Source organism: Pan troglodytes, chromosome 6, assembly GCF_028858775.2.
Source record: "Pan troglodytes isolate AG18354 chromosome 6, NHGRI_mPanTro3-v2.0_pri, whole genome shotgun sequence".
NCBI classification, from domain to species: domain Eukaryota; kingdom Metazoa; phylum Chordata; class Mammalia; order Primates; family Hominidae; genus Pan; species Pan troglodytes.
The window spans coordinates 26369592-26657949 of record NC_072404.2 but is presented as its reverse complement, the minus strand read 5'-3'; the positions used below and the strand labels follow the sequence as shown (position 1 = coordinate 26657949).

The 288358-nt window shown below is 38.6% G+C and overlaps 2 protein-coding genes and 3 pseudogenes across 4 annotated transcripts; 1 reads left to right on the top strand and 4 right to left on the bottom strand.

Annotated features, from left to right (window-relative positions):
- Positions 1-15245: 15245 nt before the first annotated feature.
- Positions 15246-15672, bottom strand: LOC743349 (large ribosomal subunit protein uL14-like; annotated as a pseudogene).
- A 40597-nt stretch (positions 15673-56269) lies between these two features.
- Positions 56270-61784, top strand: SP8 (Sp8 transcription factor). 3 transcript variants are annotated; one of them, XM_024357761.3, is made up of 3 exons: positions 56270-56456; positions 57194-57289; positions 57442-61784. In XM_024357761.3, the coding sequence occupies exon 3, from the start codon at positions 57475-57477 to the stop codon at positions 58942-58944; it is 1470 nt and encodes a 489-aa protein (XP_024213529.1). In that variant the 5' UTR covers positions 56270-56456; positions 57194-57289; positions 57442-57474; the 3' UTR covers positions 58945-61784. The 3 variants fall into 3 exon arrangements, with proteins under 3 accessions (XP_024213529.1, XP_001153018.2, XP_009451022.1); XM_001153018.7 differs by lacking the exon at positions 57194-57289 and having other exon boundaries at positions 56271-56456; XM_009452747.5 differs by lacking the exons at positions 56270-56456; positions 57194-57289 and adding an exon at positions 56466-56849 and having other exon boundaries at positions 57442-59040.
- Positions 61785-87631: 25847 nt separating this feature from the next.
- On the bottom strand, positions 87632-218522 carry ABCB5 (ATP binding cassette subfamily B member 5). Its single transcript, XM_009452745.4, has 27 exons — positions 218470-218522; positions 215181-215235; positions 212964-213114; positions 209395-209449; positions 197799-197990; positions 197543-197714; positions 195318-195442; positions 195060-195237; positions 193546-193659; positions 193116-193226; positions 191036-191161; positions 189559-189762; positions 182518-182688; positions 161724-161885; positions 157549-157689; positions 144852-144995; positions 143164-143268; positions 142958-143035; positions 138292-138375; positions 120130-120333; positions 116210-116310; positions 114894-115034; positions 104177-104333; positions 100238-100435; positions 97869-98075; positions 89761-89907; positions 87632-87829 (listed from the first exon to the last, which is right to left on the bottom strand). Exons 1-27 carry the CDS (start codon positions 218520-218522, stop codon positions 87632-87634), a joined length of 3774 nt encoding a protein of 1257 aa, XP_009451020.4.
- A 33192-nt stretch (positions 218523-251714) lies between these two features.
- Positions 251715-253449, bottom strand: LOC100614263 (ras-related protein Ral-A-like; annotated as a pseudogene).
- Positions 253450-258693: 5244 nt separating this feature from the next.
- On the bottom strand, positions 258694-288021 carry LOC101057887 (elongation factor 1-alpha 1-like; annotated as a pseudogene).
- Positions 288022-288358: the final 337 nt, after the last annotated feature.

Sequence of the window (288358 nt, the reverse complement as noted above, 5' to 3'; positions counted from 1 at the left end):
CCAATCTTACAACATCTATAATATCAAGGGAAAATTCCTGATAAATTAAAAGAAGGTTTGCATTTTGAGACTATATAGCCACCTCAAGTACTTACCACAGAGCATGTTTTTCTACAGTATTCTTCTTTACACAAGTTGCTTATCATGAAATTCTCCAATAGTAAAATGGAATGGGAGGTTTAAATTGCTTCAGCACAATTCAGCGAGGTTTCAATCCACTTACTGAAATGCACCTTTGCCTACAAGCACGTGCCCCTGTTTAATGATGCACTCACCATACACTATACAGGTGAGAAGTGCTTGTACTAAAATGTTCCCTCTCTGCTTTCCCAGAGAGCCAGAATGAGAAAAATAGTGGGTTCCCTTCCTGAAAGCTAAAATGACCAGGAATTTCTGCTGAATGAAGTTTAGTTTCTCCTTGCTAACGTTTCTCACAGCATCAGGCCAAAAAAAAAATGAAAAAGTAGAATTTTTTAAAAAGTAATTTTGTCAGCATGGTTTATTTTCAAGATAGAGAGCTAAATGTCAATTCTAGAATATAGAAGAAAAAGATAATGTATTAAGAAATGTGCTATCCTTTGCAGTATATGCTAAATAGAATTCTCATAAGGCACTATATATGTATAATTATGTTATTTTAGAGTAGACTCTAACAATATCAACTGCAAGTGATCTGCCAAAAGATTGATCTAAGCCAGGACCCCATTCTCTCATCCAAGAAAGGCCTGAAACACTATGTTCCTGCTCTATAGCCCTGTCACCAATGAGCAATCAGAAATACATTATTTCCCACACAATGACAAACATGGAAGATACTCCAAAAAGTCCTTGAGGCAGGCACAGTGGTTCACGCCTGTAATCTCAGCACTTTGAGAGACCAAGGCGGGAGAATGGCTTGAACTTGAGAGTTCAAAACCAGCCTGGGCAACATGATGAAACTGTCTCTACAAAAAAATTAAAAATCAGCCTGGTGTTGTGGTGCATGCCTATAGTTAGTTCCAGCTACTCAGGTGGCTGAGGCAAGAAGATCACTTGAGCTTGGGATGTTGAGGCTGCAGTGAGCTGTGATTGCACCACTCTACTCAGGCCTGGGCAACAGAGTGAGACCCTGTCTCAAAAAAAAAAAAAAAATTCTTGATATTCTAGAATTTTGGTCTCCCAAGTTTTTAGATAATACACTCCGTCAGTAAAAAATGTCCAAGTATGAACTGCAAGTAGTTGTAAATTTTTTATTTTAAAATCATAGGCTGGGCACGGTGGCACACGCCTGTAATCCCAGCAACTTGGGAGGCCAAGGTAGGTGGATCACCTGAGGTCCGGAGTTCGAGACCAGCCTGACTGACATGGAGAAATCCCGTCTCTACTAAGAATACAAAAATTAGCCAGGCATGGTGGCACATGCCTGTAATCCCAGCTACTCAGGAGGCTGAGACAGGAGAATCGCTTGAACCCAGGAGGCAGATGTTGCGGTGAGCCAAGATAGTGCCATTGCACTCCAGCCTGGGCAACGAGAATAAAACTCTGTCTCAAAAAATAAATAAATAATAAAATTATATACATGTGCTGTTATATTAGGTATATCTAAAATAAAAAAGAAAATTTACCAAATAAAATAATAAAGCATACAGTATTTTATTAGGTGATAGTATTTTTAAAAACGCAACTCTCGGCCAGGCGTGGTGGCTCACGCCTGTAATCCCAGCACTTTGGGAGGCTGAGGTGGGTGGATTGCCTGAGGTCAGAAGTTTGAGACCAGCCTGGCCAACATGATGAAACCTCATCTCTACTAAAAACACAAAAATTAGCCAGGCGTGGTGACAGGCGCCTGTAATCCCAGCTACTTGGGAGGCTGAGGTAGAAGAATTGCTTGAACTAGGGAGGCAGAGGTTGCAGTGAGCCGAGATCGCACCACTGCACTCCAGCCTGGGTGACAGAGCGAGACTTCGTCTCAAAAAAAAACAAACAAACAAACAAACAACTCTCATTAAAAATACAATGTTAATTAAATTAATACAATAATATGTTTGAATATTTTCACCAATTTTGGTTTAACAACTTGTGACAGGATTTGAAGGTCTGCTTCTAACTTAGTTTCTTTTGCTATGATTTTTTAATGATAGGTAAAAAAGATTTCTCATAAATATATATAAATCCCAAATGCAAGAACTGCATCATTTGGCTGATTTGGCTGTGCTTAGTAAATCACGACGCACTTCTTTTTTTTTTTTTTTTTTTTGAGACAGGGTCTCGCCCAGACTGGAATGCAGTGGCACCATCACAGCTCACTACAGCCTCGACCTCCGGGCTCAAGCCATCCTGCTACCTCAGCCTCCCAAGCAGCTCAGACCACAGGTGTGTGCCCTGATGCAGGGCTAATTTTTAAAATTTTTCATAGAGACAGGGTCTCCCTATATTGCCTAGGCTGGTCTCAAACTCCTGGGCTCATGGGATCCTCCCACTTCAGCCTCCCAAAGTGTTGAGATTACAGGTGTGAGCCACCTGCCCAACCATGATGCTCGTATTTTAATCCCTCACCCAAATATGATGATTTTTGGTGAAATTCAGCCAGTAAATTTCCATTTTCTCTAATGTCCAATCATTGCTGCAAACTAATCATAAATGTGTTCAAACACATAAAAATTCTTAACTTGGAAGATGTGAAAAAATATTTTTAAGTTCTGGTTCAAAATTTTTGAAGTGTACCAAAATAAGCAATTTCTTATGTAACACATCATTTTCTGCAAAATCATATAACAATGGAAACATTTCCCATCATTTATTTTTAAACGCTCCTTAACAAAAAAAGAAAAAAAAAGAAACTCTCACTTACTGTGAAAACTGCTGTTATTTTGTGGGTACAAAGGAAGTGAGCAAGTATGTGTGTGTACGTGCCTATGTTAATTTTCTACTAGGTAGCGTTCTATTCACAGTTACATATCACAGAAAGGTCAGCCTACTTGGAAACTTGTATTTTGTAAAAGCAATGTGAACTATTTGCCTTTAAATTTGACAATTCCAAATGTTTTGTCTCAAAGTAACCACTGAACTGTACGTAAGGCATAAGAGATTTTCATGGTCAACCCCCCATCTTATGACTAAACACTGGGAAGATTCCATAATATAACATATTCTATAGTATAATCCATAGATTCACTTAGGATAGACACATGTAAGCTAGGTGGCTCCGAAAGGAATGAAAGGAGAGAATGTCCACTCCTCTTTACGTTAGACGGTCCCTTCTATTGGAAGGATAACATGCCCAAAAAATCACATGAGCACCTAACATACAGGATATCAATCATAGTCAAGCATAATTTCTTTATAATTTTTTTAGACCAAAGAAATACAGAAACAGAAATTCTAATATTTTCTTCATACTTGACAATAAATTTCTTGAATAATCCCTGGGAGTACTTCAGAGTAATGGTCCTGAGTGTGGTTCTGAAAATACTACCTGGCATTGAATTACTCCAGGACCTTGTTAAACTAGCAGATTCCCAAGCCTCATCCAAACCTATTGAGTCAGAATCTCTGCAAGAGGTGCCAAGATCTCAGTATTAGTAACAAGCAGGTCATGTCAGTTATTTACCACTGCATAAACAACCATTCCAAAATGTAATGGCTCAGAATAATGACTGGTTTTTTTTTCTTGCAATTCTGTGGATTGGCTGGACTTGTGCTCCATAGTGATATCAGCTGACGTCACTTAAATGGCTGCATTCTGTTGGGAGCTCTACTGGACTGAATTATCCAAGAGGGTCTCACTCATGGCACTTGGTGCTGACCTTCAATGGGGCACCAAAGTCCCCTTCCATGGGGAATCTCTCTCTCTCCTCTAGTCCCTCCCCATTCAGTAGTCTACTCTGTGCTTCTTCACATGGAAGCTGATTTCCAAGATCATAGACATGAAAATTGCCAGGTCTCGGCCGGGCGCGGTGGCTCACGCCTGTAATCCCAGCACTTTGCGAGGCCGAGGCGGGCGGATCACGAGGTCAGGAGATCGAGACCATCCTGGCTAACACGGTGAAACCCCGTCTCTACTAAAAATACAAAAAATTAGCCGGGCACGGTGGCGGGCGCCTGTAGTCCCAGCTACTCGGGAGGCTGAGGCAGGAGAATGGCATGAACCCGGGAGACGGAGGTTGCAGTGAGTCGAGATGGTGCCACTGCACTCCAGCCTGGGTGACAGAGCGAGACTCCGTCTCAAAAAAAAGAAAATTGCCAGGTCTCTTCAGAGCTAGTCTCAGAACTGACTCAGAGACTCTTCTGCTGCTTTCTGTTGATCAAAGCAAGTCATGTGACCTGACCAGATTCAAGGAAAGGGAAACAAGACTCTACCTTTTGATGGAAGGGGCACCATGAAGGTACAGGGTTAGGAAGAGCTGTTGGTAGCCATCACTGGAGACTAGTACTATACAGATGATAAAATTTGAGAACAGCTATTTTAAAGTGATAAATCCAATAAAGACTGTTGAATTTAACATAAGAGCAGTTTTTAGTATTCTTAACGAGTTTTTGCATCAAACTGTTACTAATAAGCCTAACAACCCTAGACTGAAATATATGTACACGCAATGTAGAATACTCTAGAAAAGTGGTTTATTTCTCATAATGCTAAATTGTATTACAGTAATTACTTTTTTAGTTTTTTAATCATTCATTCCTGAGACATTGGTTTCATCTTTGCAAAATATAAAATTGTAAATAAATAAGAGTATTTGGATTTAAAAAGTGTTAATGAAAGAAAATATCAAAATTCTTTCAATATCATGGTTTTATCTTAATCAAACCAGCCACGTGTATTGAGGAAGCTGGCAGGAGCTGCTCTCAGTGTAAGACCCTACCATTTAAGGCCTTCTACCTATCATGAGATTAATCCCTTCGGTTGGTTTGTTTTGGTTTTTTGGGTTTTTTAGAACGAGAACAAAAAGGACCACAGAGAACTTTCCAAATCAATGAGAGTTAACCCAGCTTTCAAATACAGGAAATATTGGCTGTAAGGATATCATGCAGTTTCCATCAGAGATCTTGAGACCCACGGCTTAAAGGAATGTATTATTTTTCTAAATCCTGAATTTGAATCATGTAGTTACAAAGAGCAGTGTTAAGGGCTGAGCATGGCTGACCGTCCAGCATCTGCTTTTAATTCAGCTTTGCTGCACTCTACCTGTCACGACTAAATTTTATAGGAAGGAATTAAATGCTTTAGATCAGAGGTCAAAAGCTAAAGACCCACAGGCCAGATACAATGACAGATGTATTTAATTTGGCCTGGATGTTTTTTAAAACTGAAATTAGTTGTCATCATTAAAGAAAAAAAAAATACTTCAAACTTCTCAAAAAAGAAAATCAGGAACACTTAATACTAAATTTGCATTCCCCTATGACATCACAGGACTAAAGTTGATTACGAACTGGCCCCTGAAGATAGGTCATGCACTTTCCAGTGAACCATACTCCTCACTCTTCTCTGTTGTCTTCCTCTAGAATTACACCATTTACATTCTCTACGTGACGTTTGGAAGTACTAGATTTTTAGTTTTTTTGCAGCCAAAGCACTATTTAGAAATTCAGGGATTTGAAAAGTGACTAAAAGATTCATTTGTAAATATTTATAAATATCACAGGTCTACTCTATTTCAGGCTAGACTTCCCTGATATATATCCTAGCACATATTTTGATATACCTTGCCTGCACTGCAAATTGAAACCCATTTTTATTTCTTTTTAAAGAAATAAAATCATTTTTAAAAGCTGTCATATATTAAGAAGAATAATAGAATTTCTAAGAAAAAAATCTAACTAATGAAATTTTTTATGTAGAATCATATTTTGGGTTTGTTTTCCCAGTTGAAGAGAAAAAGGGGGTGGGGAAAAATACTCTGAAACAACACAAAGCACAAAATATTGATGGAGCAAAATTTGTTAAATTTTTTTCTATCACATAGCTATCCTACTTAAGGGCCACTATCATCATCACAAAATCTAAAACAAAACACAGGAATTTGTCCACTTCTTGATATAGCACTGCCATTAATATAATTTCTGTGCTTACTAAAACTGTCCTACCAATACACAATTAATATTTTTATGTAAAGGATAGTAAGAGTGCCAAAAGAGCACTCAAACTGGGGTAACCAGAAGACATGTGGATGCGAATTCTAGCTCTACCAGTTACTCTCAGCAGATTTTGGGCAAGTCAACTTACCTCCATATACCAGTGACATGATACAGCTGAGACTCAATATTTAACATCCAACTAATTCTTATTCTTTAAGATTTTAAAATTTATTATTCTAAGAAACTTTCTCCCAATCTGACTTGTGTGTGACTCTCTCAGAGTTTTACACCTTTAAGGAACTGAATTTAGTTACTGATCTACTTCGACTTCCTCAAAAGAGAGCTCCCCATGTAAGTTAGTGTTTGTATTAGAATGGGGCACAATAGTTTAAAGATATGGCATTGGGGAGCACAGCATTGGCATTAAAATAAAATAACATTAAGCTCTAATATGAGATTTGAAAAACACAGTCTGGGCAGAGGGTCCAGTGAATCTTAGCAGGAATAACCAGTCTTCAGCATTATCAGCTTAGTGCTGACTGAAGAGTCATTTGGCTACATGTGATTTTTACACATCTGTCAACTAAATCAGAGCTCCAAATGAAAAATCTGGCACATAGAAACATTATGGGGATTTGTGAGTCCCCCTGGAGAATTTTGGGTCCATAAACCAATGAATAGATTACTATGACACACAAATGGAATATTTTCATCTGTGACAGACATAATCTCGCCCTGGTACTCTTTGTGTCATGTTGCAGAAAACTATACTCACTGTCCTCAGACCTGCTTTAGATGCCCATGCTAAAAGATGAGTGACAACACTAAATATGGAAAACATCGGCCGGGCGCGGTGGCTCACGCCTGTAATCCCAGCACTTTGGGAGGCCGAGGCGGGCGGATCACGAGGTCAGGAGATTGAGACCATCCTGGCTAACACGGTGAAACCCCGTCTCTACTAAAAATACAAAAAATTAGCCGGGCGCGGTGGCGGGCGCCTGTAGTCCCAGCTACTCGGGAGGCTGACGCAGGAGAATGGCGTGAACCCGGGAGGCGGAGCTTGCAGTGAGCCGATAGCGCGCTCCAGCCTGGGTGACGGAGCAAGACTCCGTCTCAAAAATAAATAAATAAATAAATAAATAAATAAGTAAATAAAATAAAACATCTAAGGTTAAAGAACGGAACCACCCTTGGGAAGACCTAAATGCAATCTCTGTCAGTACCGCTAACTGTGGCCTCTGAGTTAGCCCACTAACTCCAGTCCTAATATAAGCACATTATAAATCACCTCAGCGGTCAAGACCTCATTCGTCGTCCAGCAAACCTGTGCCATAATAGGTTTTACAAGTACAAAAACTGAGGCTAACTGTGTTTGTAACTTACCTAAAGTCACATAGGTGATAAACGTGTCCCTGAATCCAAATCCACATATTCTTTCCATTGAGACAGGCAGGTGGGAAGGCCTCCCTGGCAAAACTCCAACCGGCCAGTGCACTGGGAGGAGTGCGCACTGGGATCGAGCCACAGAAGTTCGCGCGTTTGCAGCGGAAGGAGCCTGGCCCCTCCTCTTCCTGGGTGGAACCTGGGATTCAATCTGTGAGGCGGGAAGCCCAGTGGCGGGAAGCACACTCTCTCGCTTTGCTAAGAGTCTCTGTTTCCCCTTTTCTTCCATTTCACCCAATAAACCCTGCCCTCCTCTCGCTTCAAATTGTCTGTGAGCCTGATTTTTCGTGACCATGTGATAAGGAACCCTGTCCTTTAGCTGAGCTAAGGAAAAAGTCCCACAACACTATTATGCCATAAAATGTCTTTAATCTATAAAATTAGAATACAGCAAGTCCTTATTGAGTCATGAATTTCATTTATTTATTCAAAAAATATGTTTATAACTTGAATGAGTCAAAACATGGGTATATAAAAAAGAGGAATTTACATGTCTCTAGAATAAAAAGAAGAGATTGCAAGGGTAATATTTAGTGTCCTTTTGAAACTACGTTAGTGCCAGGCACTACATAAGTCTTCCTGAAGGTGGTAGTACAGGCAAAGCATGCACTCCAAGCTTTGGGAACAATTTTTAGAAAAATTTTTGAGGTCTTTATAAAAATTGTGAAGGAACTGTTAACATAATGACAGCAACATATACAAATGTCTGGAACACTATCATGTATTTTAAATCTATTTTTTGACACAGATCTATTGGGAAATATTATGCCAGCCTTTCAAGAAGTATATAATTTTGAGATTGAATAAAATCAGGCTGTCTCCATGTTTACTTGAATTAATGAGATGTTTGATGTTGTCCACCTTCTCCCTTGTTGTCCAAACCCTAGTGAGTGCCCTGACTTGAAAGCCAAGTTCTCTGTCTGTAACCGAAGAGAAAAGCTCATCACCCTGGTTAGACAAAGTTCACAGCAGCCACAGCCTTCTGAAATGCCACACTGCCTCCATCAGTGTTCCTTCTTGTGTTCTTTTTGTGAAGAGTGTGTTTGGAGTTACTACAGTTTTTGGTCATCAGTGAATGATGATATATCTTTAGAAAGTCTCTGTAAGGGTACCCAAGGCTCCCTGAAGATGTGTAAAGTCTCTGCACAAGTTTGAGCATTCTTAAGGAGCAAATTACTAGTATTTTGCATTTTTACATTTGTACAATGAGAAAACGTTCTATAGATTTGATATTCTTTCCTGGAAATACTTCCACAGGAAAACAGTATATGGAAAACCCATTTTTAAGGCAAGTTTATGTTTTTACATTAAACGACAATTGAAAATAAAATATTTCCATTGGAATATTGGGATCTTGACTTTAGTCCATTTGTCAATTTAACAATTAATGATAGAGCTTAGCAATGACATATAGCTAACAGCAAAGTACTTGGGGCAGTACCCTCCTCTTCCCCTTTCTCTCATGCTAAAGAATAAAACAATGTATTTCCCAAGTTAATGGTCCCAATTTGGGGCCAATTTTATTTTCAAATAGTTACAGAATCACAAGAAGTTGCCAAAATAATACAAAGAAGTCCCATGTGTATTTCACCCATTTTCACCTTCAAAGATAACACCTTACATAACTAATACAATATCAAGACCAAGAAAATGACGTTGGTACAAGTACAGTCTTCTTCAGATTTCACCAATGTTGACAGACACTTGTGTGTATGCGCATATGTGTGTGATTCAGACAATTTTATTACATGTAGATGTGATAAGGGTACAGATCTGTTTCATTACCACAAAGATCCCTAATAGCTCTATTTTATAGTTATACGCATCCGTCTCCCTCCCAGAGACCATCTCTATCCTCTGGCAACAACTACTCCGTTCTCCATCTCTATAATTTTGTCATTTGGAGAATGTTATAGAAATAGAATAATACAGTATGTTACCTTCTGTTTATAACCTTTTTTTCACTCAGCATAATTGCCTTGAGATCCATCCAACTTGTTACATGTGTAATAATAGTTGATTCCTTTTTGTTGCTGAGTAGTATTCTATAGTATGGATGCAACACAGTTTGATCATTCATTCACCCCTGGAAGGGCATCTGGGTTGTTTCTAATCTTTGGCTATTACAAATAAAGCTGCTATAAACATTTGCAAATACATTTTTGTGTCCATAAGTTTTCTTTTCTTTGGGTTGAATGCTCAGGAGTATCATTGCTGGGTTGTATGGTAAAATGTGATTAGATTTTTAAGAAATGGCCAAACTATTTTCAAGTGGTTGTACCATTTTGCATTCCCACCAGTAATGTATAAGGGATCCAATTTCTCTGCATCCTTGCCAGCATTTGGTGTTATCACTTCTTTTTAAAAAAATTTTAGTCATTTTGATTTCAACTGGATTGTTTTACTACTGAGTTGTTTTTGTTGTTGTTGTTGTTGTTGTTTTTGGTTTTGTTTTGTTTTGTTTTGTGATGCAGTCTCGCTCTGTTGCCCAGGCTGGAGTGCAGTGGCACTATCTTGGTTCACTGCAAGCTCCGCCTCCCGGGTTCACGCCATTCTCCTGCCTCAGCCTCCCCAGTAGCTGGCTGGGACTACAGGCGCCCGCCACCACTTCGGCTAATTTGTTGTATTTTTAGTAGAAACAGGGTTTCACCATGTTAGCCAGGATGGTCTCGATCTCCTGACCTCGTGATCCACCCGCCTCGGCTTCCCAAAGTGCTGGGATTACAGGTGTGAGCCACCGCGCCGGGCCTGCTACTGAGTTTTGAGAGTTCTTTATCACATATATGGTTTGGAAGTGGCTGACAAATGTTTTCCTTAAATTTGTAGCTTGTATTTTCATCTTCTTATTACCATCTTTCATTGAGCAAAAGTTTTTAGTATCGAAGAAGCCAATTTATTTGTTTTCTTTTATATAATTATAATATTGGTGTCATGTCTAAGAATTCTTCACCTAGCCCGAGGTTCTGAAGATTTTCTCCCATGTTTTCTTCTAAACATTTTTACCATATACCATATCTCATGGACTAATGCTTTTACCCTAATTCTTATCCCATATACTTAAGGTCTCATTAGAAACCAATGACACCCTCCAACAGATAATTAGATAAAGCTTAATAAAGCAACTATTTACAAAGGTGCAGGAAGACAAAAGAGAAACCAAGAAGGGTGAAGCACCCTAGGGGTAGCAAAGTGGGGCACTATTACCACTCCTAGGCCTGACTGGGCAGGAGGGAGAGGAGGTACCAGGGAGTTATAGCTGCAGAAGTCCTCACAGCAGGAGATGTGGCCTGCCTAGCAATACACTGGGGAGGAGCCAGGAGAATACAAAGCTAAACTTACCCTCTTCCTTCCTATCAGTTGGCACCAGAGAACACAACAGTTTGTTTACATACTTCAAACAAGATATGGTATCAAGAAAAGTTGGATTTTAAGAAAAGTACCAGAATCCCTACATTTACATTCTTAAAGTACAGATGTCAATAAAAAGAAAAAAAAAAGAGAGAGAGGAAAAGGGAAAATCAGAAATTCCAGTGTCAGCTTATCTGATCATACCAATGCTGCATTTGAAATAAAACATGTAAAATACAAGAAATGCTTACTCTAATAGCAAAGCAAGAATTTCTAGCCTTGCTGAAGCTACTAACTATCCACTGTTTTTCTTTCTTCCAAAGGCAAGCCATCCTGATCAGGGAGGTGTAGTGGCATTGCCTTCTCCAGCCTTCCAGGACTTTCTGGATTGTCAAGCAGTAATTAACTTGGTTGGGGGTGGGGGGTAGGCAGAGAAAGCTGGGAAGGAAAGAGAGCCAGTAGATGGCAGATGGTTGTCATTTAGGCATTTTTGTCCATGTGGAACAGGATCCTTGCCAAGGGCAGGCCTTCAGTTCCCAGGCTGGAGAGAAGGAGGGTGTTAGAAAACAAGCAGTGGCATAGTCCTAAAAACTAGGACTAATAGAGGAGAGCAAAATGGTGACCTGAGATCTCTGCAGAGTCTCAAGGTCATTTGGGAGCAAAGGATTCCAGATCCCAGACTTCAGGGCTGGCTGCAAGATTCTGTCTCCTGATTTGCATATGGACCTGCAAAACCCAGGGCTAGGCTGGTGACCACCATCTGAAGGGAAATCTGAGGCTGTTAACATATTTGATTAAGTTTAGTTTGGTCAGGAAAATGGGTGGCTTGAACATACATGATTCAGTGTTGCAGGTGAGGAAAGCAAAGATGGGGTGTTGGCCCAGAGCTTTAAAAGGTTACTATGGATGTGAATGTTTTGTTGTTGTTGTTGTTTTGGGGATGGAGTCTCACTCTGTTGGTGAGGCTGGAGTGCAGTGGCATGATCTCGGCTCACTGCAACCTCTGCCTCCTGGGTTCAAGCAGGAGAATCGCTTGAACCCAGGAGGCGGAGGTTTCAGTGAGCCAAGATTGCACCACTGCACTCCAGCCTGGGCAACAGAATGAGATTCCATCTCAAAAAAAAAAAAAAAAAAAAGAGAGAGAGAGAGAGAGATTTAACCTGAAGACTTGGCTTTTGCCCAGATCATACATCTCTCACTGTGACTGAAGGGTGTGAGATTCACCAGCTGTGGACAGATGTGCTGGCGTCAGGTTGCCATGTCAATACCCTCTCTGGGCATTCATCGTAGGGAGCCATGGAGAAGCAAAACCTGCCTCAGCCTCCCGAGTAGCTGGGACTAGAGGCATGTGCCACCACGTCAGTCTAATTTTTGTATTTTTAGTAGAGACAGGGTTTCGTCATGTTGGCCAGACTGGTCTCAAACTCCTGACCTCAGGTGATCCACCCACCTTGGCCTCCCAAAGTGCTGGGATTACAGGCATGAGCAACCATGCCTGGGAATGTTTTTTATTCATTCAGTAAACAAATATTTATCAAGTTTGTTCAAAGAGCCACGTCCTGTGTTGAGTCCATGGGACACAGCGTTAAGTAAGATTCAGTTCTCCTAACCTTAAAATGGAACTTAAAATTCAAATAGAAAATGCCATCAGGCCAGGCATGGTGGCTCACACCTGTAATACCAACACTTTGGGAGGCTGAGGTGGATGGATCACTTGAGGTCAGTAGTTTGAGACAATCCTGGCCAACATGGCAAAACTCTGTCTCTACTAAAAATACAAAAATTAGCCGGGACATGGTGGTATGTGCCTGTAATACCAGCTACTCCAGAGGCCAAGGCAGGAGAATTGCTTGAACCCAAGAGGCAGAGTGTAAGGTACATGGATGTGCTTTGGTCAAGGATAGGCCAGCACACGTCAGGCCTCCATGACTCAGTGAGTCTGGTGCACAGGCGCACACCTCCGCTTGTTATAACCTGTCTGTGAAAGTTCATACTTGGCCCTAAGCCACTATTGTCTGTAAGAGGTATAACTGTCCTGCTGACGCTCTACAGGGGCTCTTGGCTTGGTTCCTGGGGCTCAGCTCAGCTCAACATGGCTTGACATGGCAGGCACGCTGGCACCCAGAGAAAGAGAGAGAGAGAGCCAAAGCTGTCTGTCTTGCAGACGGACAGAGGGGAGCCACAGCACAGTTTGTGCTAGTACCCAGAAAGAGAAAGAGTTAAGCCTCTGACCCTGAAGGCAAGGGAGAGCCCGCTGCAGCTGCAGGCATGGGGGTGACAGGAGCCTCAGAGCTGGAGCAAATAGCTGAGATAAAGGGGGACAGTGTGAGAGAGCTAATGTGAGTATGCTACTGATGAGAAAGCTGCTGAATAAAACTCCATTTCACCTGCCTACGGCCCCCCAAGTACTCTTTCTGCCCATCCATCCACTCCCCTCATACTTCAGCATGGGCTGAACCCAGACCCTGGCATTTGGACCTAACACAGAGGTTGCAGTGAGCCGAGATTGTGCCACTGTACTCCAGTCCAGGTGACAGAGCACTCTGTCTCAGGAAAAAAAAAAAAAAAATGCCATCAAAGAAAAAGAGAAAGGAAAGATAATAATCTCTAAAGAGTGATAAATGCTATGAAGAAAACAAAAGAGGGCAATTTGATAATAGCTGAAGTGAGATATGAGAGAAATGGTACTCTAATTTCATAAGACCTCTCTGAGAAGGTGACATTAGAGTTTAGGCTTATTGACAGGATGGAGCCAGCCCCTCACAGAAAAATCTAGGAGAAATGCAAACAGCTGGAGCAAAGGACCTGCGACAAGAATGATTTTGGCCTATTTAAGTAACAGAAAGAAGGTGGTGAGGCCAGAAGAGAATGAGCCAGGAAGAAATCATATAAGATAAAATGAGAAAGGGAGGAGGCTGTCACCAGATTTTAGCCTAGAAGAACTGAAACTCCTAATTTGATTCAAACCTCAGCTGCAACACTCAGCCTTAGGTGCTGACCAGGTGTAACTCACTGAACAACGCCATTGTTGCCTCTGACAATTACCGCCACCAAGCTGATGAATTTGCAGTCAAGAGGCTCCCTAAATCAACACCGTTATGCCTTATTACCTCCAAGCAAATCAGCTTAAAGGGATAGAACAGACCACTAAAAATGAGCCAACAGTTTGCTAGGTGACTGTTCAATAAGATTAGTTAGCTCTTATGTGGATCAGCTTCCTGTATGTTCACCATTAGGAGCCTGTCCCATTTAATAATTCTGGGGGCTCTGCATAAAGGTTTGCCTCCATCCTGACCATGTCGATTCAGAGCCAGGACAAAATAAGAATGCACTTTGAATGCTGCTCTTAAGAGAATTAACCAGGTTGGGTTCGGTGGCTCATGCCTGTAATCCCAGCACTCTGTGAGGCCAAAGCAGGTGGATCACTTGAGGTCAGGAGTTCGAGACCAGCCTGGCCAACATGGTGAAACCCCCATCTCTACTAAAAATACAAAAATTAGCCAGGCATGGTGGCAGGTGCCTGAAATGCCAGCTACTTGGGAGGCTGAAGCAGGAGAATCGCTTGAACCCAGGAGGTGGAGGTTGCAGTGAGCCAAGATTGCACCACTGCACTCCAGCCTGGGCAACAGAATGAGATTCCATCTCAAAAAAAAAAAAAAAAAAAAAAAAGAGATGAGAGAGAGATTTAACCTGAAGACTTGGCTTTTGCCCAGATCATACATCTCTCACTGTGACTGAAGGGTGTGAGACTCACCAGCTGTGGACAGATGTGCTGGCACCAGGTTGCCATGTCAATACCCTCTCTAGGCATTCATCGTAGGGAGCCATGGAGAAGCAGAACCACCTGACATGCCTCCTTCACTGTTCTCTAGTGGTGTTCCTTTGATCAGAGTTCCTGAGCACTAAAAAGAAGCAGAATATGAAGGAAGAAATATGTCTTCCTTGGCCACTTTCACTGCTTAAGGTAGTCATTGGACTCACAATCATTTAATCATCATACAGAGCAGTTTCTTAAACACATACTCTTCTTTTGGCTAAAAAACTCAGAGAAATGGTCATGCCACATAGACAAACATGTCTATTGGTGTTAGGATAAGAGTTTTTTTTCCCTGTGGATTATTTTAGCTGTAGGCTACTCATGAATTCCCCTCCATTCTGACCCAGAGCTCTCCTACTTTTGAATGAATAGTGAAGGTTTAACAATTACCTGTTCACTGTTGCCTCAGTCCCTCAAAAATAATTTTGTAGGATATTAAAATAACATAAGTATTTACAAATCGGTTTCTATGAAAGTGTTTTGACACTACTCTTTTTTTTTCTGGGAACAAATACTTTTTAATGGGTTTAAAGTTTTTTTGTTTGTTTTGTTTTGCTTTTACAAATGTACTGGAGAATCACGCAATGCTGCCAGCATTGGACACAATCCGGGGGCCACAAGTCTGCACACTCCTTTGCTACTGGTCCTGTAATGGCAGAACCTTTCATCTGGTCTTTATTGCTCACTATGACCACTGCATTATCTTCAAAAGAAAGAAACACGCCATCTTTTCTCTGGTATGACTTTCATTGTCAAATGACCACTGCTGGATGTACCTTTTTTCTGAGCTCTGGTTTGCCTTTCTTGACTGTAGACATCCCCATGTCACCCACACCAGCAGCGGGAAGTCTGTTCAGCCGTCCCTTGATCCCCTTCACGGAGATGATATACAGGTTTTTGGCTCCTGTGTTGTCAGCACAGTTGATCACAGCTCCTACCGGAAGACCCACAGAAATCCGGAAGTTCACACCAGAGGACCCACCACGTCCTCGCTTCCACATCTTGAACGCTGGAAAGAAGGAAAAAGGACATAGATTTTGACACTATTCTTAAACAAATTATAGGCAAATTTATCCTGTTTAAAAAAAAGAGTAGAGTTCTCACCTCTACGATCAGCAACTCCACATATTCAGAACTTTGAATATCTTTGCCAATTTGTTAAAGTATAAGCACCAGAAACAGGCTCATGAGAAAAAAAGTATGTGGCTAGTAACGAGTCTAGTAATATTCTTTAAAAATTCAAAACTACGGTATTCTCTACTACTGAATATTTGCAACATGTTCATGAAAAAAAGACTTATACAATCTAATATGATTAAAACACACTTCAAGATTAAAATGTTCACTTAAGTGGTTCATATTGCCTGACCTTCCTTCGGAATGTCTAAGGCTTTTTATGGAAAAGCCCTTCTTAGAACTCCCTAAATTGAATAGTCACCGTTGAATAGCCATTTTCTACATTCCACTCAGTCAGGTTGGCCTGAGGTTTTCAGATGTCATCAGCTTGTCCGGCAAAAACATGCCTCTTTGGATTGCTCCTTCCTACTCCGTGAACATGTAAAGTTAAAGCCACCCTTTCAATGGAGCTTCCTTCTCTGGGAAGGTTGGCCTGGTCCCTTTCCTCCCTAAGGGCAGGACCATCACCACCTGTGAAGAAAGATGGAAAGGGATAGGAGAGGGAAAAAGAAATTCCCTGCCCCGGGCTTACATAAGGAAGGGGAAAATTTCTCTTTTCTTAGCAATTCAGAGATCCTGACTGGCATCACCTCCCAGGACTCCAAAAGCTTCCTTTCTTGTTATAATCCTCTTAAGTTCTTTTTTTCCCATTCCCCCTGTGATTCTGTCAGTGTTTCCCACTCATTCTTACTGGGCTTGGCGCCCCTCCTCCACACTGCAAACCTCACCCAGAAACAGGGAAAGAGGCCTGGGGGCTTTCAAGTTTATGGCCCATTATAGGTGCATGCTGGGAGGTGTTGAGCAGGGCTGCGGAACTAATCAGTTATCTTAACACTGCGGACAGTAGGGCTAGCATTTGTGAATTACCAAATGTCACTGCTTATTTCAACTGTGGAAAAAAAAATCAGCTTTATGAATTACTGATCAGTGCTTTGAATCCCCCCCTCAAAAAATCTACAAAATCACCTACCAGAGCTAACCAATTAAAGAAAGAAAGAAAGCAAAAACTCAAAAGAAAATTCTTTGCTCAGTGAACAAAACTAAATGCAAAGTAAATCAATGCTATTGCAGAAATTGTAACTGAAACAAAGAGACGTGCTTTAAGTTCCAATGAGGCTCATATGAAACCGACACTAAGATTCCATACTCAGGGTTAATCACAAAACCATAGAATATGGATTAAGCTACTGTGAAAGGTAAAATACAAAACAACGGAACAGAGAAATTTTAATCAGGAACAAAGATCGCCATAATCCCCAAATGGGTTTGTTTTTGAAAGAAGAGACATTTGTAGAGGACAAACATTCTTAAAACAATAGGAGTGGTGTGTAAAATTAACCCAAGTAAGATCTAGGCTAATGTTGGGGTTAATCACAAAACCATAGAATATGGATTAAGCTACTGTGAAAGGTAAAATACAAAGCAACAGAACAGAGAAATTTTAATCAGGAACAAAGATCGCCATAATCCCCAAATGGGTTTGTTTTTGAAAGAAGAGACATTTGTAGAGGACAAACATTCTTAAAACAATAGGAGTGGTGTGTAAAATTAACCCAAGTAAGATCTAGGCTAATGTTGGGGTGAATCAGGGTAGGTGCTTTCCACAAGTCATGTGTTTTGCACAAGATTGACTCTATGCATCTGTTCACTACGGTCTAATCTTTCTAAAATTAGAATGCAGTTCTTTGAAGGCAAGAATTTCTTCTTTATGCTTTATAGCTTCTTGTACCCAAGGATTATCTAATTTTAGAAAATTAGTCCACTCTCCTAATACTATCTTTTTTTTTTTTTTTTTTTTTTTTTTTTGAGGCAGAGTCTTGCTCTGTTGCCCAGGCTGGAGTGCGGTGACGGGATCTCAGCTCACTGCAACCTCCGCCTCCCAGGTTCACGCCATTCTCCCACCTCAGCCTCCAGAGTAGCTGGGACTACAGGCACTCGCCACCACGCCTGGCTAATTTTTTATGTTTTTAGTAGAGACGGGGTTTCACTGTGTTAGTCAGGAAGGTCTCGATCGCCTGACCTCGTGATCTGCCCGCCTCCGCCTCCGAAAGTGCTGGGATTACAGGTGTGAGCCACCGCACCTGGCAATACTATCTTATTTTTTTTGGACATCCTTACAGTATTATTATTACTGTAAAGCTCCTCTTCCGCTCGTTTTTTTTCCTGAAGATTGGTAGAAAATTCCACATAAATAGTGCAAAAATAAAAATCATAGGCAACTATAAGAAATAATTATTGTTTGACAACAATCACACAAATTCAATGGTAATAACAGAGTATATTATGAGAAAAAATAAGTTTTTTTTTCTTTTCCTGAGAAGAGACAATATGTTTGCAGGTATCTTCTCACCGACCAAAGTAGGCACACCTCTGTGGGACAAACAAGCTCATTTTGTCAAGAGACTTGTTTATAGAATCATTGTAAAAAAAAAAAAAAAAATTAGGATTATTTCTCCAAAGAATACCTCCAACATTTTCGAGAATCTTGGATGGAAAAGCCAGTACTACAATACTACAATAAACAAATGTAAATTTTAATGTAGCTTTTTCTTCTTCTTCTTCTTTTTTTTTTTTTTTTTTTTTTTTTTGAGACAGAGTCTCACTCTGTTGCCCAGGCTGGAGTGCAGTGGTGTGATCTCAGCTCACTGCAACCTCCACCACTTGGGTTCAAGCGATCCTTCTGCCTCAGCCTCCTGAGTAGCTGGGATTACAGGCATGCACCACCATGCCTGGCTAATTTTTGTATTTTTAGTAGAGACAAGGTTTTGCCATGTTAGCCAGTTTGGTCTCCAATTCCTGGCCTCAAGCAATCCACCCACCTCAGCCTCCCAAAGTGCTGGGATTACAGGCATGAGCCACAACTCCCAGGGTTAATGTAGCTTTTTCTATAAGAATAAGAATAAATTCTAAGAAATTAACATAACTTGTGGGAAACCAGTATGTTAGCAACATAGGAAATTTGGTAAGTTCCAGACAAGAAGCTAAAAATGTGTAACTAAGTGGATCATGGTAATGAAAGCATGGGGTTTAACTATATTATTCATTTCTGTGACAAAGTCTGTTATAATTATCATCACATTTTAGTCAGCTTAGCAGATCACACTTTGAACTCTCTAGGATAGGCTGGAAAAGTAAACTGGAAAGTAAAGAACAGTGTCTTTGTAAGAAGGCCAACTCCTTGTTGAGCCAATATACATAATATCCTGTAAAGAATGGACCGCTGACCGGGCGTGGTGGCTCACAACTCTAATCCCAGCACTTTGGGAGGCCGAGGTGGGCGGATCACCTGAGGTTGGGAGTTTGAGACCAGCCTGATCAACACGGAGAAACCCCGTCTCTACTAAAAATACAAAATCAGCTGGGTGTGGTGGCACATGCCTGTAATCCCAGCTACTCAGGAGGCTGAGGCAGGAGAATTGCTTGAACCCAGGAGGCGGAGGTTGCGGTGAGCTGAGATTGTGCCATTGCACTCCAGCCTGGGCAACAAGGGCGAAATTCCGTCTCAAAAAAAAAAAAAAGAATGGACCGCTAACACTTAAGTGATAATAATACTGTAATAATAAAAATCTTGCATTTATAGAAAGCTTTACACTTTTCAAGTGCATTTATTTTAGCTTATTTGATATCCCCAAATCATGAGTATTCGTCTTTTGACCCTGAGGAAAATGTATTCTTCGTTCAAAAGACTCTTGGGCTATCTTGCTTTGTGCAAGAAAACAGTGCAAGTCAGCGAGTACTTTACTCCCAAGCATGAATTTTGCTTTCCTCATAGCACAATATAATAGGAATCCAACAGAATATGAAAGCAGGTTTAAATTGCTATGAATCAGTGAAAGAAAACCCTTATTGAAATCACAAACTATTTATCTTAGAGATATAATTCTCCAAATGAATAAAACAATATATTTGATGGAAACTGCTAGCTGTCTACCAAAATCTATTTTCCTTCTTTTCCTGGGCATATGACTACCAGGGTACATCACATTTTCCGGCATCCTTTGTGGTTACTTGTTGCTATACAACATGAGAAGTAATCAATTCTACTACTTGGCCTGAGCTGTAGGGCCCAGGGTATGTTTCTTCCTGTTCTCTATTCCTTTTTCACTTGAAGAAAATGATTGGCAATCTCACTTTGCCATGCATATGGGCAACAGTGCCCTAGGGGATGGTTGTGCAAGCTGAAGGAAGGTACCTGAGTCTTTGACTGATATCAGGGAGCCAAGCTGCCCTGGACCATTCTCTGTGTACAGTGAGTAAGAGAAACTTTTGCTTTCTTTAAGCAATTGTATTTAGCATCTGTTTGCTATATCAGCTTTTCTTTACTCTAATATAGTTTCCTTAAATAGAAAGGTTTTTATCATAAGAATGAATGTCATGTATCTGTGAAGATGTAGATAAAAAGATAAGGGATACAGCTCATCCTTGTCAAATGGAGAAAAGTTCACACATCCATGGTGGTATCCAAACCATGCTTAATAAAAACCAATTCAGTTAGTCATCCATGAATGCTTATAAGTTTCAGTAATAGTAATAAGTGAATTTGTGTCATCTTGAGCAATTAAATACATAGTGTATGAAATGAAATGAAACCAAGAAACAAAGGGAATAACATGTTATCAACATCTCACATATTGAAGAGATTTGGATTTCATCTGAAAATTCCTGACATTTGGTAAGTTGACAGAGTGAAATAGGCAGCCAGGATTTTTACAATGACCTCCACATTTATCCAGAAAGTAGCCTGTGAAGATGTAAAGCCTCAGAAATAACACCACACATCTACAGCCATCTGATCTTTGACAAACCTGACAAAAATAAGAAATGGGGAAAGGATTCCCTATTTAATAAATGGTGTTGGGAAAACTGGCTAGCCATATGTAGAAAGCTGAAACTGGATCCCTTCCTTACACCTTATACAAAAATTAATTCAAGATGGATTAAAGACTTAAATGTTACACCTAAAACCATAAAAACCCTAGAAGAAAACCTAGGCAATACCATTCAGGACATAGGTATGGGCAAGGACTTCATGTCTAAAACACCAAAAGCAATGGCAACAAAAGCCAAAATTGACAAATGGGATCTAATTAAACTAAAGAGCTTCCGCACAGCAAAAGAAACTACCATCAGAGTGAACAGGCAACCTACAGAATGGGAGAACAATTTTGCAATCTACCTATCTGACAAAGGGGTAATATCCAGAGTCTACAAAGAACTTAAACAAATTTTCAGGAAAAAAAAAAACCATCAAAAAGTGGGCAAAGGATATGAACAGACACTTCTCAAAAGAAGACATTTATGCAGCCAACAGACACATGAAAAAATGTTCATCATCAATGGTCGTCAGAGAAATGCAAATCAAAACCACAATGAGATACCATCTCACACCAGTTAGAATGACGATCATTAAAAAGTCAGGAAACAACAGATGCTGCAGAGGATGTGGAGAAATAGGAATGCTTTTACACTGTTGGTGGGAGTGTAAATTAGTTCAACCATTGTGGAAGGCAGTGTGGCGATTCCTCAAGGATCTAGAACTAGAAATATCATTTGACCGAGCGATCCCATTACTGGGTATATACCCAAAGGATTATAAATCATGCTGCTATAAAGACACATGCACATGTATGCTTATTGCAGCACTATTCACAATAGCAAAGACTTGGAACCAACCCAGATGCCCATCAATGATAGACTGGATTAAGAAAATGTGGCACATATACACCTTGGAATACTATGCAGCCATAAAAAAGGATGAATTCATGTCCTTTGCAGGAACATAGATGAAGCTGGAAATCACCATTCTCAGCAAACTATCGCAAGGACAGAAAACCAAACACCGCAAGTTCTCACTCATAGGTGGGAATTGAACAATGAGAACACTTGGACACAGGGAGTGGAATATCACACACTGGGGCCTGTCATGCAGTGGGGGGAGGGGAGATATACCTAAGGTAAATGACGAGTTAATGGGTACAGCACACCAACATGGCACATGTATACATATGTAACAAACCTGCACGTTGTGCACATGTACCCTAGAACTTAGAGTATAATAATAAAAATTTAAAAATTAAAAAAAAGAAAAAGGACCCATTCCAAATGCAAAAAAAAATAAAAAATAAAAAATAAAGAAAGAGGTTATTCAATATAAGCCTACCTCATAAATAATAACATCAGCTAATGTTATTAATTATTAATATTAGTAATTATAAAATAACAACATTATTGTTGATTATAATAGCAATAATATAATTAATATTAAATACTGGGTGATTATTAACTGCCAGGCATTATTCTAAATATTTTACATGTATTGATTCATGTTATTCTCATAACATCCTTGTCAATAAGTGGAAGAGCCAAGACCCAGTCCAGACAGTCGGGTCTTCTTAACCACAACCCTATTCTGTATTATAGGGAATAGAATATTAAAAATAATAAGATTAAGATATTATTTTAGAATATTATAGATTAAAATATTTTTAAAAATAATAATTATACCTTGTTATACATTGCAGAATGCTTTCAGATCTCATATTAAGCTGAATTCTCACAGCTTCATTAGGTAGAAAATATTACATATATTTCACAGATTAGAAAACATTTGAAGAATTCCATCATTTGCCCAATGTTATTTAACAAAAGTGCGACACACCCACAGCATAGATTTGGAACCTACATTTTCTAACCCAACTCTATCCTCTTTCATTTCAACAAGTTGTCAGAATTTTCTTTGTCCAAAATGTAATGTCTGGTAATTAATATTTTTCTTTTTGTTGTTGTTTCCTGTGCACATAACATAGTGCCTGGCACATAGGTGAGAATCAGTAAATATTTGTTGAGGCCGGGCATGGTGGCTCACACCTTTGAGAGGCCAAGGTGGGAGGACTGCTTGAACCCAGGAGTTTTTTTTTTTTTTTTTTTTTTTTTTTTGAGACGGAGATTCTCTCTTGTTGCCCAGGCTGGAGTGCAATGGCGTGATCTCGGCTCACTGCAACCTCCGCCTCCTGGGTTCAAGCGATTCTCCTGCCTCAGCCTCTTGAGTAGCTGGGATTACAGGCATGTACCACCATGCCCTGCTAATTTTGTATTTTTTAAATAGAGACGGGGTTTCTCCATGTTGGTCAGGCTGGTCTTGAACCCTCAACCTCTCAGGCGATCCGCCTGCCTCGGGCTCCCAAAGTGCTGGGATTACAGGGGTGAGCCACCACACCTGGCAAGCCTAGGAGTTTTAGACCAGCCTGGACAAAATGGCGAGACCGTGCCTCCTCAAAATTTTTTAGAAAAATTAGCCAGGCATGGTGGCACACACCTGGAGTCCTACCTACGCAACAGGCTGAGGTGAGAGGTTTGCTTGAGCCCAGAAGGTCAAGGCTACAGTGAGCTCTGTTGGCACCACTGTACTCCAGAAGTGATGAAAGAGCCAGACCCTATCTCAAAAATAAATAAATAAATAAATAAATAAATAAATAAATAAATAAATAAAATATTGATTGAATGAATGCGTGAATGAATGAATTGGGCCTGGAAGGTTGAGTAGAATTTTGACTTAACTTGCCCAAGTTTGGAGGCATGGGCTAAAGGGGATAGTTCCCAGAACTTACAGAAGTGTCTTAGTCTGCGTTTGTAGAAGCTGTTTGTTCAGCATCTGGAAAAGAGGCCTACGGATATACTCAAATGAAATGAAAACATTTGTCCTCAAAAAACCTTGTACCTGAATGTTCATAGCAGCATTATGAATGACACATCGAAATAAAATAGCTGATTCTCACCTGTGTGCCAGACATTATGCTATGTGCACAAGAAACAACAAAAAGAAAAATAATAATTATGAAACATTACATTTTGGACAAATAAAATTCTGATAACTTGTTGAAATGAAGGAGGATGGACTTGGGTTAGAAAATTCAGGTTCCGATTCAATGCTCTTGGTATGTCATTCTTTTTGGTTAAAATAACCAAAAGTTCTGGTCCGAGTGCAGTGGTGTTTATAACAAATTGGTTACAACCAGTCACAGATTTCTTTCCTCTTTTTTCTTTTTCTTAGACGGAGTCTCGCTCTGTCGCCCAGGCTGGAGTGCAGTGGCACAGGATCTCCGCTCACTGCAACCTCCTTCTCCTGTGTTCAAGTGCTTATCCTGCCTCAGCCTTCTGAGTAGCTGGGATTACAGATGTGTGCCAACAAACCTGGCTAATTTTTGTATTTTTAGCAGAGACAGGGTTTCACCATGTTGGTCAGGCTGGTCTCGAACTCCTGGCCTTGTGATCCACCTGCCTCAGCCTCCGAAAATGTTGGGATTACAGGCCTGAGCCAGCGCGCCCGGCCCCAGTCACAGATTTCTTTGTTCCTTCTCCACTCCCACTGCATCACTTAACTAGCCTTAAAAATTTTTTAAATAAACTTTAAAAAAAACAAAAGGTGGAAACAACCAAAATGCCCATCAACTGATGCATGGATGAGCAAAATTTCATATATCCATATTAATATTATTAATGGAATTAATATTAACAACATCATTCATTAAAGGAGACAAAGTACTGATACGTTATACAACATAGATAAACCTTGAAAATGTTATGCTAAGTGAAAGGAACCTGTCACAAATGCCACATATTATATGATTCCATTTATTTGAAATGTCCGGAATAGGCAAATCTAGAGATAGAAAGTAGTTTAGGGCATAGGATGTAAAGCATATTTTATATCTCATGTCTGATATGCATGCACTTATTAGGAGGTTGTATTCAGTTCCATTCATTTATTGTTGGCTCTGCAACAAGTGACAGGCTTGATTTTGTGACATGGCAAGATATTTTTTTAAAAAGACTTATCTATTGATTGCTTTGGGCTGGTGGAGATGGGAACATGAGGAATTTGCATGGTGGTAGCTAAAGAGTATGGGTTTTTTGAGGGAGATTAAAACATGTCTAAAATTGATTGTGATAATGGTAGTACAACCCTGTGATACATTAAAAACCATTGAATTGTGTGAGAAACAAACTCACCTGTCCAAACCCAAAGAATAGACTCAGAGAACCAGAGAACAGCAAAATTGAGACTTTTAATGACGGTCTTGCGAGATCAGGTGTCTGATGGACAGGCATATCCAGCATGGTTTCAACAAGCAATGTAGCCCCTAATGCACAGGTCCCTCCCCTAGTTCCTCATAGACCGAATACTATGGGGTTACAATCTTCCCGGATGTCATCGATTGGTTGTTGGGTAGGGGCTTTAGGTGTTTTCTTTAGGGTTGTCCTGATGCATTTTGTTGCAGCCCACAATACACTGCAATCCTAGTCAACTCAGGAGCTCTTAAGTATTTGACTTATAACCTAAGCAGCTGGGCAGGCTAATAAGAACAGACAAAGTGAGCTATCTTGCAGGCTAGTAAACTTTCATCTTAGACTAAACTTCTTTGGTTCTGCTGGGGGCAACTAATGGGTTGGGGGGTGGCGGGGACTGACAAGCAGGCATTGGTTATCCAAGCAGAGGCCTAGTATATCTTGTTTCCTCTGTAGTTTGCTGACCTGAGCCAATTTGAGGCACTTTGTCTTGAAAATGGACCGCTATATACATTATTTTCTTCAAATTGTATGTTTTATTTTACTTATTTATTTATTTAGAGATAGGATCTTACTCTGTCGCCCAGGCTAGAGTGCAGTGGAGTGTTCACGGCTCACTGCAGCCTTGACCTCTGGGCTCAGGTGATCCTCCCACTTCAACTTCCCAACTAGCTGAGACTACAGGCATGTACCACCAGCCCTAGCTAATTTTTGTATTTTTCGTAGAAACAGGGTTTCGCCATGTTGCCCAGGCTGGTCTTGAGCTCCTGGCCTCAAGCGATCCTCCCACCGCAGCCTCCCAAAGTGCTGGGATTACAGGTGTGAGCCACCAGTGTTCGGCCGGAATTGTATACTTTAAATGGGTGAATATTATGGTATATGAGTTATAGTTCAAAAAAGCTATTACATGAACAAAAGAGTTGATTAGGAAAGTCCAAGGAAAGGACAGAAGTAAAAACAATCCTTTTTAAAAAGTTTTCTTTAGCTGTCCTTTAGGAGGTCACATTTCTGAAGAAATGCCTAATTTGTTTTCCTTTATTTTACAAACTCTCAGAAATCTAGTTTGCTCTCATATCTTAAAATATATTTAAGAAGAGCAAAATAACTTAGAAGATTGCTCTAAACTGGTAGTGAGATTGATGTTCAAATGATATTTATTCAAATATTAAATAATAAATACAATTATTTTAAATTTTAAAAGGAGCAATTGCAGAATAAATTTTACTCTTTTTTAATGTTTTGATTAAAAATATATGTATTTCATATTAAATGATAAGACCATGACACAAAATACCAAAATCAAAGTCAACAGCTATTTAATTGGCCACATAAATTGGCTTCCTGTTGCTTTGAGAACATAAAAAGTATAAAGTGGATTTTGATAAACTTGTACATTCCATTTGAAATGGCAATATTATGATTAATGCAAAGCCACAATGTTCATTGGCTTCGATAGGTCACTTTACAAATAAAAGCCACTGGTCTCTCAGCAAAACACAGATGGTACAGTGAAAACAGATCAACACTTCCTCTGTGTCACTGGCTGCAGCAGGAACTTCTGAGATTCTCCTCCAGAGGTCTCATGAAGTATTTGGTTGGAATTGCAAAATCACAGCCAGGGATCTGGCAATGATTCAAAATAGCTTTACGAAGGATTATACGCTGGGACCAGGCTAAATTTTTTGAAAGATTGTTTTTCGATCCTGAGATATGCTCAGTCACTTTAATCTAGCCTCTATGTCTTAGAATTTGATTGCTGTGGTTGTTGCCACTTCATTATAAATGAGAAAGGTATTCAGTCATGCTGAATGAGGACATTTATATGTAAATAGAAGATGTTTTGCTTTGGCAATACCACTATTCCTGGGATTGAAGTGTATATGATTTTCCAAGTGCTACACTAGCCACTAAAAAAAAAAAAAGAAAAAAATCATGATTTAAAAAGAACCAAAAACACTATGTATTTTGAATATTAATGTCTTTTTATTTTATGTCCCATAGTTAGTGTTTGGAAAGGAACAAAAGAATTAGAAGCAGTCTGCCTTACATAAATGATTCCATATGTTCATCCAAACCATTATTTTACAATTATTATTTAAAGAGAAATACCTTCATCAAAATATTTCACCAAGCATGTCTTGTCGACAATCCCAGTGTTTAATTAGGTTATTTTTCTAAAACAACATGACAAACCTTGTCTAATTTTGCAAATTAACTCAAAGTCTGATCTAACAACTTAACCAGAAGTGACAGAAGTTAAAAGTGATATGGATAAGAATTATTAGACTCTGATTTAAAAATTAAATTATAGGTCATTACAGATCTCAAGTTCATCATGTTCATTCAATTCATTTGAATATTCAGTTAGTATTTTCCATGTCCAAGGCAAGATAATGTATGGTAGGAAGAAAATAAAAAAGCATAAGACACTGTCATACTCTCAAAGAACTTTCAAACCACCGACTGGGCGTGGTGGCTCACGCCTGTAATCCCAGCACTTTGGGAGGCCGAGGCGGGCAGATCACGAGGTCAGGAGATCGAGACCATCCTGGCCAACATAGTGAAACCCCATCTCTACTAAAAATACAAAAATTAGCCGGGCATGGTGGCGCATGCCTGTAATTCCAGCTACTTGGGAGGCTGAGGCAGGAGAATCCCTTGAATCAGGGAGTTGGAGGTTGCAGTGAGCGGAGATCGCGCCACAGCACTCTAGCATGGCAACAGAGTGAGACTCCGTCTCAAAAAAAAAAAAAAGAACTTTCAAACCAATGGAGGAAACAAACGAGTAAGTTCTAGAAGGTGAATAGTCTTAGCCTCTACGTTATTCTCCAAACACCATCTTTGACTCATACTTTTTGTTTGTTTGTTTGTTTTGAGACGGAGTCTCACTCTCTCACCTAGGCTGGAGTGCGGTGGCGCGATCTCGGCTCACTGCAAGCTCCGCCTCCCTGGTTCACGCCATTCTCCTGCCTCTGCCTCCGCCTCCGGAGTAGCTAGGACTACAGGCCCCCGCCACCACGCCCCGCTAATTTTTTTGTATTTTTAGTAGAGACGGGTTTTCACCCTGTTAGCCAGGATGGTCTCGATCTCCTGACTCTTGATCCGCCCACCTCAGCCTCCCAAAGTGCTGGGATTAGAGGCGTGAGCCACCGCGCCCGGCATCTTTGACTCATACTTACACACATCATTTAGAACTCAGATGTACTTTCATGGGAAGCAAATATTTCAAATTTCTATCAAATATTTTTTCTTCAAGAGTTATTCTAACCACTCGTGACAAATTTTGTTTTAAAAATTCTTAGAACAATATAAAATATCTAGTATCAAAACGTAAGTAATCAAATGATCATTTGTAGCTGAAATTTTAGAGTTAAAATATTGGGATTCTAATGGAGTTTATGACTAAGATATGCATCATTATTCAATGAAAATATTCTACATTGTATTTTCTTACTAATAAGTTCCTTTTTGTACTTTCGGGGTCTCAATAACCCTTACTTTGTTTACATAATAGAGAAAACATATATATATATCATTTTACATATATAGCATCATATATATTACATATATCTATTTTTTTTTTTTTTGAGACATGGTCTTGCTCTATCCCCAAGCTGGAATGCAGTGGTGATCTCAGCTCACTGTAACCTCAGCCTCCTGGACTCAAGGGATTCTCCCACCTCAGACTAACCGAGTAGCTGGGACTACAGGCAGACACCTGGGTGTGGACCTAGCTAATTTTTGTATTTTTGGTAGTGACAGGGTTTTGCCATGTTGGCCAGGCTGACCTCAAGTGATCTGCCTGCCTCAACCTCCCAAAATGCTAGGATTACAGGAATGATCCACTGCACCTAGTGGAAAAATAGTATTTATCACACTTAATTATTAGGTATTGCATACTACTTAAAAATAACATTTAATGAACACTTTTGGAAATGATGTTACTAACTTATTCACAATTTTTGAGACTCTGTATACATTTTCTTTTTTTTGTTTGTTTTTTTTTTCCTTCTGTCGCCCAGACTAGAGTACAGTGGTGCGATCCCAGCTCACTGCAACCTCTGCCTCCCAGGTTCAAGTGATTCTTGTGCCTCAATCTCCCAAGCAGCTGGGATTTCAGGTGTGCACCACCACCTCTGGCTAATTTGTATATTTTTAGTAGAGACAGAGTTTTGCCGTGTTGGCCAGACTGGTCTAGATCTCCTGGCCTCATGTGATCCACCCGCCTCAGCCTCCTAAGGTGCTGGGATTACAGGTGTGAGCCACTGTGCCCGGCTCTCTGTGTACATTTTCCTTTGGTGCTACAACAAATTTCTAGGTACAAATTGAAAAAAAAAAATGAAAGGAGTTTTAGACTGTTCACAACCAGATGGGTGAAATCTAACAAGCTCCCAACGTCCCAGTTATTACATTCTCTAGACTTCCCTAGGAAACCTCACAGTAGCTTCAAGAATGGAAAGACAGTAGGTAAGTCACCATCTCCAGATGCATTTTCTGAAAGTGAGAGGAATAGCAAAGCGAGACATGCCAGGAGAGAAATAGCACAATCCTGAGGGACACCACTCTAGAGGGAAGATGTGGAAAAAGTGCTGGTATGCACTGCCTGCTATCTTCTCTGCATGAATTAATGACCAACATGTACAGAGCACTTAGATGCCAAACATTCTGCTTTGGGTACTTATAATGGTTTCTGTTACTTAATCATCATAACAACTATACGAAATTGATTACTGCTGTATTTTATCATTCTTGTACAGATGAGGAAACTGAACACTAGACAGTTAAATAACTTGCCAGAGATGACTACAAAGGAGAGCCAACACTCAAACCACTGCACTCTCAGCCAGTACACTCCACTTTAAATTTTTCACGTCAGGGACGTTATCAGCCATGTGGTCACACCATGCCTTTTCATGGCGTTCCAGTATCTGGAATTCACAAGGACAGTGGACAGACTGGGGCAGCACACACAAGCTGATGAAGAGCCATTATGGGATCAGTAAGGAGATCCCATATTCCTCCTGTTTATACTGGTGTGAAGAAACTGGGGCCAGAGGTAGCGTGGTATCACAGATGGGGCATGTAATTTGTAGTCATGTTACCCAAGTGCCTCCAGGAAACGGACTCCAGAAAATTAACCCCAGGCTGCTTCTCACTTGAAAACTGCATCCAAAGCCAACAAGGCAATTGCCCTAGCAACTAGGAACTCCAATTATTAAGATGAGATTGGAATATTGTCCCCAAAGTCTGAAAACAATGAAGGGTCCCAAGAGGTCTAGTGCGTGGAAATATATTGCCCTTTTCTGGGAGAAGATTTTTAAAAAAGGGTCATGCCAACTGGACGCGGTGGCTCATGCCTGTGATCCTAGCACTTTGGGAGGCCGAGGCAGGTGGATCACCTGAAGTTAGGAGTTCGTGACTAGCTTGGCCAACATCATGAAACCTCGTCTCTACAAAAAATACAAAAATTAGCCAGGCATGGTGGCGGGCACCTGTAATCCCACTACTCAGGAAGCTGAGGCAGGAGAATTGCTTGACTCCAGGAGGTGGAGGTTGCAGTGAGCCAAGATCGCGCCACTGCTCTACAGTCTGGGCAACAGAGCAAAACATAGTCTCAAAAAGGAGTCATGCCAATGCAATTTGCCTCGAGCCAGGTCTCAGAGAAAAAAGGGCAAGTCCTAGAGGAGAGGTCCTTCACTCCTGGATAGTCTAGGATGTAATGGCTTAAACCAGGCCTGACTCTCCTTGAACACACCCAGGGGCTTTTCTTCTGAGAGCCTTGTTAATATATTATGCCCTTAATCACATTGTGTTACAAATGCGTAAAGATAGATCTCCTCACTGGACTGCTTAAGGGCAAGGACTGTATCCTTTCAAGTTTGGATACCCAGTACTAGACAGTGTGCCTATCACATGATGAGCAGTCTGTTGTTGAATAAATGAACAAATAAACCAATCAAAGCAAATCAATGAAGGAAAGTCATAGTGACCCTGTAGCAAACAACGTAATCAAACCTGCAGCTGTTTAGGATTCAAAAATATGACCCATTTGGGCACAAAGTTATCAATGACTAACTACATATTTAAGTTGTTTTGATTTTTTTTTGAGATGGAGTTTCACTCTTGTTGCCCATGCTGGAGTGCAATGGCGCGATCTCAGCTCACCACAATCTCCGCCTCCCAGATTCAAGCAATTATCCTGCCTCAGCCTCCCGAGTCGCTGGGATTACAGGCATGCACCACCACGGCCGGCTGATTTTGAATTTGTAGTAGAGAAGGGGTTTCTCCATGTTGGTCAAGCTGGTCTTGAACTCTCGACCTCAAGTGATCTGCCCGCCTCGGCCTTCCAAAGTGCTGGGATTACAGGCAGGAGCCACCATGCCCGGCCCTATTTAAGTTTTGAAACAATGTTTTATGACTATTCAGCTGCACTTATGATAGTGCTAAAATGATGAAGTTAAAATGAATTGAGACAAATAATGCCCTATGCTAGAACAAAAGGAAATGTTTTTTAAAGACAAATTATATAGACTATAACAAATTATACAGCTTCTTCAAACCTCAGTCTTTTCATCTGCCAAATGGAAATAATAACAATACACCATCTTCATCAAAGGTTTTATAAAATTATACACACACACACACACACACACACACAATTTAAGCTTGACAAATGAAAGTGCTATATAATTATAACTAATATTCAATTTACCTCCTCAGAACATCAGAAACTAGTTACCTATTCTTGCATAATATATAATTAGGATACTTATGAAGAATTTAGTTCTGTTCTGAATTTAGTTCTGTCATTATGCTGAACAGCATAATGGCTCATAATTTATTTGTTTATAAAAATAGATGTAGCTAGAGATAACTAATAGGCTTGTTAAAGAGCACCTAGTTACACAGTGGTAGAAGACAATGCATATTAACAAAGTTGCAAGACAACAATCGCTTTCTAGAAAGAAAAAAAGGAAAAAGGAAAGAAGGAGTAATAGTTGTTAGCATTTAGCAAAAGCCTGTGATGTACTTAACACTTTGCTGATGTATTTCATTTCATTTAACCCTCACAGCTACACTACCTTATCATTAATTTTAGAGAAGAAATTGATGCTTAGAGAAGTTAAGCTACTGGTCCAAGATCACATGATCAATAAGACTTATTCAAACCCAAGAATGTGGACTGCATTGCACTTTGCAACTAAGAAATCAAAGAGATGGGCTGGGTGCGGTGGCTCATGCCTGTAATCTCAACACTTTGGGAGCCTGAGGTGGACAGATCACAAGGTCAGGAGATCAAGACCATCCTGGCTAACACGGTGAAACCCCGTCTCTACTAAAAATACAAAAAATTAGCCGGGCGTGGTGGCGGGTGCCTGTAGTCCCAGCTACTCGGGAGGCTGAGGCAGGAGAATTGAGTGAACCCAGGAAGTGGAGCTTGCAGTGAGCCAAGATCACGCCACTGTACTCCAGCCTGGGTGACAGAATGAGACTCTGTCTCAAAAAAAAAAAAAATAAAATAAAGAAAGAAAAAGAAAGAAAAATGAAAAAGATGGAATAAAAACCAAAACATGTAAATTATTTCCTTCATTGTTATAACCTGGGGTTTATCTGGTGATTTTTAAAAGTAGTTTGATTGGAACTCTGAGCCCATTTCACTGGGTTTCTGAACTTTAACATTCTCAAAAGTAACAATTTTTGGCCGGGCCCAGTGGCTCATGCCTGTAATCCCAGCACTTTGGGAGGCGAAGGCAGGTGTATCACGAGGTCAAGAGATTGAGACCACCCTGACCAACATGGTGAAACCCTGTCTCTACTAAAAATACAAAAATTAGCTGGGCATGGTGGAATGTGCCTGTAGGCCCAGCTACTCAGGAGGCTGAGGCAAGAGAATCGCTTGAACCCAGGAGGCGGAGGTTGCAGTGAGCCGAGATCGTGCCACTGCACTCCAGCCTGGCGACAGAACGAGATTCTGTCTAAAAAAAAGAAAAGGAACAATTTTTAAAATTTTTTGATTAGAAATGGTCTTTAAGAAATCATACATGTATGCCAGGTGTGGTGACTCAGGCCTGTAATCCCAACACTTTGGGAGGCCGAGGCGGGTGGATCACCTTAGGTCAGAAGTTCAAGACCAGCCTGGTCAACATGGTGAAACCCCATCTCTACTAAATATACAAAAATTAGCCAGGCGTGGTGGCGGGTGCCTGTAATCCCAGCTACTCAGGAGGCTGAGGCAGGAGAATCGCTTGAACCCGGGAGGCAGAGGTTGCAGTGAGCTGAGATCACGCCATTGTGCTCCAGCCTGGGCAACAAGAGCGAAACTTCGTTCCAAAAAAAAAAAAAAAACAGAAATCATACATGTATGTATTAACTGCTTCTGGAAGTGAAAGAATATGATTTCAAAGTGTTTCTTCAAGCCACATATTTGTTTACTAAAGAAGATATTACTTTAATTTTTATTTTTACTTATGTAATACATCTATATGGTATAAAAATCAAGTACTATTAAAAATTCTCCCTATCCCACTCCCAATTCTCTTAACCCCCAACCTCTCACCAAACCTCACAGCCCAAGGCAACCACTTTTAGTTCTTTCTTTTAGTAATTAAGTAAATATTTATATATATATTTGTATATTGTATATATATATAACATATAAATGTTATATATATAAATATGTACTTAATTACTTATACATATACATAATACATATATATAAAAGTTATATGTATACACAATATACAAATATATATTAAGTATATATATACATGCACTATATATATGTACATGTATATGTATATATGGTACTATATATATATCTATATAACCTATTGGTTTTCTCTTATGGATAATGATTGAGCTTTCTTATACTTTACAAAAAAAAAATACATGTTTGTCTCCCCATTCATCCAGTATAGGTATATCAAAATTTTCACTTAAATCAATAATTGGTATTTACTGTGTTATGACTACATAAAAATTGTTTACTACTGAGCCAAGTGGTATATTTTGATTATGTTTCCTCTCTCACTTATCTTTTTGTTTTTCCTGGAATTGTTCATTTCCTTGATATTACATTGGTTTAGTTTTCTATGTACTGATAGCTACTTTTTCCCCAAATGGCATAACACATTTGGCAAATGCCTCTCAATTTTTCTAAAGATTTATGCACATCCGATAATCTATTACTTTGTAATTTTTTCTTGAAGTTCTCCCTTCTGTGGAGGGAGAAACAAGAAATCCCTAACTCACATTTTCTTCAGTCTGTTTATATTGAGGTAGCCTTTGTTAATGGGAGTAGACTTGTCTTCATTGATTTTTTTTTAAAGGCATAGCGACTATAACTGCAATTTAAAATTATTACTACTAGCAGTTAACATCTAAATGGATAGATTATGTATATAATTTGATCATTACGGCTACTTGATATACAGTGATATACTTTCCCAGTGGCCTCCAGTTGGCTGAAGTAAAGACAAAGTATTTCAGGCTATTTTTCAGAGTCTATAAAGAGAATCTAAATATGTTTGGATAAAAGCAAGCTCTAGCTAATTTTTTTCTTTCTGATAGATTTTTTTTTCTTCAATGCATAAAGCTTTTGTTGCAATCAGTGGCTGTTTTCTTCATTAAAGATATATAGCAGAATCAATTTTCTCATTTAAAATATAGTGCCATATATACTTACAAAATAGTTATAATTTTTGATCAAAAAATTAAGTAGGGATTCAGATATGAAATAAGACTATAAAGAGGTAAAAAAAAATACTAGGCATATCAAGATAAAGCAAAAGATAAGAACCTTCAGTGTAAGAAAAGGCTTTTAGTTTCTAGAGGTAAAGGTTTGGGAGAGAATTATTCTCCCTATGATGAACAGTGAGAAAAAATTCAATTTAAGTATTTTCCCACCAAAAATAACATTAGAGTGAGTCCACTGTATATGGGGCAGGAGAGGGGTATGAAGGAAGGAAGCTGAAATAACTACTTTCTAAATAAATCTACCAAGTTCTTATAGGTACATGGAATCATACAAAGAAATAATGTAGATTGTCTTAAGAGTTGACAATCTAAGACTGCAGTAACACACATGGAGTACAGGATATTGAGGTCATTAAATGAGAAAAGACATTTACACTACAGGTCTTGTAATCCTGTTTACTTTGGCCTCATTCTGAATTTTTATAACAATATATTAAAACCAAGTTTTTATTTTTATGTTATTTTTATTTTTTGAGAGGGAGTTTTGCTCTTGTTGCCCAGGCTGGAGTGCAATGGCATGATCTCAACTCACTGCAACCTCCACCTCCTGGGTTCAAGCAATTCTTTTGCCTCAGCCTCCTGAGTAGCTGGGATTACAGGCAGCCACCACCACACCCAGCTAATTTTTGTGTTTTTAGTAGAGACAGGGTTTCACCATGTTGGCCAAACTGGTCTCGAACCCCTGACCTCAGGTGATTCACTTGCCTCAGCCTCTCAAAGTGCTGGGATTATAGGCGTGAGCCACTGTGCCTGGCTAAAATCATTTTTTTAAAATTACATTATCCATTACATCACATATGAAAAAACCAATCACACAACATGGTATGCCTTTGGCAGTATGATATGTAACTTTAATTAGTAAGGTTAATTTACCATTTAATTTTAAAGCAACCAATGCATAAAGATACATATTTTAGTAGTCATGAAAAGGAGAGAAGGTAAAAAAATATCTATTTGGAAAAAAAATGTCATGTATAGAAGTCTGAGGAGGGAAAACCTTCTCAGCTCTATGATATGTAATAAGGTTTTCTTTTCTTCTTTTCATTCTTCATGATCCAGTATGAGAGAAATCATTAATTCTTCTTTAGCTATAATTTTGCAGTGGTAGAGTATTTCCTTTGGATACAAAGGGAAGAGACCACAAACTTGCCACCAAGTAATATGTGTTCAGTAATCACTGTAGCTAGCCATAATTACAATTGTTGAGTCAAATACCCATAATCACAGTTGTCCAGTGAACCAGATTATGACTGTGTTTATTGTCTTTCTTGTCAGGGTGTCTCTTTTGTCCATTTTCCGTTGTTTGAAATGACTGCACCAACAAAGTTTTGGGAGTTGTTTTGCCTTTATTTTGTTGACTAGAATGATCTAATTGTGAGATCAGCATTGTGGGTTTTAAATTACCGAAATCCATAACTTAATAAAAGATGCACAATCTATTCTCTGTCTGAATGACCACTTAGAACATCTTCTTGCCAGCCTTATCATAAGTTTTGACCATGTTTCTTCTACCCTATTTTGGGTATATTATAAGCAATGTTCAACCCTGATAGTTCTTAGTGCTGAATTGGGTCTGTTATCTAGTGTTGTTGAATAGTCTTTACCTCTTTCCAAGGTTCCTAATATGTATATCCAATAGGAAGGTGTAGTATCCACCACATAAAGACATTGGACTTTTTAAAGTTTTCTTGTGGACTTCTACTTTCAGTTAAAATGTGTAAGGGCACAAAAGACCTTCTGTGGTGGACAGAAGGGTACCACACAATCTTTAGGGTAGCCCTTATGATTTGTTCCTCCTGGTATGTATGCCCTTGTATAATCTTCTCTTAAGTGTGAGCATAATCTGTCAATTGCTTCTAACTAAGAGAATATGGCAAGGGTGATGAGATTCACTCCTGAATATAGTTATAGTGCATTATATGAGATTCCATCTTGGTAACCCACTCTAGACACTTTCCTTACTGGCTTGATGAAGTAAGCAAGTACATGGCATGGCACTGTTGGCAGTCTCTGGAAACTGAGGGCAGCCTCCAGCTGACAGAGCAAAAATACAGAGCCTTCATCAGTCTTATAGTTGCAAGTAAATGAATTCTACTAACAACCTGAGTGATGATCTTAGAAGTAAATTCTTCCCCAGTCAAACCTCCAGATAAGGTTGCAGCCCAGCCAATATGCTAATTTCATCCTGTGCAATCCAGGATGAAATCACATCCAGCCCAGCCAATGTGTTGAGTTCATTCCAGCGACTAAGCCATGCTGGAATAGAAACTGAGATAATAAATGTGGGTTGTTTTAATCTTTTAAATTTGTGATAATTATTGCTCAACAATAGAAAACTAATAAACCTTTACTCCAATAGTGGATGAAACAAAAAACACAAAAAATGGAAATATAAAAATCCTATTTTTTATGGCACTAGTGCAAGGTAAGAGTTCAAGGGAGCCTTGATGAACTAGAGTCCAGAGAAAGACAAGCTGTTTGCAGGTGGTGGCCTCCATATTGGTAGTTATACAGTTTGGATGTTTGTCCCCACCCAAATCTCATGTTGAAATGTAATCCCCAATGTTGAAAGTGTGGCCTGTTGGGAGGCATTTGGGTCATGGAGGTGAATTCCTCATGGCCTGGTGCTCTTAGTGAGTGAGTTCTCATGAGATCTGGTTGTTTAAAGTGTGCAGCACATCCCCAACTCTCCCTTGTTCCTGCTCTGGCCATGTGACATGCCTGCTCCTGCTTCACCTCCTGCCATGAGTAAAAGCTCCCTGAAGCCTCCCCAGAAGGCAGACAGATGACAGTGTGACACATCCCATACAGCCTGCAGAACTGTGAGCCAATTAAACTTCTTTTCTTTATAAATTACCCAGTCTCAGGTATTCCTGAGTCACATGCCACCACGCCCGGCTAATTTTTTTTGTATTTTTAGTAGAGACGAGGTTTCACCATGTTAGCCAGGATGGTCTCAATCTCCTGACCTTGTGATCCACCTGCCTCAGCCTCCCAAAGTGCTGGGATTACAGGTGTGAGCCACTGTGCCCAGCCTCACTGTTTTATTTGGTGTTAATTATAGCTAAATTTCTTAACTTCTGTGTGTGTGTGTGGTGTGTGTGTGTGTAGAAATCATATATTCTTCATTCTTTATGTCACTAAGTATCCTGAATTAAGCAGGCTTTTGGAAAAAATAGTCTTAATCTACAAAATAAATTTGAATTTCCAAATGGAAAATATCTTTGAAATTGTTATGTTTCTCCAATAATTTGTGTTTGGGGTCTTCCTAGGAATCTGGTTTGCTGATTGGTGGCTCTAAAGTCTCTTTCACTGAAAACTGCACCAAATCCACCTGTGGAGTGATCTAAATTTCTGGAGCTCAAAATTGTAATTAGTACCTTTCCATCAGGAGTATTGAAATAATTAAAGACAAATTTTTTTTGTCTTTAAAACACACACACACACACACACACACACACACACACACACACACACACACTCAACATAATACCCAGCAAAGATAAAGCCCAGGTGAACTTTGATCTCCACAAATTCCAACTCAAAGATGCAGAGTTTGGCCAGAATCAGCCCAGTCACCAACCAATTGAAAAACCATTTGATTGCTCTACATTCAAGTTTCTGTGAAAGATTCAAGCCATTAATACTAAATTAGTAGAATCTGCTACTTTCAAACACAAAAGATTCTTTGCCTATGTCCACATCCTTTTTGGGAAGCTAACAGTAATTCCTTGTTTGGAAGGAAACCTGACCGGAACCTCCCGACTAGATCCTCCAGTCCTCTTCCATTTACTAACTGCTTTGGGCTATGCAAATGCACGCATGTGCATGGCCAACATAAATTATGGCTAACGATTTGTCACTATTGTTTTATTAACAAATACAATTCAAAGTAGAATAATTAAATAGGGACCCATAGTAAAATAAACATTCCAGTGACCTTTTAAACTGAAAAGTTCTGCTTTACAAACAAAAGAGAGAACAATAGAATTACATGATAGTGCTTGTACAGACTTGCCGAATATGTGATGAAGCCTTGACCTGCCGGCAAGTCGTCGCATCTCTTCCATCCCAGAAAAGGTTGAAAAGAACAGGACAGCTGTAGTGTCCTGACTTTGAGACTCATTGGTGAATGGAGTGACAGATGTAGAGCCAGTGCCCCAAAGTGGGCAGGACCCGATTCCCAATAGACAAAAGAGGGTGACAGTCTCAGAGTCCCATTTACTTCAATAAAAAGAAATATTTTAAAGCCAGCTGTCTTTTTTTTATACATAAGATACTGATACAAGGCCATAGTTACTGATGAGGTCTCAGAACACCATCTTGCCTGATAATCCATGCAAAATGCCAACAAACAGTTTTTCCTTAACTTATTAGTATTATCTTTTTGTTCTAGCCATACTAGGTATATATTGTATGCTATTGATCTTTCTATAGCTTTAGTACATATCTCAAATAATAAGGGCTGCTCTAAGTTTGTCTTAGGTTTACTCAACAAAAATCTGAAAAGTTAAAATTTTAGTCTCCAAAATATTTCATATCTGTTACATGTATCTTTTCATAATAAACCAAAGACCCCTAGTTTTATTTAATATTCATTTATTGTAACTCCCTATTGACCCAAAGTAACAAATATGTTTAGTAATAAGTATTCTCTTCTCTACCATAAGTGGTACCTTCCTGCATTTTTGTTCTTCTACCCAGGGACTGTAAATGTCTAGAAATCAGATATCTGTTGCTTATATTTCTCTAAAGGAGGTGCTCCATAAATAGGACAAGTCACATATATTATCTAATTGGGTCCTCAGAGTCCTCTTTTGGAGTTGGCTGGGTGGTAATATCCCTATTTTATAAATAAGCAAACTGAGACTTAGCTAGACTAAGTGATAGATCATCTAACCTAATACAGAAAATTAATGGAATCGAAAGTAGAAACTAGTTTTCCCAGTTTATAATTTGGCGCTCATTTCATATCACCTAGCTTCTCCTAATGTATGAAAAAACATAGCAATTTTATTTAGAAATATTTTCAGGCCGGGCACGGTGGCTCACGCCTGTAATCCCAGCACTTTGGGAGGCCGAGGTGGGCGGATCACGAGGTCAGGAAATCGAGACCATCCTGGCTAACACGGTGAAACCGCGTCTCTACTAAAAACACAAAAAATTAGCCGGGTGTTGTGGCGGGCGCCTACAGTCCCAGCTGCTCGGGAGGCTGAGGCAGGAGAATTGCGTGAACCTGGGAGGCGGAGCTTGCAGTGAGCCGAGGTCGTGCCACTGCACTCCAGCCTGGAGGACAGAGCGAGACTCCATCTCATATAAAAAAAAAAAAAAAGTCGTTCTCGGCCAGGTGCAGTGGCTCACGCCTGTAATCCCAGCACTTTGGGAGGCTGAGGCAGATGGATCACTTGAGGTCAGGAGTTTGAGACCTGCTGGGCCAACATAGCGAAACCCCGTCTCTACTAAATATACAAAAATTAGTGGGACGTGGTGGCACACGCCAGTAATCCCAGCTACGCGGGAGGCTGAGGCAGGAGAATCACTTGAACCTGGGAGGCGGAGGTTGCAATGAGCTGAGTGGCGCCACTGCACTTCCGCCTGAGCGACAGAGACTCCATCTCAAAAAGAAAAAAAGAAATATTGTCGTTCTTAATTTCTTTCAGTTGATCAGTAATAACAAATTTCTCAGGGACAGAGACAATAACCATTAGGAGTTGTCAAAAACCATGTATTGCAATTTAGACTATATATCTCCGATGCTTAAATTCTGATTAAACCAATTCATGTTGCAGTTCTTATTTGATAAGATTAACAAGGCCAAGTACAATGGCTCACACCCAGCACTTTGAGAGGCCAAGGCAGGAGAATTGCTCGAGCCCAAGAGTTCAAGACCAGCCTGGGCAACATGGCAAAATTCCGTCTCTACCCAAAAAACCACTAAAATTAGCTCGATGTGGTGGCACACATCTGTAATCCCAGCTACTTGGGAGGCTGAGGTGAGAGGATGGCTTGAGCCAGGAGGGCCGAGGCTTCAGTGAGCCATGATCACACCACTGGACTCCAGCCTGGGTGACAAAACAATACCCCGTCTCAAAAAAAAAAAAAAAAAAAGTGAACTACATAAGAATAAAAGAAAACAGGCAGGGCATGGTGGCTCACGCCTGTAATCCCAGCACTTAGGGAGGCTGAGGTGGGCGGATCACAAGGTCAGGAGTTCGAGACCATCCTGGCTAACATGGTGAAACCCCATCTCTACTAAAAGTAAAAAAAAAATTAGCCAGGCGTGGTGGTGGGCGCCTGTAGTCCCAGCTACTCAGGAGGCTGAGGTAGGAGGATTGCTTGAACTGGGGAGGTGGAGGTTGCAGTGAGCCGAGATTGCGCCACTGCACTCCAGCCTGGGCAATAGGGCGAGCCTCCCTCTCAAAAAAAAAAAAAAAAGAAAAAAAAAAAAAGAATAAAAGAAAACATTAAATTACATTTATTTATTTATTTATTTTGTCTTTATTTTCTTTTTTTGAGACGGAGTCTCGCTCTGTCTCCCAGGCTGGAGTGCAGTGGCGTGATCTTGGCTCACTGCAACCTCCGCCTCCCGGGTTTAAGCGATTCTCCTGCCTCAGCCTCCCGAGTAGCTGGGACTACAGGAACGTGCCACCACACCCAGCTAATTTTTGTATTTTCAATAGAGACGGGGTTTCACCATGTTGGTGAGGACCATCTCGATCTCTTGACCTCATGATCCTCCCGCCTTGGCCTCCCAAAGTGTTGGGATTACTGGCGTGAGCCACCGTGCCAGGCCTAAATTACATTTAAAATAACCAAAATAACAGTGACTCTGACCCAAGGAGGTAATTACATATATAAAATTTAATATTCTCACCAATTTTTACATAAAGCTGTATGAATTTCACACCTAACAAACTGCAAAAATTCATCTACATTTATTTGTAAGATGATTTTAAGCTCCAGGAATTTCATGCAGTTAGAAGTTGGCTTTCTACAGAAGATAGAATAATGCTAATGAGTGAATATTAAGTATAAGACACTAACACTGTAGAGGTAAATACGTAATTATATACATTTCCAAAAGTGGGAGAAATCACACATTAAGTTATGTAATAATTCAAGGACTTGTAAGAGACAAGAAGATGTACTTGATAGTCTTTGGCTAATTACTTTTAATTAATATGTCTATATTATTGAAACATATGAGAATATTTTAAAATTAAGCATGCAAAAATATTCAATCAAGGAAAAATATGGATCATTAAAGCTAGTAGAAAGCCACCATTGGAAAGACAAGAGGTTTTACTTTTTTAACCATAAAAGCTAAGTCTAGACATTCATAATTATACCAATTAATTGGCCATTTTGGCAAAATTATATAAATTGTCTACATACACTTCTCAGAGTACATAACTGCCAGTGCTATTTTCTCTTTGGTCAAGTCTACACTAGCTATCAAAATGAAGTGGATAATTAAGACCATTATTCTGATAACTTAGATCAAATATTAAGGTAAAAATAGAATTTTTTGTTTGTTTGAATTGAAATGTAAATGTTCTGTTTGTGTTCTGTAAGCATGTGCAAATGGTTTTGTTTCTTCAATTGTTTTTAAAATCTGGTTATACAACAATTTCTTAATTAGAATCTCAGGTTCTAAAATTCCCAAGATGCCTAGGTAATACAACAGTATTTTAGAATTTGGTATACCAGTACTGGCTTAAATCTCATTTCCTAAGTTTGTAGACAACACTGATAAAACTTATGGATATTCCGAATACAAAAATAAAATAAAACCATTGGAATGTATTTAAAAACTCAACAATAAGAATATTCTTTATGGTTATGTAGAATACCCTTTTATCAGGAGAGGCATGCTTTAGTACTTAGGAATAAAGTGCAGTGATGTTTACAACTTACTTGAAATAGATAAAAGAGGTAAGTTTATGTATGTGTATGAACAAACAAATAATCATATCTGACATCTACCTACCTATTCAGATATAGTAGATCCATATATGTCTGTCTGTCTAGCTATCCAACTACTTAGAGAGAAAAATCTAAGCAATTGTCACAAAATGTTAAAAGCTGATGAACCTAAGTGAAGGGAATATGGGTGTTCTTTGAAATTAAATGTTTCATTGTACCATTATTTTCTGTAGGTTTAAATTTTTTGAAAATAAAAAGTTGGAGAAAATGTACATTTTAACCTTTACATAATGTAACTAACAAATGTTCAGTAACCACCAAATCCCCATGAATATGATACCCCTGAGACTGAAAATTCTGCAGTACCTCATTTCTTAAAATCATACTGTGAAATCTATACTAAAAGATTCTTTCCAATAGGCCTTAAGTGAGCACTTTAAAATATTCCCAAGGTTTCCCATGCAGGGTATAGTTAAAGAGCATTCCACTTGAGATCCTTGCCTGAAAGGCCCTATAGAATTGCAAAGTATCATTATTAAGCAAATGTTCCTGGGCCCTTGGGTGGTTCACTTAAAACACATTTCCCTGTATTGAATATTCAATGCCAAAAGCACACTGTTCAGTGTTAAGATTTGCAATTTAAACCCAGTTGGGAGAAGTAAAAGGTTCTTGTAATTTGCCTATACTGTATTGCATTGCTGTGGTAGCTTTCATTGATAATTAAGTTCCAAAAATATGAGTTAGATTGTGTGAACAATGGAGGAAAGCTAACCTTTCTATTATAGCTTTAGCTCTTGACTTCTCGTATTTAAGATTACAGATGCTCCATTAAATCGATTTTGTGTTTAATCTCCTCTTGAAAAAGAGTGAATGCAAGTCCCCAACGTTCTTCCCTTTGAGAGAACCCAAGTATTCGACAATGAAAACTACAAGGCTCAAACTGGATGATTAACACCGCCCACTGGGGATAAGAAAAGTTTAGTGTGCCTCTTTTTGGGTAGTATTCCCTTAACTAATTCACTGGATTGGAATGTCAAAATATATTTCTCATTAGATTTTCAAAAAATTTTTGAAAAAAACAGATTTGAAAGGACAGGGGTGCATTTTAAGTGATTCAATTCATTATATTATTTTAAATACATAGATATGCTTTTTAAAAAACAATTGTGAATTTGTGGCTTTTTAAAATTTTATTTAAATCTCCTCTCTGCCTATCATTTAGTTCTTTTCTCTGCTTTAAAATATTTTAGGTTCTTCAGTAAAATATAAAACAATGGAAACATGCAGAACGTAGGATAGAATATTTCGATCGAAATATCAAAAATTTATAAAGAGAAGGTGGGAGGTTGTCATTATGTCGAAATGAAATTGTTTGGTTCTCTTTTGAATTTGTGCTGGGAAAGACCCATCGCCCTGGTTCTGGCTCTTTAGGGGAAATGGAAACTGGACTGTGGCTTTCTCTGCCTGGCATCTATCTAAACAGCCTTGCTTTCTCCAGCACCAGCAGCGTGAGGGTTCCACTCTAGCATATGGTCAAACTTCTATCGAGAAGATCCAGTACGTATTCAATGCAGAGCTTACCTTCAAAAGAGATAAAACTACCTTGGCAATGAGAGCACTAGCACTGTCTTTGGGATCCCTGCGGGAGATCCTCTCCCCACTTCTACAGTTAGCGGGTGGTGGGGAATGAATGGCATAGCAGTGATTCTCCTAGTGTGGTACCCGGTTCAGCAGCATGAGCGTCACCTGAGAATTTAGAAATACAAATGACTGGGCCCCACCCCAGTCCTACTGAAGCAGAAACTCTGCGGACGAGCCCAGCCATCTGCGTTTTAACTAGCCCTTTGCGTGATTCTGATGTATAGTCGCTGACCTAAAAACGAGAATATAAATTTTCTAAAAGATCTTTAAAGTCCAGTTAAGACCTGAAAGGGGACGCTAGCGAAGCAGTAGGTCACTATTGCCCGGGTGGGGTGGGTCCCAAGCCGCCTGACCTGTCCGCGACCCCCTCCCGAACACACGCCCCTGCGCTGGCGCTTCCCACCCCGCCGCCCGCTGGCCTTCGCCCCAGGCCGCGCAGGCTGCCCAGCAGGTGTCAGGTCGGCGGCCCGGGGCGAGGCGGGCCCCTCCCGCGGCCGCGCGTGCCGGCTACAGCCCCTCCCGCCCGGCCTGCCCCTTTGTCCGCCCCGAGGGCGGCACCTTCCCGCCCGCGGGGTGTGCGAGCCCTCGGGGGGTGGGAGAGGAGGAGGGACGGGGAGGGAAGGAGGAGGAGCGGGGCGGGCGGCTGAGTGCAGGGGTGGGGAGGCGCCGTCGCGCACCCGACTCCCGTCCCTCCGGGTCACCGGAGAGGGGCTTTGTGACCGGCCCAGGAGTCCCAGCAAGACAACCGCCCCGGGGCGGGGTGGCGCCTCCCCCTTGGCGGGAGCCGGCGCAGCCTTCCCGCCCGGGGAGCCGCGGTGGCCAGCGGCGTACGGGCCGGGCAGAGCACGGAGCTGGCGGCGGAGCTCGGCGGGAGAGCACGGCTAAGCGGAGGGGAGGGCCGGAGGGTGGGGCGGGGCGGGGCTGGGCCGGGCTGCCACGGAGCCCGGCGCCTGCGCCTCCGCCTCCCACGCCCGCGGCCGCAGCAGCCCGGGCCTTGCGGGCCGGCGAGCTGGCGGGGACGCGTGTGTGCCCCGGCCGGCGACCTGCGCCGGGGGCCGGGAGGTGCGCAGAGGCGCGGGCTGGACCTGGGACGGCAGGCTGTCTCTCGGGTGCGGGGTGGGAGGGGTGAGGAGGAAGGAAAGGGAGGGGTTGGCAAGCCAGGAAGAAAGGGGAGTGCAAATATTGTGACTGCTGGGGACTGAGACTATCTGTGGCGCCGTCGGTGGAGATCTGCACTCCAAGCTGGCGGTAGGCTGCGGAGAAGTCCGACTGCCCCTCGTCTGGAACTGTCGCTCTTCCCTCTGACTGCTGCACAGACAACCGTCACTCATTGCTTTTAGATCCTGCGACTGGTGGGGAAAGCTGCCCACTACTCGCCGTTTATTCTAGATTCCCCAAGGGCAGGATCTTAATTAAGCTGACTGTTTTCTGAAGAAGCTTCAGCTCCGAGAATCCCTGGGCCGTTGCCAACACTGGGGGTGAAGGTGAAGGGGAACCTGTCCTTTTCCTGCTGTGTTCCCCGCCTTACCCCTCGGCCATTGCCTTTCGTTTACTTCTCCAGTCTCCTGTCCTCGTATCTTAGATGGGTCAAAGCATTAAAACGGGACAAACCTGTATGGCAACGCATCCCAGGTATACGTGAAACCGGAAGCAGGAGCACTTCCGAAGTTCGTTGGACCATCGCGGGGAAGCGCGGCTCCTCAAGGCTCCGTGGGTTGGTGGCAGCCTCGGGGGCCCTGCCCATGAGCCGAGCGTGGTGGATGCCGATGCATTAAGTGATCTGGAGACACTCGGTCCTCGAGGTTCTTCCTCCAACTGAGTTATTATATAGACTGGGACGTGCCAGGCCTTTAAAAAGTCAATCAGCATCGGCTTGTAATTTCCTTCCTCAGACTTCTAAACCTACAATCTTCCCACCCATTTCTAAGCATTGTGGAATTTCTGTTCCCAAATCTTGACTGAGGAAGCTAAAGGGAAGGAAATTCACATCACCGTAGCTTAAGTTAGAAAAAAGAATAGTTTTTTTACTTAAATGGTAAATCAACAGCAAACCACCTAATAAAAAATATTTGTGAATATCTGCGGCTTATTTTTGAAGTTTTAAATTCTATATATCAATTACCCTGTTTTCAGTTAAATTTGTTAAAGTTGATTAAAACACAGAAATCGAGTCAGTCAATAAAATCAATAGTGCAAGTTTCTTCTAGTAAAAAAGATCCTCTTTTGGTTTGACTATGGCTCGTACTAATTTGCTGCGCACCTATTAGTTTCATTTGGTTAAGTATGTCAAAATTTTTGAAATCACTTTCGTTATCTAGGCTTAGAGGACGTCTTGAACCTAAGCAGAAAAATAATCAAAGTGGATTTATTAGTTTTTCCCTTTTTAGCTATAGTTTCAGATAAACTGACATTGGATATTACTAGTCAAATCGTTTCACTTTGCAAATGGGTTTCCCCAGTTTCAGAAGAGAGGAAGTTATGCCTAGGTTAGAATACTACTAGAAAACTACTGAAGCACTATCTACAGAAAAACTCAAGAACTTTCTGTCGTTAATAGCTGCCCTTTTGAAGGTAAAGGGCATTCCATTTCAGGGCTGTAAATGCCAAGTGTAGACTCCAAAGTAGTGGGTTTTGGTTTTCCAATGTTTGCTTTCTTCAGTGTTGATCAAAGACCAATATGTTTGCCCTATGAGGCCCCACTGAAAACTGTTTTTAGAGCAATTACAGACATAACAATAATCAATCTGTTCAGCTTATTTCTTTTACCTTAAGAAACCTTGCCCCCTCCCCCCAAAAAAAGAAAAGAATGAAAGAAACATTTTAATAAAGGAGAGAGAAAGAGGTACTATATTGGCGATTGAGGGTTAAGTGCAAGCACTTCAAGAGAAAAAAAGGTTGACTTCACTCCTCGGCTCTTTCTAAGACCAGCACTCGTGGCCCTTGTTTTGAATTAAAATGGGCAGCCTCCTTTAGTAGCCAGCAGGGTCCTTGTTATTTAAGATGGAGAATCTTCAGGGCCATGGTGGGGGGAGGGAGCGATGCAAAGTGTTTAGGGGAAATTAAGCTGCAGGGAAAAAAATTCAGCAAGTGGGAAGGTTCGGATGAAGATCTTGTGGAAAATTATCTGAACAACCTTTATTACTTTTCCAGAATTCATAAGCAGGAATCAAGATCTTATTTCCTCTTAAAAAATAACCTCTGCTCAGAACAAGAGTTGGTACTCGTCAAGTCTTAAATAAAAACATGCCCTCTGTTCCATCTAGAAGGGTGTTTCTGTCTGGGATTGGAAGTGGGGACTTGGCACCTAATAATGTAGACACCCTTGAACCGAGTGATTAGCGCATCAAACCAAGTTTCCGACAGTTGATACGGATATTTTATTTCCAGCACCTTCTAAAGTGGAGCCGGTTTCTGCTCAGTGGGTCCCCCTCCCTGTAGGCCTACACTCAACAGCCCTAAACTCAGGGCAGGGGGAGCCTAAGGCGGCCAATGCCTCTCTATTTAAAGGGGGTGAGGGGCTGCATGGACTTGACACCATAAGCGGGAGTAACCCCATTTGTAGCCAAGGTTGATGAAATAAATAATTCGGGTTCCCAGGCTGGGCGTAGTGGCTCACGCATGTAATCCCAACACTTTAGGAGGCTGAGGCGGGTGGATCACCTGAGGTCAGGAGTTCAAGACCAGCCTGGCCAACATGGTGTCACCCCGTCTCTACTAAAAACACAAAAAATTAGCCGGACATGGTGGCGGGCGCCTGTAATCCCAGCTACTGGGGAGGCTGAAGCAGAAGAATCTCTTGAACCCAGGAGGCAGAGGTTGCAGTGAGCCGAGATCGTGCCATTGCACTCCAGCCTGGGCAACAAGAGCAAAACTCTGTCTCAAAAATAATAATGATAATAATAATAATTAGAGTTCCCTCAGTTTTCATCTAGAACTCTCCAGTCACCAGCAAAACCGTCGATGTTTTCTTAGCAGGAGAAAACTGCGAATGTGCGGCCCACTGGGACAAGATCTTTGTGAAGTCCTGCAAAACCCCTGAACTCAGTCGTGAAAAATGTTTCAAAAATGAGCGGGGTCAAAGCTTTCAATGGGTAGGGATGAGCTGGCAGAGGTGGTGGGAGAGTGGCAACCCATGACTCAGACCTCTGTGGGGGGCGGGATTCACCCTGACAGTTGTGATGCACCAAGTAAAACCTGAATTCACAAGGCACCCTTTGCTGTGACCAATACAGACGTCCAGTTTAATTACCACGGAAGCTGTCCTGGCTGATTCAATTTGACATAGACGTATGACCCACCTCGTTTACTAGAGAAAGAGGGGCTCAAGAGAGACCCATTTCCCTTGGGCGGCACAGGAAAGCTGTGGAGTTGTGGGCAGGTGACAACTTCACGTGTGTGTGTGTGTGTATGTGTGTGTGTGTCTGTCTATATAGGTGTCGGTGCAGATATTCTTTTTCCAAACATCTTTGGAAGTTGTTTTCGCACTTGTAATTTACAAACCAAGTAAATTTCAAAGAGCTTATACTGCTTTCAGACACCTAAATGCACCTTCAGCTTTCCTCCCAAATTAGGTTGCAGCTTTACTTTTATTTTTCTTTGCTAAGAAATATGTGAACTCACCATCCGAACCCCCGTATAGGGCACAATCACTCAAGAGAAGTGAGTTAGTTAGAAAATATAATTAAGGTAGATTTTAAATAAAAAAGTTAAAGTGAAGCATACACAAAAATATCCCAATGTACTTTGCAAACGCATTCAGGAACTCAAATATCTGCTGGCACTAGCAGGTCCTCACAAGAATTCTTTGCTCTAGTATCCTTCAAAATGGCTCCTGATATCCCCACTTCTTAAGAAAATAAAAGTCAGCAAAAGCCTGCACCCAAATTTTGGTTGGGATTCAATATTCTAAGCAAAATATGCTCAACAGATGATAGTAGAGATGAAGCCAGAAAACAACTCCAGCTATTTAAACTGCCAAATGAGACATAAAGCTGCATTGTAAAAATCATCTGGAAAACAGGTTTTCCCATTGAAGTCGCTATGTGTTAATTACTGTGAGCTGGAAGGCTGGAGATCGAACGCCTGGAAGCCGACTTTCACCCCGCATACGTAAACGGAAAAAGTGCTGAACCGCAGCCAGAGGGCTCCTGCTCGGACTCATTGCCATGCATGCCTAGACATTAATATGTGTTCATGGAGGGCTCTTACAGTACGAGGTGTTATTTCCTTATAAAGAAACACCAGGTCTCGCTTTCCATTCTTCTTACAAAATTATTCGCATTATTTATGCTACATTGAGCGATCTAATTTCTTCGTGATAGTCAGCTAATTGCTCTGGCAGGTAATTAGAAGCGGTTTACAACGCAAAGGGCTTTTGCATTGCCCCTCGGATTATTAAGTTGCGCTGTAAATTATACCATTTTTGCTGGGGAAAAATTCTTTTGAGCAAGTTCTCTTCCTGCGATCCGAGATGAAATCGGCTCCCCCACTCATATACACCCCTCCCTAGCCACCCCCACTGCCACCACACCCCCTGCTTTTCCTGGACTCAGAGTCGAATGATTCTAAAGCACGCGATTTTGTTCGTGTTCACTGGGCCGAAATAACGTGGCCATTATGGCCTGAAATGGGCCAGGTTTGAAGCGAGCTTCCTGCGCGCCTGCAATATCCAGCAGGCATGTGGGAAAAGAACGGCTTAAATGGGGACATCTGTTCAGTGCTGCTCATCTTACTCTTAGAGCCAGGTCAGGTTAAGAGAATAACCTGTTCGCCACCTTTTTTCTTGTTAATAAGACTATTAGAAAAAACCGAGCACACACACACAAACAACACTAATTGAGCTGCCATATAAGCAAAGAATCACACACACACAAAGGTAGCAGCTGAGTTACAAGAGGAACAGTAAAAAATAACCATTGAGCTATTTCAGGGGACATCCACAAAACTTCTGTCAAAATAAAATAAAATTAAAAAAAACTTATGTAGACTCAAAAATATTCTCTACACAAATGGACTTGTGCAAGAGACTTTGAGAACTCAAGAAAGCATGGCTAATTTTCAGATTTTCATTTTAATAAAACTGACCTGAAAGTAAACTCCAATGAACAATTTTTTAGGCTTTCAAGTGCTCTAAGACGCCACACTTTCTGGTCATTGGTGTTATTTTGGGTCGTGTTATCTCTAAGAATCTGTTGACAAACCCAAAGTGGGAGCATGCTAGTTTGTCCCCTGGTTTTAGAAAGTGAATTGTATCCCCTTTCACAAATATCACACATTTGTAAACCTTATACAGTGATTTGAACACATGTGTGGTTAAACCCAGAGACCTGGAGCAGCTCCTAGATTATTTGTAATTAAACACAATTCCCAGAGTAACATTTATCTTCCCAAAACTGCGATTGCAATTGTCAACCGTCTGGAGGAGACCCCGGGGTAATCTGGGAGCATTACCTCCTCTACTAACAGAACAGAATGAAAAGAAATCGATAGTGTTGAGGATAAGAATTTAGTAGTTTTTAACTCTGCATGTTAGCTGTAAGAAAGTGATATATAATACCAAAAGAGAAAATAACAGAAACAAATCCATTCTAGGAAAAAAATCAGAGACACACTCATCTGAATGTCTAAGCTTCTCTTTTGCTCTCTTGCCTTGAACGACAATCACACACAAACACACACCATTCACACCAAATGAGCAAACTCTTTTCCCTACATGTGTTTCTTTCATTTATATGATGAAGGAGAAATACAAAGTGCTGTAGAATTAATTATCAATTTTATCCATGGGCTGGCAGAGATGAATATAAAAAGTACTGTAGAGTGCAAGCCTGAATGTAGAAGTAGCACGAGGCCACATTAACATAGCATGAAGATATGAACATTATGTGTGTTGACAATAAATAGGGAAAGGTGTTTTGTTTTCTTCCTTTAATACAGGCTGTACCTAGAGATGGAGATTTTGAATGTCAATTTTGGTAAATATCTTTATACTTTTCCTATCTATGAACTTACCTACTACTAAGATGATTGTTTGATACATGGGGAAAGTCCCGCTTGTCTTCTAACTATGCAATTTGAATATCCCAGCTAAAATAAATCAAAGCTGGTAATATGCTAAGTCAGATGAGTAAATCTCTTTTAATTAAAGTGTCCCTAACTTTTGAACATTTTGAAGTGGCAGAGAAGAAAAAGTAAATATTAAGGAGAATGGAAGAAAAATATCAAGTCAAGAAAAAAATAGGAAATGCTCTCTCAAGTGGTCTCATTTATTTACAGTCATCAAGGCAACGCTTTTCATCACCAAGAAGCTCCTGTGCCAGTAGATCAAGAGTCACTGTTGCTTCGTTGTGGTCAACAAATGCATCCAATTAAGCAGTACCAGAAAAGTAAGGACTCGGCTATAAATGTGGCCGGACAGTTTGGAACCAAATAACCTCACTAATAGAGGCTATTGTTCAGCGTGGAAGTTCCCATTTTCCAATCAGGAAAATACAGCCCTCTCTGGGCTCTGGCCGACTGATCTCTTCCCACCTACGGCTCAACAATCTGCCACCAGCGAGGGGCTTGTATTACCTCTCTTCCCAGGAAATGTTAGGTAACTTCTTAGTAAAACCACACGAAAGAGAAATGGACTGCTAAGGGGCACCCCTCAGGAATTCACAGGTCCACGCCTGGCCAGGTTTTTTTGTTTGTTTGTTTTGGTTTTGGTATGTTTTTTGTTTTTGTTTTCCAGCGGGAAAGAAACTTTGACCAGAGAGCTCTCGACGACGAAACACCCCCACCCAACCTGGCTCAGCTCGCTGCTCCCGGCGGCCGCCGGCGGCGCTCAGCTACCCAGCGATCCCTCTTCACGCTTTATTTAGTAGCCAACACGTCCGCGTGCGAGGACCCCGCACACTAGCCAAGGGGTTGGGGGTCGTCTTCCCATTCTGGGAGAGGCGCAGGCCAGGGACGCAGTGCCAGCACTGCGTTCGCTCTGTCTCCCGCGGGCACCCGCCGGTCAGCTTCCAGAGCTGCATGTCCCTGCCAACGCTCTAGAAACCGAGATGCTAAGAGCCGGGTTTAAACGTACCCTGCAGAGGTACGCGCTACAGTTTGTGTGCATTTTTTACCATTAGGCTTTTTTCCTTTCCTTTTATTTTCTCTCTCTCTCTTTTTTTTTTTTTTTTTTTTGACGCTCTGTTTATAGTGGTCCACACTTAACAAGTTCAAAAACCGTATTTGGTGTAGATGAGCTGCCGGACACTTGAAAGCCTAGATAACTTTGATGTTTTCCACTATAAATCCCTAATTGTACTTAATGGTTACAAATGACTTTATTTACTTGTCGCTGTATCTACACATTTTAATCTATTAATCAAACAGCAGAGGCATCTTTCACTTCCTACTCCCGCAAAAGGAAAAGCAGGAATTGAGGCCTCTAATTTGCTTTTAGGACCTTCTGTTTCTTTGGTTGTGAAAGCTAAGAGCTCCAGATCCGAGCATTGATTAGTCTTCAAACCTGCCTGCAAAAAAGCTTCCTTTCTCCGTTCCATCTAAGGAGATGTTGATGTATATTGTAGCTGCAAGGTGTTAGATATACTTGAGCAAGTTGTTCCCAGGATGTAAATTAGGTCCCAAAAGCTGTTGTCCAAATCGAAGAAACAGAGAAATTAATCTGGGAGACTATCCATCATCACCGGTAATAAAGAGAGCGACATGGATGAGACAGATGATATGATTAAGGGGCTGTGGTCGTTTTAATTAACTTTTTGCTGTCCTGTAATGATCAAACTGGTCACCAGACCCGGTCAATAAGCATGTTAATATCAAACAAATAAAACCAGGGATGATTAAAAACCTCCTAGTTTATTAAATTTGAAATTCAAATGAAATTTATGCTGCAGATGCATACAGAATGCTAATAGATTTTAGCTTTATTGATAGTGGATCCCACAGGTTTGCAAGAAACAGCAGAATATCCATCTACCCCTCTTCCTGCCAGCATATTAAACTTCATATGGGGTGGAGAAACTTTTAATTAATGTTAGAAAGCCTGTACTTCCTATTTTTCTTCCCCCTCTTTTTCAAACATCTATATTATCACAATATAATACTCAAGAGTAATAATCAATATCGTAAAAGTTAAACCGAAGTGTATGCACCCTGAAATGCTTTGCCAGGCAGGCTATATCAACAATGGATTACAGATGTTCTCTCCTGTGGGACAGGATTTAAGAATGATTGGGTCACTTCTCCAAAGTGGAGAAAGAGCTGTCATTAAGTCTAGTTTCAAGCATATTTAGATGCAAAATTATGACTGCTAAAATTTTTGGTCAATTATGTAATTCTCTTTGTCTTTTCTTTTTAACACAGCTGCCTTATGCCTCATGTCACAAACACTAGCCATTTCTTTTGGGGAGGGAGTGAAAGAAGGGTGGTACAAGAAAAAAATGCCCTTTGACCAATGCTACTATGAAAGAAATAGCTCACTTTTTAAATGAAAGTAAGTGGAATATACATATATTTCTAATAAAAAATATATATACATATATATAATGAAGAAAGTTGCACATACACACCTTTGTGGAAATCCCCAAATGCTGCAAGCCAATCTTACACAAACTGAAGAATCCAGTATTTTCATTAAATCCACACCAACGTTGTGACTTATAGGAAGAATGACATATGATTCTAAAGTTAATTTATACACTTGAAAAATCTTAGAATTAGGTAGCTCAAAACTGCAGTCACATGACGCTGGGTTTTTCTAATTCCTGGCATTTTTGAGGAAACAGTGTTAACGCCTCTGTTTACTCTCAGTATCAGCATTTAACTTTTTAATAGTCCTGCCTCACTTCCTTCCAGAAGATAGGAGGATAAAAAGATAAAATAAATAACTATTCATAGATGGGAGCCTCCCTCAAAGCTGTTTTTCTCCACCTTTGAGGATGATGGTATTGATTAGAATTAAACCCCAAATCTGAACAACTGTATATTAGGCCCTTAAAATGAATATCATTACAGAAGGAGACCAAAGCAATGAAGTTAATTCTCTTTTATTTGTTAAACGGAGTACCCTCCTTCCCCCACCCCTTCCTCCTTCTGGGCTGGCCTGTCACGCCTTCTCAACACGCTAAAATCATTCAGAGCGGCTTGCAGGGAGAAACACGACATTTATGGTAAGCGTCAGCCCTCAGAGAAAGAAAGCAGTTCATTAATTTACTTCACACTTACTTCAAAGTATGAGAGTATACCTTACCCCCTTAATCAATAGATATGATGTACAGTCAATATCCCCACAGCGTTTAAAAAAGGGTCAGAAATGTACACTCTCACACCACAAACATCAGTTTCAACTCTGCTCAATGAAATTTACACGATACAACTTGACTTCGAAATCTTGTAAACCCTAGGAAGATTTTTTGACACCCCTAGAAGCTGTGAAATCCTTGAGGGGTGTTCAAACACAACAGTAAAATAAAAATGTTTTCCCAGTCAAAACAAAACAGTTCGCCCAGCTAGTCACATTTTAGTTAATTCCATTTTAAAATTAGACTTCTGAGAGCACTTGTAACTGGTTAAAAATATGAACTGTTTTTTATAACTTATGAATATTCAATAGGGCTACAAAGACTGGACTTTTTGCTACACTGGTGTTGTGCTTTCTGCGGTTTAAGTTCCCTTGTGGTGGCAGTGAAATTGTAATGGCATTTCTGAAGGCAGCTAATAACACAAATGGCAAGCAAATGACTAAACCCCACCGAATTTGAACTAAGTGTATCTATTAACATGCACACACACTCATAGACAGATCTCTGGCCCAATCGCCATTAGACACTGACGCCTGGATAAATGTCCAAGATTTGTCAAAAGCTCCTCTCTATTCTTAGATAAATAGAACCCATATATTTCGATCAAAGTCCTGATTCTTTTCTCAGAAAGAGGCAGTGAGGTTTTCTGTGAAAATTTCTAAATTCCCTAAAACGCTCTTCAATTTCTTACCCAAAGAAAAAACGACCCTCGCTTACTCTCTTCTCTATCTAATCCTTTTGTATTGAAATTTACTCAACACCACGGGACACACACACCTCCTCCCCTAGAGTGAGACGTGCACTTCTAAAGCAGAATTCCACCTCAGGGGAAAAAAAAAAAAAGCCACGGCATCAAAGAAACAACTCACGGGCGCGCAGGCGCGCATCCACGTCCCAACGCATCCCTAAAAATACCCCTTAGCCTCTCAACCTTTCTACTATTTCGTTGGAGAGCCGGGAAAGAAAAGGTGGGTTTAAACATCTTCTTCAAAAATGTAGTGACGCTGTTTACCAAGTTAAGAAAAATAAAATCACTCAAGATTTTAGGTACAAGGAGCCAAAGGAAGTTGGCGACGGGGGCAGCGTTTGTGAATATTTATTCACTCAGCCTCCATCAACTTAGTCGGTTTCTCTCTTCAGCTCGACAGTCTCTCTCTTACAAACACACACTTTATTGCATTGTTCCCATTCCCCACTACCAGCTTTGGTGCGCGCACACAACACAAGCGCCCACACACACCCTTCCCTCTTCTCTGTCGCACAAATACACATGTTCACAGCCCTCCTTCTCCCCCAACACCAAACACACTCACCCCCCACCCAGTTGAGTCCCTCTTCCCTCCCTAGGTTTGTCAGTTACACTACCGTACACTCACACCCTTCCCAACACTGAACTGCTCTGTCCCTCTACCCCGCTTTGTCGCACACGCAGTTATCTTATCACACAACCCTCCCTTTTCTGCACTCTCTCCACTCCCCGCCTTTACCACACTGTCACTGTTACAGTGTCACACCCCCATCCCCCCTCCCTCCCGTCTCCGCACTGTCCTCTCCTACGCCTGGTCACACTCGCGCACAGTTACATTGTTACACACACACTCATACACGCGAGCGCGCGCTTTGCGCTTTCTAACACACGCAGCCGCCCCCGCCCCCTCCGCTCCCACTCCCCCTTCCACCACGGCGGCAGGCGGCGGCGCCGATGACCTCACGGCGCGCGCGCCGCGCGGCCCGGCGAGGCCGCAGATTGGCTGGCCGCGCCTCCGCGGCACTTCAAAGCCGGAGAGGGAGCTACAATTGTGGTGGAATGGGCGGAACTGATCATTGTATTGCACACCTCTAAAAAAACACTGCCTCTGATTTATCAATATAAAAAAGATCCTCTGAGAGGAGGAGGGCACTTTTGTGTGATGGCAACTTCACTTCTAGGGGTGAGTCTCAGGATTTTCTCTTGCTGGTTTAATTAGTTTCCTTTTATTGCCGATTGGAGGGGGTTAAAGTCGCCCCGGCCAGGCCACGGGCTATCAGTCTCTCTATTGAGAGCTTTTTTTTTTTTTTCTTTAAATACAAGTGAGTTTGGAGAAAAGAAAAAGGGGGAGAAGGGGGCAGAGTCACTTTTTTTCAGCGCAGGAAAAGGTTCGAAGGGCATTTAGACAAGCCACCGCGCAGCGCCTCGCTGCTCCCTGCCCGGGAGACCTGCGTCCAGCCCATTTTACAGGCACCGATTTCGGGGGTAAAGAGAGCAAGTTTTTCCTTCTGGGCAAAGTGCAGATTCTTCCCCTAACCCTTAAAAAAAAAATTCTGCAGCCCGCCTTGTCTCGCAGGTACGTTGAACTCGTCTCGTTTTTACTACTGTAGATATGCTTTTAAAAAAAGAAAGAAAGAAAAGCAGGAAGAAAGAGTGAGCCCTACAGTTTGACTTCTTTTGGCCTGGGAGAAACAACCCAGGATGGGTTTCTGGGGACCCGAACAGGTTTTTCAAAGCTCTCCGGATTACAGGGGAAGCGCTCTTAAAAGCAATCCAATGGTTTTCCCCCAGGCTTCTCGGCAAAGAAAACTTCCTTCCTCTCCAATCTGGACTTTTTGCTTGTTTGTTACGAAGTGTCTGGGGCTTTGTGTGAAAGAGAGTGTTGTTTTAGGTGAGAATACTTGTCAAACTCTTCTTTAGCGTGGTGCTTGCTCCCGAATCAGACGCCGGCAGCCAAACTTGTCCCCTCCTGTAGAGTAGGAAGCGGCCGGGCGCCGGGGCTGTTGGGGGTGCCAGGTGAGTTGGTGGCGGCGCGCCGCAGCGAGAGATGGGGTGCAGTGGGGCGCTTTGGAGGCTACCGAAGGACTGATGCACATTTCTTCCTTTCCTCCCCCACCGGCCCTTTGCCCACCTCCCCTCCCCCACTCCTTCTCCTCTCCTCCTCGCAGGAAGAACCGAGGTTGGGATCGACTCCTCTGGCCATGCTTGCTGCTACCTGTAATAAGATAGGCAGCCCCAGCCCGTCTCCCTCCTCCCTCTCGGACAGCTCTTCTTCCTTCGGCAAAGGCTTCCACCCCTGGAAACGCTCCTCGTCCTCTTCTTCCGCCAGCTGCAACGTAGTGGGTTCCAGTCTCTCAAGCTTCGGCGTGTCCGGGGCCTCCAGGAACGGCAGCTCGTCCTCGGCGGCTGCGGCGGCCGCGGCAGCAGCCGCGGCTGCCGCGGCCCTGGTGTCCGACTCGTTCAGCTGCGGCGGCTCGCCTGGCTCCAGCGCCTTCTCCCTCACCTCCAGCAGCGCCGCAGCCGCCGCCGCCGCCGCCGCAGCCGCCGCCTCCAGCTCGCCCTTCGCCAACGACTACTCTGTTTTCCAGGCCCCCGGAGTTTCCGGGGGCAGCGGCGGCGGCGGCGGGGGCGGCGGCGGCGGCTCCTCCGCGCACTCGCAGGACGGCTCCCACCAGCCGGTGTTCATCTCCAAGGTGCACACCTCTGTGGACGGGCTGCAGGGCATCTACCCGCGGGTGGGCATGGCGCACCCGTACGAGTCGTGGTTTAAGCCCTCGCACCCGGGCCTGGGTGCTGCGGGCGAGGTGGGCTCGGCCGGCGCCTCCAGCTGGTGGGACGTGGGGGCCGGCTGGATCGACGTGCAGAACCCGAACAGCGCGGCTGCGCTGCCCGGCTCGCTGCACCCTGCCGCCGGGGGGCTCCAAACCTCGCTGCACTCGCCGCTCGGAGGCTACAACTCGGATTACTCGGGCCTGAGTCACTCGGCTTTCAGCAGCGGCGCCTCCTCGCACCTGCTCAGCCCCGCCGGGCAGCACCTCATGGACGGCTTCAAGCCAGTGCTACCCGGCTCCTACCCGGACTCGGCCCCGTCGCCGCTGGCCGGCGCGGGGGGCTCCATGTTGAGCGCTGGGCCTTCGGCGCCGCTGGGGGGCTCCCCGCGCTCCTCAGCTCGCCGCTACTCCGGCCGCGCCACCTGCGACTGCCCCAACTGCCAGGAGGCAGAGCGGCTGGGCCCTGCCGGGGCGAGCTTGCGGCGCAAGGGCCTGCACAGCTGCCACATCCCGGGCTGCGGCAAGGTGTACGGCAAGACTTCGCACCTCAAGGCGCACCTGCGCTGGCACACGGGCGAGCGGCCCTTCGTGTGCAACTGGCTTTTCTGCGGCAAGCGCTTCACGCGCTCCGACGAGCTGCAGCGGCACCTGCGGACCCACACCGGCGAGAAGCGCTTCGCCTGTCCAGTTTGCAACAAGCGCTTCATGCGCAGCGACCACCTCAGCAAGCACGTGAAGACGCACAGTGGCGGCGGCGGCGGCGGCTCGGCGGGCTCAGGCAGCGGCGGCAAGAAGGGCAGCGACACCGACAGCGAGCACAGCGCCGCGGGCAGCCCGCCCTGCCACTCCCCAGAGCTGCTGCAGCCCCCCGAGCCCGGGCACCGCAACGGCCTAGAGTGACGCCCACCCTGCGCCCGCCCCTCTCCCCGACCTCCTCCCACCGAGTCCTCTTGGGCCCTGTCTGTCCCGACTTCAACTCCAGCCTTTCCCTATTGCATCCGACTCGCTCTCTGTCTCTTTCTGTTTCTGCCCCTCCTCTTCCTTCTTCCTTCTGCGACTTAACTTTGTAAAGGGGATATGGACAAGTAAGTAACACCCATCGCTGTCCCGGGCCCTGGCTTTCCCTTTCCACGGGTAACGCTGCCTGAACCCGTTGCAGCCGGAACCCGCGCCTCGTCGGGCCTTTATTTCTCGTTCTCCCTTCCTTGTCCTCCCCTCCTCCACCCCCCAGGTTGTGAAGGGCGTAACTTTTAGAGGGAAGCGGCCACTGGAGGTAGAGCTGGACTAATCCAGTGCCTGGTAGACCGCGGGCCTCGGCGCGGGCAGGAGCCGCTCGGCTGAGCAAGCCTGAGCCGGAGCGGTGGAGAGGGAGAGGCTGGAGGCCTGGGCAGAACAGCGCCGCCCGGGCAGACGGCTACTTGGTTCCAGAGCCGCTGTCCTGAGCACCTCGGCTTCGGAGCACCCTGCCAGGCCCCTGGGCATCGCCGGACGTCCTACTCAGGCTGTCGGGGCTTGGTGGGGGTGCACTTTTGGCAGCCCCGAGACCCAGAGTTTGTAGAGTTTAGATCTCCCAATGTCAGCTCTGCCTCTTTTTCTTTGTTCCCTGAGGTGGAACCGATGCAAGTTTCAGCAAAGGGCAGTCTTGTCGAATCGCTGCAGCAGCTTTCTTTCATCTTTATAGCATATATTTTATTTTTAAAAAACTAAGGGGAAAATAGCAACCTCCCATTTGGTTTCCCTTCTATAATAGTTTTTTCCTCTAACGGGGAGCAACTCTTTCTCTCGAAACTGCTAATATTGATCCCAAAGTTATTTTGACTGCATTAACTTAACTTACGGGGTGGGGGCGGGGGTGAGGGTAGGCGTTTTTTTCTTATGCAAAAATACTCCTTTCCGGTGAGACCAGATTAACTGTCTCCATGTTTGTCCTTTTCTACCTCGTTTTTTCGCCACTCCCAAACATAACCTCCCAATCTTTTTTGTTAGTCCGGCCGTCAATTTGTATAGTACCAATTTCTGTAAATTCTCTCAATTCTTTGAAGATCGTAGGGTTAAACTTTTTTGTGTGTGATTTAAACTTACAAACAAGTGAAGAAGCTATCGTTTATTTCAGACGAGGCTGTAGTTTAAATACCAAAAGAGGGAAAATAAAAAAGAACCTTTGTAAAATATATCTGAACCTAATGGTTTGTACAACTGGAGAATCGTTCTAGATTAGTTACCAATTAAATATAACTCCGCCAGTGTAAGGGTGTGAGGTGCAGTTGTCCAGGAGACGATTTTGTATAGTATTTTTCTTGTACATTACTTCCAGTAAATATTTGAAAATATATTGAAGTAAACTTGATTTTTTTTTTTTTGTCACAAGAAAATATTAAGAGTTATTGTTGCAGTTCTGATGAGCTGCAGGTTTTTTGAACTCACTTCTGGAGGTGCAGAGCCACAAACGCACTTTCGGGGCCTAGTTTTGCTCGAATATGAATTTAGATAGGTATCAAGCTGTAACTAAGACAATATTTGATAAATGTTGGATGACATTTAATTTAATGGAGCATGTACTTATTTGCATTTGCTGGCAGTTCAGGCATAGTTAAAGTGAGAGTTCTCCTATATTTCATAATAAGTGGGTCTGCCAAAACCCATGTATTAAATAAATTGTCCAAGTGAAACTCGACTAACTTTGGCCTTTGTGTATTTCCTGAAGGTACTATTGTTAACTGTTAATAAATACTTCTGACACTACATTTAAATGTTTGCAGATTCTGCAAACTAATTGCTCATTGTAATGTTGAAATAATTTGGATATTTCACATTGAAATGAAAAGCCTTTCTCTGGAGCATTTTAGATTTGCATTTTAAATGCATGAAATGTAATTGATTTATTTGTAATATTTTAAATGGTATTAATAAACTCAGATAAAAGACTAGGCCAGTTAATTTGTATTTTTTCCCCTTTTTAAACTATGGACGTGCATTTTATCTTCAGTTAATTGTCTAATTTAAACAAAATATAACCTTGTTTGTGGTAATATTTAAATAATTACCTTTAAGATGTTAGATGGAAAGATCTATTTGGCAAAGCTGTGTTTTCTCTGTTTACCAAGATAAAGATTATAGTGTCTAAGGAATGTAATTGATTATTTACCAGTAGATTTAGCTCATAGCATCAGGATTTACTGACCTCTTAAAATTTGTACTAAGTCACAATTCAAAGAAATTTCACCATTCTCTTTCCTTCTCAGTCTCCAGGAGTCAGGTTGTTGGCCATTGATTGCATTTAGTATTTAAAAGGCCAAGCCTTACATTGGAAGATCAATACATCTAAAATAAAAACATGGGTTTGGGGATAACTTTTGTTGTTAGGAGGTGGAGGAGGTCAAGCTAACAAAAGCTTGTTTTTGGCATTCCAAGTCTTAGCTAAAGATTACGTAGAGGTAAATATCAGTAGTAGATTCCTGTTGAAATGAGTTATCTGTTCTTTTAAAGTCTCTAAACAGCCACCAAAGAAAAGGAAGGTTAAACCTTAATCTATTTACTAGGCTATTGTTCATAGGTGTCAATGATGCCAATAAAAAATACTGTCTTGTTATGTCTAAGTGCATTTAAGCAATGGGTGTTCCTTGAGCCATACTTTGAAACATAAAATACTCTAAGTGTTGATTGATGTTATATCACTATTTCACTATTAGATTAATATTATTATTTTGAATCAAATTGAATAAAAAGTTAGTGTGTTTGGATTCTTACAAGTTTAGCTTCTTTATTTCTGTTTGCAATCTCCCCACCCTAAGTATAGTCTTGGTATACATCTTGAACTGAAAAATTTTCCATTGAAATCTATATATGGTAATTATAATGCATAGAAGCAAGTGAAAATACAAAATGCTATGAGCACTGTAAATTGAGAGGAAAAAGCAATTAGGGATAAAAGATGTTTTAGAATAATATAGCTCGTGTCCAAGTAGGTGACACCTTTAATCCTGCTGTCTATGCAGGTATTTGAGGCCTCCAGTCTCTATGGTTTTAGACAAACAAGTTAACTCTGATTCTTTGGTATACTATAGTTCTAAATAATGGATTTTAAAAGTAAAATAGTTTCTTTCTGTCACTTTCTTCCTAGGAATAACAAGCAGAACACAGTTTAAGTGTTGTTTCTTTTTTATTGAAAGTTGCAATGCTGAGGGATTCGGAAAGAGCGGTTCTGAGGAGTTAAATGTAGTGGCAGGTAAGAGGAAAGCTGCTTGGTACATTTATAATATCAGTTGCATTACATGCAGAATCAACATTGATTTAAGAGGTGGGTTATGACAAGGAGAAATATTGTCTGGAAGAAGATTTCTTTGGGGTGATTGAAGGGGGACATTTTTTCTGCTGTACAGATGTGCAAACTTTCCCTTTCTTCCTTCTGGCTCCTCACCCTTCTAGCTTTGCTTGGTTTGTTTTGGTGGTTATGGAACAATATTTCTAGCTTAATTTTCTGCAGGGTGGGCAGGGTTCTTTTGGGAAAACAGAAGATGAGGTACCAAATTGTGATTTTTTTTTTTTTGTTCCTGCTTTGTCCCTGATAACGCACTTCCTGGCAGTAGCTGGAGGCTCACTCAAGTGAAGTCAAAGGCCAGGTCTCACTTTGAACCAAGGGACAAGCTTCCAGTCTGGCAGATCAAGATAGAGTTAAACTAGTTGTTGACCCAGAGGTCAGGCCAGCATATATCAGCCCACCCTCCAGAGTCTGGAAAGGGCTGCCAATCCAACCATTTCCATTTCCTACCGCATCTCTTCTACAAACTTGAATGTTTCTTCCCTATCCTGCTTTCTCCTTTTTTGGCTCCTTCCTTCCTCACCTTCTCTCTTTGTGGATGATCTCTTTCACTGAGAAATGTGTAACTGTGATTTGTTGAGGCTGGATTATCAACTGAAATATTTTATGTAAGAAACTTAATTTAAACCAATATGATGACTTCCTCTCAGAACAACTGATGCTGGAGAAAGCTCCTGAATGGGTTTGCCTTCCTTCCGCCCTGCTCCTACCGGAATCTTGGCATAACTTCTCAACTGGGCTTCCTTTGGTTAGAGAATACTGAAATTAAAATTTAAAGACAAGCAGGTGATGCGACTGGACTCCTAAGTAGGCAGATCGATAATTTTGCTATCATTTTCATCTTCATGGATCTTTTGGTGAGATTATTAAATGGAATGCTACAGAAGGCTTGTAGAGGAATTTTTTTAAAAATAAATATTGTAGAGGATTAGCTCAAAGGTCAGATGATCTTTTTGGCTGATAAATTAAGGCAGAAAAAGGAGGAAAAAAGTGTGCATGTGATTATTATCTGTTTGCCTAAGATGGTAAAGATAAATATTATCATGAAAGAATTTAAGAATTTTGCTCAGTGTTTTGTACAAACCAGCCTCAAAAAGGGATTGATTTGATGCAGGTATTTTGAATAAACTGTGGTTGTTCATTTTACTACTGATTTTTGCTGCTTCTGTCCAAACAGGCATTATTTCTCTTTACACTCCTAAGAAAAACCCAGATATTACCAACGTCTTTATCCTTCTCTCTCTTTTTAAAAGTATGGTTTCTGCAGTTGCTTCCTTCCTTCCTTTCTTCCTCCTTCTCTCCCTCCCAATCTCCCTCCTTTTTAAAAAATGGCGCAGAAGATCAATTCTGTGCCTGTATTTCAAGAAAATGGTGTTAAGGAATCGAAATATAGTAATGCTGTACCCATTTTAAAGTCAGGGCTTTGGTTTTGGGTGGCATCTTTTGAAGACTGCTCAATATAAATAGTTGATGTTATTTTAAAAATAAGATTCAGAATTTTCTCCCTGTTTATTCCCTGCTTCCGGATTAAAGGAAAGCCGCTAATTCCTTGCCATCCTGGACCCTAGCCGCTGCGGTTTAAGGGGATGCGCGTCAGTGGCCATGTCTTTAGATTCGCTGCTCTCCCTGTGAGCAGAAATGTTGATTTGCTACAGCGGCGGGGAGGGGGGATCTATTTTTCCCTAGTCCCTCGGCGCATGTTTAATTTAATTTAATTTTCTGCGGAGTCTCTTGGCGGTGAGGAAAGCAGCCTTATACATTTTGCTTTGGTTCCTGACGAACAGTGGGAGAGCTCTAGGGACAGCGGGGAGGGCTTGAGGTGACCTAGAACTCGGAATAAAGGCCCGCTACAAGCTGTCGCTTTTTCCTGGTATTCTAGTACCGTTTTTGAAAGTCCATCTACCGGAAATGTTGCTTTTTTTTTTTTTTTTTTTTTTTTTTTTGAGATGGAGTTTTGCTCTCGTCTAGGCTGGAGTGCAACAGCGCAATTTCGGCTCACTGCAACCTCCGCCTTCCGGGTTCAAGCGATTCTCCTGCCTCAGCCTCCCCTGTAGCTGGGATTACAGGCGCCCGCCACCACGCCCGGCTAATTGGTGCATTTTCAGTAGAGACCGGGTTTCACCATGTTGGCCTGGTCTCGAACTCCTGACTTCAGGTGATCCGCCAGCCTCGGCCTCTTAAAGTGCTGGGATTACCGGCGTGAGCCACTGCGCCCGGCCTGGGGCTGCCGCTTTTAAAAAGCCCATTCCTCAACTTTGCTTCTCAGGCACCAATTTCTTGTTGCGCGGGAGGAAACGCTGGCAGCGACCTCTGCTTCTCTCGCAGGGCGCTGAGCCGAGGTCTGGCCTGCCCAAAGTTCCCTTCGTTCTCTTTTCGAATGAATTCTGCGAGAGGTTTTGAGCCTGGGAGGATTTCCCAGCCTTTCTAAACGCTACCCTCCGCTTTCCTCTTCCCAGCTCCTCGAAGTGCCCAGTACATTGAGAAAGACCCCCGGGCCCTCCCGGGGAGGGTTCCGAACTGGCGATCCGCACGGTCCGCCCGCAGGTAGCAGCGAAGAGTGAGGTGGTGGTCTGGGGTCTCCCCGCGAGCCCTGGCCCCGGCCCCGGCCCGGGCCCGCCGCTCCCCTCGGGCTGCGGGCCGGAGCAGCCCAGCGCCGCGCCCACCGCACACAAAGGCGCCGCTGCCGCCTCCGCCCGCTGCACGGACAGCGAGCGCCACCCTGTGCCCTGCTCCCGTTCTGCAGCGCGCTCAGCGCGGGCAATGCCGGCCAGACCCGCGCCCGCCAGTCCCGGGCCTCTGACCTTGGGCAAACCCACGGTGGGAATCGACGCGGGGAGCCTCCCCCCGCCCCGCTCTCGCCTGTGGGCTCTCAAAAGACACTCGGGCCGGACAGGGTGAGGGATTCCCCTGCCTTCGCTTCCCTCCCTTGCTTGCTCTGTAGTTTTCCCGCACCAGCCCGCTGCCCTGCGCCATCCTAGCGCCTCGGAGCCCGGGGAATCTGTCCCATCCTGTCCTGGGGTGCCGCGCTTTGATCTTTCTGCCCGTGCCACCGGAGGCTGCTGCGGCGTGGACAGACTCAGATTCTTCTTCCTGAACTTGTTCAGATTTCTCTCTGTCCTGGCCCACGACTGCCTGCCTTTCTTCACCTCCTGTGCTCTTTTTTTGGCCAAACTGCTTTGTGTTCACTCGCACCCGCCTCCTCTCCCCAGCGACGTCAAAGTGCAGCGTCCTCCATAGGTGGCAAGATTTATTCTTGTCATTTTATCATGGGGTTGCCAGACTCGACGAGTGAAGGAACTTGCCTACCTTTCCCCACACTGTTATCATAAAGAAGGCGCAATTAAGTGTGACTGGCTGTGAAAACTCTTTGCCCTTTTTAGTTTCAGGATATCAAAAAAGTTTAGCTACCCTGGGGACTAACAGAAAAAGTGATGGATAGATAGGTGGATGGACACAGATGTAGAATCACTGAACCTGTTGAACAGAACTCTACTGCATTGCACCCAAAACCCAACAACCTCTCGTGGGCTTCCTTCCCAATGCTCTTCTCTCCCGACTCTGGGCCTCTGGGTCTTTGGGGACTGCTACCAACATTCTGAAGGTCCCTATTCTGGTGACATCTGAAAGGAGATCAAGATAGATCAACCCTTCGGAGAAGAGCGTCATGCTCCGCTTAAAGGTCTTTATTTGGAGAATGTACCTGCCTCTCCCCGGGCTGCCTGAGGAAAGGAGCTGGCTCCTGGTAAACCTTTCCCCAGCCCCACCCCCTGACTCTTTTAGGCGCCTCTAGGTCTTAGGCCTTCTGGTCTTGGAAGCTCATCGCACAGGTTCGGATCTGTGGGTTCCACTTTGTATTCTCGAGACATGCCAAGGATTAAACTTGGCTTTTATGGGTGGTTAGATACGCACTATGTACATGCATTTAAGGCATCCTGTGATGAGGCTGCAGCATAAATCTTCTCCCGCACTTATATTGAAAGAGCTCTCGGAGACGCACACCTGCGCGTGACAGGGCTCCAGTCATGTCCCCTCGTGGCTAAATCCACGGGCTCCACTGACCCCAATCCCCCACAGTGGGGAAGGAAGGAGGGTCGCCTATCTTCGCTTGCAAAGCCCCTGCAGCCGCCGGTAGAAGCAATCTGGCTTCCCGGAGCTCCAGGATATAATTGACACGTCCACCTCCGGAGCCGCCACCACTCTCCTCCCTCAAGCCAGCCGGCGATGTGAGCCCACATCCCCACCCCCTCTCTCCGGGGTCCGGAAAGCTGGGAAGCGCTGGAATGCCGCGTTCTCTCAACCTATTGTGCCTAGGTGTTGCAAACCACTGGAGGACAGAGCTTCGCGCTTTGATCTCATGTCCCAGTCATTCTTTAGCACAGAGGGGTGAGTTTAAATTAAATTTCTTTCTCTGCTGATAAGTCGTAATGGGCCTCAGAAGGTGAATAATTATGCAGTAACATTTCATGGGTTGTTGGAGTGGGAATTCCCACTGCGCTGTCATCAGGAACAGAATTTCCCTCGTACGCTCAATGCTAAATGAAGCTTTGCAAGTAAGCCACAAGTGTCTTTCAAATCTCGATGCAGATGATCTAGTCCTTCCCTACTCACCTTTCTTGCCCCTACAAATCTGTGTCGTCCTTTATTTTTTCATTCGTAGTTTAATAAGTGGTTTACGAATACTTTTAAAATCAGTGCTGAAGGATCTTATATTTGAGGTAAAAAAATACTTAGCTTTGATGATTATGCATTTCTATCAAGACAAAGCACACACTGATGAAAGCTGGGGACGCATTTTCCTGGGAAAAGGCAGATGAGCCACCTGAGATTTATGTCCAAATACCTGGATTTAGTCTGGCCAACTATCTTCACTTATTTTAGTGAAATAGTGCTTTTTGGTTTGATTCCTGAGGAGAGTCCGGACCCGAAGTTGCTGCAGGCATAAGATTTGATCATTAGTGTTCTGAAGGTATCTAGTTTGCAGTTGAGAAATTGACTTTCCATGCAAGAAGGTTAAAAGGAAAAATGCCTTGGCTGCTTCACTCAAAATAGCCACCTGCCTATTAGAAAATGTGGACTTAATTCTTGGAGATATCAATTTATATTTAATTTCCCTCCAAGCTAGATAAAAAAAACAGCATCAACAGTTTGGATATTGTAAATGGGTCATGACGTTTTGATACTCAAAGGAAAATCAGACCCTTAAAGAACTCTCTAAAATTGTAATTTAAAAGCACAATGGAACTCTTTATTGTTTTGTTTTTTAAAAAAAATCCTCTATACCCCCATTCACTTTAGTGCTTCATTGCATAGCATTTTCACTGTTTACTTTTTGTGCCTTTACATGTCTTCCTTTAAATGAATTGAGCTCCCTCAAGCTTTAAGATTTCTAAATCAACACACAGAAACTGGAGCCTGCTTATCAAGTTTTCACTCCTCTCTTGGCAACTAATTTGAAAGGGCTCAAACAATAAGTTGATTTACATTATGCTCATTTTACCCTGAAATCTGTGCGAATGTTGAAAAACCCTTAATCATTCATCTTGGGTTATCTTTACATCTTTGGGGGAACCAATCCTTCCAGCTTTAAGTTTTTTAGCTACTCCATTTTAAGCGCTGAAATAGAAGAAAGAAAGTAGATCTTTTTCTTTTTTCCCCTAAAGTTCAAGTGATTGTCTAGTTCAACTGAAAATAAAGGATTTGTACTGCCCAATTTTGCACCCAATTTAATGTCCCTAATTATGTAGGCACCCTATCATCAGGTTTCCCATCATTTCAGGAAGTTTTGTGCTCATTCTTGTACACTGATCAATGCTTCATTTTTCTCTTACATGCCTATCTCTTATGATTATTATTTTTTTTCTAAGCAGGTTCTTTCCCCTTTCAATTTAACAAACAATGGCCTTATTGCAGGGAGGTGGGGAGGGGAGCTAGTACCAGGTGGAAATGTGTTTAAAAGACATTCACGTTATTTAGCTTCAAAAATATTATTGAGTTATATATCCTCTTTAACAGAATTTACACAGACTTTTTCTATAGATAAATGAAGTTTTTATTTAGGGCAAAATATTTTTTATAACATTAAATTATATTTCTCCCAAAACTTTAAGAAAAGAAAGTTTTTATAGATGACAATTCAGTGGCTTTTTACTATGAGGCAAAGTAACTTTTGCTGTTTCTTCCAGTAAATAACTATTTGACTTAAAACTGCAGTGGTTAAGTTTAAGGTCCATATACATTATACTTCCTGTGTCCTCAGTATTGACATATTTTAGTGAGTTTCACAATTGAATGTTGTCATAGCAATGAACAGAGATCATTAAAACAACCTTGTAAATATTTTGGCTACAAAATACTGTATAGTTTTCAGTAGAAAGCATATGATATATTAATAATTCATTTCATATGTAATTATTAAATTTGAAATGCATTGCTTAGTGATGTGTTCACTTAAGTGTCTTAGTATGTATATCCAGGAAAATCAGATTTGGTGAACTTTTCATTCTTGAAGTTCTGCTTGTTGTTTTGTAGAGAAAATATTACTTTCACAATACAGGTATAATAGATCCCTGCTGTAAAGAAATAGTATTAATAATTTATGTCCATGAAGGGGTTTGGAACTACTTTTATTATTTTATGCTGCAAAAGCAGTGGCATATTCTTTTTCCCTTCAGTTTTTAAGTAAACTTTTTATTTTGGAATAATTTTAGATTTACCGAAAAGTTGTAAAAATAATATAGAGAGTTCCTGTGGTTTTCCTATTGTTAACATCTTACATTATGATGGTATGCTTGTCAAATGTAAGAAATCAATGTTGATATAGTTGAGTTTTTTTAATGAAGAAATAAAGGCAAAAAGAAAAAATGCATCACCTATCAGTCAGTGGTAGGTTGTAGTTTAGAAAACTGCTGACCATTTTTTTTTTTCAGCTTCTTATGATCACCTGGGATTTGCCTCCAAGACAGACTATGTACTAAATTATTAAGTTAAGTAGAAAGCTTTTCCTCACAGATATGTCTTTAAGATATAGTTTCTTATAACGAAGTTTTGTTTCTTTCATGGTTAACTAAAATCTAAGAAAACATATTTAGTTTCATTTTGCATTTTTATTTTGTGTATGGAAGCATCAGATTAAATTTTAAATGGTCCATATTTTCACTTCAAATTATCCAAAATAGTAATATTCTATTTGTCACTTATACCTATTTTTTATCCTATAATTTAAAATGACTTAATCATTATTATTTTCTTTAATGTAGTTACTACAAAAATATAAATAAATAATCTAATTAAATTAATTTCCTCCCGTATTTTAAAACTTAAACTTTAGGATCACTTTTGCTAAGAAACTGAGTTTGTCAGAGTATAGAAACCTTTAAAACTTGCCAGGCGCAGTGGCTCACACCTGTAATCCCAGCACTCTGGGAGGATGAGGCAGGTGGATCGCTTGAGGTCAGGAGTTCAAGACCAGCCTGGCCAACATGGTGAAACCCTCTATCTACTAAAAATACAGAAATTAGCCAGGCGTGGTAGCACGTGCCTGTAGTCTCAGCTACTCAGGAGGCTGAGGCAGGAGAATCCCTTTAACCCAGGAGGCGGAGGTTGCAGTGAGCCAAGATCACACCACTGCACTCCAGCCTAGGCGACAGAGCGAGACTCTTTTAAAACTCAATAGTTTTGTTGTCAAGTTTAGATAAATGTATCTTCTATACTCCATGGAGTAATATATTTGCATATATTTTTATCTTATTTAAGTAAGATTGTAAGGCATTTCATCAAAAAAGAAAATATTCTTTATTTAAAATACATTCTCACTATACCTGGCATTGCCGGATAAAATACAGGATATTCAGTAAAATTTGAATTTCAAATAAATAATCATTTTTTAATATAAATATGCTTCATGCAATATTTGAGTCATATTATTCTAAACATGATTAGTTGGTTTTTTAAAATCCAAATTTAACTAAACATGCTGATTTTTCATTTTTGCTTCTTTTTAAAAAATAAATTTTACGTATCTATAAGGACAAACCTAAAAAAAAAAAAAAAGGATTATGTAAAAACAAAGTAGCCTGTGACTGTTCACGAAAGCTTGTAGTAGCATTCTGTACTATTTTAAAAGGGGCATACAGGACATAAAGAGGGTTTACTTGTTATAATACAGGACATTAAGATTTGCTTGTTACCTGGAGGGTGAAAATATAAATTTTATTTTCCTATTATTCTTTTGCTTTTCTTTTTTTTTCAACTCATTTGGCTTCATTCTGGACTATCCTTATACATTTAGAACACTAGTACTACTCTACCTTATGAAAAACCTACATTTACCTAGCTTCCAAGAAAAAAATTTTATGCCGATGATTGCTGGTCAACCTCTCCACCTTCTTTCTAATATTAATGCTGTAAAAAAGGAGATATCTAAAAAAAAAATCTCATTTCTGTTTATTATATTTTTGCAGTTGGGACTCTATAATTAAGTTTTGCTCTTACAAATTCTGTTCCCTCAGGTACTTTACAGCCACCCCCTAGTTGAATCGCTCTCACTTAACTTGTACAAAATGTGGAATCCTGTATTTCTAGAAGTCATATATAAGTTGTAGCACTAGTACTTATGTATCGAATTTATTTACTAAGTATTCCATAAATTATAGCCAAATAATCAGAAGCTAAGAAGTTCTCTGTTGCAGGAGAGTTTCTTTTTGTTCCTGTTGAAGTATTGCTTTAGGAAATAAAGGTAATAACACTCATTTTTTCATGCCGTTTTCGTCAAGAAACAAGCTATTGTATTTATGTAACACTTTGTTTTCTGGTTCATTTATGCTATTAATTTAATTTTTCTAATAGTTTTCTATCTCTTGATAATTATTGTATGCCCAGAAGTAATGAGTAAAAGTCTGTATAGCTTATACAGAATACAGGCTAGTAAGGATGAGAGGGAGAGTGACCCTGGCATCTAAGGTTCCTCTATCTTGCCTTCATATACCTTATACAGAATAAGTGAAAACAATATTAACAGCCCATGTATACCAATCAGATAAATCCTTAAGAACAATACGGGGAATTTTTTTACCCATAAACGGAAGATGTATCAAGGATCCAGGCTCAAAGGACCTCTACTCTTTAGATTTTGCTTTTACCAGCTGATATAGCTATTACCATGAGGGTTCAGGAGAAACGGGAAAGTGGAAAGCTTAGGAAATCTTATTTTGGAGGCTGGCTTGATAGTAGCACTCCCTGGGAAGTTAAATAGTGTACAGGCTCCCACAAATTGCCCTACTTATCTTTCCATTTTACTTTGTTTTATAAAACCAATTAGATACTCATTTGGGTTAATAAATATTTCTTTAAAAATATAATTGCTTCTGTGAATTATAAGGGAAGCATTCATATATAAGTACAAATTTGTCTAATCATATCACCTCCATCCTAAGCCATAGATTTTCCATTTCAGTAAGATTTTTGGAGACAATTGCATGCTCACTGAAAAATATAAGAAATTGTGAAGAAGCAGGGAAAACAAATTACCTTAATCCTACTTCTCAGACACAACAATTGTGTTGTTACCTACAATCTTTTTTTCTATGTGATTTTTTTCTTACATATATGTGCAAGATTGTAACCTGCTTTCCCTTCCCCGCCATAATATTAAAATAAATTTTCCTTACTATTAAAAATTATCGGCCAGGTGTAGTGGCTCACACCTTTAATCCTAGCACTTTGGGAGGGCAAGGCGGGCGGATCACTTGAGGTCAGGAGTTCGAGACCAGCCTGCGCAACATGGTGAAACCTGTCTCTACTAAAAATACAAAAATTAGCTGGGCATGCCAGGCACGGTGGCTCACGCCTGTAATCCCAGCACTTCAGGAGGCCGAGGTGGGTGGATCACAAGGTCAGGGAATCAAGACCATCCTGGCTAACACAGTGAAACCCTGTCTCTATTAAAAATACAAAAAAAAAAAAAAAAAATTAGCTGGGCATGGTGGTGGGTGCCTGTAGTCTCAGCTACTCGGGAGGCTGAGGCAGGAGAATGGCGTGAACCTGGGAGGCAAAGCTTGCAGTGAGCCGAGATCGCGCCACTGCACTGCAGCCTGGGTGACAGAGCAAGACACTGTCTCAAAAAAAAAAAAAAAAAAAAAAAAATTTAGCTGGGCATGGTGGCAGGCACCTGTAATCCCAGCTACTTGGGAAGCTGAGGCAGGAGAATCTCTTGAACCTAGGAGGCAGAGGTTGCAGTGAGCCGAGATTGTGCCACTGCACTTCAGTCTGGGCGACAGAGTGAAACTGTCTAAAAAAAAAAAAAAAATTCTCTGCAAGCTTTATCTTAAATGGCTAAAAATACTGTATGGGATGCATGTATTAAATATGCATATATTAAAATTTTACCTACTCCTGTAATACTGAATATTTAGTTTTTTTTCCACATAATCAATATTATACACAAGGCTGCATTGAACATCCTTGTGCATGACTTCTTGTTCTAATATCTGATTGTTTCCAAAGGAAGGAATTCCTGAGGAATAAGAACATTTTAAAGGCTGTAGATAGAGATTAGATCTAGATCTAGGTTACTCCCCAATAAGTATGTAGCAGTTTATATTCCAACAAACAGTGGTTTAGAGAATCAGCCCTGAATTCATAATTTTTTTTCCTTTTTTAAAAAATAAATGAATCTCATTATTGTCTAATAAATTTTAGAGCCCTAAACTTTTTTTCATGTTTACTTGCCATTTTAATGTCCTCTTTCATGAATTGTTTCTCTGTGGCTATCCTGCTTTGAGAAAGAGAGTCCCCTTGACCACAAAATGAGGTAGAAGATCTGGCCAAGCAGTATGTTCTGTGGGAAAAGAGTGCTGATTCTGGAAGCAGAAACTCACTTCAAGCCTTTGCACCACATAGTTCCTTTAAACTGGGACTGGAAAGTCATTTTCCCTTTATTAGTCCTAGATTGACTACAGTAAGTAGGCAAAATGCAACTTTATGTTATTACTTCACAAAGGAATTTTGCGGGAACAACCTATTGTTTCAGTAAAGAGTGGATATTATTTTGCATTGTCATATGATACTAAAATATAGATTCAATTGAACATATCTGAATCTTAAATTCTACTAAGTGTCTTTTATTGTGGCAACCTCTATACAAGCTGTAACTTTGTGACCAGTTGTAGAAACAAAAAAAGACAGATAAAAAAGCTTTTAACTGATTAAAAAGCAAAGAAAGAAAAATTCAATCAATCAATGAGTCTACAGAATGCCAAAAAAACTTAAGATTTTTGTATTTTAAAGCCTGGCGCAGTGACTCACGCCTGTAATCCCAGCACTTTGAGAGGCCGAGGCGGGCGGATCACGAGGTCAGGAGATTGAGACCACGGTGAAACCCTGTCTCTACTAAAAATACAAAAAATTAGCCGGGCGCGGTGGCTGGTGCCTGGAGTCCTGGCTACTTGGGAAGCTGAGGCAGGAGAATGGCGTAAACCCGGGAGGCGGAGCTTGCAGTGAGCTGAGATCGCGCCACTGCACTCCAGCCTGGGTGACAGAGCAAGACTCCGTCTCAAAAACAAAACAAAAAAAAAAAAAAAAAAGGATTTTTATATTTTACTTTGTTAACTGATTTAGGTAGATATTTTGGTCTCTGGCTGCATGAAACTACAAAATTGACCTTTAAATCAAATTCATTCATTTATGGCCACCATAGATAATGACTTTGATTTGAATAAACTATGATAGCTAGAAAAAACGATCTACTTAAAAATTCTGGGCCGGACACAGTGGCTCATGCCTATAATCCCTGCACTTTGGGAGGCCCAGTCAGGAGAATCACTTGAGGTCACGAGTTCAAGACCAGCCTGGCCAACATGATGGAACCCTGTCTCTACTACAAAAATTAGCCAGGTGTGGTGGCGTGTGCCTGTAATCCCAGGTACTGGGAAGGGGTGGGGGGCTGAGGCAGGAGAATCACTTGAACCCAGGAGGTTGCGGTGAGCTGAGATTGCATCACTGCACTCTAGCCTAGGAAACAGAGTGAGACTTTGTCTCACAAATTAAAAATAAAAATGAAACTTCTGGTATTTTATGGCCATTGGGGAAATAACATACAACAGTTAAATCAGATCTAGTTAATCATTATTTCTAAGTCAAGTTTCGTATATAATGCTATATAATTGAGTTATTCTTCTCCAAGTATGAAGTTCTGTAATACCAAAATGACATATTCATTAGCACTTGAAAGAAATGTTTACATATCAACACCAAAAAGTCTTCAATCTTTGAGTTGTTGAGGGGAGAGAAGGGAAAAAGGATGATGAGCTTGGACAATACGATTTCTCTAATACAGCCTCAGCTTGTAGTAGACACAAGCTTATCTTATAGTGATGTTTTAAATAATATTTTTGCTTTTGTTTAAAAATAAAAATTAAATCAACAAATACTGAATGCTTACTTATTGTTCAGTAATTTATTTGGGGTAAAAATAAGCCTTGCACATGATCATGAATCACAGTCATAATTTGAGAACTTATAATTGTAAAACAAAAGTAAAATATTGCTTGTGTTATTTCTTTTTCTTTTTCCTTTTTTTTTTTTTTTTTTGAGATGGAGTCTTGCTCTGTCACCCAGGCTGGAGTGCAGTGGCCCGATCTCGGCTCACTGCAAGCTCTGCCTCCTGGGTTCACGCCATTCTCCTGCCTCAACCTCCCGAGTAGTTGGGACTACAGGCGCATGCCACCACGCCCGGCTAATTTTTTGTATTTTTAGTAGAGATGGAGTTTCACCACGTTAGCCAGGATGGTCTCGATCTCCTGACCTCGTGATCCGCCCACCTCGGCCTCCCAAAGTGCTGGGATTACAGGCGTGAGCCACCGAGCCCGGCCTTCTTGTGTTATTTCTTTAAGAAAAAAGTCGTCATTTGAAAAAATAATCACCCCATCATCCTACCCTGACTCTAAAATGAACTATTTAAAAATTTAACAATATGTAGGCATTATAGTTTTATAATTTAAAAATGCTCAAAGTGTGTCACAATAACTTAAACTTTGGTCTGTATGTGTACATGTATTTACCCAGAATTAAATCTTATCTATTTTTGTCTAAAACTATTACAAGGGGGAAGAGGTTAGTTTAGTTTTTCCTTCAAATAGAGTTACTTGATTATTAAGCAAATTTAAATGTTGCATTTTGTATAGCATTCTAAAAGGGTTCACTGATGGTGCTAGATAGACTTTTTAAAAAGTAACAGCTCTTTCTTTTAACTGTACATAAGAAATTCAGAACACACCGAAAAGAAACTAAAAAATGGAGGCAAGAGCCTATGTCTTTTTTTTTTTTTTTTTTTTTTCAAGACAGGCTGAAGTGCAGTGGCATGATTGTGGCTCACTGCAGCCTCGACCTGCCAGGCTCAAGCGATCCTCCCACTTCAGTTTCTCAAGTAGCTGGGACTACAAGCACGTGCCACCACGCCTGGCTAATTTTGTTTATTTTTTGTAGAGATGAGGTCTCACTATGTTGCCCAGGCTGGTCTCAACTCCCAGGCTCAAGTGATCCTCCTGCCTGGGCCTCCCAAAATGCTGGGATTATAGTTGTGAGCCACTGCGCCCCACCTCCTATGTCTTTTTAAAGCTATTGTATACGAGAGAAAATAAGTTAGCATTTATTGAACTTCATTAATTGTTCCATCCATACTCCAGTTTAAAACTCCTACTCATGAATTCTGTATATAAAGTGACTGATTTTGTAGACAGGGTTTTGTTTTGTCTAGAACAGTGCTTCTCATCCTTTTTTGGATTAACAAACTCTTTTGAGATTCTGACACCAGCTATGGACATTCTCTTAAAAGTTTGCTCATCACTGTACCTCTTTGATGCCACTCAGTGGACCCCAGACTTAGAGCTAGAGGTGAGCTGTTGGGTCCTTAGTTTATATGCTCTACTAAGATGTTAGACATTTTAGAAGAATTTACTTGAATACATCTAACTGTTTTTTATCTTTGGCTGTATAATCTACATAGAAAAAAATAATGTGGGAAAAGGTTAACTCTTGTCTGATAGACTGGATTTTCTGCAAAGATTCCAATTTTCATTGAAGGAGCAACCTGAAATACAATAGATATAAGAGAAAAACCATGGTGTATTGTCTTTCTATTTCAGAAGTGCATGATCAAAATTTCGTGATATTTGCACTTCTCTTGCTGGTTTGTCTATGCTGGGTTTCTGATATAATTTATTAGTGGTCTCTCCAAATGGTTTTATTTTGTCTAGGCTAATGTCATAAGAACTTCTGGTAATATATGAAAATATATAAAATTTTATAGCCCATCACAAAACATCCCAATTTTAAAACAATGTCATTACTTGTAAATGACAAGAGCGAAACTCCGTCTCAAAAAATAAATAAATAAATAAATAAATAAATAAAATAAATAAATTTAATGTGTATCACTTTTTTTTTAGGTTTTCTGAGGATTTGAAAGTGGAGTATTTTATACTTCCAGTCCTAAGCTGTATTTATTTTACAATATTTAGAAAGTCATTCATATGATTAGGAGCCTCACTATATGTAAGCAAACTGCAACCACTTTTTTTTTTTTCTTTTTGAGATGGAGTCTCACTATGTTGCCCAGGTTGTCCTTGAGCTCCTGTGCTCAAGCAATCCTCTTGCCTCAGCCTCCTGAGTAGCTGGGACTATAGGTGCTCACTGCTGTGCACGGCTCCAAACCACTTTTGATGACTCCACCTTAGCCAACACTTCACCCAATGCATGTGTTACTACTTTTTTTTTTTCAGTTTCAATATTTGTAAGTCTGTCTTGGTTTTAGCACGATAAAGCTATCAAGATTTTTTTAAATCTTAACTAAAGAGAGGAATGATACATCAGCAAGTGGGTTGCAAATGGAACAAAAGAATTTCGATAAATACCCTGAAAATAAAGATAGCAGGGATGATTCAACAGTGAGAGACAATCAGTGTAGAAGCCAGGGTCTACTCTCCCCATACACTTTGGAGTATGTTTTTTGGAAGGTAGAGAAAAATGAAGAGTCACAGGGAAAATGTGTTATTGCTGGAGCAGCTGTATTTCTAAGGCTTCCAAGCCATAATTGCGTTATGTACAAGATATTTTTTTTCAGAGTGTGGGTAGGCAGAAAAAAATCTAGTTTCACATTAAAATAACCAAAGAAGAACTGTGTACCTTTGTATTTTTGCAATGTAAGGAGGAGGCAAACAGCAAGTTACTTCTATATGTACAACTCAAAAGTACCTTACTGTTTCCAATTCCATCTTAGAGAGACAATGAATTAGCTCAGTGTGGCCTATGGAGTCAGATTTTTCTGCATTGAATCCTCATTCTGTCACTTCCTTGCTATTTGACCTTGGTAAGGTTCCTTAACTACCCAGTGCCTCAGAGTTTCCCCATTTGGTAAAATTTGAATAACGATAGAGTGTATCTTCTTGTCAGTAAGTTAATGCCTATAAGGCTCAACCACTTATTAAGCCTGATATATGTGTGTTCAATAAATATGAATTTATTTTAATAGTTCTAGCTTATTTCTTCTTCTTCTTCTTCTTATTATTATTATTGTTATTATTATTATTTTGAGATGGAATCTCGCTCTGTGACCCAGTGCAGTGGTGTGATCTCAGCTCACTGCAACCTCTGCTTCCCAGGTTCAAGTGATTCCCTTGCCTCAGCCTCCCGAGTCCCTAGGACTACAGGCGTCCACCACCATGCCCAGCTAATTTTTGTATTTTTAGTAGAGATGGTGTTTCACTATGTTGGCCAGACTGGTCTTGAACTCCTGACCTCAAGTGATCAGCCCACCTCGGCCTCCCAAAGTGCTGGAATTACAGGCATGAGCCACCTCGCCTGGCATTTCACATTATCATATTGTTACTACTTCTAAGTGATAGAAACATTCCATTTGACAATTCTCTCTGCATTTCTCAATATCCACATGGATTTCCAAGAGTTATTAATTGAACACATTTATCTTCTCTTTGTTACTTTGGAGGTTTCTTCTTTGGCATCTTTGGGAACCATGTTGACCATGCTCTGATTCTTGATGACCACCTTCCACTTCTCCTCTTTTCCTTTGGCCTCTTATGAGAGCCAGGCTCCCTGCCCTCCCCTTTTTTTTGGCTAATTTGTTACTCACTAACCCATCTCTTCTCAGGGGGACATAGCTCTAGGAAATTGGAGATTAAAGGAATTTATGAAACTAATGTGGACTAGGTGTAATTCTGCCTGAACTGGGGGTGTAGGACTAGGAATTTAAATTTACATGTGTAGGCCAGGTGTGGTGGCTCACGCCTGTAATCCCAGCACTTTGGGAGGCCGAGGTAGGCAGATCACCTGAGGTCAGGAGTTCGTGACCAGCCTGACCAATATGATGAAACTCCATCTCTACTAAAAATGCAAAAATTAGCTGGACATGGTGGCATGCACCTGTAATCCCAGCTACTTAGGAGGCTGAGACAGGAGAATCGCTTGAACCTGGGAGGCGGAGGTTGCAGTGAGCCGAGATCAGACCATTGCACTCCAGCCTGGGCACCAAGAGTGAAACTCCATCTCAAAAAATAAATAAATAAATTTAAATGTGTATCACTTTTTTTTTTAGGTTTTCAGAGGATTTGAAGGTGGAGTATTTTATACTTCCAGTCCTAAGCTGATTACTAGTGTGTATTACATTTTTAAAAATTGTTTGAGTGTATTCAAATATTCAGTCTGTCTCCCTTCCTTCCTTCCTGCCTGTCTTCCTGTCTTCCATCCTTGTTTTTGCTTCATTTGTCCAGAATGTTCTGGTAATTTAACAGTTTCAACCATTTTCCTAAAATCTCTTGACTTTCAACTGGGTAGAAAATATTTCAGCCATGCATTGTTTTACTGTGATGTAGTAAAGTTAATTAGATGAAATACCCCCCGTTCAGTAGCAAATTTTACCTGGCTCAGAAATAATGGCATTCCATCATTTAAATATAAAATACACAGACTGGCTTATTAGACTTTCCCTAAGTCTAACAGTGCAGCAGTCAATGCATGCATTTACAGTTTTAAACACCCAATTGTTTGTCTAACTTTGGCTTTTCTGAAATCTCAGTAAACTAACATCTTCTTTAAGCAGATACTCACACAGTTTAAAAAGAAAAACATTTAGTAGGATTAAACTGAACCTTGATAATTAAGTATAAGTCACTAAGAAAACGTGCCCAGCAAGCTCAATTTCACTGGCGATGCTTTTCAGAATATTTCCACAGACGTTACAGTCAAAGTACTATGCTTTTTTCTAAGAAGTGTGCTGCTTTCTCCATTTTTCTTGGCTTGAAATTCTCATATTTCTGCAATTTTCTCCATGCAAAAAGTATCTGAATCCCCAAGACTTATATGTGTAAGTAAACACTAAAGGAAAAACCGACTCCTACCTTGAGCTGAGTTCAATCTTGTTTTAGGGATGTGGATACAGAATATTTTCTGGGTGTGCCTGGTTAATTTAATGAGACCATGCAGCTGCTGCCAAAATTTTGGTTTGGTCCTCACATTGATCCAGTGCACTCTGTGAGCCATGACTGCATCAGCTATCTTGCTGAATAAATTGTGGACAGAAGACCTTGGTGCTACAATCAAGACTCTAGGCTCTGGTGTTAGAAAGAAAAGTTTCTGAATCAGATTCTAACTCTCAACAAGTTACTTAATTTCCTTAAGCTTTAGTTTTCTTTAAAAATAGATAGTATCAATAATATCTGCCATTATAGAGTCAATGTGAGGACTAACTGAGATAATGTACTGAAAGTGACATGCCATTTCATTTTAAAAAATCGGCCATCACTAGAAGCAGTAGTCTGAAATAGTTTTAGGAAAATTCAAAAGTGTACTGGCTTAATAGTTTGTGAAAGCTCATATACTTACAGTATTAACGATGCCGTTTTAACTTGCTGGCAAATAAAATTATTTAGTAGAAAGAATAATGATGCTAAGACAGTAGAATTTAGTGCCAGGTATAGGGGCTCACGCCTATAATCCCAGCACTTTGGGAGGCTGAGGTGGGTGATCACCTGAGGTCAGGGGTTCAAGACCAGCCTGGCCAACGTGGGGAAACCCCATCTCTACTAAAAATACAAAAATTAGCTGGGTGTGGTGGTGGGCACCTGTAATTCCAGCTTCTCAGGAGGCTGAGGCAGGAGAATTGCTTGAACCCAAGAGATGGAGGTTGCAGGGAGCCAAGATCACGCCACTGCACTCCAGCCTGGGTAAGAGACCAAAAGCCCGTCTGAAAAAAAAAAAAAAAAAAAAAGTAGAATTTACTATAAGCTTTTAGTAAATAAATCTAGTCTAGGACAAAAGGACATAGCAGCAATAGAGGAATTTGGTAGCACAAGAGAGAAAGACAAACACCTTCCAAGTCCTGGCCCAGCATCAGTGTAGGGTTAGCATGTTGCAATGGAAAACGCACATGACTTGAAGGCCAGATATGTGAGTTTTTGCTCTTTCTGTGTATAATGATGACGTTGGATTGAGCTTTTACTCAGCGCAAAGCTGTGAAAAATTTGGCTTGCCTTCTCCATGGAATAAAAATTCAAATATATAGGCTTTGTGGAAGGCTAAGTAACAGCCTTCTGCAAATGTCTGCATCCTCTTTCCTGGAACCTGTGGACATGTGACGTTACATGGCAAAAGGGACTTTGCAGATGTGATTAAGTTTAAGAATCTTTTTTTTTTTTAAGTTTAAGAATCTTGAGATGGGAAAATTATATTGGATTATCCATGAGGGCCCAGTGTGATCATAAGGGTCCTTATAAGAGTAAGAGGATGGCAGAGGCAGAGAGAGATGGAGGTTTGATGAAGGAAGCAGAGGTCCAAGGAATGCAGGCCATCTAGAAGCTTCTGGAACTGGGAAAAAGAACAAGGAACAGATTCTTCTCTAGAGACTGTAGAAGGAATGACACCTTTGATTTTAGCCCAAAGGGACGGATTTTAAACTTTTGACTTCCAGAGCTGTAAGATAATAAATTTGTATTCTTTCATCATTATGTTTGTGATAATTTGTTACAGCATCATTAGGAAGTTAATATGGGCTTCATCAGCGTGGCTTTGCTAAAAGGGGGCAAGTTGAGGTACTATTTATAGACTTGAGGTATTATTTATAGATATTTGGTTGATCCATGCATTTTTTATAATTATGGTTTTTAAATGAGCTTTAAAATTTGTGGTAATTATTACAAATGGCAGAGAAATAAATAAAGGCTTGAAAGCTACTGTATACCCCAAACCCTCTACCCTCATTCCTCCATTTCCAATCTTCCCAGTTTCCTCTCTGGACTATTTCCAATCAATTTATAATTCCACTTCACAAACCCTCTTGGAATAAGAGCTCAGAACCAAAGCAATGAATACATAAGTTGACAATAACCTAGGAAATATTTTCATAGAATAGGTCATGTGTAACGCTATGATATACTCTGCATGCTATGAAACTGACACATTGAGTAGGCTGCAAATCAGTTTATTGGCTATGACCTAAATTGATTTAACATGAGAACATACCATAACTTGTTTTAAGGAGTGGTAATATATAAAATAGGTTGGCTGGGTTAGTTTTAAAACAGGTGTGATGTTGTTTTGTTTCTTTTCACTGACATCTGTGTCATACCTTATCCTTGTTAAATTGTTTTTATTCCACTGGTATCCTCATTGGTGTTTCAATTATTTTAAGACTCACTGAGCAGCCTTCCCTCTTACAAAGAAAGGGCAGTTTAACAGATAAGATTTGATCACTGAGAGCTACTGTAACAGCAGTCCCTAACCTTTTTGGCACCAGGGACCAGTTTCCTGGAAGACAGTTTTTCCATGGACTGGGAAAGCGGGGCAGTGGTTTTGGGATGATTCAAGTGCATTTTTACATTTATTGAGTACTTTATTTCTATTATGATTACATTGTAGCATATAATAAAATAATTATACAAATCACCATAATGTAGGATCAGTGGGAGACCTGAGCTTGTTTTCCTGCAACTAGATGGTCCCATCTGGGGATGATGGGAGACAGTGACAGATCATCAGGCATTAGATTCTCATAAAAAGCACACAACCCAGCTCTCTCGCATGTGCAGTTCACAATTGGGTTCGCGCTCTTCTGAGAATCTGATGCCACCACTGATCTGACAGGAGGCAGAGCTTAGGCAGTAATGCTAGCCATGGAGAATGGCTGCAGCTGTAAATACAGATGAAACTTCACTTGCCTACCCACTGCTCACCTCCTGCTATGCAGCCCGGTTCCTAATAGGCCATGCATTGGTACTGGTCCGTGGTCTGGGGATTGGGGACCCCTGCTGTAACACACTAACATTTACAGATGACTCTGATGGATCTTGATCTCTCTGGACAGCTGCCTTCATTGTATTTAGGATTTTCTAGGCCAGGTGTTTTTTCTTTTTTTTCCTTTCCTTTTCTTTTCTTTTTTTTTTTTTTTTTGAGGTGGAGTGTTCCTGCGATGCCCAGGCTGGAGTGCGGTGGCGCAATCTCGGCTCACTGCAACCTCCGCCTCCCAGGTTCAAATGATTCTCCTGCCTCAGCTTCCCAAGTAACTGGGATTACAGGCATGCACCATCATGCCCGGGTGATTTTTGTATTTTTAGTAGAGACAGGGTTTCACCATGTTGGTCAGGCTGGTCTTGAACTCCTGACCTCGGGTGATCCACCCACCTCGGCCTCCCAAAGTGTTGGGATTACAGGCGTGAGCCACCACATCTGGCCTTGTTATGTTGTTTTAAACTGGTGTTTCATTCTTTCTTCTAGTCTCTTGTTGTATAACTATAAGCAAGCCCGGAGGTAGAGGAAAAGCAAAGGGCAAGGATGCTCAGACAGTTTGGATTGAGGTCAATCCAAGTAAGGAGTAGGCTATGAGTCATGACTGGCAGAGATCAGTGTTTGCCTTAGACCAGAAGTCCTTGAACCTAGGGAATATGCCTTAATCTAGACAAAAGCCTTGTGGGAAATTAGACTCACAATGTTCTAAAATAAATCAGGCAATGTATGCTCAAATACCAAATTATTTCAAAATTAAATAAATTAAACCAACTCATAAACTATGATAAAAGGCTAAAATTAATTAAAATAAAATTAAAAATTTATTCAACTAAAATTAAAATTGCCATCCGAATGGAAAGAAAAAGTTTTTATGGACTTAAACGAGCCTAGCCTAGAAGTAAACTATCGAGTATGTCACCAATGACTGATAATACCCATGACGGGGAGATTCTAATACATGATTGTTGAGGCAAAACAACTGAAGCCCACCAGGTCTTTTCAGTAAGTGTGTGCTAATCTTAGTATCAGTAATGCATACCTGCTATGATTTTTGACTTTTCAAACTGAATCACCTAGTATTTATTGAGTATCTACTATATCCAAGGCACTATAAGAAGACAACATGTCTTAAATTCACTGATTTGGTGCCCTGAATAATCTTGCATTCATTGCTTAAAGCCCTTTAGTAAATACCAAGTTGTAAGCTATACACCTAAGCATGGTATTATTTAATAATTTATAAAATATTTAATGAGTGATTTAACATGTAAAACTTACATTTAAATCTGCAGAAGTATGGGCATAAAGATGGCAACGATAGACACCAGGGACTACTAGAGTGGGAAGCGAGGGGGCCAAAGGTTGAAAAACTATCTATTGAGTACTGTGCTCACTACCTGGGTGATGGGATCAGTTGTATCCCAAACCTCAGCATCATGCAATATACCTATGTAAAAGGAACTCCACATGTACCTGCGAATCTAAAATGAAAGTTAAAATTATAAAAATAAATAAATACATCTGCTGAAGTACCATTTTGTTTATTTATTTTAGATAAAAATATCAATTCCTAATTTAGCTTCTTTTTTGGGCTGGGAACGGAAGTGGGAAGTAGGGGTGATAGAATCTCCCTCTGTCATCCAGGCTGGAGTGCATTGCACCATCTCTGCTCACTGCAACCTCCAACTCCCAGGTTCAAATGATTCTCCTGCCTCAGCCTCCTGAGTAGCTGGGACTACAGGCATGCATCACCACACCCCACTAATTTTTGTATGTTTAGTAGAGACAGGATTTCACCATGTTGGCCAGTCTGAAATCAAACTCGTGGCCTCAAGTGATCCTCCTGCCTTGGCTTCCCAAAGTGATGGGATTACAGGAGTGAGCCACCACACCTGGCCTAATTCAGCTTCTTTTTTGGCTACAGAATACCTTGCTTTAAGAAAAGTGTAGGGGCCAGGTGCAGTGGCTCACGCCTGTAATTCCAGCACTTTGGGAGGCTGATGTGGGTGGATCATAAGGTCAGGAGTTCGAAACCAGCCTGACCAACATAGTGAAACCCCATCTCTACTAAAAATACAAAAATTGGCCAGATGTGGTGGCGCATACCTGTAGTTCCAGCTACTTGGGAGGCTGAGGCAGGAGAATCACTTGAACCTGGGAGGCTGAGGTTGCAGTGAGCTGAGATTGCGCCACTGCACTCCAGCCTGGGTGACAGAGTGACTCCATCTCCCCCCTCCAAAAAAAAAAAAAAAAAAAGAAAGAAAAGAAAAGGAAAGTGTAGGACACAGGGTGAGGTGGCTCACACCTGTAATCCCAGTACGTTTGGGGCCTACTGGGGTGGATCACTTGAGCCCAGGAGTTCCAGACCAGCCTGGGCAACATGGTGAAACCCTGTGTTTAAAAAAACAAAAACAAAAATTAGCCGGGTGTGGTGGTGCAGGCCCATAGCCCCAGCTACTTGAGAGGCTGTGGTAGGAGGATCTCTAGAGCCCGGGAGGCCAAGGATGCAGTGAACTGAGATTGCACCTCTGCATTCCAGCCTGGGCAACAGAGCTAGAGTCTGTCTCAAAAAAAAAAAAAAAAAAGAAAAGAAAAGTGCAAGAATTAAAAAGTCATAAAAAGTCATGCCTATAAAACTGATAACTGTTGTTTTAATGAAAATGATACATTTTAAACACAACTTTAAGAACAGTACAGCAATTTTAAACCTTTAAATTTTTGGCTGAGTGTGGTGGCTCATGTCTACAATACTAGCATTTTGGGAGGCCGAGATGGACGGATCACCTGAGGTCGGGAGTTCGAGACCAGCCTGACCAACATGGACAAACCCCGTCTCTACTAAAAATACAAAATTAGCCGGATGTGGTGGTGCATGCCTATAATCCCAGCTACTTAGGAGGCTGAGGCAGGAGAATCGCTTGAACCCGGGAGGCGGAAGTTGTGGTGAGCCAAGATTGCGCCATTGCACTCCAGCCTGGGCAACAGGAGCAAAACTCCGTCAAAAAAAAAAAAAAGAAAAACCTTTAAATTGTGGCAACCCCTAAAAAGTAGTTGATCTCTACTTACTTTCTGCCTTCATCAGCTGATAACCTTACAAATCCTTAAAAACTCTTTGGGACCCCAATTCTCAGCATGGTTGCTTGGTCCAGTGCAGGCAGTGGCTTTATTGATGAGAATTCTGCCTGTGAAGCATTCTTTAAACTCATTAGAAATAAAATGGAAATAAAAACTAGCAGGGTTATACATTAGAAAGGAATGTGTTTTACTGATATCTATAGGTATGGGACAGATGTTGATAGGTTCAAAGGGTAAGCAGGCATTTCAGTTACCATATTTGCCCCTCTAGGAGGGATTACAGAATTGGAGCCTGTGGTGCTCCTGCTCTGAGGTTCTGAGCATGTCCATACTATATTTTTATTTTCTTCTTGTCTACCCTACCCCGGGAAGAGAAGCTACCAAGAGCTCTATATCCATGAATAGCAAAATAACCACATGGCAGTCAGCGCCAATGCGTCTAAACAATGCATCTGATTCTCAAGTCCTCAGTCTTATTTTTATTTTGCATTTTAAAGAAAGCAGCATAATATATAAATGGTTTTAATTTTGTTTAACAAGATTTCAATTATTGGTAGAGTACACTTTAGAGAGGCTAGCTAAATGTGTAAATGGAAGAAAATACACTGAAGAATAAAGATAAAATCACCAGGTGACATTACATATTTAAGTAAGTTGAAAATGTAACTCATTTTACCAATATTGTTATTTACACAGAACTTTAAAATCATTTACACATTATATATGATAAAGTATATATAAAATTTAAGGAAATTATTTTATTATAGAGAAAGACATTTTAAAATTTTCACCCACAATAAAATTAGCTCTAATTTATTATTTTTTGAGATAGAGTCTCACTCTGTTGCGCAGGCTGGAGTGCAGTGGTGAGATCTCGGCTCACTGCAACTTCTGCCTCCTAGGTTCAAATGATTCTCCTGCCTCAGCCTCCCAAGTAGCTGGGATTACAGGTGCCCGCCACCAAGATTGGCTAAGTTTTGTGTTTTTAGTAGAGACGGGGTTTCACCATGTTGGCCAGGCTGGTCTCGAACTCCTGATCTCAAGTGATCCGCCCTCCTCGGCCTCCCAAAGTTCTGGGATTACAGGCATGAGCCACCGCACCAGGCCCAGAAGTAGCTCTTATTTTAAGTAAGTAAGTTTTCATAAACAGGCAGGCCTGTGACTTATAATGCCAAACCCAAGGTTTGGAATAATGAATCTTTGGGATGGCTCATGTGAGGCACTTCACTTACTGGTGAAGTAGGAGACAGCTACCTAATCCTCCCAGAAATTTTACATCGTAATCCTTTCTATTCCCTGCAAAACAAAAAAATAGAATAAAATTTAGAGAAATAGTGAATACTTATTGAGAGAAATCCCTACGGTCTGGAGAAAAGGGACTAGCAAAACTACTGTAATATATGCTGCAAAACAAAATTCCAAGTGAAAGACACTCTCCCTGCAATGCTACAGGCCCCACTCTATCTTACACTGCCTTTACTAAAACCTTCAACATGGTTAACTGGATAATATTCCCCCTGGAAACATATTTCCGATTTTATAGCAGAAGTTGATGGGAAATAAATTCACCTTGTAGAAAACTGCTTTACAAGCAAATGTGCTAGAATATTTTTATAAAGTGAAGGATGTAAGCATTATTTCACTTACATGAAATAAGCAAATGTGCTAGAATATTTTTATAAAGTGAAGGATATAAGCATTATTTCACTTACATGAAATAAGCAAATTTTTGCTTCCTTTTAAAAATCTGAAGGTCAGATGGTGTGTGAATAGAACATGTATGTACTTGAGTAGCATGATTCTAGGTATTGATATATGCAATAAAAGAGATCAAAGCTTGCCAAGTAATTATTAAGTACTCCTTCTTTGCATTACGCGAACATCAAAATACGTGCTACCTCAACAGCATCACTGCACTGACTGTGCTTTTACTAACTTAAAATACATGTCTCGGTTTCTCAGGAGCTCTTGATGAGTTCCTTGTTCCTTTATCTTTCCATTGTGCAGAACCACTATCAAATCTGCATTCTGAATTGCCGAGAGCCTGTGAGTGACCACTAGGCATGTCCTTCCTGTCCTGGCTTTATCAAGGGCATGCTGAACCACCTGGAAGAGAGAAAGACCTGTGATCACCAGTTTGAGTTAGATGTTAGTAAACTTACCTAAGTCAAATCAATTAAGGTAATCTAATAACCTTCTTTGCTTTATTTGCTTGTCCCCAAAGGAACTGCCCTACTTGTAAAATAATCACCTTACTCAATAGAAATCTGGAAAGATTAACTACAGCCGGGCACATTGGCTCATGCCTGTAATCCCAGCACTTTGGGAGGCCAAGGCAGGCAGATCACTTGAGGTCAGGAGTTCGAGACAAGCCTGATCAACATGGAGAAATCCCGTCTGTACTAAAAATACAAAATTAGCTGGGCGTGGTGGCAGGCATCTGTAATCCCAGCTATTTGGGAGGCTGAGGCAGGATAATCGCTTGACCCTGGGAGGTGGAGGTTGCCGTGAGCTGAGATCATGCCATTGCACTCCAGCCTAAGTGACAAGAGTGAAACTCCATCTCAAAAAAAAAAAAAAAAAAGAAAAAAAAGATTAGCTACAGATAAATTATGTAAGACTTTCAGTGGAAAAGCATTTGTGAGAATGAATAAAAATGAAATAGTTGTTTATATGTTAGTGGTTCTAAACTCACAGCCAGGAAGTAGTATTTCTAAGTAGAATTATAGTAGTATTTCTGCTACAATTTCTTTGAGTAGTTCTAATACTACTCAAATTTCTACTATCATTTCTTTGAGTAGTTCTAAACTCAAAGTCAGGAATTAGTATTTCTAAGTAGTATACCTAAGTAGAATTGTCTAATTTATTTATCTAATTTTCTCTCATAGATTTTGTTTTGTTTTTGGTGGGATTTAGCTGTAGAACTGTCCTGTTAACATAGCATTTCAGCCAACAGTGAGGTTATGACGCTATATAGAGAAAGTGGGAGTGGAGGGTGAAAACCCATATTTGTTGAATACATAAAATGTTCCCAAGATGGATATCTCATTTAAATTCTTTCAATAACCTCATATAATGATAGCATTTTTATTTTTCTGATAACTGAACTGAGGTTAGACCAAGGTCATACTGCTAGTAACTGATGAAGTAAGGATTACAGCCCAGATATGTCTGATCCCAAAAGTTAGTTGTTGTTTATTTTTCATAACACATTGTTGCTTTGAGAATCAAGAATAATAATCATCTTCAAGCAGCAATCATGGGTGGATTAACTGCCTGGGCTCTTAGGTCAGATACCCTCCATTAGAATTTAGAGAAGTTACTTAATCTAAGCCTTAGTGTGCCAATCTATAAAATGGGCATGCTAATACAAGAAGCTCATTCGTCATGTTGTTGTGAAGACTGAGATAATAGCATGTAATGCATACTCTACAAATATTAATGATTACCATTCATTTAACCAATGTTCATTTACTAAATAAGTGCCTACATGTGCAAGAAACTCCTAAGGGATAAGGACATAGCAAAATCAAACAGCTGGAGAAGCTTGCTGTGCAAGTATTTTCTCATGTGTCACTTTGCCTCCTTGTTTCCCGCTCAAACTAGGCTGAGTCTGTAGAAGGTAGAATAACTCTCAGGCTCTGACCCTGCAGTGTAGATTACTCTTTTACCCATACTAATTACCTTATTAGTTTGTTTGGCATCACTGGAATAATAATAAAATTGAAAAGTTATTTTTCTTGGGCTCTTTCCTTGAATGAAAAAACATTTTGAAAATTGGTCCACTTTTGATAATGAGACAAATTTGAGTGAGAAAACCTTTCTGGAACATGAGATTCCCTCTGTCTCAACTGTCTCCCACCTCCCCACCACCTACTGACCTTTTTGTAAAGGTCCAAAGCCTTAATTGGAACTGGTGACCTTAGAACTACAATTCTTTCCAGGCCTTTGTTTTTCCAAACTTACCTTGGTTTCCTCCATGTTATTGGATGCTTATATTTGGTATTATATTCTGAGATAAAAGAAAATGATGTTACCTTCTCACTGTCATTATCGAGGGCTGAAGTGGCCTCATCCAACAATAAAATTTTGGGTTTTTGGAGAAGAGCCCTTGCAATAGCTAGTCTTTGTTTCTGGCCACCAGAAAGCTGTGTTCCTTTCAGTCCAACTTGTGTGTTGTATTTCTATCACAGGAGCATGCAATTAAGAAAGCAAGTCTTAGTTATTTAAATTAGCATGGCAACTGTGGGCGAGAACCATGTGAATATTTCAAATTTTGCTACTCTTGAAAATTTGTGTCCCAACAAATGTTGAAATCTATTCTTGGGCTTTGTTGCAAATAAATGCTAAAGCCGCAGTAAACACTACCATCTCATTTACATATCCTATCTGATCAGACAGTAGACCTCTGCCATTATGCTTCCACAAAGAAATTTTTCAAATTAAAGCATAAGAAAAAAATTACTGGCAAGAAACAAGTTCACAGTAAACACAAATCCTTTTCCATTAAGTTATACTACCTACTATTTTCAGGTTAAAATGATTCGCAGTAGTAAAAACAACAAGGAAATTATGAGGTTTCTTCACTTTGGCTCTTGCTGAGCCTCTGTGGGCACATCCTTACAGATGCTGGGATAGGAGTCTCAGTGGTACATCCATCTTCCTGGAAATAAGTTAGGTTGACTTTTTTGTTTTTTTGAGACCGTGTCTCGCTCTGTTACCCAGTCTAGAGTGCAGTGGCGCAATCTTGGCTCACTGCAACCTCCACCTCCCGGGTTCAAGCGATTCTCTGCCTCAGCCTCCCAAGTAGCTGGGATTACAGGTGCCCACCACCATGCCTGGCTAATTTTTGTATTTTTAGTAGAGATGAGGTTTCACCATGTTGGCCAGGCTGGTCATGAATTCCTGACCTCGTGATCCACCCTCCTCAGCCTCCCAAAGTGTTGGGATTGCAGGCGTGAGCTACCGCGCCTGGCCAGGTTGGCGTCTTGAAACAGTCTATTCACCTTTTCAGGCCACTAAGTAGTAATGGTGACATTTAGCACTTCACAGTGTTTTCATAGTTCCCCTACTTACTAATAACCCAGTTTCTCCAGTGTTTCCCTTCATGGAAGGGTAAAGAAAATTTCACACAAATCTTGAAGCCATCGTGGTCCTCTGAATCACAATTGGTCAGTACAGTTGGGGTAAACAGGTTCTTGCCTGCTTTTTAGATTGTCCCATTGACTTTGCTTCCTTTCAAGGCTTCACATTGCTTTCTAGTGGCCCTTGGCACTTTTGTAAGAAACATAAGCCCTTGGTACCTAGACAAGAATGTGTAGATGGATCAGCTCCATTGAGAAAGCTGGTCCAAGGGTATAGCCAGAAAGATTAATCCTGTAGCAGCATTTCACATGTAGCTTGTGATTCCTAGCTGTTCATTTTGTGTTGGTAATCTAGAGAAGCTTGAGGGAATTGCCTTTCTCTCCACATCTGACTGCCTTCAGGAAGTGCATTTTGGACAGAGTTGGTGTCACGAACGTGTGTACGAACCTGTGGTATAACCTTATAACAAAATGTGTCTACGTCATCTCAAAGCTTACTTTTCAATTTAACATGCATAGGTGCATGCTTCGTAGCAAACGACGGGTGTCTGAATTACTAAAGCCTAGTAAAAATATCTTCTCTGACGTGAATGCTCTGCAAAGAATACAGACTTTCATTGTTTTCTCTGTCATTTATCTGGGACTACTAGCAGGCCTTGGGCCCCTTCCTCCTAAAATGCATTTTGTTAAATTTGGAACCATAGATAAAACTGTGTCTGCCATTCATTTCCAAACACTGCAAAGTTCGTATTTAAATGAGGGGATTCAATCTTAAACTAAAAATTGGGAAGGGAGGTGGGAATGATAATGAGCTCGTAGCCCTTTCCGCCAGCCTAGCTTAAATTGTACATGAATTCTTCTAGGGCAGCTGAAGAACATACAAAACTAGGAATCACTTTGCAGTTTTTGGCCTTCCCTGGATTGTAGGAGAGTGTAAGTTTAAAGAACACATTGGATGAAGGTTTTTAAATTTTTTTAAATTTTATTTATTTATTTATTTTTTTACGGAGTCTCGCTCTGTAGCCCAGGCTGGAGTGCAGTGACGCGATCTCGGCTCACTGCAAGCTCCGCTTCCCGGGTTCACGCCATTCTCCTGCCTCAGCCTCCCAGTAGCTGCAACTACAGGCGCCCGCCACCACGCCTGGCTAATTTTTTGTATTTTCAGTAGAGACGGGGTTTCACCATGTTAGCCAGGATGGTTTTATTTGTTTTTTAACAAAGAACCACAGAGTTTCTCTTTAGCCAAAAATTTGAATCCATTTTCTGGCAATCACTGGGATGGTGAGTGCCCCGAAATCACCTCTTTTATGAAAAACTCAAGGGGTAATGGCTCCTTAATATGAACCGGAGCTAAAAGTCAGTTGTGTCCTCGAGGGGACACCAGAGTCTGTCTAATCCTAAAGCAACTGCATTCTGGAGAATCCCTGCAGGCACTGGGTTGGATTTTCAGGGTGGTTCCAGTGGTCAAAGTCCTACTTAAGGATGTGGCTTGACTGAGGGCTGCCACTGGGTGATACTGTGAAGATTAGTAGAGAACCACACCTGGTGTGTGTCTCAGAGGATCCTTGAGGTCAAGGCGGCGTTGCTTCCACTTCTGTCCTATGCCCCAGGCCTGTATTTCCAAATGCCTGTGGGATATTTCTATGAGATATGTGGTAGATGCATTACATTACACTCAGCATGTTCTAAATTGACTCCTTGCTCTGTACCCTTCTGGTTTGAGCTGTTACACAGATCCACACTCCCTTACCGAAACCCTTGGAGTTACCTGTATTTAAGGATTCTGATTTTTTTTCAACCTTAGAAGAAAAAAATCTATGTATTATACATATACGATATATTATCTATATTTAATAGATAATATATTATTTAACACCCCCAGAAGGATCTGGGGAAGCAACTGGTAATCAAATACATGAATTTCGTGCAGATGTATTTGATTATTTATTCTAAGTGGGATAAATATAAATAAAGGACTATATTATATCCTCACATCATTTTGCCACCAAATGAATTTTCATCAAACATACACAATTTGTGTGTGGCGTGTGTGTATATGTGTGTGTGTGTGTGTGTGTGTGTGTGTGTGTGTGTGTAGGGGGAAGTCTTTGGACTCTCATCACTGCTCCGTGTTTTATTCCATGAGGCTGCTCAGTGCATTGTACATTTCCTTGCTCACTTTCCAGAAACAATCTTGAGCCAAGTCCTGTTGATTCCACTTTTAAAATATCTTTTAAATCAATTTTCTTGTTTTAGTTCACTTTGTAATTGTTATTGTAGGCCTTCAAAACCTATCCCTGGAAATAGCTCTGAACTGATCTCTCAAGCTGCCTGTGTCTTTGTCACTCTCTACCATCATTTACATTGCTGCTAGATGAGTAATTCCAATATCCAATTCCCAACATGTTCCCTATTTAAAAATCTTCAATGACTCCTTAGTAACTACCAAAGTTAAACATTTCTTTCCTTGTGATTTAAGTGCCAGCTTTTTACCTTTACATGCTTATCAAATACCGTAGCTTTATATACTCTATTCTTTGTCAATTGGCTTACAGTTCCGTGAAAACATTGCCATAGTTTCTGTCTCCATGTTTTTGCTCAGGCTATGCCCATTGCCTCATTATAGAGAATGCCCTTTTAAAGCCTTGACTACTGAAATTCTACTTGATCAATACTCAGATCACCTCTTAATTCTCCAAAGGTCTCCTCTGAACCCCCAGCCAGAAGTGATTCTACTGCCCTCTAGGCTCAGATGGAAGTTTGTTTACCTTCTGTGCACTATAATTATTTGTATGTGTTGATCTGTGTTCATCTTAACTATTGGGCTTCATATTCCTAAAAGTAGGACTATACTTTATTTGTCCTATCTTCCCTAAATAAAAGCCCAGTGGTTTGCAATGAAATGCTCAGTAGCTGTGTGTTGAGTGACTAAATGCATGGATGTTGGGATAGAGGAATGAAGACTTGGGGCTGGACGCAGTGTGTTTGGGAAGCCGAGGCAGGTGGATCACTTGAAGCCGGGAGTTTGAGACCAGCCTGGGTAACATGGTGAAACCCCATCTTTGCAAAAAAAAAAAAAAAAAAAAAAAAAATTAGGCAGGCATAGGTGGCAGGCACCTATGGTCGCAGCTCCTGGGGAGGGTTAGGTGGGAGGAACACTTGAGCCCAGGAGGTCAAGGCTGCAGTGAGCTGAGATCCTGCCACTGTATTTCAGCCTAGGCGACAGAGCAAGACCCTGTGAAGAAAGAAAAGAAAGAAAGAGAGAGAGGGGGAGGGAGGGAGGGAGGGGAAGGGAGGAAGGAAGGAAGGAAGTAGAGAGGGAAGGAAGGAGAGAGAGAGAGGGAGGGAGAGAGAGAGGGAGGGAGGGAGGAAGACAGGGAGGGAGGAAAAGAAAGGGAAAGAGAGAGAAAGGAAGAAAATACAAGAAAAGCAAGCAAGAAAGAAAGAGAAAGAAAGGGAGAGAGAAAGAAAGGAAGGAAGACAGGGAAAGTAAATTTTGAGGAAGCAGGACATGGCAGATTGGTCAATCCACAAAGTTTGTAGTAAAAGTAAAAGAAATCCTCAGAAAGCAAAGTGTGACACAATTCAATTTGCTAAATAATTCTTGGAGAGAATTAAAATGAATAATACATTAATGTGTCTTATGTGAAGCCGACTTTCTTCCTATGCCTGTTTTACATATGGGTATATATTTTATGCTTACTGCATGTTACTGGAAGAGCTGAACTCTTTCAGACTTTTGCTTCACCATTTTCACACTGCCACTGTGGCCATGTATTTGGAGGGAGTGCTGGGCTCCACTGATTTGCTCAAGAAAATTAATTCCCTTTTTTTTTTTTTGAGATGGAGTCTCACTCTTGTTGCCCAGGCTGGAGTGCAATGGCATGATCTTGGCTCACTGCAACCTCCATCTCCCAGGTTCAAGTGATTCTCCTGCCTCAGCCTCCCAAGTAGCTGGGAATACAGGCGTGTGCCACCATGCCCAGCTAATTTTTGTATTATTAGTAAAGACAGGGTTTCACCATGTTGGCCAGGCTGGTCTTGAACTCCTGACCATAGGTAATCCACCCTCCTTGGCCTCCCAAAGTGCTAGGATTACAGGTGTGAGCCACTACACCCAGTCTAAAAAATTAATTCTATCTGAAGGAAGTACAACAAATTACAAGATTCATGTTCACTTTTCTTCCCTAAAAACCTACGTGTGAGCTGTAACATGTTTCTAAGTGTCACTCTGAGTATACCAGTGCCATTATCCACAGTTGTGGTGGTTGCTTTGGACTGCTCTTCTGAAGGGAGGAGCAAGGGCACCTTTGTTCCCATCTCTGAAACCCTAGGACCACCATGGTTACGAACCCTTTCCGTCCCTTCAGGATAGCACAAAGAATCCAGGTTCAAATGCTGAGTTTCTATACAACTTTAAGAAAGTTATTGAACTTCTTTATCTGTAAAATGCGGTAGTTACAGCATCCGTGCTGTACTATGGTGGAAATTTAGCTTAGTTCTTGGTTCCCAGAAGGGCTGGGGAATGTGTGGCTGGTTTCCTCTCTTCGTTTTTCCCAGCCAACTGAGCATAAGAGGGCAGTCTTATTCTCCCCAGGGTACTAACCGAAGGCATTTAGTAATATGCAGCTTTTCTAGGAATTATGTGATTTGATTTTTTTTTTAACTATTTTATTTTGGTATCAGGTTTCCTTATTTTTCTACGTGTTTTTGGGGGAACAATGACATGAAGGTAAATTAAAGTTAAAATTTAAAACACTGAAAAATAAGCTACTCTTTTAGAAAAAATGTTAAAGGAAATAACATCTCAGTTTTCAAAGTCTGTTGTAAAAAGTTAGCACAATGGATTTTTGCAGCATATAGTTTTGAGTAAATGTGAGAACTGGTACAATAAAAAGAATAGAAGATAATAAACAATTTAAGAATAAAAGTTAGGTCAGGTGTGGTGGCTTATGCCTGTAATTCCAGAACTTTGGGAGACTGAGGTGGGTGAAATTGCTTGAGCCCAGGAGCTTGAGTCCAGCCTAAGCAACATGATGAAACCCCATCTCTACAAGAAATACGAAAATTAGCCAGGCATGGTGGCATGTGCCTGTGATCCCACCTATTCCGGAGACTCAGGTGAGCCTGGGAGGTGGAGGCTGCAGTGAACCGAGAACACACCACTGCACTGCAGCCTGGGTGACAGTGAGACCTTGTCTCAAAGGAAAAAGAATAAAAGTTAAATGGTACAAATATCAATTGGGCAGCATTTCACAATACATAAAACAAACTATCGAGATCATGCAGATAACAATCTGACCACAAATTAACAATGCAGTGAGTGTCATGGTTAAAAAGGAAGTTGCCATTAAAAGACATTCACAGTGTCACTATATTTATAAAAAATATGTGAATCCTTCCTATGTCTTTAGTACTGCAAACCCTTACCAGAGTAAGGGAAATCCTGTTTGTACATGTAGGCACTATGTAGTATGGAGAAGAGCTGGTGAGGGAAGGAGTATAAAAGTTAGAGAGTATGATGGCTATTGGCCTTCACCAAAGAACAGGGCTCTAGATTATTAGTTGTTTGATATATTGGTTGTTAAATTTAACTATCTCCCTTTAAAGTGAGATAGAAACTTAGTTTATAAAAATCACATGTAGAAATTCACCCCTACATGAAAATATCTCTATTTTTATTTCATTTAATTTATTTTATGTGTGTGTGTATGTGTGTTGCAAACACTCAGATATTAGAAACACTTAAAGTTACAATTATCCCTCTCTGTGCACTGTTTTTGGATTTGTATCAATGCTTGCACTACCAAAGGCTTCTCTACAGTTAGCCAAGATTTTTGACTTTTCTGAGATTTTGTGCCAATTGTCACAGCCAATACAGACATCAAGGTGATAAAAAATGGCAGGCAAGGATCTTACACTCTAGTGGGGAAGGGAAACACTAAACAAATAACTAAGTGCTCAGGGTAATTTTCAGACTGTGATACATGCCTTGAAGACAAAGTGATAGGGGATAGGACTGGTGGGGACTTTTAAAAATAGGATGTTTAGGGAAAGCCTCTGCAAAGGTAACATTTGAAAGGGCTTGAAAGTTAAGGTGCTACTTGCTGGGCGCGATGGCTCACGCCTGTAATCCCAGCACTTTGGGAGGCCAAGGCGGTGGATCACCTGAGGTCGGGAGTTTGAGACCAGCCTGTCCAACATGGAGAAACCCCTTCTCTACTAAAAATACAAAAATTAGCCGGGCGTGGTGGCACATGCCTGTAATCCCAGCTACTTGGGAGGCTGAGGCAGGAGAATTGCTTGAACACGGGAGGTGGAGCTGAGTGAGCTGAGATTGCACCATGGAACTCTAGCCTGGGCAACAAGAGCGAAAGTCTGTCAAAAAAAAAAGAAAGTTAAGGCGCTACTATGCCAAAAGCCAACCTAAGGGAGGTCTAGCCTGGAGAAACGGCAAACGCAAATGTCCTAAGGTGGGGAGCAAGTTGGCATGTTCATGAGACAGGAGAGACCAGCTCAGCTGCAGCAAAGTGACTGTGTGGTGAGGTTGTTGCTGGGGAAACAGCAGGGCCAGATTACAGAGGCTTCAGCAGCCCCTCCCCATGGGGTGTGTGGGCTTTATTCTAAGTGCACAGGGGAGCCATGAGGCAGTTGTAAGCAGGGGAGGGATAGGATCTAATTTGTTTTTAAAAGATCCCTCTGATTGCTGTGAGGAAGAAAAATGATAAAGGAGCAAGACTGGAAGGCAGATGAAGAGGCTACCGCCGTGGCGGGGAGGTCATAGTGTGGACCAGCCACAGCGTAGATGGATGGAAGGCAAATAACAAAATGTGAAAGTTAATCCAGTGAATATTAATACATTTTGGTCATAGGAAAATCATCACACAAAAATCTCAAACTTGGTTTTTCACATCTGACTTCATGTTTTACCTCTAACTTTAGATTCTGGCAATAAATACATTGTATAATCCAAGGAATACATAAAAACAACTGCATAGGCCCAGTAGCTACTTAGCCTTACTTGGCAGCTTTATAATTCAAGATTTCAGAAATTTTCTTACCTCAGGGAGACCTTCAATAAAAGAATGGATATTTGCTGCATTTGCGGCTTCTTTGATCTCATCTAATGGCACCACACGGCTGTTGTCACCATAGGCGATGTTCTCAGCAATGCTGCAGTTGAAGAGCACAGGCTCTTGAGGAACGATTGCTATTTGGGAACGGAGCCACTGTACATTCAATTCTTTTGCATCCACACCATCAAACAGCTGCCAAAAGCAGATTGGATAATGGTGTGTTAAGGTCACACAACTGTATCATGTTACAGTTCACTGTATTCAAACACACACAAATCATAACAAGAAGGATAGGAATTCAAGCTATTTCAAAGTATAAAGTTACCCAAGGAAGGCTCATAAATCATATGTTGTATAGAAGCAAACAACATGTAACTCACTACTGCCCCCTCCACTGTAACAGGACCTGACTTTCTGAAAGCCCAGTAAAAAGTAGGTGGAGATGATAGAGTACTCCATGTGTAAAGCTGTGTCATCTTGCACACAGCCATGTTTATTCACATAAATAGATAACAACACTCTTAACAACACCATCTCATATTTGATGAGCATGCTCATTACGTGAGGGGGACTCTTCCATTACCAGGGAAATAGTGGTCAATAAGAGAAAGCTCTTTCCCTTTTGTAGCTTATATATATATATATATTTATTTAATTTTATTATTATCATACTTTAAGTTTTAGGGTACATGTGCACAACGTGCAGGTTTGTTACATATGTATACATGTGCCATGTTGGTGTGCTGCACCCATTAACTCATCGTTTAGCATTAGGTATATCTCCTAATGCTATCCCTCCCCCCTCCCCCCATGGATGTAGCTTATATTTTAGCAGAGAGGCATGCAATAAACACATGAACAAATAACTCAATAAACTCAGGAGAGGAAAGTACCCTAAAGACAGGGTAACAGGGTAGAGCGACTGAGGCAGTGGGGAGGGTATGGAGAGGCATGAGAAGGGGGTTGTACAAGAAGGCCTTAAGGAAAGGACGTTCAGACTAAGACATGAACAGTGAGAAGGAGCCTGCAAAGGGGACATTCTGGGCAGGGCAATAGCAAAAGAAAGGTTCATAGGTGTGTTTAAAGAACATGAGGAGACTGGGAGGCTGAGGTGGGCAGATGACTTGAGGCCAGGAGTTCAAGACCACCCTGGTTAACATGGTGAAACCCCGTTTCTACAAAAAATACAAAAATTAACTGGACATGGTGGCACACCCCTGTAATCTCAGCTACTACTTGGGAGGCTGAGGCATGAGAATCGCATGAACCCTAGAGGCGGGGGTTGCAGTGAGCGGAGATCACGCCACTGTACTCCAGCCTGGGCCACAGAGCAAGACTCTGTCTCAAAAAAACAAAACAAAACAAAAAACGTACAAAAGCCCCCCAAAAAACAGAAAAAGCACAGTGCATGATGACGTGGGGAGTGATATGAGAGGAGCTTGGAGTGGGAGGCAGGGGCCAGGGCATGAAGGACCTGATTGATGGCATAGACTCTGGTATGTTCTAACTGTGGAAGGTTTAGAAGAGGGAGTGTGCTATGCTATGTGCGAATAGATGAGTGTCTCCTAGTTCAAGGGAGCCCTTTAGGACTCCCTTGAGTCCTTAAACTCTGTTTTGCAAACACTCATTGAGAATCTGTAAGGGCGAAAAGACTGTACGTTGCAGGAGAATGAGGACTAACATGGCAGTCTGAGTTTTAGGAACTTTTTTGTACGGGCAGGAGGCAGGACAGGAAGCTTTGTGTGGGTGTGCTGATGTGGTGGTGGGTGGTGGGGGGAGGACAAGGTAATGGAAAAACCACAATATAATGTATAGTAAGACAAGTGCCAGGTAAGAAAAACAATCCTTAGGTTCGAGGGATGGAGAGATTACATTACTTTAGATATTAGAGGCATGACTTCATGGAGCTGATTCCAATAAGCCTTAACCGTGCATAAGGTTTTGACAGCTGGGAGGTGGGGGTGAGTGGTGGGAAAGCAGAAGCCTGAACTAAGGAGGTGGAGGACAGTGTTCTCTCTGTCTTAAACCAGAACAGAATACGGAGCCACGATGTGAACATTAGACCAGATCTCCAGCACCCACGTTCTAAAGTAATTCCATGGCTAAGATCAACATTTCTGCTGCCAGAATGGTTGAAGAATCTTTGGACCTTTGTGCTTCACTTCAGAGTCCTAACCATCATTTTTGTGATGGTTTGCTTGTCCTCTTAGTTAAGGGTTGACACAGAGATATTTTTCTTTTTAACTTCTGCATTGTTTGCCCCACCCAAACCAGTGGGGATGCTTAAGCCCTAGTGAATGTTTAAGAATAGGACTGCTAACCCCCAGATTAGGTGTGTTTCAATTCTGTCTTACCACTTGTCCTTGCACGGGGTCATAAAATCTCTGCAGAAGTTGAACAGAAGTGCTTTTCCCACAGCCGCTGCTCCCCACAAATGCTACTGTCTTTCCTCGCTCAATACTGAGGGATAAGCCACGGAGGATGAAAACATCTGGGCGACATGGGTAGAAGAAAGAGACTTCTCGAAACTCTAAATTCCCTTCACATGTGTCCTGTGAAAGGAAGTTGACAGAGTTGAGAAGAATGACTTGGGAAGGTTGTAACACACTGTAGCATACTGGCTAAGTTCATTTTGAAAATTGTGCATGTTTCCATAGCCCTTTTAATTTTAAACATGTATGCATCTCTGTAGAGCTGTTGACTGCAAGTGGGTTTCTGTCACTTTTGTTTATATTTTTTTGTGTCTGTGTTTCTTGTTATCTTCACTACCGACTTCACTGAGTTTCTAAAAACCACTTGCTTCCTTCAGCTTTGCTGCACAGACAGTTCCATTCCGCAGTTAGTTGTTTGACCAGCTTATCTGAGTAATACGTTTTTCTTTTTAATTTGGTTTGTGCTTTACAAACCTTTATTGCTTAATTCAGAAGAGCTGGGGTTCTCATAAACTATATGTATGAGGGTTATTTCTCTAAATTGGGCCATGTTTTATAGTGAAGGTACAGTATGTTTTGAATTCTGATTTATCTTTCTTATTTTATTTTATTTTATTTTATTTGAGAAAGGGTCTAGCTCTGTCACCCAGGCTGGAAGGCAGTGGTGTGATCTCGGCTCACTGCAACTTCCACTTCCCAGGCTCAAGCCATCCTCCCGCCTCAGCCTCCTGAGTAGCTGGGACCACCAGCGTGCGCCACCACACCCAGCCAATTTTTGTATTTTTAGTAGAGATGGGTTTTCACTATGTTGCCCAGGCTGGTTCCAAACTCCTGGACTCAAGCAATCTGCCCACCTTGGCCTCCCGAAGTGCTGGGATTACAGGCGTGAGCCACCACACTCAGCCCTATCTTTATTTTCAATTGACCATTATTTGGCAGTGACAGTTGCCTAAACATTTAGTTTCTCTCTATGCATCAATCTCTTTACTGGTTAATGATTTCTAAACCAATACTCATCTACACCACGATGTTTAAAAAAGACTTTCCAGAACTATCACTAAATGACTAACTTTCCCTTTATATATTTGGTTCATAAGATTTTAAGTTCTTTTGATCTTTGTGTTCCTCTCAATTGCATTTTAAGTCTTATTAATTTTTGTTGTTAGACTAAACAACTAAGGAGTAGTGGATTTGTGTGTGTGTGTGCATGTGTGTGTGGTGGTAGTGGTGGCTGGATTTTAAAACACATCCTTACAGTCAGGTTTACTAGTGATGTTCGACCCATTCTGAGCCCATCATATTGTAGGTAAGAAGCAAGGGCAGGTAGGGGTGAGGAGTAAACAAAAAAAATTTGATGATATTATTTTCTTGTTAAAAGAATTTGATGTTAAGATGTGGTTAAGAGATCTAGAAATAGAAAAAAAAAATCTGGAAGGATATTTGCCAAAATTTAAGAGTAGTGTAGTCGTAGTTTATTTTAGTGTAGTCAGTATTTTCCATTTGCCCCCTACAACCTATGAATATAATTTGTATAAAAAATTTCTTTTTTTTATTTAAAAAAATTTTTTTTGGTGTACTTCCCTCTCTGCATTTGTATAAAAAAGGTTTTAAAAAAACAGAATACCGCAGAAACATGAAGAATTCAATTATTTTTATGTATGCTCTTGTATGTATTTTGTATAATAGCTCATAGAGGTATTCTAGAAAACTTCTAAATTTAATACATTTAAAATTTATTCTTATGATTTTTAATTCTATTTAATATGAAAAACTCCAAAAATATAAAAATAGAGAGAAAAATTTAATAAATGGCCCACATACCTATCACCCAGCTTGAATTTCAATATTTGCCAATTTTGTTTGACCAGATTTTAATTTTTTTTTTTTTTTTTTTTGAGAAGGAGTCTTGCTCTGTCACCCAGGCTGGAGTACAGTGGTGTGATCTCGGCTCACTGCAACCTCTGCCTCCCAGGTTCAAGTGATTCTCCTGCCTCGGCCTCCCAAGTAGCTGGGGCGATAGGCACTTGCCACCACACCCTAATTTTTGTATTTTTGTTAGCGATGGGGCTTTGCCATGTTAACCAGGCTGAACTTGAACTCCTGACCTTAGGTGATCCGCCCGTCTCAGCCTCCCAAAGTCCTGGGATTACAGGTGTAAGCCACCACACCCTGCCCAGATTTTAATTTTTAAAAGCGTAGAGTGATATTCAGAAACATTTACATACTAAATAAAATAAGGATTAAATTCATTAATTTTATAGCCTTTTTAAGAAACACTTCCATAGTCTATGCCATGCCTATGGTTCTGTAAGGACATAGATCAGTGAGATACTCAATTCCTTTGTTATAATCTGCAGAAAGAAATAGGAGTAGCAATATTGTTATACATATAAATCTTAAAATTAAAAAAAAGCTTCTTACATCCTTTACTTTCCAAAATACAAGAACAAAATCTTATTTTGACTGTGACGTATCTTTGAAGCATTCTATTTTGAGAATTTCCAGATAGTCTTATTTCTGTCACTAACAGGCATTCTTCTTAATCATTGTGTAGCTCTAGTAATGCTGTATTATTTTAAGCTGTCATACATATAAATCTATTAAAATTCTAGAGGGAAATAATTATAAATTAAAAACATTTAAGTATATACCTAATGGACTATTTTTATTTTAAAAATTAAAATGTCTAGAAAAGTACTAAAATTGAATGTATATTTAATGTATAAGACTGTTATTTATTTTTTATTTATTTATTTATTTTTGAGACCAAGTCTCGCTCTGTCGCCCAAGATGGGGTGCAGTGGCGTGATCTCGGCTCACTGCAACCTCCGCCTCCCGGGTTCAAGCGATTCTCCTGTCTCGCCCTCCTGAGTAGCTGGGACTACAGGTGCATGCCACCACACCCGGCTGAATTTTTTTAATTTTTTTATTTTTAGTAGAGACGGGGTTTCAGCATATTAGCCAGGATGGTCTCGATCTCCTGACCTCGTGATCCACCCACCTCGGCCTCCCAAAGTGCTGGGATTACAGGCGTGAGCCACCACACCCAGCTGTATAAGACTATTATTGAGAGATTTATTTTGAAATTATACACCCTACCTATTATTTCTCTTTTAATATTCACAGTCTTTTAGAGTTTGAGGCTAAATTTGTTTGTGTGCATCAATTTAATAGTTATACTTTCCTTTTTTCCCCCTTTGTTTGTAAATATATTTCCCATGAAAAATGGTGTCTGAAGCAGCAGAATATTATTTACTTTGCATATATTATCAGAGAAAAAAAACAAATAAACCTTAATACGAATCTTCATCCAAGATCAAAACTTTAGTTTCTCAGTAGAATTCAGTATAAGAATCAATCTTTTTTTCAAGAACATTCTCATAGCATCAGGCATATAAATTAAAAGCATATATTTTAAAATATGAAGTATAAATTTTTGTTGTAGAGGTAAAAATTTGATTAAGACAAGACCCCTTTTCCCCGTTTGCAGCCATAAAATTATTTTATACAAACTTTTAACTCTTTATGTTACTATGACATTATCTTTTGCAGAGTTTTCCAAAGACAGCCTTCATTTAATAAGTGGACATTTATTTTTTATTTTTATTTTTCATTTATATTACATTTTATTTTTTCAACTTTTATTTTAGATCCAGGAGTGTATGCGCAGGTTTGTTATCTGGGTATATTGCGTAATGCTGATGTTTGGGGTATGAATGATCTTGTCACACAGGTACTGAGTATAGCACCCAATAGTTAGTTTTTCAGCCCTTGCCCCCTCTCTCCCTCCCATCTTTAGTGGCCCCCAGTTCCTACTGTTGCCATCTTTATTTGGACATTTAAGATCACGGTTGTGCTTACTGGCTTTTTCCCTTCTTGACTGCGGCTGTCTATATTTGGTTTCTTTTCCAACAAGGCAAACAGATGCGCAGCCCCCGATTTGGCTTTGGAATATTCAGGAGCCAAAACAAGCGTTTCTCCGATGGCCATAGCTCCATATGCAATTGCAGTAAAAACTCTATCAAAAGATAAAGCATTTGAATCTTAGGTCCACTGATCCTTTGTAAAACAGTAGAACTCTAAAAGTAAAGAGAAAAGCAGGCACAGGAATATCATCTTTTGATGTAGATGGCACCCCTAACGCTGAAGGCCCACCAAGTTATCTCTTTAAAAAACTTCTACCATGTAGTAATCATTCCTTGCTCTGTACACCAAAATGAACTTTGGAGCTTGGGTAATCTTAAAAATGTCTCTTCCAATTAGAGCCACAGATCAAAGGTCCCAACTAGTGAATATAAAACTTCTTAGCCATCTTGATATGAGGCTTGCTTGCTTGGAGATTTGACAGAGAATTCAACTGACAATAGGAAGAATGAATCTCCAGTAGTGAGATCTGGATTTACACAGTAGATATGATTTTTTGTTTGTTTGTTTTGCATATAATGTAGTTAGGACAGATAACTGAAGCTAAATGACTGGTTATCTGTCTGATATGCTACATTATTTAGAGAGCAAATCATGGGGATCCTATTTTCCTCAGGTTCCTAAAGCAAAATCTGACTAAAAAGACTGAAAGAAGAACTTTGATCTTTTAGGTTTGTTATCGATTATGATCTCAGTTTCAAAGCATGTTAATTATAAAATGGTAAGTATGCAAATGATGTTTGGAAGCACACAGACTATTTACTCGACTGTGGCACAGGAGCTGACCATGGTTAAATATTTTCCTCTCATTTTCGATTTCATTTTAGATATGAAAGTAGTGTACTAGAATGCAAAACAATGCATCTTAGTAACAAACCTAATGGCACAATCAGGCTAAAACTGGACCAGTGTCGCTGGCAATATTTAAACATTAGGCAGTAAAGGGTCATCACAGAACCCAGTTGCTTGTTTGCAGTGCTGGATAACAGCAAAGTAAACACGTCTGGGCTCCTTGTGAATTTCTCCCTCAATGGGGCCTATCAAAGGGTAGATGTTGATGCTGATGCAGTCTCTTCAGTGACCTAGACCTCAGATCCTGAATCTTGTTGGCTTTACAAAGATCAAACACAGTATAAAATATAAAAACAAAAATAACACTAAAATAATTGTTATTTAGTTCAGTGATGTCAAGGCATTTTTAGTACTGATATTTATAGAAAGTGTTTAAAGCTCAAAATGCCATTTGAATTATTTGATACCCAGCTATAAACATCAGAAATGGTCACTGAGTTTAGGTAACCCAATCAGAAGGTTTTTTTTTTTAATGTGTTTTTAATGCAAGGAAAAATCAGACTGTCAGACTTAAGCCTCAGTCTGATCCAAGAATCAGCAGGTGAGCTGGGAAGATAATTGGATTATGAGTTAGGAGACCTGGTTTCTAGTCCTACAGGGGTAGAGGCTTCTCTGAAATCAATAACTGAGAAAATAGCTTCTTCCCATGATTTGAGATATGCTAAAATCTCTACCTGTCCTAACATTCCCACTATAAAAGTAATGGTAAGCATTAGACATAAATGTCTAGAGGCAGACATCCTTGTTAGGTCTCTCTGAAAATGGAAATATTAATGAGAAAGGAAGAAGGGCCTTCAACTCAGAACTTGTGTTTGTGGGAGGTAAATGACCCAAAGGATGGAGAATGGAGCCAGAAGAAAGGGTTCAGTTAGAGAAGGGAGAGTACAAGCAAAAGCCCTGATACCGTCTTTAATGAGTGAGTGCTGAGAGAAATGTAAGTGGGATGGGGGCTGATGCCGATGAGGGTTATGTTGAAGACCCTGGAGGGGAAGTGTGGACTTTGAGGTGATGGACTATCTGGGGTTGAGTGAGGGACACTAATCTTCATCTTTTTTTTTTTTTTTTTTTTTTTTTTAAAGACGGAGTCTTGCTTTGTCATTCAGGCTGGAGTGCAGTGGCATGATGTCAGCTCACTGCAACCTCCATCTCCTGGCTTCAAGCAATTCTCCTGCCTCCACCTCCTGAAGCTGGATTACAGGCATGCACCACCATGCCTAGCTAATTTTTGTGTTGACCAGGCTGGTCTCGAACTGCTGACCTAGTGATCCGCCTGCCTCGGCCTCCCAAAGTGCTGGGATTACAGGCATGAGCCACTGCGCCCGGCCTAGGGACAGTAATCTTCTTTACGCTTTTTCTCCAGGTGGATTCTGTATAAAGGTAGGCCAAGGCCCACACATGGAAAAAACTGGTCTGCTACAGAATTTGTCCTTACCTAATCAGACCCAATTAGCTAGGGTGAGCTAAACTGAAATTCAGTTCCACTCAACAAGTATTTATTGTAGAACAACCCGTGCTATAACTCTGTAACATAGTTAAACCAGATCCTTCAAATCTGGTTTAAACTCCTGGAGGCATTTGAACTGAACACCTAACTGGGAGAAATGTACAGGCCAACAACCTCTCATGCCACTGTTGGTCTTGAGGAGTTTCACCCATTTGGGATATATGAAGAGGAGTAATTTGGTATCATGACAAATATTTTAGTCACTAACAGGAGCTGTGTGCAGTGGTTCATGCCTGTAATTCCAGCACTTTGGGAGGCCGAGGTGGGTGGATCACGAGGTCAGGAGTTCAAGACCAGCCTGGCCAACATGGTGAAACTCCATCTCTACTAAAAATACAAAAATTAGCTGGGTGTGTTGGCACACACCTGTAATGCTAGCTACTCAGGAGACTGAGGCAGGAGAATTGCTTGAACCTGGGAGGTGGAGGTTGCAGTGAGCTGAGATCACGCCACTGCACTCCAGCCTGGTGACAGAGTGAGACTCCGTCTCAAGAAAAACAGCAACAACAACAACAAAAAAGAAAAAAAAAGCTCTCACACTTCTGTAGCAATAGATTAGCACGGCAGGTCAAATCACAACTTTCCAAGTCCTTACTCAGTAAGTTTCTTTCTTTGATTAGAAGGCAGAGTATCTTTCCCCATAGAGGTAGTCATTAAAATTATTCCCATGCTCATCTGTATATCATCCATATACAACCCAGAGACCTCTTCCCACCCTAAATCCTTTTCTCAACAGATAGGAGGAGAAAATAAGCAACTAACATTTATTTGGTTCTTTGGATCTTATAGAATGTTTTCATATACAAGATACCATCTAATCACCTAGGAGATAAGTAGAATGGAAACTTATCAGTCAATGAATGAGGAGACTCTAGCTCAGAAAAATTATGCAATTTGCCCAGAAGCCATGAGATTGTAGGGTTGGAACGTGAGCTGCCTTCCTCTCTGTGTTTTCCCCTACATGGTCTTCCTTGCAGTGGAAAGCTGGCTGGAATGGTCTTTTCCTACATGTTGGAGTTTGTTACCACTTGCTTTCCATTTTAGAATCTTCTGAAGGCCCTAGATATCAACTGTCCTTTGATTTCTCTTCTTTAGGTCCCTTCAGTGGTTGATTTAGCCTTCTTATCTTGTCCTTGTCTGTCTCTTCCGGATACTCTCTGGGGAGGAGCCAGGCAAGAGCTAGGTGGCTGCCATGGCAGCCAACATGGAAAGAAGTCTTTCCTGTTTTCTTTGTTTTGTGTAACCAGTGTTGCTTTCCTTAACACAGCAATAACACTCACAGTTCTTCCCTGGCTGCCCAGCCTCCTAGGGCAAAGATGATGGTGCAGGCCTAGCTCCCTTCTGTCCATCCTTTATTATGTTAAGGTATCGACCAACTGTTAATACTCATTGAAAACCCATCTATGTTGCTCTTTTGGCCAATAATCACATTGTTATTGGAAATACAATGTGGTTTCTTGTCAAGAACTGCATTTGGTTTTTAAGAGAACTAGGAAACACACCCATAAACTGCCTGGTTCTGCTTCTCAGGCAGTTTTCAAAGCTATGTCTTTTATTATTACTGTATTGAGGGCTGCCATATCTTGATTCTTTCTTACCTATATGCTCTGCTTAGCTTCTTGATAATATGGATAGAAAATATGGAAGAAACTCACAGAGATAGAGAAAGCTTTGCAGTGGGGAAAGGAAGGCTACAGAAACCTCTCCTGATTAGGAATCGTTCTTGGTCGGTATTGCAAAAGGCAAGTCAGCTGGAAACCAGCCTAAAGGGACTAACACAAAGAGACAGGATAAAATAAACTTATTTTGTACTTCTAAATCTACACATTTATAGTGAAATAACAAATAGAATGTGTTACCAGGACTAACAAAGGGAGAGGTGAGTGTTTTACTACACATGGGTGCATGAGAACCTAAACAAGAGATTTTCTAAACGCCCCTATGCCTTGTCTGTAAGGTGGCAGAATGAAAATGTTATCACCTTATTTTAAATGCTCATTTCAGATAAACTTCTAGGATAGTAGAAATAGAGACGGCTTCTACCATAAGACATGCGCGTTGTCTTTTTTTTCTTTTAGAGGCTTTTTCCTCTAAAAAGCCTTGCTGACAAACTAATATTATGAGCACATTAAAGAATTTTGCTGTTAAAACTCCCTTTGTGTATCTCCCTTTCTGAGACACAATGTCATTTTTGAAAGAGACACAGATAATCCATCCTTGTAGCTATAAATTATGCCTTGGAGTAATCTGGAATGTTTGATAAAATGAAGATTCCTGCCCCATACTAGATCTACAAATCAGATTTTGCAGGATGAGATCTAGGTATCTACAGTTTTAACCAGCTCCTAGATTGGTGAGTTGGAAAACCACTGGTTTAGAGAATGGCTCAAAGTGCTTTTTATCTAAGAAGAATTCTAGTAGGAGGGAGTTTTCTTTGTAAATTTCTTCGGTTTGGCTAGTCGATGAGATTGAAAGCTGTCTGTCATCCTAGATTCTGGAAGGTACAGAGTCTTCTAGGCCAGGTATAATTTAGTGTGTCTAAAGGGAGCTTGTGACACATTCATGGTAGTTTGGGCCACATTTGATCTCTAGGACCAAATCCTCTTTGGTGTTGAAGACAAATCTCATCTATTGACATTATGCATAGTGCTATGTTGCTCTTTTGGCCAATAACCACATTTAATACTGGAGGAGAATCCCTAGAGAATCTCTCTTTTGTCCATACTCCAAAAGTGTGGGTACCCTTATTCTGTCTGTATTCTGACTGGATGAAACTCAAAAAGTGAGGCTGGGTGTGGTGGCTTACACCTGTAATCCTAGCACTTTGGGAGGCTAAGGGAGGTGGATCACTTGAGGTCCGGAGTTTGAGACCGGCCTGGCCAACATGGTGAAATCTGGTCTCCACCAAAACATGCAGAAATTAGCCAGGTGTGGTGACATGTGCCTGTAGTCCCAACTACTCAGGAGGCTGAGGTAGGAGAATTGCTTGAATCCAGGAAGCAGAGGTTGCAGTGAGCTGAGATCGTGCCACTGCACTCCAGCATGGGTGACAGAGCGAGACTCCAACTTAAAAAAAAAAAAAAAAGAAAAGAAAAGAGAAGAAAAGTGATACCAGTGGCTCTAGCTCAGATAGCTCTCTATTTCTTCCTTCCCTTGGGGCACTGGGAAATACCAAGGTGGTACTATTCTTTAATTGTTACTCTTATGTTAACAGTCCTTCATATGTTCTGATAGTTAAAATGCTTATGTATCTAGAAGAGACCCCCTTTTAATGAATTTAATTAAAAGAACTTCAGGAAGTATGGTAGGTCAGCTCAGGGAAGAAATTTTATATTGGGGACTTTTCATTCTCATATTTTAGGGCTATAAAATAGCACTAAGCAAGTCACCTGTTCCATTTATATGTGAGGAATCAGCCCAACTTTGAATATTCGAATGTTTGAAAAACTAAGCGAGAATTATTTAAAAAATAATTTCACAGAAATATTCTATGAATGTTTGGCCACAGAATTTGTAATAATAATAATAATAATAATAATAATGTACGTTGAGTAAACCAAACCTCTGGAATCTGGAACCATGAACTTGAATCTGTGCTCTGCTACTTACCGATTATGTAACTTTGAGCAAGTTAGGTAACCTCTTTGAGTCTTAATTGTTCTCATCTGTAAAATGGGAACCATAGTATTTCACAGGGTAGTTTAGAGCATTAAACAGATAATATACAGCAAATACTTAAAACTGAGTAAAGATTCAATCAAGATTTGCCGTTATAGCAATTTTCATAAGTAATGGAATGGTTGGCAGTCTTGGAAAGCCCCTTAAAGGAAACATCCTAACGTGTGTCATTTGCAGGCATGAAAGTGACTGGCATGATTTTGAGGTTGTATCATTCTTCGACTGAGAAATTTTTTCTTAGCTTTAATCTAAACAAATCTCAGTAGGTACAGGTAAATTCTCAATTCCACACATCATATTTTATATCAATGGTTGTCCTCGATTTAGATCCAGTCCTCCTGCCAAAGCACCTGGTATTAGACATATGGGTGTAGAAAAGAAGAAAATTAGAAAAATTTGTGAAAAACAGACTCCTGTTTTCAAAGTGTGAAGGTGACTCCGAAGGCACATTTCCAGAAATGACTGTACTGCCTAATTATGTACCATTCCAAATCTCCCCCTTAATTTTGATTCAGTCATTCATTCAATAAATATTTATTGTGTGTCTATTATGTGCCACCCACTTGTTTTTGGCTTTTGGGAAACATCAGTGAACAAGATAGGTTACAACTTGTGCTCAGTCTATGCACTCATAAATATGGAAACACAAAATATAATTTCATAGAATCATAAGTGTCATAAGTGTTGTAAACAAAATATGGTGATGGGAAAGAGAGTGATGAGGAGGGAGGGTTAGGGGAACTACTTTGGACCATCGGTGAAAGTCCCTCTGAGGAGTGGACTTAGCAGGGGAAGCCTGAGTGGTAAGAAAAAGGTAGCTTAGCAAAGCCCTGGGGAATGACCATTCCAGGCAGAGAATAGCAAGTGTGAAGACCCTGCAATGGGGAGGTCCAGGGACAGACATGGCAAGTGTGGGGCTGATGAGTAGTTAACATAGGAGATAGAGGTGGATGAAATTGGAAAGAAACGCAGCAGCCCCATCATGAAGGTCTTTCAGGTCATGGTAAGGACTTTGGCTTTATTCAAATTTCAGTGGGAAGATCTAGATCTTGCAGAATTTTAGTAAACTGGTGCTATTGGATTTGTGCATTAAATGATCAGTCTGGCTGCAGTGTGGAGAATGGATTATAGGGAAGCAACAGTGGACACAAGGACATTGGTGAGGTTGTTGCAGTGGTCCAGTCAAGACAGGGGGGGGGCTTGGATGAGTGTGAAGAGGATGAGAAGAATTTTGGAATTAGAGTCATGAGGAATCAGTGATTTATGTGGTGGACAACGGCAAGAGAAGCAACAGGGATGACTCCAACATTTTTGGGCTGACAACTGTGTGGATGGTGGTTGGTGTTATTAGTTAAGATGGGAAAGTCTTGGGGAAGATAACCTTTGGGGAGAAACACCTTAAATTCCGTTTTGAACACATTGAGATATTAGTCCTCCAAGTGGAGGTGTCTCCTAAGTGATTGGATAAGCGTCTTGTGCTCAGGGCAGGGTCAGAGTTGGAAATATACAGAAGGAAGTTAGCAGGACACAGGTGGCATTTAAAACTGACAGATTGGATGGGATCACTAATGAAAGTGTAATAGATGAAAGGTCTGAGAGCTCTAAAGCCCTCCAACACACAGAGTCCTGGCTGAAAAACAGGATCCAGTAAACTTTATATATATATATGTGTGTGTATATATATATATAGTGTGTATATATATATATATATATTTTTTTTTTTCCTGAGTTGGAGTCTTGCTCTGTTGCCCAGGCTGGAGTGCAGTGGTGTGATCTCGGCTCACTGCAACCTCCACCTCCGGGGTTGAAGCAATTCTTCTCCCTCAGCCTCCCAAGTAGATGGGATTACAGGCGCCCACCACCGTGCCCAGCTAATTTTTGTATTTTTTAGTAGAGACGGGGTTTCACCATGTTGGCCAGGCTAGTCTTGAGCTCCTGACCTTGTGATCCACCCACCTCTGCCTCCCAAAGTGTTGGGACTACAGGCATGAGCCACCATGCCTGGCCTTCTTATTTTTTTTATAGGTGTGATTACAAAGCGAAGAAAGAGTAGTGACAGAGAAATTGATGAAAAGAGATGAAAATTCTTCTGTGAGAATTTGGAAAATCATCAAACATCGTACATTAGTATGAATATGTTTAATTGGCTTGCTTTCTACTAATACTCAAAACTAGTTATACAGAAGGAATGGGGCCCTGGGGATTAAAGAAGGCTGCAGAAAGTTTAGAGCAACATGAGGAAAACATGTTTTGAGTTTCAAACTATTGGCTTGCAAACAAACTTTTGGATTACAACCAACTTTCAAGCTTGGGAGTGCCTGGATTATATTAGAACAAAGGAAAAACTGGCTAACGGGGGCTGGTAAGCTAAATTATTTATGTGATTTCAGATTTTGTTTCTTGTTAATCTACCTAAGTAATTAGTCTTATGTAATCAGAATGAAACCCAAGCCTAAATATAACTGTGGTTTATAAATTCACATGGGCAATAGTGCACACTATTTTAGAGGCTAGGAGAACATAGGACAGGGAACTTGCAATTTCTGTTGAAATTTTATTTTAATTTTTTTGAGGCAGAGTCTCACTCTGTCATCCAGGCTAGAGTGCAGTGGTGTGATCTTGGCTCATTGCAACCTCTGCCTCCTCGGGTCAAGTGATTCTCATGCCTCAGCCTTGGTAGCTGGGATTACAGGCATGCACCGCCATACATGGCTAATTTTTGTATTTTGACTACAGACAGCATTTCACAGGTTGCCCAGGCTGGTCTCGAAATCCTGACCTTTGGTGATCCACCTGCCTTGGACTCCCAAAGTGCTGGGATTAGAGGCATGAGCCACCACATCCAGCCCTTCTGTTGAAATTTTAAATACAGATATTCCATTTCCATATTCCATTTTATAAGGAAATCTGCTTCCAGGAAACTTCTAAGTGGCTTTGGTGTCAGGTAAGATTTAGGAATACTGGGTTGGTGAACTCTGGACTGTTTTCTTATCAGTGCCTAACAAAGAAACTTCCTGAGACTTCACTTAATGCTTAATAAATAAATAAATTTTCATGTGAATAGAAACTAATAATTATTCCAAGTTATTCTGAAATTACTTAGGTTTAAATGTCTTTTGGCCATTTCCTCAAATTGAACCTATCCTGAAAATACAAATATGCCAACAATAAGGATATTCAAAGTAATGTCCTGAGACTTGGGAAACAAAACCCAAAGAGAAGTGCCCAGTGTGTTCTGCCAGATGGCAGCATCCTTGTAACAGGTGTAATCTCCCAATTCATTATTGTGAAGAGGCTGATACTTGCATGGATGTGCATTTTTTGGTGGGCTTGTTAAAAATAACATAATGTTACTTTTTTGAGTCAAGTATTGTATGGATTTCTCTAGTTCTAAATGCTTAGCAATGACGTTTATGATGGATTAGCAACATTTCTGATATTTTAGGCTCTCAGCTCAGAATTAATACTCAAAATTAATTTTTCTAATTTAGCAGTTGCATTAGATGTTCCGGTAAAACAAATAAATTCATAATTATGTGACCAGAACTTCAAAATAGGAGCTCCAACCTAATGCTTTGGGAAGAAGCAGCCTCACTGGGACACCACGTTCAATTCCAAATGTGACATTTTTGAAGGGAAACACTCATTTATATGTGTTTCTTCTGGATTATTTGCTTAGCAAATAATTCATCCTCACTGATTTACAGTCGTACTTTAGGAAGCCATCTCCACACTGAGAGTTTCATAATGTCTCACAAATTTCCTAAGGAATGAATGACAAGAAGGCATATTTTGCCCCTACATTCCCATGTTCCAGTAAACTGAAGCAGAGAGGAATTCATCTGGGAATTTAATTCAGATTTTATGCCTTATATCAGTATCAGTATTTTACCAGTTATGCTGTACTTATAGAGACTAAATAACAAAAACACTTAGCTCGATTTAATCATTTCACAGTGTTAACATATATCAGAACATCCCATTGTACCCCATAAATATATAATATGTACAATTATTGTCTGTCAATTAAAAATAAAATTCATCCCAATTACCCTGATTTGATCATTAAACATCATATGAATATATCAAAATATCATGTGTACCCCTAAAATATGTGTAACTATTATATATCAATACAAAATTTAAAAATATATGTATATTTTAAAAAATTCCAACTTAAAAAAAATTCAAGCGTATATTTTCCACATATGTGATTTAAATGATAACTCACTATAAACTAGACATCTTTCTGGTAAATAAGTACATGACCCCCTTACAAGGTTTATATATTTCCACAACTTATTAATTAATTTATTTATTTTGAGACATAGTCTCACTTTGTTGCCCAGGCTGGAGTGCAGTGGCGTGATCTCAGCTCACTGCAGCCTCCATTTCCTGGGTTCAATCGATTCTCCTGCCTCAGCCTCCTGAGTAGCTGGGATTACAGGAGCCTGCCACCACACCCAGCTAATTTTTGTATTTTTAGTAGAGATGGGGTTTTATTATGTTGGTCAGGCTGATCTCAAACTCCTGACCTCAAGTGACCCACCCGTCTCAGCCTCCCAAAGTGTTGGAATTACAGCTGTGAGCTACCAGGTCCGGACTATTTCCACGACTTACACAAACATGCCCTCTGGGGTCATTCGTCCAGCTTGAATTAAATAGGCTCCAAATCGAAACCCTGCTGCATAGGCAAAATATATAAAGGCATGGCTGAATGCATAACAGCTTCCAATAATCTGTGCTTTCTTCAAGGTATTTCTGGAATGTACAAAATTTACCAAATAATGAGGCATGAATTATAGCAAGGTCAATTTAATAAATGTAGAGTAATAAATAGAGAGGACTTTGAAATGTTATAATTTAGTGGAAAGGCATTTTTCGAATGATGAAATAGAAAGTGATTTTTTTTTTTTACTACTGAGAATTCTTTGAGAAAAGACAGATAATGTTATAATTCTTTTCCCTATAGTCATATACTCTCTCGTTCAGTGTAACAAATTTAACTTTATATACTGTTAAATGAATGGGCAAAGCCCGTGAAAGGATGGCTAGTGTAAGAGTTAGAGATTTGGTTTAACAGTATTTAGAAGGATTTTCTAAGTCTCCGTTATAATCTTTCATTAACAGAATAGAGGAAATTAAAGGGTGGTGCCAACTACAATTATGAGTCCAAAAGAGTACAAAGCTATCTTTCTGATAAAGTAATATAAAAAGCATCACTAAGTCAATGTGATAAGGAGGACTAGTTTAAAATTAAAAGTGTAAGTGCATTTATTATGTATATATTCGTATTTAAAATGTAAACTATTTTAGGGATTTAATGTAAAGGGCCGAGCTCTTTTCTCTTGCTGTGTCGCCTAGGCTGGAGTTGGAGTGTAATGGCATGATCTCAGCTCACTGCAACCTCTGCCTCCCAGGTTCAAGTGATTCTCCTGCCTCAGCCTCCCAGTAGCTGGGACTATGAGTGTGCACCACCACACCCGGCTAATTTTTGCATTTTTAGTAGAGATGGGGTTTCACCATGTTGTCCAGGGTGGTCTCTAACTGTTGACCTTAAGTGATCCGCCCACCTCAGCCTCCCAAATTGCTGGGATTACAGGCGTGAGACACAGTGCCCTGCCCGCAATTTTATTTTCTTTCTTGCATATGTTATTTCATTAATATTCTTTCAGGAAAATAAGAAAAATGTGCATACTTAGTAACAGACAGTTAATGGTAATGTGAGAGGACCTAAAATATTTATTCTAATTGTGCTTGCCCTCAATTCCTCTTCTAGTTTCTCTTGGTGAAGTCATATGAGAAATTATGACATGACATTATTAGGAAAGACTCAAGAGCAAATGAATTAGCAGGCAAACCACTGGAGTCATTTGAGAGTACTGCCTTTACAGAACAAAATTAAGTTTTTGAAGTCAGTATGAATCTTTAATCACCTGTGTTGAGTCTGAAGCATCTCTTCATACATTTGCTCGAAGGCTTTTTCCCTTGTTAATGACACTATAGTACGTATATTCTCCAAAGCTTCGGTTGCTATCTTATAAAACAGGACAATACAATATAGAAATAAAATTAGTAATGGTTAATCTTTTCCCATTTGTGAATTCTAGTCACTCACACTGGGGACATATTAAGTATATCAAGTCAGTAAGTTTTCCTGACAAATATTCTTAGCTTCCTTTCCTCCCAGAAAATAAGATAGAAAAATGACACTTTTGGATAATAAGCTTAAGGAAAATGTCTTATTGAGATTTAGTCTACTGATCTAAGTTTAACCCCATTCAAGTTTATACTGAATTTCAATTTAAACTTGTTCCATAGACAGAAGAATAAAACATTAGTAAGCATTATGTTCACATGCAAAGGAGCTTCCTACAAATTATGAAACAATTCAAGTAAAAGATAGCAGATGCTAGGCACAATAGCTTATGACTGTAATCCCAGTACTTTGGGAGGCCAAGGCGGGCCGATTACTTGAGGCCAGGAGTTCGAAACCAGCCTGGCCAACATGGTAAAACCCTGTCTCTACTAAAAATACAAAAATTAACCAGGTATGGTGGCACATGTCTGTAATCCCAGCTACTCAGGAAGCTGAGGCACGAGAATCACTTGAACCTGGGAGGCGGAGGTTGCAGTGAGCTGAGATCATGCCACTGCACTCCAGCCTGGGCAACAGAGTGAGACTTCTCTGTCTCAAAAAAAAAAAAAAAAAAAAGATAGCAGAGATAAAGTAATCACATAATTATTTTATTCTAGCAAAGAATTAAAAATAGCAACTTAAAAGGACTCAGGAACATTACAGGAAAGTAACATGGCATGTGGTTATAAAATTCTTTATGAGATAAAGCCATTTCTCATATTGGCGTCTGTGAATGTAAAAAGACATTTAATTCAAATGTGATGAATACTTCTCCACATTTATATAGTTTATAAAGAGAATGCATAATTACATGGGATTCAAAATGGAAGAGAGTTTTGGTTTAGAATAGCTTTTCGGACATGAGAACATGTGTTGGCTTGAAAGAGAAACTTCCTGTTTTCACATTCTGTTTCCAGATTGGCAGAGTGGACTGTGGGACAGAGAAGACCAGGTAGACACTTGGCCTTCTCTGAAGAATAACTTGGGTTGTAGGAGGGAACTAGATTTCTGGACTGTCGTGAGGACACCAGGATTCTGCTCCCAATTTTGATGTTGGTTGTTTTAAATTCTCATTAATTTAAAAATGGACTTAAAGAAACCTCCATTTGTAACATTCCATAGTATATGAAGAAAATGGATAAGAATGCTGAAACCTTGTTTGAGGAAAAACAAAAGGAATGAACATAAAAAAATTTTGAGGAAAAACAAAAGGAATGAAGATAAAAAAAGGAATGAACATTAAAAAAATCTCCAATTTTTCACAATGGAGAAGGGATGAATATTATTACAGACCCTTAGAAAATAGTCATTAAGAAAACTAATTAAGCTATTCAAAGTCTTTTTTTGTTTTCTTTTGAGATGGAGTCTTGCTCTGTTGCCCAGGCTGGAGTGCAGTGGTGCGATCTTGGCTCACTGCAACCTCCGCCTCCTGGCTTCAAGTGATTCTCCTGCCTTAGCCTCCTGAGTAGCTGGGATTGCAGGCGTGTGCCACCATGCCTGGTTAATTTTTGTATTTTTAGTAGAGACAGGGTTTCACCATGTTGGTCAGGCTGGTCTCGAACTCCTGACCTTGTGATCCACCTGCCTCGGCCTCCCAAAGTGTTGGGATTACAGGCGTAAGCCAGCGCACCTGGCCCATTCAAAGTCTTAAAAACTAAACATTTGATCATTTTTCCAAATCTACACATGCAACTGAAGAAGGACCGATACATTTTATTAGTCTATGTTCTAAATTGATGTTTAGTAAATTGACTTATTAAAAGCCATAGGGAAATGCCTCCAATTGCCTATTTGATTAGAGTTGTTTGTTGTATAGTCTGAGGTTGCTCTAATGATACATAAAGGAAAAGTCAAAGGGCACATATACAGCAAAAGCTCATGACATAAAAAATAAGATGAGGAAAACATAATTAGGCCTCATTAATTTAGAAATTGTATAAATTATTGCAATGTTTAAATTAGACAAGGAGGTCTAAACAACTGTTTACTGCCTCTGAGGCGAATATTGGCTAGGTAGTTCAGACTATACAGCACAAGCAAACAATCCAAGGGTCCTTATCTTGTGCAAAAAAAGGTGGAAAGGTCTAAGGCTCAGGCAAACGAGATTACAGTGAGTCATGTGCTTGGCATCCCTATTCATGAATATGTATGACATTTATGTTATGCCAATTGTGACACATTCACCGTGATACAGACTATAAAGGATATTAACATCATTTTGCTATTCAGAGGATGTACACCAGTGTAGCCAAGAGCTCTGAAACAGTATTAGGAGAGGAACACCTTTTTTTTTTTTTTTTTTTTGAGACAGAGCTGTGCTCTGTCGCCCAAGTTGGAGTGCAGTGGCGCAATCTCAGCTCACTGCAACCTCCACCTCTTGGGTTCAAGTGATTCTCCTGCCTCAGCCTCCCAAGTAACTGGGATTACAGGCACGCACCACCATACCCGGCTAACTTTTTGTATTTTTCGTAGAGATGGGGTTTCATTATGTTGGCCAGGCTGGTTTCAAACTCCTGACCTCAAAAGATCCGCCCGTCTCGGCCTCCCAAAGTTCTGGGATTACAGGTGTGAGGAACATCTTAAAGACCTGGATGTAGAGTCAACAGAAGTCTCCTTGTTTACAACGATTCAGCTGCTAAAGGGCTGTCATGAAAAACAGATTTTGGACCTCTACCAAGATGAAAGCCAAGAAGAGTAAGATAGAAGTCCACCAATAAATAAATAAATAAATAAATAAGACAAGAAAAAAAGAAAGAAAAGGAAAAGAACTGCCTACCACCCAAGACTATCCAAGTACAGGCAGCCTGGGAAAGTAATGTACTACCTGCCACTGGAGGAGAAGGTGGTAGGAGATGGGGATGGACACTTGACAGGGATGTTGTGCAAAGGACTCCTACTTCAGGTTAATGGATGGGTCAGATGATGTCTCTTTCCATTCTTAGGTGTTATGATGCCACCATAATGTTTCCTTCAGTCTCTAATATAATAATTATTTGTATGAATATGGTTGATCCTAAGAAGCTTAAATACCTGTATGTCCAGGCATTTTCCAAATGATTAAATAAATTGGTCATTTATGGTCCTGTCTCTAAAGCCTTGTTTTATATGTTATCAATATCAGTGCATGGCCTTGCATTCAGTAACTGCTGCATTGCCTGTTTGTTTTGAAAAATAAAATATTCAGAAGAATTGCTCAAGAAAATTTGATTATTCAATGACCAGAAAATGGGGAATGATGATGTTTGAAAACTTCCCCAGTAATAATGGCTGACATTAGTAAGTGCTTACTGTCTTCCAGACACTGTTCTAAGTGTTTTGCATATAATAACATTGTGTTTTGTGCAATATTCACAAAAATTTGTAAGTGAATACTCGTATTATTCCCACTTTGCAGATGAGAAACCTGAAGTCTACAAAGGTTGACATAACCTGCTCATATCACACGTTTGTTAGCATAGAATCTGGATTCTAACTCAGCTAATTAGACTCCAGAGCCTGTGCTCTAAATCATGTACCCTATTGCTATAACATATCTACCTTCTATCCTAAATTGGTCTGTATGCATTTCTCTCTCTATACATATCACTTTACAGATCCCTAAGAGATGAAGTTAATATATCATAAAGATGGTTAACACATCATATAGTTAACATATCATAAAGTTCTGACTGTTTTTCTCTTTAAATGTTACGATGGTGATAACAGTCTTCATTTTACCTTTCCAGCATGCTTAAGTTCTTGCTTATCTTTGTTGGCAAATCCAGTCATTGCTGCAGTTTCAATCATTCCTGTCACGGCAAGTACTGGAGCAATACTCAGAATCAGGAATGTCATCTCCCATCCATATATAAAGGAAATGATAACTGAAAGTCCCATGTTAGTTGCATTTTGTGTTAAGATGCCAATCCTGGAACCTGTTGCCTATAATCAGACATATTTTGGGGGAAAAAACTCAATTAACTTTACATTTACAAGAGTTCCTATTATAGTTCCTTGCAAAACAAGGTAGACTTTTTAAAAAAAGAATTTATACTTAAATTTATGCCTTGAATTTATACTTTGAGATTAAATAAGATACATATTTTTATTTATTTACTTATTTTATTTTTTTTCCGGGGTGGAGTCCCACTCTGTCACCCAGGCTGGAGTGCAGTGGCGCAATCTCGGCTCACTGCAACCTCCGACTCCCGGGTTCAAGCGATTCTCTTGCCTCAGCCTCCGGAGCAGCTGGGATTACAGGCACCCGCCACCAAGCCCAGCTAATTTTTTTATATTTTTAGTAGAGATGGAGTTTCGCCATGTTGGCCAAGCTGGTCTCAAACTCCTGACCTCAGGTGATCTGCCTGCCTCAAAATGCCCTAAACTAAGGAAATATTATACTTTATTTTTATGTCTTGATGTCCAATATTGAGATGTCCAAATGAACTGGATTTTAGTTTAGTGGAATACCATAGAAGACTGTATAGAAGCATGATAGGAACAGACAATCTGAAATTAAATACTACCTCCTTAAAGGGAGACTTTTATGTTGCTCTGAGACCTCTCCTTAAATAGTTTAGCAGGATTTTACAGCCCAGTGCAAGTTGAGTGTGTTGAAAGCTGAAGTTACAGGATTTCCTTTGTCTTCTCAATGATAGGTACATACCCACATTCTTCTTGTTTCTTTACACCCAAACACCCAGCAATAATACAACAACTCATTTGTGCATAAACATAGATACTAACACCCTGCCACCTCTTCAACCCTAACTTACAGATAAGTTCTTGGCAATAAAGCTGATGTTTGAAAATGACAGAATCATAGTTACTATTAACAAAAAACTAAAGAAAGTGTCTATCTTTAGTTAAGCATTTTTTACTATTTCCTATTTATAAAGTTGTAATCACATTTGCTAGGAATTTTATAGAAAATCAATATTTTAATAAATACTAGCATCAAAGTACCAGTTTTACATACATGCATAATTGACATGTACTTAAAATTTAAGTATTTGGAAAAGATGGCTTGAGTTATGCATATAAATTCTTTTAGAAGGTTTTACATATTCTATTTCATGGAGAGTAAAAAGGAAGAGAATGCTATACTTTAGCTTAGGTATTTACTACAATAGAATCTAAATCACCTTCAAAAATGTTCTAAAGTGAATTATTAACTCCTATTTGAATGGAAAAAATTTGCATTATGGAACCTGTAAAAATGAGATTTTTGTATATTTTTTGTACATTTACCGTTCACACAAATTATCTCTTTCTATTGGTGAAGATATTATAATCATGCAAGGAATAACCCATGCTGTCTGACTCAGTGCTTTTTGGAGCATGAAGCTTTGTGTTGGAGACGCAAGAGTTGCTATGGAAAGGAAACCAACATGGACAGGAAACAGTAGGGCAGAAGGGAAGACACACTAAAAGTGGGCCAAAATAGGAGAAAGGTCAAAAATAAACAGTAACCATAATTCTCATATTATAGTTGGAGCTAATATATAAAGGTACTCAAAAACTAGCCAACTTTAACTAGGCACTAAATAACCTCTTTACCTTTACCATCTTATTTAATCTCATAACAATGCAAAGAGATGGATACTATCACTAGTCCCGTACAATAGATGAGGAAACAAAAGTAGTCAGACAAAATAACCTGCCCACAGCCATACGCTTGTAACTGGAGGATAAAGAACTCTTTGTTCCCTGAATCACTTGGGATTAAGTGGCTGACCTGATACTCTATCATCCCTGCATACTTAGAGATGATGTTTCATAAACAAGAACATTCTCTCTCTTATCCAAAATACCATGATCAAAATCAGGAAATTACATAACTATCATTTAATGCATAGACTTCCTTCAAGTTTTATCAATTGTCTCAATAATGTATTTTATAGTGAAAGGATATCTACAATGGAATCACACATTTCATTTAGGTGTCAGGCCTCTTTAGTCGCCTTTAATATGGAATAATTGTTCATTCTTTACTTGATGTTCATGACCTTGACTTTTTTGAAGATCGCGAGCCAGATATCTGGTAGAAATTTCTCAATTTTAGCTTATGTGATATTTCCTCACAATTAGATTCAAATTATGCATCTTTGGTAAGAATCTTAGAGAAATGATGCTGTGTTCTTCTCATTGCATCCTATCAAGTGGCACGCAGTTTTGATTGGTCCCATTCCAGGCATTGTTCACTTGTAATAATTAATTAAGATGGTTTCTTCCAGGTTTCTCCGCTATGAAGTTGTTCTTTCTCCCTTTGTAATTAATAAATGTTTTGAGGCACTTTGAAGCTATGTCAAAATCCAATTTCTCATCAAACTTTCAACTTATTTATTGTAGTATGAACTAATGACTTTTAAATTTCTTCAGTTGTTTATAACCTGTTACTATAATCATTTATTTGGACTCAAATTATCCCAGATGTAGCCAGTGGAAGTCCCTTCACGTTGGCTTTGTCCTTTGACATATACCTATCAGTTTTGGAATATGTCCTTACTTTCTGACACAAAATGATTTTCCAGTTTCATCTTGTACTGTCTCTGCCCTACTTTTGGAATTAGTCATTTCTCCAAAGATCCCTGGGTTCTTTTAGTGGAGAATTTTATTTAGCAGTCAAGATATGGTGCTGGTTGTACTCATTATTACTAGAATTCAGTGGTCAAACTAGAGAATGTGTGTGTGTGTGTGTATTGATAGGTACAAACACACATTTACATCTATATTTGTTTCTGTATATTTCTTGAAACTCATGAGTCATATCAATACCTCCAATTCCGAGTCAACATCGTAAGGTTATTTCCAGTTTTCTCCTTTTCCATATTTGTTATCCCCCTCTTCACAAGGGAGAAAACCGGCTCCCATTGTCTTTAATAGATTGATCTATGTGATTAATCTCTCCGTGGGTAACCCATCTGCTCTCATGTCTCCTGCCTCTTCCCTGCACGAACACCCTCCTCAGCCTGCTCTGGCTCTGCTTCCCTGCACGGGGCTGCCACCACACTGGGTGTCATAATATCGGGGCTGCAAACCCCAGCCCTACCCCTTTCCCACACTGACGGAAGGCCAGCACTCTTAGCCACTCTATCATAGTAGTGTTGAGTTGAATGATTAAGGATATTCATTAAAGTGTGTACTTTGGATACGATTTCTCTCATTCCCATTTTTGCACATTATAAATTGGTTTCACTCAGTAAAGATCTAAGAGGCAATATCAAGATAGAAAAGGAGTTGGAAACATTATAGTATGAGGTAAAATAAATTTTTAAAATATCTTCAAATATGTAGAATTATCTTTATAACTTTTATAAGAACTACACATCTTATGGATCATCTTTCAGTGGGATGTATGATACTTAAGCAATAAGCTGAAACATAAAGTTCTTTAGTGCTGGGATTAAAAAAAAAAATGAGGGCCCCTATTTACCTGGAAAGACAGAATTGACCACAGTTTGAAATATATTTTTTGCTCTGATCATGAAAACAGGATCATTAGAAAAAGCTTAGATAAAGTTAAAATCTACATGCTTCTAGACATAAATACTTATACACATTCAGATTTGGTTTATTACGTGCATGCAGTTTTGTATCCTGATTTAATCCTTGTACATTATACTGCAGTCATTAAATATTCTCCAAAAATATTTGGGCTGCCTTCAATTTGGGTTGCTTTCGTTATTAAAAATAAAGATGTAATGAACATCTTTGTGAAAAATCTTTGTTCTCATTTACACCTACTTACACTCAAATGCCCTATTGTTAAATTTCTAACTGGAATTACACCTTAAAAGGTGTAATTCTCCTAACTTGAAGGGACTTCCACTGGCTGCATCTGGGATAATTTGAGTCAAAATAAATGATTATAGTAACAGGTTATAAACCACTGAAGAAATTTAAAAAGGTGTATATACTCTTACATTCTTGATGGGTATTGCCAAATTGCTTCCCTAAAAGATTACATCAATTTCCACCAAACTATAAAAAAATTAGCATGTTCATTAAAAAATAACCATAACAAATCCTCCCTCCCCCCCAGGGCTCTGCCTAATTCCTAAAAAACTTTGTGGTTTCAGTTTCAAGACTGTATCTGGTGATGACTCAACCATTTTCCAATTTCTCACTAAAACATCTAAGGAAATTTCAAAAAAGTAAAAACACACAACAGCAAACACTCAAAAAACTAAGAAATACTGAAAACTAAGATGGACAGGTAGCCTGGTTAAGTGTTTAAGGGTATGATACACTAACTCTAAGAACCATGGGCCTAAATGGGGATGCCATCTGGCATATAATGCTGACTTACACTTCATCCCCTGGAAGTTTAAGGATAAAAGAGATAAATGTTGATGTATGTTATAGGCTAAATTGTGTCCCTCCGACCCTACATTTATATGTTTAGGTCTAACCTCCAGTTTATCAGAATGTTACTGTATTTGGGCCAGGCGCCGTGGCTCACGCCTGGAATCCCAGGACGTTGGGAGGCCGAGGCGGGCTGGTCGCGAGGTCCGGAGATCAAGACCATCCTGGCTAACACGGTGAAACCCCGTCTCTACTGAAAAAAAAAAAAAAAAACACGAAAAAATTAGCCAGGTGTGGTGGCGGGCGCCTGTAGTCCCAGCTACTCAGGAGGCTGAGGCAGGAGAATGGCGTTAACTCGGGAGGTGGAGCTTGCAATGAGCCGAGATTGCGCCACTGCACTCCAGCCTGGGCGAAAGAGCGAGGCTCTGTCTCAAAAAAAAAAAAAAAAAAAAAAAAAAAAGAATGTTACAAGAATGTTACCGTATTTGGAGATAAGGTAATTATAAATAAATAAATTATAGATACAGGGATAATTAAGTTAAACTGAAGTCTTTAAGGTAGGCTGTAATCTAACCTGATAGGTATTCTTGTAAGAAGAGGAAATTTGGGCCAGGTGCGGTGGCTCGCGCCTGTAATCCCAGCACTTTGGGAGGCCGAGGCAGGCAGATCATGAGGTCAGGAGTCTGAGACCAGCCTAATCAACATGGTGAAACCTCATCTCTACTAAAAATAAATTAGCCGGGCATGGTGGTGCGTGTCTGTAATCCCAGCTACTCAGGACGCTGAGGCAGGAGAATCGCTTGAACCCGGGAGGCGGAGGTTGCAGTGAGCCAACATAACGCCACTGCACTCCAGCCTGGGAGACAGAGCACAAGTCTGTCTCAAAAGAAAAAAAAAAAAAAAAAAAAGAGGAAATCTGGACACAGCAGACACTGCATACACAGAGAAGATCCTGTGAGGACGCATAGAAGACAGCCAACTACAAGCCAAGGCCCTCGGAGTAAAACCCAATCGTGCGGACATCTTGTTCTTGGGCTTCTAGCTTCCAGAACTGTAAGGAAATGAATGTCTGTTGTTGCAGCCTCCTAGTCTGTGGTCCTTTGTTATGGAAGCCCGAGCTGACTAACACACTGTCCTTGCTCCTCTGCCTCCCACCCCCACCATAAGTTTCAGAGTCGTATGGACTAGACAACCGGTGAGATGCTGTGGACCTTAAGTTCTTGGCATTGTTGGAGGCCTTCCGTGTCTTTCCTTAAATACTAAATGCTCCTGGTGCGGGGTCATCTCAAGCTCCAGATGGGAAGACCAGTCTGGAGTGTGGCGTTCAGGTCGGGTACGTGCTTGTAAGCCTGGGCTTTGTCGGTAGGTGTCTGGCCATCTAAGCCTTGGGACTGGAGAAGATCGCTGGGGAATCGAGTAGATGGCAAAAGGAAATGATTCCCTAAGGCTGCGCTGGGGTTCGGCACTCTTTAGAATTCCCAAGGGAAAGCTGTATTGCTAACAGGCTGTAGGGTTCAGCCCTCACCCACTTTGCTTTTCTGAATGAACTCCTAGATTGTCCAGTTTCTCTTCTAGGGAAATGACAAGGGCTCCTGTTTTCAAATTTTGTTGCTTTTCCTTACTGTAAAGCTGACCTTAAGAATAACTTTTCCTCTTTTCCAGGCCCATTCCTCTCCTTACTATGGTCTTTTGAATTGAATACATGTCCCCACAATTCATCTTTAATGTTTATTAATGCATATAAGTGTGTCCATGAAAACTATATGGTAATGCTTTTGTGTTTATCCCTTAAAATGTCCACTAAAGTACTGTGTTTAAAATCTGGGGTACAATAAAAAAAAATTGGTCTTTGCCCTTGGTTCCTGGAAAGTGCTCCTAAAAAAATACTAAATGCTCCTATAGCTACATAAAATTTGTATATATTGTGATGTGCAAAAATACTAAATGCTCCTATAGCTACATAAAATTTATATATATTGTGATGTGCAAAAATACTAAATGCTCCTATAGCTACATAAAATTTATATATATTGTGATGTGCAATCATTGGAGCTATTTTTTAAAATTATAATTATGTGTTGTTGAGAATAAGATATTCATTGTTCTTTAAATATAAAATTTATTTTATCTAAATATTATCAAGAATTACTTGTCATCAATTACTTGATAGGGGGTTATGTTTTGTAGACCTTGATACATGTATTAATTTCCACTTGGTAGTTTCTTTTAATATTTTGAAGCCAATGATTTTTACTTTTTTGGATTTCAATTCTTGGCACAGTATCTATATTGTCGAAAGGATAAAACATATCCACCGGGGCAGTTATTCTTTTCTGTTTGGATAACTCCTATTAGGTAACCATAATATAGTTCCTGATTCCTCACTACCTTCTGTTGTTTGTGTTCTATTAACTTTAAAGATTATAGTTCAGCTGGGCACGGTGGCTCACACCTGTAATCCCAGCACTTTGGGATTACAGGCCGAGGTGGGAGGATCACCAGAGGTCAGGAGTTCGATACCAGCCTGACCAACGTGGTGAAACCCCTTCTCTACTAAAAATACAAAAATTAGCTGGGGGTGGTGGTGGGCACCTGTAGTCCCAGCTAATTGAGAGGCTGAGGCAGGAAAGTCGCTTGAACCCGGGAGGCGGAGGTTGCAGTGAGATGAGATACTGCCACTGCACTCCAGCCTGGGTGACAGAGAGACTGTCTCAAAAAAAAAAAAAAAAAGATTATAGCTCGCTCTAGGCTGGGTGCGGTGGCTCATACTTATAATCTCAGCACTTTGGGAGGCCCAAGTGGGAGGATCACTTGAGCCCAGGAGTTCAAGACCAGCCTAGGCAACCATGCAAGACTCTGTCTCTACATAAAAATGAAAAAATTAGCCAGGCACAGTGGCGTGCACCTGTAGTTCCAGCTACTTGGGAGGCTGAGGCGGGAGCATCCCTTCAGCCCAAGAGTTTGAGGTTGCAGTGAACTAGGATCATGCAACTGTGCTCTAACTTGGGTGACAGAGTGAGACCCTGTTTCACACACATACACCACGCATTCCAGCTCTAGACATTAAAGCAAAAGGAAATGAAGTAAGGAGTAGAGGTCGTGCGCGGTGGCTCACACCTGTAATCCTAGCACTTTGGGAGGCTGAGGCGGGTGGATCACCTGAGGTCAGGAGTTCAAAACCAGCCTGGCCAATGTGGTGAAACTCCATTTCTGCTAAAAATACAAAAAAATTAACTGGGCATGATGGCAGGCACCTGTAATCCAGCAACTTAAGAGGCTGAGGCAGGAGAATTGCCTGAACCCAGGAGGTGAAGGTTGCAGTGAGTTGAGATCACACCACTGCACTCCAGCTTGGGCAACAGAATGAGACTCTGTCTCAAAATAAATAAATAAAAGGGGTAGAAAATAAGAAAAGTAAAGACAAAAAGCATGCTGAGCATTGTATTTTCATGTATAAGCTTGGGTAGTGTATTAGGGAAAGAAGTAGAAATACTTCACAGAGCCACGCTAGACAAATATTTGAGAGTCATGTCACTTAAAGTTTGTCTAAGGACTATACACACCAACCTAATTTCTGAAAATATCCAAGAGTGAACTTGACAGATTTTTGATGAGACAGGCTTCTCTATTTGAGTTTTTTGTTTGGGACACAAGAACTTTCTACGAAGTGGCTTGTACTTGCATATCTTTGCTTGCTTAATAAGCTTGGGTTTTCCATTCTTGTGTTAATCTGCTGCTGGAAAATAGAATTATATCCTTTCTATAGTTCATTTTAGTTTAAATTACCACAAACTTATTGAAATGTTCAGTCAGTGCAACCGAGAACAAGCCACAAACCCTGCTTTTCGGTGTTGGTGGTACAATGAGAAAGATCTGAATATATTTCTTCTGTTCCAAGAAGAATAAACAGAAAATAAGAGACTCTTGGCCTTGAGGAGTACTACAAGAATTGAAGGAAAATGGTATGTGGTCTTAAAGACCCAGAAAAATAGTGTACCTCTGGAAAGAATTTAAAACTGGAATCAGAAGAAATTTAATTAAACTTTCTTAGTTTCTTTAGCAAGAGGCACAAAAATACAGGTTTTTTTTTTTGAAATTAAGAACAAAAAGTCTTGTTTAATTCTTGAGATGAGTTATTTATGGAGTGTCTACTATGTCTTAGGTACTACGCTAGATGTGGGGAATATCACTTTGATAAGAAAATTATGAAAGGAAGGAAACTCAGTATGCAATTGTAGAAATAAAATGCCATATGGTAGGATTTCTGCTTCTCGCCAAGACGGAGTAACAAGGATTTATCCTCTCATCTAAAACCAAACAAAAAATAGACAAAATACATGAACCAGTGGTTTTCAAGACACTGAACATAAGGCAACCACGGGCAGAGGTGGCAAACAAACAAGGTGACCCCTGTGGTTGCTGTGGCTTACTACCTTAAGAGTTTCCAGGTGGCAGTGCAAAGAGCCCAATAGACTCTGAGTTGAGCAGACAAAGCCGAGAATCTCAGGAATCTAAGTCAGCTAGAGTTTGCAGCATAGAATACTAGAGAAGACAGAGATTCACAGAATGATAAATCGAGATATCTGCAGAGGGTCCTTCTTGAGTATTCAGCTGAGCAGTGCATACATGTCAGGACTGGGATTAGTGCCTGGTAACAGCAGCCCGACTGGAAAACCTTCTGAGGCACAGGGCGTAGGTAGAGTATGTGGAAGGGTTTTGCCTTTGTAGTAGGCTCCACTCCTGCTTGACAAACCTTAAAACCAAGACCCAAAAAGTTCAAACTATTCCCAGGTAACTTAACTGTATTCCACAACAAAACCCAAGAATATTTATAGAAATGTAAAAATATCCAGCACCAAAAATTTTAAATTCACAATGTGTAGCATCCAGTCAGAAATTGGCAGGGGGCTAGGCATGGTGGCTCACACCTGTAATCCCTGCACTTTGGGAGGCTAAGGTGGGAGGATCACGTGAAATCAGGAGTTCAAGACCAGCCTGGACAACACAGTGAGACCCTGTCTCTACAAAATTAAAAAAATTAGCTGAGTGTGCTACCATGTACCTCTCATTTCAGCTGCATGGAAAGCTGAGGCAGGAGGATTGCTTGAGCCTGCTCCCAAGTCAAGGATACAGTGAACTGTGTTCATGCCACTGCACTTGAGCCTGGGTAACAAAATGAGACCCTGCCTGGAAAAAAAAAAAAATCCCAGGCATGAAAATTGGCAAAATAAGACCTATGATAAGGATAAAAATGAATCCATGGACACCAACCCACAACTGACAAAATGTTAGATATGCCACATAATCTCACTTATATGTAGAATCTAAAAGAGCCAAACTCATAGAGACAGAGAGTAAAATCATGGTTTCTAGGAGATGGGGATTCAGGGGGTTGAGAAGATGTTGGTAAAAGGACACACAATTTCAATTAGGAGGAATAAGTTTAAGAGATCTATTGTATATCGTGGTAACTATAATTAATAATAATGTATTGTAAACTTGAAAATTACCAAGAAAATAGATTTAAGTGTTCTCACCACACAAAAAATAAGTATGTGAAATAATGCATAGGTTAAATAGCTTAATTTATCCATTTCATAATGACTACATATATAAAACATCATTTTTATACCCTAAATATATAAAACTTTTACTTATCAATTTAAAAAGCTACTACCAATGTATATACTACATATTAGAATAGTTAAGAGATAAGGAAGCTATAAAAAGTCCATATTAAAATTCTAAAAATAAAAAATATAATATCTGAGATGAAAAATATATATGGTAGGATCAATAGCAGATTAAATATTGAAGAAGAAAAGATCATTGGTTTTGAAGACATGGCAACAGAAACTATTCAAAATAAATGCAGAAAAAAAAAGGAACAAAGCATTGGTGAGATGTGGTAAAACTTCAGGCAGCCTAATATATGTAGAATTAGAGTCCTTGAAGGAGAGGTGAGACTAGAAAGACAGAAAAAAATACTTAGATAAATAATGGTCAATAGAGGTTTAAAATTTGGTGAAAACTATAAGCCCATAAATCTAAGAATTTCAGTGAACTTCAAGCATAAGAAATAAGTAGGAAGCTATATCAAAACCCATCACAATCACATTTCAAAGTTAGTGATAAAGAGAGCATCTTAACATCACAATCACATTTCAAAGTGAGTGATAAAGAGAGCATCTTAAAAGCAAAGGAAGAAATATGCATTATGTTCAGAGGAAAAAAGATAAGGATAATGACAAATTCTTCGTTGAAAAAATCAAGCGAGAAGACAGTAGAGCAATATCTCAATGTCTTTTTTTTTTGACGGCGTCTTGCTGTGTCGCCCAGGCTGGAGTGGGACTACAGGTGCCTGCCAGCATGCCTGGCTAATGTTTTTGTGTTTTTTAGTAGAGACGGGGTTTCACTGTGTTAGCCAGGATGGTTTCGATCTCCTGACCTCGTGCTGGGATTACAGGCGTGAGCCACTGTGCCCAGCTGAGCAATATCTTGAAAGAAAGAAAGAAAAAGAAAGAGAGTGAAAAAAAGGAAGGAAGGAAGGAAGAAGGAAGGAAGGAAGGAAAGAAAGAAAGAAAGAAAGAAAGAAAGAAAGAAAGAGAAAGAAAGAGAGAAAGAAAGGCAGGCAGGCTGGGCTGGGTGCAGTGGCTCACACCCTTAATCCCAGCACTTCAGGAGGCTGAGGTGGGCAGCTCACTTGAGCCCAGGAGTTCGAGAGTAGCTTGAGCAACATGGTGAAACCCTGTATCTACAAACAATTAACTGGACATGGTGGCATGTGCCCAGAGTCCCAGCTACTCAGGAGGCTGAAGTGGGAGGATCACCTGAGCCTGGTAGGTCAAGGCTGCAATGAGTAGTGATCACACCACTGCACTCCAGCCTGGATAACAGAGTGAGACCGTGTCTCAAAAAAAAAAAAAAAAGAAAGAAAGAATGGAAAGAAAAAACTGTCAACCTCAAATTTCATAACTGGTGGAAATATATTTCAAAAAAATTAAGGTGAAATAAAGACTTTTCAGGCATTAAAAACCTGAAATAATTAGTCACTATCAAGCTTAACGCTTTAAGAAAGGTGAAAAAAAGACCTGGATGCAGAAGGAAAATGATACCAATGGAAATAGGTACCTAGAATAAGGAAGGAAGAGACCAGAAATGTTAGCTACATGAGTAAATACATAGGACTTTACATATTTATTTAAAATTCTTTAATAAAAGATGATTGTTAAGCAAAAATAATTACAATGTAATATGGGTTTATTACATATATAGAAGGAGACTGTATGACAACAATAGCAAAAGATTTGGAGGGGAAAATGGAAGTAATGCACTATTTTAAGTTTCTTACGCTGTAAGTTGACATCCATATTGCTTGAAGGTAGACTGTGATAAGTTAAAGATGGGTACTATAAAGCCTAAAGTAACCACTAGAATAACAAAACAAAACATTATACCTAGCAATATCACTTTCCTTACTCCTCCAAAAAGAGATAAAATAGAACACTAAAAATTTTTAATCCAAAAGAAGGCAGAAAAATAGGAAAACTGTGCAAAGAGCATATGGAATAAAGAGCAAATTGCAAAATGAGAGACTTAAACCTAATCATTTTGATAACCACATTAAATGAAAATGGTCTGAATATCCCATTCAGATATTCAAAGAGACTTATATGCTGCCTGTGAGAATCACACTCTAAATACAGACACACAAATAGAATAAAAGTACAAGGGCATAGTTCACATGGATTTCTTCTTTTGTAAAATGCCACTTGAAGTTCTTTTGTGGATTTTTTATTGCGTGGGTTGACAAACTATAGATTACAGGCCAAATCTGACCCTCTATCTGCTTTTATATTGTCCATAAGGTAAGAATGTTTTTTATATTTTTTTAATGGTTAGGAAAAAATCAAGAGAAGAATAATATTTTGCATCATGTAAAAGTGGTATGCAATTCAAATTTCAGTGTCTGTAAATAAAGTTTTATTGAAACACAGTCATGCCCCCCCCCCCTTTTTTTTTTTGAGACGGAGTTTCACTCTTGTTGCCCAGGCTGGAGTGCAATGGCACGATCTCAGCTCACCGCAACCTCTGCCTCCCGGGTTCAAACGATTTTCCTGCCTCAGCCTCCCGAGTAGCTGGGATTATAGATGCCCCCCACCACGCCCACCTAATTTTTAGTAGAGAGACGGTCTCACCATGTTGGCCAGGCTGGTCTTGAACTCCCGACCTCGGGTGATCCACCCGCCTCGGTCTCCCAAAGTGCTGGGTGCTGGGATTACAGGCGTGAGCCACCGCCCCTGGCTACCTATTTTTTTTCTTTTTTTTTTTTAGAGTCTTGCTCTGTCGCCCAGGCTGGAGTGCAGTGGCATGATCTTGGCCTCCACCTCCCGGGTTCAAGCGATTCTCTTCCTTCAGCCTCCCGAGTGGCTGTGATTACAGGCACCCACCACCACACCCAGCTAATTTTTGTGGTTTGAGTAGAGACAGGGTTTCACCATGTTGGCCAGCCTGGTGTCTAACACCTCAGGTGATCCGCCCACCTTGTCCTCCCAGAGTGCTGCTATTACAGGTGTGAGCCACCTTGCCCAGCCTTACCTTAACGAACTGGCTGACTGTCATGTTTACCTATTGTTTAGGCTGTCTTAGGTTATAGTGATGGTAGCTGCTAGAGAAACCATATGTGCCACCCTCATCACTTTACCCTGCTGCTCAGCGTGCTACAAATCTCAGTGATGTGGTTAGAATTTGAGAGCATGTTGAGTTTTGCTGTACTGTTACACTTTATCCTAGTTTTTAAAAATACCATTGCATACCCATCATCTCAAAACAGAAAATAAGAGAAATGTGGACTTTCAATGCCATGTTTTTAAGGAACGGTGGGCTGTGAGTTATTTTGTATTCAAATTAGATGCCACAGCATTGTGTTTTTTATGCTATGACACTAAATAGTGCTGAAAAGTACAAAATATGTCAACATTAGCAGACTGAACACTCATCACAATATTCCCCACTTACAGGAAAGCAGCATTCAGAAAACTAGAAAATATAAAACAAAATATCTTGTCTTAGCAGAATTTCTTCGCAAAACTAAAATATGAAAATGAGAATGAAACCAAAGTAAATTTTTAAGTGGCTTATTCATTGGCCAAGCAAAGAAAGTCATTTATGGATTGTGAGTTAATTATATCATGTTTGATTGTAGCAGTGGAAGAAATGTGTTCAGACTGCATAACTTATATAAGGCTGCCATTTGGTGAGAACAGTTGCTCATAGTTACAGACATTGAGAGTAACATCCACAGTCAATTAAAAAATAAGGTAGATTATTTTGAGTAGTTTTTCCTGGATCTTGATGAGTTGACATATGTTACTGACACTGCTCAGTTGCTGGTTTTTTGAGGAGCCAACGTTGAATTTGAAGTAAGTGAAAAGTTAGGCACTATAAATAGTTTCTGTGGAACAAGTACTGCTGAGAATATTTTCAAAGAAGTTGAGGAAAAAAAATAAGTACAATCCGAAGTAGAATCTACTAAGATACATTACAACTGATGGTTAAAATATTTGTACAGCAGAAAACAAGCCTTGGTTGGACAAATTTACAAAGCTTGTGAAAATGTAAAGTGTTTAAAGCCTACGGTTATTTATTATTATTATTTGTCAGCATATATTTTGTGGGAAGTAATTGAATTTATCAGGCATTATTGGACCAGTAGTGTAAATGGTTAAGTTCATTTGCTCTTGTAAACGTAACCATCTTCATTTTTGTGAGTTTTTGTCAAGGGAAATTTTTGACTTACCTTACCACTCAGCAGTTTGATGGCTTAGCAGTGGTAAAGTTTTTTGCAATATTATGAATTCAAGGCCAAGATTGAAAAAATATTTTTTTTCAGACAAGATCTCACTTTGTCACCCAGGCTACAGTGCAGTAGGACAATTATGGCTCACTGCAGCCTTGACCTCCCAGGCTCCAGCGATCCTCCTGCCTTGGCCTCCTGAATTGCTGGGATTACTGATGTGAGCCACTGCACCTGGCTTGAAAACTTTTTTTAAAAGAGCCGTCCTTAACCACTATTATCAAATACTAAATGCCTCTGGATATTAGCTTCTGCTGTAGTTTTGATTATCTTTCTTAATTCAACCTAAAACTGCAAGACAAAACAGCAATTATACGCCAACCTTATGCTGTGGAAAAGTCATTTCTATGACAACATTGTTTGAATCAAAAGTAATGTCAAATTGTTTTATACACTTCCCATGTCAAAAAGTTAAATCAAGAAATGAGGTTACCGCCGGGCGCGGTGGCTCACGCCTGTAATCCAGCACTTTGGGAGGCCGAGGCGGGCGGATCACGAGGTCAGGAGATCGAGACCATCCTGGCTAACATGGTGAAACCCCGTCTCTACTAAAAATACAAAAAAATTAGCTGGGCATGGTGGCAGGCGCCTGTAGTCCCAGCTATTCGGGAGGCTGAGGCAGGAGAATGGCGTGAACCTGGGAGGCGGAGCTTGCAGTGAGCCGAGATTGCGCCACTGCATTCCAGCCTGGGCGAGAGCGAGACCCCGTCTCAAAAAAAAAAAAAAAAAAGAAAAAAAAAGAAAAAGAAATGAGGTTACCATTGTCCAGGTAATAATATCTTAGTTCTAACTAGTAAACTCACTGGGCTTTTGGAATTAATACTTGAAATAAATGTTTACGATTTATTTGGGCAACATATTACAGCTCTGATGAGAAGAGTTCTAGGTTCTAGCATTGGATGTGTCTGTGGTATATCAAATGCACACTGTGGTGTCAATAACACACTTTCTTGTGGACAAAAATGAAATAAGACTTTTGGTTGATGAAAATAGATCGCCAAAATGTACAGAAATAATACCTTGTAATTTTATAGAATTGAGTTTCCAAAAGAATCTAAAATGGCTTTTAGCTTTAATTAAAGCACATATTACACAGAAAATAGTCTGTTGACAGATGTACTGGCAATAGGCTATTCCCTTGGGCTAAAACAGTATCAGTTAAATTGGTTGTATTCAGACAACTATCTAGGAATCATGTTGTCCTATGACTCTATTTCACTAGCATGTTTTTATCATGACTTTCAAAATATCAAAGCTTTAAAAAATGGCCAGAGGAATACCTTTACAGTCATGAGTTAAAGGTTTCAAACTAAGATTTGTTATTATTAAGGAGCTATTTTATGAACATTCATTCTAATATGTTTGATAGAATAAAATGTAACTGAAATTACATAATGAAGAAATTGAGATGGAGTATGACTTATTTAAGTCAATATGATAGGAAATATGACCCCCAAATTATTATTTCCTAGCTCATCTTTATGCTACAGTGTCCTTGTGAGGAAGAATTCATTTGTGGACAAATAAGATTGGTAAACAACTCTTCCTTTTATAGAAAAACTGTCCATTGAAATTGAATATGAATCCATCTTTATAAGGCAAAGTAAGAGTTTTTATAAATTACATTTTATTAGACACAGTCTCACTCCTGAAATCTTTCTTCGATTGTTTTATTCATTAATTTAATTTTTAAAATTAGATTTTTTAAAATATAGAGATGGAGTCTCACTATGTTGTCCAGGCTGGACTACAGCGGCTCTTCACAGGTGCTATCCCACTACTGATCAGCATGAGAGTTTTACTGACTCCATTTGCAACCTGGGACAGTTTACCCCTTGTTTTACTTTTTAAATTTGGCAACTTTAAAATCTTTCATCAGGATTCCAACCATTTATTCTCTAGCTACTAGTTCTAATAAAAAAGATTTGACTTGTCTAGACGTTATTGTGAGACCAGCACTTAATAACTGCAACAATAAAGTTTCAAGTGATGAAATGATATTAGTCAGGTGCTTATAATCAGGTTGACAACTATTCCCCGTAATTTCCCTCAGGGACAATACTATTTATTAGTAACAATTAATAAATGTAAGGACAGTAATGTTGGGTCTTTCAGTATAATTTGGTTTTTCAGTTGAAGCAAATATCTGCTAAAAGAAATGTCTCACATATTAATATAGCTGCTGGTAAGAATGCCTGTTTCACTCAAAAGATTCCGAAAAGATTTGAAAGATAAGTAGTAAGAGACAAACATTAACACAGTAAAGAAAAAATAGCAAATTTTGTGGAGTGGGAATTCAAATGGAATTATAGGGATTGATATTTCTGCCTGGAGTAGTATACCATGGAATTCCTAAACTCAGAAGTTAATCAGATAATTATATTGTGCTACGGAGGTTAATGCTATATCCATTATTTGATTATTAACTGAAATTCTATCCACCATCTTTTCAAGTATGCCAGTAAAATTGAACTCCTCAGCCCTATTTTAAAATCTAAATACTATCTAACAAAATTCTAGAACCTTGCCTTCAAAATGAACAAAATGAATTTCAGGAAGAGATGAAGATGCCCCCTTTCCTCTCGAGCTCTTTCTCCATCATAAAATTAGCTTTGTAAACCAAAATGAATGCTTGTGAATATTCACAACTGTAACCCACTTATTCTATTTTCTGATAATATAAATCCAATCTTGCCGATGTATATTAAACAAAGAGGTCTTGCAAAAGTTAAAAAAAAAAACGACTTAGAATGGTTGCCGTATCCTGTGGAAATAATCTCTAAAAGAAACATACAATTCTGATGGGTTGCTTTAGTTGACAGTTTGTTGCTCTGCTAACAAAGCTTCAAGCAACATCTCAGTATTCCTAAACAGAATAAATACTTGTAAGATTTTTCTGTTATTCAGAAGTGAATTATTGACATTTTCCTTTTCTCCCAAATGCATGATAAGGAAAAAGGAAAGCCTATAACTCTACTAGAATTTTTATTTTAACAGAAATAGAAAGCTTTATTTTACTTCAGTTTAAAGTAGGAAACCTTGTTTTCTGCTGCTTTTCTCAGTTAAGATCCCATTTGTTGTACAAAGGTGAATTTTGTTAAAATAATTAAAAGAAAACTAACAAATTATTACTTACCTCTTCTATACTCCTCTACTCCCCACACCTGTTTAAGCATGACTTTGATACATATTATGCTGGTCATTCCATCACTAATTATGAATATATATAAATATCTTGGTTATGCATATTACTGGTCATGATTACACAATTCTTTTTAACTTGTATAACAAGTAGTACAGAATCATTTCTGATGCACACATGACTCTGAATTGTTAGACATTATTTTAACTAAAATCTTATTTTCTGGGGGAAGGAAAAACTAAACCTTTTTCTTATATTAAAACTCAAAGTGTGTGTGTTTTCATTTCGTTACTTTTCCTTATCTAACTGTTTAATTCGGAGCTCTTTTTTCTAACTTATTCTTGGTCTCTTCTTTAGTCCTCTAGTTGTCCTATTACAGGTACTAAATATTCTCTATTTTTGGTTAAAAATATCCAGAACGGAAAGTCTTCCTTTCATCTTTCACTGAGAGTTACCTGTTAACCATGAGACTTACCTGGCCTCCTTAATGATGTGGGTCATCTCAGCACAGCTCACATATATGCACAGACACGTGTGCATTGCATGTGTGCACACCACATACATACATCATTTACAATAAAAACAATATACATACTCCTTGAATTTGTGCTATATCTATGGCTAATATTGTTGTCAAGCCTCCCGTGCTGTTTTCCTTTTCATCAAACCAGGCAATATCCTAGAGAAAAGGAGAATTAACATATGGTTGTCAAAAATCATTTTTTTTTTATCTGACTTGTGATTTTTCTGCTGTAAATCAGAAAACATTTACCTGCCTCCTCACTCACAGGTACTTAATTCCTATAAAATACTATGGATTGAATGACTTTTGCTTATTTTTTCATGAAGATCTATATTTATATATAAACTGAAGAACTTAAGCCCAAGAGCTTGGACTCATTACTCATCACCACATATAGTATAATAATCAATGTTGAATTAAAATGGTCATTTTAAACCATCAAGTGATTTGTAGTTTTATTCCATAAGTCATTTGTGAAAAGCAGACATAATTCAAAAGTAAGGCGATGAAGGCCAGAGCGGTGGCTCACACCTGTAATTCCAACACTTTGGAAGGCCAAGGTGGGAGGATTGAGTCTAGGGGGTCGAGACCAGCCTGGCCAACATGGCAAAACTCTGTCTTTACAAAAAACACAAACATTAGCTGGGCATGGTGGTGTGCACCTGTGGTCCCAGCTACTTGGGAGGCTGAGGTGGGGAGGATTGCTTGAGCCTGGGAAGCAGAGGTTTCAGTGAGCTGAGATTACACCACTGCACTCCAGCTCGGATGCCAGAGTGAGACCCTGTCTCACCAAAAAAAAAAAAAAAAAAAAAAAGTAAGGCAATAAACAACACAATTTAGAAATATCTTCAAAACTTTCTACCTAAACTAACTAATGATAAAAAGTCTATCTCTTTCTCTTTAGGGGCCGTATAATAAAGATTTTCCCTGACGCTTCACATTACCTCCTAGAACTTACAGCAATGGGCGTTGTGAGAAGCTAAAAGGGCAGAAGGCTGTGAAACTCCTGAAGTTAAGAGGCATGCAATCTAAAGAAGGAGTCAGGTCAAAATTACAAGCAATAAAAGTATAATGTAATAACCAATTTTATTTTCAACAGCAAATGGAGACAGCACATCTTAGTGCTTCTCAGCCTGAGGAATTCTGATTTCCTCTTATAGCTATTGAATGTTTCCTCACACTCACTGGAACCGCTTATATCTCTTGTAGATTAAAACCATGTGGAAACTGTCTCTGAAAGATGGTTTATTTTTAGTGAGTAAAGAACAAAAAAAATCTTAGCTTACTGCAACCCAGCCAGGGCTCTGAGGCCCAGGTAACAGGCAAAACAAAGGCATAGCAGGTTGAGGGCTGTGCCTTAATCACGCACATCATATGTTAGATGAAAACTTTTATGGAGGAATATGGTAGGAGCCAGGCATGATAGCACCACCCTGAGCCACTGTGTTGGGAAGGTGTCTCCATGAGCTTCGGGTCCTAGATGCCCAAAGAGCATCCTATGGAGATTACGGTCTGCACCGGACAGTAGCCACTTTGAAAGCACAATCCCAGGCAAGAGCCTAACATACTGTGAATACACAGCAGCAACAATAATAAACACAGCACTGCTGAACTGAAAGACATCACCTGCTTTTTATTGTGTACTCTCTCTCCAAAATTTAGGTATTTTATGTATTTTCTAATTGGTTCTAGATTTCAACATGACATGGAATGCACAGATCATTTTTAGATACAGTATAAAGTAAAAAATATGAAAAGAATTTATTATTGAATATTACATTCCTGATTCTATAGTCACTTGCTGTAAAACACCATGAATAGGTACATATGTGATTAATCTTAGTCATTATCTGATGTTCAGTTGGCAAGATGTCTGAAATTGCTTTTTGGCAAGACAGCAATTGTGTACTCCAGGGATTGTTTTCCAGCATAGGCAATATATATGAAAACATTTAGGGAGGCCAAGATGGGTGGATCACGAGGTCAGGAGATCGAGACCATCTTGGCTAACATGGTGAAATCCCATCTCCACTAAAAATACAAAAAAAAAAAAAAAAAATTAGCCAGGCGTGGTGGTGGGCGCCTGTAGTCCCAGCTACTCAGGAGTCTGAGGCATGAGAATGGCGTGAACCCTGGAGGCGGAGCTTGCAGTGAGCCGAGATCACACCATTGCAGTCCAGCCTGGGCGACAGAGCGAGACTCTGTCTCAGAAAAAAAAAAAAAAAAATCCATTAAATGTAATACTAATTGTTTAGTTAGCCTCAATGGATACTTTTTGTTAAAAACTTTTTTTTTTAAACTTTCAAGTTGAAGAGTACATGTGTAGGTTTGTGATATAGGTAAACTTGTGTCATGGGGGTTTGTTGTACAGATTATTTAAGTTCTTAATCAATTATCTTGTTCGGCCTGCCATCTGACTGAAGAATTACAGCTGAGTTTCATGACCTGTTTCTCATGCTCCAGGACTCATTACCTCAAATCCTTTTGGAATTAGCTTAGGTAAATTTTGAAGCCCCTTAGTGATCACCATCAATGCTATCATAATTTAAAGAACCCCAAGAAGCCTTAGCCAATCTAATTTAGAGGGAAATGGGGAAAAATAAACTTCTTACATGTTCAAAAACTCAATAGCTCTATAGGTAATTATTTATCATTAAGAATTGTAAACTTAACTTTGAAACACAATGAACGATGAATTATTCAGTGACTGAAGTCAGCAACACTTAGAACATTCTTTTCAACAGGAAGAATCTAAAGTAATCACATAAAATATGGATTTTATACCTACACACACCTGTTTCTATACATACCTCTACCTCAAATGAGGTTTCACAATGGTTATAAAAAGCACTGCAAGTCTGAGCACGGTTGTTAAATTTTAAAAAGTCTTATCTTAGGACAAAAATCAGGTAATAAGAGTTAGATAAAACTGCACACTAGGGGCTTCCCTTACTATAGACAGCAAAACTGTGAAGATGCTTACAAAGAAAGGGCTAAATATACTAGTCTTCTTTTTCTCCAATTTTAAAAGGTAAAGCTAAGAATCAAAAAGAGTGCTGAAGGATGAAGAAGGAAAACAAACAACTTAACTTATGGGGATATTTAATAACATGTGCTAAGTGGCATAGACTTTCTGTGCAAGTCTTTGTGAGTGTGTACACGATATTTTAAAACCCAGAGTTTATGGCTTATAGTTTGAAGCATCCTTATTAGCAGAAGCTACTGTATCTAAAAATGTTACAGTCCTAATATTCACATGGCTAATGCTAGACAGAGGATTAATGTCTAGTATTAACCATCAAAATACTAGATTAACCACAGTTTCTCTCATTAAACTGTCTCATGGCTTTGAAATTCTTCCACTAAAAGCATTCCATGAACAGAAAGGAAGTTCAAAGTATGCTTGGAAAAATTAAAATTTATATTCTTCTGTATAAAAACAAACATCTAGGCATTCAGGAAACATTTTCAAAAGTTTCTAGAAATTTAAAATAAATTTATTTGAACAGGGAAAAATAAATTTAAAGAAAAACAAAAATGAGCAGAAATAGTCAACAAATGTGAAATACAGTATTAATTAAAGTCTCAACTTATTTCTTGGAATATTTGCAGTAAAGACATAAAGTATTCATAAATTAAAAAATAATAATGTACAACTTTAACATGAGAGGTATGTGCTGGCATCAAATTGATTTATGATCCTACAAGTAGACTTTTGTTTTTCTGGATTAAGGAGTGTCTCCAAATGTGGAACAAGAAGCAGAAATGGGACCTTTTTGAACAGAAGGTGTAAGGTCACCCATTGCTTTAGAGCACGGTGTTGCCGTGGGAAACCTCCGACTTGCTTCTCTCCGTTTTGTGTCTTGTAGCTCCCTAAGAGTACAGTTGTTGCACGGCAGCCTTCAGAGCACTGCTCCTAAAAGTCATAAGACTTAAAAATGGGTTTTGACGACTCAGTTGGAGTGACAGTAACTCTATTTCTGAAAAGAAATCACCTTGGCAGGAAGCTATTTGCTCCTGCCTGGTGAGCTTTTGTGACAGAAAGTGAGGTGAAGGGCTACTAATGATTACTGGCTTTCAGGGTAACCCAATACATTTTAGCCTCGTGAAAGAATTTTAGAGGTGCCAGTCTGAGACATTCCTTCCATTTGCCCCCAAGACTCACTTCTCAAGATTACTACTTGATCCACCTATTTTTAGTTATTTCACAGCAGGGACTGATCATCTGCATGAGGCAGGCAGACCTGGCAGCTAGACCGATGTTATCTGAGTTCAGGACTCTTCTGATAAAGGCAGAGAGACTGGCTGCTTTAAGAAGTGTAGAGTCGAAAAACTTAAGCTATGCACATGAATTAGAACCAGAGAAATTAACAACTTCTTTTCAGATACATTCCCATGATATGGTAGCTCTTACTTCTCCTTTTTAATTTGGCCTTCCATTCTGATCCCAGAACACTACGTCATTCATTAAAAGAAAGATTTGTCAAGATGAATGCAAGGAACAATGAGCAGATCCTACATTCTTTTCTATCAGCTGTATTTTTTTAACGTCACACTTTTGGACTTGCTTCTTTTAGAAAAATATAAGACTTCTGACATCAGATTTTTGCTGCTTAGAACAAAAAGAGTGTGCTTTCAAAGAAAGATTATGTCAAAAATTGACTTGAGACAGAATTAAAGCTAGAATGTTTTACAATAAATTTTAAATAAAATAAAAAAAATTCAACTTATCACTGACCTGATATAACATGGCTTTGAAGGCCAAGTGTCTTAATCTCATCGTTAAAATTTCCCCTGCTCTGCCATAAAATAATCCCTGAAAAGCAAACAAACAAAAATCCATGTTCTTTTCCTTTGTAACATTTAGTTGATATATTTTTAACTCAAATAGAAAGAATGGCAACAAAAAGTAATCATGCTCAGGCTTGTTTATTAAAAGCTTACCTGCATGAAATAACTGAGAAAGCAAATAACACCCAAAATGACGAATATCATGGAATAAATTTCTGCATCATGCTTTAATGTGGTTTTATCATTATTTCCAAACATCTGAAAAGGAACAGATTTTTATCAGGTATTTGGAGGAAAATATAAAAGAAACAGAAAAAGTGAAAATTTCTGTATATCAGGAGTTTTAAAATACATTTCTTTTTTTTTTTTTTTCTCTTTTATGAGACAGAATCTTGCTCTGTCGCCCAGGCTGGAGTGCAGTGTTGCCATCTCAGTCTTGGCTCAATGCAACCTCTGCCTACCAGGTTCAAGTGATTCTCATGCCTCAGCCTCCCGAGTAGCTGGGATTACAGGCGTGCACCACCACACCCGGCTAATTTTTATGTTTTTAATAGAGATGAGGTTTCACTATATTGGGCAGGCTGGTCTCAAGCTCTTGACCTCAAGTGATCCGGCTGCCTCCGCCTCCCAAAATGCTGGGATTACAGGCGTGAGCCATTGCACCCAGCTTAAAATAAATTTCAACATTCTCAGTAAACTATCGCAAGAACAAAAAACCAAACACCGCATATTCTCACTCATAGGTGGGAATTGAACAATGAGATCACATGGACACAGGAAGGGGAATATCACACTCTGGGGACTGTGGTGGGGAGGGGGGAGGGATAGCATTGGGAGATATACCTAATGCTAGATGACGAGTTAGTGGGTGCAGCGCACCAGCATGGCACATGTATACATATGTAACTAACCTGCACAATGTGCACATGTACCCTAAAACTTAAAAGTATAATAAAAAAAAATAAAATAAAAAAAATAAATTTCAACATAAAAATAAAACTATACACACATTTCTGTGGAAAAAAGTGCACCATGATGCTATCATCTGCATACATTATCTATGATAAAAAATAACTTGCTTTTAATTCTCTTAAACTATGTAAATATGAGATCTGAAAAATGAGTCACCTATCTGCTATTATTATCACAGTATATTTCCCAAGAAACCACCAGTTTGCTTGAATTATTATTTTGAATAATTTTTGATCACTCAAGTTTCTTAGCATTCTTCTAGTTAAGTAGTACCTGCAAGGTGAGGCTTTTTAATGTGCCCCCAGAATTTTTCTTAAAAATTAGTAACATACCTACACAGGCATTTATACTGATAAAGTATAGCTGTGCAAATTAGGGAGACTGAAGTTCCAGGCTAGAACTTTAATTAACATTGAAGAGTAAGCATAGATCTTGTAAGATCCTTAAACACACCAATTGCCCTGAGTCCTTTAGCAAAATCCCAGACTCTTATTATTTCTTCTCCCTGAGCTGGCTGGTAAGAAAAGAAATTGCAACTATACCCACTAATTGAAAGGAAAGTAGTTGTATTTGCCTATTTTATTTCTTCAGTGTTTTGGAATGCTGATCCAGCACTGGAGTCAAAATTAGAAAACAAAGCAATTTCTTCACTGATTGCCCAGTCAGCAAGGCCCGGCCACACACTTTACAAGAGATGCTGGCTTATCTCCTGGGAACATTAATTAACCTTCCTATCATGGACTCCACACTAGGGGCGGCCCACTAAAAGTCCCAATTTTCCCCTTGTGGTTTAGACTGATACAAGCTTGTTCTCTCAGGTCATACTTTCTTTAAATTGCTGAAAGTATTAGCAAATTTGTTTTACTTACGGTTATAATTTTTGCAAAGATGATGGAAAATACTGGATGAACAGTTCCATTTAGAACAGAAGCCAATGTCCCCAGAACCACAAAAGGCCATTCAGGCTTGTTTAACTTTAAAATTTTTAATAGAGAGACTTCAGGAAGACTTATCTAAAAATAAAATATGTTGGTTAAAAATGCCAGTTTGTGTGCATAACAGAATCTAGGGAAGTTAGCCCATCATAAACAGAATTATAATGTATAACATCAAATATAACAGACAGCAGAGTAGAAAATATTTTTCTTAAAAAATTCACTGCCCATATTATTAACGATGACCCTAAAGCATAAAATAAAAGAAGATTTGCCACAAGTGACTATTTGTGCAATATCACTTTTTGGCATTTCACTCAGTTGCTATAATTTAAAAAGTACAATTAACTCATATGTAATTGTTAAGGGTCACAAAAGAAATGGCAGGTGTATTTTTCTTTACTCTTGTTAAACTGGATGGAATATTGTACTACAGGATACGAAAAAAATCTAGGCAGAAGCTAAGAAAAGAAAATGCAGAAGGTAAAAGTTTCATTACGATCTCAAACTTGAAAGTTGGAAAGTTTCAAGATGTATTTACAAAAACATTTTCCTAATACCTTGGCTTGTTTTGGAGTTCTTATTTACAAGCAAAATATTGCAATATCTGAGCACATTATTTAAACTCACCAAGACTGTCTCCTTATTTTTCCAAGGGGAGTGGTATCAGTTCCTATCTTGTAGGATTGTTTATACAATTAAGCTTTATTCAGTACATTTGCGACTCACTGTATTTGCAAACAATAAACACCCAATAAATGCTAGCAGTCATTGCTGTTTCTGATGTTATTACAGAGGAAGGATTATATTACACAAAATTTCAGGTTTTATACAGAGAAAGCACAATGCAAGTAGTCATTCTGGGTCTGCCAGCCCTTCCTAGGATACGTGGAAGGTGACAAGGGGAGGTAGTGGTCACAGTGGTCAGAGGATAAATAATACGATAACGATCTCTCTTTGCTCTTGTCTGCAATAAGTAGTGTATTTCAGAATCTTAAAAATTCTTCTAAACAGCTTTGTGGTGAGTAATTATTCTGCGTAGGAAAGTAGACAGTGAATTCTTTGGTATTTCATTCATTAAAACTTCCTCATGGCATTCACTCTTAAAATAATGACATTTATGGACCTAATAACCAGAGAATTCTTCAAGAAAGACTATAAAATAGTTTATAATTCTCGTTCTATTCTCAGTGTGGCCACTATAATGCGGACTGTTGTTTGGACAACAGAACTTTGAAATTCTGATGCCTTTAAAGTCCATTTTCAGGGTGGCTAACCCACATTTATATTGGATTACTTAATAATTTGATTGTATCCATCATCTTTCCTGCTGAAGTTTTCTAACGCTCATCATCAAAAAGGGCACAACATTTCAGTTAGGTCACTGTTCAAAAGAATGTACAAAAATTTAAAAAGTTGCACGCTAACTATCAGGCACTGAGCATGGAACTAAGTGCATTACAAAATTACCTTATTTGGTAAGGAGATTAAGGTTTAACATGTGCCAGGACACCAGTAAATTACAGAGCCAGGAAATTAGGAGGGCTATCTTCCTCCTATAGAACGAGCTACATTACATAGGTAATTTAAAGATGTTCTTTTGCCTCTGGGAAAATACACAATAAAAGATTTAAAATGGTATCATTTAAATAGTGTTGTCAACATAGAAAAGAAATAAATAAGATAAAAACAAAACAAAAATTTCAGTAAAATCATAAAATAGGCTGTGTTACTTAAATATGAGACAGGTTATACATGCGTTAAAATAATCTCATACAAAAACATAAAATTATAGACATAAAGAGATATGACATGAGTATTAAAAAGTTAAAAAGTGATATCTAAAATATTCTAAATTTCATTTGATACAGCTTAGAGCTTTCTTGAGTTATAGTTTTCATATAACAAAGTGCACATATTTGAAATGTATAATTTGATAAATTTGAACACTGCTACAGACTCAGGAAAACATCAAAAAAGTCAAGATAATAAACATATCCATTACCCCTAGAAGTTTTCTCCTGCTTTTTTATCATCCCTCTCTCCACACTTCTTAGTTGCCAGTCCTCTTCCTCCCTTCCTCCTGCAACTACTGATATGCTTTCAGTCACTATAGATTAGTTTGCATTTTTAGAACATTATATAAATGAAATCATACATTATCTACTCCTTTTCAGATAGCTTGTTTTGCTCAACATACTTATTTTGCCATTTATGCGTGCTGCTGCATAAATCAGCATATCATTTCCTTTTATTGCTGCATAGCATTTCACTGTATAGCTATCTCACAAATTATTATCCATCCACCTGCTGATATAAATTTGAGTGGTTCCCACTTTTAGACTATTACACATAAAACTGCTATGAACATTCGTATACAAGGCTTTGTGTGGACATATACTTTCATTTCTCTTGAGCAAATATCTAGAAATGAAATGGCTGGATCATTTAGTAGGTGAATGTTTCACTTTTTAAGAAACTGACAAATTATTTTCCAAAGTAGCGTTAGCATTTTATACTCCCACCAGCTAAATAAGCTCCAGTTGCACCCCACCATCACCAATATTTGGTACAGTCAGTCTTTTTAGATTTAACCATTCTAACAGGTGTATAGTGATTTCTCATTGTGATTTTTTTTTTTGCATTTCTGAAATGACTAACCACGTTGGGCATCTTTTTGTGTGCTTATTTCCAATTTGCTCATCTTGTTTAGCAAAATGCCTATTCAAATCTTTTGCTGACATTTAATTGGGTTGTTTGTGTTTTTATTATTGTGCTTTGGGAGTTCTTTATATTTTTTGGATACAAGTCCTGATCAGATATGTGATTTACAAACATTTTCCCCTAGTTTATGGTCTATCCTTTTCATTTTCTTTGAAGTGTTTTACAAATAATGAAGTTCTTGATTTTGGTAATGTCTGACTTATCAATTTTTTTTGTTTGTAAATTATGCATTTGTTGTTATATTTAGGAAATCTTTGCTTAACACAAAGTCGTGAAGATTTTTTTATTGCATTTTCTTATAGAAGTTTTATTATTTTAGGTTTTACAGTAAGGGCTTTGATCCATTTTGAGTTAATTTTCATCTGTGGTTTGAGGTATGGGTTGTGGCTGATTATTTTGTCTATAGATATATAATTGATCCAGAATCATTTTTTGAAAAAAAAAATTGTTAATTGAGTTGCCTTTGCACTTGTGTTGAAAAGCAATTGACCATTTATGTGTGGGACTACTTCTCAGCTCTCTTTTCTGTTCCATTGATCTATTTGTCTATTTGTATGCCAATGAAATGTTTTGATTACTATAGTTCTATAGGTAATTGAAATGAGAATTAGTAACTAGCTTTATATAATAGTTGAAACAGAATTGAAATCAGGTAGTATCCCTCTTCCAACTTTGCTCTTTTTAAAAAAAATTTATTTTGACTATTTTGGCTTTCTGCATTTCCATGTGAATTCAATTTGAGGAGAAAGAACATCTTAACTATACTGAATTTTCTTATTCACTCACATTGAAAATATCTTTTAATTTATTTAGTCTATTTTTCTCAGTAGTTTTTCTCTGTAATATTTTATAGATTGCAGTGTGTGGGTTTTACAATCTCTGATCACATTTATTCCCTATAATTTAATATTTTGGTACTATTGTACATAAAATTATTTTTTTATTTTTAATTTCCCACTTCCCATTTGTAGTGTATAGAATTGGGATTGATTTTAGTATATTGTCACATATTCTACAACCTTGCTAAACTTTATTAGTTTTAGTACGTGTATGTGTGTGTATGCGTAGATTCCATAAGATTGTTTGCATAAGTAATCATGCCATCTGTGAATAAAGACACTCCTACATGTTCCTTTCCTACCTGGATGCTTTTATTTTCTTGCCTTATTGAACAGGCCAGAACTTCCAGTACAATGTTCAATAGATGTAGTGTATGCCCTTGCCTTGTTCTCGATCTTAGTCTTTCACCATTTAGTATGATGTTAGCCGTTGTTTTTTGTAGCTGTCTTTTATCAGGTTGAAGGAATTTCTTTTAATTCATTGCTTGCTGAGAGTTATCAAAAATGGATGGGGTATTTTATCAAATGGGTTTTCTGCATTGATTGAGATAATTGGTTTTTTCTTTTTAATTTTTTTAATTAGGAGAATTACATTAATTTCTGAATGTTAAACCAACTTTTCAGTTTTTAGAACAGTCCTACTTGGTGATGATATATTATTCTTTTTCTATATGGTTGGATTAGATTTGTTACATTTTGTTAAGAATTCTTTCATCTATGTTCATGGCTGATATTTGTCTATAATTTTATTTTTTTTGTAATCTCATTGTCTAATTTTGATATCAGAGTAATGATGTTGGTCTCATAGAATAAGAACTTCTTCCTTATCACTTTTTTTAAAATAGAATTCATCAGTAAAGCCATATGGCTTAAAGTTTTTTTTTTTTGTTCGTTTGTTTTTTTTTTAGGGAAAAAAGAATTTAACCACAGATTCAATTTTTTAAAATAAATGTAAGAATATTCAAACTATCAATTTATTCTTGAGTGGGCTTTGGTAGTTTGTAAACTTTAGGGAATTTGCTCATTTCATCTGAGTTGTAGGATTTGTTTGCATAAATGTTTTAATAAGATTATTTTATTAGTCTTTTAATATATGTAGAATCTGTAGTGATGTCAGCTCTTTCATTCTTGATGTTGGCAGTTTGTATCTTCTTTTTTTTTCTTGCTCAGTGAGTTCAATATTGATGTTCCCAGAGAACCAACTTTGGATTTGATTGATTTTTCTTTATTATTTTCTTCCTTCTGGTATCTTAAGGTGGAAACTTAGTATATTAATTTGAGATTTTTAGATAGTATAGGTGTTTAGTGGTACAAGTTTCTTTCTCAGTATCACTTTAAGCTTCCTATACATTTTGATATGTTCAGTGTTCATTTTTGTTCAATTCAAAACACTTTTGAGTTTCTCTTTTGATTTTTTCTTTGATTTGTGCATTATTTAGAAGTGAGTTATGTAGTTTATAAATATTTCAAGGTTTCCCAGACCACTTTCTGTTATTGACTTCTGACTTAATTCCATATTGGTCAGGTAATATACTTTGCATTTCTTGATTTTTTTTCTTTTTTTTGAGACAGGATCTTGTTCTGTTACCCAACTTGGGGTACGGTAATGCAATCATAGCTCACTGCAGCCTCAAAGTCTTGGGTTCAAGCAATCCTCCTACATCAGCCTTTTAGTAGCTGGGACTACAGGCACATGCCACTATCCCTGGTTAATTATTATTATTTTTTTTTTGTAGAAACAGGGTCTCCCTATGTTACCCAGGCTGGTATTACGTGAATTTTTAAAAGTTTATTGAGACTTGTGTTATAGTCCAGAATATGGTCTATTTTGGTAAATGTTTCAAGTGCATTTGAAAAGAAGACATACTCTGTTGTTAATATGTGAAGTCTTCTACAAATGTTTATTAGGTCAAATTTGTTGATAGTGCTATTAAAGTCATCTATGTTTCTGCCGAATTTCTATTTACTTGTTCTACTAAGATTTAGTAGAAGGGTGTTGAAATCTCTGAATACAATTGGAGATTTGTCTATTTGCAGTTCTGGATAAACTGATTCCTTTTTAATTTTGAAAGAAACTTCTTTATCCCTAGTAATGTTGTTTGCTCTAAGAAAATTACTTCGGCTGTCCTTAACATCACAATCTACCTTCAGACAATGTTATATACCACTTAGGAACCTTAAAATATAATACTTTAGTTTCTTTTTCCCAGTGTTTTGGCTATTGTTTTCAAACATTTTACTAATACTTGTCTTTAAAAAACCCATAATATAATGCTCTTTTTTCTTTGAAAAATAAATATGCTTTTAAACATATCAAAAATGTAAATATACAAACCATTCTTTTATAGTAACTTGTATATTTACTATTACTTATACTCTTCATTCCTTTGTGTATATTCAGATTTCCATCTAGTATCACTTAACTTCTGCTCAAAGGACTTCCTTTAATATTTCTTGTAGTGTAGGTGTGCTGGTAGTTAATTATTTTAACTTATAATTTCTGAAAATGTCTGAACTTTGCCTTCCTTTTTATTAGGCATTTTTCTGTAAATAGCATTCTGATTTGAGGTGTTTTCTTTTTCTTTCAGTGCTTTGAAAATATTGCTCCATTATCTTCTTGTTTGCGTTGTTTCTAATGAGAAGTTTGTAGCTTTCTTGTCTTTTTCCTCATCTATATTGTGTCAATTTCTCTGGATGCTTTAGTAGTTTTCTCCTTAACATTGGTTTTAAGCAGTTTGATTATGATATACCTAGGTGTAGGATTTCTTATGTTTCTTATGCTTAGAATTTATTGAGCTTCTTGAATCTGTGGATTTTAAGTTTTCATCAAATTGGCAAATTTTTAAAGCATTATTTCTTCAATGATTTGGACTTCCTTTGGGGACATATGTACATACAGAATATAGATATAATAAATGCTTAATGTCTCTACTAACTCTACTAAGTGTGCCATTACCGGGTCTATTTCTATTATTGACTGATTTTTCTCTTCATTTTGGGTACATTTTTTTTCTGCTTTTTTGCTTGCCTGGTGATTTTTGAATGGATGCCAGACATTGTAAATTTTAAACTTTTGGGGACTAGGTATTTCTGAATTCTCGTAAATGTTATTGAGCCTTGTTCTGGAACACATTTAAATTACTTGGAAACAGTTTAATCCTTTTGAGTCTTGCTATTAGGATTTGTTAGTTAGGTTTAGTGCAGAGTTTAGTCTAGGACTAATTATCTTCCCCTCTGAGGCAATATCTTTCTTAACACTTTACCCAGTGTCTCACCTGCACGTTGTGCACATGTACCCTAAAACTTCATGTATAATAATCATAAATAAATAAATAAATAAAAAAGAATTTAAAGATTTTCTACTCCAGTTAGTTTAATAAGAACTTTTCCTGGCCCTGTGTGACTTCTAAGAATTGCTCCTTTTAATCTTTTCTGGTAGATATATACCCTGCCTCTGGTAGTTTCCTTAATAAATACACTGATCAGTAGTCGGATGAAGACTCAAAGGAGAACCTCTGCAGATCTCTGGGCTTCTCTCTTTCTGAGAAGTTCTCTGCTCTCCGGTTCTTTGCTCTGAAACCTCTGGCTACTTTGGCCTCCTTCAACTCTTAGCTCTGTCTCCTCAACTCAAAGTCCACTGAGTTTCGGGAGGCGGAGGTTGCGGTGAGCCGAGATTGCGCCATTGCACTCTAGCCTGAGCAACAAGAGTGAAACTCCGTCTCAAAAAAAAAAAAAAAAAAAAAAAAAGAGTCCACTGGGTTTTGTCTGTGTTTTCCCTCTAGGCTCCGAGGCCTGAAAACTACTCAGACCTTAAACTGGGTCAATGACAAGTTTCACCTCATTTATTTCTCCTTCCACAGAGATCACTGTCCTATTTTGCATGATGTCCAATGTCAGAAGGCATTATTTCACATATTTTTTTCAGTTTCTTAGTTCTATCAAGCAGGAAAGTAAATCTAGTCCCTGTTAAGCTATCTTGGTTGAAAGTGAAAATCTCTAATTTTATGTGATTTTTCACAGCAATTAACACAAATGATCTTTTCCTTTTTCTGTACCACTTTTCTTTTTTGGTGTCTGTGATACAACACTCTCCTGGGTTTCCTCTTATTTTGCCAGCCATTTGTTAGGATCCCTTCACTAGTGACTTTTTCTATCCGAATCTAAATGGTGCAGGGTCCTGAGTCTCATTCCCCTGTCCTACTCTTTTATCCATCTATATTTTATTTCTCCGCTGACAGCTTTAGTGAGACCAATCAAGTTCATTATTCAGCCTCCATCACCTCCTCTCCATTCTGCTTTCCCTCATCTTACTCTGGCCCCCATACACTGTTCTCCAAATTGTAGCCACATAGAGTAGATCAGACCATGTGCCCTTCTGAATAAGACCCCCTAATGCAGCAGTGCTTCACCTGTTTTATTTCGTGGACTCCTTTGGAAGACTCGTGAAGTCTATGGAATTCTTCCCTGAAGAAATGTGTAAATATACTAAATGATACATAGGACTCCAAGAAAGCCAATTCCATTGAAACATTGTATTCAAAATATTTAACAAGTAACCCAAAGTTGTGATACAGTTATGAATGTGGTTCATTATTAGAACATAAGATATAATAATGATGAGTGTAAATATATTTTAAATTATCTATAAGGGCAATGTTATATTAAAATTTCTGTGGTATTCGTTCGTGATGTCACAAATACTGGTAATACTATTGTACTTTGTTGCTTAGATTCACAAAGTAAATGTTACATTTCTATCAAGGGTTAATGGGGGAAAAGTTGTGATTTTTTATTCATTCAGGTTAATGGGCTCTGAAATCTATTCAGAAATTCCCTATAGGTCATGAACCACTGTTTAAAAACTCCTGAAGGTTTTTTGTTAGAGGAAGAATAGAATCCAAACTTGTCATGATGGCCTAAGAGGCCCTGCATGATCCGGTCCCTCAGTGTCCCACACGCCTCTCTGCCTACCCCTGTCCTTAGTCATTGGGACCCCCAAATCCAGGCCCTCATGCTTGCTTTGCCCCTGTCTGAAATATTACCACCCCTGTCCTGGTTATTGACTTATTGCCTCTCTGGTTCAAATTCACTTTTTTGCCTAATAAATATTTCTCCTTTACCACTGGGCAAGAGGTTAAGCCCTGTCAGTAGAGGGTGCAGCAAAGACATTGCAGGAGGAGGTTTTTCTTCCTGATCTTTCTGGTGCTCCCTGGGAAAGCTCCTGCAGGATGGTTTTTTTTTTCTCCTCTGTTCTGCCTGCATAGTTTTTCAGAGGCAGGTGCCTGCAGAGTGCAGCTTTCTCTTCTGTGTGGCCACTGGGTGCTTTCTCTAGCTCTTGGCTTAGGTTACAGAGGCATAACTATGAGCACAGTCCTATGTCTCAGCCAGGTCACTAATGCCTGCACCCTCCCACATGCAGAACTGCCCTAGACTCCTGCAGATGGCAATCTTGGCTAGCTTCTTGTTCCAGTAGTGCCCAGTGGCCAGTAGTTTCCCCAGCACCTGACAGGTTCTGAAGCTCAGCACCATCCTGTGGAAGGCCTCCCTTGCCACCCTTGAGGGCAAATTTCCAGCAAGCCCCAGCAGCAAGGTACCACAGCAACTTCTCTGCCATCCAGTGAACCACAGCTGTGCCCTTTCCATTGAGGCCTGCCTCTCCGCCTTGCTGGGAGAGAAGAAAGGGATCATCGATGGGTGCTGTATTTCACTCCAGGGGTAGTGGGGTGCTACTTTTATCTGCTACTTCTGTATTCTTTAGAGGTGTCTTAACTTTCTTTTATTATTATTATTTTATTATTATACTTTAAGTTCTGGGGTACATGTGCACAACGTGCAGGTTTGTTACATATGTATGCATGTGCCATGTTGGTGTGCTCTACCCATTAACTCGTCATTTACCTTAGGTATATCTCCTAATGCTATCCCTCCCCCCTCTCCCCACCCCACCACAGACCCTGGTGTGTGATGTTCCCCTTCCTGTGTCCAAGTGTTCTCGTTGTTCAATTCCCACCTATGAGTGTGAACATGCCGTGTTTGGTTTTCTGTCCTTGTGTTAGTTTGCTGAGAAAGATGGTTTCCAGCTTCATCCATGCCCCTACAAAGGACATGAACTCATCCTTTTTTATGGCTGCCTAGTATTCCATGGTGTATATGTGCCACATTTTCTTAATCCAGTCTATCATTGATGGGCATTCGGGTTGGTTCCAAGTCTTTGCTATTGTGGATAGTGCTGCAATAAACATACATGTGCATGTGTCTTTATAGCAGCATGATTTATAATCCTTTGGGTATATACCCAGTAATGGGATGGCTGGGTCAAATGGTATTTCTTGTTCTTGATCCTTGAGGAATTGCCACACTGACTTCCACAATGGTTGAACTAGTTTACAGTCCCACCAACAGTGTAAAAGTGTTCCTATTTCTCCACATCCTCTCCAGCACCTGTTGTTTCCTGACTTTTTAATGATCGCCATTCTAACTGGTGCGAGATGGTAGAGATGTCTTAACTTTCGCTACCCAACTCCCCATACTACAATCCCCTCTTAATGATTCATTATACTAAACTTTCTCTTTCATTGTGTGCTTTCTATCTCCTGACTGGACCCAGACTAATAGAACTCCCATTAACTCTGTTCTAAAATACTGCTCCATTTCTTTTTCATTTCATTATTGATCTTTGTTTATTTTATTTTATTTTGTTTTTTGGTTTGTTTTTTGAGACAGGGTCTCACTCTGTTGCCCAGGCTGGAGTGCAGTGGCATGATCTTAGCTCACTGCAACCTCTGCCTCCCGGATTCAAGCAATTCTCCTGCCTCAGCCTCCCGAGTAGCTAGGATTACAGGCATGTGCCATCACGCCCAGCTAATTTTTTATATTTTTAGTAGAGACAGGGTTTCACCATGTTGGTCAGGCTGGTGTTGAACTCCTGACCTCGAGTGATCTACCCACCTCAGCCTCCCAAAGTGCTGGGATTATAGGCGTGAACCACTCACCTGGCCTATTTATTTTATTTTTATTTATTTCAGAGATGGGTTCTTGCTCTGTCAGTCAGGCTGGGGTACAGTGGCATGATCATAGCTCACTGCAGCCTTGAACTCCTAAGCTCAAGCAATCCTCCTACCTTAACCTCTCTTGTAGCTATTATTATAGACCTGTCACTGTCCCCAGCTCAGTATTGATTATTACAGTCTCTTCACTTCCTTGTTTATTTTTCACTGGATTACCACAGTCTGAAAGAGTCCCTTAAAAATATGGCCATTGAGTCACTCCTTAGCTTATTTCGGTTCTTGGTTGTAGGACACTTTCTCTGTTTACTGCTTCCCCAGGCTCACGGATTTCTATAAACTTTAGCTCCAGGCATTGGCTAACCAGGTTTTTCAGCCTTCTTTTCAGAGCAGGTCTGTGACTATTGTCCAGCTCACCACTTTGTGCTTTTGCTCTAGTTCTGGTGTGAAGAGATATTCCTCCTGTTTTAGAGCCTAGATACATTTTATTGTTTTTTCTCATTTTATATTTTATCAATTTCCGTGTGTGGAGCACGTAGTTGTATCAGATTGTAAACCAATTATATCATTTTGTCCAGAAATCTGGAAATTCCTTTTTAATTTTCTCTTTTTTATCTTTCTTAGGTTTTGAAAATCCACTTCATAAATGCGGTGAATTTTTAGACCTAGAGGCAGATTTCCATAGTGTTTTCAGCAATTGCTGAGGCAGGTCCAGCAGCTATCAATAGATGTTTTAACAGTGTTTCCTCCACTCTTGCCTAGTGTCTCAGTACAAACTTTCTTGTACTATATTCTTAACATACATTTGTCATATGGTATACCATCTATACCATTATTTTTCTTTGCATGCTTATTTATTTAAATGGACTTAAAAAAATAAAATCAGCAGAAAAGGAAAAATGTCTAAGTGTAAATGGCTATAGAGGACCACATACCTAAAAGGAAAGAGTTGTAGCTAAAATTAAAAGCAATAGATTAGCAATGCCAGAGAAGGGCAAGAGGGGTTTTGGGGCAGATAATCCAGGGGCTTCAGGCAGATAATTGACAGATGAGACCAAGGAAAGTGGGCATGAAGACGGGCTAAGAGGAGATTCAGTTTCAAGTCTCTGTCAGTCCGAAGGGGAAGAAGGAAACTCTAGTTTGGGAGGAAACAATGGGCCAAGGATAGGTGTGAGATGGTATGGATGCTGGAGGTTAGGGGACTGAAGCTGAGATACAGGGGCAAGGTTGAGGGATTTCAAGGCATGTGAGGTTACAGAGCACCAGGGGCTAGCAAAGATCGACTGGGTTTGGGAAGAGGGCTGGAGCTCAGTGAATGCGGAGGCTGGGAGAAGCATGGGTTAAGGTGAGATTAAGATGGAAGGGTGTGTTGTAAAAGGGTGCTGCAGAGAATGTTCAGGATGTGCGGTGGAGGCTCAAAGCAGGTGTCGGGCGTGTTAAGAGAAGGAAAGTGGAATTGAGACAGAAAAGTGAGACTTCAGGTGCAGATGGGAACTGCTGGGAGGTATGAGGGGTATCAGCAGAAGGAGAGTCAAAGCAGGTGATGTGGGGCTCAGGCAGAGCCTGGGGCCTTGGGGGTAGGAGTGGGCACAGTAAGCATGGGAACAAATACTCCCATCCAAGTGAGCAAGGCTTCTCAGGTTGTGCCCTGGGACTGCAATCCTGGGTGGTGTATGTGCTGGGCCTATCTGCCTTCCGGGAGTGGCATGCATTTATGCCTCTGACCTGACTCAAATTAATCTTGAGCATCACCATTGGTATCTGTATCCCATTTGCCGAGGCACTGTTTTAACCTATGGTTTGCTTCATAGGAAAAACATCATGTAACAGTCTCATGAGATTTTTTTTTTCCCCAATAAAGAAGGGCCTCTGATATAAATGCAGCCTTATTAGGCAGCCTCACCTAGAGTGTCACACTGATGCTAGAGTGAAATTTGGGAAAGACATGTTTTGTGAGCTTAGTGCTACAGTAATATTTTACCATAAATAAATTTTAAATTTTGTAAGGATTAAATCAAAATTAGAAAACATGCAGGAAAAACTGGTTGATCGCTGAGCCATTACCTCTTTAGATTGGGTGGATTCCTCAGCCTTGTCAATGAAGTCTGACTTGATGCTATTCACAGAGCGCAGAGGAAGTGAGCTGGTCTTTCTTTCAGTAGAATATGTCATTGACTCCATCTGTTCATCAGCTTTTTTAATATCCTTACAGGAAGAATATATAGGTTATCATTATAAGAATGCCTTAAAAATTCAACGAAACCTTATTAAGCATCTCTTTAAAGCTGTTATCGCCTTTGCTATTGAAAGTGGCATATTCTAATGTAGTTCTTGCTGAACAGCTTTCAGGCTTGATAGAGAGCTGATAAGTCTATCTCATACTAAAATGTTAGTGACTGACAATAGCTCATTGTCCTTTCTTTTCCAAAGACATGTATAATCACCTGCAGAAAACAATGCCTTAATCCAAGCAATTGTATCACTAACAAGGAGAGATCTTAGTAACAGGAGCTTTTTGAGACAGAAGATACTGTTTCTGACGCCTTCCTCCTAGCCATTTCTGGGGCTTATGACCTTGTAGTATTTAGTTGGGTACTTATATGTGAGGCTGGGCCTGAGAGAGACCTTGGGAGACAATCATGCTTTCCAGGCCTGCCCCTGCTACCCATTCTGAACTGTGAACAAAACACAAAACTAACAGGGCCTACTCCTCAACAATAAGAAATTCCAAAGCAATCAAATTAACATTAAAGACCAGGTGCAGTCGTCACCCCTGTAATCCCAGCACTTTGGGAAACCGAGACGTGCGGATCACTTCAGGCCAGGAGTTTCAGACCAGCCTGGCCAACATGGTAACACCCTGTCTGTACTAAAAAGACCACTTTAGTGAAATAAAGGAGCTACAGATTCTCTGTTCATTTGAATGTGGTTTGAGTAAATCAATGACTTTCCCAGGAAGAGATGGGAGGAGAAGGACAAGAGAAATGAGAAGCCCAGCTAAGTTGCCAGCAGGTCTGGCCAACGTGGGGAAGAGATGGAAAATGTAGGTCGATTTAGGTGCACAAGGAGAATGTGCACATGGAAGAGTTTCCAGGGACACCGTGATTCTTTGATAAGCCTAACAACTGTAATCAGTCATTTAAAGGGACAATGAACTTTAACCAGCCCCGGACTATCCAAACATCTTTAATCAGGCATTCCTTTTTGCTATCATTTTCTCTTTTTTCCTGTAAATGTCTCTGCCATGAAAGAAACATTTTATATGGCTTTGAAATTTTTTATTTTTTGTTTTTATTATTTATTTGCTTATTTAGAGAGTAGGTCTCACTGTGTTGCCCAAGCTAGTGTTAAACTCCTCAGCTCAAGCACTCCTCCTGCCTCAGCCTTCCAAGTAGCTGGGATTACAGGAACCAGCCGTCATGTCCTGCCTTGTTTGGCTTTTCTCCCCTGCCCCCAGGAGTTTCTCACTTTGTGGCAAGTTTAAAATAGAACTTTGACCTCTCTTCATAATACATTTTCTGAGAAGGTGCTTTAATAAGTCAAGGAAATTTTCTTTTCTTGAGAAGGTCGCTGGACAAAATAATGATGACAATAAGTTTTGATATGTGTATATCTCTACATGTTTATATTTCATTTTCACATACAAACTCACTAAAGCAATATACATGTATATAATCATGGACAGTCTAAATAAATAATTATAATATTAGTCTCCATAGTTTGAACTTTTCTAAAAAGTTTGATAAAATAATGTTAATGTCAATAACATAATAAAATTTATTACACTAATAATAATTCTAAGTACTTCATATGATTTTGCCTGTTTAATACTCACAATAATTTATTAATAGGTTATTACTATTTCCCTCTTGTTAAAGGTTAGGAAATTGATGCACTGAGAATTTAAATAACTTGCTCAAGGACCTAAAACTATTAAGTGGTAGAGTCAACTTGTAGTGACCACAGAGTTCATCATCTTAACCACATTGCTATATTGCTTCTCAGGATTATTTTAGCAGCATTAACTGTGATATTTGTGATAATCATGAATTATCAAAATTGACACATTTTGATACCGCAGTCAATCTTGGCAAATAAGAATGTGCAGATCTTCAAAAGTGAGTTACTTGTTTGTGTAGATATTATGTATGTTACATTTACTGTACCATGCTTAGAATATTATACTTAGTATTAATATTTAAAACGGTGTTGTTATATCTGATTGGACATCATTTTAGGTAATCAGAGAATACTAATCCATTTTAAATAAGGTGTTCAAAATTTTTACACATTCATCCCACAAACACACCACTTTTGCTTTTTATACATTGTGAAAGCATTTAACTTAAGACCTATAATGGATTTTTAGTTTAATTACAATAAAAATAAAGATGTACTACTCCAAAGAAAGATCTGACTATACTAGTATTAATAGTTTTTAAAAAATCTTAAAATAGGGTTAATTCAACCAGTTATTTCCTATTATTCCAACTCATATTAGTTTCAAAATATTAAACCTCGTAAATTATTAGGTCTACTGTGGAATAAAAATTCGATTATCAAATAACACCTCACTTTTATTTTTGAGACAGAAAATGTGAACTAATATGAAATAAAATGAGAATCAGACAGTTTTTCAATTAATAAAAACTACATTTTCAAACCTATTTTACTGTTATTGCTTCTTAGGGTATGTTCAGAAATATTTCATTTTAGCACAATGGAGAAAGTTAGGGTTTGAAATTTGAAGTTATAAACTTGATGAGGAGATGGAGGCTCATAACTTTCTAAATTTCCTAATTTATAAAATAATAATATTGACATCAAAGATATTATCAGAAAGTTGAAGAAGACCAAAAAGGGTTGAAATCAGTTATCTGTAGAAGAGCCCTTCGAAAAAAGGATGCCTTCCAGGTCAAGAGAAGAAAGCTGGGCTAGAACAAAGAAGAGAGCTAGAGCCTAATTCCCATGACTCATATTAATGTGCCCTAATGAGAAAGTTATGTGAAATCCAGTGGGGTGGATCCATGACACACGCAAGTATGGATCCTAAAGAAGGGGAATTTGCCGTGTGCCTCCAGCATCATCATGCCCCCGCTTGATTGCCCAGTATGAGCTTTCTGGTCCATCTGTGGTGATGTGGTAGCATGCACATAGTAAGGTTTTACGTGTGCATCCCTTCATTCGGCAAATGTTTATTGAGTGCCCACTGTGTGCCAGGCATTGTCTTAGGTGCTTCCTACATACATTAAGTCTCAACCCTTCTGCCTGGCTTCTAAGAACATCCATGATCTGATGCTTATTTTCCAACTCTTTTCCATTATACCCTCAACACTCATAAGTACTTAAGGAAAGCTACCTCCTTTTTGTTTCAGTCGCACGCCAAGTTCCTTCTTACCTCTATGCTGTTGTTCTGCCTACCTGAATTTGTCCTTTATGTTCACCCCCAACTCCCACCTTTTAACCGTAAAGAACTCTTCCATGAAGCCTTTTGTGGGTAATATAGCTCTGTCTCTCCCCATCAATCTTGCTTTTTCTTTTTACAACTAATAATATCTATATGCACAATTTTGCAATTTGCCTCTGTAGCTGAGTTTTAAGTCTTTAAGTAAAGACTGTGTGTTATATTTCTTTGTGTTCTAACCAAAGATCACAGTATCTGCCACATACAAGTTTTTGCTTGTTTGTTTGTTCGTTTTTTTGAAATGGAGTCTCGCTCTGTCGGCAGGCTGGAGTGCAGTGGCGCAATCTGGGCTCACTGCAACCTCCGACTCCCTAGTTCAAGCAATTCGCTTGCCTCAGCCTTCTGAGTAGCTGGGATTGCAGGCACACGCCACCACACCCAGCTAATTTTTGTGTGTTTTTGAGAGACAAGGTTTCACCATGTTGGCCAGCATGGTCTCGATCTCCTGACCTCGTGATCTGCCCGCCTCGACCTCCCAAATTGCTGGGATTGCAGGTGTGAGCCACCCTTTCTGGCCACATACAAGTTTTGAAGCCTATTTGAAGTGTGCCTGGCAGATATTAGGTACCAGGTACCCATTAGTTCTTCAACTTTCATCATATTATTGAGCACAACACTGAGGATTTGAAACACTCCATTTCTTTACTGAGGAACTATAAACCTTGGTTGCTTTTTGAAATTTAAGATTATAATTTGCAACTTTTGTTTTCTAGTGTGGTATGATCTCTGAAACGTTAAACCCTGCTGACATAGCATTATGTCACATAAGCATTACCTGTGACATCACAAGTGAATAATATAGACCTCGTTTTGCCATTAGTTCAGCATGTGCTCCTTTTTCCGCCAGCATTCCATCCTTTAGGGTCACAATCAAATCTGCACTTCGAATAGTAGAAAGTCGGTGTGCTACCACGATTGTAGTCCGACCTTTGCTCGCCTACAGAATAAAATGCATAGAAAATAAATAGACATTAGTAGAAATAACATCCTTTGCATAGTTTAAGAAATCTTTGTTGACCCGGCATGGTTGCTCATGCCTGTAATTCCAGCACTTTGGGAGGCCGAGGAGGGTGGATCACCTGAGGTCACGAGTTAGAGATCAGCCTGGCCAACATGGTAAAACTCCATCTCTACTAAAAATACAAGAATTAGCCAGGCTTGGTTGCGGGCACCTGGAATCCTACCTACTTGGAAGGGTGAGGCAGGAGAATCGCTTGAACCTAGGAGGCAGAGGTTGCAGTGAGCCAAGGTCATGCCATTTCACTCCAGCCTGGGCAACAGGAAACTCCGTCTCAAAAAAGAAGAGAGAAAGAAAAAGAAAGAAAGAAAGAAAGAGAGAGAGAGAGAGAAAGAGAGAGAGAGAGAGAGAAAGAAAGAAAGAAAGAGAAAAGAAAGAAAGAAAAAGAAAGGAGGGAGGGAGGGAAAGAAGAAATCTTTGTTGCAGTATTGTTTTAAATACTCAAGTATCTTATCCTTGGACAGAGAAATTTGGAAACTTTAATAGAATAAGAAGGCCAATAGAAATTAGAATAAAAAGAAAGTCAGAAAGTTAATTGTTTTCATCTTTAAAATGGGGATATTACTTAACTAGTTGGGTACAAATTAAAAGTAATATATATTTTTAACTTTTTTACAAGTATCATTAATATATGGAAAAATGCACATAAGGGTACATACAGATCAGTGCATTTCAAACGGAATTTGCCCGTATCATAGTATCCAGGTCAAGAATCCCATCATTACCAGCACCCACAAGTCCATCTCATGCTCTTTTCAAGTCAGTCGGTTTTTTTTTTTTTTTTTTGAGACGGAGTCTGGCTCTGTCACCCAGGCTGGAGTGCAGTGGCGCAATCTCGGCTCACTGCAAACTCCGTCTCCCGCGTTCACGCCATTCTCCTGCCTCAGCCTCCTGAGTAGCTGGGACTACAGGTGCCCGCCACCACGCCCGGCTATTTATTTTGTTTTATTTTATTTTTATTTTTAGTAGAGACAGGGTTTCACCGTGTTAGCCAGGATGGTCTCGATCTCCTGACCTCGTGATGCACCCGCCTCGGCCTCCCAAAGTGCTGGGATTACAGGCGTGAGCCACCGCGCTCGGCCTCAAGTCACTCTTAGCACTCACCTATACCAACGGTCACCACTATCCCGATTTCTAACAGCATAACTTGTTTTGATTTTCTGGTAATTTATATAAATGAGATTGTGCATTGTATACTCTTCTGTATCTGGCTCTTTTCACTCAACATTATGTTTTTGAGATTCATCCATTTGGTTTCATAGAGTTGCGGATAATTTATTCTTATTGCCACACAGTATTCTATTGCGTGACTATACCACAACTTATTTATCCATTCTATTCCTGATTGACATTTGGATAGTTTTTAAGTTTTTTTTTCCCCCTACTATTTATAGGTTGCTGTAAATGTTTATTTGATGAACATATGTACACAGTTCTAGTGTTATACCTAGGAGAGGAATTGCTGAGTCGTAAAGTGTGTATATGCTCTGCTTCACTAGATTCTGCCAAATAGTTTTTCAAAGTGGTTGCCCTATTTTATAAACCCCCCAATAGTGCAAGAGGGCCATGGTTGCTCTATATTCTGACTAAGACTTGGTTCTTTCTGTCTGATGGGTGAGAACTATCATATTTTTATTTGCATTTTCTCGATGACTAATAAAGTTGAACAACTTTTCAAATGATTAGTGACAATTTGGATATTCTCTCTTGTGAATTGTCCACATTTTTTCTCATTTTTCTATTAGAACTGTATTTTTTTTTCAATTTTCGTGAGTTGTTTATATACTGTAGAAGTGAGAACTTTGTTAAATACCATGTATTACAATGAAAGTTTATGTGATTGTCTTTTCACTCTCTTTCTCTCTCTCTCTTTTTTTTTTGAGATGGAGTTTAGCTCTTGTTGCCCAGGCGGGAGTGCAATGGCATGATCTCAGCTCACTGCAACAGCTGCCTCCCAGGTTCAAGCAATTCTCTCCTGCCTCAGCCTCCAGAGTAGCTGGCATTACAGGCACCTGCCACCATGCCCAGCTAATTTTTTGTATTTTTAGCAGAGATGGGGTTTCACCATGTTGGCCAGGCTGATCTTGAACTCCTGATCTCAGGTGATCCACCCACCTCAGCATCCCAAAGTGCTGGGATTACAGGCGTGAACCACCGTGCCTGGCTTTCTTTTCACTCTCTTAATGGTGTCTTTTCACGAACAGAATTTCAAAATTTTAATGAAGTTCTATTTATCAATTTTTTTTCTTGTACAGTTTATGCTTTTTGTGTAGTTTTAAGAAATCTTTACTCCAAGGTCACACAGATGTTTTTCTATGTTTTACCTTACAATCTTTGTCATTTGCCTTTCATATTTGGATGTGATATGTAACACCTGGGATTAGTTTTTGTATGTGATGCCAAGTAGAAGTCAATGTACATTTTCCCCATAGAGTTAACCAGGTGTCCCGGCAGCGTATTTTGAAGACCATCATTTCCCTACTATAATGCAGAACTGCCTTTACCATAAATCAGGTGACAATTGTTTTGTGTCTGTTTTTGTATTCTATTTGCTATTGGGCTGTTCGGCTTGTCTGTCACTGCACCAATGCTAGGCTGTCTTAACTACTATAGACTTAAAACAGGTATTGAAAACTATTAGTTTACCTCTTCAAGCTTATTCTTCCTCTGAAAGATTTTGTGGACTATTCTTGAGGTAATGTGTTTTTTGTTTTTGTTTTTGTTTTTTTTGTAAATGCCTAGCACAATAACTGACACTTCTGGCACTACAAATTTGCCAGGGAATCAACAATCGACAGCTAGTATTGTTACTATTCATACTATTACTGTGTTACTGCTATTTACTTTTCTTATGCTTATCTATTATAGAGCAGGAAAATGGAACTCAGAAAGTTAAGAAGCTTGTTCAGGGCCTCAACCAGTCACTGGAAGGACTGGTACTAAAACCCAGTGTGGTTTTCCCTCTTCTCTCCACAAAGTCTCTTCATTGCAATAGATAAACTTGACGAAGCAGGTGATAATTTCTTTCAAACTTTTTTCCAAATCTATAAGAGAAGGGAACCTCCCAAAGCATTGGCTATTAAGATTAAATGATAATGTGGAAAAGATATATGATATAATGCTACGTTTAAAAATGCAGGAAAAATATGTATCCTATTATAATTATGTTTTTAAAAAATTTCCCATAAAAAAGACACCTATGTAGAAATATATCAATATACTAATAGTACCTGTTCTTACTTATTGGATCTATGGATTATATTTTTCTCATCTCAGTTTTCCCAATTTTATTTAATGTGCATGTATTGCACTTTGGTTTAAAAGTAAGAAAGCTTTAGAAGGGCATGACTCTTGGCTTAATGCTCTGCTGCTGTCATTCTGGAGTTCTTAATAGTTTTTGAAGAAGAGGCTCTACATTTTCATTTTGTGCTGGACCCCACAAACTACGTAGCTGGTCTTGACCACTGACAGAGGTAAAAAGGATTCAATGTGAGTCTACTTCAGCTGGTTTTTCCCACATACAGATATTAAGGGAGTCATTTAAATAGCGGGACTAGGTAGAAAGAGGGGCAAAGGGTACTTTTATAAATTAAATTAATTAATTAATTATTGAGACAGAGTCTTGCTCTGTCACACAGGCTGGAGTGCAGTGGTGTGATCTCAGCTCACTGCAACCTCCACCTCCCGGGTTCAAGTGATTCTCCTGCCTCAGCCTCCCGAGTAGCTGGAATTACAGGCGTGCACCACCACACCAGGTTAATTTTTGTATTTTTAGTAGAGACAGGGTTTTGCCATTTTGGCCAAGCTGTTCTTGAACTCCTGACCTCAGGTGATCCACCTGCCTCTGCCTGCCAAAGTGCTGGATTACTGGCAAAGGGCAGTATTTTTTGACGGTTAAACATCTATCCAAGTCAGGACAGATGTCAGGACTTTGATAACTGATTTTTAGTCTGATACTAAAAATCAGACTATAATTATTATTCAGCTTCTAAATCTGTATCTTTAATCCCCATTTCCTGTCACAAAAAGTAGGTAGAATGGACAGTTATGCTCCCCTCTAGCAGCCCTACCTGTGCTTCGGAGCTCTTTTCTAAAAGTATATACTGAGATAATATGACTGGGATCAAATTTCACTTTATATTTTTAATTTAAAAGCAAATTACCACACTGCATGAATAGCTGAACAAGTTTTATGAACAACAGACTAAGAAGACTAATGATATAGGAATGAAGTCCACACTGTCTCAATAAAAACTCGTAATACAGTTAATCTGACAAATATCATGATGGATGTAACTAATAATAATTAATACATTACAAGGTAATTAACTACAAAACGGCAAGCAGTATATATAGATTAAGTGTATGACTTTCATAATGACAAATCTAGTGTTCAATAATTTCATCATTTGTGTTTTCTGGAGTTGCAAGTCCTGGGTTTGGATCTTGTTTCTGCCAATTTCTGTCTTGGAGGACTTAGACAAGTTTTTTAACCCCCTAAGTCTTATAGTCTTCATTTGATAATAGGGAAAATTATACGACCTCTATTTTAGAGTTATTGTGCAGATTAATTTTTTGTGGTAAGAACACTTCATGTGAGATCTATCCTCTTAAAATTTTAAGTGTACAATACAATACAGTATTGCCAACTATAGGCACAATGTTGTAGTGTTAATGTCTAGAACTTATTCATCTTACATAAATGAAATGTTATTCCCACTGAACAGCAATTCCCTGTTTCTCTCCCTCCTCAGTCCCTAGCAGCCACCATCCTATTGTCTGCATCTACAAGTCTGACTGTTTTAGACACCTCATTTAAGAGGAATCACGCAGTATTTGTCCTTCTGCGACTGGCTTATTTCACTTAGCATAATGTCATTCAGATTCACCCATGTTGTTCCATATGGACTTCCTCCTTTTTAAAGGCTTATTAATATTTCCTTGTGTAGGTATCATATTTTTCTTTATCTGTTAATCTGTCAATAAATATTTAAGTTGTTTCCATATCTTGGCTGTTAGAAATAATGATGCAATGAGCATGGGAGTGTATATACCTCTTCGAGATACTGACTTCAGTTCTTTTGAATATATATTAGTATATCCAGATTATTGGAATTAACGTGCGTATTCATATACATATGTGTGTGTGTGTGTGTGTAGTAGAATTGCTGGGTCATATGGTAATTCTATTTTTAATTATTTCTGGAACCTCCATACTGTTTTCCATAGAGACTGCAACTTTTTACTTTCCCATCAGTAATATACAAGGGTTCCAATTTTTCCACATCCTCACCAACACTTATTTACTTATTTATTTTTTAACAATAGTCATCCTAATAGGTGTGAGGAGATATCTCATTGTGGTATTGACTTACATTTCCCTGATAACTAGTGATGTCAAGAATCTTTTCACATACTTGTTGGCCATTTGTATGTCTTTTTTGGAGAAATGTCTTTTCAACTTCCTGGCCTATTTTTAAATCAGGTTATTTATTCTTTATTTTTGTTTTTTACTATTGAGTTATAGGAGTTCCTTATATATTTTAGATATTAATCTCTTACCAGATATATGGTTTCCAATTTTTTTTTCCTTTTTGTAGGCTACCTTTTCATTCTGTTGATTATTTCCCTTGTGGTGCAGAGGCTTTTTGTTTGATGTAGTCCTACCTATTTAATTTTGCTTTTGTTGTTTGTGTTTTTGGCATCATATCCGAGAAATAATTGTCAAACTTAATGTCATGAAGCTTTCCCACTACGTTTACTTCTAAGAGTTTTACAGTTTTATTTTAAGTTTTACAGTTTCTTATATTGATATCTTTAACCTATTTTGAGTTGATTTTTGTGTATGGTGCAGATAAAAGTTCAGTTTTCATTCTTTTGCATGTGGACATCCAATTTTCCCAACATCATTTGTTGAATAGACCATCCTTTCCCCATTGTGTACTCTTTGCACCCTTGTCAAAGGTCAGTTGATTATATATGCATACATTTATTTCTGGGCTTTCTATTCTGTCCCATTGGCCTCCATGTTTATTTTTAGGCAAGTACTGTACTGTTTTAATTACTATAACTTTGTAACATATTTTGAAATCAGGAAGTGTGATGCCTTCAGCTTTGTTTTTCTTCTCAAGATTGATTTGGATATTTGATATCTTTTGTGGTTTCTTATTAATTTTAGGGTTAGTTCTTTATTTCTGTAAAATATGCCATTGGGATTTTGATCGAGGTTATACTAAATCTGTAGATTGCTTTGGGTAGTATTGACATTTAACAATATCAAGTCTTCCAGTTCAGGATCATGGGATGTATTTTATTTGTGTCTTCTCTAATTTTTTCATCAATGGTTATAGTTTTCAGTGTACAAGTATTTCAGCTTCTTAAGTTTATTTCTAAGTATTTTATTCTTTTGATACTGTTGCAAATGGGATGTTTTAGTTATTTTTTCAGAAGATTTGTTGTTAACAGAAATGCAACTAATTTTTGTATGTTGATTTTATATCCTGCAACCTTACTGAATTCACTTATTAGTTCTAACAGTTTGTGTGTGTGTGTGTGTAATCTTTAGAGTTTTCAAATTTTAAGATCATATGATCTGCCTACTTTTTTTTTTTCTTATTTGACACTTCTTTTTTCTTTTTCTTGCCTAATTGCCCTGGCTAAGAATTTCAGGACTTTGTTGAATGCAAGTGGTAAGAGGTACTATAGGTGTTTTTGTGTGTTTGTATACCATGAGGCTTATATAAAAACCTTACATTTGTGACAGTCTGTTTTAAGCTGATAGCAACTTAACTTCAATCATTACATATATAGGAACAAACATAAAGGTGACAGATTTCTCCTCAGAAAAAAATGCAAGAAAGGAGACAGTAAGCAACATCTTTAAGGTATTTAAAGAAAAAAAACCCTATAACTTTCAGGCTAAAACTCTATATCAAGGAAATAAATTTTTCAAAACTAAAGGTGAAACAAAAACATATGACAGCTGAAATTATTCATCAGTAGTGGGACTGTGCTACATTAAAGGTTTCAGGTAAAAGGAATCGATGGAAATATGGATATACACAAAAGAATGAAGAACACTGGAAATTGTAACTCCATAGTGCATGGAGAAAAATGTAATTTTTTCTTATTACCTATTTAAATTTTTTAAAAAACTAATGATTAATTTTAAAAGTTACAATGTGGCATGGAGTTTATAACATATGTAGAAGTAAGATGTCTAATCGCAATAGCTTAAAGGCCAAAAAGGGAGAAATGGAAGTATGCTAATTCATGCTTTTATACTACACATGAAATGATATAATATCACTTGAAGGTAGATTGTCTTAAGTTAAATGTGTACACCATAAACTCTAAAGCCATCACTGAAATATCAAAGTTCTATAAATAAGCTCACAAAAGAGATAAAACAAAATCATAAAAAGTACTCACTTAATCCAAATGAAGACAGAAAATGAGTAAAGCAGAAACCAAGAATCGATGGAAAAAAGAAAACAAGTAGCAAGGTGACTGATTTAATTTAATAATATTACTATCAATCATCAGATTAAATGTAAATGGTCTAAACACTCCAATTAAAAGTCAGAGATTTTCAGTTTGAATACAAAAGCAAGACCCAACTACGTGTCATCTGTCAGTAACACATTTTAAATATAAAGAAACAAAGAGGTTAAGACTAAAAGGATAAAAAACTCATACCATGCTAACACAGAGTAAAAGAAAAATGGAGTGGCTATGTTAATATTAGATAAAGCAGATTAAAGTGAAAAGGATATAACCAAAGTAAATAAGTTTATTTCCTAATGAATAAGGGCTCGATTCATCAAGAGAACATAACAATCCTAAATATTTATGTGTGTAATAACACAGCTCTAAAATATATGACACCAAAATATGTACAATTACAGGAATAAATCTAAAAGTTACAGTAATAGTTGAAGAATTAAATACCCTTCTCTCAGTAACTGATAGAACAAGTAGACCATAAGGACAAGGAAGAGTTGAATAATACTATCAACCAACTCAACACAATTGACATTTATAGAACACTTCATCCAACAATAGCAAAATGCACATTATTTTCAAGAGTACACAAAACATTTACTGAGAGACCATAATCTGTGCCATAAAACAAGTCTTAATAAACTTACTTGTATTCAAGTCATACATGAATACTCCCTGACCGTAATGCAATTAAATTAGAAATCAATACAGAAAAAATATCTGGAAAATACTCCCATACTGAAACCAAATAAAATTTTTCAAGTAAATGACTTCATATGTAACTTAAGAAACAAGAAAAAGAAGGGCAAGTTAAACTCAAAAGAAAAAGAAAAAATGGAAGAAAAGAAATAAAAATCAAAGCAGAAACCAATTAAATACAAAAGAGAAGAATAAACTCAAAGACAGACAAATACATCAATATGACACAATGGAGTCAACAGTCTGGAAAACAACTCACACATATATGAACAACTGATTTTTTACAAAGGTGCAAAGAAAAATCAGTGTAGAAAACATAATTTTTTCAACAAATTTTACAGGACCAACTGGAAGTCTATATGCAAAACAAACAAACAAACAAAAGGAACCTTAAACTGTACCTTATATCACATATAATAATTAACTCAAAATGTAAAAACTACAACTATAATACCTTCAGAAGAAAACAGAGGAAAGTCTTTGTGACCTTAAATTCGGCAAATATTTGTTTCTTTCTTTCTTTTAAAATTTTATTTTACTTTAAGTTCCTGGATACATGTTCAGAACTGGAAGGTTTGTTACATAGATAAATGTGTGCCATGGAGGTTTGCTGCACCTATCAACCTGTCACCTGGGTATTAAGCCCCACACTCATTAGCTATTTGTCCTGATGCTCTCCCTCCCCTCATCCTGCCGACAGGCCACAGTGTGTGTTGTTCAAAGATTTCTTAAATATGACACCAAAACCTTGATTTGTAAAAGAAAAAAAACCTAATAAATTAAACCTCAAAATTAAAAATTCCTGGCCTTTGGAAGACACACTTAAGACAATAGAAAGCCAAGCTGTAGAATCAGGAGAAATATTATCTAATCCTATATCTGATAAAATACTTGTATCCAGAAATATAAAGAATTCTCAAAACCCAGTAATAAGAAAACAAACAACTCAGTATAAAATGGGCTAAAGATTTGAACAGACACTTTAACAAAGAAAAAAATATGGATGGTTAATAAGCACATAAAAATGCTTAACATCAGCAGTCATCAGGATAATGCAAATTAAAATGACAATGGGAAACTACTACACATTTCTTCAGATGGCTGAAATTAAAATAAATGACCATATGAAGTGTGGGCAAGCTGTGGAGTAGCTGGAATTTTAATATATCTCTTGTAGAAATGTAAAAGAAAAACAGTTTGGCACTTAACTATAAAGTAAAAAGTATACCTACCATAAGATTCAGCCATTTAAATCCCAGGTATTTACTCAAGAGAAATAAAAGCACATGTCTATACAAAGACTTGCATATGAATGTTTAGAACAGCTTTATCTGTAATATCCCAAAACTGAAAACAAACCTAGTAATTCAAATGAGCATCTATACCAATTAGTTTAAATTGTGGCATAGTCATAAATAGAATACCATTTATCAATAAAAAGAAACAAACTATTGATGCATTCTACAACATGGATGAGTCTCAAAATAATTATGCTGAATGAAAGACGCCAGACCTAACAGAATACATATGATATTGCTCCCTTTATATAAAGTTCTAGAAAATACAAACTAATCTCTAGTGGCAGTAAGCAAATCAGTGGTTGCCAAGGATCAGGGGAGGAGGGCTGGAGAGGGTCAGGGTGAAATGGTTTCAAAAGTCATGTGAAAAGTATGGCTGACTATCTAGATTTTGGTGTACATATACGCCAAAATTTTTCCAATCATATGTTTTAATATGTACAGTTTCTTATATTCAATGAAACCTCAAAAAACTGTTAAAAACAAAAATCAAAGTCAAACAAAAGAAGCAAATACATTCAGCAGCCCAGTTGGTCATTCTAAAGTTCTGCAGGAATCCTGAATGAGACTGAGACATTTTAATGAATGCCCTGCAAAAAGAATGACAAAGTGGATTGGGGACAACTGTGATATAGAGTTGTAGACAGGCAGATTTCGGTATTTTTAACTGGAAATTAATTATCAGCATATGTAAGTTTCTATGGGTCATTTTTATGGTATAACCTACTCTACAGTAGAAGAGAGTTATACTAAGCACTAACATGCTTAGTGCTTTCTTTATTTTCTGATATTGTCAAGTTTATGAATATTTTATTAAACTAATGAGTGACTGATACATGGGGAACAGGTTTTTATTGCTTGCTTCTTGCTTTTCTTTTTTTCTTTTTTTTTCAGATGGAATTTCGCTCTTGTTGCCCGGGCTGGAGTGCAATGGCACAATCTCGGCTCACTGCAACCTCCGCCACCCGGGTTCAAGCGATTCTCCTGCCTCAGCCTCCCGAGTAGCTGGGATTACAGGCATGTGCCACCACGCCCGCCTAATTTTGTATTTTTAGTAGAGACATGGTTTCTCCGTGTTGGTCAGGCTGGTCTCAAACTCCCGACCTCAGGTGATCCGCCCACCTTGGTCTCCCAAAGTGCTGGGATTACAAGCGTGAGCCACCGCACCTGGCCAGCTTGCTTCTTGTTTTTCTCAGTCTCGCATATACTTTGGTGTGGTAATTCTAAGCCTCGCTTATACAGCACACCCTTATGAATAGTAAAGCAAAATTGGTTAAAAATGTGAGTAGTTTTTTTTAAGTAAACACTGAGTTCCCACTCACTGCCTTCCAGAAGGTTGCCTCAGTTGGATTTGGGGCTCATTGGTGACATGTGCTCAATGATGTAGTGCTGTTAACATCAACCTTCTTTTTTTTTTCTTTTTTTTTTAGAATAGTTTTAGACTTACAGAAAAATTGCAAAGATAGTGCAGGAAGCTTCCATGTACCCTGCACACAATATCCCCCAGTTCTAACATCTTACACTTCTATGATGCATTTGCCACAACTACTGAACCACTATTGACACATCATTATCTAAACTCCATATTTGATTCAGATTTCTCTAATTTTCAACTCACGTACTTTTTCTGTTCTAGGATCCCCATCCCTGAATATCCCAGTACATTTGGTCATCATGTCGCCTTAGGCTCCTCTTGGCTGTTACAGTCTCTCAGATTGTCCTTGTTTTTGATAAACTTGATAGTTTTAAAGAACACTGGTTAGATGTTTTGTAGAATATCTCAATTTGGGTTCGTCTGATTTGTCTTCCTTTTTACAGGTAAGATATTCAGCCTATGCTGATACCACTCCTCTCTTTCACACTTTAAGTTTGAATTCTATTCTGGGTCTTGGAGACCTGGGACTTGCCTACAGCCCTTTAAAAGAGAGTCCCAGAACGCTGTTGTTGGGTTGGTATGTATTAGAAACCTGACAACCGCGAAGGCAAAAACACTCAGGCACCTAGCCTACTGGCTCATATTTATTTAATAAATCTCCTATTTATTCTGTTTCCTCAAAGTTACGAATGTTATTTTCCAAAAGCAAACAGATCTCAAATCTTACTCATGAAGTCACATGATGTGACCCATTAGCTCAATGATTTCACAATACTCTCCAACAGTTCTCAAATTAATGTGTATGGAATTTAATTAGAAAATATAAAAGAGAGCATTAACACGTCACAGTCTAAGGAGAATTTGAGAGGACAGAATATAAAGTCAAACAATTAAAAGGTTGCAACTAGAAAAGGTCTGAGAATTCCATGTATCCTTCTGTGCACAGAATCAGAATCACAGGGTTTCCTGATACAGGTTTATATTGTTAGAGACCTTCTTTTCTTCACAGGGGATTCACTTCACAGGTGTTTTAATATATATCTCTTCTCATATTTATTTACTTATCAAGCATTACATCTGTGTCATCTTTACTTTGCCAGGCTCCTGGCCTAAACTATAAACATTTGATTAAGGTAGATATTATGTTACTATTTAACTTATTATAGCATGAATTTGTATCTGAGTGCATCAAATGAATCACAGAAATATCTAATAACTTAAAAGGGAAAAAACTATGCCTCAGAGGTCCATAAAATGGGCCTACATGTACTGTACATATTCAAGGTACTATCAAGTGTACTAGAAAAATACATCTCTACTAGATCATTCCTGTGACCTAAAACTGATATACTCCTCATAGTGAACAACAACAAAATATTCAACAGTAATTGCTTCAGACTTAAAACACAGAAGAGATTTTGGCAGCCAAAGCCTGCTAAAAAACTGATCAGGAAAATTTGAGCTGATGCTGTCTTTTAGCCAGAATTAGTGTAAAGATTAGGGAGATAGTGCAATTCATACCACTGTGGTTCCAGATACCTCAACGTAGATAGTGTGGTAGATTATCATTACGTCTTTGTTGTATTATTTTTTTCTAGAAAATGCAATATTGAAAGAATTTCCTAGTATCTCCTCTCCTACTTCACAGATTACACAAAGCTAAAAGCCAAACAATTAGGTATTTGACCAAACAAAGGTCACCAGGAAGACAGGTCTCTACTTGACACTTTGCTGACATTTTTCAGATTACTTTACAATTCCATGCACAGCCATACATCACCAGGTCATTATCTTGGACTTTGAAAAAGAGGGTGCTTTAAAACATCCCTCCCAGAATTGCTAGGCAGAGATACGGACCTGAGGAGATCAGCTAGATTCTCACCAGAGATGGTTATGGGACTTGCCGTAAACATAGAGGGCAGCAGGAAAAGAAAGGAAAATAATACAAAGCCTCGAGCATTTGAGAGGGTCCATTACCAGGCATAATACAGTTTCTGGGAAAGCGTGTCAGCACAGAGAGTTCTAGTAACCTGGGGGCAAGTGTGGCATAGAAAACCTAGGAGAACACAAGTTCCCACTCACTGCCTTCCAAAAGGTTGCCTCAGTTGGATTTGGGGCTCATCGGTGACATGTACTCCATGATGTAGTGCTGTTATCGTCAACCTTTTTTTTTTTTTGAGACGGAGTTTCACTCTTGTTGCCCAGGCTGGAGTGCAATGGCGAGATCTCGGCTCACTACAACCTCCACCTCCTGGGTTCAAGCGATTCTCCTGCCACAGCCTCTCGAGTAGCTGGGATTGCACGCATGTGCCACCACGCCCAGCTAATTTTTGTATTTTTAATAGAGACAGGGTTTCTCCATGTTGGTCAGGCTGGTCTCAAACTCCTGACCTTAGGTGATCCGCCTGTCTCTGCCTTCCAAAGTTCTGGGATTACAGGCATGAGCCACCACGCCTGGCCCAACTTTTTTTTTTTTTTTTTAACCTGCAAAATCCTTTCAGCAAATAGAAGCTCATCTGAAAGCTTGTATATCTATATCTATATGTATGTATGTATGTATGTATGTATGTATGTATCTATCTATCTATCTATCTATCTATCTATCTATCTATCTATCTATCTATCTATCTATCCATCTCTATCTCATCCAGATAAATGGATCACTGCATTGCTTGAATTGGCAGGGGAGTTGGGGGTACAGCCCTACCTGCTTGTCCACCTCACCTCCCCACCTCTCTCAGTCCTTGAGAGGCTCCTTGGAGACCCTAGTACCCTAGTACTCCAAGAATACAGTCTGACAACTTCTCATTACTCTTCAGTGTCTTTTCTTTTAGGCTATCAAATTTTAGCTGGTCATCTTTTATAATAAGGTCACCATGGTAGTTGAACGGGAAACATAGGCCTTTTGTTTCTTAACTACCTGACTGTGATGTTGAAAGCCAATTGGCTTAATGTTCTTCTGGGTCGACATGGGTTCCAGGGCTCAACAATGTGGGGTTACTGTCAGACCACGTCACTGGTCCGAGAATGCTTTCTTTTTTGTCAAGGGGGATGACAAATAGCAAAATATCAGGAACTTAGAAGTCACTTTTAATGGGTGACTCACCTGCTCGTTGACCCTTCTTTCCAGCTTGCGGAAATCTACTCATGTGAATGCATGAATGCTTGGGTTAAGACCCTTTAGAAAAGAAAAACTTTCAAAATCTAAACTCTGCTAAAATAAACCCACGTGTACTACCTAATTAGGAACGTGAAATAATAACATAATAATGGTAAAATATTTTCTTTTTATGGCCTGGAATCTCTTCATTGTCACTTCTAAATAAGTTAACATGAAAGTTAAGAATTAGAGATAACATAAAATTATTTATCATCATTTAATACCTTTTCTCTTCATTGAACTTTAAAAAAATCATTTTATTATTTTATTTACAGACAAGGTCTTGCTATGTTGCCCAGCCGGTATTGAGCTCCTGGTCTCACATGATTCTCCCACTGTAGCCTCCCAAGTAGCTGGGATTACAGTGTGAGCCACCACTCCCAGCTTTACTTAACTTTAATAACAAGCTAATCATTTAAGTATTTGTGGAGAAATTTACAATAAAAAATAAATGATGAAGTAAATGGTGGGTAAGAAGAGAAAATGCTGCAATAATTAGTTTATTTTTTTCCATAAGGGCATAATACCTTACCTATTTTTATTCTTGATAAATAATACATTGAGATCACTTATTTGATAGCACTTAGGAAAATCAGTATCTTCTATAGGCATTTTCCTTATTTTGGGAGGAAGGAACGGCTTAGGAATAATTTTAATTTACAAAAATCACCAAGATGCTTATACATATCATGGAAAAATATTTTATTATATCTTAGAAGACCTTTTAGTATATTCTTTAAAACCTTGGAATGTCCTGCTAAGTAACAGTGACCTAAATTTATAAAAGAGAATTCTACTAGTTATTTATAAAATAGTATAAAAATAAACAACTTACGGGAACAAAAGTGGGTTTAACCCACATGAGAGCTTCGATTTGGAGTATGGTTTGAATTTCTTTCCCAAGAAGACAGTGTGAGTGTGGTTTTCCAAAAAAGGCTAGTTGTGTTTTGTTTTTAAAATTGTGGAAAAATATGCATAATACAGAATTTACCACTATAGCGATTTTAAAGGGTAGGATCCTTCTGACTCTGAGAGGCCAAATTCCTCTTTGTCACTATTCTTTTATTTATTAATTTTTTTTCACTGTTCTTTTGTACTCAGGCTTAGATTACTAATCTCTCTCTCTCTTTTCTTTGGTAAAAAAAAAAATTGCCTGACTGGGCACAGTGGCTCATGCCTGTAAACCCAGCACTTTGGGAGGCCGAGGCGCATGGATCATTTGAGGTCAGGAGTTCGAGACCAGCCTGAGCAACATGGTGAAACCCCATTTCTACCAAAAATATAAAAATTAGCCGGGTGTGGTGGTGTGTGCCTGTAATCCCAGCTACTCTGGAGGGTGAGGCAGGAGAATCGCTTGAACCTGAGAGGCGGAGGTTGCAGTGAGCTGAGATCATGCCACTGCACTCCAGCCTGGGTGACAGATCAAGATTCCATCTCAAAAAAAAAAAAAAATGCCTAACATAAAATTTACAATCTTAATCACATTGTTGTGCGACTGTCACCACTACCCATCTCCAGAACTTTCTCATCATCTCATATTCAAATTGTATACCCATTAAACACTAACTCCCCACTTTCCCGTCCCCCAAGCCCCTAGTAACCACTCTTCTACTTTCCGTCTCTGAATTTGACTATTGTATGTATCTCATATGAGCAGAATTAAGCAATATGGATCCTTTTTTGTCAGTTTTATTTCACTTAGGATAATTCTTCAAGGTTTATTCATGTTTTAGCATCATCAGAATTTCCTTTTAAAAACTGGTAGTATTCCATTGTATGTATATACCACATTGTCTTTATCCATTTATCTGTAAACAGACATTTGGATTGTTTTCACCTTTTGGCTACTGTAGATGATGCTACTATGAACACTAGTATACCAATATCTCTTTGAGACCCTGCTTTCAATTATTTTGGGCATATACTCAGAAGTGAAATTTGATAATTCTATGTTTATTAAGAGGTTTGAAGCCTGATCTGGAATTGGTTTTAGCTCCACCTCCCGGCAGTGTAATCCTGAAGCAATATAGCCTGGTGGTTACAAGAATGAGGCAGAAGGTTGAGTGGTCCGGGTTCTGGCTTCACTGTGCCTACCTATTACTTAACCTCCCTGTGCTTCAGTGTATTTTACAGCTCAACTGTAAAACAGGAGAATAAATGTCTTAATCTTGTATGGGTCTTGTGAGGATTAGCTGTTATCATCCATTTGTTCCTTTGTTACATCTAAAATAAGGACCCACAAATGGCTTCGGGGGTCTATGACTCCCTCAAGGGTACATGTAAGTCTTTTTGTATAAGTGAATTTGTATACTTCTCTAAAGAGTTATGGTGGTTTATTTTTCCCTTTCTCAGTCAGATTCTCAAAGGGGCCCTGATCTATCAAAGGAGAAGAACCATTACTCTGAAAGAAGTTAGTGGCTTAGACTTTAACATCAAGTCCTACAAATGTGAGCTTGATTAAGCAGGTTTATAAAATATCCAATCATGTTTTTTGCATAAGGTAATCTGTGTGTTACCTTTGATTTTCTGTCTGAATTTCAGCCAAGGAAATTCCCTTGGAGAAATTCCCTTTCTGTTCCCAACTATTAGAGTGTTGCTATAAATGATTTTTCAAAATTCCAAATACAGAGTGAGATATTTAATTGACACAGACATTCAAAATGTGTGTGCATTAGTGTGTGTGTGTTTGTGTGTAAAATTTACTCTGACCTAACTTCGACTTTGGATAATCACTTCTTAGAACTTAATTTAATCAAGTGGCCCACAGCTTAATGTAAGACACCAATTTCCTTATTGTCCAGTCCTCTAAGTAGTATAAATACAACATAAGAGGTCTCGGAGGAAGACCAACGGGGCGCATCATAGGGAGAAAGTACAGTGATGGTTAAGACGTGCCCGTGAGGGCTGCAATAAAGCAACCCTGTATTTTCAAAGAATAATATTGTGATGATAACTCTTCCTTCATAATTACCAAAGAGGTTCTCCATTGATGTGGTGTGGCCAAAACTCCCTTAATAATAATTATGCCTTAGATTTGCATACCACTTTTAACATTTCACAGAGCTTTCACAGGCTTTATCACAGAATCAGCGTGGGTTTCCTTGGCTTCCCCAGGGGCCTGCAGGTGCTCACTGCCATGTCTCCTACTAGTGGGGCAGCTTGGAAACCTGCTGCATTGGCACACCAGGTCAAAACAAGTAGCAGAGTGAAACTCACACCCTATGGCATGAACCTTTATTCACTGACACTAGAAATTCTTCTTGAACATTAGTGAAACAAAACTAGTTTGTAGTTATTCTAAATCCAGGAGTCCAGAAAAGAACATTTCAGGTCTCGCTGGGCCTGGTGGCTCACCCCTGTAATCCCAGCACTTTGGGAGGCTAGGGCAGGCAGATCACAAGGTCAGGAGTTCAAGACCAGCCTGACCAACATGGTGAAACCCTGTCTCTACTAAAAATACAAAAATTAGCTGGGCGTGGTGGTGCGTGCCTGTAATCCCAGCTACTCAGGAGCCTGAGGCAGGATAACTGCTTGAACCCAGGAGGCGGAGGTTGCAGTGAGCAAAGATCATGCCACTACACTCCAGCCTGGATGACAGAGTGAGACTTGGTCTCAAAAAAAAAAAAAAAAAAAAAAAAGAAAAGAAAGAAAGCATAAAAGAATATTAGAATATTTCTGGTCTTAGAAGTATCCTGGATCCCACTCATCGAAGTCCATCCAACAATATCTGTTGGCTGTCTATTAAGGGCCAGCATTGTTCTAGAGGTGGGGATGCTGCACTGCAGTTAATCACTCAAAGCCTTCACCACCAGAGAGTTTACGTTCAAGTGGGGAAAGAGAGACAATAGCAAAATAAACAAACATATGCGTTGTGTGTTAGCTGATGAAAAGTGTGAGGGTATGTTTAAGAAGCAGGCATTGTTGGGGAGAATGGTAGGAAGGGAAGTTCCAGAAGGAGCTTGGAGCCCAGCTCCATAGAGCCTTGTGCTTACTGTAAGGAATGTGGCTTTTACTTAGAGTGAGGTGGGGAGTTATTGGATGATTTGAAGTAGAAGTATGATGTCACCAAATTTGCATTTGAATAGCAACACTTGGCTGCTGTGTTGAGAACAGATTGAAGAGGGCATGGGCTGATGCAGAGTTAGCTACTGCAATAGTCCAAGTGAGGAAAAGGGTGTTAGTGCCTTCATGTTGCTGTTTAGTTAGAATTCACCCCTGCCCTAAGAAACTGCTGACCTGATTTTTTAATACCATTGATTAGTTTCACAGGTTCTAGAACTTCGTGTAAGTGGAAGATAAATGAGTAATGGAGAGGAGGGGATGGAAGGGATATGTGAGGGCAGGTTGTGGAGCGAAGTGGGTATAGATTCTATCACCAGGGAGGAGGGATACACTTCATTATGTCTTCTTTCGTTGGTTAGTGGCTTGCAGGATATTTTGAGCAGCAGAAAACTGTTAACTGTGTGGGTTAGGCTGTATGATGTAACAGAGTCTGGGGCCTCTTAGACAGCTGATCAGGAATGAGACCTGCTGGATGTCCTACCTTTCTTACCCAGGGCCGCCTCCAAGGGCTTGGTTCCATAACTGCAGTCTATGGTGGTGAGAGGAGAGGGCTGTCATGGTGCTATAGCTTCCATCACCCTGCCTGTATTTGAACTCTCCCCTTCTCCATAAGCCATTTTCCAATAAACCGAAGAGTATACGATTAATCTAGTTTGCTATGCTACTTTTCATCCTATTGGTTACCCTTTACCCTCACCCAGCAAACCATACATAAAGCAGTTTCACACCTATTTCTACATTGATTTAATCTCTTTCTCCTTTAAACAACTGAAAAACAGGGACAGTAAATGAATTTTTGAAATAAGTTAAATTCCCCCATAATTCTGCCACATAGCTGTTATTATTTTCATATATTGCCTTCATTTTTTTCACAGTTGCTATTTTGTGTAATTTTGGAATCAGTTTACAAACATTCTGCATTCTTCTTTTTTCACTTTTGATAGATGTTTCATATTAACCAATAAGAATAACATTTATTAGTTTATCATGTCACCAAGCAACTATTTATTTTAAAAGTCTGAACTAGTTTTGATTACCTAAAGTGATTACCAGTGGATGAAAAGACTACGGGCACAACATCAAACCTTCTAAACAATCAGAGAGCCTATTACAATACATTTTTTAAAATTTTATGTAACTGGCCGGGCGCGGAGACGCACACCTGTAATCCCAGCACTTTGGGAGGCCGAGGTGGGCGGATCACCTGAGGTCAGGAGTTTGAGACCAGCCTGGTCAACATGGCAAAACCTTGTCTCTACTAAAAATACAAAAATGAGCTGGACGTGGTGATGCACGCCTGTACTCCCAGCTACTCAGGAGGCTGAGGCAGGAGAATCGCTTGAACACAGTGGGCAGAGGTTGCACTCAAGCATGGGTGACAGAGCAAGGCTTGAATATAGTCTAAATACAGATCCCTGTCCTAGTTACTAAGTATAAAAAAATGAATAAAATATTAGTCCTGTATTAGTCCTTTGTATTTTCTGTACCAAGATGAACCAAATTGCCGAAGTGTCCACAGTAAACAAAGATAATTTATCACACAAGCAACATGTGGCATTGTTATTATGGGAGGGAAACAAGCGTTCATACTTGCACAATCTGATTTGCTACTAAATAATAGTAACTAAGAGATTTTTCAAGAAGCAGTGGACATTTAGCCTGCCAGTATCCGTTTCTGGTTCCATAAAGTCAGCATTTTAAAAAAGGAAGCCTGCGATTTTCTTAGAGAAAAAAAACACTTAACTCACTTCCAAGCAAATGCAAAGTAAAATGTGCCATTAAGCCTTGTAAGGGGTCTGAAGGCTCTGGTTTATAAGGGAGTCAGGCCATCGAGAAAAGTGTTCAATGGTTTTTCATACCGCCACTGCCAACTCCCCTCCTAGATTCAGTGTAATTTGGTGCAGGGCCACAACTGCATATGGCCTTGAGGTATGTGCAGTAGCTCATAGTCAGCAGGAGGTCAGGGAGAGGTTTGAGGGGCCAGAGCTGTCGAAGGGCGCTGGTTCAAGGTCAGCGATTCTCCACTTGAGGTGAAATTAGGTCAAAATGAATACCTGGGGGTATCCTAAAGAAGAAAAGTGGTCAGAGAAGAGAATCCCACAGGTGTATGTAGAAGAAGCAAAGGGTGGGCATGGTTATAATAGTGATGATAGTGGTGGGCCACTCTAGGGAGGTGGAAAGTGCAAACCACTTGGAATGGAGGTATAGACTGGATGATTGCTTGTGTATCAGCCTCATGTATGTATTTTTATACCAACCAACCACAGCATCTCTTTCTGTCCTCTAAACCACTTCCTATAGCCATCACGTAAGTTCTCAGTGGATTAACATCCTGCCTTTATACCTTAAGAGGGCTCTCAACTTGGGTAATCTACTACAGATCTATACTTTCTTGTACTTAAAAACAATAATGAACCAGGAGTATGGAAATAAGAAACGTTTCTGCTCACTTACCTTCTCCAGTGCAGCTTGAACAGCTGACTCGCTTTCTGAATCCAGGGCAGACGTAGCCTCATCTAAAATCAGAATCTTGGGGTTTCGAACTAAGGCACGAGCAATTGCAATCCTCTGTTTCTGCCCTCCACTCATTTGAGCTCCTTTTTCCCCTACCAATGTATTAAATTTCTAATGAAAAATAGGAAAGAAGCACAGAAACAGAAGGCAGCGTGATCAAATGGTTAGAACAGGAAATGACAATCCCAGTTGTGTTTTAATATCAGCTTAATCAGTACTTCAGCCTCTGGGTGCTTATGTCTTTTGATTTGTTCTTTGTGAAAACAAACCGCTGTAAAAAAAAAAAAGAGCCCAAAGAAGAGAGGACATAAGAAAAATTTGGCTAGGACTAAAATAAATTAGACCTCATTATAATCAAATGTATTTAGAAAAATTAATAATAATTTAAACTAATGTCCAAATCTCTTTTAGATATTTTTAGAATGCTTTGAAATCTTTAAAAGAACCACTGTAATACAAATACCTATTTTCTGCAGTGTTTATTAGCAATTTGGTATGTTACCCACAATTTCCTTCCTGGATACTCTGAAAAACAGCACGAAAAAAAATTGCTACCAAAACAAACTTTCCCCTAAAATGTTTTTTCCATCTTGAGATACTTTTTAGGTGTTCTTTTGATTTGTTTTAAAATAAATTTATCTTTAACAAAGTAGATATTTTGTCTTCCATATTTGTGGTAGGGGTAACTTCTAGCACCCAGGAAACATGGCTAGTAATATTCTACTGGGTTACGTCCCTGATTCAAAGTTTATTTCTTCATGGAGATAAATGTAAGTATTCTTTCTAAACCCTTAATTTCTAGAGATTGATCTTCACATTTAAAAAATCAGGCTTTTTGAAGAAATTTACACACAATAAAATGCATCCATTTTAAGGCTATAACTCTATGAGTATTGACAAATGAGTACACCCATGTTACCACTATACCAATAAAGATATAGAACATTTCTGTAGCCCTAGTAAGTTTCCTTATGTCACTTTTTCAGTCAAAACCCATACCATGCCTGCAGATACCGCTGATTTGATTTTTATCACTATACATGAATTTTCCTGGATCTAGAACTTTATGTAAATGAAATCATACAGTATGTACTTCTTTGGCTTGTTTCTTTTACCTAGCTTAATGTTTTTGATATTCATCCATGTTCTATCAGTTGTTCACTCCTATTTATTGCTAAATAGTGTTCCACACAATGAGAGTTTACCTTGGGTTGCCAGATTTAGCAAAAACAAACAACACACAAGAAAACACAAAGCTGTTACATTTGAATTCAGAAAAGCAATGAGTTTTTTTTTAGTATAAGTATGTTTTATGCAATATTGCTAAAAAATTATTCATTATCTGAAATTCAAATTTAACTGGGAATCCAGTATTTCATCTGGCAACTCTAGATCTATCACAATTTGTCCGGGTGTGGTGGTTCACACCTGTAATCCCAGCACTTTGGGAGGTTGTGTTGTGTGGATTGGTTGAAGCCAGGAGTTTGACACCAGCCTGGGCAACATGGTGAAACCCTGTCTCTACAAAAAATACAAAAATTAGCCAGGTGTAGTGGCATGAGCTACTCAGGAGGCTGAGGTGGAAGGACTGCCTGAGCCTGGGAGCCTGGGAAGTCGAGGCTGCAGTGAGCTGAGATTGTGCATTGCACTCCACCCTAGGTGACAGAGTGAGACCCCATCTCAAAAAAAAAAAAAAAAAGAAAAAAGAAAAATTAGATCTATCACAATTTGTTCATTCAACTGCTGATGAACACTTAAATTGTTTCCTATTTTTGGCTATTATAAATAAAGCTGCTATGAATATTCATGTACAAGATATTTTTGTGGTCATGTTTTCATTTCTTTTGAATAAATACCTAGGAATAGAATGCTGAGTCATAAGTGTATGTTTAACATTATAATAAACTGCCAAATTGCTTTCTAGAATGATTGTACTGATTTCACTTTTATTTGAATGAATGAGAGATCTAATTGCTTACATCATCACCTAAAGTTACATTTGTTAGTCTTTTTAATTTTGGCCATTCTAAGAGTGTAAAATGGTATCTCATTATCGTTTTATTTTAGAGTTCTCTGGTGACTAATAATGGTGCATATTTTCAATGTATGTATTGTTCATTTGATTCTTCTTTTGTAAAATGTCTGTTCAAATTTTTGCCCATTTTTAATTTCTATTTTTTGTCTCCTCATCAAGCTATAGCAGTTCTTTATATATTCTGGATTCATGTCCTTGTCGGACATGTATATTATAAATATTTTTTGTGCTCTGTGTCTTGCCTTTTTGTTTTCTAAATGATGTCTTTTAAAAAGGAGGTTTTACCTTTAATACACTCCAGTTTATCTTTTTTTTTATAGTAATGCTTTTCAGTCTAAGAAACTTTTGCCTCTCTCAAAGTTACAAAGATTTTTTCATAAGTTTTAATTTTTGAAGTTTAAGCTTTACAATTTTGGTACAAGGTCTATGGCAAATTAATTTTTGTGTGTGATGTAAAGTAAAGGTCACATTTTATTTTTTCCACAAGGATAACCAATTGTTCCAGCACCATTTGTTGAAAAGATATTTCTTTCCCCCACTGAGTTCCATTCGCCTTGTCAAAAATTAACTTAGTAGATATTTGTGAATCTATTTCTGGTCTCTCTGTTCCATTGTACTGATCTATACAACCATCATTATGCCACTGCCACGATCTTAATTGCTGTCTTAAAATTAGATATTTAGGTCCTCCAGCTTTGGTCTTTCTTTCAAAATTGTTTTGGCTATTGTTGGTCTTTTGAATTTCCAAATAAATTTTGGAATCAACATGTCAATTTCTACACATACACATAAAAACTGGTGAGATTTTGATTGATAAAGCACAATATTTATATATCAACTTGGAGACAATGCAAATCTTTAAAAATATGGAGTTTCTAAATCAATGAATAAGGTACTTTCTATTTCTTTAGATCTTTTCATGTCTATCAGCATATTATAGTTTTTACTAGAAGACTTGCACGTCTTTCATTAAATTTATTCTTAAGCATTTTGTCTGTTGATGCTTTGTGAATATTGCTTTTTATTTTAATTTCATTTGTAACTGTTGCCGTTATTTAGACATCTAGCTTTTTTGGGGGGGCTGAGGGGAGGTGCGGGGGAGCAGAGTCTTGCTCTGTTGCCCAGGCTGGAGTGCAATGGTGCCATCTCAGCTCACTGCAACCTTTGCCTCCTGAGTTCAAGTGATTCTCCTGTCTCAGCCTTTCGAGTAGCTGGGATTACAGGTGTGCACCACCACGCCCAGCTAATTTTTTGTATTTTTAGTAGAGACAGGGTTTTGCCATGTTGTCCAGGCTGGTAACAAACTCCTTTCCTCAAGTGATCCACCTGCCTCAGCCTCCCAAAGTGCTAGGATTACAGGACTTTATTTCAAAAAATGCCCAGCTGTTTATATTTCCTTATTAACCTTTTAATGTCCTTAGAATCAATAGTCATGTACCTTCTTTCATTCCTGATACTGGCCATCTCTCTTCTCTCTCTCTCTCTTTTTTCAGCTTTGCTACAGTTATACTTTTTTTTTTTTTTAAATCTTTTCAGTGAACCAGCTTTTGGTTTCAGTAATTGATGTTTTTCAGTTTTTGGTTTTACTGATTTCTACTGTAATTTCTATTTACTTAGTCTTGCTTGTTTTGGGTTAATTTGCTCTTCCTTCTCTAGTTTCGGTAGGTGAAAATTAGGTTTGCAGGCTGTAGATCTTTTTTCTTTTCTGAAAATAAGCATTAAATACTATAAGTTTCTCTCAGAGCAATACTTTAACTATATCTCACAAATACTAATACATTGTAGTTTCATTTTGATTTAGTTCAGAATAGTTTTTCATTTTTCTTGAAATTTCTTTTGTGAGATATATATTCTTTAGAAATATTTTTTGTGATTTTTCAAATATTTATGTAGTTTACTTATATTATGGTCTGAGAACATATTTTCTATGTTTTCTATTATTTGAAAGAGCTACAGTTTTGTTTTGTTTGTTTTGATGGCCCAGAATATTGTTTATTTTAGAGAATGTTGCATGTGCACTTGAGAATGTATTCTGCTGTTGTTGGCTGGAATGTCTTATAAATGCCAGTGAAATCTAGCTGCTTGTTAGTATTGTTCATCTATATTCTTACTGATATTCCACCTGCTTGTTCTATCAAGCACTGAAGGCCTCAACTAAAGTTGTGGATTTGTCTTTCTCCTTTCAGATGTATCAGTTTTTGCTTCATGTATTTTGAAGCCCTTTTCTTAAAGAATAAACTTTTAGGATTATGTTTCTTGCATACAGGCCATATTTTTCTGTTTCTTTGCATGTCTGGTTTTTGTAAATGATGTACTGAGTACTGTGATTGTTGTGTTGAAGAGACTCTGAGTTCTGTTTTCTTCTGAAAAAAAAAAAACAAAAAAAAACAGTGCTGATTTTTGTCTCTAGTAGGCAACTCAAGCACTGACTGATCTTGAACTTGTGCAATCTTCATTTTAGGTTTCCTTGGGGTGAATTTGTAGAAAGCCACATAACTTGGCAGAACACAACCTCCAAAACCTCTCTTCTCTGACCAAGCATCCTGTTATGGCTTGGTCTCAGGGTTTGTTAGGGCAGGTAGATCTTACTCTAAGGTGTGGTCCTGACTCCTAAGGTGTGGCTTTTTTGGTGTTTTAGCTACTCGCCTGGGGTGTTGAAAAGGTGTTAATGTGATCTCTCCATTCCAGCTGCGCTGCACTTTCAACACCCCCGCAGCACTGCCTGACTTCTATCCAGTGTTCCGCTTGCAGCTTTATGGCTGCCACTCTCTGGTGAGCCTTGGGTAGGTAGTCTTATCCTCAGACAAGGATTCCTGAGGGATGCCCATACAGACTGGGCTTCTGCCCCTGCCTCATCACCACAGGTGATTTCTTATCACCTTTCCAGCTGCCTAAGCTGCCCTGAAATTTGATCTTTGCCTTTCAGCTCAGAGTTCCCAGACAGAATTCATGGAGTACCTTTATGAGATTCCTGTCTGTTAGGAATCAAGTCTTTCATTACCTCTCATCCAATGCATGGAAATGACTGCCCTTGGCCTCATATGTTTTTTCCAATTTCATGGTTGTTTATGAGTGAAAGGCTAACCAGTATCAGCTAATTATTATACATTAATTTTAAAATCTGTGTATATTATAAGGGAAGTAATGTTATACATTTTTTTTTACAATAGCTTTCCCCAATTTTTTACCTACCTAAATTAGCCACTTCTGGAACTTTCATTCATTATTGTGTTTCCTCATTTTTCTGGTTAGCTATGGCTGTGGAATTTAGGTTTCATCATGATAAGCTACTATCTTTAATTTTTTTTGGTTATATCTTCTGAATTTATTATTAGATTTATAGCAAGGGACATCTTTGTGTAGTATTTGGCTTTTGGTAGAAGCAAGTAGTAACTTACAGGGTATGATTTAAGAGGCATCAGAAAGCTCCCTAATTCTAAGTGGGAAATGAGAGCATTGATGTTTTAAGGAAAGGAAGTCATTGAAAGGGGCAAAACATCAACAAAAGGAAATGTGTGTTCCCAAAGATTTAAGAAGCACCTTAAATCTTTAATGATTTTGTTGGCCTAAATATGTCCTGATTATGATCCTAAATAATGGGGACAAGAGACAATTACTGGCATAACAAATTTTTTAAATTAAAAACCAAGAATAAAATTATTACAATCCGTCAAGTTTGGTTTGTGAAATATGCCCATTAAAATAAACATTTCTGTTATTGTGACCCTCTGGGATGGTGGAATTTTATATGTATTTTAATTGCAAATCTCATCCTTTCATATGTCACAAGGTGCTCCCCACAACAATTTCAGGTGATGCTGAGGATCTAATACTTCAGGAAATATTTTTTAAAAAAGGCTTTACAGCACCCCATTAATTCTACATACCCATTAAGATCTCATAAGTCTGGTTAGCAATAATTTTAGCTTACTATATTGCTTTCCAAATATGATTTCACTCTTTTGGGGACAATATTGCTTTCCAAATATGATTTCACTTTTTTTTCCCATAAATTCTCACTCTGTTGCTCAGGTTGGAGCGCAGTGGTGTGATCTCAGCTCACTGCAATCTCCACCTCCCAGGTTCACGTGATTCTCCTGCCTCAGCCTCCCTAGTAGCTGAGACTATAGGTGTGTGCCACCACACCCAGCTAATTTTTTTGTCTTTTTAGTAGAGATGAAGTTTCACCATGTTGGCCAAGCTGGTCTCAAACTCCTAACCTCAGGTGATCTGCCTTGGCCTCCCAAAGTGCTGAGATTACACGCGTGAGCCACCGCACCCGGCCTGATTTCACATTTCTTATGCAATGTTAGCTTCCTGTGCTTTAAAAAATGATCATAGTTTTTCTTGTGGTTTGTCACAGAACCAATCTGAACATTATGTGTATGACTTTCCCACTCTCAGCCACAAGATGGCCTTGCAAATAAACATTTTAGACATAATTTCTCAGCTTGGTCTGATGATTTTGTTTCATATTTCTTTGTTATGCTCTAACATATCTTTCATTTTTTTCTTTTTCAATTGCAGAACAAAATATGATTCTTTTCAATCTGGCCTTTCAATGATGCATTTCTTCTTTTGGTTGTTTCTATGCATTCTTCTCTACAGATGTTTCATACAGGAGTGTCCAATTTTTTGGCTTCCCTGGGCCACATTGAAAGAAGAATTGTCTTGGGCCACGCATTAAATACACTAAAATTAACAATAGCTGATAAGATTTTAAAAATCACAAAAAAACTCATAATGTTTTAAGAAAGTTTACAAATTTGTGTTGGACCTCATTCAAAGCCATCTTGTGCCACTGGTTGGACAAGCTTGTTCTAGGACAATCCAGAATTTAATCACACCCCTACTATTCTGCATCAGTTGTTGTTTCATTACCTTATATTAGAATGTTGCAGTGCTGCCACCATAAGCTAAGGACACAGGCTGCACAGTGTACTCACATTAGGAAACTCCATGATAAAATCATACGCATTTGCTTCCCTTGCTGCTCTCTCCATCTCTTCATCAGTCACATCATCTCGTCCATACTTGATATTGTTACTGATGGTGGTCCCGAACAAAACAGGCTCTTGACTAACCACTCCAATATGGTCTCGATAATGCCGCACATTTAAAGCTCTGATGTCATTCTCATCCACCGTGATCTGCCAATCCAAAGAATGAACCATGTTGTGATGCCTTTTACTGTATTGATTTTAGGGTCTTTCATACTAGACCAAAATATAAGCTGAGAAGTAGCATATTTTAGAAATCAAAGACTGACTATATTTTGATAAAATATTTCTAACATATATATTGTCCGTAGACTTTTTCTGGTAGATGAGCACCAACAAAACTGAAAAAGAATAATTGGCCTAAAACCTTGCCAGATCATCTGATTATCTTTATTCTAAGATCCACAAGTTAGATATTATAAAGATACATACTCTAGTTTCTGCAAATGTTATTATGTAGACACATACAAAAAACTTCAGTTTTGGATGTGACCCTTACACTTCTTCTAGGAAATAGCCGCCATTATTTCAACATCTCACACCTCTGCAAAGACAAAAGTGTCTCCTATTCATTGCTATACATGATAATAAGTGACCTCTGGCTTCTCCACAGGTGGTGCCATTGCCAATTACCCCAACATATTCCAGTGACAGAAGCCAGGGTTTGGTAATTCTAACTCATAGAGTCTCTATTTCTTACCAACCCTTGTTTTCTGTCAGGGCATGGATATTCTATGCAACTCTTTTATACACATAACACTCATCTAATAATTTATGTAGTCATATGGGTCTAGGATACTCCAAATGAAAACTATGAAGTAAAATTTAAATAAAGCCAGGCTCTAAGGGAGTAGATTTTCTTTTAAAAATAACTGTTGAAACTTTGAACAGAAGCATGAAGAATTAATCACTTTTGTATATCACTGTCTTATCTTCTATGCCACTTACAAGGCGGAGAAAGTTAAATGCAACACTGTAAGCTCCAAGAAAAAAAAAAAAGAAAAAGAAAAGTGGAGATGTTTTCTACATCATTCTTCTGGGACAAACTTTGAAATTCTTGATAGGTGCTGGGTACAGATGTTAATACGCTATTTTTTTCTCCACAACATTCCCTCCCTTCTAACATACTATGTAGTTTACTTATTTTTTTATTGTCTGCCTCTGATTATTAGGATGTAAACTTCATGAGGGCAGATTTTTATCTGTTTTATTCACCTAGGTATTCTCAGAACCTAAAACAGTGCCTGACACATAGTGGGCTCTAAATAAATATTTGCTGAGTGAATGGATACAAAGGAAAGAAAACAATATGGCTTCTCTCCCAGCTCTACTGTTGAAAATGAAAAGTTACAGAGCTGCCAGCCCTGCGGTGTTTCCAGATTCCATTAGGTGGACTGTGCATGGTTTTGCTAGCTGCACTTACAAAGCCATCATCCGGATCATATAACCTCTGCAGAAGATGGACTACCGTACTCTTCCCACTGCCATTGGGACCAACCAAGGCGACTGTCTCTCCAGACTTAATTCTGAGATTCAGACCTTTCAGAATCTATTGGAATGTATGGAGGGAAAATCATAAAACCACAATAAGAAGATGATGGACACATTTTCAGAAAATGAATACATAATTATAACCAAAAACAAATTCTTCTAAAAACAAATTTAGATCTTGTTATGTTTGTTTCATGTACATGTATAATAATAGCCTGAATAATTTCAGAAAATAGTAGTAAAAGAATCTATCATTGTCTCTCTATGTAAAGAGGAGAACTAAATTAAGAGTACTTCAGAATATTAACTAGTAAACTGTTCACATTTTCAACTAAAATATTTTATATGAATTTTGACTATCAAGTTAATGAAAGTCTTAATTTGTAACAAGTAAATGAGATCTTGCCAGATATTTTCACAAGCTATTTAATGAAGCTCCTCCTTAGGACATACTAACATAATTGCAAAGCATATTCTAAAGGAAAACAGCTGGCAAAGTTTCTTAGTGGCTCCCGATAGATGAGAGTTTATCATTAGAAAACTTGGGGGGCTCATGGTGACCCATGAGGGAACATTTTAAACATTTTCTCAATGACTGGGGTTGCTACAGCATTTAGTGTGCCAGGGACCTGCAATGTGGGTGAAGCCTCACAAGAATTACCCTCTCGAAATGACAACAGTGATCCTGTTGAGAAATTCTCACCTATCTTTGCTTGCATCTGTATGTAGTTAGCCCTAAACAGGGGAATCTCCCCTTGAATTCTCTTGCTTTGATCTCACCATTTGTAAAGCAATGGACCCTTTGCATAAGCCAAACATAAAACCTTCAAAGGGCCAAGCCGAGAAAAGTTCTCTGAAGGAGGTGAGAAATCGGGGACCACCAGTAGGAGTACCTCTTCTCACACCTGCACTTTTACTCTAGATTTGGTTTCTGGTCATTCCTTGAAAGAATTTGTTCTATTTATTTAAAATAGGTGGACCCCCCCCCCCAAATTTCATTCTTTAGTTTAACAAAAAGGGTTATGTTTCAAAAGTTCATTTTAAAAATAGTTGTTTAAAACCCAAAGAACACTTTCCCATGCAATATAATGGCACAATTGGTGCTGAAGTCCCTAGGAAGCCAATCCAAATGCAGTTGCAAAATGTAGTTTGAAATACTGTACTGTTAAGAAAAATGGTGGAAGTCAATACTATACCAATAATGGTAATTGGTAATTAAATAACAGCTTTCAAAAATAAAGAGCTTTGAAAAGAGAATTTCGATCAATGTTTTAATCAGAAAAAAATAAGGAAGTAGGAGTAAGGTAGGTCTTTATACAAATTCTGTAGCAGACATTATAAATTGATCACACTAGTAATTTTATCTATTTCACTTAAAATCATGTCTTCTTCTATGAAGCCAGTGTTTTATTAGTAATCACCTTGTGCAATCTTTAACAACAACTACTTTTTTGGTAAATACACTAATGAAGCGAAAGGGGGAAGACAATAAAAAAGACACACATTTTCACAAGAACTTGTCAAAGACTGAATGATGGAGTAGGATAAACTGCGTGTGTGTGTGCGTGTGTGTAAAGGTGATAAAGTACTAGCCACAATTGCTGGTGCAGTAAAAGCCCCAGGAAAGGAAGAAGGGAAAGGCACATGTGCATAATTCTCCTAGGTTAGAGACGAGGGGGTTAAAATGAGTATGTTGAGTGGGGTAGCATCTAGGAACCACCAACAGGTGGCAGCGTCAACCCAAGACGTTTAGGTGTGTTCCCAAACCCAGAGTAGAAGAATTTCACGGAGCTGAAAATGCTTTAGTCAGTTGAATACAGAAAGAATGCTGCAAAATATAACTAGTTGATCCAGAGTTATTTGTCCATTATTTATCTACCTCCTCAAGTCTCTAAGCAAAGTAGCCAAAATCTTGGAAAAAAGTGATCCTAAGTAATCATGTCAGAGAAGATCTTGGCCAGTGGAAGATAATATCAGAAAACTGCACAATTGTGTAATTTGTTTTAACCTACCTTGATAGATGGTCTTGATGGATAATTGAAAGAAACATTTTTAAATTCCACGGTTCCTTCTATGGATTCAGGTTTATATCCAGCTGTGGAAAAGTTATCTATACTGGGTTTCTTGGAAAAACAAAGGAAATGTTATAAATCTTCAAAGGAGTAAACTGACAGTCTCTACATTTTAAAAATAGTGTAAGGATGGTTTTCTTCCATGACAGTTTCCTTTCTGCTTTAGAAGTGCATTGAGTTAGACATGAAGGTTTCAATACAACACAATATCCTCTTAGAAAAGAATTAAAGGCAGTCTCTCTTTCCCATAAACAACTGGCCAACATTAAATTTGTCCATCCTATTGTTTTAGTGAAAACGAGTGTGTATGTTTTTTTGTCTCCTTCTTGCAGTAATGATAGTTATTCTTCAAAGCAATAAGAGGTCTTACCTTATCAATAACCTGGAAAATATTAAAGGCAGCTCCTCGGGCTATTGTGAAGGTTTCAAAGTGAGGGACTGCTGCTCCAATGCAATAACTACTATGGATTACACTAAAGAAAACCTACAGGAACAAACAAAGTGATATTTATGTTTCTGCAGTTATATAAGAAAGACAATAGAATGTAATATATAATTATTGGTTTAGGCTCACAGAGAGATATTAGAGGAATTAGGTAAGAAAGAATGGAAGATATGACCAAATAAAAAAGAAACACAGATTACACTTGACCTTAGCCAAAAGGCCGAGAAGCGATAGAAACACAGATTAATCCAAGTATCCTTGGCCTTTTCCTAATAAGGAACAACTTTTGATTATCTCATAGTCTTGTGGTTATCACATGCTGGGATGTGTGACCAGAAAAGTCTGCTAACTGAAGTGTGCTGGCCATGTATAAACCCCATGGTGAGTTGCACTCCCCTCCTTGTTGGGTGACCCCTCGAACTTTAAAAAGAAAAATTCAGTAGATTTTATTGGCTCAGAGACATTGTACTGTTTTCACTCAAACTGTTTTTGAATTTTTGTATTAGGGGACAGCTGTCTATTTTAAGACAGACTCATCTCTGCAAAAAGTCAAATAAGAAAAGAATCCCTCAAGCTAGGAGCTCTTATTCCTATCATATAGATGAGGATGCTTAGGCTTAGTAAGCCAGATACCCAGCCACACATAAACTGAGGAGCAAAGATGAGTGAAAAATCCTTCATGCTCACATTTCACTTTATATGAAATAAATGAATAGCTAAAAGTCTTAATTATGAATGCCTCAAATACAAAAGATGAATTTAATGGAAATAAGAGAAGTCTATAAGAATGGAAAGGCCAAACAAGGATCAAAGTATAAAGAGCAGATCATTTTGGTTCCTCAAGACAAATGTTTCTTAATCCTGAACTGATCTGTTTATTGTTGTAACTTAAGAGGATAACTGAATAAATTATTATTTAACACATAACCCATAAGAATTTAAAAGTCTCCAAACTGTGATATTGGACAGAGCTCTATGTAGTCTGTTTATAAAATTACTACATGCTGAAAGGACAGAGGAAGAGGAGGTGAGTGCAAACTGTACAGACCATTTCCAGAGAGAAGACATTTAGCAAGGTGAATGCAGAACGCCGTCTGATCTCAGCCCAGATGAAAGGAAAAGTCTCACAAGAGAATGGCCTTTTTCACTGCTAGATTAACAAAACTCAGTGTATCTCCCAGTGGGGAATTCAATTATGATTCTTCCAAAAGCGGAATGCAGATGCTTGACACAGCGAGGACACTAAAACATGCTGGATGAATAAATGCTGTGAATTCATAACTATAATTTAAAGGTGTATACAGATAATTTGAGGGAAACAAATATTTGTTTAATAAAAACATTCATCTTTGAATATTTATCTTCAAAGAGGAATTTTGGCTAAACTAGGTAAGGAAAGATTATCCAGGCCTGATACCTTGTTCTCAAACAAGACTTACAGCAAGAACAGTCCCGATGGTATATCCAGGTTCTCCATTAAGAATCAAGGAGGTTCCATACCAAAAAGCAAGTCCATAGGTTCCATTCATAAAGAAGTACACAGCACCAAGAGACACTTTTGAAGCTATAGTCCTTTTTATGCCAAAATCCTTTGCATCTTTGAGATTCTGTGTATACCTTACAAAAACAGAACACAACTTAGTAGCCACTGGGGAAAATAAAACCAAGCATATCTTGTTATATTTAAAAGGACAGACCTTTGAAGTTCTTTCTCCTGGGCCCTAAAGGCTATGACTGTTCGGATTGATGACAAGACTTCTTCTGCCACAGCCCCAGCTTTGGAATAGGCACTTAATTCCTTACTGGTCAATGAGATGACCATCTGTAATAAACCACAACCACAGTTAAAAAATGACTCTGTGTAGTAATAATGTTCTGAACATTTAAGTCAGGCAGAATTTGAATTCTAAGTAGACTAATGGTATTTTTTTAGACTCTATCTCTGTATTTTTAAAAATTTGTCTTCAAATACTAAGAGGTAAGATTTCAGAGAGAAAAGGGAAAATATCACTATTGGTGACTAGACAGGTTTACCTGATTTCACATGCCCTTTTCTCCATTATATGTCCCATTTAATAATCCTTTTACAATTTTGTAATTAACACAACAGTTCCACAAAAGGGAACAGCAGGGATACTGCCTTCAGAGCTGTGAATTCATAACTATTGCCTATTCGCATAGCAAGTCTATCCACCTAAAAAATATATTCCACATAATAGGAGCTGATTTTATATAAGACATGCTTGGATAACTGTTAAAGTGAGAGAGTAGCAGAAGCTGAGTAATACTCATTATTTTCTGAATTCACTTACTAAAGATAATTATTCCTATAGTAGATCACTAGAGGGGAAACACCACCTGGCACAAAGCCTTGTACTTAGCAAGTATTTAATAGATAATTGTCAAGTTGAATTGAAGGAAGCTAGAAGCCATCCACTCTGGTATCGCATCCTTTGGATAACTCTGACCTTCACCTGCTTGCTCTTCATGATCAATGAATACAATAATAGAATTTAGTCTACCCACTGCTATTCCCTTACAACTCCTCGCTTACTTCTCTTCTGTGGACGTTAAGGTTCTGATCTTACTAACTTACTGCAGGCAATCTTTCTACTGAGATTTCCTTCCTCATTTCAAATAAGTTGAGGATGAAGATTTTGATAAAGGCTACAAAGTCAATACTCGGAGTCACGCTAAGTAAAGACATGCTGTCCAAATCTCCAAGCCTATTGTTAAGGGATTAGCCCATTATAGAATATTTTTATTGCTGAAAATTCTTGTTTGGTTGAATTACTATATTGTTAGTAAATAAACTCTGGAAATTTTAGGAACTGGATTTCCATAAAGAACGATTAGTGTTGCCAAATTTAAAGCACTGTGCCTCCGATCTAGAAGATGAGTATATACAATGGTAGAATTGCCAAAAGATATGATTTGAAGAGTAATATTATAGATACATTTGTTGTTTTTAGATTTCACAGAGTATTGGTTTCAAAACCAGGCTGTAGATAAGATTACAATTTTGTGTTATACTTACAGCAAAACAGTGCTAAAAATGTAATTTAGAATGCGAGTACGTAATTTGTTTTAAAAACTGAAACATATTTGTGTAGTACATAAAAATAGATATTAGCAGAAATCTGAAATGTAATTGAAAGCCTTACTGAAATATAAACTTGGCTGGGTGCGGTGGCTCACTGGCCTGCAATCCCAGCAGTTTGTGGGGCCAAGGTGGGCAGATACCTTCAGCCCAAGAATTCGAGATCAGCCTGGGCAACATGATGAAAATCCGTCTCTACAAAAAATAGAAAAGTTAGCTGGGCATGGTTGCCTGTAGTCCCAGCTACTTGGGGTCTGAGATGGGAGGATGACTTGAGCCTGGGAAGTTGAGGCTGCAGTGAACCATGTTTGCACCACTGCACTCCAGCCTGTGTGACATAGTGAGACCTTGCCTCAAAAAAAAAACTTTACATATATACATAAACTTTAAGAGGATGATATAAAAAGGTGTTTATTGTTTTAGGATTTTCTTATTCCATTCTACCCAGTGAAATGAATCGTAACATGTTGATCTGTGAATTTAGAGCAAACAAGTCTGTCCCAACAGCAACAACTAAACATCACATGTATAATGACATCATACTTTATCCATGCTACCACTTGAAGTTGTGTTAGACTGCTAAATGAAGAGAAATGTTTTCAATGTTAGCAAGCTATTAAAAACATTTCATCTTAGCCAAATAACTTGAAGATAGAAAGGGGACTAATGGTGAACAAAATCAAAAGTATTCGTGGTGTATAATATCCCTTTGTAGTTTGGGACATGGCAAGTGAATAGAAAAGCCATTTTTGGACAAACTCAGTGAGTCATTTAGTCCACACTGCTGCTTCCATTCAATATTGCATTAGCCATCTCACTTACCCTAGAACACGCTGCCGCTGAAGCCATTATAAGAGGAGACGTGGATAGAGTCACTAGGGTGAGTTTCCAGCCCTTCACCAAACCAACTGCCAGGCCAATCGAAAAAGTAGACATGTTTTGAAACAACAGAGCAATCTTATCTCCAATACCATCACTGATTTTGTCAATGTCACTGAAACAGCAAATAAATGTAGTTAGGTCATTTACATGTCACATATGAAAACAAAGCTAACATACTACAATATCATCCTCTTACTGTGTCATGCGAGTGTTAAGTTCACCGATGTCACAGCTATCAAACCAGCCGATGTCCTGTGCCAAAACTGAATGAAAAAACTGTTTTCGAATCCTCTTGGTCTGTCGTGCTGCAGTTATAATCCACAAGGAAATCTGTATGTAACCAAAAATCAAGGCAGCAACACCTATTCCAACATAATACAGGGTCAACCTGAAGAAAGAGTATTAGAATGTGAGACTGAAGCGCAACATTTTTCTCTTGTTACACACAAAAAAAATCGATCACAGTATTTGATTGAGGAAATTTATGCTAGAACTAGAAAAAGAACTAAAAATAACATGCCATGAGAGTGAAGTGCATTGAATGTAATGATCTAGGTTTCCTGGTAAAACATAGAGTGTATCTTTTACATTATTATCAGAAATTAGTATTTTAAAACATTCTTGCTACTTATATCTTCTTTCAGTATTTTTAATACTTTCATATGAAAAAGTTCCATTGAGGCAATCAAGGTAATTGTAGGTGGAACTGGAGGGTAAAAAAATAATGATAGCAGTCAAAAGCATTTGATAAAAAGCTTAAAATCTATACATAGTCAGCCCCAAATTCAACTTAAGGAATTCACCCTAAGGTAATATATACAAAGATTCATCTACATAACTGGTCTTTGCAGCATTTGTAACAATATAGAAAAGCTGAAAACAATCCAAATATTGTACAGTAGGAGATCAGATAAGAAATGTAATTATTTAATAAATGTATACTGAGTGCCCACTATGTGTGAGGGTCTAGAGACACAGCCATGAACAAGATAATAATCCTCCAATTCTGGCAGGAGGCAGACAATACACAAGGAGAAAAACAAATAGGTTTTTCTAGGAAGGAAGTAAACGGGGGATAGGCCACAGAATAACTGGTGGGTAAACATGGGTTGGGAGAGCTAGTGCAGATAAATAGAGTGGTCAAGAAAAGTTTCTGTGAGGAAGTGATATTATAGCTGGGATCCAAAACGTGAAATTAAGCCAGCCATAAAAAGAGCAGGAAGTGCATTCCAGGGAGAGGAAAAACATTTCTCCCAGGAGAGACTGAGTCAGAAAAAAGTTGTTTAGCACATTCCAGAAACAAAAGAAGTCCAAAGTGGTAAGAAATAATGAGGCTGGAGAATTTGGCATATTCTAGGGTTTTTACAGTGCATTGTTCATGTTTTATTCCAGGAGAAGCAGAAGATCTTTGGAAGATCTGAGCATGGGATGGCATTATCTGTTCAACTTTTTAAAAGACTACTCCAGCTTCTCTGTGGAGAACGGATGAAAGCAGAAATAATGGAAGCAGGAAGTTCTGTTAAGAAGCTATCGCCCTGGCCATGGTGAGAAGAATGGGGGCCTGGATGAGGATCATGGCGGCCTACATGCAAAGAAGCAGATAGATTTTAGGTGTATTTTGGAAACAAAAACTGCCAGACTAATGGACGCCCTGAACAAGAACAACCAACTTTCTCTGCTAGACACATGACGGGGAAGACTGTCAAAGCAAAAAGCTCCATTCTTGCCTCCAGTGACACCTATCTTGAAAAAGAAAAGTCCTTTCCATTCAGTCCTCTAGATTATGAGAATTTGACCTGCCTGAAGAGCATCAGACTGTACAACCACCTTGAATGAAGTACCTTTCATGATTCTTGCTGAGAAGAGAGAACTTGAACAGCTGTTACAGGTAAGCCCCCGTTTGCCTATGAAGATGTTCTCTCTACTGTGGGGATCTAATCAGTCACAGTCTCCCTCAAGCATACTATAGACCCAGGATGTTCAATTGCCACCTGTTTGCTCTAGCATGGATATCTAGATTTCTTAGTGCTTTATAGTTTATTTGCTTTTTTAAAAAGACGGGATCTGGGTATGTTGCCCAGGCTGTCCTCAAACTCCTAGGCTTAAGGAATCCTCCTGCCTCAGCCTCCTGAGTAGCTGGCACTGATGGTACATAACGCTGGGACTACAGGTGCACACTAGTGTTTTATAGTTTGTGTGTGTGTGTGTGTGTTTGCAATAATAAAATAATCTTTGTTTAATAGATTCTTCCTGAAAAAAATGCCAATGTATTGGATATGAGGAATGTAGGAAAGAGAGAAATCAAGAATAACTTCTTAGGTTTTGAGTTGAGCAGCTGGTGATGAGGGTATCACTTATAGATGCGAGAGACTGGGACAAAGACAAGATTTGCAGGACATAGAGTTCATATTTAGACTTGTGAAGTCAGAAATGCCTGTTAAACCTCGAAATGGAGATCAAGTAAGAAGCTGAAAATGAGAAATGGAAGCACGAGAGAGGGGGTCTAGGCTGGGGATGTGGATTTGAAAGCAGTAACTTATAGGCAGGTGGTAATTAAAACAAAGGGACTAGCTGAGAGCACCCAGGAAGAGGAACAATTAAGTGTAGGTAAAGAAGAGAAGAGGGCCAAGGACTGTTAGTGACTCTGCAAAGATGTAGCTTGGGATGAAGAGAAAGAATCTGCCAAGAGGCCAGTGAGGTAGTTGGAAATCCAGGAGAGTGAAGTACCAAGCAACACAGGAGAGGAAAATACAATTGATGCTCATTATTTGAAAATTCTGTATTTGCAAATCTGCTTCCTTGCTTAAGTTTTTTTTCTAAGTCCCAAGTCAATACTTGTGGTGTTTTCATGGTTATTTATGGACATGCACAGAGTGGCCAAAAACTTGGTTTGCCTGATGCACACGTACTCTGCCTTCTTGTTTCAGCTCTCGTACTGTAAGCAAGTGTTATTTTCGTGGTCTATTTAGTGCCAAGTTTTTCTCATTTTTGTGCTTTTTGTTGATGATTTTGCTATTTGTAATGATTCCCAAGCATCACGCTGAACTGATGGCTAGTGCTCCTTAGTGCAAGAAGGCTGTGACGTGCCCCGTCTAGAAAACAGGTGTGTCAGATAAGTTTCATTTGGGAGTGAGATATAGTGCTGTTGACCATGAGTTCAATGTTAAAGAATCACCAACACACATTAAACAAGGTGTCTTTTAAAAAAAGCACACATAAAGTGAGGTTGTGTATTATTTGGTTGACGAAAAATTTGTCACCAGAGGCTCACAGGATCCTAACACTGTATTTCTCCTAAGAGTAATCTTCAGAATTTGATAATTCAATTTTCACAGAAACTTTAATAGAACATTAAGTATCATAAATAATTTACTGTATTTTCTAGTAAGAGGGACTATTCAAGGATAGGATGGAACACTACAGGCTTAATAAAAATAATCTTGTTGAATTTTTTTTAATGCTGTGGGGAAAAGATTTGCAACAATCAAATAAAATAAATGTAAGATGAATACACTGAAAACCACAAGACATTATTAGGAGAAGTTAAAGAAGATCTAAATAAATGAAGAGACAATCCATGTTGATGGATTGGGAGACTCAGTGTTGTTAAGATGACAATCTTCCCCAAATTTATCTATAGATTCAATGCAATCCCTGTCAAAATTCTCCTGTGTGCTTTCCTGTAGAAATTGACAAGGTGATCATAAAATATATATAGAAATGTAGAGAACTCAGAATAGCCAAAGTAATTTTTAAAAAGAAGAACAAATTTGGAGAACTTACACTTCCTGAGTTTATTTATTAAAACTATAAAACTACAGTAATCGAAACAGTGCAGTACTGGCATAAAGACAGACATGTCAATAACTGCAACAGAGCCGAGGGAACAGAAATGGACCCTTACATTTACTGGCAGTTGATTTTTAGCAAAGGTGCCAAGGCAATTTAATTGAGAAAAGATTGTTTTTTCAACAAATGGTTCTGGGACAACTGGATAGCCACACGCAAAAAAAATAAATTTAAACCATTACCTCACATCATTCACAGAGATTAACTTGAAATGGATCATACACCTAAGTTTAAGAGTTAAAACATTGCAATTTCAACAGGAAAATGTAAAGGAAAATCTTCATCATCCTGGGTTAGGCAAAAAATTCCCACACCCAAAAGTGCAATCCATAAAATAAAAACTTAGTGAACTGAACTTTACCAAAGTTAAAAACTTTGTCCTTCAAAAGAAACCTCTAAGAAAGTGTACACTCTGACAGATGGGGAAGAAATATTTGCCAATTGTATATCCAACAAAGAACTTGTAATCAGAATTTATAAAGAATTCTTACCACTTAATAATAAGACAAATGGCACAATTTAAAAATATGTAAAATATTTGAATAGACTTTTCACCAAAGAAAATATATGAATAGATTAAAAAGTACATTAAATGCTCATCATTAGTCACTAGGGAAATGCAAATTAAAGTCATATTATAATACCCCTTCATACCTACTACAATGGCTGTAATAAAAAAGGCAGACAATAACAAGTGTTGATGAGGACATGGAGAAACTGGAACCCTCAGACACTGCTGGTGGACAGTAAAATGGTGTAGCCACTTTGAAAAAACACTTTGGCAGTGTTTTAAAGAGACAAACCTAAATTTACCATATGACCCAGCAATTCCACTCCTAGGTCTACTCAAGAGTAATAAAAACATATGTTCACACAAAGAAGTGTACATCAGTGTTCACAGAAGCATTATTTGTAAATAGCCAAAAAGTAGAAACAATCGAAATATCCATCAGCTTGTGAAGAGATAAACAAAATGTGATACAGATTTGCAATGGATTACTACTAGCAATAAAAAGGAATAAATTACTCCTACATGTTACAACATGGATGAACCTCAAAAACAGTATGCCAAACAAAAGAAGCCAGGTACAAGAACCTTACATATTATATATTTCCATGCATATACAATGTCAGTAATATGCAAATCTTTTGAGATGAAAAGCAGATAAGGAGTTGCCTCAAGCTGGGCATGGGAATAGGGATTGGTTGCAAATGAAGATCTTTGTAGGAGGATAAAAGTGTTCTAAAAATATTGTGATGATGGCTGTACAACTCCATACATTTACTAAAAATCATTAAGTTGCACAATTAAAACTGGTAAATTATATGCTAAATAAATTATACATCAACAAAGATATTAAAAATAATATAAAAAGTACAATTGCACTAAAATTATATATGTACCATTATACATGTAAATATACTATAATATAAACAGAAATTAATATTTTTATCTATTAGTGTTGGGATTATGTATAAGTGATTTAATTGTCTTCTTTGTGCATTTGTATCTTTTCACATTTTCTGCAGTGAAAATATGATTTAATCAGAAAAAATAATTTAAAATGATTTTATAGAAGCACTGACTCACTTTTTAAAAAACTATTCCTTGGCCGGGCGCGGTGGCTCACGCCTGTAATCCCAGCACTTTGGGAGGCCGAGGCGGGCGGATCACGAGGTCAGGAGATCGAGACCATCCTGGCTAACACAGTGAAACCCCGTCTCTAATAAAAAAAAATACAAAAAATTAGCCGGGCGTGGTAGCGGGCGCCTGTAGTCCCAGCTACTCGGGAGGCTGAGGCAGGAGAATGGCGTGAACCCGGGAGGCGGAGCTTGCAGTGAGCCGAGATCGCGCCACTGCACTCCAGCCTGGGCGACAGAGCGAGACTCCGTCTCAAAAGAAAAACAAAAAACAAAAAAACTATTCCTTATAAACAAACAAACAAAACAACACACTCGAGTTTTCCACATGGAAGGACTCTACTTATTAACTCTACATTCATCTAGTAATCAGACTCCCAAACTACCTGGGATGGAGAAGAAGAATTTTAGTAGCCCCAGAGCCCAGGCAATTAATTTTGCGTCAACAAATGAAGCCACCCTTGAGGCCTTAGCTTTCTGATTCCAAAAGTCACCCACATTAAGATTGATTTAATGGCTTCATTTATTGAGCACTTACTATATGCTAATCTAACACGGAGTTAGCTGTCTAGTTTGCCGCTTCTCTTTCAAGTAGGTTATGCTAGATACATTAGAAGTAGCAAAAGAAAAGGATTAAGTTGCTTAGAAGTTCACATAGAATTAAGTAATCAAGGCCTGGCATGGCAGCTCACGCCTATAATCCTAGCACTTTGGGAGTCCGAGGTGGGCAGATCACCTGAGGTCGGGAGTTCAAGACCAGCCTGACCAACATGGAGAACCCCATTTCTACTAAAAATACAAAATTAGCCAGGCATGGAGGCTCATGCCTGTATTCCCAGCTACTCACGAGGCTGTGGCAGGAGAATCTCTTGAACCCGGGAGGCAGAGGTTGCAGTGAGCCAAGATCGTGCCATTGCACTCCAGCCTGGGAAACAAGAGCAAAAACTCCATCTCAAAAAAAAAAAAAAAATTAAGTAATCAACTTTTGGCAGCAAAAGAGGAGGCATCATGTTGACCAGCAGTAGTCCTGGCACTATTTAGTCATTCCAATCTGGAGTCAGCAAGAAAAGATTCAACTATTTTTAGAAAAATTTTCTGAGAAATAAGACAGGGGCATAGACTTAACATTAAAATTATAAAGCTGAGTCTCTTTCTTTGGAAAATAACAGGTAGAATAGAATTCTTTAGTTCCTCATTATTACAGACGGAAGAAGTACTATTACCTTATACTCAAAAAATTATGCAAATCAATGCGTCCCCAAAATATGTTCATTAAAATATTAGTTCCACAGATGCTAATCAATTTTAGCAGAAATAAATTACTTTCCACAATCAAATATTAGTAGGTTTGGAAAACTTGGATTAAACCAAGCTAACTAAATGAAGCCTTTACTATCCGTATTTGTCATGTATGTATCCTATGTATCGGATAGAAGGCTGTCATAGATAATGTTTTCCAAACCAATTTGACTGAAGAGTCTTCTTTAATATGTATCTCAAATATTTCAAAAATATTAACATACTGAATACATTAATAGTTATAATTAATAATAATGTACTGAATATTATACGTAATTCCTTCCTTCCTTTTTTTTTTTTTTTTTTTTTTGATGGAGTCTTGCTCTGTTGCCGAGGCTTGAGTGCAGTGGTGTGATCTCAGCTCACTGCAGGCTCCAACTCCCAGGTTCAAGCGATTCTCCTGCCTCAACTTCCCGAGTAGCTGGGACTACAGGTGCCCACCACCATGCCCAGCTAATTTTTGTATTCTTAATAGAGACGGGGTTTCACCATGTTAGCCAGGATTGTCTTGAATTCCTGACCTCAAGCGATCTGCCTGCCTCAGCCTCCTAAAATGTTGGGATTACATGAGTGAGCCATCACAGCTGGTCTCAGTAACAAATTTCTTATTTAAATGAGTCTTAAAAAAAGAAATAATGGTATAACAAGTACTATAAAAGGTAAGTATGTTTCCTTATAAATTTAGTAGCCCTTAAATAACTGTACATAGACATATCTTTTCATCTTATTGTCCCTTTTATTGTCTACGTTTAAATGGATGCTCCTATTAAAAAAATTTTAAACTTTTTGTAAAAAAAGTATCCTTCGTGACTGTACATCACAGCCCTGCTTTAATACTGTAAGACCAAAAATTCAGTATAAAACACTACCCTAGATCCTAATCAAGAATTTTCAAAAGATCCAGTATAAATAAATTTTATGTAAAATTAGCTAAGAAAAGAACTTTAAGCCAAAGAAAGTTGAGGCTGCAACAAAACCCAATTCAAGGGAGCATCATTCACATTGTAGCCCAGAACAACACTATCCAATAGAACTTTCCATGATGAAAAAAATGTTCAATATCTATGCTGTACTGTATGGCAGCCAGCCAGATATAATTATTAATACTTGACATGTGATTGAGAATGAGAAACTGAATTTTAAATTTTATTTAATTTTAATCAATTCATATTTATAGTCAGAGCAATCAAGCAACAGAAAGAAATAAAAGGCATCCAAATTGGAAAAGAGAAAGTCAAATTATTTATTTGCTGATGATATGGTCTTATACCTAGAAAACCATAACAATTCCACCAAAATACTCCTAGATTTGCTAACAAATTCAGTCAAGATTCAGGTTATAAAATCAATGTGCAAAAATCTGTAACATTTCTATACACCAATAATGATCAAAATGAGAATCAAATCAAGAAATCAATCCCATTTACAATAGTTACAAAAAATATCTAAGAATATATTTAACTAAGGAATTAAAAGATCTTTACAAGGAAGACTACAAAACATCAATGAGAGGAATTGTAGATGATACAAACAAATGGGAAAACATTCCATGCTCATGGATCTGAAGAATCAATATCATTAAAATGACTTTACTGGACAAAGCAATCTATACATTCAATGCAATTTCTATCAAAATGCCAATGTCATTTTTCACAGAATTAGAAAAGACAGTCCTAAAATTCATATGCAACCAAAAAAAAAGCCTTTATAACCAAAACAACTATAAGCAGAAAGAACAAAGCTGGATGTATCACACTACCTGATTTCAAATTGTACTACAAGGCTATAGTAACCAAAACATCATGGTACTGGTATAATAATAGACACATAGATCAAGGAAAAAGAATAGAGAACCCAGAAATAAAGCCACATACCTACAACCAATTGACCTTCAACATAGCCAACAAAAACATACACTGGGAAAAGGACATCCTATTTAATAAATGGTGCTGGGAAAATTGGAAATCTGTAAGCAAAGGAATAAAACTGGACCCCTATCTCTCACCATATACAAACATCAACTAAAGATGGATTAAAGACTTAAATTTAACACCTGAAGTGATAAGAATACTCGAAGAAAACTTAGGACAAACTCTTCTGGACATTGGCCTTGACAAAGAATTCATGACTAAGACTTCAAAAACAAATGCAACAAAACCGAAAATAGACAAATGGAAATTAATTAAAAAGCTTCTGCACAGCAAAAGAAATAATCAACAGAGTGAAAAGACAACCTGCAGAATGGGAGAAAATATTTGCCAACTATGCAACCAACAAAAAACTAATATCTAGAATCTACAAGGAACCCAAACATCTCAACAATGACAATAAAATAAACCTTAATAACTCCATTAAAAAGTGGGCAAAAGACTTGAGCAGACACTTTTCAAAAGGAGCCATACAAATGTCCAAAAAGCATATGAAAAAATGCTCAACCTCAGTAATCATCAGAGAAATGCAAATAAAACCACAGTGAAACAGTCGTACACCAATCAGAATGTCTACTATTAAAGAGCCAAATAATAACAGATGTTGGTGAGAATGCAGAGAAAGGAGAACACTTATACACTATTGGGGGTAACGTGAATTAGTACAACCTCCATGGAAAACAGTATAGAGATTTCTCAAAGAACTAAAAATTGAAATACCATTCAATTTGGCAGTGTCAATACTGAGTATGTACCCAAAGGAAAAGAAATCATTGTGCCAGAAAGATACCTGCACTTGTATGTTTATTGTAGCCCTATTCACAATAGCAAAGATATGGACTCAACCTAAGTGTTCATCAATGAATGAATGGATAAAGAAAATGTTTACACACACACACACACACAAACACACACACACACACAAACACACACACACAACATGGAATACTAGTCAGCCATAAAAATAATGAGATCATGGTTTTTTTTTTTTTTTTTGCAGCAACATGGATGGATCAAGAGGCCATTATCTTAAATGAAATAACTCAGAAACAGTCAAATACCACATGTTCTCACTTATAAGTGGGAGCTAAATAATGTGTACATATGGACATAGAGAGTGGAATAATAGACATTGGAGACTCAGAGGCTGAAAGGGTAAAGGGGGGTGTAAGAGATGAGAAATTAGTTAATGGCTACAAGTTTCACTATTTGGGTCATGGTTACACAAAAAGCCCAGACTTCACCACTATGCAATATATCCATGTAACACAACTGCCCTTGTACCCCCTAAATCTATAAACAAAATTATATAGCCACAAATGGCCATGGCTAACATATTGGACAGGGCATATTAGGAATTAAAACTAAAGAAGAACAGAGGATACTAGAGACTGGGAAAGGTAGAGAGAAGGAAGGGATAAGGAGATATTTGTTAATGCTAAAGTTATAGGTAGATAGGAGAAATAAGTTCTAATGTCCTATAGTGCTATAGTTAACTATGACTATACTTAACAATAATATATTACATGATTTCAAATAGCTAGAAGAAAGATACTGAATATTCCCAATACGAAGAAACGACAAATGTTTGAGATAATGAATATGCTAATTAATCGGATCTGATCTGATCACTATACGTTATATGTATTACAGCATCACTAGGTACCTCATAAATATGTATAATTATTGTGTGTCAATTATAATTTTTTTAATTAAAAAAAGAATTAAGGCCCAGAAGATGTCACTGCAATGTGATGGGTGTCCCTTGACAAGATGGTGTCTTCATTTTAGGGGGAAAAGAATAGGAATCACTTAGGTTTAGAGTAAAGACCCAGAAAGTTTTAGTGAGGCAGTACAGAAATCCAGTCAATATACTGAGAAAGGTAGTGTCTACCTAGGAAACTCAGAACATGTTGAGTAAATAAATCATACTGTTTAATACCTAAAATTACAAAACAGAACATCCTTATAAATTATTTATTATTCATACTTGAGAATTTTTTGTTTGGATACAACTTTACCATAATGGTCTGAATAATTAGTCTCCAAATTTAGTGTGAGTAAAACCTTACTATTTTTATGTTAAAAAGTATTTTATTATTTTTACTATTTATTTGTTGATTTTTAATGTTTAAAGAAATAGAATTTTCTTTTTATTTATTTATTTATTTATTATTATTATACTTTAAGTTTTAGGGTACATGTGCACATTGTGCAGGTTAGTTACATATGTATACATGTGCCATGCTGGTGCGCTGCACCCACTAACTCGTCATCTAGCATTAGGTATATCTCCCAATGCTATCCCTCCCCCCTCCCCCAACCCCACAACAGTCCCCAGAGTGTGATGTTCCCCTTCCTGTGTCCATGTGTTCTCATTGTTCCATTCCCACCTATGAGTGAGAATATGCGGTGTTTGGTTTTTTGCTCTTGTGATAGTTTACTGAGAATGATGATTTCCAATTTCATCCATGTCCCTACAAAGGACATGAACTCATCATTTTTTATGGCTGCATAGTATTCCATGGTGTGTATGTGGCACATTCTCTTAATCCAGTCTATCATTGTTGGACATTTGGGTTGGTTCCAAGTCTTTGCTATTGTGAATAGTGCTGCAACAAATATACATGTGCATGTGTCTTTATAGCAGCATGATTTATAGTCCTTTGGGTATATACCCAGTAATGGGATGGCTGGGTCAAATGGTAAGGAAATAGAATTTTCAATGAGGCTCATAAGGAATATAATTTTTTAGAAGGAAAATCAAGTCCTTTCTTTCCCAGGATATTACAAGGAGGCAAACTTGCTACAAAAATGCAAATCCTTACAATTTTAAAATTGATGACAACTTTGTCAACTACAACTCAAAGCATATGACCTATACACCTTTCAAGTAGAAGAAAAAATATGTACTAATTGTATTTTATATACGTAATGAAAGAAGAGGAAATGTTTGCTTTAATCATTTGTTATGTAATATTAATGGTCATACAAAATTTCAGTTGCTTTTTTCTTGTAAGGTTTAAATAAAGCATCATTCAACGAATGTGATATTAACATTTCATTTGGACTTACAGAGTCATATCTTCATTCAGCTTCTCTTGAGACTGAGTACAGTTCCGATAATTTGCTGTAAAAAAGGTTATTTAAAATATAGAGGAAATTAATTTATAATTGGTCATACTGTTACACAGATAGCCCTCCAAACCAAATATAGTGCACTCTTAAGACAACAGATTTACTGCCCACACGCAGTTTATCATCATCTCATTTTTTATTCTTTAACCTAGAACTGGAAATAATCATCTCTGCTCTCAAGACGTACTCATGCGGCTTGGAAAAATATAAGGAAGCATTAACCATGTAGCTCATAACTGGAAAGAATTATTTGGGACCTCTCTGATCAGACAACAATCAGGAAAGTAATAGTTATAAAATTCCCTGCTTCTGCCTGAGAGTATACACTTTAAATTAAGTTTGAAACACTCCAGGGAATGATTTCAAAAGTCCAAGAAAAGCAAGAACATGTGTGAAAGTTCTAGAACAATTAGCCATGGGAAAAACAGAAAGCTCAATGAAACATGTTGAGTATAACTAAGAATGTTTAAAGGTTATAAGTTTTCTCTGTAAACTTTTCTGTATATCTCCTAGTAGAAAAAAATATTGTACACTGATTAATATACCAAAGTCCTGATTTCACCAATAACACAAAACCATGGTTGATATCCATGATTATAATTTTCTTCCTTAAACTTCTATAATCAACATTTGAAATAACTGCAGACATCATGACTCTTCATCTGTTATAACCATAACATCATCACATATTATAATGCCTATCATCTTTATTTATATGCAAACAATCATTTCTCCCTTATTCTATTTATGGAATTGTGGTAGGAAAAAATACCAAAATTCATATGGCAGAAATGGAGATTTCAATGAGATTTAACTGAGCAAATAAAGGAAATAAACATTGTTTCTAAAAATGGTTCCTGCAGTCTTATAAAAATGGCATAATCTCAGTGTGTAGATTATATTGATAGAGGTAATATTTTGGAAAGTTCAGGACTCACACAAAAATGGATCCCCAACTAATGATAGCTATTATTCATATTTTTATTTATAGGAATGAATAATCCTGCTCTATTATCCTCCGGAAAATCAATGTTAGAAGGTTGACGATTTGCCTCTTAGTATGCCTACTTCTCTTTAACAATGTGTTATAATATACCAATAATATCCATGAATTTATCTAAATCATTATTGAACTACTCTATATGTTTACCACATTCAATAAAACCAGGAAACTGGCGAAGCCATGAACAACAAGAAAAATTAGAATTCACAGCAATAGCAATTAGATATGTAGTGCCTAGCCTATCCAAAACAGGCAAGGCAATTAATTACAGAATAAATTTAACAAAAAGCATACTCCCAAGCAAATGGCCTTAGGTTGCCAGGTTGCTCATTTACTCACACATTCATTCATTCATTTGTTCATAGAGATGTAGTAGACAATCAATAAATGTTTACTCAGTGAATTGGCTCCATTTGTTTAACAACAAATTATTTAGCATATGCATCAATTTACATCATTAATATATCAGATTTTCACTTATATCCTTAATTTTGTTTATATTATTAAAATATTTAAAAAATCATAACTGTTTAAGCAGGAGATCATGGAAAGACAGAGATGGAAGCAATGGGTTTATCCCACTCAAGATTAGTACACGTAAAAGATTTACTTTTGAGTTTAAAGATTTTTTTTGCTTTAAAAATTTTTTTTTTGCTTTAAAGATTTGCTTTTTGGAAAACAAGAAGGTATAATTTAGGTTTAAATTAGAATTTGAAGTCAAATAGAGCACAGAGGGAAGTAGACTGAACAAAGAAAGGCTAATGTTGATGAAAAGACAGTCTAGGTTGTAATGAGTTATTTTCCCCAGTTATAGTAAGTATTTATAACAATAGTTCCAGTGTGGAATTTGGGGAAAAGCATATAAAATCAGGAAATTACTAATATTTATAATATCCACCAGATAAAAAATACTGCATAGTCATTACATCAGTGCATAGGAAAATCACTGGAATTTAACCTAAAAAATAATGTCACCTTGAAAGACATGACCCTGAAATAGGATGCTACAAAGGATACACAAAAGATGCCTACAAATAAGGGCAATATGAAAACACCTTTTCCACACCTAATTGCTAGTTCCTCTCACCACCAATTCAGGGTATCTGTCTCTAGCTCTATAATTTTCTGCTTCTCTTCTGCATCATGTTATATAGTGCCATGCATGGCTAAAAACTACTACCAAAAAACCCCCAAAAACCTAAGTAGCTACTAAACTGAAAGATTTGATCATACTTGATTATTTCTTCTTCTTCTTCTTCTCCTTCTCCTTCTTTTTTTTCTTTGAGATGGAGTTTCGCTCTTGTTGCCCAGGCTGGAGTGCAATGGTGCAATCTTGGCTCAATGCAACCTCTGTCTCCTAGGTTCAAACAATTCTCCTGCCTCAGCCTCCCAAGTAGCTGGGATTACAGGCACCTGCTACCATGGCTGGCTAATGTTTTGTGTTTTTTTTTTTTTTTTTTTTTGAGACGGAGTCTCGCTCTGTCGCCCAGGCTGGAGTGCAGTGGCGCGATCTCGGCTCACTGCAAGCTCCGCCTCCCGGGTTCACGCCATTCTCCTGCCTCAGCCTCCCGAGTAGCTGGGACTACAGGCGCCCGCTACCACGCCCGGCTAATTTTTTGTATTTTTAGTAGAGACGGGGTTTCACCGTGTTAGCCAGGATGGTCTCGATCTCCTGACCTCGTGATCCGCCCGCCTCGGCCTCCCAAAGTGCTGGGATTACAGGCGTGAGCCACCGCGCCCGGCCATGTTTTGTGTTTTAATAGAGACGGGGTTTCACCATGTTGGCCAGGCTAGTATCGAACTCCTGACCTCAGGTGATTCACTGGTCTCAGCCTCCCAAAGTGTGGGATTACAGGCATGAGCCACTGCACCCGGGCTTGATTTCTTCTTTTTAAAGGATGTGTTACATCCTAGTGGCCTGGGATGGCCCAAGCGTTTGATTAAATCCTGATGTAATCACCACTTCTGATAAAAAATTATTTGAATTCTTAGAGAGACAAGCTGAACTATTGTGGGCTTCAGATGATTCCTACGTAACGTCAGCAAATGGCTTTCTGATTTGAACTGCAACATTGGCTCTCTGCTGAGTCCCCAGCATGCCAGCCCACCCTCTTGAACTCACCAGCCTCTATAACCATGTGAGCCAGCCAATTCTTTAAAATCTCACTCTTTACACACACACACACACACACACACACACGCAGTCTCTCTCTCTCTTTGTTTCTAACGCACATCCTATCGATGCTGTTTCTCTGGAGAACCCTGACTAATAGGGGATTTTGCTTCTTATTTATTTATTTATTTTAATTCAATTATAGACCTCTGTGGTCATGAAGATTTTGTTTCTTTAGTGCCCAGCAATATGGCAGAATAAATGACTTAAATACATATTATACAGATACTGTTTTACAGTACAATAATCTGCCTTGCTAGCTTAACGTTTGTTTGCTTTATTCAATGCTTTTGTGTCTTCAGTGATACAGAAAAATAATCGTATACTCACTTGTGTTAGTTTGGACTAGACATCCACTAATAAGGTTATCACTCATTTCTCCTAAAACCAGTGACATTAAAGGAAGGCAGGCTCCATTGACCAGCGATGCCAGTATACCCAGGATCATGAGTGTGATGTCCAGTCCATCAGCAAAGCGGAACTGAGGAAAACAAAGCACGGTAGCACCACAACTGTAAAACAAACAAACACACCAAGCACACACACACACAACAGCAGCCTATGGCCTTTGCCACCTAGTAAACATGACTTTATACATTAAGATGGTAAATAAATGCATAAAATCATAGATATGTATTTATATCTAAAGTAAAAACAAATACCAAAATTAAGAATTTACCATCTCCTTTAAAGGCATTAAAAAATAAAGCAGCTGACTATTCACAATAGCAGACTTGGAACCAACCCAAATATCTATCAATGATAGACTGGATTAAGAAAATGTGGCACATATACACCATGGAATACTATGCAGCCATAAAAATGGATGAGTTCATGTCCTTTGCAGGGACATGGATGAAGCTGGAAACCATCATACTCAGCAAACTATTACAAGGACAGAAAACCAAACACCGCATGTTCTCACTCATAGGTGGGAGTTGAACAATGAGAACACATGGACACAGGGTGGGGAACATCACACACCGGGGCCTGTTGTGGGGTGGGAGGCTGGGGGAGGGATAGTATTAAGAGAAATACCTAATGTAAATGTCAAGTTGATAGGTGCAGCAAACCAACATGGCACATGTATACATATGTAACAAACCTGCACATTGTGAACATGTACCCTATAACTTAAAGTATAGTAATAATAAAAATAAATAAAGCAGCTAAATCAGTACAAATTGTAGATACCTGACACAAGTCAGGTCAGATGTGGGTATGAATCAGAAACTTTATTCCATTTTGTTGATTTTGGAATAAGTTAAGATATTTTGAAGACTGCAACAACAATATCTTAGTTTATGGAAAGTTGATCTGCACACTTTCAACACTCTGGCTCACTGGCATCATAGCAATGTCATGGCTAAGTGCAGTGACCAGAGCTAACTAGTAAAAATGTAATGAATTATATTTGTGATTATTTTAAATTCCTTAGATTTTTTTTTTCTACACAGAACAATGCCTATCCTGTAAATAAGGATATTTAAGGGGGTCAATGATAATTTTAAGGGCTGTTTTGAATAAGAAAGAAATGCCTGAAAGCCATCTATTGAATGCTTTATATTCTATTCTGTAGTGGGTCCCCATAGCATCTGTCCAAAACCAAATCATGAACAAAATTGAAAATATGGATTGTTTATATTACCGAGAGAGGCCAAAATAAAATTTAAATGGTATTAAAATGTAATTAGATTTTAATAACAGCAAGAGTAACTTACTGCATATTTTATGAATGGAGACCAAAATATTTTTCCATTCATCAGTGCAATAGCTAATAAATATTTATAGTGTCATTTCCACAGCATTGCATTCAGCATTACGGACATTAAGAGAGTATGTGCTCCTCCACCTTCCTCCAGAATAATGTTATCTCCTTGATAAAGTTTGTCATGTTCTGCTACTCTTCAGTTTTTTTTTAATTGACTTTTGAAAAAGCAGGCTCTTTCATGTATATTTGTAGGGACATAACATTGACAGCCAGGCTGACACAGAGATTAGAGTGGGTGAAGACCATGTCTGGGAACACATGCATGAAACCCTCCTTAAACATGATTTCAAAGAGGTGTACAGACACATTCTCTGATACATAGGCTTTAAAAAATACTTAGATAATTATTTTTGTTTTAAAAGGATTTGTAACACTATAAAAATAATAATGACACATAACAATGCAGAATCATTGGAATATACTGAAATGTAAACATAGATAGTAAAAGTCACTGATAATTTCCCACCACTCAGAAATATCCTTTGGTCACATTTATGTATGATACACACACACACACACACACACACACACACCCCAAAAACACTTTTAAAACACTGAGTCATTATGTGGATGTTATGCTATTTTTCCCTATCCTTTATTGTAAAATTTTGAGATTGTTTATATTTTTTCTATCGAAAATGATACTTTAATGAATTATTTTAGTTTCCTCTTTCCCACAAATAATGGATGCAATCTAATAAACACAATCTTCTATGCACTACTGACAAGTCTCTAAAATCTTCTAATGCATGTACTTTCTAACTGATTTCACTTACTATCTCAATGGATCCAACTGCTTCCTTTCTCAGTTTTGGCTGTTCTTCTGCAGTCCTGGAAAATAAAAGTTCAAAATGCAGCAGTTACAATGTGAATATAATTTGCAAAATTTTTCCATTAATAGTTTGCAGAAGTGTCAGATATCACCTTGGTAGCAAATTTATACCAACACTGAAATTTTAAAAATAAACTTAATGATAGACAGTTGTCACTGGTTGTCTGTAAACTTGTTAGGGTAGCAACTTGAAGACGTGTCTGGAGGAGAATTTTTTAAAGTTGTGGTGAAATAGATATAATGTAGACTTTATCTTCTTGAATAATTTTAATTGTATAACCAAGGTACTAAGTACAGTCACATTGTTGTGCCACCATTTATTTTGATTTACCCACAGAACTCTTTACTTTGCAAAACTAAACCTCTGTACACATTAAACATTTTCCCATTGTCCCCTCCTCCCAGCCCCTGGCAACCGCGGTTCTATTTTGCCTCTATGAATCTGACTGCTCTGGGCACCTCAGAAAAATAGAATCATATAGCATTTCTCCTTCCGTGTCTGTTTCGTCTGGCTGTCTTCAAAGTTCATCCTTGAATTATTCACTTAGCATAAAGTCTTCATGTTTCATCCACATTGTAGTAGGTGTTGGAATTTTTCTACTCTTTAAGGCTGTATAGTATTCCATTATATGTTTTTGCCACGTTTTGTTGAGCACTTAGACTGCTTCCACATTTTGGCTATTCCTAGTAACGCTGTTAGGAATATGAGTGTACAAATATCTCTTCAACTCACTGCTTTTAATTCTTTTGAGTATATACCCGGAAGTAGAATTGCTGGGTTACATGTTAAACCTATTATTGATTTTTTGAGGAACATTCACACTGCACCATAGCAACTGCACCATTTTACATTCCTGCCAGAACAAGGATCCCAATTTCTCTATATCCTCACCAACACTTGTTCATTCCTTTTTCTTTTCTTAGTATTGGCCATCATAATGAGTATGAAGTGGTGGATTGCAATTTTTAACCTTTAGTAACAAAATCTGAGCTTTAAATGAAATGAGTTCTATTAGGTACACATTAAGCAAGTGTACTCTTAATTTTGTCTCCCTTTTTGAAAATTTCATTTCTTAGCTTTGTATGCTCACATTTCAAGGAGGTCCAGATGAAAGCTGTACATTGTATCCACTGATTTCACAGCAATCTGTCACTTACATACACACACACACACACACACACACACATGCACGCGCAAAATTCTGAAACATTAAGAGAAGATTGTAGGGAACAGTTTAAGTTTTCTATACAGACACAACAGGAAGACAAACATCCGGCTCCTCTCTTGCTTTATAACGCATTGTTCTGTCAGCTTTGATAAATGACAATTCACTTAATTTTATTCCACATGAGGTTAATAATTTACTTGTGTTCCGGTCAATTTGCTCCGGGCTGAGGCATGAGATGACAAAAAAATGCTTTACCTTTGCAAAACCCTACAATCCCTTTCCCCACCTCTAGATGCGGATTTTGAAGCTTAACACCCAGTAAACCCTCTTCTCTTGATAACCGTTGTTTCAGGGAAATAATTTCTAACTCCGATTGACCTTCGTGGAAAGGTTTCGAAGGAGGGCTTGGGTCGTTTTGTGAAAGTCTCTTTATCAGCGTTGAGATAAGAAAGCAACATGTGGGCAAGTGGGCGGGTTTGGGGGTCTCCTCCCTCTACACAGCTCTTGGGGCCAAGTGTCCTTTGGCAAAGGCCGAGGGCGGAGCCTGAGGCGCCCAGAGGAAACTGATTCCATTGTGCGGGTCACAGCCGCACTAGCTCCTAGTCCTAGCGTGGCCATTGCTGGTTTGCAAGCTGGAGGGGATCTTAGCGATGTTGGTGGCCCAGTACTTTCATTAGCGCAAATCAGCATGGCCCAGAGCAGCGAAGATTCTGCTCTTAGCTCCAATTGTGTCACCTCCACCTAATAGGAATCCTTCCTGTATTTCATGGCCAGACCCCACACCTATATCTCACTAATTTCACTTTTCAGGGCCCATCCACCCCCTACCTTCAATTCCTGTTGCTATTTTCTTTCATATTGTTTTCTCCTATTCTCTCCAGTCATGGAAACTAGAAAAATCAACCACCTCCCCATTCTAATTTTCTGTGCGATAGCATATAGATGCAGTTTGCTGTTGGTATTGCTACTGACCTGTTAGTTTTTGTGGTTCACCAATGAGGTCTGTAGTGTATTATTATCATGACCACTTTAAAGATGAAGAAACAGTCACAGAGTAAAACAACCTAAGTTTATGTAGCTAGTGATTGAACTTCAGTCTGACGCCAGAACCCAAGCTCTTAACTGTCCAGTTACAATGCCTCTTGTGGAATATATGCTGAACACATGATTTAGTCAGTCCACAGGTAATGCTTAAGAGCACAAATGTATTCTAAAATAAACCTGTCCCCTCAGCATCCCCTTACACCAGGATGCTGGGGCATCTTTAGATAATGTTTTGAATTTATGAGGAAAAGGTGCTTAGAAAGGAGAACATTTACTTTGGGAAAATAACAACAAAAAGATTAAAGGAGAAGTTTGGAATGCAGTTCTTTTGATTTTCAAAATGTTCCTAAATGGAATTTGCTTTAGCCTAAGGAAGTTTCTGATTCTGACTCACAAGAAAATGGTATCGCTGGAATGCCCTCTCTGGCTATTTTCTGAATTAATAAACTACATGACCTGGAGGGATCTTCTCCAGTTTTATAGATTGTATGTCCAAATATAACATAATTATTATGGTAAAAGTGGAAATAAAATAGATGTAAAACTATTTCCATTTAAAAACTCTCAATTAGTGAATTCCATGTGTAGAAACTTGTATAACATACATATTCACAGAGACATCTATTCAGTGAGAAAATAATCGGAATCGAATATTTTCTTTTATTAAAGGTACCACATGGAATGAAGGGTCCACAGAGAATTGAAATTAAAATTTGCAGGTGCCTTTCTTCTGTATAATGGTGGACAAGAAATTAACGATGAGAAATTCAGAAGAGGAGATATCTGAAGCACTAAATCAATAAATCCTGGATAAATAAATCCTATTACAATTAATCCTATTGCAGTTCCTAAAATCACTATTAAATTAATTATAAGACTGCTTATGTTCAAGTTCAGCAAAATGCAAATAGCATTGCTATTTTTGGGAAAAAATTATAAACATTTTTGCTATAGGTGTGGAAAGGATGAGTTATATTTGAAGTTGTGGAAGCATACATACAGAACTTAGTGAAAGCTTACCCATTTCTCTGATAATTTTCTTGCATTTCTTCAGCTCTTTCAGAATTTTCCATCTTATTTACAATTTACTTCTTCTGAAATACAATTTTAACAAATGTATCATGGCTATGTGACTTTTATCACTTAGTTGATATACAGCATTCTTTACATCCCACATCTCTCACAGTTTGAAAAAGGAAGCATCTCAGAATTTCACCCTGCCCAGCCCCCCACTCCAATTGAAGTTTCTGGCTAGGCAGTTCATGGATTCAAATTTTGTCATTGAATTTATAACTTCCTTGCTTCATTCTAGGCTTAGATTTGGAGCTAATGGAAGTGTTAGAATTGGAATTAAAGAAGGAAAGTCAGATTCCATGGAAAATGCACTGTTTGTCAGGATATTAGATATTCCTACTTTGCCATTCATTTGACTGGAATTGGTGAAAATTTTTAATCTACCTCATGCTGTTTTCTCTTTAAAAAACTGATGCAGTAGTTTTTGTTAGCCAGCAGTTTGAGGGGACAGGGTTTTCTAGTTTACCAAACAAACAAAGTTTGGAGCTTTCACAAACTGTATTAACAGTTACAAAAAATTAGAATATTTTGAAAATCCATTCATCATTAAAATTGTATTAAGCATAATTTACTCTTCCTTGGGATGATACTTGAGGATCTTACCTTGTCTTAAGATCACAATTATGTTCATAAATTATAAATTATCATTTTATTATGGATCTATAGAGATGGTTGTGACTCAGTCTCACTTGTTAGGCCCTGTAACATATTACCCTATATAAAGACAATTATAAAGATATGGCTTTAAACTTTAAAGTGGAATTACAAATTAATTAAAGAGTACCTAAGCATCTGAAAAAGCTAATAAGCTTTCAAATAGTAAACTTCTCATTGAAAGTGGATCAGAACTGCTTTTAGCACCAAGGAGGAAGGCATAATACAAATACAGCCATCTGTTGGCTTATTCTTCCTTTTACAGAAGTAAATGGTCATACTTCATATGGGAGATATTTACAACTGCTAAACTGACTTTACACCATCTCCAGTAATCTGACATGTATGTAAGAAAAATAAAATGATTGACAAATCTCAAACATTTGCATTTTATAGAAATTAACAATTATGTAATAAAATGCATCCATCCATAGAAAGAAATCGAAACAATTAAGCCTCGCCTTGGTAAGTGCGTGATCTGTCCATTTACACCAAAATCATGTATGCATTCTATTCTCAATAAATAATGAGCTGCACTTTCATAACTGTGCTTTACCAAGCTTATCTTCTGATCGTGCTGTAACTGATTAGAACACTGGTGAGTATCCAGGTAAAGCACATTGTGTTCTTCATGTCATACTGCACTTGGGAAACAGTGTGAGCAGAGGAAGTTCACTGAGCCAAATAAACACTCTTTTTAAAAAGAGCCATAGTGTCTGTATACCTGGTTTTCTATTGTACAGTCCCATATCTTTTCTATTGTACAGTTGGTTGAATTCTTAATTATAATAGGTAAAATTTTAACAAGTCAACAGCACATTTGCACAAGAAATATTTATTGAGTAATACTTTACGCAAGGCATTGATTTTATTACCTTATTATTGCTCCCTAAAAATCACCTCCTTCTCTGATTTCCTTTTGCTCTTTGCTTGTATCTGTATTATATTCGTGACACATTCTGCATTATATTGCAAATCCTAGTTACCTTATTAGATCATATATTTTTCTCTCTTTCCTCATGAAGAATTGAAAAAAGTATTGAGCTTATATGATGTGCCAGCTACTAGTTTGTAGAATCAAAAGATATGTTTCCTTTTCCTGAGGAACCCCATGTTTTATTCTTTACTCTAGACCGTAGTCTTACTACTCAGAATGGTCCAAAGAGCAGCAGCATAGGCACCAGCCTAGACATGATTAAAAATGCAGAACTTTTTAAAAGTCTTTTAATTTTATCAAAATATACATAACAAAATTTAACATTTTACCATCTGAAGTATACAATTCAGTGGGATTAAGTGCATACTCAATGTTGTATAACCATCACTATATCTATCTTCAGAACTTTTTCATCATCACAAACTGAAATTCTATATCCATTAAACAATAACTTCTGTTATCTCCTACTGGCAGTCTCTGGTAACCTCTGTTTTACTGGGTCTATGAATTTGACTATTCTAGGTGTCTCACATAAATGGAATCATACAATATTTTTTCTTTTGTATCTGGCTTATTTCACTTAACATAATGTTTTCAAGGTTCATCAATGTATCAGATTTTTATTCCTTTTTAAGGCTGAATACTATTCTGGTGCACATATATAGTACATTTTTTTAAAGTGACACATCTGTTGATGGACACTTGGATTGTTTTCACCTTTTGGCTACTGTGAATAATGTTTTCTGTGAACACTGGTGTACAAGTATTTGTTTGAGTATCCTCGTTTCAGTTCTTTTGGGTATATACTTAGATGTAGAATTGCTGGATCAAGCGGTTAGTCTATGTTTAACTTTTTGAGAAATATTCATACTGTTTTTCATAGCAGTTGTATTATTTTACATTCCTACGAGCAATGTACAAGGGTTTCAATTTCTCCATGTCCTCACTAACACTTATTATTTTCTGATTAATGGACAATAGAAATCCTAGTGGGTGTGATGTGGTATCTCATTGTGGTTGCGACGTGCAATTCCCTAATGACTAGTGATGTTGAGTATCTCATATGCTTACTGCTCATTTGTATATCTTCTGTGAAGAAATGTCTATTCAAATCTGTTGCCCATTTTAAAATTAGGTTTTTGGTGTTTTTTTTTTGTAGTAAGTTGTAGGTGTTCTTTATATATTCTGGATATTATTAAGTACGTGATTTGCAAATATTTTATTTTATTATGTGGATTGTCTTTCTCTGGATAGTTTCCTTTAATAAGCAAAAGTTTTCAATCTTGAAGAAAAATTATCTACTTTTTTATTGTTTTTGCCTGTGTTTTTGGCATCATATCTAAGAAATCTTTGCCAAATCCAGTGTCAAAAAGTTTTTTCCCATGTGTTTTTCTGGAGTTGGATAATTTTCACACTTATGATTAGGTCTTTAACCTATTTTTGAGTTGGTTTTTTATATGGTGTAAAGTAAGAGTTCAACTTCATTCTTTTGAATGTGGATATCCAGTTTTACTTGTTAAATAGACCGTCCTTTCTGATATTTTCTAATCTATTAGCAATCCTAAAGAAAAAGAACAAAGCTAAACACATCACATTACCTGACTTCAAAGTATACTATAAGGCTACAGTAACCAAAACAGCATGGTATTGGTGCAAAAAGAGACACACAGATCAATGGAACAGAATTCAGGACCCAGAAATAAAGCAGGGCACCCATAGCCATCTGATCTTTAACAAAGTCAACAAAAATAAACAATGGGGAAATGACTCCAATAAATGGTGCTGGGATACCTGGCTAGCCATATGCAGAAGAATGAAACTGGACCCCTACATTTCACCATAGACAAAAATTAACTCAAGATTGATTAAAGATTTAAATGTGAAACCTGAAACTATAAAAACCCTGGAAGAAAACTTAAGAAATATCCTTGTTGTCATCGGCCTTGGCAAAGAATATACAGCTTATCCTCAAAGCAATTGTGACAGAAGCAAAAATTGGCAGATGGGACCTAAGTAAACTAAAGACCTTCTGCACAGCAAGAGAAACTATCAACAAAGTAAACAACCTACAAAATGAGAGAAAATATGTGCAAACTACGCATCCAATAAAGGTCTAATATCTAGAATCTATAAGAAACTTAACTCAAGAAGCAAAAAAACAAATAACGCCATTAAAAATGGGCAAAGGACATGAACAAACACTTCTCAAGAGAAGACATACAAGTGGCCAACAAACATAAAATGCTCATCGTCACTAATCATGAGAAAATTGTAAATCAAAACCACAATGAGATACCACTTCACACCAATCAGAATGGCTATTATCAAAAAGTCAAAAAATAACAGATACTGGCAAGGCTGTGGAGAAGAGGGAACACTTATATAAGGCTGGTGGGAATGTAAATTAGTTCAGCCACTGTGGAAAGCAGTGTGGTGATTTCTCAAAGAACTTAAAACAGAACTACCATTCAACCCAACAATTCCAAAGGAAAATAAATCATGCTACACAAAAGACGCATGCACTCTTATGTTTATGACAGCACTATTCACAATAGCAGACACATGGAAGCAACCTGGGTGCCTTCGATGGTGAATTGCATAAAGAAAATGTGGTACGTGGCTGGGCATGGTGGCTCAAGCCTGTAATCCCAGCAGTTTGGGAGGCCGAAGTGGGTGGATCACTTGAGGCCAGGAGTTTGAGACCATCCTGGACAACATGGTGAAACCCCGTCTCCACTAAAGGTACAAAAATTAGCCTGCCATGGTGGTACATGCCTGTAGTCTCAGCTACTTGGGTGGCTGAGGCAGGAGAATCTCTTGAACCCGGGAGGTGGAGGTTGCAGTGAGCTGAGATCGTGCCACTGCACTCCAGCCTGGGTGACAGAACAAGATTCCATCTCAAAAAAAAAAAAAAAAAAAAAAAAAAAAGAAAATGCAGCACATATATGCCATGAAATCTTTTGTAGCAACATAAATGCAGCTGGAGGCTATTATCTTAAGTGAATTAACATGGAAACAGAAAACCAAATGTTGTATGTTTTCACTGATAAATGGGAGCTGAACATTGGGTCCACATGGACATAAAGATGAGACAAATAGCCACTGGAGACTATCAGAGGTGGGAGAGAGGAAGGGGAGAAGGTGCTGAAAAACTACCTACTGAGTACTATGCTCACTACCTGGGCGAAGGGATTATTCACACCTCAATCCTCAGTGTCACACAATGAACTCATGTAACAAACCTGCCTGCACAGGTAAGCTCTAAATCTAAAATAAAAGTTGAAATTATACAAAAGGTGAAGATAGCCATATAAATGAAATACTGATACATGCTACATAAATAAACCTTGAAAGTATTATGGTAAGTACAATAACCCAATCACGAAAGACAACATACTATATAATTCCATTAATATGAAGTGCCTAGAGCAGGCAAATCCATAGAGAAAAAAGTAAGTTAGTAGTTGCTGGGTGGGGGAGAAATAGAGATGACAGCTAATGAGAGGGATACAGGGTTTCTTTTCAAGATGATAAAACCACTATAAATTGAATGTGGTGATGGCTGCTCAACTCTATGAATATACAAAAACTTTTGAATTGTACATCTTAAATGGGTACATTCTATGATATGTGAATTATATCTCAATAAAGCTGTTAACAAAAAAGGGTAATCTTAAAGTTTCTAACCATTATTACAGAAGTTTTTATTTCTCTCTGCTTCTGTCAGTGTTTATTTAGGAGCTGTGATATTTTGTGGCTGTGTGCTTATAGTTGTTATATCTTCTTGGTGATTTGACTGTTTTATCACTATCTAATGTTCTTTGTTGTCTCTTATAAAAGGTTTTGACTTGAGGTGTAACTTGTCTGGATATTACTATAACCATTCCAGCTCTCTTTTGGTTAATATTTGCAGGATTATCTCTTTTTATCCTTTTGATTTTAACCTATTTGCCTTTAGATCTAAAATGATTCTCTTATTGACAGCATACAGATAGATTATATATTTTTAATCCATTATAAAAATGCGATTTTTGGGTCTCACTCTAAAACTTCTGAATAGAATCTGCATTTTAACAAGATCGTCGAAGTGGTTTGTAATGCATATCAAATTTTGAGAAACATGAATATATAGTATCTAGCACAAAGCCTTGAGAAACAGAAGGCACTACTTATCTGGAGGAAATTTTATCTTCCTAAATCCAAGATTATAAAAATAAAGTTTAAAATACACCTTAATGCTGACAACATATTGTTTTTATCTGCTGTTAATAGCACAGTTTTAAAGTATTGTCAAAGGACCTCTGGCATCAGAATCACCTGGAGTGCGTGTTAAAACTATCAGATACCTACCTAGGCCTTGCCCCACAGGTACTGAATGATAATCTAAAGAAATGCACTGGAAAAAAAATCTACATTTTAAACAAGCTCATTAGATGATTTTTTTAAAAATTTACTCATTCTATAGATATATACTGTGCCAGGTACTGTTTTAAGCACTGAACAGCCTAGACATCTTTGCTGTCATAGAGCTTAGACTCCATTACAGGGAGAGTCACAATTTTAAAAAAAGGCATACATAAATAAGAAAAATTAGAAAGTGGTCAGTTTTTGGTATATAATTAAAACAGGGTAATTTTATGAAGAGTAATGTGGTATTTATATATGTCTGGTCAGAGAAAGCCCCTTGTAGAAAATAATGTTTAAGCTGCAATCTGAATTATAAAAGGAGGTTGCTATATAAAGATCAAAAAGACTATCCCAGGCAGAAGGAATACTATTTAGATAGTAGAGAAAAGTGCACTGAGACAAAGCGACACAAGGTCAAAGCAATTTGTGAGCCAGTGAGCAGGTCCTCACTGTATGGAAAGCTACAGGTTGACTATGATGGCTGCCCCCATGTTCCTCTCTGTTACCCAATGTTTCAAAAGGAAGATAAATTTAACTTGAAACATGTCAAGTTTGAGATATTTGTGAGATAATCAGGTAGTAATATCCAGCACTAAGTAGATAACATGAGAGAAGAACTCTGAACATCTTAATTGCTCTACACAAAATCTATCAGTCAGCCAATTCTTACTTATTGAAAACTGTGTGGATGCTATCATGGCAAGTACTATGGAACATAGAAGAAAATGTAAAAATAGACAGAATATTTTATTTATAAGGACTCTTGCCTTAAAAAATATTTCTAGGTTCATGTGCCAAGATGGAAATCATAGGACAAAATACCCATGTGAGAAGAAATCATGAGATGCAGTTAATGTTCAAGCATCCTTGGTAAGAATAATCTGACAAATAGCTAAGATATACTGGTTGGATGGAAAACATGGGGTCTTTGGTTAGATGAAAGAAGATATGGCCGGGCGCAGTGGCTCATGCCTGTAATCCCAGCACTTTGGGAGGCCAAGGCGGCTGGATCATCTGAGGTCAGGAGTTCGAGACCAGCCTGGCCAACAAGGTGAAACCCCATCTCTACTAAAAATAAAAAAATTAGCTGGGCATGGTGGTGGGCACCTGCAATCCCAGCTACTCAGAAGGCTGAGCCAGGAGAATCTCTTGAACCCGGGAGGCGGAGGTTGCAGTGAGCCAACATCGCGCCACTGCACTCCAGCCTGGGTGACAGAGTGAGACCCTGTCACAGGGAAAGAAAGAAAGAAGATATGAATTGTATGGATGCTTTAAAATGACCAAAATAATAGTAGGATGATCATTTCTGACTATGAAAAAGTTTCATACACACACATTTTTGTTTCCATCTTTACCACAAACTATTCTTTCTAAGATGGAGAAGTGTTTTATATTCTTCACAAGCTTCAATTGTTTTCATAATCTCTAATACTTTTGCTTTGACTTACTTTAATTCCTCAGATGCTGTTTTGAGTGGGCCCCATCCAGTCAGTTGAAGTCCTTAAGAGAAAAGACTGAAGTCTTCTGAAGAGGATAGGATAAAGCTTTCAGATACAAGGTATCAATTTTTTTGCCAGAATTTCCAGCCTTCTAGTCTGGCTTGTGGATTTTGGAAGTGCCAGTCACCACAATTACATGAGCCTGTTTTCTCTTTCTCTCTCTACACACACACACACACACACACACACACACACACACACACACACGGCCTATTGATTCTATTTCTCTAGGGGAACCTAATATACCTGGCAAGACAGACGTTATGTGATGAATAGTACAAAGAGTGACTATTCTAGTATCTAAGAAGACTGAGGAAGAACATTGTGATCTAAAATGGTTTCGCCCACAGATGAGGATGGCCCTGAGGTTAGTTTCTGGAGGAAGGCTAAGGTTTCAGTAAGTAGAAAAATGTGGAGGAGGAACAAGGGCATAGTTTTAGGAATGCAAGGTGAATTATCTCATGGTAGAGAAATGAGATCGGTTTGGATAGGATGGACTGTTCATGCAGAAATGGAGAGAGAGATAAGGTACATACGATTGTAAAAGGCACTGAACCAATTTTTAGGACAACTTTTATAATTTTCTGGAATAAAAGAGACAAAGCCATTGGTATTTGGTACAATTAACCTGATTATTTGACATTATAGCCATGGATATACTGGAAGGACTTGGGGAAAGACAAGATTTAAGTAGACTCATTAAAATCTAGTTTGATAGCAGTAACTAAGACTATTTGAGAGGTATTTTTAAGGCGGTAGGTAGGTAAAGAGGACAAGGAAGAAGAAATAAAAAAATATAAGTTCAGCGATCAAACTTCTAAAAGTTGGAACAAAAGAGTAGTAAAGATGGTAATAGAGAAGTTATGAGACAGAATTGGTTTTGGAGAAATGGTAACATTCAGTTTAAATATGCAAATTTGGGTTGATATTGGTGTCCAAGTGAAAATATCTGGCAAACAGATGGAAATGTGGCAGTAATAATTAGGAAAATTGCCAACCTAGAGATAAACTTGCAATTGTCATATGCACAGAAGGAATAATTAATTTTGCTTTAAAAATCTCATGATGTCATCTAAATGCACAGGAGAAGTGGTGTAATGTAGCTAAAAGTGTTACTTCTAGAGCAGAGCCATCCAACAGAACTTTCTGCAATAATAGAGATATTCTCCACACATCCAATATCCTAGCCACTACACATATGTGGCTATTGAGCGCTTTTAATGTGCCTAGTGAGGGAGCTGAATTTTGAGTTTTATATAATTTTAATTAATTTATTTTATTTATTCAGCTTTAATATGTATAATTGACAAATACTATTGTCCATATTTAAGGTTTACAACATGATGATGTGATATACGTATACATTGTGAAATGATTACTGCAATGAGCACATCCATCACTTCACATATTTACGTGTTTGTGTGTGTGTGTGTCTGGTGAGAACGCTTAAGATCTACTCTCTTAGCAAATTTCAAATATACAATACAGAATTATTAAGTGTAGTCACCATCCTGTACCCATCTTATAACTGGAAGTTTGTACCCTTTGACCAACATCTCCCCATTTCCTCCACCTCCTAGTCTCTAGTAACCACCATGCTACTGTCTGCTTCTAGGAGTTTGACTTTTTTTGGATTTCACACATATCTGTGGCTTATATCACACAACATAATGTCTTCCAGTTCCATCCACGTTGTCACAAATGACAAGGTTCCCTTCTTTTTTATGACTGAATAGTATTGCTTTTCTTTACTGATTCATGTGTCAATGGACACTTTGGTTGTTTCCATATACTGGCTGGTGAGAATAATGCCGCAATGGACAGGGGAGTGCAGATACCTCTTTGAAATACTGATTTCATTTCCTTGGGGTATATACCTAGAAGTGAGATTGCTGGATCAGATGGCAATTCTGTTTTTAATTTTTTTAGGAAACTTGATGTTCTTTTCCATAATGGCAGTACCAATTGACATTCCCACCAAAAGTGCACAAGGTTCCCTTTTTCCATACCCCTGTTACCTCTTATCTTTTTTATAATAGCCATTCTAAAGCTAGAAGGTGATATCCCATTGTGTTTTTTATTTGTATTTCTCTGATGATTACTGATGTTGAGCACCTTTTCATGTACCTGTTGGCTGTTTGTATGTCTTGTTTGGGAAAAAATATCTATTTGGGTCTTTGCTTACTTTTAAATGGGGTTATTTGTCTTTTTGTTATTGAGTTGTAGGAGTTTCTTATATACTTTGGGTGTTAACGCATTATTCAAAATGTGGTTTGCAAATATTTTCTTCCATTGTGTAGATTGTCTTTTATTTTATTTTATTTTTTTGAAATGGAGTCTTGCTCTGTTGCCCAGGCAGAATGTCTCACTCTGTAGGGATGGGGTTTCACCATGTTGGCCAGGATGGTCTCGAGCTCCTGACCTCATGTAATCCGCCTGCCTCAGTCTCCCAAAGTACTGGGATTACAGGTGTGAGCCACCATGCCTGGCCTTTTTTCATTTTGTCTCTTGTTTTCTTTGCTGTGCAGAGCTTTTAAGTTTGATGTAGTGCCACTTTTTTGCCTTTGTTGCCTGTGCTTTTGGTGTTATGTTCAAAATACCACTGCCAAGATCAATGTCAGGGAGGTTTTCTGTATGTTTTCTCCTAGGACCTTTATAGTTTTAGGTTTTACATTTAAGTCTTAATTCATTTTGAGTTAGTTTCTGTGAGTGGTGTGAAAGTGGGGTCTAATTTCATTCTTTTGCATGTGAATATCTGTTTTCTCAAGACCATGTATTGAAGAGATTATCTTTCCTCCACTGTGTATTTCTGGCATCTTGTTAAAGATCAGTTGATCATTTACATGTGGATTTATGTGTAGTTGTAGTTTGTTCATTGTAATTGTTGAATAATATTTCATCTTGTGAATATACCACCATTTAATTTTTCATTCTACTACTGTTGGGGGACATTTGGCTCATTTCTGGGCTTGGAGTATTAGGAAGAGTGCTATTATGAATACTATCATGCATGTTTTTTGGTAAACATATTATCTTTGTTGGATATATACAAAGGTGAAATTGCTAGGTCATAGGATATGTATGTGTTTAACTTTAGCTGAAGGAGCCAAATAGTTTGTCAAAGTGCTTGCACCCTCTGTGTGCTCACCAGCAGTGCATGACAGGTCCACTTGCTCCATATTCTCAACAATGTTTGTCATAATGATTCTTTTCAATAGTCATTATGGTGGGTGCAGTGGTGTATGGTTTTGCTGTGTCCCCACCCAAATCTCATCTTGAATTGTAATCCCCATGTGTCAAGGGAGGGACCTGTAATCCCGACATATCGAGGGAGGGAGGTGATTGGATCATGGGGGAGGTTCCCCCATGCTGTTCTAGTGATAGTGAGTCCTCATGAGAACTGATGGTTTTACAACTGTTTGGAAGTTCCTACTTCATCCTTCTCTCTCTCCTGCCACCCTGTGAGGGTGCCTGCTTCCCCTTCCACCATGATTGTAAGTTTCCTGAGGCTTCCCCAGCCAGGTGGAACTGTAAGTCAATTAAAGTCTTTCCTTTATAAATTACCCAGTCTCAGGTAGTTCTTTATAGCAGTGTGAAAATGGACTAACACAAGTGGTATTTACATTGAGGTTTTGTTGCTTTTCTTTGGTAATTTATAAAGCTAAGCGCTCTTTCATATATTTTTTATTGGCTACTTGGATATCTTTTTGTGCAGTGCCTGTTCAAGTCAGTCTTCTGCTCATTACTATATTGTGCTATTTGAAATTTCCTTATTGATTTGTAGGAGTATTTTAAGTGGACCCTATATGATTTCTTTGTTGGGAATATGAATTGCAAATGTTTTTCCAATTCTGTGGGGTACATTATTTTTCTCTTGATGTTTTTATCTTGATGAATGTATATTCTCCAACAGTATAGTGCTATATGTTATTTTTTCTCTTACAGTTAGCCTCTTTTTTTTTCTGTTAAAGAAATCTTTGTTTATTCCAAGGTCACAAAGATGTTATCTTACATTTTCTTGTATAAGTTCACATTTGAGCGTTCACATTTTGATCTAAAATCCATCTGAAATTAATTTTTGTGTGAGGTAGATACACTTTTTTCCCCAATAAGAATATTCAGTTGACCCAACACCTTTTATGACAGAGGTTCTTCTTTCTTAACTATCTCATTATGTCATCTTTGTTACAAATGATACATATGTGTGGGTCGGCTTTGTTCTATTGCTCTATTTCTATGTCCTTGTCCTGTCTTCATTACTATAGCTTTGTAATAGGTCTTTCCTTCTGCTGTTTAAGTCCTACAGTTTTGTTCTTTCGGTTGCCTTGATTATGCTTGGTCTCTTTGTTTTCAATATAAATTTTAAGATGAAACACTCCTTTTCCACAAGTGAATTACTTCTGGCATTTTAACTGATTTAAACTTGTAGATATGTTTAAAAAATTGATATATGTATAATATAGCATTTTCAAATCCATGAACGTAATGTATTTTTTCATTTATTTAGGTCTTCTGTAGTTTTTCTAAGTAATGCTTTATAGTTTTGACTATAGCTGTCTTACACATACATCGTTAGATTTTCCCATAGGTATTTGATATTCTTTGATGTTAGTATATATGGTTTTTTAAAAAATTGTTTTCTGTTTGTGGTTGGCACTCAGAACTAATTGATTTCTATAATACAGAACATTTTAAAATTGATTTTTATGTTAACCTTGCATCTAGTAATTCGGTTACTGAATCTAATGGTTTGCTGTTTTTTTTAATTTTCTATGATGCTAATTTTATTTATTAATTATAGAATCTTGTTTTGATTTTTTTGCATTATTACATTTGGTAGGTCATTCTGTTTAATTTTTAATAGAACAGATTGTAGCAAGTATCTTGTCTCAACCTTTTTCTCAGAGAGATAGCTTATAATATTTTATAATTAAATGCAATTTTTACTATAACTTTTGGGAACCATCCTTTCCCAGATTAAGAAAGTTTCCTTTCATTTCTAATTTGCTGAGAGTTTTAAATTATAATTGTATGGTAAAATTCATCCAATTGTTTTTCTGCCTCTATGGAAATAACCACATATTATTTTTCTGCTTTATTCTTTCAATGTGGTAGATTACAACAACTGATTTTTAAAATATCCTTTTTATTTTATGATATGTTTAGATTTACAAAAGAAATTGTGAAGATAGGATAGAGAGTTCCTATAGGATACAGAATTCTTATATACCCCTTTCCCCACATGCACACAATTTCCCATTATTTTTAGCATTGTTTTCCAATCTCATCCTTACTTTTTACAAATTTTATTTTTTGAAAAAATTTTAATTTTTTTGGCAAATTATAACTGTATATAATTATGGAGTACACAGTGATGTTATGATATATGTATACAGTGTGGAGGGATTGAAGCAAGCTAATTAACATAGCCATCACCTTAAATACTTGTCATTTATTCCTCCTATCTAACTGCAACTTTGCATCCTTTGATGAATATCTCCCCATTTCTCCTTATCCCCATAGCCTCTGATAACCACCATTCTACTCTTTGGTTCTATGAGTTTGGTTGTTTTATAATTCACATGAGATTCCTCATGTAAGGTTTTTGTCTTTCTGTGCCTGGCCTATTTTACTTTGCATAATGTCCTCCAGGTTTCTCCATGTTGTTTTGTTGTTTTAAAGGGCAGAATTTCTTTTTTAAAAAGACTGAATAGTATTCCCTTGTATACATACCACATATTCCTTATCCATTCATCTGATGATGGATATTTAGGTTGATTTCATCATTTGGCTATTGTCAATAATGCTACAATGAACATGGGAGTGCAAATATCTGACATACTGATTTCAAGTCCTTGGGATATATCTCCAACAGTGAAATTGCTGGATCATGTGGTAATTCTGTCATTAGTTTTTGTTTTAATCATACCATTTTCCATAATGGTTGTACTAATTTGCATTACCACCAACAGTGTACAGGCGTTCCTTTTTCTCCACCCCACTATTATTAACATCTTACATTAGAGCAGTTGATTTTTGATTGTTAAACATCTCTGCATTTCCGGAATAAACCATGCTTGGCCAAGATATTTATCCTTTTTATATATGGTTAATTTTTAAATATTTTCTTTACATATGTTTTCTTTGTATTTTCTTTATATGTGGTTATGTTTCATATGCTGTTATTTTATGATTTTTGCACCTATGCTCAAGAGAAATTTGTCTGTAAATTTTTTTTGGTGATGTTTTTATCTAATTATAATGGTTTCATAAAAAGAGTTGGGAAATATTCCCTTTTTACTCCCTGAAAAAGTTTATAGGAAAAACAGTGTTATTTCTTTCTTAAATATTTGGAAGAGTGTAGTAATAAGGTCCTGTGGGTCTGGAGTTGTTTTGTGGAAGTTTTTAACACTGGATTTCAGCTTTTTAGTAAGAATTTAGTTATTCAGATTTTCTGTTTCTTCTTGTGTTGGTTTTTGGTGAGATGCATTTCAAAAGGAATTTCTCCAAATTTTGAATTTTATCTTTTAAATTATTTATAATATCCTGTTTTTATCTTTTTAATGTATAAAGGACACTTTTTTATTCCTAACATTGGTGACTTGTACTATAAGGAGAATCACTTGAATCCAGGAGGCAGAGGCTGCAGTGAGCTGAGATCACACCACTGCACTCCAGCCTGGGCGACAGAGCAAAACTCCATCTGAAAAAAAAAAAAAATTGTTACTTGATTGAAAGATACAGTAAAATATAAACAAAAGGGTATTCTTCTTTTAAATTTTATAAAGTTATTGGATATAAAATTAAGAATGTTAACATCGTTATTATAGAACATACTGAGCTTTTAAGTTTCAAACTATATTTGGGCCATGACTTCATTCAAGAAAATGTCCCACTTGGAATTCTTCACAATGCATGAAAAAGAATTAAGAGCAGGGTATGCTTGTGACCTAAAATATATTACTGAAGATTATAAATCCCCAAATCATATATATTTTTAGATGTAATAAAAATAGAAAAGCTATGAAGAAAATAAGAAAGTATTAGAGAAACAAGTTTTTGTCTTCCACTTATCTCAGATAAATATCTGTTTAATAAAGCAGATACGTTGTATAGTGACTGCAGGAGCTATTAGCAGCTGGCAGTGTTTGAAAATTGTGATTGCTCACTTTATATTAGACTTTTAAATTTTTACTACCCTGTCAATAACAATATGTAGATACTCTTTGATACTGAAAGCTCATTTTATGATTTGATATTCAGCAAAACATCTATTTTATCATACAGTATTTTGGCATTGATACAAAGTATGTATATATACACATACAAAGTATATATATGCACACACATACAAAGTATATATATATACACACAAAGTGTATATGTATATATAAAACATACTTCGAATAAAGTATACACTATACATTGAAAGTATATATAGGCACATACTTTATATATACTATATACACTTTATATAGTACATATGTATATATACTTTATATATACTATTTTGTGTGTATATAGTATATATACATTATATGTATTTTGAAGTATATTTATACACACTATATATTTGAAGCATATGCTATACTATATATACTTTGAATGTATATATAGTATATACTTTATACAAAGTATATGTAGTATATACATTATACAAAGCATATATATATATAAATACATTCCAAGTGTGTGTGTATATAAACACTTTGAATGTATGGGTGTGTATGTATATGTGTATATATAGATATAAACTATCCATGTATTAATATATTCAAAACAACTCTAATATTATGGGAACATAAAGGAGTAAAAAGTTTTTAAAATGTCTTTGTGAGAAAGTTTCTTTTAATGTCACCATAGTCTTGCTACCACTTTATGGCCCACGATATCAACCAAATTCTCAGTAGACTCTGCCTACCACATTTCCTCTGGATTCTAACCCTTGTCTTGCTAAAAATCTGTTGGAATAGGATAGTCAGTTTACTTTGGTTTGAGCCTAAATAAACTCTTTAAAGAATCCCATTACAGAAACCCATTAAAAACCCTCCCACCCACCCTGAAGTGTTCTGCCAAGACTAACTCAAAGCCACAACAGATTTAGGGTTGTTTCTAAATTGGAACCTATAAGAACTGTGTGGGCCTTTAACTCAGCAAAAATCCATCTTTAACAGAAGTGCAGAATATTAAACATAAGAACACAAAGTAATTTTCCAGACTCGAGAGAATTTGGGACAAAACCATGAAACTCTGCAAGGGAATTCCCCAAATGAAAGTTTTTTATTTTAAGTGAAATGAAAGAATCATAGTGATCTCTGGAGAAGGGTTGGGTCTTGGACAGGGCAGAAATCCAACTCTGCCACAGAGTCATTTTGTGATCTGAACCTAGCTACGTAGTCTCTTCATGTTTACTCTGTTTCTTAATAAAGTAAGCAAGTATGATGATGACTAATCATTTATCCATTAGCTATCTGTTTACATTAGGAAAAAATTTATTGCTTTGCTGTTACAGTCAACAATAATAATAATGGTTCCCACTAGAAGCACTTACTCTGAGTTATGTACTGTGAAAAAATTTTATAGATGCTTCAATAAATATTAAATATTATTACTATTATGCCAGTACTCTCATTAATCATTGATTTATTAGCTCCATTGTTACAAGAGGCAATTGAGGCTTAGATGACTTAAGTAGTGTTGCCTAGTTAACACAACTATTAAAGTAGCAGAACCAAATTTGTCTACCCTGGGCCAGGCACAGTGGCTTATGCCTGTAATCCCAGCACTTTGGGAGGGCAAGGAGGGCAGATCACCTGAGGTCAGGAGTTCGAGACCTGCCTGACCAACTTGGCGAAAGCTGGTATCTACTGAAAATATAAAAATTAGCCAGGCGTGGTGACGGGTGCCTGTAATCACAGCTACTCAGAAGGCTAAGGCAGGAGAATTGCTTGAACCCAGGAGACGGAGGTTGCAGTGAGCCAAGATGGTGCCACTGTACTCCAGCCTGGGCGACAGAGCAAGACTCCATCTCAAAATAAATAAATAAATAATAAAATAAAATAAAATAACCCAGGGCTTGCTTTAATCAGATATGGTAAGACACACAGAGCTAAAAATGGCTATCATGAAGGAAGAAGTTTATACTCACAGATCCCTGGAGACACAAGGCATGGCCACCACGTAGGGCCACATGGGCAACCACTGGGGTTTGTCAGGAGGCAGAGGAAATGGGGAAAACTTGAGCAGGAACCTTTACTGTGCTTTCCTCAGGAAAGGCAGGGCAAGGTAAACAGGTTTAGGATCGGCTAGTTTCCTTTGCCCACTTTTTGATGGGTTTTTATTTATTTATTTATTTATTTTTTATTATACTTTAAGTTCTAGGGTACATGTGCACAATGTGCAGGTTAGTTACATATGTATACCTGTGCCATGTTGGTGTGCTGCACCCATTAACTCGTCATTTACATTAGGTGTATCTCCTAATGCTATCCCTCCCTCCTCTCCTGACCCCACAACAGGCCCAAGAGTATGATGTTCCCCTTCCTGTGTCCATGTGTTCTCATTGTTCAATTCCCACCTATGAGTGAGAACATGCGGTGTTTGGTTTTTTGTCCTTGCCATAGTTTGCTGAGAATGATGGTTTCCAGCTTCATCCATGTCCCTATAAAGGATATGAACTCATCACTTTTTATGGCTGCTTAGTATTCCGTGATGTATATGTGCCACATTTTCTTAATCTAGTCTATCATTGTTGGACATTTGGGTTGGTTCCAAGTCTTTGGTATTGTGAATAGTGCCACAATAAACATACGTGTGCATGTGTCTTTATAGCAGCATGATTTATAATCCCCTGGGTATATACCCAGTAATTGGATGGCTGGGTCAAATGGTATTTCTAGTTCTAGATCCCTGAGGAATGGCCACACTGACTTCCACAATGGTTGAACTAGTTTACTGTCCCACCAACAGTGTAAAAGTGTTCCTATTTCTCCACATCCTCTCCAGCACCTGTTGTTTCCTGACTTTTTAATGGTCTCCATTCTAACTGGTGTGAGATGGTATCTCATTGTGGTTTTGATTTGCATTTCTCTGATGGCCAATGATGATGAGCATTTTTTCATGTGTCTGTTGGCTGCATAAATGTCTTCTTTTGAGAAGTGTCTGTTCATATCCTTCGCCCACTTTTTGATGGGGTTGTTTGTTTTTTTCTTGTAAATTTGTTTGAGTTCATTGTAGATTCTGGATATTAGCCCTTTGTCAGATGAGTAGATTGCAAAAATTTTCTCCCATTCTGTAGGTTGTCTGTTCACTCTGATGGTAGTTTCTTTTGCTGTGCAGAAGCTCTTTAGTTTAATTAGATCCCATTTGTCAATTTTGGCTTTTGTTGCCATTGCTTTTGGTGTTTTAGACATGAAGTCCTTGCCCATGCCTATGTCCTGAATGGTATTGCCTAGGTTTTCTTCTAGGGTTTTTATGGTTTTAGGTCTAACATTTAAGTCTTTAATCCATCTTGAATTAATTTTTGTATAAGGTGTAAGGAAGGGATCCAGTTTCAGCTTTCTACATATGGCTAGCCAGTTTTCCCACCACCATTTGTTAAATAGGGAATCCTTTCCCCATTTCTTGTTTTTGTCAGGTTTGTCAAAGATCAGATGGTTGTAGATGTGTGGTATTATTTCTGAGGTCTCTGTTCTGTTCCATTGGTCTATGTCTCTGTTTCGGTACCAGTACCATGAAGGATATGAACAGACACTTCTCAAAAGAAGACATTTATGCAGCCAACAGACACATGAAAAAATGCTCACCATCACTGGCCATCAGAGAAATGCAAATCAAAACCACAATAAGATACCATCTCACCCCAGTTAGAATGGCGATCATTAAAAAGTGAGGAAACAACAGGTGCTGGAGAGGATGTGGAGAAATAGGAACACTTTTACACTGTTGGTGGGACAGTAAACTAGTTCAACCATTGTGGAAGACAGTGTGGCGATTCCTCAGGGATCTAGAACTAGAAATACCATTTGACCCAGCCATCCCATTACTAGGTGTATACCCAAAGGAATATAAATCATGCTGCTATAAAGACACATGCGCATGTATGTTCATTGCGGCACTACTCGCAATAGCAAAGACTTGGAACCAACCCAAATGTCCAACAATGATAAGCTGGATTAAGAAAATGTGGCACATACACACCATGGAATACTATGCAGCCATAAAAAATGATGAATTCATGTCCTTTGTAGGGACATGGATGAAGCTGGAAACCATCATTCTCAGCAAACTATCGCGAGGACAAAAAACCAAATACTGCATGTTCTCACTCATAGGTGAGAATTGAACAGTGAGAACACATGGACACAGGAAGGGAAACATCACACACTGGGGCCTGTTGTGGGGTGGGGGAGGGGGGAGGGATAGCATTAGGAGATAGACCTAATGTAAATGACGAGTTAATGGGTGCAGCACACCAACATGGCACATGTATACATATGTAATAAACCTGCACGTTGTGCACACGTACGCTAGAACTTAAAGTATAATAAAAAATATATATATATAAAGGATCAGCTAGTTTGAATAATGTCTCTAGTTGCCTGGTACCTGACCCTGCAGTGATTAGATCAGGGGGATAGTGTGAAAGCCTGATAAAGGATGTGGTTGAGAATACAGGCTCTGGATTTGTTGGCTTCTGTATAAAAGGTATATCCTGGGAAATGAGTTATTTTCTATCTCTAGGAATTAACTAATCCTGGGAGGGACAGACTTTTTAAGGTCAGCAAGGCCCTAAGATAGCAAAGCATCAGAAAATAAAAACCTAATTAGTACAAGGGGAAGCTCCTGTGCTGTCGCTATAAAACAGGATAAATGCTTGAATTCATACATTAGATGTACTTGTTGCATGTGTGTGTGTGCTGGGGTTGGGGGTTGGTGGTTTCTTATACACTAGCTTTATTCTGATGTGAGATGTTAATATTCTATTACTTTTTTTAGGAATTAAAAGGCACTCTTTAGCAGCTTTAAATTCTTAATAGACTAAGTATTATAAAGGCATTTTTAATTTGGAGCAAGAAAAAATTGAACTCTATGTCAACATCTGGCATCCAAGTCTACGTGTTCTGCAATTCTGTGTGTGGCCAAACAGAGGTAATAATTGGTTTTCTTCTTTGGAACACAAAGCACTCAAATATCGTGAGTGGAGACCTGAGAAAATTTATAAATGAAGAACTGTATCTCAACAGTTGCCCCTACAGGCATGGAAGCAGGAGGTTAGCTAAGATCTCACTGGTTCCCGATGAAAAGGATAATTTTCCACACAGACCTAATGCTGTCTAGTGAGCCTCTGAGAAAAGTGGATCTGCGTAGAGGCCCCAGCTATAGGGTAGAAGTGATCAGGATACAGACAAAAGAGGAGGGAGGGGTCAGAGAATGGAATGCTAAGAAGGAAGGCTCTTTGAGTACAGCCATTATCCCATTTTTCAAATGGCCTCATCTGATCAGAATGGTGGTTTTCCTTTTACCTCCCCCAACACCTATGATGGATTTTATGCTTCTCGGAAGTCTGGCTTCTAGAACTACAGAAACATGTATAGGTGACTGAAAGGCTCCAACATGAAGGGCGGCAGAGGTATGGCATGACTTGTTTTAGCGTTGGTATAAATGAAGTTAACCTATATGTTTTAGGAAGACTTTCTTGACAGATGGGATGGCTAATTGGTGCAGCCACAGGACAAGATGTACCCCCTGTGGATGTGTATCAGTAATATCACTTTTGCCAAGAATCTTAGGAATGTTTGCTTGAAATTATTTTTAAAATATTTTGAGCCATAGAATTGTGATAGTCATCTCACATCTCTAAGCCTTGGTTTGCTCATCAGCAAAATAAGGAAGTTGCCTGGATGTCAGTGGGACCTTAAAAATTCTATGATTCTAAAATTCTATGACATAAAATTCTAAAATTCAACGTTCTATTGCAGTCTCAGGGGTGCAATGGATCACACACCATGTTAGTCATAAGATCTGGGTCAGAACATATTTTCTACTTGTTTGCTGCATCACTTTGTGTCCACAGTTCTTAGCTAGAGGTTACTCTGTCCCCCAGCAGAGGATAGCTGGCAAAGTCTGGAGATATTTTTGGTTGTTACAATTGGCAGGTGCTGAGGAGAAGGTGCACTAGTGGGTAGAATACACAGATGCTGCTAAACACACCACATTGCACAGTACAGAGCCCACAACAAAGAATTATCCAGCACAGTAATGCCTAAGTTAGGAAACCCTAATTTAGATAAATCAGCTCAATCTTTATTATTCTTGGCTTCTGTATGAAATACTTGTGTTTTTGAGGATAGTAAATGAGATTGCTATGAAAGCACACGGTAAGTGATAAAGCGTGGTGACATTTGTGGTCATTGATCTAGGGTGTTGCCTCTGCAGGGATAATAGCAGAAAGGGAGGTCTACTGGTGGGGCAGAGCTGGCTGGGACACAGCAATGAGGGGTGTCCACTGACATTTTGCAACTTGGGAGGTGTTACAAAGTGAAATTTGTTGCTTCCTTGACACTTTTATTATCATTGGCTTTTCCTCTTTCTTTTCCTATGGTCTTTCTGATGGAATTTCCTGGAAGGCTTAGGGGACACTGATGTCTGTACAGTGTAGTGGCTGAGATCCCGAGCTTTGAAGTTAGGCAGATGTAAGCATGAATCCTGCTTTATCATTTCTGGGCTGTGTAATTTAACGTTTGTGGCACCTAGATCTTTCATCATTAAGGTGGATGCAACATTTCCTACTTAATTAGGCTGTCCTGAAGATTCAAGGAGATATTTCGTGTTAAGTATCTCTTTGATCACAGAATAAATGGGAGCCTTCATCATCACCACCGTCATCATTATTGTCTGCAGTTAGTGCTATATAGTCACTTGAAGCACCTTTGCTCTTTACTTTTCTGTCACCTAACTCTTTCTCTCGTGGAGAAAATTGTCCTTGGCTTCCTTATGAGCAGGTCAGTACCTACTCCTTTTCCCTGGTAAAACCAGCCATCTAAATTTGTATTAGATTGGGGTACAAATAGTAAAGTTTCAAATATAAAGTACAAGCAAAGCAACAAAAATCCCTCTGTGGAGGCTAAAGGGACTCCATCTTGGCTGCTAATCCACCACGTTGACTTCTGGGAATGCCTAAAGATTTCTATTTTCCTGTACTTACTGTAAATCATGCCTTTAGGTCAAAACAACCTTGATATTATCCTAAAGACATACTTACCATAAATTCTGTCCTTAACCAAATTCTTGCCCTTCTGTTTCTTGCCAACTGAGATTGACTTTGATTGTCGTACACATTCTTTTGCTATGCTATATAAGCCCTGAGTCTCAGTGCTAACAGTATGGGTGGGAATCCAGCATCTTGTCTCTCAGCTGCCTGTGACATGGCCTCTGTTCATAAGCCCCCATTAAATGTTTCTTTCTGAGAAACCAGATATGTCAGCCTCTTTCTTTGGCCTCTCAGCTTGGTGGACTTTGTGGTTAAGTTTGCATAGACTTGCTCACCAAAGAACACCCTTCCTCCCTCCAAAAACAACAAAAAGGGCGGGGGAGGGGGGAAGTTACTGACTACAAGTTACAGAATTTTGTTGCTAAAAAGAACCCTGTAGCATAGGGATTCCCTATCTAGTTTTACATCAGAATCTCCTGAGGATCTTTTTTAAAATACAGAATCTGGAACTCTAACCAAGCCCTACTGAATCAGAATCTTTGGGATAAGGCCAAGAAGTGTGCATTTTCTAAGAGCTTTCTTGGTTCGGAGTGGCTAGGTTTGGAAACCATTGATCAGAACTTAACCAGAATGCCTCTCAATCCTGGAGCATTTAAACAATACAGACACCAGGGTTCCACATGATACCTATTGGACAGAATCTCTGAAAGTGGTCATCTTTGACATAATCATAGGCTTGACTTTACAGCAAACCTGAGACTAGGCTGGAAAGGGTTATTATATCTGATTTTTGGTTGAGTTTGAGGACTAAGTAATCTTAAGCAGTCTGCTTATATTCGATAAATATGGCATATTTGATTATTTGTCCAAATTATTTGTTGCCCCTCCTTACTATACCCTCTCTGGAGCCCCTTCCATTGTGAGGAGTATACTTTCTCTCCCATTGACCTCGGCTTAGCCTCGTAACTTGCTTTGACTGATGAATGTGAGTGGAAGAGGCCTGTGTCATTTCTAAGCAGAAACTTCAAGAGTCATCTCATCTGTCAATTAATTTTTTCCCTCTGCCATCAGAATAGCATGTCCTTATTAGTAGCTACTTCTTCAGCCTGAATCCCAGAAGGAAGTAGTATTAGAATAGAGATGCAGCCAAACTTCAATGGTCATTAATGTGAGCATGAAATAGATCTGGGTTGTTTTCGCCCTTGAGATTTTGGGATGACTAACACTCCTCATGGCCACCCCCCACCGACAATGGAAGAGTGAGAATTAGAGGCAGGTTTCCTGTCCATCTTCCCCCCACCCTCCTGTGGTTTCTGTTGCAATACTGAGAAGGAGAGGAAGAAGGTTGAATTTGTCTTAAGTGGGGAGAGGATTATTTGCTCCCACATCAGAGCTGAAACTGGGAGAAGGTGTGTTTTTTATCTACTCACTTAGAATTTAGAATGGAGATCTCAAATTTCTTCCAGCCCAGGAATTCTATTATTCTGTATTCCCGAAGTAACATCATTGTCCATTTTTGCTACCTATACCAGTCCTATTTGTGGAGTTATATAATTGAAGCCTGTCTTTGGCATTAATCTGTGCGATTGGCTGTGAAATAAACCATTGTATATAATAATACTTAATATAAGAAAAATGTTTGCTACATTCCAAATAATAAGCAAAAAAGTAAACTTTTGAAACAAGCTCTTCCTTTACCTTAGGTTCAGGTAAAGCTTAGAAGGCCAAGATGATGTTTTCTAAGGAAACATTTTATAAGGGTGATTGTGGATTCCCATGCTGCCCACAGGGGGGCCACACAAATCAGGACTTCACAATATTATCTTGCGATAATTTGTTTACATGTTTATTCCTAGGCCTGTTTTCTCCCTCCACAAAGCCAGGTTCCTTGAGTTAAAAGGGTTACTTTTTCAACTGCTATATATAACAATAATTATAGTCTGCTCCATTTCTTCTACACCCTTCATTATTATTCAGATTTTGAGGTCTATGGCAGATTAGAATTCCTATGTCATTTTCAGAGATTTGAGATATTTTCCTCAACCTCATTATTTTCCAGCATAAACATCTGAAATCAGAAGCAACGAGGTAATTTAAATGAAGATCAGAATGAGTTATTGACAATTTCAGATAAAAAAACAGGTTTTTGGTTTTAAAAAATATCAAATTGGAAAGAGGACAATTATTTCCAGTAAAATGTAAAACCATAGGAATAGCTATTATTTATGGGCTACCTACTCCAGGCCGAAATCTTACTATATAGGATTGTATCGAATCCTCCCCAAAGCTGCCCGGTAGGCTGTATATATGTCGCCTTCAATGTTTGGGATGCGAAGATGGCGCCCCAGAGACGTCAGTCTGTCATAACGATCACGTGACTTTATGGGAAGACCTGGCATCCGATCCCAAGTCCCTCAGAAGCCAAAGCCCACAAACTTCCTCTACGCCACACTGACTTTCTCTCATTTGGCTTTCAAGTGCGTTTCTACTCTGGTTATCATATTTATCATCTCAAGTTTCCTACTCAATTACATACTTTATTTCCAAAATAAATATTTATCCACATAAACCTCTATCTTCACAGGAAGCAGAAAGTTGAAAATCGCATAATCTCCATGAAAATTTCTGGTGATCTTCCTACGGGAAAGGGAAGTTGCGGTTTGCAAGGAGCACACGCGGGGACCTCTTACCAGTAGTTTGTGGGTCGTTGGACCACAGGAGGATGGGGGAAGCATTTGGGCAGCCAGAACACATAAATCCATATTTGAAATACCTTCATAAGCAGTGTAGTTGGTGGGAATAACTTGGGTTCATTAAATATTCTGTAATATTCTCTTTCTAAATGCCTTGTCCAATTATTAAAGTCAGAAGAAGCTATGCAACCTGTCAGCCACTAGATGTCACTGTTGCTCATGAAATAGAATGGCTCATTCTACAGTGTTTATGTGTAGATCCTTGAGTGACTCCTGTCCTCTTCCCTGAAGTTTACCCTTCAACTAAGAGCTATGAGTAATATAGAACATGTGGCTTCTGATAACAAAAAACTTTTGTCGTTGATGGAAGCACGATAAACCTATCTAAACAGTTACAGAATATCACAAGAGTGTGCATTCATTTATGACCAGTTACAAATATGAAGAACAGAGGTAACAAGAGCTCTCAGATCCAGAGAGAGAAATAAATGTAAACTGCACTGGCCATGGAAGCTTCTAGAGATGAGGGACTCGGGTGCTGTTCTAATGGATGAGTAAGAGTAGGATAGGAAGAAAGCAAGATCATTTCAAGAAGGAGGCATGCCATGAGCATTTGTGTGATGGTGGGAAAAAATACTCAATTTGGGTGAAGTAGAAGATTCATTCTGGGAAGAGTAGAGCTGCTGATGAGGGTGACAGATGGTATAGGAACAGAAAAAACAGAGGAGTGCTTGAATTTACCTTCCATCGTGAATTTGCCTCTGAAAGTTTCTGAGGAGAGTGATGTGATGAAAATTGCGCTTTAGGAAGATGAAGTGTCAGCGGTGTATAGATCCAGGAGAAAGGAAGAGTCGTATTAGGGAGAACACATACACTACAGAAAGTGGACAGCCGCTACAGTGTCCAGGTAACAAACTATAGCAGAAGACCAGTAAGGTGAACACAAAAAAATGACTGGGCTACCCTGACGTGGCTATCTCTAGTTGACGAAGACATGCTCCTGAATGGAAGGAATTAAAATATCTGGAGACTTAAACCTTGTGAATGGCCCTTCATTGTTCTCAGGACAAGGGCCCCCCAGGTCATCTAGGGCCACAGGTCCAAGCATCCTGGTGCTATGCCATTTTCTTCTTTCAGTTCCCGGAACTCATCACATGCCTCCTGCTTCAGGCTCTCGCCTGAGTTGTTCTCTGTCTCCATCCCCTCTTCCTCCACCTTTTCTCCCCTTACTTGTCTCTCTGTGTGCATCAGTTTCTTTACAATACGCTCTCATAGAACCAGGAGCTTCTGCATCACAGCATACATCCCTTTTCGTTTATATTTCATACTTATGTAATTGTGTAACATCTGTCACTCCTTCTAGAATGTAAATTCTGTGGTAAAAGGGCTTATGTCCTCATATGCTCTCCATCATGTCTATTCTCATCACTGTGGGAGACAGAGAAGAATCAATTGATTCTCTGTTGGGTCTCTGATGAGCCCACAGAGGGGAGAGGTGGTGACTAAGAAGCTGAGGATTTAGAATTAATGACTCTAGAAGAGATGGTTCTAATCATTTTAGTGTCCCTCCAAGTTGCCAGGGCGTAGCAACTTTACAGTTCATTGACATGACCTGCAGTATGGAGCCATTTGCATTTTGGGCCTTGTAAGGTGTAGCAGTTTACAATCTGTTACAATTAAATGGCATGGAGCTATGATTGTTGGACCTGGAAATGAGGTAAAAGATTCAAGTCATTTTGAAGATATTTCCACAAATAATAAGGACCTTTACTGAAACGGCTCTGCAAAATCATTAGAAAGTTTAGGTCAAGATTTATTAACACTGCCTTTAGTAAAAGAGGTCCCTGCGGTGGCTGGGACAAATAGCTTGAAATGGTCTTTCAATTGCAAGAATACATTCAAGGCCTTCTGACACAATTTCTAGATTAGTCTTTGTTACAGAAAGTTTATGAATGGTTATTTGCCATGTGGCCAAGAAAACACAACAAGCATTTTGTGCAGTGATGACAGGATTTCCTGTGCTTAGCCTACTGTATGGATAATTCATGCTGATGCCTGGCATATGACTTAAATTCTTTTCTTGGCTTTTAGCTAGTAACCCCCTCTTAGTAAGCAATGAGTCAATCAATGATCTCATGCAGCTAATAGTGTGATTAGATCAAGAAAGACACAGTAGCTATGGAAAGTGGCTCTATTTGCATTTTATATTGTTCTTTTATGTGTAGAGTTATACTATATTGTATATTTGAAAAATGACCACAGCCATATTTCCAGGTCTACATGCTTTTCCAAAACACTGCTATGCCTTCTCGGGATTCAAGGCTTTTCTTTTATCCTTGAAATTGGGTGCATTTTGCGGCTGTTTCAACAAACTGAATATGGTGGAAGTGATACTGCCTAACTTACAAGGCTAAGTCAAAAATGTGTTATGAATGTATTGTACATTTCAAAATAGTTAGAAGTGAGGACCTCAAATGTTCTCAGTGCATAGAAATGATAAATGCTCGTGGGATGGATATCCTAAATACCCTGACTTAATCATTACACATTTTATTTGTGTAACAAAATATTGCATGCGCCCCATAAATATGTACAAATCTTATGTATCAATAAAAATAAAATAAATTTTAAAATGTGTTATGGCTTCCACGTGGTTTATGTCTCTCGGGATGCTCATTTTTGCAACCCAGCCGACATGGTGTGAGAAAGCCCAGCCACATGAGCCATCCAGGACTGTGTAGGATTATCAGCCCACAGACCCAGCTTGGGTCTCAGCCTGCTGCCAATGTCAACTTACATGTAAATGAGCCTTCAGTTGATTCAGTCCCAGCCTTTGAGCTATCCCAGATGATGTCAGACAGGGCATAGATGAATTATTCCCACCAGATCCTGCTGAATTGCAGGTTTATGAGCATGATAACTATTGTTATAAGGTATGAAATTTGGGGTCACTTGTAGGTAACTGGAGAAATAGCCTAAAACAGGGAGCAAAACATTCTATTTCAGCTTGCCCTTGTGCTTTTGTTCATGTTATTCCTAGGCCCTGAAATACCCTTTCTTTCCCTTCCTCTTTTTTTTTTTTTTTTCAGTTGTCTAAGTTTTCTGCTTATCCTTCATGAATCAACTCAGGTGTGAATCTCTGTAGGAAGTCTTCCATAACGCTCAGTTAAATGGCCATCCTATGTGTGTAAACCTCAATAATAGTCCCAGCCAAACGTGCTGCCAAGATTCATTTACATGTTTGATGCCTACACCAGTTGATGCAGTCATCTTTGTATCGTTAATCTACGTACATTCACGGACTAACACAGTGCCTGGTTCCACCACCTACTACCTTCGTGAACTTCGTCAAGTTAATGAATGTCTCTAAGACTCCCTTTTCTTATCAGTGAAAGAAGATAAAAGCTTCATCTCGTAATGTTTCTGTGAGGACTGAAGGTTAAAGTCATGGAAGTTGCTGGCATATACTAAATGCAACATAAATTAGCATAATCTCAAAATAGGAGGAAACAGCATTCCAGAAAGTAGATCTAAGAAAAAATATGTTGAGAACCATTATTCAGAGTTCTCAACACCTCCTTCCTGCTCCTCCACTGGGCAGCTTTGAACCCATTACATTTCCCCCACTGTATAATTTTCTTTGTACATTGCTCTCAAGGGGAGAGCAGGTACTGCTCAGAAAGGGGACGTTAGTTGGATTGATGGATGGGATTTAAAACTTGTAGCAAAGGCAGAAGTCTTAAAAGCCAAGTGCTTAAGACAGGTAACGTGTTTTAAAGTTCAAATGCTTGGGTTTGAATATCAGAATACGAAATCTTGAAGGTAGCAAGGCGTGGAGATTATGCCCAAATCAACACAACATATGATGATGTAAGAGTTAGTGGGAGAAACCCAAATCCTGCCCAGTCCTCTCTGTCCTCCCCACTTCCCAAACAGAAAGGAATGGATGTGTATATCCTAGAGTATCCTACCTGTTGCATAGCCAGGGGAGACTAGAAGCCTGTTAGAATCCCTTGGTTATCATGGGGTTGGAATAGCAGACCAGCCACGGAATGATGAAGAGCCTGGACTAAAAGCCCCAAGGGCCTCCTCACAGAGCCCTTGTGTACCCCAAGGATGAAAGAAAGCATCCAAGGGGGGTGTAGCGTGTTGAAAGAGATCCAATTGATTTGAAAAAAACCCAGGGCAAGATAAGGAAGACAAGGGGTGTGTGTGTGTGTGTGTGTGTGTGTGTGTGTGTGTATGTTGGAGGGGGTTGATGGTTCAAGGGCATTATCATCAGTGTCTCCCAGCCCATAACAACAAGCACCTGTTGAAGAGATTTACAGCTCAGCAGACACCAGACGTTGTACTAGCTATATTTTATTTTGGTATTATTGGCGTAAATTCCCAGGTGTAGATGAATAATTTGAATACAACTTATTTAGGTAGAGATTCCCTTTTTCTTCAATTACTCCTGCCTTAGAATGGAAGGGGTCTTATAGTGTTCAAGTGAGTAGACAGCATGGCTATGTCCAGACAGAATGGCAGCAGTGCCCCTCTGCAAGCTCCACGGGTTTAGGGCAATTTGTTGACCATTTCCTGTTGACAGCATTTCCAACAGCATGAATCCCATGGATGTGGTTTTCCAGCAGTTTCAGCCAGTTCCTCCCTACGAAGCCAATGCACAGGATTCAGCGGAGGCCAGCGGAAACGTCCCTCTCCTAGAGAAGTGCTGCTTCATCAGGACTTGCGGCTCTCAGCAACATCAACCTTCTTATCACTGTAATCTGGAAGAGCACATGCTGTTCTCGATGATGTTGGCAACGGGCTTTATGAGAAAATGTCATGGAAGTTGTCCTTTCCAGTTATAGCTAAACCACCAGGGTCAAATTTTATTTTGCACTCAAGATCCACAGATGAATACTCTTGCAAAGCCTGCAATATCCAGAGATAAAGTGCTTTATGCTCTGAATCGTGCAATTCAGAAGGGAAGCACAATGAGGGAGTAGTTCTAAGAGGGGGTATTAATCGGACTGCTTAGGTTCTTGTCTTAGCTTCAACATTTACCAGATCTGCAAAAGTATTTTACTCTTCGTTCTTCAGTTTTCCTTTCTGTAACATAGGCAATAATGTGCTTCCCTTGTAGGACTTGGGAATTAAATAAGAAAACATATAAGAAGCACAGTGCCTGGCATTTTCTGAGCTCTTAATGAATGCTGGCTTTGTCATGAAGTTTATTATTGCCAACATTTATGGTGGCAGAAAATGTTGGTTGGCTGCCCTACAGACGTTTCCTGCTGCTCTGTCTTCCTTGTAATCGAAGCGCTAATTTTGTATATTTATCTGGGAACCACATGCTGATTGACGAATTTTGATTGAACTAACTGCTTGCTAATAAGTGGCTCTCCTATTTCTGAGTATTCAGGGCATGGCACAACTTGCCTAAAGGGAGACCTGGTCATGTGACTTGCTGTGGCCAGTGAAATATGAGATGCTTGACATCACAAACAATGACATTCATGCTACATGTCTGTCGCATTGCCTTCTGTTGAGACTTTCAATAAAAATCAATGAGCTTTTCACTTCAAATCACAGAAAGACTAAAGTGTGGTTGCTATCTGTTACCATACAATTACTGAGTCCATCTTGGCTGGTATCTAAAAGCAAACTGCATGAAACCTGTTTCACTCTTTAATAACTATTTTGCATGGCATCTTTTTGTCCCTTAATTTTTAAAAATTTTTAGTTTTTAGTTTTCAGAAGTTGTTTTCACTGCCATCAACTTTTCTGGTGGAAATTACTGGAAATTCTGGCAATTATTAAATCATAGTTCATATCCAACTGTGCTGACTGAGCTTTTGCCATTGTGAGTTTTCTTTTGTGGCTATTATTTCTCTTTTTTAAACTTTTGAGTTCAGGGGTACATGTGCAGGTTTGTTACATAGGTAAACTGTGTCATGGGGGTTTGTTGTATGGATTATTTCATCACCCAGGTACTAAGCCTAGCACCCAATAGTTATTTTTCCTGATTCTCGCTCTCCTTCCACCCTCTATCCTCCCATAGGCCCCAGTGTGTGTTGTTCCCCTCCCTGTGTCCATGTGTTCTCATCATTCAGCTCCCACCTAAAAGTGAGAACCTGTGGTGTTTGGTTTCCTGCTCCTGTGTTAGTTTGCTAAGGGTAATGGCCTCCAGCTCCACCCACATCCCTGCAAAAAACATGATCTCATTCTAACACGTTTAACTTGATTGTGCTAAACTCTGCAGATCTAAATTCTGATAAGAAGATGTAAATTTGTAATTTTCTAATCAATAATAAAGGATTATTAGAAAGAAGGCAGAGCATCAAACAGACTCTAGAACGAGATTGATAAGTTCTAACTCTGGCTTTGTCACTGCTTACCGTGTCACTTGGGGCAAGTTACTTTACTTCTCTGTTTCCTTTTCATCTGTGAAAAAGGATCATATTAGCATTAGCATCTAACTCACAAAATATTTTATGAGAGTAAATCAGTTATTTTTTTATAAAAGTTCTCAAAACAGTGCCTGGAACAATAAAAGCTATGTAATCTATCTATCTATCTATCTATCTATCTATCTATCTATCTATCTATCTAGATACACACATACATATCTATATCTATATCTATCTCTATATATGTATATATATATGTTTTTGAGATGGAGTTTCACTCTTTGTTGTGCAGACTGGAGTGCAATGACTCAATCTCAGCTCACTGCAGCCTCTGCCTCCCTGGTTCAAGCAATTCTCCTGCCTCAGCCTCCTGAGTAGCTGGGATTACAGGCATGTGCCACCACGCCCAGCTAATTTTGTATTTTTAGTAGAGATGGGGTTTTGCCATGTTGGTCAGGCTGGTCTTGAACTCCCGACCTCAGGTGATCCACCCGCCCTTAGTCTCCCAAAGTGCTGGGATTCTAGGCATGAGCCACTGTGCCGGGCCCGTAAATATTTTGAAGTGACTAAAATGTACGGTTTTAATTATTATTTTTTGGCTGTTTGTATAAAGTACACTTATTACTTGCTCTACTCTTGTGGGTGTAAATCACATATATATTATTTAATTTAAATATATATATTTTAAAAAGAAGTTTATTGGTCTTTAAATGGCTCAAATTGCAACTAAACAAATCGGGTAGTGGCATCAGCCTAAGACACATGATGCATCTTTGTCAGTTGGTTTCATAGCACCTCAGTACCCAGGAAAGGAAAGGTCTTAAAGCAAAGTCACAATGTTAGTGGTTAGGACCTCTGGTTATACAAGACTGTAATGAGTACACATGGAGATTGCTGGGCCTGCTGGCCAGTGTTACACTGGTAACTTGAATTCTGCACGTGACATAGCCTATGAGAAATACAAAATGAAAGATGTACCTCTCAAACCCTTTAAGGACAAATATTTAACAGAGAAACTGGATGTAATATCTAAGGAGTGAGTTCCTAGAAAGTCTATTTTTAACTTTACATACACACCTGTTTCCTGGAATTCCTGAACACATCTTTGACCTGTTTAAATCAGGACTGAGCAAAAGGAAAAAAAATACTCTGTTGAATCAACTGTTCTAGTTCCACTGCAAAGAGGAAAAAAATATCGGACAGCGGCATATTTCCCACTGAAATTATGTCCCTAAATAACGTGCTAGAATTCTTCTAGCAGGAACACCACACAGTGGTGACACAGCCTGATGTTTGGTCAGTGTGTGCCAAACATGTTTTCTGCACAGTACCCAGGTTTGACTACTTGATGTTAACTCTTGAAAATGTAGCTACAGTGTTCTTCATTCAACAGTGCAAAATGCATTAGCATTATTGACATTTTCTTCCTGTGCCCTGCTCCCAGGAGATCAAAAACTTAACACTTACATGCTCACCACTGGCAGAAAGTGATTTCCAGGGACCAGCATCTTAAAGAAAAAGAGGGTTCATTCAAACATAACTGGTGCTGAATCCTTGCAGCTGAAAATTATCTTACAAGTATATGCTGGCCCTTCATTTTAAATGAACTTGAAGTTTATTAAAAGTGATCAAAGAGCTCTGGAATCTTATTTTCAAGAACGAGAGTATGGCACACATTTTAAATTTGGACAGGCTCCTAGCAGGCAGTTACTTCTCAAGAATCTTCTATACCAAAGCTGTACTCCATGCTGGGCATATATTTTCTCACCAGGACACATGAGGCAGTGGACCCCTGGTGTCAGGAAGAACACACCCAGAATGATATAACCGGGTATTTTTCTGTTTCTAAATTAAAGCATATTCAAAAATTTCCATGTACAAGTTTACACTACTTTAATCACCGGGTAATTAAAGCAGATTCACAGATGAATTACTCTCAGTTTAACTATATACAACAACCATGCCAATAACTTTTTCTTCTAAATTTTGCATAACAATGGTTTTAAAAAGTGGTACAGTTTAACTATCATGTTCACAATTGTCATTTTTCAAGGCAGTAGAAGACCAAGATATTTTAATATGATATAAAATGTAAGCTTTATAATAAAACACCAGAGAAGTCCTCTTTCCTCCCTCTCCTCACCCCCATCTCACTTCTTTAATATTTCAAGAAAGACTGCCTCAGAAACACAAGCTCCCATGCTACATTCAGGACCATGATAATTGTTGGCAATTACTAAATAAGTTGAACTTTGCTCCTTGGTGAAGCCATATTAATTTCTTTTTTAAGTAAATTTGAATTTCATTGCAGTTGCAATTCATGCTTTCAGTGATATACAACAATTTCCAAAATGTTAAAGTAATTTCAGTCAATTGAGCCTTCAGTGGCAATGCTTATAAATTATATTTATTAGTATAGTCGAGATAAGAAAGGAGTTTGGGATTTGATTGTAAAATGCAGCATCTTTCTCTGATTGTCTTGGCTAAACTTTTCCTCTTCTTTTTCCACTCTTTGTCACCTTCCATCTTTCTCACTCGAATTTCTCTCATTAAGTCAAAAAATACCTTGTGAACATTAGCTCATGTTTTAGGAGATGTTTCCACACAGATAACATTCCACTAGTCAGCTCTGTTTTTTGCCTCTTCTATAGAAACCTGCCTTTTATCTTCTAAATCTGATTTGTTACCAACCAGTAGAAATGGAATATTCTCATCTTCTTTTACTCTTAAATCTGCTCCTTGAAGTCAACTGTAGCTGCAAAGGATTCCATTTCTGTAATAGAGAAGACACAGTGGAAGTAGTTGTCTTTAATTGCAGTGTAGTCCTCCTGCCCAGCTGTATCTATGATATAGATCTGTACTTCCTCCCCATCCTGAGCTCCTTCCGATAGCTGTCTGTTTTGGTAGGCTCATATTCCTCCACAAACTCATCGTACGTGAACTGTATGTGAGAGGTGAAGCCAGCTAGACTTCCTGGGTCAAGTGGGGATTTGGAGAACTTTTGTGTCTTACAAGAGGTTTGTAAAATGCACCAATCAGTGCTCTGTAAAAATGCACCAATCAGCACTCTGTAGCTAGCTAGAGGTTTGTAAAATGCACCAATCAGCCATCTGTAGCTAGATAGAGTTTTGTAAAATGTGCCAATCAGTGTGCTGTAAAATGGACCAATCAGCACTCTGTAAAATGGACCAATCAGCCTTCTGTAAAATGGACCAATCAGCAGGACATGGGAGGGGACAAATAAGGGAATAAAAGCTGGCCACCCTAACCAGCAGCGGCAATCCAATTGGGTTGTCTTCCATGCTATGGAAGTTTTGTTCTTTTGCTCTTCACAATAAATCTTGCTGCTGCTCATTCTTCAGGTTTTTGCCACCTTTAAGAGCTGTAACACTCACCAAGAAGGTTGGCAGCTTCATTCTTGAAGTCAGAGATACCAGGAACCCACTGGAAGGAACCAACTCCAGACACATAGAGTCAGAGCGGACTTGCCCACACCACCACTGTCCACCATGATGATTTTGTGTAAGGCCATAGAGTTCTGACCCTTGGGCTTATTTGCGGCCTTCTTGTGTTGCAGTTTTCACCAAAGGATTAGGAAGAATCTGCAGTGCGAGCCAGTCCGCTGCCCCAGAGGGTCTGAAAGTCACTGCTGTGTGGCTCCTGCCGGAGGGTACTTGGCCGTCATCACCTGGGAGGCCCCGGGCTGGGAACGGCTGAAGGAGGACTCTGACGAGTGGCGGAGGAGCTTGGGCGGCTGGAGGAGGACGATGATTCTGGGGCTCCACCCTGGGGAGATCCACCGTCCTCCACGGTATCTATTATATTGACGAAATACAGGTTTTGACAGTTTTAAACTATAAAAAATTTTCCCATGAGTAGAATATTTGTGTTGATTATTTTTACTAATAATATTAATTATATGTGATTTGTTTATTTAAATAGATTTTAGGGGATACAAGTGCAGTTTGGTTACATGGACATATTGCGTAGTGGTGAAGTCTGAGCTTTCACTGTGACCATCACCCAAATAGTGTACATTGTACCCATTAGGTAATTTCTCATCCCTAAACCCTGTCCCATCCTCCTACCCTTCTGAATTTCCCGTGTCTATTTCACTGTCTATGTCCATGTTTAGCTGTTTAGCTCCCACTTATAAGTGAGAACATGTAGTATTTGACTTTTTGTTTGAGTTATTTCACTTAGAATAATGGCCTCCAGTTCCATCCATGTTGTTGCAAAAGACATATTTTATGGCTGAGTGGTATTTCATGATGTGTATGTATATATATGTGTGTGTGTGTGTATATATATCACTTTTTTTTAATCCAGTCATTCTTTGATGGACACTTAGGTTGATTCCACATCTTTGCTATTATGAATAGTAGTGCTGTGATAAACATATGAGTGCAGGTATCTTTTTGGAGAAATGATTTTTTATTTCTTTTGTATAGATATGCAGTGTTGGGATTCTGGATTGAATGGTACTTCTATTTTTGGTTCTTTGAGAACTCTCCATATTGCTTTTCATCGGAGTTGTACTATAGTTGTACATGATTTAAAGTGTTATATTTAAATTTTATCAAAACCATAAGAAAACTGGGAATAATCTTCCACAAACATTTTAGGATTACTTTATATCCGGGGTTGGCTTATGGCATTACAAATGTAATCATCTATATATGTTGAATCGCTTTATTGTGGGTCCTGTTGAAGCAAAAAGCAAACAGCAGGGTTAAAATGTCAGGCTAAATAGCACTGGGGTCAAAGTGGCAGGGTAGAAAGAGTGAAGTCAAAATTGCCTACTTCCTCTTTCACAAATGTTTCTTCTACACATTGATCTTTGTGATTCGTTCAATAATTCTGAAGTTGTCCAACAGTTGGTAATTGAGGGCCTCCTACATTCTAGGCACTGGAGATGCAGCAGGGAACAAAGGACAAAGCCCTTGCCTCACAGAGCTTACGTCTTCAATGGGAGGAGGTAGACAAAAGCAAACAGACAAATGCATATATTTAGGCAGTAATAAGTGCTCCGGAGAAAAATAAAGCAGAGTAAAGAAGTTTGGCAAGGCATAGGTGTGAATTTAGGAAGTCTTCACTGGTCTTTGCTCAGGAATCTGAAGGAAGAGAGAGGGCGAGACAAATGTATGCATGGAAGATGAGAGTTCTTGGCAGAGGGAAGGATCAAAGACCCTGAGATGGGAGACTGCATGGTCTGTCTAAGGTAGACCAGTGATATGTAGACTCTAGTAAGCCCTTTGTGGACTCGGGCTTTCACTCTGTGTGAGATGTGAAGATGATGGGTGTTCTCAGGCAGGACAATGACATGCTCTGAGTGAATGCAGTCTGGAGCTAAGACTGCCGGGGTTGAGTCCTGGTTTTCTGACCTGTTAGCTGGGTGACTTTGGGCAAATTATTATTATTTTCTCTGTGCCTCTGTTTTCTTTCCTATAAAGTGGGATAATCATGGTCCCTGCTACATAGGATTAGAATAAGTATTAAAATAGTTAATATTTGTAAAGTGTTTTGAGCAGTTCCTGGCACAAACTAATGCCATGAAGTGTGTGCTACATAAATAAGTAAAGGTATTTTATAGTATCGTTTTGACGGTGGTGTAAATTGTGTGTGTGTGTGTGTGTGTGTGTGTGTGTGTGTGTGTGTTGGGAGTGATGGAAGGGTATTCAAGGTGGAAGCATGAAGACCTATTAGGAAACTAATCTAACATGGCAGTGATGCTGACTTAGACCCAGATGGGAGTAGTGAAGGTAGTAAACAGTTATTAGATTTGAAGTATATTTGAAAATAAAACTGATGGACCAGAAGTGGAGTATGACTGAAGGAGAAGAGTGGAGGCTATCTCTAAGGTTTTCAGACTGAGCTACTGGGAGAACAACACTGCCATTTTCTGAGGTAAGAAACACTATAGGAAGAGCTGTGGAGAGTTGCTGACCCCATAAAAGTTATATCCTTGGACCAGTGATCAAAAAAGAGATGGTGTAGATTCTGAGTGCAGCCATCTGAATGTTTAATGGACTTAAAAATATAAAACTCCTATTAATATATTTTCAAGACAATAAGAGTGCAAGTCAATCCAGTAGGTATGGAACTCAGTGGGGTATAGAAAATCCCAGGGAATTCAAGATACTATACTGTAATCTTTAGGAATTCAGTGATGAGCTTTGAAATACTGAATCAGTGCATTCCTGAGTGTATCTTGAAAACAGATCTTGAAATAAAGTTTAAGAAGGCCATTGGAAGATAGGGCTCATAGAAAATGAAAAATTGGCAAAACCGTGGCTCTGTGGACAGAGCCAAATAACAACCAACAATAACACAACAGATAAGCTTTCTTTTACTTTCAGTTGCTAAACTTTGTGGAAAATACATCATGACCAAGGATAAAACAGAAGTTACACTGATTTTTATGGTACATGACTCAAATTTACTAAACATAGAATTTTGTATAGCTGAAATTGTTTAGTTCTGAAGGCCTTAAACTATATATTAAGATACATTGAGAAAAATAAGTTTTGCTAATTTGAGAAGACATACAAAGATAATTCATTGAAGTTGAATTCCTTTGTCAAATCTAGTGTTATTTCCAAAGTTTTCCAAGATAATTTAAAATAGCCAAAGACAGCCCACCTCGAATTCAAATAAAATTAATTCAGCAATATATATTTATGTATAATTTACATGACTATGTACCTACAAAAAAAGAACTTACTTGAAATACAAAGGATCCTTGGTGACTTCTTCTATTTAGAACTTACATCTAATTTGTTCTCTGCTTAAGTACAAAATAAAAACATTATTCTAGTAACCATTTTTATTTCAGAGTGCAGAGGTGCAGAGGCATCATTATTCCTTTGCAGTGAGTAAGCATCTATTTTCATTCATGGTGCTTCTCATTGCTGATGTAATATCTTATCCCTATCTCTAATTCCAGGGTTACTGAACTTAGATCAGTGTGGCTATGACATGGAAAACACCTGTGAATGTCATTTAGCTCCATTGTTAATTAAATATGGATTGGAGTACGATCAAAAAATTAGTAAAGACATGCTTAAGAAGGTACTATAGAAAGAAGGATGAACTTGGGACTGGAAGAGTTAAAATTATGCAGTTACCTTTTCACTCAGGTTCTGACTTATCCAAGATGATGTACCTGGGCTAAGGATTGGGGGCAATATTTGGGTTCCGCAAATTTCCATATTTAGAATCAAAGTTAGATAATACAGTATGTATTTTTAAATAAATGATTTGACGTAGAGAGAATGGTAGTGTCTTTGCTTGTGGCTTTTTTTGGGTTGAATATTGTGGCAGTGGAGCTGGGGAGGGGGCTGCCATAGCAAATCCAGATGCATATTGGGAAAGCTGAGGGTGTCAGGGCTGGTGGTCTGCTTTCCCTGGCAGATCCTCCAGAGCAACCTACACATGTACTTGAGTAAGACATCATGATTTAGAGCTGTAATGCAGTATTAGCAGAAGTAGCTTTTGAGGCATAAACTTGAGGTTCCTGGTGCCTCGTGGCCAACCCTGGCATGCAAGGCATTCAGAGATTCCCTCTGCTATCCCAACCCCCATGAGTGTGTGTGTGTGTATGTGTGTGTGTGTGTTGGGCATGGTGGTGTAGAGATGATGGTAAGACACGTGAAGTGGTTCAGACCTAAGTTCGGGATGAAGAGTGGAGAGATTTTCCTTCCGGTGCAAATGGCTGAGGACGACAACAGGTGCCACCATGAGAGCCCAATGAGCCAGACCAACTAGCAACAACTTAGCAGCACCAAAACAAGTCATCTGAGATGATGAGAAGTGAAGCCGGCTGCACTTCTGGGTCTGGTGGGGACTTGGAGAACTTTTGTGTGTAGCTAAAGGATTGTAAATGCGCCAATCAGCGCTCTGTGTCTAGCTAAACGATTGTAAACACACCAATCAGCACTCTGTAAAAACGCACCAATCAGCACTCTGTAAAATGTACCAATCAGCACTCTGTAAAATGGACCAATGAGCGCTCTGTAAAATGGACCAATCAGCAGGACATGGGCGGGGCCAAATCAGGGAATAAAAGCTGGCCACCCCCTGCGGCAACCAGCTAGGGTCTCCTTCCCAATGTGGAAACTTTGTTCTTTTGTTTGTCACAATAAATTTTGCTGCTGCTCACTCTTTGGGTCCGCACTACGTTTATGAGCTGTGACACTCACCGTGAAGGTCTGCAGCTTCACTCCTGAAGTCAGCGAGACCACGAACCCACTGGTGGGGAAAAGAACAACTCCGGACGCGCCACCTTTAAGAGCTGTGACACTCACTGCGAAGGTCTGTCGCTTCACCCCTGAAGTCAGCGAGACTGCGAGACCACCGGCAGGAACAAACAACTCCGGATGTGCCACCTTTAAGAGCTGTAACACTCACTGCGAAGGTCTGCGGCTTCACTCCTGAAGTCAGCGAGACCACGAACCCACAGGGAGGAATGAACAACTCTGGGTGCACAACCTTTAAGAGCTGTAACACCTACCGTGAAGGTCTATGGCTTCACTCCTGAAGTCAGCAAGACCCTGATCCCACCAGAAGGAAGAAACTTCGGACACATCTGAACATCTGAAGGAACAAACTCTGGACACACCATCTTTAAGAACTGTAACGCTCACCGCGAGGGTCCACAGCTTCATTCTTGAAGTCAGTGAGACCAAGAACCCACCGGAAGGAACCAATTCCAGACACAATGTGACCCTGGTGGGCCACCTAGCCATGGATATAAGCAAAATCCCCAAATCCCAGAAGATAGCACACACAGGCCTGAGGGTGTGGAGTGAAAGCCCCTGTCCCTCAGCACAAAAATTTCCCATAAACTCCCTCATATGCCCAGATGCCAGAGGCGGAAAGAACTGTGAAAGACTGAACATATACTTTAAATAAATTATTTTCTGCTCAGACTCTTTTAAAGAAAAATTATTTAATAAAGTTTTCAAACATCAAAACATTAAAGAAAATAGTGTAATGAACTGCCATATATTCTGATTCTAGAATCATCAAGATACTGCCATGGACACATCACCTAACTTTCTGTTTCATTTTGTCCTCATTAAACTTTGCCTTAATGGGTCTCAAAATTCTGTGACAGATTTGTGGTTAAGTTTTTTCTATTAAAATGGACTGATTTTAAAAACTAATAACTGAAAACTGCCACCTGAAAAAAAAAAAACAAAACAGTTCGCAAAACATTCTCCTTCTGAAGATTTTACAAGGCATTGTGATCGTTAACGGGTCTTTTACTATTAAACTTAAATGGCTAGTTGAAAGAAAGTTCTGAGACCGTTCTTCCACCACTGATAAAGACTGAGGTGTCAGGCAGTAGGGATAATATCTATTTAGCCTTCTAAGCTTTCTGGGCAGACTTGGTGACCTCGCTTCCTCCAGCAGCCCTCTTGTCTACTGCTTTGATGACACCCACAGCAATTGTCTGTTTCATATGACAAACAGCAAAATGACCCAAAGAAGGACAGTCAGAGAAGCTCTCGACCCACCTGGGCTTGCCAGAAACAATTTCAGTGACAACAGCTTCACCCTATTTCAAGAATGTAGGGCCATCTTCCAGCTTCTTACCAGAATGGTGATCAATCTTTCCCCTCAACTCAGCAAAACTGCAAGCAATGTGAACTGTGTGACAATCCAGAATAGCGGCATAGCCACCATTGATTTGGTCTGGATGGTGGAGGATAATAACCTGACCAGTGAAGCTAGTTGCTCCCACTGATGGGTCATTTTTGCTGTCACCAGCAACGTTGCCATGACAGACATTTTTGACAGATATGTTCTTGGCGTTGAGTCCCACATTGTCCCCAGGAAGAGCTTCACTCGAAGCTTCATGATGCATTTCAACAGACTTTACTTCAGTTGTAAGGTCGACTGGAGCAAAGGTGAGCACTGTGCTGGGTTTGGGAACTCCAGTCTCCACTCAGCCCACAGAAACAGTACCAATACCACGAATTCTGTAGACATCCTGGAGAGGCCGACTTAAGGTCTTGTCAGTTGGATGACTTGTTGGTAGGATGCATTGCAGAGTTTCAAGCAGCATGGTTCCACTGGCATTGCCATCTTTACTGGTGACTTTTTGTCCCTTGAACCAAAGCATATTAGCACTTGACTCCAGCACATTCTCACCATTCTAACCAGAAAGTGGCACACATGCTACTGTGTCAGGGTTGTAGCCAATTTTTGTAATGTACATGCTGACTTCCTTAATGATTCCCTCATGTCTTTTCTGGCTGTAGGGTGCCTCAGTGGAATCCATTTTGTTAACACCAATAATTCGTTGTTTCACTCATCTAAAATCTGAGATACTTGAAGGAGCTCTCGCCCATCTCAGCAGCCTCCTTCTCAAACTTTTCAATGGTTCTTTTGTTGATCACCCCACACTGGTAGGTCAGATGGCCAGTAGTGGTGGACTTGCCCTAATCTATATATCTAGTAATGACGATGTTGATATGAGTCATTTCTTTCTCGTTTTGGCTTTGATTTAGTGGTGATTTTCACAACACTCGTGTTCTGGCTGCAAAATCGTTATGAAAAACCTCTTTTTGTTTCTATTTCTTTTTCTTTTTTCTCCTATGTCGTCCCCCATTCTGCCTTGCCCTGCCCTCCCTCTCCCACCCCCTCACCTTATCATTCTTGTGAAAATATTTTAAAGCAAATCCGGGTATCATACCACTTTAATTTCTATATATTTCACTCTTCCCTCTAAAAAATGCAAACCTTGTATAACTACTCTCTTAGATCAGAAGAAACTTAACACTTTTACTTGGAAAACTTAATATTTTTTCGTCTTGATATCCAGCAGTGTTTGGCTTGAGAACAACATTAAATCAGTAATAGAAAAAAAGACACTATTTTTTCTTTGCATATTTCCTTTTAAGATAAAAGGTTGTGGGACATCTCCAATATAGCCACCTTATAACATATTCATTTAAGTGAGTAATTTATAAGATTTCACTTCTCTTCCTCATTGAGATCATGATTATACAAGCAAATTTTTTTGTGTGTTTTGAAAGGGAGCTACATATTATTTAACTTGGAAATCTCAAAAAACACTTTCAGCAACTCCATAAAGCACAGACATTTACCATATTTGATGTCTCATAATAGTAAGTACAGAAACATGAACATTTTTTGGAGCATGTAAATTGGTGGCAGAAGATGACGTGTGCATATATTTATACACACATACACACATGCAAACATACACTTTCACCCAAGCATTTCACTTATAATTCCTAGAAAGTGTATCTACCTTAGAAAGCATTGATTCCTAGCATTTCGGGGTCATTCACTTATTTTTTTTATAATTTTATAAAAGTTAAGGACTCTAGCTCCAAAATTGAACACTCACACACTCACACAATTTTGAATACATTTTTATTGATTCAAATGCAGCTATGTATCTAGGATACCCTTCTAGCAGCCATAATCAAACCATTTTCATCTTACTTTTTGGCCTTGCGTACATTTTGACTTTATGTTAACTGACGTATCTTTGTATCTGTTTTGCTACAAGCTTCAGTGCCAGGGATATCTTTTATCAGTAATGCTGAGAAATGTTCATTTTTCCAGGAAGGTCACTGGGGCCTCCCCCTGCTTGGCACTTATTGCTCCGTATTCTCCTTGCCAATTCAAATGCCGGTCTCTCCTTCTAAACCCTGAACCTCTCAAGGGCAGAGACAAGGTCTCGTTTAGACGAGTGCAGACTCCAAGATCATGTCTGGTTTTAACAGCCCCTAAATAATTACTTACTGGATTTTGTGCAAAGTGTTATTCTCATTAAACACTTACGAAGATATGTGAAGTTCAGTGATTTGCCCAGAATCAAACAGTGAATTAGTGGTGTAGTGCATATTACTCTCAAGACAGCTGACTTTCAGTCCAAAGATATTTCCCATACATTACCTGTCAAGGATTAAAAAAAAAAATAGCTGCAGTGCAAGTCACTACCAATATGTGAACTCTTGTCAGAGATAAGGTCTCAGTAGCTTGGGGCTGACCCAGAGAATGGAGCATGACTGTTCAGAGCCTCATGATACGGGTCTCAAAGAAGAAAAGAAAGGAAATCTTGAGGTAGAGAGAAGCTTCCAGAGAGCAAGACAATATATATCTTAGGGAAACTCTGTTATAGTCGTCAAAATGATGGCACATTTTAGGATTTGTAGAATATTGATTCAAAAAGTGCTTTAATCTCCTTAAAAATGAAAATATTTAAGGATGTGTGATTTTGGGGGGGGGGATACTGTAAGAAACATTCTTGCAACCTAGGATATCAGATTGCAAGCCCGGTTAACTAGTTAACTGGTTGACGGCAGTTCAATATTATTACTGGCTCATGCCTTCCTATCCACTTTTCCCTCCCAGCTGCCAATTTCTACAAAAGAAATCTCATTAATGTCTTTTGTTCATGACATGTCTGTGTTGTTTCTGTAACTCTTTTTGTGGAAAAATAATCTGTTATTTCTTGTTTTATAAGTGAAAAATTTGGATGTTTGTGAAAATATAAGATGAACTTTACTGACGGCTTAGTCATTATCAACTTCTTAATCAACTTGATTAACTTAGAAGGTGACTTTATGGTGAATGGCACAGAAGACCTAAAGAGTCTGGTTTAATAGCTGAAACAACCCTTTGAGTCGCTGATTTATTTTTTCACTTTATTCCAATTACATTTTTATAATATAGGCTTCCTGAAATTTGCCACATCTCTGAAAGTAGGAAACAAGTCAATAGAAGACGTTTCTAAGAAAAGCCAGCAACCAGAGTGAGCAGAATCAATTTGAACATGTTAACTATAAGTTCATACTCAAAGAGTGAACTCATATTTAGTGTGGACAACTTCTAAATGGGAAAAATTGAGGGGATATGTTCAGAGAATAGCCTAACTTTTAGAGAAATTGCAGCCATTTTCTGTTTTGGTGGATACATGAAATATTCAGGAAAGTTATGCTTCTGTTAACTTTGATTGAAAAATAGGTTACAGGGTCTTTTTAGTTTTCTTGGATGATTCATTTTGAAATCTGGCATTAAGACAGCATTAAGAAAATACTGTGGAAAGAGAATCTCACAACATCTAGCCCTAAGGCATTTGAAAATCTTCTCTTTATCCTTTTATGTTAATTTCTTAATTTTTTAAAAAGTCATGGGCTGATAGTAAATATTCATCCCCCCAAAACAGCATTTGTGAATATTCATCCCCAAAAAACAGCATTTGTGGAATATCTCTTATGTATAAGTATGTTCATAGCATGGACTCATGAATAAATTTGTATTTAGGGTTGAACTAAGCCATAGATAATGCAAGTATTTTGGGGGAAGACACCCTTATTAAGGTATGTCACAAGATTTCTTATTGAGAGGCCCATCTCATGCCACCCTCTTCCAATTACCTGAGATTGACACTGTTGCCTTCCTAAAGAAGATACCACCTATTGTTAATGGGTGTAGGAGGTTGCAATGCTCTGTGTGTATGCATGCACGTGCACGCATGCATGCACACACACATACACACGCACTTATTAAGATATCTACAACAAAGGAAAAAAGGGAAAAAGAAATCACGTGTTATCAAAGACTTAAAGTCATTTCAAGGATGTGTCAAGGTGCTAAGCTTAGCCTAAAATTAACATTTTTTTTTTTTGTTTCTTGGAAGGGTGAAAAATTAAGCCATGAGTTTCTATTAGCTGAAGAGCACAACTGGTTTGCAAGACTAGATGACCAATACCAGGTCAGATGAGGGCACTGACGAAAAAGAACACAGAACAGGTAAGTTTATTTATTTATTTATTTTTGGCGAGACCTGGGAGAAGCTGAATGAGAAAGGGTATATATGGCAGCCCAGATTTTACATCTCTGCATGGTGATCGAAGGTCAGAATGAAGGAACAGGAGATTCCAAGAGAGAAGTAGGCAATCACCAACAGGTTTTCTTTGACACTGTGCTGAGCTCTGGCCTGCAGAGAAGGTAGACCTCAACAGGGAGACAAGTGGCACTTGAGTGTGTTTAGCAGGGCTCATTAGAACTATGGAGATCTGGCAGCATCACTGTCACATTCTAATTATTTGCCATGGAGGTGGAAAAAGCATTGTGAAAGAGCAATTTGAATAATAACAAAAATGGAGGAATGCAGATGCACTGAGAGAAAGAGGGCTTTCCATGTAAGCCACCAAGAGAACATACTTGAGGAAAAAAGATCTTTTAAGATAGTCACAGGGAGTACTGACAATGTGTTAAGCACTTTTACAAGTTTTTTTTCTCGTAAATTCCTTAAGATAACCCTATGAAGTGGATCCTATTATTATCTCCATGTTACAGAGGGAAACACTGAGGCTTAAAGACGTTAAGTTTCCCAGGATCTCACAGCTAGCAAGTAGCAGAGCTAGGAGTGAAATCTAAGGAAAGGCAAGGCAGTTTAAATTAAATATTCAAAGAGGAAAGTCATATGAAAGGGGGATTTTTTTTTAATCAAGTATAGCTCTGGAGGGCAGAACTAATGGGAAGTTAAGGAAAAAAGTAAATTTCACTACATTGTAAGCTTTCTGAATTTTAGAACTAACCCTGGGGGAAGAACTCCTTCATGAAATCATGAACTGTGTATACTAGAAACATTCAAGTGCAGCTAAAATGGCCACGTGTCAGAGAAGCTGTAGAGGGATTTCAGATTTGAGTGGGAATGTTAGACCAAGTGACCTTTAAATCCCTGTGGTTTAAAATTACCACGATGTGAGTTAGTTCCTCACATCTGGATTACATGTATTTTCAGGCCTGAAAAATAAGAGCTCAATCTCAGTTAACTCTGATTTCCCTGGAAGCCAAAACAGAAAGGGAAACTATATTCTGAATTTGATAAAAAGGTAGAAAATTAGTTTATGAGGAATAGCAAACTTTTTCTTTGCTTTCATTTCAGAGGGCAATTGAATACAAAGGTCAGTGTTTATCTGTTAAGCTCCCTCATTAGAGGAAGTATGACATAGCAGGGGCTTTAAGGTGGTTTTAGAATATAAATATTGCCAACTTCATTTGCATTTATATCTTTGTGTCATTGATCATCACCATCTTTAATTGCCATCCATGGTCTAGTTTTTGACACAGGTCTAGGAATCTAGGAATCTATGGGTCCCATAAAACATTTGTAATCTTTAAAAGCCATGCATTTATCACATATTTACCAATTAATCCAAATCTAATAAAAATAATTATTATTTTTCTTACCGCTAAGTATAGTTTTAACAGCAAAGTGATAAAAAGAATTAAAAGCTCTTAAGGCTGGGCGTGGTGGCTCACGCCTGTAATCCCAGCACTTTGGGAGGCCGAGGCGGGCGGATCACGAAGTCATGAGATAGAGACCATCCTGGCTAACATGGTGAAACCCCGTCTCTACTAAAAATACAAAAAATTAGCCGGGTGCCGTGGCGGGCGCCTATAGTCCCAGCTACTTGGGAGGCTGAGGCAGGAGAATGGCGTGAACCCGGGAGACGGAGATTGCAGTGAGCCAAGATAGCGCCACTGCACTCCAGCCTGGGCGAAAGAGCGAGACTCTGTCTCAAAAAAAAAAAAAAAAAAAGAAAAAGAAAAGAATTAAAAGCTCTTAACTCAGTTGAGATTTTGATCTCTTTAAAACCCACAGTGGCATAGTAGTCTCCGCAGGTGGAAGACCAAAAATACTTCTTGTCATATTATTACTTGTGAGCTGCTCTCAAAATAGCAGTTTCTTAAAAAATAAGAAATCACTTTCACCCTCCTTGTAAGAATTGTCTTATTCATACAGTACAGACGTTGGGAAATGAAGACCTATAAAATCAAGGATAGACTAACTTTACAAAACAAAGAAAAGAAAGAATCATATTCAATCCTGCTTGGTTAAGCAAAATACAATAGTGAACATATATCTTATGGGTTATATATCTAAGACCAGGAAGGTTACCTAGTTATTGTAGAAGTAAAGCAAATGGAATACAATGCACATATAAAGACCAGAAACATAATTATAATTCCATTTTTTGGCAATTGAATAGAAAATAAAAAATTTCTTTTTGTTAAGATTCCCAAGGAATAGGAATGCTTATAATCAATCATCTTATTGGGAGCGAGACTTACTGATTTAGTTCAACTAGGTGAATTAAAAAGTTATTCTGCATAAAATCTTAAACTTGGTGCTGAAGAAATCATAAAATGAGACACAACCTTTACCTTAAAGAGTTTACCATCGGGCACATATCAGTCAAATGAGCCAGGAACTATAATAAAAGGCAATACATTATGCATATTGTAACTGAGGTATAAACAAAGTACAGTGGATTCAAAGGAGAAATTGCTCACTTCCTATTTGGGGTGGAGAAAAGATAAGGCTTCTTAGGAGAAATGACATTTGAAAAATGGGTGAAATATTTACAGGTTAAAAAAATGGTGGAAGGATGTACCAGGCAGATAGATGATTAAAGGTGTGATGACAGGCAAGTGTGAGTCCTGAGAAAGTATGCCAGAAGAGTGGAGCAGATGTATGTGAGGAGGTGAGGCATAGGAGCTAGTACTAGAGATGCAGGCTGAAGCCAGGTGTGGTGCATCTCCTCACAAGGCTAACGGGGCTGCATTTATTTTCACAGGTGATGAGGGGTCATTTAATGTATGGAGTTGAGGGATGACAGGATCACAGGGCTGCCTGGGGTGTTGTGTGCAGATTGTGCACTGCAAAATCTTAGACAGTGTCATTCACCTGATGACCCTGTTGATATCTATGTTTCGTAGGACCATATTTTAGTCGTTATAAGTGTATTATATAATGAGAAGTTTCTTGACACACGGAAGTCAAGTGTCTTGAAGATGGGATGCCTTTCCTGATTTGTACAAATGCACCCTGTGGGGCAATGGTAGCTTGTGACAGCTGTGCTCTGGGTAGACACATCTTAAAACAGAAGGTAGAACTGATTGCTACAAGGAGAGCCTGGACACTTTGACAATAGTACACACTAAAACAGGAGCTTCACTTGGAAGGGAGGCTGATAGAGAATCTAGGTGGGAGGCAATGGAAGAAGAACCCATACATGACTTCAGTGATGGGTGACAGATAATGGTGGCCAATAGGAAATAGAAAAGTGAGAAGGGAGATTTATGAAGGCAAGGGAAAGGGAGGCAGGGAGAGGGCAGAGGTGCACACACTTTGGAGCCAGCATTCTTGGCAGAATATCCAGGTGGAAGTGTCAAGTGTGAGGCTGAAGTGCTGGTCTGGAGGGCAGAGCAGGAGCTGGGCCAGAACCATCCACATAAATATGATTGCTGGGTCCCAGGGAATTAATGAGATAATGACAGAGCTCTAGAGAGAGGCGAGCAGAGTGTAACTAGTATCAGAAGCAATCCTTGTTCTTATCATATTTTGCTCTCTCACCCCAAAAGAATTAGGAATAAATCTTGTAAAAGGAGCCTGCCTTGTTAGTAATGTGGTTGTTGGATAGCTTGTTTTATTTCCAGTTCCTGCCAACCATCCAATGCAGTCAGAAAGCCAGCTTTTATCCAAAAACATGCCATTTTTTTTTCATTATAAGATTAGATAAGAGTGACAGCAGGAGAAGCTTTCTGACCAAAGGCAGAATCGTTGATGACCTGGTAATGTTTAAATGGTGAAATGGAAACACATAAATCAATTATGAATGCAATCAACTCCTCACTCAAGAATGGAAGCAATGGCAAAAACTACCTAAAAGTATCCTTATTTGATCCTCTGATGCACTATATGTGACTCCATATTTTCATTTCAGTTTTTCCTAATCTGATACTAAAATTAATTTACATTTCATAAAGCCGTAAAATTAATGATAAGAAAAAATAGTCAAGAAGTGCATCAGGTGGCAGAGAAGGAATTCTGAGATAAGAATGTCTGCCTTGTGTAAGTCTTACACAGAGAATGAGGGCTTATTCTAGCTGTCCTGAGCTGCTCGTCTCATAGTTTCAGACTGGCTGGAACACTTCCTGGTATCAGTGCGCGCATACTTACCTCGTTATGAAGATCCCAGCAGCCAACAAGGTATCAATGTTCCAAATGTTAGGTAGAAGTTGACTATTAAATAAAACCTATCTTCAATTTGCCTACCCCTTTACTTGCCATTTTAGGCTATTTTAATAGACGTGGGGGGCCAATCTAAGCTGGGAGTCATAAAATATTGGTTCTTCTGGGTCTTCAAGAAAGTTTAAAAAAGAGAGCAACATTTGGGTCAACATCAATATTTCCTTGATGTATCATTTTAAATTCCTACCATGACTATACTTTATTTACTGCACTTTTCAGAGAAGAAGAAGTGTATTATGTGCCAGTATCTCCAGGATGATGGAGAAGAGTTTGATAGTCTAGTAATCCATTTGAAATTTAACATTCTGATCCCCTCATCTGAATATAACTATTATTGATATTCAATTTGATAGCTGATATTCTCATTGAACTAGAATGGTTTTTAATGTAGTGAGCTATATTTAAAGGATGCCACTGGTGTATCAGAGAGATAATTGTTTATTCAGCACTTTGATCTACAAATAAAAATATGTAATATGTAACTTTTAAAAGAACATTCAGTGTAGATGAATATTTGCAAGATAAATAAAGGCAGAAAAACTTGGGCCTTTACAAAGAGTATTTGCGGTGTACAATTTATGAATTTGATTATACTTTAAAAAGTATAGTTAGAAACATTAAATCTGTCTAAACAAAGATGTCCTTAGTATGGGAGACGGTTCTCTCAAATATTATGTAAATTCGAACAATCTTGTTTTCTCCTCCATTTAGATACTGTTCTAAATTATTATTCCGTATTAGTCCATTTTGCTGATTAAAAAATGTACCCAATCTCATATTACTGAAAAGCACATATATTAAATACATAGCCCTTCATAGAGAGCTGTATTTTTTCTCAATACTGTAAATTTTCATTAAAAGAAGCTAAAACAACAAATAAACGCACATACTAATACACACTTAAACATACCAATTAGGCCCTTGAATTACGGACAGCTCCTGATCTGTAATTTGTCAGAAATAAAATATGTGTGTATTCAGTTGATACAGCTTATTCAGCTAGTTTGTTATAAATATTTACTGATGTCAGATGCCAACTGAGAAATTTAATCAGTGCATGCAAGAACATAGTTTTCTTATGAATGTAAATCAGGTAAAAATTCAGAAGGGAAAATGTATGGCTGTTGAAGATCTTACAGAAATGACTTTAAAATGAACCTGGAAAAAAAGAAAACATATCTGGTCCCCAGGGGACAAATTTAATTTCATTTTCATCTAGAATATTTTTTAAACATTATGAAATGTTTGTAACTTTATTTTATTTTAAAATACTTAGGGACTTCCCAGTCTAGAGTAAATCTGGAGTCCAGAATATTAAAACTTTTTGAGGAAAAGTTTTGCTTTCAGACTTGCCCCACAATGTTATAAAATCTCTTGGGAATAAACTTGCAGAATTATAAAGATGTTCTTCCAAAGTTTCACTTGGCTTCGAGGGCCTGCTTTTTAATTTTTTTTTCTGTTATTGAATAAAACGTAAAACAGCCCACCAATGAACCAGCCAACCAAATAAAAAAGGCTGGATATCTAGAAATGTATAATATGTAAAACTGTGAATGTTATAGTAAATGCCTCAAAAAGTATGGTTGGAAGGATAAGCGGATGGTGATGCAAAAACATAAATGGATTATAGTCTCTTATTTTCTCTGGTTGATAGTGTGCGTAAGTAACTAGGAAAGTCAACTCAACTCAATGTGCGATTGCTGTGGACTGAATTGTTTCCCTCCCAAATTCATATATTGAAGTCCTAACTCCCAGTATGCCTCAGAATATGACTATTTGGAGACAAGGAATTTGAGGTAAAGAAAGTTAGATCAGGCTGTTATGGTGGGATCCTAATCCAATTTGACTGGCGGTCTTATAAAAGAGGGAATTAGGATACACAGAGACGTAAGAGATGCATGTGTTTAAAGAGATGGTCATGTGAGGACACAGGGGGATGGTGTCCATCTGCAAGCCATGGAGTGAGGATGTAGGAGAACACAAACCAGCTGACACCTTGATCTTGGACTTCTAGCCCCCAGGACTGCCAGAAAATACCAGTCTGTGGTATTTTGCTATGGTAGCCTTGGAAAACTAACACAGTGATAATGAAGTAAGTACTAAGTCTTTGAAGGAAACACATTTTTGAGTCATTTAAATGTCTTATAAGTGTACATATTCTGGCATTTGAACTACAGGCCCCCCTGTATATAGTGGTACTTACTCAACATCTCTCACTTTCTATCACTGTTAACTGTCATTTAACAAATTTACCTATCGAGCTGTCCTTCATCTGCCCACTTCTTTTTTTGTGTGATCTTAGCAGTAGTTCTTTTTATTATTATTGTTATTTTTTATTATACTTTAAGTTCTAGGGTACATGTGCATAACGTGCAGGTTTGTTACATATGTATACATATGTCATGTTGGTGTGCTGCACCCATTAATTCGTCATTTACATTAGGTATATCTCCTAATGCTATCCCTCCCCACTCCCTCAACCCAACAACAGGCCCCAGTGTGTGATGTTCCCCTTCCTGTGTCCATGTGTTCTCATTGTTCAAGTCCCACCTATGAATGACAACATGCAGTGTTTGGTTTTCTGTCCTTGTGATAGTTTGCCCAGAATGATGGTTTCCAGCTCCATCCATGTCCGTACAAAGGACATGAACTCATCATTTTTTATGGCTGCATAGTATTCCATGGTGTATATGTGCCACATTTTCTTAATCCAGTCTATCATTGATGGACATTTGGGTTGGTTCCAAGTCTTTGCTATTGTGAATAGTGCCACGATAAACATACGTGTGCATGTGTCTTTATAGCAGCATGATTTATAATCCTTTGGGTATATACCCAGTAACGGGATGGCTGGGTCAAATGGTATTTCCAGTTCTAGATTCTTGAGGAATCACCACACTGTCTTCCACAATGGTTGAACTAGTTTACAGTCCCACCAACAGTGTAAAAGTGTTCCTATTTCTCCACATCCTCTCCAGCATCTGTTTTTTCCTGACTTTTTAATGATCGCCATTCTGACTGGTGTGAGATGGTATCTCATTGTGGTTTTGATTTCCATTTCTCTGATGGCCAGTGATGATGAGCATTTTTTCATGTGTCTTTTGGCTGCATAAATGTCTTATTTTGAGAAGTGTCTGTTCATAGCCTTCACCCACTTTTTGATGGGGTTGTTGGATTTTTTCTTGTAAATTTGTTTAAGTTCTTTGTAGATTCTGAATACTAGCCCTTTGTCAGATGGGTAGATTGCAAAAATTTTCTCCTGTTCTGTAGGTTGTCTGTTCACTCTGATGGTAGTTTCTTTTGCTGTGCAGAAGCTCTTTAGTTTAATTAGATCCCATTTGTCAATTTTGGCTTTTGTTGCCATTGCTTTTGGTGTTTTAGACATGAAGTCCTTGCCCATGCCTATGTCCTGAATGGTATTGCCTAGGTTTTCTTCTAGGGTTTTTATGGTTTTAGGTCTAACATTTCAATCTTTAATCCATCTTGAATTAATTTTTGTATAAGGTGTAAGGAAGGATCCAGTTTCAGCTTTCAACACAAGGCTAGCCATTTTTCCCAACACCATTTATTAAATAGGGAATCCTTCCCCCATTTCTTGTTTTTGTCAGGTTTGTCAAAGATCAGATGGTTGTAGATGTGTGGTATTATTTCTGAGGTCTCTGTTCTGTTCCATTAGTCTATACCTCTGTTTTGGTACCAGTACCATGCTGTTTCAGTTACTGTAGCCTTGTAGTATAGTTTGAAGTGAGATAGCATGACGCCTCCAGCTTTGTTCTTTTGGCTTAGGATTGACTTGGCGATGCGGGCTCTTTTTTGGTTCCATATGAACTTTAAAGTAGTTTTTTCGAATTCTGTGAAGAAAGTCATTGGTAGCTTGATGGGGATGGCATTGAATCTGTAAATTACCTTGGGCAGTATGGCCATTTTCACGATACTGATTCTTCCTATCCATGAGCATGGAATATTCTTCCATTTGTTTGTGTCCTCTTTTATTTTGTTGAGCAGCAGTTTGTAGTTCTCCTTGAAGAGGTCCTTCACATCCCTTGTAAGTTGGATTCCTAGGTATTTTATTCTCTTTGAAGCAATTGTGAATGGGAGTTCACTCATGATTTGGCTCTCTGTTTGTCTGTTATTGGTGTGTAGGAATGCTTGTGATTTTTGCACATTGATTTTGTATCCTGAGACTTTGCTGAAGTTGCTTATCAGCTTAAGGAGATTTTGGGCTGAGACGATGGGGTTTTCTAAATATACAATCATGTCATCTGCAAACAGGGACAATTGGACTTCCTCTTTTCCTAATTGAATACCCTTTATTTCTTTCTCTTGCCTGATTGCCCTGGCCAGAACTTCCAACACTACGTTGAATAGGAGTGGTGAGAGAGGGCATCCCTGTCTTATGCCAGTTTTCAAAGGGAATGTTTCCAGTTTTTGCCCATTCAGTATGATATTGGCTGTGGGTTTGTCATAAATAGCTCTTATTATTTTGAGATATGTCACATCATACCTAGTTTACTGAGAGTTGTTAGCATGAAGGTTGTTGAATTTTGTCAAAGGCCTTTTCTGCATCTATTGAGATAATCATGTGGTTTTTGTCTGTGGTTCTGTTTATATGATGGATTACATTTATTGATTTGCATATATTGAACCAGCCTTGCATCCCAGGGATGATGCCAACATGATCATGGTGGATAAGCTTTTTGATGTGCTGCTGGATTCGGTTTGCCAGTATTTTACTGAGGATTTTTGCATGAATGTTCATCAAGGATATTGATCTAAAATTCTCTTTTTTTTTGTTATGTCTCTTCCAGGCTTTGGTATCAGGATGATGCTGGCCTCATAGAATGAGTTAGGGAGGATTCCCTCTTTTTCTATTGATTGGAATAGTTTCAGAAGGAGGAGTACCAGCTCCTCTTTGTACCTCTGGTAGAATTCGGTGGTGAATCCATCTGGTCCTGGACTGTTTTTGGTTGATAGGCTATTAATTATGGATTCAATTTCTGAGCCTGTTATTGGTCTATTCAGGGATTCAACTTCTTCCTGGTTTGGTCTTGTGAGGGTGTATGTGTCCAGGAATTTATCCATTTCTTCTAGATTTTCTAGTTTATTTGCGTAGAGGTGTTTATAATATTCTCTGATGGTAGTTTGTTTGTCTGTGGGATCGGTGGTGATACCCCCTGTATCATTTTTTTGTTGCATCTATTTGATTTTTCTTTCTTTTCTTCTTTATTAGTCTTGCTAGCGGCCTATCAATTTTGTTGATCTTTTCAAAAAACCAGCTCCTGGATTCATTGATTTTGTGAAGGGTTTTTTGTGTCTCTATTTCCTTCAGTTCTGCTCTGATCTTAGTTACTTCTTGCCTTCTGCCAGCTTTTGAATGTGTTTGCTCTTGCTTCTCTAGTTCTTTTAATTGTGATGTTAGGGTGTCAATTTTAGATCTTTCCTGTTTTCTCTTGTGGGCATTTAGTGCTATAAATTTGCCTCTAAACACTGCTTTAAATGTGTCCCAGAGATTCTGGTATGTTGTGTCTTTGTTCTCATTGGTTTCAAAGAACATCTTTATTTCTGCCTTCATTTTGTTATGTACCCAGTAGTCATTCAGGATCAGGTTGTTCAGTTTCCATGTAGGTGAGTGGTTTTGAGTGAGTTTCTTAATCCTGAGTTCTAGTTTGATTGCACTGTGGTCTGAGAGACAGTTTGTTATAATTTCTGTTCTTTTACATTTGCTGAGGAATGCTTTACTTCCAACTATGTGGTCAATTTTGAAGTAAGTGCAATGTGGTGCTGAGAAGAATGTATATTCTGTTGATTTGGGGTGGAGAGTTCTGTAGATGTCTATTAGGTCTGCTTGATGCAGAGCTGAGTTCAATTCCTGGATATGCTTGTTAACTTTCTGTCTCGTTGATCTGTCTAATGTTGACAGTGGGGTGTTAAAATTTCCCATTATTATTGTGTGGGAGTCTGAGTCTCTTTGTAGGTCTCTAAGGACTTGCTTCATGAATCTGGGTGCTCTCGTATTGGGTGCATATATATATAGGATAGTTAGCTCTTCTTGTTGAATTGATCCCTTTACCATTATGTAATGGCCTTCTTTGTCTCATTTGATCTTTGTCGGCTTGAAGCCTGTTTTATCAGAGACTATGATCGCAACCCCTGCTTTTTTTGTTTTCCATTTGCTTGGTAGATGTTCCTCCATCCGTTTATTTTGAGCCTATATGTGTCTCTGCACATAGATGGATCTCCTGAATACAGCACACTGATGGGTCTTGACTCTTTATGCAATTTGCCAGTCTGTGTCTTTTAATTGGAGCATTTATCCCATTTACATTTAAGGTTAATATTGTTATGTGTGAATTTGATCCTGTCGTTATGATGTTAGCTGGTTACTTTGCTCGTTAGGTGATGCAGTTTCTTCCTAGCCTCGATGGTCTTTACAATTCAGCATATTTATGTAGTGGCTGGTACTGGTTGTTCCTTTCCATGTTTAGTGCTTCCCTCAGGAGCTCTTGTAAGGCAGGCCTGGGGGTGACAAAATCTCTCAGCATTTGCTTGTCTGTAAAGGATTTTATTTCTCCTTCGCTTATGAAGCATAGTTTGGCTGGATATGAAATTCTGGGTTGAAAATTCTTTTGTTTAAGAATGTTGAATATTGGCCCCCACTCTCTTCTGGCTTGTAGAGTTTCTGCCGAGAGATCCGCTGTTAGTGTGATAGGCTTCCCTTTGTGGGTAACTCGACCTTTGTCTCTGGCTGCCCTTAACATTTTTTCCTTCATTTCAACTTTGGTGAATCTGACAATTATGTGTCTTGGAGTTGTTCTTCTCGAGGAGTATCTTTGTGGCATTCTCTGTATTTCCCGAATTTGAATGTTAGCCTGGGGAAGTTCTCCTGGATAATATCCTGAAGTGTGTTTTCCAACTTGGTTGCATTCTCCCTGTCACTTACAGGTACACTAATCAGATGTAGATTTGGTCTTTTCACATAGTCCCATATTTCTTGGAGGCTTTGTTCGTTTCTTTTTACTCTTTTTTCTCTAAACTTCTCTTCTCGCTTCATTTCATTGATTTGTTCTTCAGTCTTCCACTTGATCAAATCGGCTACTGAAGCTTGTGCATACATCACATAGTTCTCGTGCCATGGTTTTCAGCTTCATCAGGTCATTTATGGTCTTCTCTACACTGTTTATTCTAGTTAGCCATTCATCTAATCTTTTTTCAAGGTTTTTAGCTTCTTTGCGATGCATCTGCCCACTTCTTTTATTCCACCTGGACTGCTTGTTGTTCCTTTCATTCTCCTTTCAGTGTATGTTGCAGGAAAACATCTATCAATATTGTATTTGAATTCTCTCTCCATGTAAAAAAAAGAAAAGACATAACATAAAATGTAGTATCTTTACCGTTTTTAAGCATTCTGATCAGTTATATTAAGCAACTGCATATTGTACTGGATCTCCAGAATTTTTCCGTCTTGCAAAACTGAAACTCTATCTTCATTAAAAAAGAGCTCCTCTTTTTTCCCCCTTCTCTCCAAACTCTTGGCAAACACCCTTCTAGTTTCTGTGTCTATGAATTTGACTAACTTAGATTCTTCATGTGAGTGAATTCAGATAGCATTTCTTTTTGGGACTGGCTTATTTCACTTAGGATAATGTCCTCAAGGTTCATGCATGTTGCAGCATTGTGACAGAATTTTTCTCCTTTTTAAGGTTAAATAATATCCCATTATCCATATATACCACATTTTCTGTATCTAACCTTTTATCCATAGATGGACATTTGAGTTGCTTTCATCTCTTGGCTATTGTGAATAATTCTGCTCTGACCACCAGTATGTGAATATTTCTATGAAATTCTGCTTTCAATTCTTTTGGATGTATACCCAGAAGTAGAATTGCTAGGTCATATAATAATTCAATTTTTAATTTTTTAAGGAACTGCTATAGTTTCATACAGTGACTGCACCATTTTACATTCCTGTACACAGTACATAAGGGTTCCAGTTTCTCTACATCCTAGCCAACACTTGTTATTTTGTTACTTTTTTATTGTAACCATTCTAATGGGAGTGAGTTGATATCTCATAGTGGTTTTGATGTGCATTCCTCTAATGATTAGTGATATCAAACATCTTTTCATATGCTTGTTGCCCATCTGTATATCATCTTTGGAGAAATGTGTATTCAAGTTCTTTGTTCGTTTTAAAATCAAGTTATTTGTTTTTTGTTGTTGGTGGTGTTGCTGAGTTATTTTGTTGTCTTTATCCTTCCTGGATAATAATAACTCCTTATCAGATACATGATTTGCAGATACTTTCTTCTATTCCTATGTTGTCTTTTCACTATGTTGACTGTGCCCTTTGATGCACAGAAATTGTACTCCCATTTGTCTATTTTTACTTTTGCTGCCTGTGCTTTTGGCATCATATCCAAGAAATCATTGCCAAATCCAACCTCATGAAGCTTTTCTCCTGTGTTCTTTTCTAGTAGTTTTATAGTTTTAGGTCTTACTTTTGGGTCTTTAATTCATTTTGAGCTAATTTTTGTATATGGTATAATGTAAGGGTCTAACTTTATTTTTTTGGTATGTTTATATCTACTTTTCCCATCACCATTTGTTGAATAGACTATTTTTTCCCTATTGAGTGGTCTTGTCACCTTTGTCAAAAATCATCTGACTATATATGCAATGGTTCATTTCTGGAATTTCTATTCTGTTGTTCTATAGTTCTGTCTTTATGCCAGTGCCACACTGCTTTGTGTGTACTGCAGCTTATAAATATGTTTGAAATTAAGAAGTGTGAGACTTCCAACTTTGTTCTTTCTCAAGATGGATTTGGACATTCAATGTCTTTAGTAGTTTCTTCTGAATTTTAGAATTTTTTTTCTATTTCTTTAAAAATACCTTTGGGTTTTGATGGGGTTGCATTGAGTCTGTAGATCTCTTTGGGTAGTACTGACATCTTCACAATATTACGTCCTCCAAACCATGAACATGTCATAAACTATGAACAATGGAAAGACACTCCAAATGTCTTTCCATTTGTATGTGTCTTTAATTTTTTAAATCAATGTTTTGTAATTTCCAGAGTAGAAGTCTTTCACCTCCTTATTTTATTCTTAAGTATTTCATTCTTTTGGCATGATTGTAAATGGAATTGTTTTCTTAGTTTTCTTTTTGAATTGTTTATTGTTAGCATGTAGTTTACCTGTTGATTTGATATCCTGTAACTTTGCTGAATTCTTTTATTAGTTCCAACAGTTTTTATTAATATAATCTTTAGAGTTTTCTACATATAAGATCATCTCATCTGAGAAAGGAGATACTTCCACTTCTTCATTTCTAATTTGGATGTCTTTTATTTCGTTTTCTTGCCTAATTGCTCTGGACAGGAATTCCAATGCTATGTTGCATAAAAATGATGAGAGCAGTCCACCTCGTCTTGTTCAGGATCTTAGAGAAAAATATTTGGGTTTTTCTTCACTAATTAGGATGTTAGCTGTGGGCTTTTCATTTATCGTCTTTGTTATTTTGAGGTAGTTTCCTTTTGTTCTTGGTTTGTTGAGAGTTTTGTTTTTTTTAAATCATGAATTGGTGTTGAATTATGTGACATGCTTTCTCTGCATCACTTGAGATGATAATGTGCTTTGCATCCTTGATTCATGCGGTATATTACATTGATTGATTTTTGTATGTTGAAATCTGGGAATACATTCCACTTAGTTGTGTCATATAATCCTTTTAATGTTCTGTTGATTTTAATTTGCTAGCACAGTAGTCCCTTGGTATATATGGGAGACTGGTTCCAGAAATTCTGTAGACACCAAAAATTTGCAGATACTCAAATGCCTTAAATAAAACGCTGTATAGTGTTTGCATATGATCTATGCATATCCTCCCATATACTTTAAATCATCTCTATATTATTTACAATACCTAATTCAATGCCTGAACATCATTTCATTTGTGTGAATTCAATGTAGTACCCAGCATGTGGCAAATACAAGTTTAGTTCTTTTGGAAATCTGTGGAATATTTCTTTTCTGAATATTTTCAACCCATGGTTTGTTGAATCCGTAGGTGTGGAATCCATGGATAAGGAAAGCTGACTGTATTTTGTTGAGCATTTTTGCATTAATATGCAACAGAAATATTGGTTTACAGTTTTCTGTTCTTGTAGTGTGTTTTTCTGGCTTTTGTATCAGTGTAATAGTAGCCTCATAGAATGAGTTTGGGCATATCCCTTCTTTACTTTTTTTTTTGGAAGAGTTTGAAATGGATTATTGCTAATTATTCTTTAAATGTTTGGTAGAATTCTCTGGTGCAGCCATGGGATCTTGAGCTTTTCTTTATTAGGAAGTTTTTGATTATTCATCCAGCCTCCTTACTACTTATATGTCTGTTCAGGTTTTCTATTTCTTTATGCTTCAGTCATGATAGGGTGTGTATTTCTAGGAACTTATCCATGTCTTCTAAGTTATCCAGTTTGTTGGTATTAATTTGTTTATGCTATTCTCTTATAATCCTTTCTGTTTCTGTGATATTGCTTTTACTATCCCTTCTTTCATTTCTGATTTTAGTAGAGTCTTCTCTCTCTCTCTGTCTCTCTCTCTCTCTCTGTCTCTTTCTTTCTGTCTCTCTTCTTAATCTTAATCTGGCTAAGGGCTTGTCAATTTTGTTGATTTTTTAAAAATCCACTTGTTAATAGCTGTGAGAACATGTGACTTGAACTTTTAGAGTTTTCTTGTCTTCTTCTATACAAAGCGCATGCCGTGTACTGTGCCAGATAGCTGTGCCCTACTTAACATGATTACATTTAACCATTTGCTGTGCTTAATAAATGGCAGTTAATGTTATTTTTAATTATGTAAGAAAAATTTCTCCCATGTGGATCACAAATTCCTTTTTCATGATTTTTCAAAGGAATCACAAACTGTAAGCCTCACACTCATTATCAGTATTCAGTTCTTAGAAAATTTTTACCTTCTACTGTTTTGTCTCTTACTGTTTTTATATAATTTTGCTCCTGGTTTTATGGCTCTTTTGTGGGCATGGGTAACTCAGTAAGAACAGATTACTTTCATAAGCCTTTCCTTATTGATTTCCTAGTAGCTGGATACCTTACTGGTAGACTTTTCTCTTAAGTGTTTTTCTGATTGTACTTTCTATTAAGTGGAATCATTCCATGGTCAATCCATACATTATGGGACACTGTTTTTGTCTAACTGTCCTGTAAATCTAAAGAACTTGAGTAAAGCAAAAGTTTACTCATTCCTTGTGTACCTGGTTTAGCGGATGTGGTTTCAATTTAATTTTTAGGATGAAATAAATATAGCTTTTTTTTCTGGCCTTCTTTTTATGTGTATTGGTAGGAAGGCTCTTGTTTGATTTACAACTTGATTAAGCATAACTGAGTTTTAATTTTGACCTGATTAAGTGATCTATAAACAATCATTGGCATAGACAATACACATTAAAATTTTTCTTATTAAATCTCAACCCCAAAGTAGTGTCGGCTTTGATTCTCTTGGTAGAAAACTATGTATAATGAATTTTATTGGCGTTGTTGTTAACCTCTAATTGTTCTGTGAATCATGGGAAAGTAAAACATTTATCCTTGGAAGGAGAAAAACGGTATCTGGGCATAGAGAGAGAAAAGATAATATTATTGAATGTTAAACATAGTTATATAAGTTAATCACAAAACTTAATAAATTCAGCATCTTCTTTCTTGGATCTTATTTTCTAGTTTAAAGTTATTCAAGGGTAATATTGCAGACCCTTGATTTAGAATTGTAGCCATCAGCTTCTGCTGTCAACAAACAACCCCTAAATTTCAGAGGCTAACAATAAACATTACAATTTTATTACTTTTCTATGTTTATTACAATAAACAATAAACGTTAATTTCTTGCTCATGTTACCAGAAGGCTGTGGGTTGACTGTACTTTTGCTGGTCTCACTGGGCTTCACATGTCGTCTAATTCCTGGGCCTTGGATGATGAATACCCACTAGCTGGGGCATGCTTGTCTCATCATGAAGAGAGGTCAACAAAAGCACGTAAGACACTCACATTCCACTGTCCAAAGTGGGTCACAAGGCCAAGCCCCAATCAATGGGGCAAGGAAGTAAATTCTGCCTCCAGGAAAGCACAGCAAGGTTTGGGCAGGAATGAATAATCATGAGCAATAATTCAACCTACTGCAAGAACCGATCGTGCGCTTTCATTTATACATATATCTTATTCGTTCTGTCCCTCCAGAGAACTCTGACTAATACACACTATCTTGGAAACACTGTGGAGCTTTTCTGTGAAATCTCATAAAAATCTCAGCACGATAATTCATACTAGAAATAAATCATTTCTAAGTCAGAGAATTTTAGAATATTATATTTTGAGGCCTCAAAGTAAATAGATTAAAAGATTTCATTAAATATATTAAAAATCTGTTAAAGATTAAAGGATCTATTATATCGAAAGAATATTATATTTTGAGTACTCAGAGTAAAAAGGTCGAATTGGGGTTTGGGGTCCCAAAGTCCTGCCTGCTGACTGCTTCCTGTCCACCTTCCTGCTCTCCACTTCTTACCACATTTTCTGGCAATCCCTAGAAGGATTCCACAGAGCATAGTTTGAAAATCACCAGTACAGCACTCTCAATGAAGGCTCCACAGATGGTAAGGGGTGTTAGGTTACAAAAACGTGTAAAACATTTTGTGTGGGTTGAACAAAGTTAAGCAGAACTGCAGGAATTCTCAGAAACTTTACTATGTTAATAATGTTCCTTGTGAACCTCCAAGAAGGGGATGTATATCTCAGAATTGCTCAAAATTTTAATGAAACAGTTTAGTGCTTTGAAACACATCTAAGAAAAACCTGCATTAGACAGTGCTTTTTTATTTATAAAATTATATTTAGGGCAGAGGCTCAAGATAGGACAGTTGGCTGAGTTTTTCTCATTTAGTTAGTTAGAAAGACCAGATCAAAATTCAGGTCTTCTGTCCCTCCTCCAGGAGTCTTTGGCCATTTTGTTGAGTTTGTTTCCATGACCTGGACATACTTTGGCAATGACGTAGTCATTCATGGGGTATTTTAACCTTTGAGAACAATAGTCCTGGTCAATGCCTCTGTTAGGATTCAATATGAAGGAAATTGAGTGACCATGAGTAACTAGTTTCACAAACAAAGTGAATGAAGGATTGATTGTATGATCTGAAGCAACTGTTGGAACAAACAGCAACATTAGAAAATACTCAGGGAATTTTTTTCTCTTCAATGACTTTAAGGCTTCATTCATGAAAGCGATAATGGATGTCGAAATCTGTAATTTTCCACAGTACACAAACTCTGCCTTTTACTTTTCTTTTTTTCACGAGTAAATGATTTCTGTAATCTGTTTAATTTATGTCATAGGTTACTACTTAAAACGTTTTCTAAGAGTGATGATATATCACTTAGGAGATAAATTTGAGACCAGTTCTTGCCTAGGACTTCATAGCTGCTACACATTCAAAGGGGAATTAACCACTAATTAAAATATTCATCAATTTTCTGTGTCTCAGGAAAATTCATGGCATCAGTTGGTGGTGGGGGATAAAATGGAGAAGAGTCTTACTCTTAAATAATTATCTGTGACATGGAAATCCAAAATTTTAAGTGGATTAAGATCTTGAAAATGTATTAGTAAATGGAAAATATTCAAAAGAGTAAGAATAGAAGATGAAAGAAGTTGTTTGAAAGAAGTTGTTTCATGTCTGAAAGTATCTGTGAAATACATAAAAAAAGAGAGAAGAACAGCAAAATGGGTCACAAGAAAGATGAATACTTTAAAATTTAACTTAGATTGTTTCATAAATATTGAGTAAGTGCAACTTCAGATTTTTCTCCATTGTGCTTGAGGAGTAAGTGTTGGCACCCGCGGCCCATCTGAAATAGCTGCTGCAAAGACACTGTCTGCAGCTGGGGAGGTGGGGCCAGGGCTATGCAGGGCTACACGCTCCATGGAGCCAGCAGGAGCCAGGAACAGGCAGAAGCCCCATCCCTTCCTAGTTGGAGCGGCGGGAGCCCCTCCCTCCCCGGCGCAGCTGCAGCCACCCAGCTGTGGCTGCGAACCTTGTATTCCTGTGCTCTTGGGGGCCTGGGAAGGCCCCCTGCCCCTGCAAACTTGGAAATGCCTGCTTCCGCTGCCTGGCTTCTCCCCTCTCTGATTTCAGAGCAAAGTTGAGTCTGAGTGCTGGTGCTGTCATGACTTGGCCGGGTGTGCGCATGCTAGGGGCAGCACTGACATGCCAGTCTCTTGCTTCCTTGGCCCCTTCTGGACTTTGGGTGCAAATGAGCACAAGAGGGAGGCCAGGGGGGACTGAGGGTGGCTTGGTGTGGACCTGCAGGCACCTTGTCACAAACAGCCTGGGTGCTGGTGGCCATAGGTTGAGGGTGGGAGGCAGGCAGGCTCCTGGGCAGAAAGGGGCAGGTGCCTGGTGAGGCCCCACCTTCGGGCCTGGGCTGCCAGTTCTGCCCACCGAAGTGAGAACTTAAGGTGCTTTTTCCAAGCCTGCCCATGACTACCCATAAACCAATCAGCACACCCTTCCTTCCACCTGAAACCCATAGAATCACCCAGATTCAGCCAGACTTGAGTAGAGCAGATGTCCAGGATGACCTGCCTGTAGAGAGGAGCTACCCGTTATGGGTCTCCTCTCAGCTGAGGGCTGAGCAAGACATCAGGACAAACTGCCTGTAGAGAGGAGCTCCACGCTGTGGTTCTCCTCTCAGCTGAGGCCTGAGCGGATTTTGGGACTACCTGCCTGTGGATAAGAGCTACCCGCTTTAGGTCTCCTGAGAGCTGTACTGTCACTCAGTAAACCACCTCCTCACCTTATTCACCCTCCAGTTGTCTGCATACCTCATTCTTCCTGGGCATGGGAGAAGAAGTTGGGATCCGTGGGATGGTGGGACTAAAAGAGCTGTAACACAAACAGGGCTGAAACAGGCCCCTTGCCCACCGCCTTGCGGTGACAAGAAGGAGAGAAGAAAGAAGGAGAGGAGCTGTGGCCCTTCAGGGAGCTCGGATCTAGGAGCTCCCCGAGCCAGGGCTGTGACACCCTCTTTGGGACTCTGCGGTTCCTATAGTCTCCAAGCTTCTGGGCGCCACCACGTTCCCCATTGCCAGCAGTGGGAGCTGCTTGCAGTATGCTTGGTCCAGCCGCAGCTTCACAGGGAGCCGACACCTGTGTTGGCGCCTACAGCTTCGTGTCTCTTGGCAGCCAGTGTGCCTGGCTGTGCACAGTGGCCAGACCCCACGTTTGCTCACCCACACACCCCTCACCACTCTGCATGTGGCTCACCTTTAGCAGGCATGGGATCCAGGCTGGTAGCATGATGTGAGCACAGGCTGCCGGGCAGAGTGGGCAGAATGAGCCCAGCAGGCTCAAGCAAAACTCGGGCAAAGACACCACCGGTTACAGAGCTTTTCCTGCTGCAAAAGAAACACCCCAAGAATCCTCTGACATAAGCATCCAATTACTTTTCTTCTTTATTTATAACTGAAAGAGGCAAGTGCAGTGTTTACAGTTTTATGAATAGTTGCCGTAGGCATCAGTGATTGAAATTGCAAAAGCACAAATATAAAACTTTCCAGGTGTTGCAAATGAAGACCATATGTGAGATAAAGCTATAATATGATTAGAATACAGATTAAAGGATGACACTGATTTTTAAAGGCTGCAGTTACAGTGAAATTTTCTTTTAGGTAAATACAATGATTTCTGACTTTATTTGCTTTTGTGCACCTCTTGTATATCCCCCCTTGTAAATTTATTTAAAATAAGTAATATACTTGGAACTGTCTTACCAACTAGTTTCCAATTTTGTGAAAGTTACTCTAAGCTTTCCTTTTAGGAGTTTGTTCTAGTGTCCCAGATAAAGTTTCCCTGAACTTGGTATTTTTCCCCCTCAAACTAAAAACAAAACAAAAACAACAAATGAGCCACTTTTAATTGACATATAATATACAAACAGAAAAGCTTATGCAAATCATTCATGTACACTGAGTGGATTTTCACAAATTGTACATGATACATAACTAGCAACTTAGAGCACCCCTTTATATTTCCTTCTAGATGCTCACAAACTTTTGTATACAAAAGCAAAATTAGCCCACTAGCCTCCTGTTGCATCATTTCAAAGTTTGGAATTTTTACCCTCTTTTAGGAATTGACTACATTTTAAATTAGGCTGTATATTATAGCAGAATGAATTTCTCTGCTTATTCTATAAATATTTGCAATTACACTGACATTCTTCTCAGAGCTAGGTGCATCCACTAGTGTGCAGAATGTTTTTATCAGCTTGAAAACTCTGCCCTTGAACATGAAGCCTATCTAAGTTTATTTGGTCAGATTTCAGCTGTTATATATTAAGATTGCATAAAGATTAACCAAGATTAAGTATTTCTTTTGTAGAAACACATAGGTATAAAAGTATATACATTTAGAAGTAAAATCTGGCAACTTCTTTTCCCTCTGTTTCTCTTGAGTCTTTAAATATTTTTATGAAATATTAACTGTTATTCTATATAAGAAGAAAAGTAAGAGTCCAGTAATGGTGTTTCATATTTCATAGTATAAGCAGTTTTTTTTAACTAGGCTTTAGTTGTCTGTCATTAGCTGTTGTACAATAATCCTGCATCTGTATATATTACCATGTATTTCTACACACATAACAATATATAATATTGTATGTATATATAATATATAAATAATAAACTTTGTTTATATTTAAAGTATTTTAAAATAATTGCTAATGTTTTCTTACTGCGTCTTCTTAGAATACCTTAATATACCTTCCTCAAAAAGGTCATCTTTTAATCTCTTTATCTAAAGAACTTAGTTTCTTGGTTTTATTGTTCTCTCTCAGAGTAAGTATGCAGTTCTTTTCCCATATAGTACTTACCATAATGTGTGAGAAAAAAATCTGAACTTACTACTTAATATCAAGCTTCCTCAGTAGACTCAAGCTTGTAGGTTAGAGACCTGATCGTGTTTGTTTTGCCCATGGGTATATTTGTAGTGCTGAAACTATATTAATCATGTGGTACAGATTCAATGATATTTGTTGCATGAATGAATGCTTGAAAAATATGATTATGTTTTCTTTTTAAAGGGAACACTGCAACTGTTGAGCCTAGGTAAAATTATGCGAGCTTAATTTTCTGACTTCCCAAGCCTGTTTGCTCCCTCTTCTTTCTCCCTGCTCTGCTCATTTCAGTGTCCTCTTCAAGTCTTTTCTTTGCACGATCAGAGCCATCTGCCTTCTAAGCAGAGCTCAGTTACGCTGGATCCCTCACTAACCCTGAGTCTGAACCTTAGGATCCTCTTACTTCCTTCCCTCTGGCTCTGTCTTTAGGCCACATTTAGAGAACCAAGCTTCAGACTTTCTGCAGACTGAAGCTTCCTATCTGTCATGTGGAGGTAGAGGGTTACAGATGTGGTGCGTGGTCAGAGCCTTTGCTGTGAGTAGCTTCATCCATTTCTTCTCAGGATAAAAATACCCTGATTTTCTTTTTGTAGCAAGATGTAAGGAAGTTAAGATGCACTGTCATAGGTCTGTTCTCTGTCAGAATAAGCTTGCAAAAATAGCCTGGGACTCAGAGGCTACAGCCTACTCTTAAGCCCTGGCTAGGTGGCTGGAGTGCTATCCTCTGCAGATAGTCCTCTCTGGTGTTAGCTGTTAGCCTTTTCACCTAAAAGTTGACCATTGCCATCGGTGGATTTCCTAGCAATGTTCAGCTTGTCTTATGGGATGCCCCATGGATTGCGATCGGATTCCTGCATGTGAACTGCTTACAAAGCATGGTTGCCATACTTCCTTGGCTGCCATATTAGTCATTCCCTTTGAATTCACAGTTCGGTTTCACCTTGCCTAGGTATTTCCAGCCCCAAATTGTGGTCCTCTTAAGTATACCTTTTGGGCAGCAGGGCAGTAATGGGTGATGCTCAGAGATGTGACATTCATGTTACTCATGTATTGTGTTCTTCACCTCTGCACCTCATTCATTATAATAGGAAAGCATTCCAAAATCATTTATGCTCAAATAGAATTGATTGAATTAGTTTCAAATATTACTATTTCCAGTGGTGCCTGCAGTTTGGCGTGGGTCAAAGCCTTGTATCATGAAGGCTTCCATAAAGAGGAACGTTAACTGTGAAAATACAAGCCTCTGCTTGGAAATAGGGAGCTGTTTTTCTGGACATTTGGCTTTCCTGTTACTTCTGAGATGCTCTCTGAGGTGCACTGCCTCCACAGCCTGTGTGGTTATGACATTTGATCTATTATTTTCAGTGCTTTGAGACACTGAAAGGGCCTGTGGCTCCGGATCCCTCTAAGAGAAGAGTTGTATTGGCCTGGTATTACCAATTTGCATATAAAAACAAATCCTCCAGAAGATGGCAATAAAGATTAAGTAAGCATGTGTGACCCAGGAGAAGCAACACGCAAGGTAGGGAATCAGGTTTTGCAGACTTAGGCATGACATCTTGCTACATTCAACTAATTACAGAATAGTTATTTAAAGAAAATACCATATGTAAATTATTTATTAACAACATTATTACCAAATTAAAATTTTAAGAAATTGCTTTCATTTATTTATTTATTTTTATTTTTTATTATACTTTAAGTTTTAGGGTACATGTGCACAACGTGCAGGTTTATTACATATGTATACATGTGCCATGTTGGTGTGCTGCACCCATTAACTCGTCATTTAACATTAGGTATATCTCCTAATGCTATCCCTCCCCCCTCCCCCCACCCCACAACAGGCCCCAGTGTGTGATGTTCCCCTTCCTGTGTCCATGTGTTCTCATTGTTCAATTCCCACCTATGAGTGAGAACATGCGGTGTCTGGTTTTTCGTCCTTGCGGTAGTTTGCTGAGAATGATGGTTTCCAGCTTCATCCATGTCCCTACAAAGGACATGAACTCATCATTTTTTATGGCTGCATAGTATTCCATGGTGTATATGTGCCACATTTTCTTAATCCAGTCTATCATTGTTGGACATTTGGGTTGGTTCCAAGTCTTTGCTATTGTGAATAGTGCCGCAATAAACATACATGTACATGTGTCTTTATAGCAGCATGATTTATAATCCTTTGGGTATATACCCAGTAATGGGATGGCTGGGTCAAATGGTATTTCTAGTTCTAGATCCCTGAGGAATCACCACACTGTCTCCCACAATGGTTGAACTGTTTACAGTCCCACCAACAGTGTAAAAGTGTTCCAATTTCTCCACGTCCTCTCCAGCACCTGTTGTTTCCTGACTTTTTAATGATTGCCATTCTAACTGGTGTGAGATGGTATCTCATTGTGGTTTTGATTTGCATTTCTCTGATGGCCAGTGATGGTGAGCATTTTTTCATGTGTCTTTTGGCTGGATAAATGTCTTCTTTTGAGAAGTGTCTGTTTATATCCTGTTTATATCAAAAAACCCCAATTTTTGATGGGGTTTTTTCTTGTAAATTTGTTTGAGTTCATTGTAGATTCTGAATATTAGCCCTTTGTCAGATGGGTAGATTGTAAAAATTTTCTCCCATTCTGTAGGTTGCCTGTTCACTCTGATGGTAGTTTCTTTTGCTGTGCAGAAGCTCTTTAGTTTAATTAGATCCCATTTGTCAATTTTGGCTTTTGTTGCCATTGCTTTTGGTGTTTTAGACATGAAGTCCTTGCCCATGCCTATGTCCTGAATGGTATTGCCTAGGTTTTCTTCTAGGGTTTTTATGGTTTTAGGTCTAACATTTCAATCTTTAATCCATCTTGAATTAATTTTTGTATAAGGTGTAAGAAAGGGATCCAGTTTCAGCTTTCTACATATGGCTAGCCAGTTTAAGAAATTGCTTTTAATACAATAATTGGATATGTTTGTTTTTATCTTCCTTAAGGTAATTGTGGGATGCACCTCCTCTATTTTTTTTTTTTTTTTTTTTTTTGCCTGTGCCAGGTTTTATGGAAGGCAGACTAATCAGCTTTTGTGGAAAAAAAAACAAAAACAAAACCCACATGCTATTTCTTGCTGCTGAGAGTTGGGTCAGAGAGACTTATGGAAGCTGATAACGTAAGCAGCTTCAGGAGAGGCATAAATGTACACTACGTAGAGTAAAAACAAAATATTTTGTTACAAGAGAATTTAATAACATTACTTCACATACTGTTCAAAGCTTTTCAGAGGAAATATGGCAGATGCTGTTGGTTATTTTTTTCCAACACCCATTCCCACCATCCCTTCCCTTGGGCGCATTCACTATAGAAGCTGTGGAAGTGCGATAAATGCTAATTTTTCTAGCTTCTCTTAAAGCTAAGTATCTGATGTAGTTCCAGGTAATGAGATCTAGGGGGAGACTAGCTAGAGAACACTGAAGTGATGATTGGAAATAAGGCAGCCATCTTGTGACCACGAGTTTACAGACACGAGAAAAAGGCCAAGAGCCTTACAGAGATGTGACCTTGATAGTGCTGAGTCACTGAGCCTGTGTGTGCCACCACCTACCTTCAGGCTCCTTGCTATGTAAGTTCAAAATGTTGTCAGTTAGGAATTTGGTACTTGCAGCCAAAAGCATGGTCGAGTACTATTACGTACAGCAAAAGTAATACATTATCTTGAATTTCATCCTCACAATAGTGTGAGCTAAGTATTATGTATGAATGACGTAAAAGAGACTGGGAAAGGTTAAGATCTCTCTTTTGATATCTTTCCCATATTAGAGTTGGAATTCAAAAGCAAGTTGTCAGATTCTGGTACATAGCGCTGATGAATACTTTGATGGAATTAATACAAACTTAAGCTGTTTTGGAGTCCAAAAGCAGTAGAACATCTTTCACTGTATTTTCCCTCTCTAAATGGTGACCTAGCAAAGTTGTCAACATTTATGATATTATACTTTTAGAAACAAAATA

Coding starts and splice junctions, on each gene's coding strand:
- SP8 (XM_001153018.7), top strand. CDS start 56,436: ATGGCAACTTCACTTCTAGGG. Junction 56,457..57,441: donor TGGCAACTTCACTTCTAGGG/GTGAGTCTCAGG, acceptor TCCTCCTCGCAG/GAAGAACCGAGGTTGGGATC.
- ABCB5 (XM_009452745.4), bottom strand. CDS start 218,522: ATGGAAAATTCTGAAAGAGCTGAAGAAATGCAAGAAAATTATCAGAGA. Junction 116,311..120,129: donor AACTTAAGCATGCTGGAAAG/GTAAAATGAAGA, acceptor CTGTTTTATAAG/ATAGCAACCGAAGCTTTGGA. Junction 104,334..114,893: donor ACCCCAGAGGGCATGTTTGT/GTAAGTCGTGGA, acceptor ATCTTTTGATAG/AGTTTTTACTGCAATTGCAT.